The sequence below is a fragment of the Camelus ferus genome, chromosome 6 (genome assembly GCF_009834535.1).
Source record: "Camelus ferus isolate YT-003-E chromosome 6, BCGSAC_Cfer_1.0, whole genome shotgun sequence".
In the NCBI taxonomy this organism is placed as follows: domain Eukaryota; kingdom Metazoa; phylum Chordata; class Mammalia; order Artiodactyla; family Camelidae; genus Camelus; species Camelus ferus.
In genome coordinates this window covers 91,495,899-91,784,256 of record NC_045701.1, presented here as the reverse complement: position 1 = coordinate 91,784,256, position 288,358 = coordinate 91,495,899, and the positions used below count along the sequence as shown (strand labels likewise).

General features: G+C 46.9%; 2 protein-coding genes and 1 non-coding gene across 6 annotated transcripts in view; 1 reads left to right on the top strand and 2 right to left on the bottom strand.

The window, feature by feature from the left end:
* Positions 1 to 84,436, bottom strand: part of TRAF3 (TNF receptor associated factor 3) — a 105,727-nt gene extending 21,291 nt beyond the window's left edge. For 2 of the 4 annotated variants that reach the window (XM_032482721.1, XM_032482724.1), the window contains exons 1-6: positions 13,332 to 13,489; positions 11,226 to 11,487; positions 9,482 to 9,533; positions 7,124 to 7,228; positions 6,334 to 6,501; positions 106 to 186 (exon numbers count right to left, since the gene is read on the bottom strand). In XM_032482721.1, coding sequence (XP_032338612.1) covers positions 106 to 186; positions 6,334 to 6,501; positions 7,124 to 7,228; positions 9,482 to 9,533; positions 11,226 to 11,487; positions 13,332 to 13,338 — 675 coding nt within the window. In that variant the 5' untranslated portion in view covers positions 13,339 to 13,489. Of the gene's footprint in view, positions 1 to 105; positions 187 to 6,333; positions 6,502 to 7,123; positions 7,229 to 9,481; positions 9,534 to 11,225; positions 11,488 to 13,331; positions 13,490 to 31,529; positions 31,654 to 84,132 lie in introns of those variants that run through there. The other 2 variants (XM_032482722.1, XM_032482723.1) reach the window with 2 other exon arrangements.
* A 39,839-nt stretch (positions 84,437 to 124,275) lies between these two features.
* Positions 124,276 to 230,047, bottom strand: RCOR1 (REST corepressor 1). The gene is given in 13 exon segments (XM_032482720.1): positions 124,276 to 127,375; positions 130,378 to 130,607; positions 131,214 to 131,271; positions 131,508 to 131,585; positions 136,952 to 137,146; positions 140,087 to 140,165; positions 142,423 to 142,541; positions 143,218 to 143,379; positions 144,805 to 144,857; positions 164,211 to 164,294; positions 229,326 to 229,385; positions 229,470 to 229,640; positions 229,643 to 230,047. Coding segments are annotated over 13 exon segments (1,449 nt in total). The 5' UTR covers positions 229,761 to 230,047; the 3' UTR covers positions 124,276 to 127,333.
* A 24,997-nt stretch (positions 230,048 to 255,044) lies between these two features.
* Positions 255,045 to 255,122, top strand: TRNAA-UGC. Its single transcript is given in 2 exon segments — positions 255,045 to 255,081; positions 255,087 to 255,122. It is a non-coding gene; the product is annotated as a tRNA-Ala (tRNA).
* The last annotated feature ends 33,236 nt before the right edge of the window (positions 255,123 to 288,358 follow it).

The window sequence follows — 288,358 nt, the reverse complement described above, 5'->3', positions numbered from 1 at the left end:
CTGTGAAAACCTCAGTGCTCAGCTCCAAGGAAAGGGTGGCGTCTCCAGCACGCTAGCCCTGGAGGCGCCCCCTACTCCTGAACAGGCCCTGGCCACATCCCTTACCTCGCTCCTCAGAAGGGTCTGGACACTACACTTATGAGGGCAGGACACCACCACGCAGGGACACTCCGTGTCTTCGTGTTTCTGAAAAAGAAAGTGTTGCCAACTTTGAAACACACAACCCCCCTTCTTTCCCATCCCACCGACGTCCCCAGTGTCCCCATGGGAAGCGCCCTGCTCTGCCGTGTCCCTGAGTCTCAGCACTCCTCACACTCAGATGAGTGCTGAGAAGTAAGGCACCTCACAAGACCTGCCCAGAGCTGACAGGCTGGGTGCGAGGGGCGCGCCGGCCTCCGGAGGTGGCTCCTGCCAACAGCCCCCCGCCTAGCTGCTGCCCCCGCGCCCCCGACACTGGCTCCAGCGGGCCTTGCCCTCGCTCACACGGCAGGTGGATGGCGGGGAAGGGAGGAGGATGGCTCTCCCTGGCCTCTCAGTTTGGGTCTGGAAATGATGCTTCTCAAACCATTTGAGGAGTGTGATCTTCTGGGCATTTAAGTTACTATCCTGAAACCTCATCTAGGTTTTCTTTAGTGCGTGGAAATGCAGACAGACGGGCATACATTTTGGCTGAGCCCTTCTCTGGAAGGCCCAGATTTCCACTTCACAGAGTCTGGATGACTCAATGGCACAGGCACCTGCTGGGCACCTGCCCAGCTCACCTGTCTGCGGCGAGGCGAGGACAAGCGCTCCTACAAGGACAGCAAACCCAAGGGCCTGCAGAGAGGCCAACACAGGCGGAGCCAGAGGCGGGACCACCTGCCGCACAGCGCAACTCGCGGGGGCAGGCTGGGGGAGCGTCACTGCACAACAGGAGAACGTGGTGCTGCTCCCCTCTGTGGCCTGGGACACTCCCAGCTCTCCTAATCTGGCTTTTTAGATCCTCTCGGGCCTCCAGTCAGGCTGCTGCTAAGCTGTCCACGGGGGAGCACTCGCTGTGAGGCCCCGTCCGACCAGGCTGGTGTGGGGTCCACGGCCACAGCGGCCCACGCGAGGAGGCCCCTCTCACTCAGCCCTCTAAGGTGTGTTGTAAGTCCCTGGCGGTGCACTGTGGGTCTGCAGAGCAGAGATGACACCCATGGGGAGTGGCCGCGCTGCTCCTGGGCTTGGTCCTCAGAGGCCTGCAGAGCCTAGGTGGTGAGCCCATGGCTGCCCGGAGCTCACTGGAGGCACCTGACTGGGCAGAGCCTGACAGCTGGCCTCCCGTGGGGCACACCACACGGGGTGCCTGGCTGTGCTAAGTCCCTGAGAGTTCCCAGGAACCACAGTCCAGGGAACTGTCAATGGGAAACCTCGGACAACGACTTCACCCTCTGTTTCATCTGTTCACGGGGGAGTGACCGGCCCTCCATCAGGGGAACTGTGAGGAAGGAGTCAGCCGTGGGCCTGGAGAAGTGACGTGGCCAACACTCCACAGGTGCCAGGCCTCCCCGAACCTGCCTTTATTCACCAGGCCGGCATGTACTCAGCCCAACAAGGACAGCTGGGAATGCAGACCAACAACCAGTGCTATGGTGGAGGAGAGGGAGGCTCAGGGTGCCGGGCGGAGTCCTGGGGGCAGGGGCTCGGGGAGGGCGGGCCAGGGGATGGTGGGAGGTGAGGCTAGGGGACCAGCAAGCCAGACCAGTCAGTATCTCGGTGTGTGTATTTCTATAGATCTGTGCCAGGATGTCCGAATGATAAACTTCTAGAAGTAGGCTTTCTGGGGCATTGAGGGGTAGGGAATTTCAAACGGGATTTTGACTGATACTGCTGGGCCGCCGCCCGACAACCTGCCCAAGCCCCTACTGCTGTGAGAACACGGGTGCCTGGACCCTGGCCAGTTCTTCCCCGACTCTGCGATGTCCGACAAGACAGGCGAGGAAGGCAGGGTGCTCACTAGTTCTCTAATAATGTGTGACTGCTAGCGTATTTTTGACATTAACCATTTGTATTTCCTGTGACTGGCCTTTTCATAGCTTTTGCCCATTGTAGGGGATTGAAAAGTGACTCCCCAAAGTTCGTGCCAGCCAGAACCTCAGAATGTGATCTTATTTGGAAATAGGGTCTTTGCAGATGTGGTCAGTTAAGAGGCCACACTGCCTTCAGGTGGGCCCTAAAGACCAGTGTCCTGTAAGAGGAGAGGTCATTTACGTGAACATGGAAGCAGAGATCAGAACAAGGCAGCTGCACGTCAGGGGGCCCCAAGGACTGCCGCCCCCAGGAGCTAGGAAGGGGCAGGGGAGGAGCCTTCTCCAGGGCCTCCAGGGGGTGCGGCCAGAGGACACCATGGTTTCAGACTTCTGCGTCCAGAACTGGGAGAGAACAAATTCCTGCTGCTTTAAGCCAACAACTCTGTGGTACTTTGTTGTAACAGCCAAAGTAAAGTAATACACCCAGTAAGAAAACCGTTAGTCTACGGATACATGAGAATTCTCTGCACGTTAATGAAAGCAGCTCTGTCTGATGCACACGCAGAACACGTGTCACAGTACACGAGGGACAAGGCACAGCCACGCGGTGAACAGGACTCCCACCCGGACAAGAACGTACCTAGTAACTTCCACCTCCTGTCTTGTCCCCACTTTCCCCACTGAAACCACAAACCTGAAATTTGTGTTTCTACCTCCTTTGCTTAAGAAAAAGTTTCACAGCACGTTTACATGTAACGGACAAAATACTGCTTCACCTTGACTGCTACTGAGCTTCATTAAAGTGGAATTCTACCCTGAGACTCTGCTGCAACCTGGCTCAAGGGGACACATCTCAGGCTGGCCCACGTGCTGCCTACAGGCGCAGGGCCCCACCGCCCCTGCGGTGGAGCAGCACCTCGGATGGTCTCCCCTGCTGTGCACACAGCCCACTGGGCACCTGGTTCTCGAGCTGACGTCCGTCTGGGTCATTCCCCGGTGTCTGCTGCTCTGGCGATGTCTGACCACACCCCTGGAGTGCCCACGTGAGTTCCCTTAAACACCCGGAGAGGGACTGCTAATCGAGTATGTGAATTTCCAACCTAACAAAACTGCCAAACATTTTCCAAAGTGGCTGGACCTACCCCTACGCCCACACCAGTTACAGTGGGCCCTCAGACAACACGGCTTTGAACTGCGTGAGCCCACTTGCACGTGGACCTTTCTCACTAGGCGTCCACGCACTGCATGAGCCCGTGGACTGGACCTCAGCTACAGAGGCCGACCGCGAGGTCACACTGGTGTTTTACCCAGTGTGGGGTCGGCGCCCCCAGCCCTGCACTGGCCAAGGGCCAGCTGCATACGTGTTCCCGCAAAAGGAGTCTTCACAATTCTGACTTTTCACAAATTAACAGACCTGTTGAAGGAGAATGTATTCGATAATTTCTGGACTAAATACAAGAGATTTTTTTCTGACACCTTAAAGTATGCTGACCCATAGATTAACAAAAACAAACATGGAAACAGCTGGCATGCCAATACCACGGCTTCCAGGTAGGGAAGAAGCGCTCGTATGAACTGCGTGTCCCAGTCTCAGCGTCCTCGGTCCATGTTTCACTGGCACTTGATACGCTGGTCACCCACAGATCACAAGACGTGCAGGAAAGTCAGGATGACCAGGGGCTTCAGGCCCACGTTAAACAACTGCTCTTTTTGAAAATAAACTTAAAGCCTGAGAGGAGGAGATGAAGTGTGCTTGAAAAGAGAGTGACCTGACAATCAGGTCTCGCACATGGATAGGACAGGCCGGGCCCAGCGTGAGTGTGTGTGTGTGAGTGAGTGTGCGACTTGCCCGCTAGGGTTGGGGTGCACAAGCAGTGACCTCAAACAGACATGCCTCTTGTAACTGTCACAGGCTGAAAGTAGCAAATGCCCTAACATCGTTAAACAGTTCAGAAAGTTTCCATCATAAAAGTGTAGTAAGATTTACAAGGAGTATTGATTCGCACAACTCAGGTCCCAAACTTTGTAATTATCACTCTGTGCCTCCACACCTGCTGTGTCTCTGGCTCCTGTGTGCAGTCAACAAATTTAAGGCCCAGATCAGACCAAAGCCTCCCTTGACCCTGCCAGGCTGTTAACAGGCCCTTCCTCCCTGGGGCTTTATCCGTGTTACATGGTGCGTCCCACATGGTACATCGGAGCCCCCCACCTGGGAGTGAAGCGAAGGGGAGAGACTGCAGCTTATTCTCTTACATGTCCTAAGCACCAGCTCGGGGTCTGGTGCCCCACAGGCACTCAGCACGTTTCGTGACCCACGTGCGACGCTGTTACTCTACAACCAGCTTCTCTACAGCCTCGTCTGGAGTTCAGAGTCAGCTACTTGTGTGCTGTTTAATTGACATGCTCTCCCATTTTTTCTCAAATGAAAATTAATTCCTGGATTCCATGTTGTAAATAAAGGTAATTGATTTTTGCAAGAACCACAGTGTAACTTTGATAGCAACACAGTAACACGTGAAAGGAAGGGCGTATTACTCATTAGGTATGTGTCTCATTCACTTGAGTTTAATTACTGAACAAATTATTCAATTATGAGAAATACTACTGCTATTTTCCAAAGTGGAGGGCATAGTTCTTGAAAGTTATTGGTAAGTGGAAACATCTACAGAATCCTACAGGAACTAGGTTTCACAATGGGAGACAGTCCAAGGCAGCGGAAAGTTTTACGGAGCAAGGTAAGATGGAGACGACCAGGTAGGGGATGTCTCATTTCACACGGAAAAACAGAAAACTTCCCCAAAATTCTGGTCAGTGAGTACTCCCGAATATCTGCCAGGGATTCGGCTGTGGCCCTCATGGCCTGGCTGCACTTCCACAGCACCCCCCACTAGCCCCCTCAGTCCTCATCCTGCCACGTCCAGCAGCCAGTCCCCATCTTGCTCAGCCTCTCAGCACCTTCTGCCCTGGCTGCACCACGCCCGCCGCTCCGCCTCCCTCTGGCATGTCAGTCTCCCGACCCTTTCCTCCTGGCCACCCTTCACTGGATGACTTCCCCTCCTCAGCAGACTGCAAGCATCCGTGTGCCCCAGGCCTCTGTCCTCTGACTCTGGCCCTCCGCTCGCTCCAGTCCCACGGCTGCGAGGGCCACCTACAAATACAGAGCTGCAGCCTGGACCACTCCCTATTCTCCTCTGAGCCCCACCTCGGTAGGACACTCCCGTGGGTCCAGCTGCTCCTACAAAGGCTGGGTGTCCCCCTAAACTCAGACGCCATATTCAAGCCACCAGCTAATCCCACTGGCTCTGCCTCTGCACCCCAGTACCACTGCTCCTCCCTTTCCTTTCCCAGGCCAACACTGTCCCTCGGCTCCCTGCTTCCCCCAACCCCCACGTCTGCTGGTCACATCTGCCCCCACTCAAGGCTGCCCGGTGCCCCACCCCCTGGTCTGCCCCATAACCTTCGTTCTGTACATGGGAGGCCTGCTGGCCTCTCACGGTTCCTGAAACCCACTGCTGAGCCAGTTCGATCTTGGAGCCTGAGCGCCCCTGTGCTGCTCCCTCTGCACTGAGTGCCCTTCCTGCGTCATCCCGAACGCTCAGAGGCCCCCCATCACCCCTCTTCCCCTGAGGCCAGTTTACTTCTCCTCACAGTGCTTATCACAGCCCAACACGGGACGGCTGCCTATTCATCACCTCTTCCCACCAGGAGGTGAGGGCCACCACTGGATCCCCAGCCCCGAGAACAGTGCCCAGCACTCAGTACACACTCCGTAAATATTTGTTCAACAAACAAATGTTTGAGGGTTACTACACCACTATTTTTAAAGTTTGTCCTCTACCCCAACATCTCTTTAATTTACATATAAGTCATCTGATTCCAATGTGTACATAATTTAAAATTGTGCCAAGATAATGGAGGCATGAAAAAATTTTAGATTCTCATCTCTCTCCAAGAGAGACAGCTGCACTCCAATACTGCAGGATAAATTACCCCGCTGAAGGGATGGTTATGTTGCAGAGTCGTGAAACAATTAAGCAATCCAACAAGATTTTGAGGCTATTCCCTGGGACAAGTGAAAGATTCTACCTTTTCTGAATAATCAGTCTTCACTTTTTTTGGCACCCCAAATGACAGTCAATCAAGGCGATGGAAAATGTTAATTGCGTAAATCAAAATGGGCAAAACAAATAAAGCTTAACTCTGAAATAAAGTCAGATGAAAACTGCTATTTACTCCTATCTTGTCTCTTTATTCCTGTGAGAATAGTCATTTAAAAAGCTATTCTGTGGACCAGGGACACCTGGATGGAGCGGGAGGCGGGTGAAACAAGAGAACACGGCACCTGCAAAGTGATCATTGGGACCTGACTTTTGCAGTGGCTGCACGTGGCCTCACGGTATTTACAGGCCTTTTCCACGTGATCACGCAGGTCTTTTCTCAATACTTTCTCTCTGCAGTCGGCACGAACACATGAAAGTTCCTCAAACTGGCAATCATTCTTTAAATGCACCTGTAAGACAGACAAGTCAAATTTCTCGATCGGCAAAAATCCCATTTGAAACACCAAATTCTAACCTCTATGCAATTAAATACTACAAAAATGTTTCTCTCTGCTCTTAGACCAGTTTTTCACAGAGAAGAGTGACAAATGTGTCAAGAGACACTGAATTTCGTGTTCCCTTTAGTGATTTCTCAAACTATATTGCTTATGAAGAACTAAGTCAATTAACTCTTCTTCCTGGATAAATAAATGGTTATCTGCTAAGGACTTTGTTTTATCCCAATTCAAACATCTTTCTAGGATAAAATATGATACTAATCAAAAAAACGTAAGAAGTTATGTGGAATTTCATGGTTATAAAAAGGAGAAGGTTTCAATGGGCTTCCCAAAATTAAAATTCAACTCAGATTTCCTTCTACTCTAAATGGGGTAGGGTGTTCAAAAACCTACTGACAAGTCTGCCTACGATGTCATAAAAATAACATTTCATCCCCAACTGGCTCTGATCACTCTCCTATTTGGGTGTGTTCTCAAAGATTCACGTGAACATGGTCTTAAGGGGCTACATCATACTGACCAGGGCACTTGTGTTTCTGAACGTAGGCGCCGACACGGACACTTCTGTACTTACCAGGAGCTGTCCCAGCGTTAGCTGCTCTGCACAACCTCTGCCTTCGTTCCTGCAGTATATCTGAAGAGCCAGAATCTCTCTCTTGCAGCAATTATCCTTAAACACCTAAAATTGAAAGGCAGCAATTTTAGAGGGTTAGTATTTCTTAATCTCCACATGCTGCTACTTGGGACAAGGTAAAATCACTCTAAAAAAAAATGAGAGCATCCCTTAAGTGGGCCTCAGAAAGCATTAAGAACCATTTTAATTTCTGTAAGTAGAATGAAGGAGCTGCCCCCACTAAGAGACATAATTTAAATAATGTAACCTTAACTACCATCTTTTATTACATAAGCCAAAGATAAACAAGTTATACTAGAAACCTGAAGGTCACTTTGGAGCATCCAGACACTTTGGATTAACTACGACATAGTATCGAGACCCAGTTCACACTTGGACCTGGGGGTTCCAGGCGTCAGTACTGCGAAGGCAGCCGTGGATGGAGCACCTCCCACCGAGAGACAAGGGTAGAGCCCACTACAGCTCAGTGCCTGCTCCTAAGGGTATGTCATTTATAACTCATTTTTCCACCAAAAATAAGTCATAGCCTGCTATTTAAAACCTTCTAAAAAATACATTCTGCAAAGACTGGAGTTAAATCCAAAAATGAAAATGTGTCCTTTAGAAAGTGAAAACCTTCCTTTAATTTTATTTCTCCCCTGGAAAACAAATGCTCTCACGCCCTCTAACAGCACACGCTGCACCACTGGTGCCCTCGGGCACGTCTCAGAAAGCCCCGCGTGTCCACACTCCGCAGCAGTGGGAAAGCAGGGAGGGAGCTTAACAGGCCTTTCTCCACTCCACAGGCAAAGAAATAGAATCGACAGCTGTTAAGCGTTTAAAATAAACTAATTTGGAATCTAATCTAATCCTTTGAAACATGACTTTTTCTTAAAAAGGTCGTAACTTAAGATTAAAGTCAACAGAACAGGTATTTTTAGCTGGTAAGAAATAAGCTTGCTTTCTGTGCCATTAAGTCTCTTAAGTCATTTGAGTTTACCTTTAGGAATAAAAGACGTAGACTGAAGACATCGGAATAATAAAAGTACAGAATTCTAGAGCTGGAGAAGGTCTCAGATCATTTACTGCAACCGTCCCGTTGTATAGATGGGAACCTGAGGCCTCATGGGGCCCCGTCCTCAGTGACGGTCGAGGGGCAGACCTCGGCCTCCCGGGGCCCCAGCCCATCTTCCCACAAGGACCCAGGGCTTCAGTCAGTCTCATCTGTGATTCTTCAACACATCTAGTCATTTTTATTCAGCTGTCAATTCCAGTGGAAAACAGGGATAATAATTCTAAATAATGGCATGGAGGCACTAAAAAATTCATCTCCATTGTTTCAACCTCTGTCTCAGTCACACTGGTTAGACACAAGGTAACAAGTTAACAAGTTGCCACGTTGGGGGTAGAACTGTGAGTTTTCTGAAAAACAGTCCCCTCCCTATTACCAAGTGACACTTCCGCAGCAGAGGAAGAACAGGTACACGGACACTGGCCAGCTCGGTGTCTGAACCGTCCAGCGCAGGGGACAGCAAATGCCTGTCCTGGCAGCCCAGGGCCACCCGTCACAGCCACCCTGGGATCACTGCCCTCACCTGTGCTGCCTCCACAGCACAGCGGCCCGCCCAGAGCTTCAGACAGGAAGCCCCAGAGCAAGAATTTTATTGCACAATTAATGACCTACATTTAAGAAACTGTTAGGTTCATTAATCAAAATATCGGAAACACACGTTTTTATTGATATTTTAAGTACTACAAGAATGAGTCATTTCAAACTAGAAGTGTGCCTGGCAGGGGCTGCGGGGATGTGGTGAGAAGGGGCCCGGACCCCTGTGCGCTGAGGCTGCAGGACACTCACGAGCTCCCGGGACACCTACAGCCACCTGGGGGAGGGAAGGACTGAAATCTCACGTGTCTAACGGCTTCAAGATGCTGCATGAGCACAGGGAGAGGTAAACCCAACGCAACCCTCAGACTGGCACTGTCAGAAGGTGGAATCGAGTGTCACAGCCGAGCGCAGCCTGTCTGGGGTGAGGACCCGAGACGGCAGCGTGCATCTCTGCACTTCACTCACTCCTCACGTGCCTGGGAGTCTGGGAGGAGGCACCACTGCTAGTACAGGGGAGGAGACAGGCTCAGGGAACCTGCCCAGCAGACCTGCCCCATCTGTCCAGGTGCTTACACTACATGGTCCCTGGCCTCAACCCTGCTGCATCAGGGGTCAAACTCGGAGAAACTCGGAGCCAGAACAGTGGATGCAAACTACGTGGAAAGCACTACCCAGTTCAAAACAGCGACAAAACAATGAAAAACCAGTACCTTATCTTTAATGATGCCTTCTTGACACGCAGTGCATTTTGGGCTGGAGGAGCTGGGGGGAAACACATGGTGAACGTGTTAGAGGGAAAGCCCCGTCTCATCTGAACACACAGGTACCACTCACCTTAGGGTCACGTCTGCTGTGTGAATCCGAGCAGCAACGAGAGCTCCAGGATACCGCGGTGAACTTGATTTAAATACGGCTTAAATGGGAGCAAAGGGCTAAACTTTTTAACAGTAATTCTTCATAAGGGAGTTTTTAAGCAGAACAGCTTAGAGCAGTCCCACTCGGAAAGCCCCTTGCAATTAAAAGTGAAATTTTATTTCAGAAACCAAAACCAACTCTCCGTGGAGGGGCTCTCGAGCGTGAGCGCCCACAGCCCACAGGACAGCCCCCGGTGGCCCTGCTTTATGGACAGCCGGCACTTTCCCCACAGGCTGTCTTCCCCACAGTGCCGTGCGCGGCCGAGGCGATTCCGCGGACCTCAGCAGTGCGCGGACTTACAGCTGTCTCGAAACCACTGGTCTCCTACAGCATTCTTGTCCCCAGACGCGGGGTGCGCACCACTGTGCCCGAGCTGCCCTTTTCTGGACTTAACTTTCACCCTGTCCTGTGCCTGGAAACCACCTTCCAAAGACTGAAAATAAAAGCAAGTCCCTGCTTCCAGGGCCCCTGCCCTAGACAGCCCGAAGGCGCCAGGGAGTGGTGCAGCGGCCTCAGGGAGCAGGGGTAGGCGTGCACGGGGCCCGGGGAAGGGCCGGAGAGCTGAGGGTCGCTGGGGGGGGGGGGGGCTAATGCTTTTTAAAATAAAGGCTCATTTCTCTCAGACTACACTAACATGGAGCTTATGCTAAACTGTATTAAACACATGAATCTTTTAACCTCCTTTGACCCCGGGGCTGAGCAGCACACATGGGGCCCCGTCACCTGTAAAATGTGGAGCAGGAGGAGTGCCAGGAGCAAAGGAGGAGGAAACCAGGAGAGAAGCAGCCCCCAGGGCCCCTCCCCAGGGCTCGCAGATGCAGTTCGGGAAGCCAGGTGCTCTGAGTCCACTCTGCCATCACTAAGCTCCCTTCAAGTTTCTTTCTTCCATGAGCAGGCGAAGCTGAGCTAACAGTTCGGGATAAGCGGACAAGAGCATGGCTGGAAGCACCCAGAGGAGGTGACGCGGCGGGCAGCTGGCGGCTGTGCTCAGCGGAGTCGGGAAGAGGGGTGGGTGGCCCTGAAGGCGGGACGGGACCGAGGTTGAGTGTCTGGCTGCAACCCAGTGCCCAGCACGCCGCCCAGAACACACCTGCCGGCTGGACGGAGATGCTTTCTTGGCCAATGTTATTTCCTCTGTGAAACTCCAGCCTGCCTGCCTGATGCCGCCTGTGGCTCTAACACGGCATCATTCCCCCGGCCGGCAAGGGCCTGCGAGGGCTCGTGGAGGGGTCCCCTGCACTTGCCGGGAAACGCAGACTGGATTCCGCTCAGCCCAAGACGTGTCCAGTCCTGCCTGCAGGCCCTGTCCCCTCATCCCTGCGCACTGAGCATTCGCCCCCAAGGGCCCCTGCGTCATTTACTGACGGGATGTCTCCTCCAGGGGCTGGGAGCTCCCTGTCAGCCGCACGCACGGGGGACACACCAGGCACCAGCAGCCTCTGGAAGGCGGCGGGTGGGCGGGCGGGGACCTCACAGGAGGTGCGGGGTCCCGGCCACAGGGAGTCCCGGAAGGGAGTGCGGGCGGTGGGGGGCACCCACCTCAGCAGGGCGGCCATGCAGGTCTCGCAGAAGCGGTGCCCGCACTCGGTCTGCCGGGGGTTGCACAGCACCAGGCGGCACTTCTCACACTTGTACTTGTCCTCCACGGCCTTCACAAACCTCTCCTTGTAGCCGCCCTGCTCGGGGACGAGCACCGCTGACCCCGCGCCGCGGTCAGGCTGCAGCTTCAGGGGGGGGTTTGTCTGCAGGGCGCCGGCCGCGTCCATCTTTTTAGTTGGCTCCATTTCAGGGGAGAGAAAACCTGTCAGGAAACACAGCCGAAGAGTGAAGGGCTGCACGTCCTCCTGCACAAGCGAACAAACAGCTCTGGAAAGCAGACATGCTGGACACGTGTTCCCTGTGGTCTGAAGTGACACTGGAACCCCGGCTTCTGCCTGCGACCCAACAAAACACCACCCAGCTCGCGTCCTCCCTTCCTCCATCACCCAAACGCACGGGTAATGCCACTGTTCAAAGGACCTTCCTGAGGTGCACACTGTATTTTTAAGCCTCTTTAACTTACGACTATACTTCGCCGTAACTTCAAATTCTATGCTTCACTCTGATGCTGTGGCCGAAGCCGCAGCATCCTGAGCAACGTCACCTCCTCGTGCGCCCTGCTGCCAGGTGGCAGTCTCGACGACACAGCCCAGGGCTGGCCCGTCACGTGAGACAGCCTTGCAGTCAAGCCCGCGGCCAGGACGCGCCTCCCATGCCAGCGACAGCACTTCCTGTCTGACAGTGTCTGCAGGCCCCCGGCCCCTCTGGGCCCCCCACTCCAATAACCCTGTGCACCAGGTCCGCACCGAGCACCGAGCTTCAGGGAGGGCCGGCGTGGATGTGGGGAGCTCATGTGCTGGGGACAGAGCTGGTGGAGGGGACACAGGGACTGGCTGGGTCTCCCGTGCCCGCTGGGCAGGCTCTCCTAGCGCATGTGGTGCAAGTGCACAGATGGCTACCTCCATCTGCAAGGTGCCATCCACAGGCCAAGCGTGCAGAGCCTGGAAATGAGCCACAGAGAGTCTGGCCTGCGCAGCTCTGCCAGCTGAGGTGCACGGCCTTGCATCTGGTGAAGCTACGGAGGAAGTTCCCTTCAAAACTCACCAGGTCTCTTCAAAACTACACCATTTTCTTGCTCAATCCTCCTACTTCTGCTACTTACAAAAATAAAGGCCAAATTCTTTCCACTCACGAGGTCCTGGGCGCCCACCCCTGCCCCCACCCTTGTGTCCGCACCATGAGGCTTGCCCCGAGTGCAGTTGTGAACCTCGGGTCTGCTGGGACCGGGGCAGACCCTCACTCAGACCCAAGGTGCTCAGTGGGCTGGGTGCAGGGTCCGCTCTTTCCAAGCCTCAGTCCTCACTCTGCCTCTTCCTCCTTCTTCTGACACTGAAGCAGTGTTTCAGGGCCACGGATGTGTGGGAACTGACGCACACCTGACAGGTGCTCGAGCCCTACCTGGGTTCGTTTTCACAAATTAGCACATCACTGTGCAAAGTGTGGAAGCCTCCTGTGACGTCAATTTGTGAAACCAAAATGAAAAAGTTTTCAGAATGATCCCAAAAGGCCAGCAACCCTTTGCTCACCAACTTGCTGGTTAGAACCCTGTTGCTAAGATGCTCAGCAGTGAAGTACCAGGCAGGGGAAAGGGTCAACCAGGAGTGGCCCTGCTGCCACTGGCTATGCCCCCTCCGGCCCTGACTCTGGCCAGGCTCACCCCATCCCCACTGCTCCCCCTCTGGGAACGCACCCCCACCCTCCCAAGGAGGCCCAGCCAGCTCAGCCTCACTCACCTGCCCCCCAGCCTGCGCCCGCGCCCCCACCCCCGCCGCCTTCTCATCTGCAGGCCTACGATTGCCTCATCACCTCTCTCCCTGCGGCAGGACTGGAAGCTCCCCGACTCCATGGATTCTGATCTGCCGTGCTGCCTGACGAACTGCAGGTACCTACGATCACTAGCACCAGTGCCTAATGGATAAAAGGCTCCCAATACACATTTGCAAACAAACAGAGGGACAGGCGAGGTCCGAGCCACTCATACCAAACCGTGTTTCCGTAAAGCCAGAAAAAAGGAAAACAAAAAAGCAGGAAAAGAAAACTCCTTACCTTTCATATCTGCTCTCAGAGCTTCAGGCCTTGAAAACCCCTGCTTAGATTATACGCTACTTACAACTTCGGTTTAGTATTTCATCCTGCAGTGCTTAGGAAGCCATGTGTTCAGTAAAGAGTTTTCAATGAGAAATGTTTGATTCTTTGGAGGTGAATTCCTATTTCAAATATGAGAGACAACTGACTTAGGATCAGGCTAATGATAAATAATAAATGTTCATCTACCTATGACATGTCATACTTTGCGTAGACAAGTGAAGAATATAGTTTTAGATCCCTGGTCTTTAGGGAGGGAGGGTATAGCACAGTGGTAGAGCACATGTTTAGCGTGCATGAGGTCATGGGTTCAATTCTCAGTACCTCCACTAAATAAAATAAATAAATAAATAAACCTAATTATCTCCCCCACCCCAAGAAATAAAATAAAATTATAGATCCTTGGTTTTTATAGGCTGTGTAAGAATGAGCAAACAGATGCAAAGCATCCCACACACAGAGGAAATTTCCCAGCAGCCCCGTCCTGCAGGGCAGAGGACAGCCAGGTTTGCCGGGATTGGCCTGGAGTGTGGGGTGCTGGCGGGGGCATCTTGGCAGAGGGCCCCCGGGGGCCTCTCGCAACCCCACCCACTGTCCTGCATCCTGTCCCACGCCTGGCTCACTACTGAGCTAAGCTGCTGGCCGGAGAAGGAGCCTTCGGGGAAGGAGGGAGGAGTCCCTACAGCACTTAGGCAAGCAAGACCTCCTTCATCTAATGTTCACAGGTGAGGAGGAGGAAGCGTAAGAAAACCACCTAAACGTGAAACGTCCAGGATAGGCAAATCCACAGAGACACAAAGCCGACCCATGGTTTCCAGGGACCAGGGGAGTCGCTGCAGCCACTGACGGGAACAAGGCTTCTTGGGGCGACCGAAGTGCTGGGAACTGGATAGTGGGGATGACCGCACAACTCCATGAACATACGGAAAACCACTGAACTGTATTTACAGGGGTGACTTCTACGGTATGTGAATATCAATTTAAAATCTAAACAAATATCACAAAGTAACTGTTTAAAATGGTTCCATTTGGGTCTGGTTAATCTGTAACATTTAGATATAGTGTCACACGCTTTGAAATGGAAGACAAGAACTGAAAGGGAATATGCCTGACGCGCGAGGGGCCAGCGACGGCCCACTGTCTCAGCTGTACACGCTCGCAGAGGAAGCACAGCAGCAACTCAGACCCGGGAGCAAGGCGTAAAGAGTGAGTGCCAGATTCCCCAGCTGCAGCTGCCCACGGGCAGACGCTGCCTCCTGGCGTCCAGCAAGCGCACAGCAGGAAGCGTGCCTTCTCTCTGCCACACAAACCACGCCGCACGTGCAGACTAACCCTCAGCTCCCGTGCCAACAGTGTGTCCCGGGCGTTTTTCCAAACCAGGCGTAAAGATGCACTCAGTTACTGGGGAGGGCTGTACGGCACTCCGCTGGATGGCGTACCAGGACTTGGACAACCAGCTCTGCTTACAGTCTGCGGCGAACGCTCCTGAACATACCTTTGCACACCAAGGCAAGCACACAGCAACACGACTACTGGCTCAAAGATGATGTGCATTTTAAAATGTATAATCACTGCCACGCGTCTTTCTAAAAAGGTTGTACATTGTACATCTCCTCCAATGCTTTAGTAAACTATTAAACATTATTTTAGAGGACAACGGCCAGTTTCATTCAATCCCTGATGCTCCCGACTTTACTTGGGCCTCAGCCATGTTTTCTGGAGAGTGCTGTTGGCCAAGCTGCTGAGCAAACATCACAGTTCTCCTGTGGAGCTGTTGGCAGGCAGAGCCACAGGATGCTGAGGGCACACCCACCGCCCTCCTCCCTAGGGGGGCGGACTCTGCTTCAGGCAAGCGACTCTGCAGAGGTGCCAGACCAGCCACGGTTTGTTTCAGCAGGTCCACTGGGCACGTACATCCACAGCTCTGCGCCTGGCATGTCAGGGGACACAGGGACGAAGGAGACTGTCCCTACCCTTAGAGAGTTCTGCGGGAGTTGTGAGGAAGGAGAACACTCCAGAGTCAACGAGTGTAACCAGCAGCAGACGTGAGGGGTGACAAGAGCTGCAGGTCTTCAAAAGAGGAAGATAGCACCTCTGTTCTGGGAAGGCGGGGGGTTTCCTGGGTTGGGCTTGTGGCCCAATTCCCATTCCAGCACAGGACGAGGGGAAGGAGGGTGGGCAGGTGCAGCACCCTTAGGTGACTGGGGAGGCGAACCTGGTGCTGTGGGCTCCAGGGGAGGAGCTGGCAGGCAGGTCGTCTGGCCCTGAGTGGTCTGGGTGAGGAGGTCAGCCTGGTGTCTCTTCCCAGAGGCCAACCCTGGGCACAGCTTTTATCCTCTGGACATCATTTCTTCTTTTCACGTGAAAAGCAGGCAACACCGCTGGTCTCCAGCATCATCAGGCATCACTGAGGCACTACACATAGGTCCCTCCGCCAGCTCTACAGCGCTCAACGCACAGAAGACACACCCTCCGCCCGCGGGGTCAGAAGCCTGGCAGACCAGGCTGTTTCCTCATCGCAGACGGCGCAAAGCCCTTTCAGAAAGCCCCTTCCCAGCAATTAGGTAAGAAAAAAGAAACAAACGGCATACAGTTGGAAAGGAAGAGGTAAAACTATTTCTGTCTTCAGATGACATAACCTTGCACTTAGGACTCACTACGGAATCAGCTAAAACCGAGGTGAACTAATAAACCTGCCCCGCAAGGCTGCAGGACACAAGGTCGATGTGTAAAACCAGCCACACTTCTACACACTGGCAACGAATAATCCAAAAATAAAATTAAGAAAACAACCCATTTATAAGAGCATCAAAAAGAATAAAACATTTAGGAATGAATGTAACCAAACAATGGCAAGACGTATGTTCTGAAAATTATAAAACATGTTGAAAGACATTAAAGATATAAGTAAGTGGAAGCTACCCCACATTTAAGGACCGGGAGGCCTGGCACTGCTAAGACGGCAGTACCACTCAAACTGACCTAAGATTCATCTCAACCCCCATCAAAAGCCTAGCTGGTTTTTTTTCTCTTGCAGAAATTAATAAGCTGAACCTAAAATTCATATGGAAATATGGGGAACCCAGAATAGAAAAACAATCCTGAAAAAGAACGAAGTCAGAGGACTCACACGTTCTTATTTCAAAGCTTACTATGAACTAATCAGGGTCCTGTGGTACCGGTAGTAGGGCAGACATGCAGATCAATGACACAGAACTGAGAGTCCAGGGGTAAACCCGCACACTGCTGGTGGACTGACTTCCGACCAGCGTGCCACCACCACCAGCGAGGCAGAATGCGTGCTCTCGTGCCTGTGGTCCCGCTGTTGTTACAGGACAAAGTAGGCTCCACTCCCAGATGTTCCCATCACAGCTCTCTCAGGCTGTGCCAGTGGCCATCGCCCAACACTGCTTAGAGACCTGCCTCCTTCCCTCCCAGGTGCTCAACTCAACTCCACTTCACGGAGCACAGCTGGGTGGGTTCTAAGACCTCCTTGACTGGTATCCTTCCTTGCCTTTCAGAAAAATGTATGAAATGATACCTGACATGTAAAAAAGATTATGTGCAACACACACACAAGGTTAAGAATACGACAACAACAAAAGCCCAGCACCCGCCACCAACAGGCACCATCTCCCTGTGCGCGCCTCCCTCAGCCATCCCCCTGCCTCTCCCCAGAAGTCAATGTCAGCCTGAACTTTCGCATTTATCATTCTCCTGCTATCGTATATTTTCCTTCTTAAACAATACACTTTTGTCTTTTTTTAACTTCGTAACAATGGTATACTGTTTGTAGCCCTCTGCCATTGGTATTATAAATATTCACCCACATTTGTCGTGCGCAATAGAAACACTTCATTCATCTTCGCTGCTGCGTAACTTTCCACGATGTACTTACCTATCTTCTTATTGTGCCGTTTCCAGTCTTCGCTGTTGCGGACAGTCTGTTCTGAACACTCTGGCGCATCTGTCTGGGAGCCCTCATGGAAGCTTCTCCAGATCAGGGGATGAGGGCTTAGCAAACTACAAGCTACGGGTTAGATCCAGACAGCAGCCTGTTTTTGTTTAGACCCTTGAGCTAAGAATGCTTTTTAGATTTTTTAGAGTTGGACAATCAAACAAATGAAACAAAGACAACTATGTGACAAGACTGTATGTGGTCCACAAAACCTAGAATATTTACTATCATGCTCTTTTGCAGAAAGAATCTGCCAGTCCCTGCCCTGCACCCTGCATCTAGAATGCAGAGTAACTGCTGGTTTGCAGCCTGCACGCATGGCCAGTTTACAAGCCAAGGCCAAACTGCTCTCCAAAGCAAAGCAGCATAAAAGTTTCTGTTAGTTCACATCCTCCCAACACTGGGTATCCTCAAGCATCTTAGTTTCCGCCAACCCAGCAGGTACAGTGGTCCCTTTACGTCCCTTCCCTGATAGTTATTTAAATAAGTTTAGCATCTTTTCATAGGCTCATGGGCCACCTGTGTTTTTCTTTCTGTTGAAATGCCTGATTGTGTCTCCTTTGCATTTTTAAGTTGGGTTGTTGTCTTTTACAATATTGATTTTTTGGGGTTATTCATATATTCTGACTGATAATCCTTTGTTAGTTACATGTGTATGTCTTCCCCTGAGGTTGTGGCTTGACCTTATTTATGCCTTTTAATAAAGAGAAGTTCTAAATTTTAATGTTAGTCAAATTTGCCGTTTTAAAGGATAAATCTTTATCTGTATCTTGGCCTTCTGAAAATATTCTGATTAGCTTATGGGTGAGGCTGATGAAAAGAGGACAACCCAGTACACATGAAACCAAAACAGAAATCAGCTCTAACTCTAGCACACCAACCTTTTCAAAGAAGGATATTCCACTCAAATAAAACTAGCAAACGAACCACCAACTTTGTCAAACAGACTCACACTGCACACAGAAAATATTCTTCCTCAACAAAAGCTTATTCGAGACAGAAATGACATAAGCCTGAGCAGGACCTGGTTTGCAGGCCCACACCCTTCAGTACCAGTGCGATGGCCCACGCGGGCCGGATCTGGACCAAGGAAAGCAGGAGTCAGACACCTCAGCAGGGCCAGGCCTGGTAGGCGGACGAACACGCTGAGGTTTACCGCCAATCCCAGACTCTGCCAGCCGTCAAGTCTCACCGCAAGAAGTCAGTCTGGTATGAAGTGTAGGAATCACGGATTGCCTCCTAGAACAACTGGGACAATAGGAATGACGTCTTTAAGTCTTACAATAAGACGGTTACCCACCTATCGTGTCCTGAGGAAAGGGACTCTTGGACTTAGGAAAACCACCAACGCAGGCAAATTTTTCACAATCAACTCAAACGCGGACAACGGTGAGCACTGCTAACGCTGATGCTAACGTGGTGCATCACCACAAGACCACACACAAGTCACTCGGAAGGAGAACCACCTCGGGTTCCTCCCACCTGTGCAACAGGGAGGGTGAAAACCTCAAGGTCACCAAAGGAAACAGAACTTCTATCTGGAGGACCAAGTTTTCAGCAGCAACAAAGGAGCACATGATTCTTATTAGAATGCCCTCCAAGCGGCAGGCACACAGCAAATATTAACAATAATTTATCTTAAATATTGTTTACCTTTTGTAAGCCATCTTAACTCCTTTCTGAAATCAAGTGGGGTGTGACATTAATTAGGCAAGCTCAAAATTGGTCCTAATGTTAAGACCAGACTAGTGAGTGATGTCAGAGAAAATGACTGAGTAAGGAACTCCAAGCAGCACTATTTACAACAGCTGAGACATGGAAACAACATACAAGTCCCTTGACAGGTGACTGGATGAAAAACATGTGGTGTACACACACACACACACACACACACACACACACACACACACACACACACACACTGGAATACCACCCAGCCATAAAAAGAACAAAATAATACCATTTGCAGCAACATGGAGGGACCTAGAGATTATCCCATGAAGTGAAGTAAGTCAGACAAGAAAGGCAAATATCATATGATATCATTTATATGTGGAATCTAGAAAAAAAAAGTTACAAATTTCATTTACAAACCAGAAACATACTCACGGACACAGAAAACAAATTATGGTTTACCAAAGGAGAAAGAGGGGGGCAATAAATTAGAAGTTTGGGATTAACATATACACACTACTATATATAAAATAGATAAACAACAAGGGCCCACTATATAGCACAGGGAACTATATTTAATGTCTTGTAAGAACCTGTAATGGAAAAGAATCTGAAAAAAGAACTATGTATATGTATAACTGAATCTTTTTGTTGTACACCTGAAACTAGTGGTGTAAATCAACAACAATTCAATAAAAAATAAAATTAAAAGACAAAAAAAGAAAGGAACTCCCAAAGTCCATCCTTCAGTAAAAGCAAGAACAAAGCTCGCAGAATCTGTCAGAAACAACCTCCGTGGAACTCTAGAAAATAACCACAGGCTTGCAACACCCCAAGGAATACCAAATCGAGAGAAACCAGCTGAATCTCTGTGAGTACGGTGAGCTCCACGGCACTCACCTGCCCGCCCTGGTCCCACTCCCAAGGGGCAGGGGCCTGGAGGATGGAAGCTGCAGTCCCAATAGTTACTCGGTGGGGGGCCAGGGTGGGTGGGTGGAGTGGAACAGACCTCATTTGCAAAGAATCTTGGTGGCATGTTATGACCTACCAGTGGCTCCCTGGAAGGCCAGCTCAAGCGGCCTGCCTGGGCCTCACCAAACCCAGAGCGCTCCCAGAGCTGAGGCAGTGCTGGTGGGGGCTGGAGGGGGTGGGCCCTGGAACACTCACCCGCGAATGTGTTAGCTGAGCTGCCCAGGGCCATCAGTGACAGGTGAGGCAAACGACAGACTCAACAAAGGCCGGCAGGCAATGCTGGGAAGTAAGGGCTTTGAACAGTTCCAACGTATTCCTGGGACTTCAGAAGGCCATGCAAATGCCCAGAGCTGTGCACACACTCAGGAAAGACCTGAGGAGACCCTGAGCCCTCGCCTCTGGCTAACATTCAGGCTCCGCACAAGCAGGACATGAGTGCTAAGGCAAAGCTGTCGACGGCCTGACTGAATGTTAAGAGCAGACTCAGTACTCACACAGACCCTATTTGAAGGGACTCAGAGACAATTTTGGTCCCAGGCACTTAAGGAAATCTCTGTCCAAAGACTACTATACGAATGGAACAGAGACTTCAGTGACCTCACATGATAAAGAATATAGACTTTACCAAGTTAGCTCAAAAAAGTTACTGTGCAAACAACCATAACCAGCAGCAACAAGTCTCGGGGCGAGGGGAGGGCCTCATCTTCCAGACTCGCCACTTAATCACGTCAAACATGTCCAATGTTCAATCAAAAAACTACAGGGCAGACAGAGAAACAAAAAAGGTATGACCCCTACATAGGAAAAAAAAAAAACAAGTCTTAAAAACTGTCCAGGAGGAAACCCAGACATTAGACTCACACAGACTTTGAATCATCAATTTTACATGAGTTCAAAGAGGTAAAGAAAACCATGTCCGAAAAAGTATAGGAAATCACCCAATGTCTCATGAAATAGAAAATACCAATAAAGAGAAAATCTTAAGGAACTAGAAGAAATTCTGGAGTTGAAAAGCATAATAATTAAAATGAAAATTTCAATACAGGGGCTTAACAGAAGAATTGAGAAGGCAGGAGAATTCGAGAACTTGAAAACAGGTCAATCGAGATTTGAAGATGAGTCAGTTGAGTTTACCTAGCCTAAGTAACAGAAGGAAAAAATAATAAAGAAGAATTAACAGAGCTTCAAAGACCACCGATCACACCAACATATACGTTATGGGAGTCCCAGAAAGGAGAGGAGGGAGAGTAAAGGCGGAAAGAATATTTTAAGACAGTGGACAAAATTTCCCATATTTGATGAAAGACATTCATCTGCACATCCAGGAAGCTTAACAAACTCCCTGTAGGATAAACTCAAAGAAAGCCTAATAGACATTATAATTAAACTGGTGAAAGACAAAAAGAGAGTTTTGAAAGCAGCAAGAGAAGTGAGTCCTCACAGAAAAGGATTTCTTCAATAAGATTAGCAGTTGATATCTCATCAGAAACCATGGAAGACAGAAGACAATGGGATGACATTTCAAAGGACTGAAAGGAAAAAATATCAATTAAGAATCATATATCCGCCAGAAAGAGAAAGAAAAACACCATATGATATCACTTACATGTGGAATCTAAAAAAAAAAAAAAAAGACAAACAAACTTACTTGCAAAACAGAAACAGACTCTCTGACACAGAGAACAAACTTGTGGTTACCAGGGGCAGATGATGTGGGAAGGGATAAATTGGGAGTTAGAGACTTGCAGATACTACTATATATAAAATAGATCAACAAGTTTATACTGTATAGCAGAGGGAACTATATTTGATATCTTGTAGTAACTTATGATGAAAAAATATGAAAACAAATATATGTATGTTCATGTATGACTGAAGCATTGTGCTGTACACCAGAAATTGATGCAACATTGTAAACTGACTGTACTTCAATAAAAACAAAAACAAACAAAAAAGGAATCCTATATCCAACAAAACTGTGTTTCAATAATGAAGGAGACTCTCAACAAAACACTAGAAAAATAACCCCAAAAGCATATTAAATGTACTATACACCATAACAAAGCGGGATTCATCCCAGGAAAGCAAGGTTCAATATAAGAAAATCAATCAACGTAACATACCATATTAAAAGAACAAGGGGGGAAAAACCCACACGATCATCTCACTTGATATAGAAAAAGCATTTGACAAAATCAAACATCCTTCCATTATAAGAACCCTTAAAAGTGAACTTCCTTGATATAATAAAGGACATCTATGAAAACCCCACATTTAATGGTGAAAGGGTGAAAGCTTCTGCACTAAGATCAGGAAGAATCGAAGGCTGTGTGCTTCACCACTGCTGTATTACACTATCTTATACGGGAAGTTCTAACCAGAGAAATTGGGCAAGAAAAAGAAAGAAAAGGCGTCCAGATTAGAAAGAAAGAAGTAAAAATATGTCTACTCACAGACAACATGATCCTATACACAAAACATCCCAAAGAATTCACAAGAAAAACTGCTAGAGGGGGAGGGTACAGCCCACGGGTAGAGCGCATGCCGAGCACGCACAAGGTCCAGGGCTCAAACCCCAGTACTTCCACTTAAAATAAATAAATAAACCTAATTACCTCCCCACCAAAAACAAACAAAAAATAAATAAATAATAAAAATTTTAAAATGTTAAAAAAGAAAGAAAAACTAGAGCTAATAAACGAATTCACCAAGGTTGCAGAAAAGAACAAATTTGCAACAAAGAAACATCAGTTTTGTTTCTATACACTAGCAACAAATAATCTGAAAAGGAAATTTAAGCAATCCCATTTACAATAGCATCCAAAAGAAAAAATTACCTAGAATAAATTTAACCAACAAGGTAAAAGATTTGTTCATTGAAAACTGCAAAACTGCTGAAAGAAATTAAAGAAGACACCATCAAATGGCAAGACATTAAAGAAGACACCATCAAATGGCAAGACGTTTGTTTGTTCCTAAACAAATCTAAATACATGGACAGGAAGAAAATACAGCTGTGATGGTGATACTACTTGTGATGGTTAATTTTACGTGTCAACTCATCTAGGCCATGCGGTGCCTGGATATTTGGTCAGACGTTTATTTTTTCTATGTGCTGTGAGAGTGTTGGATGAGATTAACAATTGGTAAACTGAGTACAGCAATCAGACTGCCCTCCCCAGTGTGGGTGGGCCTCATCTAATCAGTCCAAGGCCTGAAAAGAACAAAAAGGCTGACCTTCCCTCAAGTAAAGAGGGTTCTTTCTGCCTCTCTTCAAACTGAGACACTGGCTGTTTTCCCGCATTCAAACTCAAACTGAAATAAATGTCAGCTCTTCCTGGATCTTGAGCTGGCTAGCTGCCTGTACCACTGGCTCAGGCTGGAACTAAGCTACTGGCTCTCCTGGTTGCCACCTTACTCTGCAGACCCTGGGACTTGCTTGACTCTGCGACTGTGTGAGACCTAATTCTCACACAATTATAATAAGTATAATAAATATCTCTTTACACACACACGTTATTGATTCTGTTTCTCTGGAGAACCCTGACTAATATACTACCCAAAGCAATAGATTTAGATGCACTGCAATCCTTATCAAAATTCCAACGGCCTTTCTTTAACAGAAATAGAAAAAATCTGATCCTCAAATTCATACTGACTTGCAAAACGGACTCCAAAGAGACAAAACACTATTGAAAAAGAAAAAAAAAAGACTGATGACTCACACTTCTCAAACTTACTACTTTAAAACTTCCTACAAAACGACAGTAATCAAAACGGTGTAACCCTGGCATTAGGGTACACATGTAGAGCAATGGAACAGAGCTGAGAGTCCAGGAATAAACTCACACATCTGTGGCCAAATGATTTTTGACACAGATGCCAAGACCATTTAGTTGGGAAAAAACAGTCTCTGGGACAACTGGGTAACCAGGCAGAAGAACGAACTTGGATCCTACCTCACTCCGTACATACAAACTTGGTTAAAATGGATGAACAACTAGAATATAAGAGCTAACACTGTAAAACTCTTAGAAGAAAGCACAGGGGTAAATTTTTATGACCTTGAATTTGGCAAAGGATTCTTAGATATGACACCAAAAGTACAAGCAACAAAGCAAAATAAGATACATTAGCTTCATCAAATTTGAAACCTTCCGTACATAAAAGGACACTCCCAAGAACGCGAAAAGACAACAAGAAAATAGGGGGGGGAATCTGCAAATCACGTATCTGAGAAGGGTCTAGTAACCAGAATAAAGAACTTTCACAACTCGTTAACAAAAAGATAAACATCCCAAGTAAAAAATGGGCAAAGGATGTGAGTAAACATTTCTCCAAGGAAAACACAGAAACGGCCAACAACACATGAAAAGGTGTTTAGCATCGTCAGTCACTAGGGAAACACAAATCAAAACCACCTCGAGTTACCACTTCATACCCACCATACGGCTATAAATGAAAATACAAGGTAAAATTACTGGGTGAGGCTGTGGAGAAACTGGAACCCTCATATGCTGCTGGTGGAAACATAAAATGGTTCAGCTTTTGTGGCAAACATTTTGGCAGTTCCTCAAAAAGTTAAACACAGAGTTACTGTATGACCCAGCAATTCCAGTCCCAGGTGTACACACAGAAGAACGGAAAACAGGTACTCAAACAAACGTTAAGTACGAGACACACTCATAGTAGCGCCATTCACAATGCCCAAAAGGAGGAAACAACACAAATGTCCATCCACAGATAAATGGGCAACCGATATGTAGTGTGAGTACCACTCAGCCGTAAAAGCCAATGACGTAATGACACACACAACATGGATGAGCCTGGAAAACACCATGCTCAGTGAAAGACGCCAGAAACAGAAGGCCACACACTGGACGATTTCATTTATGTGACGTGCACAGCACAGGCAAGTCCACAGGGACAGCAGCCTGCTGGCTGCCCGGGGGGTGAGGAGAAGGACAACGAGGACCACCAGCTCAGTGAGGCTTCCCTCTGAGGCAGTGAATGCTCGTTCTGCAACCACACAGAGGCTGTGGTTCCACAACACTGTGAAAGGACCACATGCTACTAAACTGTTCACTTTAAAATGGTTAATTTTATGTTGTGTCAATTTCAAAACAATTTCAATAGTTCAAAAAAACTATTGTTCAAAAAAACGGACCATCATGAGATACTACTCTGCAGCCATTAGGATGACTATAATTTAAAAAATGGAAAATTACAGGTGTTGGTGAGGATACAAAGAAACTGGAACCCTCGCACGTTGCTGAGATAAAACGGTTCATCCTCTGCAGAAACAACTCAGCAGCCCTCAGAGTCACTGCGTGAGCCAGCAATGCTGCCCGTGCATGTGCAGTCAAGAGAAGGGGCCCCGTCCACACAAAGACCTGTGTCTGAATGTTCACAGCAGCAACACTCGTAACAGACAAAAATGTGAACAGTGCTGATGTCCATTAAGAGATAACTGGACAAATAAAATGGATGTATCTCCATACACTGTACTGATATTTAACCACAAAAAAAACAAAGTACTGATACGCGCTACGACATGAGTGAAACTTGAAAACACTGCTAAGTGACAGAAGTCAGAAAAAAAGGCCACATATCATCATACGACCCCGTTTATGTGAAACATCCAAAACGGGCAAATCCCCCGAGGCAGAAAGTAAATCAGTGGCTGTCAGGCCGGGGCAAGGGGCGTAACAGAGAGGGACGGTGTGGAGCTTCCTCCGGGATGGGAGAGTGTTCTCCAATCAGACGGTGTGATGGTTGATCAACACTGTGAATATCCTAAACACCACCAAGCGTTCTGAATGGTTTAAATGATCAATTTTTCATAATAAAAAATGTAAAAAAAAATTTTAATGAAAAATAAAAAGCCTAAGGAGCTGAGACACGATCTCTCTCTTCAACACACAGCCTGACAACTGCTCCTCACCAGCCCCAGCAGAGAATCAGTAGCAGCAGTAACAGCACAGAAAATGTTAGCACACGTGAACCTGATGTAACACAATTCTGTTCATATTCAGACCGAAAGAATTTCCTACCATTGGACGTACTCTAATAGAAAAATTAAAACTGGAAAGAGTAAAGACACTAGGAGGCAATGAAAAACTAAGCTTAAGGGAAGGTCTTAAACTGAATGTAGAGAAACAAGGAGAAATGCGACCTAAGGAAAAGCGCAAATGCTGACCACGGGCACACTGGTGCCGGCGTCGGCGGCAAACGGGTCTGCTGCAGTCAGCCACGCCTCGGCCCTTGGCTGGGCAACAGTCTCTGCTGTAAGTACAGCTACGAAAGCTGACACCATGTTCAAGGCCCCAAACTAAAAACCACAGTAAAAAAAAAGTTCCTTGGTCCTTATCGTAATTCTCTAAAACAAACATACAAAAGTACAACGCTCATTATCTAAGACAGTAAGTTGTCATCTACGTCTACACCTGGTCATTCTCACCAGCCTGCGATGGGCCAGGCATCGCACAGGTGCCCCAGGTGCAGGCCGACCACCAGAAGTGGCATAAATCAGCAAAGCCGTGCCTCTGGAAGCTTCCAAAATGGAGGAATGCGGGAACTTGTGATTAGATTTCCTGATTTAAATGTAAACATGTATTTCATTTTTTGTGGGTATAAAAATAGTTAAATTCTACCTTAATGCTAAAGCTTAGATGTGACCATTATAAGCTAATGAAATTCTATAGTATTTGTAATAATTATTGTGTTCAAGAAGAAAAATCACGCAAACTCAGCCAAATGAATTAAAGAGAGGGTGGAGGAGGCCACTCAGGCAACTGCAGACTAACATTTTATGGCCTCACTTGAGGAAGCAGCTCCGAGGTTACAACACCCACACGCTGGACGGACACATGTGCCTCTGGTTAGCACATGGGGCCACGCGACTGATGGGAACCTGGGGCCCCTGCCAATACCTCCCCCTTCCCACCCTAGCCTCTAGCTCAAGCTTGGGAAGAGGATGTGAGCTTCCACACACACGAAGAGAAATGTTCTGCTCAATACTAACAAGACACACTAGGCAGAGAGAGTGCAAAACAGCCCTGATGAAGGGAAGGTATGTGACTACCAAGCAGCACCCAGGCAGTGCCCTCAGGGAAGCTGAACAGGAGGCGAGATCAGAGCCACCAGAGCTGGCGTCCCGGGCCTGCACCAAGGACCGGGCCTGCCACAGTGTCTGGCCTGCTTAGTTCCAGAATTCTGATTCCACAGCTTCCTTTGAGCAAAATTATCACTCTATATTGCCTACTGTTTGCTACGTGTTTAAGTATGAATTTATTGTATTTTGAGGCCATATTCTTAGCTCAATGAAAAAAAACCTCTACTGAGAAATTCACTTCATAAAATGTTAGCTTCTAGTCAGCTACTCAGGAAGCCCTCCCCTCACAGCTGAGGCCTGTCTACACTTGAGAAGTACAGCAAAGAACTGGGCCAGACTCCTTCCATCCTCTGCTACACCTCCGTTACCCTAATGATTTATTTTTATGTCCCCTACTTCGGTGATTTATGTTAAGCTACACTCTACTTGGAGATTAGAAACTGGAAACAACACTACATCTGCTGACAAAAGGGTGCTCCCAGAACTGGAAAGCCCGGGGAAAACCGAAAAAGGGAAGCATCAGATAAACAAAGAAAACGTCTCCTGAACACAAGGCAGACGCAGAAAAACAAGCTCCACATCAAGCCCAGCAGGGAAATCAAAGGCAGCACCCAGACAATGCCAACAAAGGGAGAAGGGAGGGAGCCGCAGGCAGGCAGGCAGGCGCACCCTGCTGACACCAGGGTCTCTGGCAATCCACGTTTATGCAAACACTGCGGCACCGGCACGGGGACTCCTCCTCACGATACCTGCTGCCAAGTGCTCTGCAGAGGGAGAGGGCCCGGGGCTGGGAACACTGGGGAAGCGCAGACAGGAGGAGATGAGATTCTAGTCCACACCAGTAGGAAGATCACAATCCCACGTGAAAAGGCCCACTTAGCAGAGAGAACAAGGGACAGTTGGGGAGAGAGAGACAGACTGATGCAGGCATGCAGCTGAAAAAGAACCTGAGCACACCACTATGTAAAACTTGGTCTTAAATCCTTTAGGAAAGCAGAAGCTAGCCGAGGCCCAGCACTGCTATATCCTTTGCTTCACATGATTTGGGATTTTTTTTTTAAAAAGCATTCATTCAATTCTGTGTGCAAGAATGCTGCGCCGCTCCTGGGCCAGGGCCAGAGTCCTGCCATCTGGCCGGGGGGAGGGAGGAAAGCTGAGGCTCAGTCCGCTGGACAAGCAGCCCAGAGCGGGCGGCACCTTCCCAGGTGGAGGCATTGAGCTGCCAGTTGTGTGATAAGGTTCGTTTTCCCAGAGCACCGACTGCACTTGGAAAAATGAGTGAAAAGCATAAAGCACGGCCATGCCTAGGAGTGGGTTACAATATTTAAATCATTTTGGGATAAAGTATGAGATTATGACTCCTTCCCAGGCCCTTTCGCAGACTCTCCTGTTTCTGCCTGTGGTTAAAGGCGGGAGCCGCTCGGGTGCCGAGCGAGCCCCTCCTCCTCCCCACGCTCCTGCTGGGCGGTCGTGTCACCTCGCCCAGCAGGCCTGCACAAACAAGCCCCACACTTGCTGACCTCCCTGTCAGCTGCTCAGTCTTTCCCTCAGTCTGTCACACCGCACAGGAGCCCCATAGTTGATGCAGCCGCGGTGGAACCTGTGGTCTCAGGTACTTCCCATTTCTATCTGGCCACCCCTCTACCTACTTCTCAAGACAACCCGCTCCCACCTTACCGAGCGGCGCCATCACCTGGCCAGCTGCCCAAGGCAGACCTGTCCCCGCCTCCCCGACTGTGACATCCGGTCACTAATCCTGACCTGCCGATTCCATCGCCTCCAGCCTGATTCTCCCTGCCACCAGCATGCCCCCCATTACAGGGCGCTCACCCTTGTTGTTCCCAAGATGCCCTCGCTTCAGCTGACTCATCCATAGTCTGTTCCAGCTAAAATAACCCACTTTGAGCTTCCAGCCTCTCGCTTTATACATAAGGAAACCCAGGCCAAGACAAGCAATATACTTGCAAGGTCCCAAAGTTACTGAGAAACCTGCAGCTGGGTAAAGAGCAAAACTGATGCTGTTTCTATGCAGAGGAAACATGCTGACTAAAGCCAGTATATTTTTAAAGATTAGTGTTTTCCTGTAATATATCCAACACAATGGAATACTATAGAGTTGTTAAAAAAAAAAGGACGAGGAAGGTCTCTCCGTATTTCTGTGGTGTGAGCTCATGACACGCTGTTAAATTTAGAAAATCAAGACGGAGAAAAGCTTGTATTGTACATTACTACTTGCTAAGAAAGAGGGCTGTGGGTATACACACATACTTAAATTAAAAATAGAAAGACAAAACAAAAGCTAAAAGAAAGTCACCTCTGGAAGAGGGAAGAAACAGGGTATAAAGATCAGGAATGGAAGCAAGATTCCTTAAAACACTTTATTTTTGACTTGGAACCATGAAAGTACTTTTTATAAATGTCTAACACAAATTTTTAAAAGAAGCTATTCCTTAAAATAAAAATAAATGAGTCTAACTGTGTAACAGGTTGGTGGCACACTGAGGAACTGGTTCAAGTGACTTTAAGGTTTAATAATTCGGCAGAACATCCCTAGGATTATACCCCAAGGGAAAAAGAACCATAGAAAATCTTAAGCTGCTTTCAGTAATCATGTATTAGTTGGTAACATACTGGTATTATTATTTTAAAACTATCACATATATTTTATAGGTTAAAACAAGTAAATAATGATGCTAATGTTGTTAGGAACTGAGATTTTTCAGCATAAGAGAAAAGACATATCAATATAAAATAAGAAGTAAAAACCACATGGCCCTAAATTTGAAACAAAAACATCAGTGTGAATTCATGATTAAAAGCCAATTTCCCAGCTGTCCAACAGAAAGGCCCAGAGCAACAACCAGCCCTGAAGCAATGAGCATCCCCAGTGCCCAGACTGTGGTCTCGAGACACCGAATTCTCTACAAGAGGCAACGAGAGCTGCTTAGAGAAACAGCCAATTCCAGGCCTAGGGTGAAGCACAAGATGAATCTGAAACATCTCACCATCTCAGAAAGCAGGGAAAGGAAGACCACGGGCCACATCAAAGGACAAGTCAACTCTCAGAGGCCCCACTGGCAGAAGGGGCCCAAGTTCAGCATCGATAAGAACAGTAACTGCGAGAGACTGAAGCACATTACATCTGTTTAAAGTCATGAGTTTACACTGATGCTTAAGACTGGTCACTTTCAGAGCGGCTAGGACGCCATCTCATTATTTGGAGAACCCATAAAGAAAAAGAATCAGGCATTTATCCTATTATCATTCCTATTTGAACTATCCCTTAGGGTAGCCACACAGTTTAAAGAGGGAAGTTTCTCTCCACAGAAGTATTTCAGTTAATCAAGGCAGAGTAAAGGATAAAACTTACAATGTCATCGCTTGCAACCTCTAACGACTACGAGTCCAGGCGTCCAGCACCACTGGCCCTGATGCCAGAGCAGACGTGCGCCCCCTGGTGATGGCACACACCTCAACCTCTGAGTGCATGTGCCGATCCACCCTCTGGACCTGCCTACCACCTCACTGGAAATACAGGGGACAGAAGAACACATTCTATGGAAACAGCTAAAGTCAAAGCAGGGAAACGTCCGACCACAGAACCACCAGCCTGGATTTTCCAACAAAGAAATGCAAGGAAGGAGAGGGATGGGGAGGAGCAATTAATTCAGAGACTTAAGACAGAGATCAGCTGAATGCACCTGTTTGCACTCTGCTTCAAACAAACTAAAAAAATTGAGACTACTGGGGAGAACTGAATGGTACTATGATTACGAATAAAATTATAAATAGCAGTTTTCTTGTTACTTATGAATTTACCAAAACTAGCTATGTATTAAATCTCACTTTGGATGCAAACATTTCAAACCTATTTTATATTCATTTTAATGTTCTAACATATTAAAGAGTTCTTAATTTCAAGTATACAATGCCACTCAGTCACAAAATAAGAGACTAAAACACAGGGTAATTGGTTTCCTTTCAAACTCCTGGAGAAAGAAGGTTAAGGAGCAAGCAGTTCACATATTGTAAGATGCAAACTCAGGCACACCTCCACCCTCAGCCCCTGGCAGCTTTACTGCAACAGGCCCCCTCCTGCGGAAGGGTGGGCCTCAGAGCTTTCAGAGTGAAGGCAGAGATGCATTCCATGACCCTTGGTTTTCAGACGCGTTAATCGTTACTGAGCCATTAGGTCCAATGTCTATTATTCTCAGTTTAATACTGGTTTAAAAAAATGAAAAACAAAGTCAGACACAAACCAAAATACAGTGCCATGTATGCAGAAGACACTCAGATACACCTGTTACAGAATGAAACTGCTAAAGCCAAAAATGAGTAAGTTCAGGATGTTTTTGAATTGAATTACTTTATTTTTATGCAAACAAGCAAGTAACAGCTGAAGAAAGAAATCTATACAAATTAAAAATTTCTAGTGACATACCTGTCTGTCATATGCTGTGAGAAGATGTATCTAAGCTTGATCAGGGAGGGAGAGACTTCAAAAAAGCAAAAGCAAAGCAGTGTCAACCTTATCCTTCTTCAAATAATGTAGTGGAGTCCTTTACCTAGGAAGTAAGAAGGACACTTGGTTAACTCACATATGGAAAATTTTAAAAGTTTTTAAAAATAGAATTTCAAAAATGGAAATTTCTAAAGCTTCAGAGGAAACATTTTAAACTATACTATATAAACATGTGCTTTGGATTTTCTGCATTTTTTTGAGTTGAACACAAATTACAAAGTCTGGATATCTTCAGATTATTTTTATTTTAAAATCACTTTTAAAATGAAGTATTATATACACATAGAAAAGCACAAGAAACATGTATTACCGTTTCACAAGGTTATTACATAAACACTAGTCCAACTACCAGCCAAGCCAAGGAACCAAAAAAACGCTGGTGCCTCTCTGTGATCCTAAACCCCTTCCTCTCCGGTAACTTCCGTGGCTGTCATTTCCTTGCTTTTTGTTAGACTTATCACCTAGGCATGTGGCCCTAATCGAAAATTTATTTTTGCCAGCTTCTGGATTTTATATAAACATAATCATATAGTGTGCATTCTTTTGTCCTGCTTTGTTTTTGCTCCCCACTGTAGTCACTGGCCCGTCATTTGTTTCCACTGCTGTGTAATATTCCATTGTGTAGATATACCATAGTTTACTTACCCATTCCCTTGCCTCCTGGGTGTTTCTGCTCTGGGGCAAACACAGCACTACTAAGATCTTTCTGGTACATCTATCTTAAGCACACAGGAATGTATTTCTCTAGTGTAAATACCTACAAGTGTGATTGCTAGATTATTAGGTAAGTATTCAACTTTGCCACATAAAGCCAAACAAACTACTTCCCAAAGCAGTTGTAACAACTTATACTCCCAACCAGAAGGATATGAGAGAGTGTCTGTTGCTCAACTTTTCAACAAGACTTGTCAGGCTTTTAAATTCTTGCTAACTGAATAGCTATGCAGTGGTAGCCTGAGAATTCTTTATAACGTACAATTTTATAACTATTATGGAGAAAAATTCATGAAATTTTACACCTGACAACTGCTGCAGTGAAGATTTAATTTTGCAGGCAGGCATTTGTTCTCTTTTCCAATGGTCACTGTGTTCCATTCTCAGTCTGCCAGCTTCCAGAGACACTGGTTCCAAACCCCAAGCACAAGGGGACAGGTATCAGTGCGGACTGGCCCATAAGAGCATCCCATTCCTGGGCCAGAGCTGCTTCATCTCTGAGAGCACACGACCCAAGTCAAAATGAATGGAGTCTTTTCTTCCTTCTCTGGGAGTTAAGGAGATCCTCACTCTTTCCCAAAGAACTTGAACATGAGCACATAGATCTGGCTACTCGAAGGAAGGAGGCTGTCTGAGAACAGAGCAGTCGTGGAGGACGACGCTGGGGAAGAAACTGACTACCTTCGGCTCTTAAATTAGTGATCAGTAAGTCCCCTTTTGCTTTTAACAGCTAATGTCCAGTTACATCAGAAAGAGCCCTCACTGTTAAATCACTTATTATAAAGCATGGGTTTTAATCTACTCAGTAAGCCACACAGGTCAATTAAAGTAACATACAGCAGTAGAAACACACACACATACAATCTCAGTATTTTTTCATTCACAGTTTGTAATTCAAAACAGTTTATCACCCAGACTTGGACTATAGTTCTTGCTAAGTGGCAAGTTAATTCTGAATGTTTCTTTGGCAAGAGAACTAAAAATCAAAAGCTATAATTTATTTGTCCTTATCTGCTATAAACACTTCACTAATTATACTATCCCTATTGAGTTTTATAACAAAGTTATGATAACCTCATATAATAAATAAAGATGTGTTTCCTGATTTATTCTGAGGAAATATCTGGGGAAGACTGGAATTATTTCTTCCTTGAAAGTCTTGTGGGATTTAACAAGGAAGCCATCTGTGCCTTAAAATTTTAAACTACTGATTCTATTTTTTTTATTTGTTATAGGACTAGTTAAGATTTTCTATTTTTTCTGCAGCTACTTTTAGAAAGTTACATTTTAAAAGAAATTTATCTCACTTAAATTTTCAAATTTCCTGACATGATGCTATTTCTAATAATGGTTTTTGATTTTTTTAATCCTCTACTGACTCCAAGGAGCCTCGTTTTTTTTGTTCCACTGGTTGTGTCTCCTTTTTTTCCCCTTATCAGTCTCACCAAAGATATGTCAATTTTACTAGACTATTCAAGGAACCAGTTTTTGACTTTGTTGATCTTTCTATTGCAAATTTCCCATTTGATTAATTTTGCTATTTTTATTATTTTCTTTCTTTGGGCTTTTTTTTTTTTTTTTTGCTATTTTTTCTTATTTGTAATTAGAATGATGCTTAGCCTGCTAATTTTCAGCTTTTCTACTTTTCTAAAGCTACAAGTCTCCCACCGTGTACAGGTTTGGCTGTATTCTACAAGCTCTGACATTAGTGTTTTAATTTTGATCCAGTCAGTTAAAAACATTTTTTAACTTCCACTATGTCATCTTCTTAGACCAATGAGATTTTTTAAATATCCCTTTATTTTTAATTTTACAATTTTATAATTATCTTTTTGCTCCTGATATACATACAGCTCAACTCCACTGAGATTAGAGATTATAATCTGTATTATCGTAATCTTTGAAATGCATTGTACCATGCCCACCAGTACTGGTCAATTTTTATAAATGTCCTATGTGGGCCTGAAAATAAAGTATATGTTGTAGTTTTTAGATGGAATGTTACTTATATTTACATCAGACCAAGGGTATTTATATTGATCCAATTTAAAATCCATCTGTGCTTAAAGTTTTTTCTTTTGGTCTGCTTATTCTTATCAATTACTGAGATGTGTTGAAATTTCCACTACAACTGTCAATTTGTCTATTTTTCCTTGTACTTGTGTCCATCTCTACTTTGTATATTCTGAAGTCATATTATTAGGTTTATCCACTTGGAATTACTGTGATTTCCTTTTGAAATGAACCTCCTTATCATTACAAACTGTGCAGACCGCCTGTTGGCCAGCTCACGTCTGCCTCCTGGGCACAAAGCTGGATCATGCTTCCCAGCCTCCACTGCAGTTAAGTCCAGTTACACGACCTGGGCTCTGCCGCATGGAATGCACGCGGAAGCAAAGTATAGCACCTTTAGGCCAAGCCCACGAACACCTGCAGACTCTACACACCCCTCCTCCAAACACAGAGGATCCTGCAGAGTATTCCAAGTCGTAGGAGATGGTAGAGTCACAGGCAGAAGAAACTGAATTCCAAACCACCATTTGGGAAGCAATCTGCTAACTAGGGCTACCTGAACTGGACTCTGTGGGAGTAAGAGATAAACTTGTGTATAGTGAGTGGCTGACTGCTTTGTTACCGGAACTAGTTACCTGCTGTATTAAGTGAAACGACACTTACTATTTCTGGTACTGCTTTTCTGCCTAAAAGTACATTTTGTCTGACACACATACAATCTTGTCTTTGGCTAGAGTCTGCACAGTTTGCTTTTTCAACATTTGTCTTTCAACATTTCTTATTCCTCATGTTTTCAGTGGGTCTCTTATAAACAGTATACAGCTGGATCTTTTTTAAAAATCTTAATTGATATCCTTATCTTTTAATTGGAACATTTAGTCTATTTACATTGGAAGTAATTATTCATATTTAGATTTAATTCTACAATTTTACCAGGAGCTTTCAATTTGCCTTCTTTGGGATTATTCATCATTATTCTACTCCCCGTTCCCCCATAATCTGGAAGTTACATATTTCTATGTAATATGTACATAGAAAAAGAGTTTCTACTCTTTTGGTAATTACTTTGGAAATGATAACGTACAGGTTCTTATCAAGGTGCAATGTCAGTAATTTTACCTTTCCTCTGGATGTAAGGACCTTAAAACTTTCACTCCATTTATCGTATTTCCAACTTATATTCTACCGTTGTGCGTGTATGCATGTCATTCCTGTTTTATACAGTATTCACTCATTTTTATTAGATACAGGGTTCTTTCCTTCAGTGTGTTGAAGCTATTACTCCAAGTCTCCGGCTTTCACTGCTGGTGCTGAGAAGTCCGCCTGCCCTTCCTTTCTAGGAAATCATGTGTCTCTCTGTATGCTTGGGGGTAGATTTCTTTTGCTGTTGTTGCTGTTTGTTGTTTTGGGAGGGTGGTTTGGGGGTGAGGGAGGAAGCAGGGGGTGGATTTCTTTTTACTTATCCTGCCAGTCATTTGTTGAACATCCTAGATGTGTGGTTTGGCTTCTTTCACGGTTTGTGGAAAATTTTCAGCCACTGTCTCTTGGAGCATGGCTTGTGCACCGTCCTCTCGCCAGGCCAGAGCTCACTGCTCCCTGCATCTCCGGCCTTTCCTCGTGCATCCACATTCCCATCTCTGTGCTTCATTCTTGTTTCTCCTTTTCTGGTCTAGTACTACGGTGGGTTACATCAACTGATTTTCCGATGTTAAACCAACTTTCATTCCTGAGATTAAACCTCACTGGATCATTATGTAATATCCCTTTTATATTCTGCCTAGTGGATTCTATGTGCTAAAATTGACCGGGGATTTTGTGTGGAGGACGAGTATTACTTGGTGTTTTCCTTTATTACAATGTCTTTGTCTGGCTTTGCTTTCCGGGCAGTGTTAGCCTTACAGAGTAAGGCAGGAGGCATCTCTTCCTCTTCTATTTTCTGAACAAGTTTTTGTCAGATTAGTGCTCTTTCTTCTTTAAGTGTTTAATACAAGGTTGAGCCTGGAGTTTTCTCTGAGGTCAGGGTTTTAGCTACAAATTCAACTTCTTCAATAAATACATAGTTATGCGGGTTATACATTTGTTCTTGAGCGAGCTTTGGTGGTTTATGTTTCTCAAGGGGTTTGTTCATTTTATTCAGGCTGTCGAATTTATTAGCATAAAATTATTCACAGTATTCCTTATTGCCCTCTCAATGTCTGTAAGATCTGTAATGATCCTCTCTTATATCCCTGATATATTTCTTTCTTCCTCACTCACGAGATTTTTCCAGATATGATACATACCTTTAATTTATCGCTGCTTACCTTCAAATAACATTACACCATCTGAGCTACAGCAACACCACCCTTCCATCCTCTGTGCTCTTTATTTACCTCTACAAGTACTGTAAGTCCCACAATACATTGCTATTTTTGCTTTAAATGGTCAATTTTTCTAAAAAAAGATTAAAGAGTATTTACCAACCTACTGAGCATTTCTGGCTCTTTTCACTCCTGTGTAAAGATTTCCACCTGGGGTCATTTTCCTTCCACTTGAACTTCCTTTAAAATTTCCTGCAGTACAGTTGTGTTGACAATAAATTCTGTCACAGCTTTTCTTGGCCTAGAAATTTTTATTTCACTTTTATCTTGAAAGATATTTTCACTGGGTATAGAATTCTAAACTGACAGGCTTTTTCCTTTGGGTACTTTAAAGACTACACTGTCTTCTGAGCGGCACAAGTTCTGACCAGAGTCCGCTGGTTTACCTTTGCTCCCCTGCAACGTGCCTTCTTGTCTTCTCACCGCTTTCCAGACTTTTTTCTCTTTATCACTGTTTTTTCAGCAGTTGGATGATGTGGTTCCCTGGTAGGATTTTCTTCGTTTATTCTGTTCAGGGTTTTGAGCTATGTGGTTTGCAGTCTTCATCACACGTGGACAGTTTCAGCCACTTCTTCAAATGCTGTTTCCATTCTCTCTTCTTCTGGAACTCCAGTTACACATATCTTAAAACAGTTCATCTGTCTCACAGGTCACTAATGCTCTGTTGCTTTGTTCAGTCTTCTTCGTTCTTTGTGCTGTATTTTGGATAGTTTCTATGGCTATGTCTTGAAGTTCAGTGATTTTTTTCTTCCATAGTGCTAATTTGCTATTAATCTCTCTACTGCATCTTTCATTTCAGATACTGTATTTTTCATCTCTAGAAGTCCTATTTCAGTCTTTTTCATATCTTTCACTCATTATGCTTGTTTTCCGTGTGAATATATGCGATTTATTTATAACAGTCATTTTAATGTCCTTGCCTGCTAATTCCATCACCTCTGTTACTTCTGGGTTTCTGCTGATTGATTTTCCTCCTGGTTAACATCACATTTTCTTGCTTCTTTGTACACTCGATTTTATTAGACGCTGAACACTGAAAATATTTTTACATTGCTGGGTTCTGGATTTTACTGTATCCTTTTAAATATAGTTAGGTTTTTGTTCTGGCAATGCAGTTAAGCTACTTGGAATCAGTTAGGGCAGGTCTGCAGTAGTCCTTTAGTCCAGGGCTAATTCAGCCCCATTATCAAGGTGATACCCTGCTGAGGAATCTACCTTATGCCTTAAATGAAAAAGGTGCTCTGAATCCACCCTAAGAAAAATTTAAAAAACAAGCCTTAAAAGGATCTAACCGGTGCCATCCAGGTTGGTCGGAACAAAAACTATCTCAGTCCAGTGTGAAGTTCAAAAATTGTTGCGTTTGCTCCTTTCTGGTGGTCTTTTTCCTGGCTTGAAGGTGTTTCGCTCCTACATGTGTAGATCAGTACTCAGCGCACATCTCAAGGGGGTCCTTCTGCAGATCTCGGGAGCTCTCTAAGGAGATCCCTCCCATGGCCTGAGGACCAAATCCAATCTGCTACTGTTTTTATAAATAAAGTTTTATTGGCACACACCCATGGCCATTCATTTACATACTAGTATGAAATCAGCGACAGACAATGGTGGAGTTGACGGCTGTGCCAGAGACCGGACAGTCTGCAAAGCCTGAGATATCACTATCTGGCCCTTTATAGAAACGGTTGGTTTACCCCTGCTCTAGAGAATAAGCTGGAATAATTGTAGGGCTCATTTCACTTGTTCACTTTATTTCAGGGAACACAATCCTGACCTGCCTGTTGACCAGTGTCTGAAAACTACTGTTTCATACATTCTGTCTGGTTTTCAAGTTGTTTAAGATGGCAGTCAGGTTTGGGACTAGGGTGAGGGGAATGAGGCTCCTGCCTCAGGTACAAATTTTCAGGGAGTGGCAAAAAACTCAGTACTAGGGATAAAATCAAAATTAATCCAAAAAATTCATGAGAAAAAAACACTAAAATTTTAAATAACGATAGTGTCAGTGACAGTGCTGAGTCAAGCCATACTGGAGCTGAGGCAATAGGAGAATCCATAATACCAATCCTGACCTTATTTAAAACTTGATTTTTTTTTCCATCACGGAATTTTTCTGCATCAAATTTGATTTTTTTCAAACACTGCATTAAAATGTTAATAATCTCAATCACTGAGCTTTCTGATGCACCCTTAAATTCAGCACCTGAGGTAAGTGCGTCCCTCACCTCACCCTAGTCCCAGCGGAAAGTAAATCGCGTCCTTGTTATCCCACCATGGGGGAAACGGAAGACTCCAGGGAGAACTTTCTCACTAAGCACAATCACACTAATATGATATAAGGGCAAGAGTTTAAAATGCTTTCTTTTTCAGAGATATTTTAGAAAATGCGTCAATGTGAAACCTTATGCTCTAATTACTTCTACTTGCAACTAACACTCTTATACGTACACATTCCCATGTACATCCATTTTGAAGCCAGGAAAGTACTATAAGAGTATCAACACTTATAATTACTTAACAACTACATGCACATAAAGGTATTATGACTCTAAAACAATACTGTAATTACATAATATCCGGTTGATACACTTCCATTACGAGGTATAACAGAACAGCCATCTACAGCAATGGCTCCCAAGTCAATTTACTGATTGGTGAGAGTAAGAATCTAGTCTCTGAATATATTAGTTCAATTAAAAGCAAATCAGCCAACAAAATTCCTTCCAGATTCCACAGGATTGCCATCCTTCTGGAGTTAGCCAGCTCATTTCCTAAGGATTCACAACTCCTACTCCTCTCTGATGAACAGAGTAGAAAAACACAAACACGGGACAAACAAAAGGACCATCTCATCTACATGAGAATTAAAGAACTTCTACACATAAGCCATTTTCTACACATTCCCTACATGGTTTATTTCATTTTCTAAGACAGAGATGTAGAAAAATGTTTTCAAATGTGATGACCAAAAAGAGCTTTTTTCTTAATTAAAAATTTTATGGTTTTCAGTTTGGTGGAGAAACAAAGACTAGGAAATTAAATGTTATATTTTTAAAAATAGTCTAGAATTCCTGAAACTCAAATTAATTTGCAGACACCATTCAAATTCATGAAGCAGCCTCATACACCCCCTCCCCCATCTGCCCTAGCTGTGGGGGTGAGTCTACCCCACCCCCTGGCTCAGCTGCCCTCCCCTGTCAAGACCCGGAGGGTGGGCTTGCAAACTCTGCTCTGTCTGTCCGTCCGTGCCCTCTTTCCTGTGTTTATGCTCCTTATCTCCCACTCCCTCCACGTCCTGCCAAACACTTCATCCTTGAGACCACATCCAAGTGTCTTAAAATCTCCAAGTTACACTGAACTCTCAGTTCTTCACTAACTCTAGGGCAGGGATCAGGACCTCTGCAGTCTCCCCAGCACACCAGGCACACTTGGTAAACACTTGCTTTCCGTGGAATTAAACTCCTTTTAATTAAAGTGGACTTAAGCTTACATCTGTCAGGGAAGCCTCCCTTCCCAGTGAAAGCGACCCCCCTCAAACCCTGCTCTGCACTGCCGACGCCCCTCCTAACAGTGACAGCCCTGCACTGGCCCTGCAGCTTCTCTGCCCACTGACGGCGAGCCTTCTGAAAACAAACGTGCATCTTCTTCACGTCTGTCCTCAGCTCCTGAAAGCGCCCAGCGCACAGCAAGCACCCAGCGCCCGTCAGTCCCAGTTGTTGCTAACTTAATCCTGCAGGTGCTCACTCATTCCTCATGACTCTGCCACTGCTATTCTCCTTCCCTCCATTATAGACACGAGGAAACTGAGGCCCAAAGATTCAGCAACTGCTCCGTGTCACACATTAGCAAGCGGCACAACGGTCTGCCCTCAAACGCATGTTCCTAGCGACCGCATCTGTTATCAGATAGTGACTGCACCAACAAAGGCGTGCTCACTGACTTACAGTCTCATGAGAATCAGTAAGATTTATGCTGTAAAACTGGATTTGCCACTTGTACGCTCAAATCATCTTTAAAAGGTTATCCAACGGTCCAAATTCCCTTGGACTATTGAGGAACTAAGAACATGACCTTTAGCAACTTGCCCAAAGTCACTAGGACTGAATCCAGGTCTCCAGGACCAGCGTGCCCTTGGAGGCACCTGTAAATTCAAACCATGGGCATCACCTAATGCCCTAGCAAGAAGCAAATTACACATCTCAAAGTTCCCAAGACATCAATGACGCCTAACAGATGTATTTGTCCCTTCTTAAAACCAAGCATCTTTTTCCATTGTTTTTCATTTCTGCACTGACATCTCCAGAGTTTATTTATTCCCTTAGGACTAACATAGGACATTCAGAACCAGATGCACCAAATAGAGCACATTTAGCTCAACCAAGTAAGGCCATTTCTGACTTTAACGAAGACACTGAGGTCTTAGGCTAAAATAAATTTTCTCACATCATTTAAATAATTATTTGCTTTGTTTCTTGTTACTTTAATATGAGAACTGACTAGAATTATTTTGCTTACTTTTGAAAAACATTATCCAAATGGACACAAACAAGGAGGAAAGGAGCTGGTTAAAGAGTGAAATGGCTACCCCACACTACTGGGTAACAGTCAAAGCTGTTCTTGAGTGACACAGCCATGGTTTGGAATTACAAGGCAACGGCGAGTTTGGTTGGTTTCTGGCATTGCGATGGTTTCTCTGATGTCTCAGCTCACCTAGAACCATGGGCAAACATCCACTGCCACTGCACACTTACTTCAGTCCTAAAATACAACCTGTCGGACATATGTTCACAGATAGAGCCACGCTGAAAATTTAAGGTATCTGGTATAATATTTCTATAATCTCTTTCAATTTAATATTCTTCACGCCACATAAACTCTCTAGAATAAATCTACTTCCTAATCAGTTGTGGCCCCTTTTGCTAAAATCGCTAGACCCACCAGTACAAAGTTTCCTACATGGCATACAATGGAGCACATTATTTTAACTTAGGGTTGTGCAAAAATATGAAACCTTTCCAGGTCACCTTGAAATTTTTATCTAATCGGTCTTTCAAATAAACTCTATTCTGCAATGTTGGCTTTTGCTTAATATAGTTATGATTCACTGCAGTTTACTCTGAATTTAAATAGAGATTTGTTATGCAACATCAAATCTCTTAGGTTTCCCCTACAATTAATCAATATTTTGAACATAAAATATTCTACTGTCAGCACTTTTTTATATGAATAAAATGGCTACGTTAATAAAATTTTCTACTGGAGTAAGAATATGAATCTTTATTTGGAGGTTAGAGCCGTGCTACTGGATGATGCCAGGACAGAGTGCCCAGGAGAAGGGCAGGCAATGGGCCCCTCCCTGGGGCGCCCACAGCTCCCCACGCACACAGCCCCTGGCTGGGTCCAGGTGATCCAGGGCAGCCGGGACAAAAGCCAGGCTTGATTGACCGCAGGGTCCATCTCCCTCCACTCTCACAGGCACCTGGTAAATATTTCTGAATGACAGCACTGCCCCCCCCCCCCACCCGGCAGCTGTCACGAGGTAAATAAAAGAGAACTACCTATAAATTAAAGTATCAAAAGCACTGGGGCAGGTTTCACTAGTTTCTCAAAACTACCTCACTCTCCTCAAAAATCTCTATCCTTGAACTAGAAGGACCCATTTAAATTCGCTGCCCCTCACACCGTATTTGTCCACTTACGTGAAAACCTTGAGGAAAGAGCAGAAGGAAGGACCCAAACACAGTCCTCTACTCTTAGCAGTGTCCAACTCCCCGGAGGAGGGAGAGAGCAGAGGCATTCAACCATTCGAAAACACAGGAAGTTAGTAATGGAAAAAGGATTTCTTGGTTGAATCAGAAAATATCTGAAAACTTCCAAGGCAGTCCTACAAAGGAAAGGGTGGATGCAGCTCTGACACCCTCCTTAGAGGCAGGCTCTGGTACCCCGTCTCACTCAAGTGCAAGGAGCCGGGGACCAGGAAGACAGGGCCCTCCCAGGGCCCACCTACGGGACGGGACACAGAACTCCGGTGTGCGCGCACATGACGCGAAAACTGCAGGGAAGCACGTGGCGAAGGCATCGGTGATGCCCCTTCGTGTGGTGCAGGGAAGGCCCCCCTGGGGAGAGGGTGCTTAACCCATAAGCTGAAGGAGCAGTAGAAATTAACTATCTCTGAAACTCAGATTTACAAGTTATAAACAGGTAAATGCAATAAAAAAACTCAAGTGTTTAAAAAGTGGCTCATACTGAACATCAATTCAATATCTCATTTTATAGATTATACAGGAAAAAATCCCATTATGATTCTAGGTTATCAAACTTTCTACCATACTTCTGCTTGATTTTAGTGTGTACACATACGTATATGCAATTAGTGTACATGCATTTATATATATAATTAGTATGCAACACACACACACACACACATACACTAACATATATTTAGCACAAGGATGTTAAGTACATATACACATATGATCATACGCTATATTGACAAATTAGTGATTGATAAATATTAACTGGATGAGTGGGTTGCTGGCCAGAATGTAGAAAATGTGTTTGTTAAAAAGATAGTTTTCTTCTCACACTCTTTTCCAAGCAACACACTAAATCTCCATAGCAATTTACTTCTATGCATTAAATTACATTTCAAAAATATCTTTATCTTTATTAAAGGTGATACAGGAGCTGTTTTTTAACAACTCATAACAGAAGCCTTGTTCTAAATTAATATTATAAACAGAATTTTTAGATGAGCAAATCTGAGCGTAGAAAATGAATCTGCTCTACAAGTGGAGCTGCAAGTTGTAATAAACCACACCACTCGTGATGATGAATGATGAAACCATCCAGCATTATCAGACATTTTCAAAATCCCAGGCAGAAGGAAAAGGGAAGCAATGTTCCAGGAACTGCGTGGGTTTTGACTTCAGGGTCCAAGTTAAGAATGATTCCTATACTCTGGGCAACCAACAAGAACCATGTCTAGGGTTGGAGGGAGAAGGTCACCCCAGGAAAGGGCAGTGGACAGCCCCGGGAGGCTGGACAGGAGCCCACAGACCTGGGCTCTGACACCCATCTCTGCACCCCGGAGTGGATTTCAGTGAAACAGAGGCTTGGTGGGGAGGGACTGAAGGAAACAATCTTTTGAGGTTCTAACATTGTGACAATCTATGTCTTCAATAATCTAGAATATCAAAGAGGTCCTTCTTCACAGCATAGCAACCCTGAGCCCCATCCTAGCTCCTTCTTTGCAAACTGCGCATTCCGGGACAATTTCAATGCAATAAAGGAGTCAACTCAGAAAACAGAAGTCACCTCGTTACGTAGATGTCCGATGGCTGAACACAAGCTGCAAGAGAAGCACGTAAAAGGGGTGCTTCCTCCAATCGGAGGGTCTGAGGACCTGTGCAAAATAATCCTAGTTAATGAATTTGCCTGTGAAATGCCATTCTGTAAGATTTGTAGGCAAGTGTGAAAATCTGTCATTTTTAACTGAGTATCATTTTTTGACAAGTCAGAACACTTTCCTCCTTTAATTAGAGTAATTTTTATTCTTCTAAGCCAAAGAACAATTTTAATGAGATTATATTGTTGAATTCATTTGTAGTTTATCATAAGCCTCTAATACCAGTGCTGATGCACTGACCATGAATGAGTGAACACTCTTCATCCAGACTTCAATGTGCTGAACGGTCCAAGAATATGTTGGTTTTCTCCTCCAGGGTTTTATCTCATCTAAACTTCCTGGGAAACTGAACACCTTGCTGTTGCTACGGCACTTGCTTTACAGGCCTGATTATTAGATTCTTAGGTAAGGCATCTAGGTTACACGATTCCTTATATTAAAAAAACCAGTGTCTCCCAAGACCTAAAAGTAGAAATTTTCTCCACCTGAAAGGTTACTTCTAAGAATCCTGATGCAGCTCCCTCTCGAGGGGTAATTTAATCTCACTGAAGTGGAACAGCACTGTGGCCCTGGGCTCTTCGTGCGGGGCCAAAGGGAAGACTGCATTCTCCATCTGTTCTCACCGTTGCAGATTTTCCCACACTTTGCCAGGTGCCTCCTGAGCAGTGGGATCCAGGAGCTACCGGACCTGCCCAGGGGCCTTATTCCTTCTCCATCACCTCCGCCCGCCATCCCCAAACCTGTGACAGCCCTATCGCTTTCAGGGACTCCAAAGTCACTCAGGCATTTCTGACTTCCTGCCATGTACTGAGTCCGAGGGCCAACACAGAGAACCCTGCCTGCTCCCCTCCGGGAGCCCTCAGTGCAGGGTAGCAGCAGGGGCCCAGGGCTGTAAGGATGCCCCAACTGCCTGTAACCCGAGCAGGAGACAGGCAGCGCTGCATCAGGACGGAAGGCTAGGTGGGCACACAGGTGGATTCATCCACGCCAGGGCGGGCAAACTGCAGCCCAGCGTTCTGTAACTAGTTTTACAGAATACAGCCACGCCCAGTGGTTTACACATTGCCTACAATGGCAGTGACTTGGGACTGGCCCTCAAAGCCTAAAACATTTATTATCTGGCTCTTCACGGAAAAAGGGTGCTGAGCCCGGCAGAGGTGTCAGCAGTCTCTTCCTCTTCAGGCCGTGCCTTTGCTTCCGCGCAGGTCAACTTTTGCTTGTGCACGTGCAGAGATGGAACAGCGCCCAGGGGACGGCGGACAGGAGCCCAAGCTCGGTACGTGTGGTGGGGAGGGTGTGCAGGCCCACACGCATCTGAATTTGCCCCCTGCTCACTAAACACCCTTGTGTTCCATTCTCATCTGACAGGGAGGCCTGCCCAGAGATGTCCTTCCTATTTGTAGCACGGTCCCTGTCCCTCAGACACTCTCCTTACTTCTCCCTCCATGGAAACCCAGCTCAGACTCCATGAGAGCTCCCGCGCCCGGAGCAGACGTGTGAAGCACTGCAGCCAAACCCAGCTCAGCCCGCCAGGTGCCCTGCTTCACGCTCCAATCTGGACTCACGCATCAGCACGCACGGCCTGGGCGCCCACCAGGGCCTAGACCCACGGCATCACAGCTTACCATAACGCACAGTAATCCTGACCTTTAGTTTGTATTTATCCATTGAGTAAATTAGATTAAGAATCTGACTATCATTTTGAGGTGACAAAAATTGTTCCGGATGCACCACTGGGAATATACTGAAAACTACTGAACAGGGTAGAGTTTATGTTATGCAAATTATCTCAAAAAAGCTGTTATTAAATTTTTTTCTAAGGTTAATTATTTTTTAAAAACACTAATTTCTTATGCTTTTTACCTACCCCTAGCATGTCGTAAGAGGCCATACTTAACATGGGCGAATGACAACACAGGACCGCAGTAACCAGGCTTCCTAATGAACTACCCCAAAGCAGGATGGCACAAACCACCACTTGGCACCTTCACAGCTTCTGTGGGTTGGGGGTTTGGACTGGGCACAGTGTTGACAACACATCTCCGCTCCACAGTGCCGGGGCCCCAGCTGGAAAGTGAGAGGAGCCAGAATCGCCCGCCAGGCCACTCGCTCATGTGCAGGTGGCTGTGACTGGGGCCTGGGGATGGCCGGCTGCCTGTGTGCCTCCTGCGTGGGTTAGCTGGCCTTCTTCACAGCGTGGCAGCTGGCTGTCCCAGGAGCCAGTATCCCACCAAGAGAAACCAGACCAAAACTGGACCTTCTTTTACGACCTAGCTTGGACGTCACCCGGCACCACCCCTGCCACACTCCTGGGGGAGGCAGGTCACAAACCTGGCCCAGGCTCACAGAGAAGGAACAGAGACCCCAGCTCCTGGCCAAAGCCCCCTCAAGAGAGAGCACACAGCACGGGAGATAACCATGGCGGCCATTTAGGAAAATGCAATGTTACCCCTGTGATAAAATCCCAATCTTGTTGAAGACCGGCAAATTAAAAATCTGTATTAACCGGCATATGGCCTATCAATTTGTATTTCAAGCTTTGTAAGCTGAACCTCTTGTTACTTACAATGAATTGTAACTTGTCAGCAGCACCCAGTATCACTATGTTGTTCTGCCTTAGTAAATACAGTGTTGTGACCTTGATTCAATGGCTGATGATTCAGGGTCACCCCGGTGACCACGGGGCACTGAGCTTCTCTGGAGAATGCTGCAGACAGGTGGGAGTGCAGCGGTTTGGGCAGAATTTATCCCAACACTTGGGCCCTGGTGCCCCAGGCACCACTGTCTCAGCACAGCGCACAGCCTGGGGGCAGAGAATGGGCCCTCCTCCACCCCAACCCGAGGCCTCCAGCTCCGTAAGTGATGGAAGAAAGAAGGCATTCTTAACATTATAAACTAGAGAGCTCTACTCTGCCTGTTACGGCAGGCCTCTTTTTGATACAGGAAAGCAAGACTAGTGAACTGACAGCAGACCTCTTCTGTCAGGAAAGCGATGCTTAGGAGCACAGAGAGCCAGGTCTGATCCCAGACCTGCTTCTGACCTGCTTTGGGACCTTAACCAAGTGGCATCACTTCTTTGGGCCTCAGTTTCCTCATCTGTAAAATAAAGGGGCTGAATTAGAGGAAGATTCTTAACTGAGGCCTGTAGGTGAGTCACTGCGATATGCCCACTGATGGCAGCCTGAAACTCTCCTTCAGGCTTAAGGCTTAAACTGTATGATCTGAATGCTTACTAACAAAGAGAACTGAGTCTACGTGAGGGTGAACGTTCTCCGGGAGCCTGGCCGGGCCTCCTCTTAGGAGCCGTGGCCTCAGACCTCAGGCCCCCAGGCAGCAGGCTGGCTAATGCCTTTTCCCAAACACTAACAACAGATATTTCATCCCATGCAAGCAAGATAGCAGTACAGTTTAAACACACAAGGGAAACTGGTCTTCAAACAAACTACGCTACACGTTTCCAACAAACAGCAAACACTCCTTTGGTCATGAAGGTAAGAGGCCTCTGTTTATTATTCTCACAAGTTTGACATTTTGAACATGGATCTTTCGATCTTCGGTCTCCGTCTCCAATACCAACCGTCATGATTTCCTGGAATCAGAAGCGGGCAGCGCGGCCTCCCTGGAAGTCGGGCCTGCCTGGAGCCCGGGGTGTGTTACTGGAAAGCAGCTCTTCAGATGGAGAGGACTCTGCCAGAACCACACAAGCACACGGGGCCGCAACGACGCTTTGGGGATGTCCAGGACTGCCAGCCCCAGAGGCGGGGACATGCCGGCCCACTCCACGCTGCCTGCAGGCGGAGGGGCTGGGATGCTGCCCCACGCAAGCTAGTCTCCAACCTCGAGTCAAAAACCATGTCTCAACCACAGTTGGCTGCCAGGAACGAAGAGACCAAGGCAGATGTCACCAGAGAAAACAGAGCTGAAGGGACAACTCAGGTAAAGAAAGAGCAAGGATGTGCTGCACAAGGGAAGCTGGATTTATTTACACTAATCATGGATGCAGGCTCTCAGCTGGAACATCTCACTTAAAATGCCAGAAGGTTCAGAACCCATTCATAAGCTTTTCAGAATGCATACAGTTGCCATGGTAACCCTGATTCTATTTCTTGGCATTGGACATATAAATTACCACCCATAACGCATTTAATACAGTTTGGGGCCACCAATTCATAGCAAAATAAACCCGAGTTACGACTCTCAGCCTCCCTCTTAGATAAACAAAGAGGAACAGCTGGAGGCAGTATCCAACTCACCCCAGGATAAGGACAGGCCTCCGACCACCTGAAAATGCTCATCTGAAGGCAAGTAAGAACTAAGGGAATCAGACTTCATCATCCACCACCATATGGCTGAGATTTTATAAAACAGAATGTTTCATGCCAGATTCGTGAAACTGTCACTGCTTAAGTTAAAGCAACAAATACAGAACGTCTGTATCTTCATTTCTGGAATTCAACCATGTTTAGCAAGTCAAAGAGAAAGCAGATCTCTTTAAAGAACATCTTTCATAATTTATTTAGACAGCATTTGTCAACATTAAATAAGGTAGCTGTTCAAATGTCCAAACTGTCTTTAATAAGAAATCAAAGTTTTACTTCTTAGGTTCACAAGAGATCTGCTCAATCATAATTCTCTACCTTCATTAGGGATATTAAACATTTAAAATACATACTGTGCATGGTTTTTAAAGTCCTTACCTTCTCACAATCCACCATGAACACAGAGAAGAAAACAAAATCACTGCGCACAAACTGCAAAGGCATCTTCAGTCTCACATTCCCAGGAAGCCCACTGCATCAGTAACTTAACAGAGCTGCTGCAGGACATGCCTGTGTGGCTACGGCGTCCACCAAAATCACTTCTGTTCGCATCACTAAACAGCTGGGTCCAGGGGAGTATCACCTCCATCACCTCCTCCTTTAGATGGCAGGCCACGGGCAGCAGCTGTGAAGTGGGGCACGAGACCTCGCCACCGGCTGTTTCCATATTAGCAGAGACTTTGGGAACCGCTGCATTGCAGTCTTTCTGAAAGCTACCAACCTCAGAAGCAAGAGCGCTGGAGAAAGATTCCCCAGCACAGGAAGCTGCCTTTCGAATCAGAAAATTTGTAAAGATCTTTAAAAAACATTGCAAAAAGCTGGGCAAAGGAGGGGGGATTTCTAGATTTCCGAGCTGCTTTCCAGAAGCTGGCTGGCTTGCGGTTTTTACTGGAGGGGGCTTTGACAATGTACTGTGCTGGGTGAAAATGCCAAAATTAACGACACGCGCACGAGGACACAGCGTCTGTAAGGCTCAAGCACTGCCTGTGAGTCCTGCCCGTCTCCCACTAGGCACTGGCCTCAGAGCCCCTCCTGAGGAGTCGCTGGGAGCAAACCACGACTTTCATCCCTGCCAATGCACGCACAGGAAGCACTTCCAGCTCCTCTGCAGGCAGCAATCACCTTGGACACCCGGTACCTTCGGACAGTGAAACATTATGTGGTCAGAGCACTGGAAACACTAAACCAATGACCACACAACCAACCTATTAAGAGATGCTTAAAACAGCAGCAGGCTTACTAGGTGACCTTTAATTTTCGTTCATTCATTCAGCATATTTAGTGAGCATTAACCACATGCTGTGTGTGAAAGGACAGGAGTGAGGCAGAGCTCACCGTCCTGATGGTGACAGGCACTCCATGGGGTGACAAGTGGAGAACAAGACACTCTGAGCATGAGGGCCTGTGTGACAGAGAGGCCGGCGTACAAGGGAGGCAGTACTGGACCCAGGGCAGGGCTCCACCATGAAGGGACATGTCACGGGAGCTGGAGGACGTGTGCCCGGCTGGGACAGGGGGAGACGAGGGGAGATCACCCTGGCCTGCTCCAGTGCATCCTCAGCAGAAGTGTGTGAGGGTCTGCTCTGCAGCCCACCTAACCCCCAGGGTAGCCTGGGGCAGCCACTGCCACCGCCACGACAGACACATACCCGCTAACTGGTACCGGAGGCATGCCTGCCAGGGCACATGGTGACCACGCGGAGGACCAGGTGCTGAACCGGCACCACGCTATGCCGCCACACAGCCCCTCAGTAAATAACAGCTGTCTTCCAGAGAGTCTGGGGGCCACCTCCAGACGGGGACACTGTCAGAGCAGTCCCCCTTCCACCCTGCATTTACTGCCAAGCCTGACACTGAACAGGTCCTCCGTATCAGATTAGGTGAATGAATAAACAAACTAAGGAATCCAGCAGTCACGCCCTCACTCCAGCATTACAAGATGACCCGCAGCACCCCTCCAAACACGCTGTCCTCTCTGATGACAGTCCTTTGCTCTGCCTTCCGTCTACCTGACTCCCCTTCACACCTCAGGCTCCAGAATCTTCTCCTCCAGAAGTTTTCATGGGCCCCTTCTCCCCGACCCCTAGCAGCAAGGAGCCCTCCTCTGGGTTCCCATCACCTCTAACAGTTACCCCACTATGTGGAAGTGACGTTTCTGCACCTGACCCTCAAAGGCAGTCGCTTCTGCATCTGCAGTGCCCGGCGCGACACTGCTGCAGCCGGAGTTCCCAGAGGGCCCCTGCAGGTCAGCCACCACTGCTCCACACACAGAACCCCCTGTCCTGTGAGGGCACTACCAGCATCCTCTTCATCTGAGGCACAGAGAGACTGTTAAAGTCCAGGTGGGAGAGCCAGGATTCAAACCAACCAGGCTCCCAGACTTCACCCTAACTGCCTGTTAACCGCTTTCCAGGCACCTAACCAAAGTGCATTAACACCACCTGGAGAAGACGATGCTTCCTGGGGCTTTACCCACGGGAGCACGATGGAGCACATTTATGGAAACACTGCATCCTTCCCACCGAGATCTCTTCCCAAAGAGCTGAGAGGTGAGTATTTTAGACCAAACCAGATGCACCTCATGTGTAAATCACTGACTGGCTGGAAAACCTCCCAGCATGAGGTGGAGGATCAGAAGGGAAGGCAGGAAGAGGCAGCGAGAGGAGACTTCCCTTTGCTGAGGCTGTGCTTTACAGGGACCCGCTGCAGTGGCGAGGGGCTCCATCAGATGCCTCTGGGTGTATCTGGGTGCCAGTCCGGGCATTTCCCACAGGTGTTCCCACACAACTCTGCCTTTCAAATAAGGGATCCAGGCTGGCTCTCTGTGGCGGTCCCACCCTGCTCCCCCAGCCCCAGACAGCTGCAGAGTTGTAACAGGACTCCGGATCTCGTCAGCTCAGGACCCTGAGCCTGGGCAGCCAGAGTGCTGTGCTCTGGCTTGAGTGGGTTTTCCCAGGGTCTGGAGGAGCTGGCAGGGGTCTTACAGCAAGACTCGTGTACCTCCTCAAACAAGCAATGCTAAGGGAGAGAGAGACAGACAGACAGACAGACAGACACACGGGGCCAACAGCTGGCCCAGGGCTGAGACCCTCCCCCCAGGCCCGCCAATAAGAGCCACCTTTGGGGGAGGGCACTGGCGGGGGGAGGGCTCCCGGGCCATTGGTGGAAGGCTGGGGTGGAGATGGTGAGGAGGAGCGTGCTACAGGGCACATGGGTCTGCCTTTCTGGTCGACCACCTGAAAACCGAGGGGGATGAGGCCATGCCCAGTGCACAGGAGACAGGGCCCCACTTGCCTGTGGGGTGGCTTCCTATCACCTCCTCTTTACACGGGAGGAGGCAGCCAGGCTCCAACAGGAGAAATGATTTTTCAAGTGCACCCCTGGGTGCTCAAGCAACGCTGCCTGTCTATTAGCTCTGGACTTGGCATAACCCTCCTGGTGAGGGCAGGGCCTGCTTCCCTAGCCCACACCACGGGCAGAGCAGAAAGGGCATGTCTTCCTCCGATGCCGATTCTGACGGTCAACCGCTTGCTCTTTCTGAATCTGGAATTTCTTGTCTGTAGGAACGGAGTAAGACTTACCCTATAAACCACAGAGTTGACTTGATTTTTAGCTGCTCTAACGCATGATGAAAGGTTCTCAAAAGTATAAGCTTCTCAAAATGTACAGCACAACTGTTAGAAATAAAGCCAGTATCCACAAAGCACTCAAGAATTGTCCCAAGCTTAACTCAGTTTAAATACGTGGTAATAGACCTACGGGGCTCCCGCGTTAACTGGAATGACCGGGCAGAACCTGCACCTTCATTAAAGAGCGGTAACGAAATTCACAGCAAACTCAGGCAATTAGTAATGCTGTTCACGCACACGCACACGAATTTGATACAAGTGATGGAAACATCCCTTTAGGTCTCATTTGGACACTTGACAAAACGTTCAGGAGTATCACTGCTATCTTAAGGTGTTTACTACTTCAAAAATAGGTAACTCGGTTACCAAAATTACCACAAAAACAGCCAAAGGAGTGAGTGGCGCACTGCCTGAAAGGAACACACAAAGCACGCGGTCACTCCTGATGCTGCTGGGGCCAAAGAGCAAAGGGGTCCCAAGAAGAAGCAGGGACAAGAACAAGAAAAAACACAGACAACTGGCTTGAATGTAGAACAGACACAACTATCTGCAAAAAAATCTAATGGGATACTTACCTATGGCTCTGTGATGACTGTAGGATGTGATCGGATCTTAGGAAAGGATACTGTAATTCTGGCTATTTCTCCAGGCAATAGGGGGTCTGGAGGCTGCAAACATGAAACACGAGCCACCAGGTCACCACTAAAGGTCACAGAAGCCCCAGTAACAAGAAGCCAAGCCTCGTCACAGTTTTAGATGGAGACCTGAACAGCAAGTCAAACCGCAGCAGCAGAAGCGGAGGCACACTCCTCCAGGTCCATACCCAGGACAAATGAAAACACCTGTCCGCACAAACACTGCGGCACCAGCATTCCCAGCTGCTCTGCTCCTAACAGCCAAGAAGGGGAAACAACACAACTGCTGACCAACGCATAAATATGCTACATGCATACAATGGAATATTATTTGGCAACAAAAAGGAACAACCTGCAACGCCAGCTACAACATGATGAATCTTGAAAACTGATGCTACGTGAAAGAAGCCAGACACAAAAGACCACATGTGGATGATCCAATTTATGTGAAATGTCCAAAACAGGCAATGGTTGCACAGCTCTGTGAATATACTAAAAACTGCTGAACTGGACTATATGGTACGTGATGAACTCAATATAGGTATCTTTAAAAAGATGGCACAATCAAGCCAAGGGCCAACCCATCTAATAGTTAACATCCTTAGTGAGATGCAGCTCCCTGTCTCAATGAAAGAAACAAACAAAATTGGGGAAATTATTACAAGGTCTTCATCATGCTCCCCAGAACACATTAATTTGGGGGTACCCCTTCCAAATAACTGTAAATAAACTTCTCAGTGTTCAAAACAACTCACAACTGTCTTTGGTAACTATTTTCTCCCCCAGATCTCAGAGTTCAACAATTTTGTAACAAAAAATTTTGATTTTAGCTTTAATGTAAGATACATACATACTAATAAATGTAGCCCTTTTAAGCAAGGGGAGAATAATCACTGGGGAAACTGTCCACCCACCACCATCACCAGGAAGCATTTGTTTGCTTAGTTCTTTCTACATGAAATAAATATGAGCACTTGGGTTTTTAAGACCAGAAATATTTACAAGACTTGAAATCGATACAGTCAAAGAAAATACAATCATTAATTGAACATAAAGCTCATAAAAACAAAAACAAGGTTACACATGAAATAAAGAGCTAACAGATTTATAGAAAGATGACATCCTCTACACCCAGCAGAAGAGCTCCCAATGCACTTCCGTCACTGTGTGTCCACCTCAGAGTTTTCAAAACTCCAACCCACAGAAGGCCACGTGGCACCCTCAGCACAATTCTGTAATTGGTTAAAATCGTCATCATGATTATGTGTGTTTCTATTTTCCGCAGGAAGAGAATCATGTCTACTCACAAACTCACAATGAGTCAACCGGCGTGTAAAATATTTTACATAATGGGAAAATTCATTGTGACCCAAAAGTTCAGTGTGTTCTCATTAAGTTACCAGAAATTACAGATGTGAAGATGCTTCTGTTAACTTAGCCAATATCGAGAAAAGAAACTACTTCAGCTATGCTCACGTTTCCAGCTCAGGAGACCGAACTCACTTCACGCTGCGTACGCCACGTTACTCAGATTGGCAAACCTTCAGTTTAAGTGCTGAATAAAGAAAATCTGCATGTTGACAACATAGGTAGTTTTAAATTGGTTTTGACACTGCGTCACTTGCTACCTAAATAGCTAAGCAATGTCAAACCTGGCAGAGGTGGCTTCAGTTTTTGTGACCGCTCTACAGTGAAATGGTTTTTCCAAAATTATGATACCATCTAATGTGTTAATGGAGCTTTCCCAGTGTGCCTCACTGTGAATAAAAACCTCTGTGGAAAATCTTACACAAACTGTTGCATCCATTTAACAATTTCTCACATGTTACATTCAGTGTTGCTTTTTGTTTTTTGGGTTTTTTCAAACAATCCCAGGGGGAAAAAAACTTAAGCAATTAAAACACAGAGAAGTTTTCTATTGTGACCTTTTAAGAAGCCCTCAGTCTTCTATGATACTCCAGAGGCTACACATGGAAACTGATATGTGTATTCATGCAAAACAGACGCAAACATGTTAAACTACATAACCTCCTGATATACACACACTCTAAGAAATCAAGTATTTCCAATTTTATAAACATAATACATCTATAGCAAAGATAATACTGGATTTTTTTTATAGGTTGGTCCCCCTAAAAGGGTAATAATTATAAAACACAAAGAGGAGTCTTTTTTAAATCCTGTTAAATAAGTTATTTGCAAATATTAACCACAAAACTCTGGGTGATGCCACCATTAATCACTCATAAAACCCCAGAATGTGTCTTGAAAGAAGTTTTTACAATACAAACTCTATTCTTAACTATCTTAAAATACATTGCAAAAGACCATTCTCATAAGGCTTTTTGAAAACTGTAGTATCTCATAAAATCTGAAAGACTGAAAGTATGCTTCTAATTCAGTGTCATGGCTCATTAAATCTTAGGTCCCAGTACCTTGGACAAAAATAGTTCTAAATCTTTTGAAAGAATAATCTTTAGTATACATGCTTGGATGACAGTTAATACATTCTACATAATTTTTCCAAGACTATAAAAAAACTTCAGAAATAATACAGTGACATCTGCTTCAGGACCAAAGTATTTCACCCTATGTCCTTTTCAAATGCTTCAAATACACACGTTTAGACATAATTTGAGTATTGGCGCCTCATCTTCTAATTAAAAAGGGCAGGCTTTTCTACAGCCTGGCAATTAAACATGTTTTCAAAATGCAAGCATCATCTCAGAAAGCAGATTAAAAGATTTCTATCAACATCAAAACTGCATCTTAAAAGCATTAAAACTATCCTCATATTTTACAAGTCAGAAAATGTATATGAGATCCACTCAGCATTGGAAGCTTTTGGCTCATGAGGGCAGGGATGAGCCTGCAGACAGGTCAGTCCCAGAGTGGGGTCTCAATGCTCCCCTCCTCTCTCACAGCCTCCAGACTTGACTCCTGACCAGTGAAGGGGACAGAGGCAGAAAGGGTCAGAAATGGAAGACAACTTGCTCTTAGTCCCTGAGCCCCGGGGCCAGGCTGGAGGGAAGAGGGCCAGGAGGACCTAGCACAGCCACTTCCTACACCCCACTTCCCGGATCGTGGCGGCGCCAGGAACCCCCCCAGCAGTGCTTTCCCCTGGGTGTGTTCCTCACCCCCACCCAGGAGGGAGGCACTACATTTGCTTCCTTCCCAGCAAGTGGGCACAAATGCCTGAAAAATGGACGTTCACTAAAATAGGTCTACAATCCCTCATCTGTGATTCTCAAACCCCAGGAGCTCTGAAAACGTGCTCATAACTCACTGGGCGCCACCCCAGTGCCAGGAGAGGCTCTCCGCAGCCTCTGTCTCACTTGCTGCGACAGTCACACACTTTGCTGCAAGAATGTCAGTGATCCATCACAAGGTGCCGCCTACGTGCTCCACAGTGGATGTTTTTGTTAATTCCATTCTAAAATCTCAAAAATTCCAAAGAACCCCGGGCCCCGAGCTGTAAAGGACTGTAGATACAACAGGACAAGCACTGGCTGAAAACAGCGACACGCGGACCCCCCTGAGGGCCAGGAGACAACAGCAATCTGGATTAAAAGTCTAGGTTTACACACACATTCACTTGCTCTGCAAACTTTCTGAGCAGGAGCCACACTCCATCCCAGACGCTGGACGTCCGGGGCGGAACACGCTGCCTGGAGCGGAGGACCAGCAAGCCGACCCACCGGGCAAACGCAGCTGCAGTCAGGGGACGCAGGTGCCAGGCAGGCACCCCAGGGGCTCTGCGCCCGCAGGCGCCCCCGTGCTGGACTGGACAGGGCGAGGGTGGGCGCGGCACCCCACGGCAAGGGTTGTCCGCGACGCTGCGGGAGAACCGGGACGCGGGGCACGAGGCCTAGCCCTGCCAGTACAGCACCAGTGGCAAACCCAGCCCCTCTAAGCCTCCGCCATCTCATCGGTCAAAGGGAAGAGGGCCCGGAACTCTGATCTTTCATGCCATGAAGTGAACCAAACTGTTCACGGTGCTTCCTACCAAGAAGGCTGAAGAACCTAAATGGTGGGGTGTGGGGGGACTTACAATCAGATAGAAAGAAAAGGCAGCAGGCAAGGCGACAAACAGGAAGGAAGATGAGTCACGTCCCACGCTGAGGACTGAGTGTGTAACGCGTGGAGGGCTGGCCGACAGCACCACGCTCAGCTCGCCCAGGCCGCCTTTCCAGAGGGAAAGGACAGGCAGGGGATCTGTCCACCGTTTAGAGAAAACAGGAGAAAGGTTCACCAAAACATCCCTGGAAGGTGTTGCACTTCAGGGCCTGCCTTCCTCACACCCTCTCTGGGGGTGGGGGGCACCGGGCACCCTCCCACCTGCCCACAGCCTCCCGAAGCCTGCTGCACCACCTCCCGGCACAGAACCCAGCGGCTTGCCAAGCCACTATTAAGACGCACGAATGGAGGGATATTTGGAGCAGCTGCAAAATCTCTATTAAGGAAAACAAAATGGTAAGTGAGTCTCTAACTCTGTAAGGTTAAACACTCACTTGGGTGAGATTTAACAACATAACAATAGAATACAATAATGAAGTGGCTTCTCAAACTTTTCCAGCAAAATACACCCAAAGGCACAGGAGAGAGAACCCCAAGGGTAAGCATTCTGAAGCAACTCAATTTATGTGAAGTCTTATGTTTCATATTAAAAATTGATGCAAATTTTACATTTAACTCCATAACAAATCCTATAACCTCCTTCCCTCCTTGTCACTCTCAGCTTTTGGAAACAGGGAATTTGAAATTTTCCCATCCTCCCACTGCTGAACGGAGGCCTGCTAGCCAACTCTGCCTTTTCTCCTGTGAACAAGGCCCACCTTCCACTTGGCCCTGGACCCCAGCCCCTGCCGTCTCTCCAGGACCACTCCCACCAGTGCACAGGGAAAGGCAGTCTGTCCCCAGTCCCCCAACCCGAACAACGATCCGTCCACTTCAGAGCAAACTCTTTCAGGGAGTTGTCAACACACACCCCACCCTCCCCTGAAAACTCGCCCGCCCGCCCCCTCCACTGCCCACCAACACCGCCCTTGCCAAGGTCCTCAAAGACCTCCAGGTTCCAAACCCAACAGCCAGCTCTCACTCAGCCTGCCTGACGTCCAAGCAGCGTCTCCTAACTCCAATAGTGTATCTCCAGCTTCATCTTCCCTGTGAGTTCCAGACTGGGATGTCTAATTACCCACTCAGCATCTCCACATGAGACCCAGAGGTATTTCTGGACTGTTGGTGCCACTCCCACCCCCCGACCACCTCTCACACCCCTGGCTCAGGAAATGGCACCACACAAGTGCCTAGGTCACAAAAGCCTTCCCCTCCTCACACGCCCCACACCTGGCCCATCAGCAAAGACGGGCAGCTCCATCTTCAAAGTGCGTCCCAATCCAATCCTTCTCAGCAAGCTCCAGCCACGCCGGCCCCTGCTGTTCCTACACTACACCAAGCGCATTCCCACTTCAGGCTCTCCATACTTCCCGACCCCTCTACCTAAAATCACCCTTCACACGGCCCCTTCCCTGCTTCTGCTTCAGTCCGACTCAGATGCGACCTGCTCACAAGGCCTTCCCTGAAGACAGGACCCACCACACCCCAGCCCGCTTGCTGCTCTGTCCTTTCTAACGTCACTCTTTAGTGTCTCCTGATAGTTGCTGGCTTGTGGACTACCCCTCTCTCCCATTAGAAGGTAAACTTCAAGACAGGCTAGATTTTGGGCTTATCACCACCGTGTTCCTGGGAACCTGACTCAAAGCGGGGGGATCAATCTCTGTCTGCAACTCTGTTAACAGCCTTATTTTGAAACATTACTTTTTTGTTAATGTGAAAACATTCATTCAATTACTCAACACTACCACACAAGAGTTTGCGTGCCCTTGACTGAGAAGCACGGCAAACACACTTCCCAAGCCCTCCTCGTGAAGGCTGTCCTGGCACCTTCGCAGGAGAGCGTGAAGACGTGGCTACAAGGCGACTCACCACAACACTGGGCAGAAGAGGGAAAACAGGAAGCAACCTAGGTGTCCAACAGCAGAGAACTGAGTCGAGAAACTCTGACACAATCCTGCAACCGTCACATAACCAGCCAAACAGTATTAATCTATTAGAAAGAACTTCCGTCTAACACGAACATGAGAATCACACAGATAATTTTCAAACTTCTAGTAGCCACACTGAAAAGGTAAAAAGAAGTAGGTAAACTTATGTAATGCATATTATTTAACCCAATATAAAGTTTTATCATTTTAATACATAATCAATATAAAAAACTATCAATGAGATACTTTGTGTTCTTTGTTACCCACACTCACTCTCTGAAATCCGTTGTCAGCTCACACAGCTCACCTCAAGCTGGACTGGCCCCATTCCACGTGCGCCCTAGCCACACGTGGCTCAGTTACAGTTAGACTGCGAGAAAGGGAAATGTTCATGATATAATAGGCGAAAGAGAGAAAGTTATATTTTGCAGAACTTGACAATTTGATCCCAAAATGCACAAGGAAATGCACGGGACTCAGAACAAACAAAACAAAGAGAACAACAAATCCGGAGGATTCATGATCCCAATTTCAAAACTTACTATGAAGCTAAGTCATCCAGACAGTACTGGCACAAGGACAGACATGCAGATCAACAGCACAGAATTAAGAGTCCAGAAACAAGCCCTTACATTTGTGGTCAATTAATTTTCCACAAGGGTAGCAAGAGCATTCAGGGAAAGAACAGCCTTTTTAACGAAGGGACAACTGGACGTCCACATGCAAAAGAATGAAACTAGACCTACTTCACACTATACACAAAAATTAACTCAAAAAGGCTCAGAGGCTAAACGTAAGAGCTAAGACTGCACAACTCTCAGAAGAACACAGGAGTAAGTCTTCCCGACCTTGGATTGGGCAACGGTTTCTTAGTTGTGACACCCAGAGCACAAGCAACCAGAGAAAACTAGATAAACTGGACGTCGTCAAAGTTAAAAACTTTTGTGCATCAAAGGACACCATCAAGAAAGTGAAAAGACGCCACACAGAATGAAGGAAATATTTAAAAATCATATATCCGATAAAGCAGTTGTGTTCAGAATATGTAAAAAACTCCAATAACTCAAAAACAAAAAGCCAACCCAACTTTAAAAATGGGCAAAGGCCATGAACAGACATTTTTCCAAGGAAGATACCTAAATGGTCAGTAAGCACAGGAGAGGATGATTAACATCATCAGTCATTAGGGAAATGCAGTCAGAACCACAAAGAGATACACACTTCATACCCACGAGGGTGTCTCAGACAAAAAAGAAGGGCAATAACAAGCATTTGGTAAAGATGTGGAGAAACTGGAACTTTCACACATTGCTAATGGGGATGTAAAATGTCCCAGCTGCTGTGAAAAACGGTCTTGCAGTTATTCAAAATGTTGAACATAGAGTTACCATATGACCCAGGTATGTTTGCAAGAGATACAAAAACTTAGGTTCTCACAAAAGCTTGTACAGGATTGTTCACAGCAGCATTATCATGAAACCCGAAAAGGCGAAACAACCCAGGTCCATCAACTGATTATAAACAAAATGTAGCCTGCCCACAGAAATGGAACGTTAGCTGCCTATAAATGGCAATTACAGTTACAATGCTACAACATGGATGAGCCTTGAAAACAGTATGCTATATGAACAAAAGTAGTTGCAAAAAGACCACATATTATATGATCCCATTTGTATGAAGTTTCCAGAAATGGCAAATCAATAGAGGCAGAAAATTGACTAATGACTGCCTAAGGTTTGGGGGAGGAGGAGAAGAATGAGAAGTGATAGTTAACAGGTACGAGGTTTCTTTTTGGGATGATGAAAATGTTCTAAAATCAGACAGTGGTGATCGTTGCAAATTCTTGAATATACTAAAAATGACTGAATTGTACACTTTAAAATGGTGAGTATTATATCTAAATTACATCTCAATAAAGGTATTATTTAAAAAAGGAAATTATAAAGTGGTATTATATATTTATAAAAAGAAAATATATGTATGCCCCAGAGATGGCTTAGAAGAGCATACACAGTAGTGATTTGAGCAAGCAGAATTATATTTATATTTTTCATTTTTTGATTTGCCTGTTGAAATAATTTTCCTGTAACTGAATGGGCACTTCTTTTTGAATAAAAAAGGGGTGTTTTTTATTTTAAAAGGGTGTTTTAAAAACTAAAAATTACTTAACTATGTTTCCTCTTTTGTAGAAATGTGTACGAGTATGCCCTCAAAGAGATGAATGATACACACCGAAATATCAACAGTGGTGAGGCAATGGGAATGCTTGCAAATCTTAAATATTCCACCACGACCACAGTGGCTCTCTTCTTAAAACAGATAAAAGACACACCCCACACACCCGCCGCGTTCAGGACACTAAACTTCCGGGAAGGAGAGAGGGAGCGTAGGCAGACGCCGGTCACCTGGGTGACCCCCTTCCGAACTGAAGCCCACAGGGGCCCGCGTGTGTCTCCCTAACACTAAGGGCCACTCTCCCAGACAAGGGGTCCTGGGCAAGGGGAGACTGAGTCGCATAGCTCCTTTGAGGGTGGAGGCTGGGTCCCAGACCACAGCAAATCCCAGGGACAAGGTGGGGAGGGAGGCTCCAGCTGGACAAGCCAAGGTAGGGTGGGGGTAGGGCCCTGACCTCCCAGGACTGGTCAGGACTCCTCAGGGATGACCCTGGTGCAAACAAGGCCTTTCTGAAGGTCTTGGTTTGGAAAAGCAACTGCTATTTGTCTGGATCAGCATCTTCTTTACAATGTTAGCCCATCAGAGCAACCGTGGATGAAGTCAAGAATCAAATCAACAGGTGTGAAGGAAGGCCTTCGTCACCTTTGGACTCTGAGACCAGGGTTCTGATTTCTGCAAAAAACGGTCCACACACCAATGGGTCTCTGCTGGTGAGGGCTGAGAACCAGTCAGGAGTACACCTCCTTGGCTCAGAAGAGAACCAGCAGAGAGAAGCAGCCAGGAGGCTCCAGAGAGAACATGGACACAGCAGTTCAGCAGCCCCCAACCCATCAGGCCACACTGCACTGCGCCGCCGGGGCAAGGTGCACAACGCACGGGACGTGACTCTCACAGGGGAGCCAGTGTGCACGCGCTGAAAAAGCCCCAAAGGCCGCACCCCCGAGCGTCAGCAGTGGAGCACGGTGAGAGATGGTATCTTCTTTACTGTCATCTTCACGCATCTTCTCCAGGTATACGCACTTGAAAGTCAGGACCCCTTTACCTAGCCTTCTCCTGGGGGAGCCCCTTCTGGAAACAGGCCTTCAGAGACAGCCGGTCACGGGGAACCCAGGGCTCTGCCCGCATCAGGGCGCCTGTTCCACTTTCCACCTCTCAGAGAACCACCACACCGAGGCGGACTGACTGCGACAGAGTACACAAAATTGAAATTCTCCACACAGAAGTTTAACACCTGAAATACAACGATTGACTTCAGCAAGAATTTTTCTACCTTTCTAGAGACTGTTTCAAGTTCCTCAATTTATGGGTCCCCGAGACCTCGCAAACGCCTGCTGCTGAGCAGGAAAGTCAACGAGCAGGCAGGCACGTCCGCCGGGACCCCGGACCCGGCTGCACACCAAACCCGCAGTCAGTGGCCTGCTTAGCAATGCGATCACTTCTAAAGAGCCAGTTTACAGTTCAGGAAAGCAAGTCTTAGGGAAGAAAGGAATTTTATTTCAATTTCTCACAATTAACTTTAATTATGACATTGACAGTCTCCTACTCAAAAGCTTCTGAGGGCTCACGACTCGCTTCAGAGTTGAGGGCAAGCCTGCCAGTGTTAAGAGGAGCCACGCTCTCTGCCCTGGCCTCCCTGCCCCCAGCACACACGCAGCCCCCCACCCGGGGCCCCTCTGCAGCACCTGCCCTCCTCTTGCAGCAGCACCCCCACCCGCCCTGCTGCCCTGAAAATCAAAATGTCATTTATCCTGTAAAATGCCTGCTCAGACTGTAGTCTTTGTAAAGCATCTCCTGCCCCTTAAACCAAACTTAAAGCAAACTTTTTTCTGTAAAGGGCCAGATAATAAATACTTTACGCTTTGTGGGGCACTGATGGTCTCTGCTATATATTCTTTGCCTATTTTTTACAACCTTTCAAAAACATAAAAATTATTTTTAACCTGTAGTGTTCCAGACACCATTTTAAATACCGTTACTCGCATGTTGCACTCTGGTGCCCCATTCTGCACTGCCTCTGCCTTCATTACCACCATGATTCCTAACACTGCCCCCCATCCCACCTCCTGTACTTCTCTGCCTTGTCTAACAGGTCACACCATCTGCAGGTCTCCCCTCCTCAGACCACATGTTCTTTGAAGGCAAGAAAAATCTATTTCTATCCCCCATAGCACCTACAATATAATACATATAAACTGCTTTCTCCACGAATCTGTTAAAGTGATCACTTTTGAATAGAGCATGCTGAATTTTAAATGGCTCATTTAAGCATCTTCCATCACAAGTAGCTAAAGAACTTGTTTTGGGTAAAGCAGATTTCTTTCCTTTTTTTTTAGTGGAGGTACTGGGGACTGAACCCAGGACCTCGTGCGTGCTAAGCACGCACTCTACCACTGAGCTACACCCTCCCCCTCTGTAGCAGGTTTCTAATGCACTTCTTGAATACAGGAAGACTGCCTGGAATTAGGTGGGGTGAACGGCCTTAGTTTAGTTTCAACCAGATGAACTTACAAGCAAAACCAAGGTTTCCCTTCGAAGATCTGTTCCTGTCCACACAGGTCTTTAAAATTCTATGCTATAAAAGATCTTATTATAAACCTAAAAACAATCTTCATGTGGTATACATTGTTTCCAGGAGATATGTAAGCTTGAAAACAGAAAACAACCCTCGATCTTATCAACAAGCTCAAAACAACGACAACTGAGACCAGGACTCAAATTTTCTAGAAGCAACAACCAGTTGTTGGAGGATGCATTGTTCCCTCATTAGGAAAACATGCCTCCGGTATTTCTAGCTTATTATTTCTTGTGAAATGGCTCTGTGTCTGGGATCCACCTGCCAGGAAGATTCAGAAGTTTCTCTGTTGCCCACAAATCACCTTACATAACTTCTCAGAGGCCACCTGAGAACCCCTCTAACTGCTGGCGAGTGTGGGCCTTCTTTTAATTCATTTTCCATTTGGGGACCTGAGGGTTCTCCAGCATCAGCCTGTGGCAAGTAAGGGGAGAGGCCAAATGGACCCCTGTGCCCCGTTCCCAGTCTGCTCGCCCAAAACACCGAGCCAAACAAACCCACCACTACCCAGTCATGAGCACCTGGGGTATGCGCGCCTTCACACCTAACGAACAAGACTTCATCACTGCAGACACGCCTCAAGGACCAGCAGAGCATGGAAGCACAGACCTCGACTTCCTTCCAGCACCCATCTGCATGCTGGAGTAATTCCGCCAAAACCGTGGCACCAGTTTTCCATTTCCTTTTTTGTGATAAGAAAGACCTGTTGCTTCACTTCAAAAGCTTTGCCAACAAACCCACACGTGGCTGTCTTTCTGTGCTCTGCGCAAACAGCATGGAATACGGTAAGCCAGCTACAGGGATCACAGAACTCCCCAGGAGGCGTGGTCACTGCCCGCCACCCCTGCCACCACACACACACACCCAACACACACACACACACACGACACACACCACACACACACGACACACACCACACACACACGACACACACCACACACACACGACACACACACACACAGACACACACCACACACACACGACACACACCACACACACACACACACACCACACACACCACTGCCTCGGCTCTTTTAATACTCCAAAAGGTGAGGAAAAAATAACTGACAGAAAAATCCCCTATGCAAAAACCCCAACTCTGCGGGAAGGCGGGTGGGTCCCTGTGAATCATCCTCCCCCAAGTGAGCACAGCCAGGTGAGTGACTTCTCATGTGAACACGGCCAACGCAGAGGGTACAGCATCGTCAGGACGCCTGCCAGCACCTGCAGGGAGCCGGGCGACAGGAATCCAGAGTGGAGGGCAGGAAGACGGGTTCCCAGGCCCTGGAGGAAGAGGGACCAAGACGTGGGCAGGGCTGGCAAGAGTCCAGAGGAGAGTGGACGCAGCCTCTGGTCAGGCAGGTCCTTCGGGAAGAGGCCCACGGGGAGGCAGGGTGTCTGGCTCTTGGTCAGGAGGGATGGTACACAGCCTGGTGAGGGGACACTGCATTTTCAGAGAGCAGTGGGAGGCCACTGATGGGTTTTCAGTGAAGGGCAGGCTGCAACCTATGTTTCTAAAAGACCTCTCCGGCAGCTCCAGGGAGAAGGGCCTGCAGTGACCACGGGTGAAGCAGCACTAGTCAGAGGACGTCACAGTGAGCAAGGGGACCAGGGAGGTGGGAAAAGCAGGATGGGGGACTGAATGCCATGGACCAAACAGGAGAGAAGGAGTGGGGTCAAAGAATGCTCCCTGGTCTTCTGGCTTGAGCAGCTGGCTATGGTGGGAAGGAATCAAGAGTTCTCTTGAGGGCGGGCTAAGTGATGCGCAAGTGAAACACCAGGCAGCCTCGGCTGCAATCTGGTCACCCCTCTCATGGCTCACAAACAACGTGTCTAGTTGATCAGCAGGTCCTGGTCACCCAGCTCCTCCCAGACCAGCTACGTGAGGTGCCCTGCTCTCAACCGACCCTCAGCCCCACCCATTCCACTCTGTTCTGGACCTCTCGGTCTGTCCTTGAGCCCTGCCTTACAACACAGGCTTCACAACAACAGTAGCTGCCTGCAGCGTTTCCTGCCACGTCCCTGGCACTCAGGATGGTGTCTGGCACACACCAAGACTCAGCCAGTGGTTGTTGAATAGACACACAGGGCTAAACGTAGAACTGGAAGAGAGCTATGGGTTAAACAAATAAATCTGGAGAACCTGGGAACCACAGCTGGAAAATTACTTTATTTTTCTAATGGTGCCTACTGAAAAAAAACTCCCATTCTGCTGACCAAAGTTTCAATGTAAATTATGGTATCTTAAAAAGGGTGTCTCCAGGGAGGGAGGGAATAGCTCAAGGGTAGGGCACATGACTAGCACGAAGGAGGTCCTGGGTTCAATCCCCAGTACCTCGACCTAAATAAATAAATATACAAACATAAGTACCTCCCCTCCATCAAAAAAAAAAAAGGGGGGGTTTATCCAAACTGATTTGATAGATATCTGGGCTTCTGTTCCTCTGTCAATTTTAAGAACACTTCTAGGAGAACCTCACTATATTAAAAAGATTTGTTTGGTACACCAAGGCAATATAGATAATATTTTTATAGTAACTATAAATGGAATATAACGTTTGAAAGCTGTGAATCACTATGTTGTACATCTGAAGCTTATACTGTACATCAACCGTGCCTCAATAGAATAAATAAATAATAAATTTAAAAGATTTTTTAAAATCTTAAGATCTCATTTAATGGCTATAGACTGAATTTTTGTAGAAAATATCTTACCTTACAAAAATACTAAATCTTAACAGTCATATATTTGCTGGAAATGAAGAAAAAAACGTCTTTGAACAACCTCTACACCAGGGTTTTGAACACTACTGACATTTGGGGCCTGGTAACTCTCTGTTGCGGGGAACGTCCCGGGCACTGCAGGACGTTTAAAGCACCCCTGGCCTGCACTCACCAGACAGTAGTAGCACTCCCCTCCCACTCACACCCTACAAATTTCCAGGCATTGCCAAATGTCCCCTGGGGGACAAAACAGCCACCCCCCTCCCCCAGTTGAGAACAACTATCCTGGACCAATGGTCTTTTCATATTATTGACACAACCAAGGAGAAGGGGATAGAATTCTGTTAAGTCTGAAATGCTCACTTAAAAACAACTGGCCCAAACTACATCCTCTAGTGAAACTGAAAGCGAAACAGACACTTACACACTCACACACTTACACACACACACACCATCCTGATGAGGCTCTGAACCATGACATCAAGAAATGCTGACATTTCCTTTGGAGAGAGTCTGATGCTAAATGAGAATCGCGGGAAGGGCTGCCTCACTCCAGGTGTGGGAACTCGTCACCAAGCCTCCCGTTTCCGCAGGATGAAGACCCCCAAGTAAAATGCCCATGTTGACCAAGGCACGTGAAGACGGGCTTGTGGAGCTGTTCGCACACGTGTGCAGCTGGGTGGAACCACCGCAGTGGCTGGATGCAGGCGGCTCCCTGATCTCCATCAGCGGGGAGGAGAAGCTGACAGAAGCCTCAGGCATTTCTGACTTCCGGCCCCACACCATCCCCCAGGAGGGCTGTCTGCAGTCCAGTGGTGACTCCCTCCTCAAGGGGGCTTCCAGCATCCCAGGATCCGTGGACCAAGAGTGGTGACAGTCTCACCTGGGCATTCTCTCCTACCTGTCACTGTTCTTATGCACATTGCTTTTTTTAAAAAGTTAGTAAGTCTTACACACTTTAAATCACTTGAGACATCTGTAGTATCAGATTCCCACATCAGCTTACCACAGAGTTTTTGAGGTTTTAACTTTTTCCTCCCATCTCACCAGAGCATTCACACACAAGCAGGCATCCAGTGAGCCTCTCAGCCTTCCAGACGCCCCCGATGTGGCTGGTGACGGTGGTATTCAGAGGAAAATTGTTAATAAGATCAAAACTGGCTGCCAATCACCCAAATTAGCTAAATCAAAAGGCACCAAATATACATGTACAACAAACACTCCCTGAAGGGCCAAAAGTAAAGAAAGTTGAAGACGAGTAATTAAGGGATTAAAAACGTGTCAGTCTCAATACAGACTCTGCTCTGCCCAAGGAAGGTCAGCATCTTTCCTTGTGCTTCTCAAAGCGCAGTGAGATGTAAGGGGCTGGGAATATGGCACACTTTCTTGAACTGGAGGGTCAATTCTGATAGAAAGATTTTTTAGAGGTTTCTAATATCAGAACACATATTACATAAGAAAACGCAAAATTCATATGAATTTCAGATAAAACAGACCACAAAAACCCTGTGTGGAGAACAGGCCCCCTGAAAGGGTCCAAGTCACATGTCCACTCTCCTGTCACCAGGGGGGCTCACAGAGGAAAGTCTGGGACATGCTGATACTTGTCATCTGCTACTGTGTCCCGAAAATGGCCCAATTATTGTCACAGCCTCGGTCAGTCATGGATCAGAGCAAGAATACACCGGAGAACCCATGATTTTATGTCTCCGGAGAGAAAAATCAGCAAAATGGGGAGGAGGTTGCTGTTCATAGAGGCACATTAAGTAAACATACTATTTCTCTGATTTTTTTAGCCAACTGTTTTAGCCCACTTCATAGGGTCACCTCCTCCGAGGCAAGAACTGTATCTGTGCATGTTTCTGTGGGACATGCGGAGGTCGTCAGACACATGACAAGTGACAGGACAAGTGACAGGACAGAGGCCTGGAGAGACAGGTTCGCTGGCAGCCACACGCCGGGAGCCAGCCTGCACCTCCACACAGCACTGCCCCAGGGGCCAGGTGACGCCTGCCTGCGGCAGCCCCCAAGGAGAAAAGCAAGAGGCCGCAAGCTCACACTCCAAGATTCCTTCACGCTGAAGCACAAGGGCCTCTCAGGGCCAACACAAATCCCCCTCCTCTACAAAGAGCCTGCCAGGAGGGCAGGCCAGGAGCATATGCTGCCTTTTAACACATCTCCTCTAGGCTTGAAATGTTATTAAATAGGTGCTTAAGGAAAAAAAAAAACAACTTTCCACGTTTCCTTTTTCTGGTGCTAATTTCTAAGCTCTCCGCCAGCAGGGACCATGTCCTACGCACAGCTTCACTCTCCCATGATACCAGCCCAGACACATGCACAGAGAGGATGACGGACACCCAGCTACAGATGTAATTTCTGATCTATAGAAAACACTGAATTATCTGAAGAATAAAGTCTGGCATACCAAGTATAAAGGAGCTGGGGAAACACAGGAACCAAATGGGGAAAGTAAAAACTCGTATGTGGCGGAATTGCAAAGTATCATTGGCCTTTGAGGGACGCCTGCTCACAGCCAGAGGCTTCCTACGCACACTGACATGTTAACGTGACCTAGACTGACTCGCTGTGACCACTCACAAGCTACGTCTCCACAGTGCCACGTCCCGAACCCAAAACCAAAACCAGGTGTGTTCCAGAGCCTAGGATTTGTTGGATTTTAGAAAGGAAATACTGTGTGTATGTATTATATATTACATAACATTCCCGGTGAAGTCTGGGGCAGCCACATGAGAAAACACATTAACCAACAGTCTGCAGTGGAATATAGGACTGTTCATACCAAGCAGAACAGAGATTGTGAAAAGCAACACAGAGGTTTTGGCATCAAACCCACGACAAAGCCATTCCATGTCAGAGGCTCCGGGCTTCAGACTGCTGAGGAACTGGTGCCTGCGTGACCGCCCTCACTTCACTGCGGGGCCCAAAGCTCAGGAGGTCAAGTAACACGCTCCAGTTCACACAGGCTGAGAGGAGGTGCAGGACCAGAGCCTGCCCATCACCTGGACACTCTGCTGAGGTGCACACTGGAAATCAGCAGGTCCGAGGGGGACCTGTGATCCTGTGTTTCTAAGGACCGGGAATCATCCTCCAGAGAGAAGGAAGTGTCCCCCTTCTGCGGAGCCACAGGCTCTCAGCCCTGCTGAGGGCAGCGTCAGCAAGCCCCTGGGAGCTCTGTAACAATACCCAGGAAGTCTGATGTCTGGAGTCTTAACTGACTGCAATAGTCCGCAGTGGGCCCCAGCTGTTGTGGCTCTTTCTAATGACTCTAGTGCACAGCCAGGATGCAGTCACTGACGTGAAGCCATGAAGAGAAAAGGAAGGGCCAGTAACGCCAGACGCCGACAAGGCGGCCTGCAAGCCCAGGCTGGAGCCCACCTGGAGCCTCCACACTCCAGCCAAGGAGTCCGGGGGCTCCAGCAAGGGGCAGGAGACGTCATTACAACCCTAGGGATGGGATACCCCACCATCCCAGGCTCTGTGGATCACCAGCATTCTTCCCTCCCTCGAAGCCAAGGAAACCCTAGATCCAACCATGCTAATGGCCAAGCCCCATCAGACAAGCACGCATCAACTCACAGCCGAGAAGTACTGCTGCCCGCCACCGGTCTCCTCCCCAAACCACCTCAAACCTAACCCCCAGGTTCCAAGTCAGCCATCATCTTTCACACCCAGTCTCGGGCCATTTCTGATATGACACGTACGAATTTCAGCCTGCTCACCACCCTAACATCAGTTGTCTGGAGAGGCTCATTTGCTAAAATTCCTCATGGAAACTAAACAAGAGTCCTAGTCTGATCCAAGCGTTAGCTTACTAACTGAGTGACTCACCCTGTAATGTGCCCCCTTTTGTTTTTGTTCTACTGCTTTTCAGGCCCTACAGAGACCATCACGGTGGCAGCCATCACCCAGCTTTCAACAGGACACACAGCAGCTGCCCAGTGCCTCGGGGGCACGATCCCCACCTCCAGCAGAGGTGGGACCTCCACACCAGTGAGTGCAGAAGGTGGAGCATCGACCCAAAGAGGATTATCGTCAAGTCTTAAGATCTAATGGAATTTGCCTTGCTGATCTGTGGATAAGCTTGGGACCTACGGCCACTTCCTTCTTCCCTATCCCTGGCTTTTGGAAGGGAAATATCTATCCTATGCCTGTCCCAGTACTGTATACTGGAAGCATGTAACTTACCTGGTTTCACAGATTCACAGGTAAGAGGAGTTCTGTCCCAAGATGGAACACACCTCAGCCTCACCCGCATCTTAGTTAGATGACACCTAGATGAGACCTTGGACTTCAGACTCCAGAGGTGACACTGGAGCTAAGATTCTGAGGGCTGTTGGAATGGAATGAATGTTTTGCATGTGAGAAGGACATGGATTTGGGGATCCAGAGGAGGATGCTATGGACTGAACTGTGCCCCCTCAAAATTCATAACTCCTAATGTGATTGTATTTGGAGATGGGCCTTTGGGAAACAGTTAGGGGCCTATAAAGAGGAGATACCAGGGAGCTTCTTCCAGTCTCTCCCCAAGTGAGGACACACTGTACAAGCTGGGAACAGAACCTCTACTGGGAAGCCCAAGTGGCTGGCACCTTAATCTTGGACTTTCAGCCTCTAGAACTGTGAGAAGTTAAGTTCCTGCTGCTTGAGCCACCCTGTCTCTGCTACTTTGTTACGACAGCCTGAGCTAGTACATGCTCTTTCATAAAGTGTAACGCAGCGGGCTGAAATGAGCAGTCTGAATTTCTTGAGAACACAGAGTGTCTCAGTATTCACACACACACACACACACACACACACACACACAACTGAGCATCTAAACTCAGCCAGGCACTCACCAGATAAATATGTGCTGAAATGGGTAACGTTTGGTGGACATACCCTCTACTTTGTCTTTCTTGGGCTGAAAAATGCAAGTTCCTTTAAACTTAAATACTTTATTTCACTCTTCTGGCGAATTCATTTTTTTTAAGGCTTACTATTTTATTTTCACAACAACCATGGCAATTCCCATCTACTGTGAGAGGAGACAGGAGTTTCAAAGGTAAAATAGGCTGCCCAAGATCACAAAGACGGGTGGGGCCTAGCTCACTGGTCCCTAGCGCCTACTTGAGTCTTGTCCCTCGAAGGCAGGACTTCTACTGGCAGGAGGCCCCACGCCCCTCGACCCCAACCTCTCCAGGCCCTGGCTCGCCAATAGATGATCTCCATGCTTTCCATCACTCCACAAAATTTAACAACTTTTATACCCGTGGTGTTAGAAGAACAGAGTCTCACAGCTTCCAGAGCCCTGTCCACCACACGCAGGCCTGGGCCCTCCACCAAGGTGCTGCACAACGTTTTCAAGTTACACTGCACATCTCATACTTCACCCCAGGAGTAGGTGACTGAAAGTCTAGACACAGTTCCCAAGGACCCTACGACTAAATAAAAGGCAAGGGTACCTATCTGAAGTTATCTTAACACCAGGGGACACCTTTTTTGTGTGAACCAGAACACACCTAGCAAAGGGCGTATCATCACCTGAGCGAACACGGCGGCCTCCTGATCCCCGCCTTCCCCGGGCTTCAGGCCTCGGTGCCCTCCCTCAGCCCCCGGGCCGCTGCCCCGGCAGGGAGAAGCCCAAGGCGAGCAGCATCAAAAGACACATCCCCCAAACCCTGCAGATGGCAGTTACTTTCTCCCTGATGACAGGCGAAGGTCAGCAGACTTCTGGAACTCATAAAAAGGACAAGAGAAGGAATGGCACTCACCTCATAACACAGAGACAGACGTATACGTATAACATGTATAATGTATGCATTACGTGCATTTGTATGCACACATAATGTGTATGTACTGTACGTATAACGACCTCACTACAAGAGACCTCAGACCATCCAGACCAAAGTCCTGACTGTGGGCATGATGTGGTTTTCTTTTCCCTTTTTCTTGGAGGGTGGAATTCAGTTTATTTATTTATTCGTTTGTTTATTTAAATGGAGGCACTGGGGACTGAACCCAGGACTTCACCCATGCTAAGCAAGCACAACACCGCTGAGCTCCACCCTCCCCCTCGGGTACGAAGGGAGGGGGTCCAGGAGCTCCCGGGACTCCCTGAAATTCTAGGCATTAGTCCGTCACTCGGGCACATCAACCACTTAAAGCGGCTGACCCTCTTCATTCACACCCACTTGGACAGAAGGTTAGATGCCCAGGAGCGATGGGTTTGGGGACTCAAGGTGCGCTAGGCTGGGGAAACAGAAGGGACCGAGGCACTGCATGAAGCAGGGCTCGCTGTGCAGGCGCAACCCAGCTCTGCTGCCCTCTCCACCCTTGTTAATCCTGACGCCTGGTGGCTCCAGCGGATTCCTTGTTTCAATATCAAAATCCACTCCCTCAGTCTCCTCTGGCCTCATCAGGTTCGCTCCCCTCAAACAGCGTTGCAACAGTGAGCTGAGACAGGCTGAGGAGGCAGGGTGTGCAGAAAATGAGATCTAGTTGGAGCCAATGCACACACACCTCCGCACACGCTGTCAGGCTAGCCCCCCTTTATACATAAACAGCTGCAACTCTACTCTAATAACTCCTTAGGGGGTCTTACCAGAACGATCTAGGGTGAAGAAAAGGAAATTTAGGATATGTAGGTTTACTAATATATTCTCAACAAAACTTCAATAGAGAGAATTATAAGCTTAAACTCCACAATACTCTTCAAAATGAAAGTGAAGTTTTCAAATGATTTTTTAAATGAACTAATAGGAAGGAAGAACTTATGGATCCAAAGTTACACTTGAAAACTCCTGACAAACAGATGATCAAGGATGCCTGATTAAATAAATCATACGTTTTATACAAGCAATTAACATTTTACGAATGGTGTATTCCAAAAGTGTACTTGTGAATTCTTGGTTCAGGACACAGAATGTGTTTTTTCACAGAAAGTGGCAGTACACAACAGCTGGGGTTTCCATTTCAGCCAACCATAGCCTCTCTTAAAAAGTATATACAACGTATACACTGCTGACCATGCTGTGGAATCTAACCACCACACATATGATTGATTACAGATGGTCACAAATTCCTTGCCACTCCTCTCATCAAGAGGTAAACTCTATGCCCCCTCTCTTTGAATCTGGGATTACTCTGTGGGTTCTTCAACCAGCAGAACATTGCAAGAATAATGCTATACCATTTTGTCAGCTCCCGTTTCCTCTCCTAGAACAATCCCTCTAGGAGTCTTCAGCTGCCACGGAAGAAGTCCAACCACCCGAGTAGAGAAGCCATCTGAAGAGGCCCTGACACTACATGGGAAGCAAGGAACCACTAAGCCTGGCCTTCCAACCATCCAAGCATGTGAGTATAGCCACCCTGGACCCTCCAGACCAGACCAAAAGTCACATAAATACCAGCAACTGGCCTCAGATTAACTGGCACTTAAGAGCAGAAGGACTGCCCAGCTGAGCCCTGCCTGATCAACCCACAGAACCATAATGTCTAGTAACACATTACTGTTTTAGATCACTGATGCTTAAGGATATGGTCTGTTACTCAGCAATCACTATCTGGAACAATGTGTGACTCGTCAGGAAATGACAGAAGCTCCTGCACTGGCATCAGGAATCGAGTCCCCCCCCCCCCAATTCCCCACTAGTGGACGCAGAGTTACAGTGGTAAAGTTGGTCAGGGTTTTCCTAGCTATAAGCCACTGGGGCAGCCTCATGTTGGAAAGTAAGGAGGTACATGGTATGATCATCAAAGAGTTGTCCTCTCTGCTTCAAAACCATCTTAGAATTGTCTATACACTACTGAAAACAGATTTCAAAATTCTGAAGAAATACAATGTACAGTCCAAATATGGCTGGTACCCTGAAGCCAAAGCCAGACAAAGATACAAGAAAACTAAAGACCAATATCCTTAAAGTCATAGATGCAAAAATGATCAGCAAAATAGTAGCAAGCCAAATCCAACAGCACACTAAAAGGATTGTGCACCATGACAAACTGAGATATACCCCAGAAAAACAAGGATGGTTCAACATACAAAAATCAATTAATGAAACACACCACATTCATAGAACGAAAGGGAAAAAATACACAATCATATCAAGAGAAACAGAGAGCATTTGACAAAATTCAACAATCTTTCAGAATAAAACACTCAGTAAAATAGAAATTTAAGAGAACTTTCTTAACATGATATAGGACACTTATTTTTTTTTAAGCCAATTGTAACTTCATAAGTAGACTGAAAAGCTTTCCCCTAAGATCAGGAACAAAACAAGGATGTCTGCTTTCATCACTGCTATTCAGTACTGTAGTAGAAATCCTAGCCTGAGCAATTAGGCAAGAAAAATAAATAAATAAAAGACATCCGCACTGGAAAGAAAGAAACTATCTCTATTTGCAGATAACATGATTCTATATATAGAAAATCTCATAGAACCAACCAAAAAACTACCAGAGGTAATAATTAAATTCAGCAAGGTTGCAGGGTATATGATCAACACACAAAAATTAGTTGTGCTTTTATACACCAGAGAGGAACACTCTAAAAAGAAAACTAGGAAAATAATTCCATTTATGATAGCATCCAAAAGAATAAAATATCTAGGAATAAATTTAACCAAGGAGGTGAAAGATTTATATACTGAAACTATAAAATCGTGCTGAAGAAATTAAAAGTATAAATAAATGGAAAGACATCTCATGGGTTGGAAGACTTAGTAATAACATGACTATTCTCCAAAGAAGATTCAACACAATCCCTGTCAAAATTCTAATGACCTTCCTGCAGAAAGAGAAAAACTGATCCTCAAATTAATATGGAGCTGCAAGGGGTGCCAAGTAGCCAAAGCAGTATCAAAAAAGAAAAATAAAGTTAGAAGACTCACACTTCTCAAACTTACCACCTCAAAACTTTCTACAAAGCTACAGTAATCAAAACAGTGTGCTACTGCCATAAGGACACACATATAGACCAATGGGATAGAACTGAAAATCCAGAAGTAAATTCAAACATCTATGGCCAATTTATTTCCAGCAAAGGTGCCAAGACCATCCAGCGGGGAAAGAATAATCTCTCCAAAAAAATGGTGTCAGGACAACTGGATAACTGAATGCAACAGGACTCCTACCTCACTCCATATGTAAAAATTAACTCAAAAAGGATCAAAGATCTAAATGAAAGAGCTGAAACTATAAAATATAGGGGTAAATCTTAATGACCTCAGAGTTGGCAATGGATTTTCAGGTTTGATACCAAAAGCACAAGGAACAACAACACAAAAATAAAGTGGACTTCATCAAAATTAAAAACTTTCATGCATTAAAGGACATTACCAAGAATGTGAAAAAACAACCTACAGAATGGGAAAAAAATATTTATCGATCATATACCTATTAAGGGTTTAATATCCAAAATACATAAAGACCTCTTACAACTCAAAAACAAAAAGACAAACAACCTAATTAAAACATGGGCAAAGGACCTGAATGTATGTTGTTCTAAAAAAAACATGTACAATGAAAAGATACTCAATATCATTGGTCATTAAGGAAATACAAAACCACAGTGAGGTATCACTTTACATCCACTAAAATAGCTTTAATCAAAAAAAAAAAAAGAAAAGAAACCTGTTGGTAAAGATGTGCAGAAATTGGAACCCTGGTACACTGCAGATGGGAATAAGTTAAACACAGAACTATCATATGACCCAGCAATGTCTCTCCTAGGTACATTACCCAAGACAAATAAAAACACATATCTACACAGAAACTTGTACACATTATTCATACTGGGCAAAAAATAAAAACAATCCAACTGTCCAACAGTGGAAGAATGGATAAATAAACTATGATATATACAGACAATGGAATATTACTTAGCCATTAAAAGGAACAAAATACTGATACAAGCTACAACTTGGATGTAGCTCAGAAACATTGTGCTAAGTGAAAGAAGCCAGACACAAAAGGTCACGGATTGCACGGCCCCTTCTGTGTGACATACCCAGACGAGCATATCCAGAGACGGAAAGCAGATCAGAGGTTTCCAGGGGCTAGAAGCGGGGATGGGGAATGATTACTTAATGAGTGCAGAGTTTTATACACGGTGATGAAAAGACTTTGAAGCTAGAGTGAGCTGGTGGTTCCAGAAAATTCTGAATACACTACATACCACTGAACTGTACACTTTTTAAAACAGTTAATTGTATGTTGTGTGAATTTTACCTCAATAAAAGAAAATCTGGTTGGACTATGGTTTATTGATTCATACAAATACCTGAGCATCTGCTGTACTCCAGGCACTCTCCTAATATGTGGGTTAAGATGATGGCAAAAATTTTCTGCTATGAATTTAAAAAGCAAGATTAAGAGACCAGAGTGACAGTGTGGACTATTTTAACTAAGTTGTTCAGGGAAGACCTATTAGAACAGGGTATGTCTGAACAGATTAGAATGAATTTAAGAATATTATCCTGCTAAGTAATGGAAGAAAATAATGAACTGAAATATAACTTTCAATTTGTCAAAAATCATCATATGTAAAAACTGCTTTTCTAAAAAAGTGTGGGGCTGTCTATTGGCATTGCTTTTTGTGCAAATACAGTGATTTTTAGTTTCCAGATTTATTCTTTGTTACAAATAATTTCTTTAGAGTCCAACAATGTGCTCACTTGACCACTACCTGTTCTCCAGGACCAGGCCGTGCTCCCAAGAGGGCCCACCATTCACCTTGCTAACAAGGCACGTCTTCCCTTTAGGAAACCACTCACGAAAGAAAGAGGAAAAGGAATTGGAATTACCACTCACAGTGTGGCAGGATCACACATTCACTCACATTCTCACTTTTAATCCTCACAATGACCTTTTCATAGATGACAAGGCTTAGGTTCCGAAAGGGTTAGTAATTTACTATCACAACTAGCTAAAGAAAGGACCAGAATGCAAATCAGGTCTGACTACAGACCCATTCTCCTTCCATGCAAAAACCAGTTTCATCTAAGATGGCCTAAGCACATCTTGGGCCGGACTGTGAAAATATGATGAAGTAACCCTGTCCTTAAGAAGTTTGTCATCTCAACACTAGAGACCCATCCAAGATGTACCAGAACATCCCTTACCTGGAGAAGACTGGTGCTCCAGAATCATGAGGCCCACGCCACTGCCTTGACCCCAAAAGGTCTGACTTGGTGTAAGAACAAAGAAATCCATCCTGTATCACTCTAGGAACCTGACCTTGAGGCCTCAGTGTCCAGCTGTGTCCCCTTACTCACAGTCCTCCCTGTGATGGCTGCCTGAGCAGGTATAGGTACAGATGGCTATGAGACAGGCCCCCTCACCTCAGTCCAGCCACCACTGACCCTTCCTGGTTCTACGTTCAAAACTTTACAGTGGTTCTAGCAGAACAGCCACACAAAATCTCGAAAATAGTCAACAACATCATTTCCTTGCTAACTGTGCAGAAGGCTTCTTTGCCTCTAACTTATGCTCCCATAAGCATTGGTAGTTACAATTAAATTCCAGATGAATGGGTGGAAATCTTCCTACGCTGGGCTGTAACCATGAAGCTCTCTACTGAGTGACCAGGCCTCCGGGACTTGTTCACCACTGACAAAAGCTAATGTTTGTAAAACCCTGTAATGACTAACTACTATCATTATTACTTAGACTACCGGTTTAAATGTAAATTAGAGAGAGGAAAGAAAACACATGAGTAAATCAAGTCTGGGACGGCTCCTCGGCAAGAACCACATGGGTAAAGAACGCCTTAACTGAACTTATTAGAGGATGTGGATGCAGTGCTGCTCTAAGAAATAACTCAAGACAGAGAGAAGGGATGAGGATCAGCTGGAAAAGTCAGTCAATTCAGGCGAAACAGATGTTGGAGAAAAGGAAAGACTGCATGAAAAACATACGCTGGAAAAACACACAATTTCACACTATATAGCAGTAAAACCAAAACATCTAGAATCTGAAAGCAAAACTAAAAAGTCTAGAATAAGAACAAAATCCAAAACTGGATTGTAATTCAGCTTAAACTGACCACAGAGCACAGTGATGGAAACACGAACTCCACAGTCCAGCAGGCCTGCTGCTCTTACTTCTTCTCATCTGTAAAATGGGGATGACTCTTCTCCCAGAAGTTAGGCTGGCACCCAAAGGCAGCCAGTTCCCTTTTCCCGAGCCCTCTCCCCTGTACGACAGGCGCAGGGAGCCGACCGCTGCAGGCTCACAGGCCCTCTGACAGCCATGTCTCCCCCACCCCCCTACCCCACCCCCAGCTCACTGGCGCTCATCCTCCCTGGAAAACACCTCCGAGCCCTGGGTCCAAACTGCACAGCGCCCCCATGCCCCCACAGCACCTCTGCCCCGCTGTGGGGGTGGCCCACCACACTGCTCCTGCCTCACCCGTCCCACAGAAGCTCCTCGGGGATGGTGACCACACGGCACCTTACTTGGCTTTTCAGCTCTGGCAACTAGCACTGAGGAAGTCCTCAAAAAATGTGTGTTGATTAAATAATTCTCAATTATCCAAAGTTGGAATTAGAGGCCAAGCAGCTTCCCTGGGGCCAACCTTGGAAAAATGAAGACTGCAGGGGGAAGAAAAAACTCTGCTCTGGGTCAAGAGTCCCTGGTTTGACACAGAAAACAAATTTATGGTTACCAGGGAGGATGGTGGTGGGCAGGGATAAATTGGGAGTTTGGGATTTGCACTAACTGTTGCATATAAAATAGATAAACAAGTTTCTACTGTACAGCACAGGGAACTATATTCAATATCTTATAGTAACCTATAACGAAAAAGAATATGAAAAGGAATATATGTATAAATCAATCACTTTGCTGTGCACCAGAAACTGATACAAAATTTTGGACTGACTATACTTCAAAAAAAAAGATGGGGGAGGGGAGTCACTGCTTTGCCATTAACTGACTTGGGGGCCTTACCCGCACACTCTAAACCTCGGCTGTCTCCCATATAAAATGAGAGAACTCAACTTGAAAATCTCTGTCTCCACCAATGAGATCTGACATACTGTGTTTACATTCCAAGATCTTAACACTCTTGCTCTGTTACATCTCAATCCTCCATTACTGTGAAAATTGACATCAGCAGGTTGCTCCCTTGACCATTTCATTCATAAGAAGCAAGTACGCACATGGTGCTACTGGTCCCATTTTACAGATGGGGAAACAAACCCAGAGACACCCAGCAGCTTCCCCAAGGTCCCTTAGCTGGTTGCTACAGAGGGCAGGGCTGGTGCCTTCCTTGATGTCCACAGTTCTCAAGCTGGGGGGAAGGACAGTCTCAGGGACACAGGGTGGGATGCCTGGGGACCCCTCAGGGATCCTAGGGAAGCCAAGAATAAACACAATGTATCTTTTGAAGAATGAAACATACTCAAAAACTCAGGGGACAGTGTGTTTATAATTAAAAGGCCAGACATATTACTGAGTACAATGTAAAATTCCTATTAAATTTTAAGATAAAACTTAATGGGCTTGGATTCCTATTAAGGGTTTGAGACATAGTGTACTAAAACCACGCCATGCCCTTCCTCACACAGAAAAACATTCTGAAACCAGAACACTTAATTTTGCCTATAATAACATTTCAAACATCAGGCTTTATTAATCCAAAAAGACAAAATTTAATTTCTAGAATAAAGTTGTGACTTCTGGGCATTACTGGGCAAGGAAAGACTCGAGAGAACTAGTTCTCCTGTTCTTCCTTTTTAAGTCATTAAAAGCATCCAGGAAAGTTGAAATGTCAGACAAAGCCTCAGACCCCTAATGCAACAAACCAGGGGGCTGAGCACTATCAGGACCTGGGGCGGTGGGGGGGGGGGGGGAGGCTGGGGGGAGCACAGCCAAGGGAGGCAGTGACAGGTGCACCCACCTGCAGACACACATGCCAAATCACATGGAACCACCATGTGGGCATCTGTCACATCCCTCCTCTCTCCCAAACTTGCAGATTGTGGACAGAAACATTGATGGAGGGTCAGTCTACCACGTGCCAGGACCTGAGGGGAAGAGTGGGGGACCTGAGCAGGACCTCACTGGTGATAGGCAGGAGGTTTGGGGGAGTCCATGGAGAAGGGGCTTTCTAACATTTACACCCCTCCCCTCCCCACCAACTTCTGAGGCTTTCTACCTGCCGTGAGAAACGGCAGGCACAGCAAAGCGTGGCCGCCCGGGCTGGGGCCCACCGCTCTGCCTACCCCGCCCCCCGCAGGCCGGGCCACCTCAGGGCAGAGGGCATGACCCACCTGAGCCCCAGTGACCACGGGCCTGGTGAGCGCTGGAGCACGGTGTAGGAAACCCCGGACACGGCCGGAAACCCATGGACCAGGAGCGTTCCCAGGCCCGCACCTACTGGCAAGGGGCAACAGGACAGCAACCTGTCAGATCCCATCACCAAAACAAAGCAGGGAGCAGAGAAATCCGCTTACTGCCATCCTCAGGGCCCCGCAAAGGACTCAGCCGGCCCCACCGCGCCTGCCCTCCTGATGCTGCGTCTCAGTGCCCGCTGCCCGGAAGCCTTCCCTGACCACCCTGGCCAGCCCAGACCTTTCTGTCCCTTTCCTGAATTTCCACCCTACACAGTCCACTAAATCACTTCAGCCTATATCTGATGACTTTTCTAGCTTCTTCCTAGTGGGTCTTCACTCTCCAGTTGAGCAGCCAGCTCCCTGAGGGCAGAGTGGTGAATTTTCATTTTAGCTTACCCTTCCTGCCACCAGTTGCAACCCTGGTGCTATCTCAGTCAAATACCCATTGGTGTCTGGCATCTTCCTTCACCATGCACAGGGGCCAAGATGCCCCAGACCTCGGCAGACGATGCTCTTATGGGCAGGTGTCTCACTCACCTTAGCACTATAACTAGAACATTACAGGAACTCAAGCCACATTCACTGATTACCAAATTAAATGAAAAGAAGACCCCCAAGTCCCAGTTAGTGATCTACTTATCTCAAAGAATACAGAATTCACGAAGAGATTCCAACCTGGTTTCTGGAGTTGACAGAAATCAACAACAGTCATCTGTATGTATGACCTCTCATCACCTGCCAGACTCACCACAAGGTGTCTGCACAGGGAGACAAAAAATTTAGGCCCCAAAAAGGTTTTAATGCTTAATGATAAAAACCTCACCTCCTCCTTCGTAGACTGGTCAATCCCCCACCCCACACTATATCTAGAATAGTGCTGTGCAGACAGTCAGCCCACAAAGGCCCTCTAAAATAAGAAAGCCACTTTGTAGTTTTTAGTTAATTCTGAGTAATAGGTATTACACAAACATACATAATGCTTTCTTACATTTTTTTCCTCTTCTGTTTAAAATTGCTTTCTCTTCCATTTCCATGAGCTCCTTCGGACCCAAAGCAAGGGGACCCATCCCCATTCACCTCTCTCTCCTGCATCCTGCCCACAGGCATCTGGCCCTCTCTCTCTGGCTTCATTCCTCCTGCCCAGAACACGTCTAAGCATCGTCTCCACATTTAGGCCTCGGCTGCCTCTCTCTGGTCACCTTCCAAATCCACTGGCCTCATCTCCTTCTTACTTTGTAGCTTTCCTCCCAGTTTCTCTCTGTATCTGAAGTCAATATTATGACTCTCCTCCCCCTGCAAAAAATAACAGTAATTTTTCTTCCCCTATGAACACTTGTAAAGAAATATGCAGGGGGTCCTGATGCCACAGAATTGACGCAGAGACCTCAGTCATAAGATGTCTCCTCTGCTAAGTTAACTGTTCTTAAATTGACCATTACAAGGAAACCCAGCTATTGCATAATATCTGATAGGTTAGATCACTTGCTGTTTGGAGAGTCTTGCTATACGAAGATGAGAAAACAGAGATGGGCAAATTTAACGCAATTTCCTTTGTTTGCTAGAGCTAGCTCAGGCTTGCAACACCACAGTGACAGTTTTTCTTGAAGTACAGCATTAACGTCATAAGAAAACGACTTTAAGGGAGTGATAGTCAATCTCCTTCAGCTCATCAGCATGTCTATCCTGACAACAACTCCCCACACACACCCCAGGCCCTTCTGGCTCTGCACAGCATAAAAACTAAAGGGATTCTAATAGGAGTGTTTACAGCATCAAAATCCCAAACGCAGGGGGATCAGCAAAATGCAACTCAGATGTTTCAGTTAAATGAAGGACTCTCGTAAAGGCGTGAACAAGAGTGGGAATATTTTGATGGTATCAGCAAAGACAACTGGCCACTGCTATTGCCTGTTTCCAGTGGAATGTCTTCACACCCTTCTTGACACTGAGTGAGGCCATCTTATTAATTCCAAAATGAATGCATAGCATCCAAGGAAAATAATTGGTCTTCTTTCCCCTCACAGAAAAATTCATATGAATGCCTTTAAAAAAAAAATGCTGGAATTCTCCCTGCTAGCTCTGTGCTTTCCTGGCTTCTGCATTGTGACAGCTGGAACAGATGGCGTCTGGGTGAGACACCTTACATCTTAAACCTCATCCCTGATAAGGTCTGATTTTCACTAGTGATGCTGGAATCCCAGGTCTGTCAGGGTTTCTGTCATGAGCACCCACTCACAAGATTTCCAGTCTCATGTATTTTACAGTTTTCACACTAATCAGGCTTATTCTGTTTTGGCCAGAGAATTTTCCGTCTGGGACTAATTCTCAATATGTACATTGTCACTACACGGTGAAAAAACAAATATTTCCTTTCATTTGAAGAACGAATGGCTGTACACTGTTCTGCCAGACATCCTACACATGATGCAGTCTTTTAAACAGGCTATTTTCAAAGATGTGAAAGCACCGACTAATGGTCCGCCTGGTCACTTCTTTAGATAAGGATTTTATAGACATAGAAGATTACAGAACACAACATTTTCAAAAGCTTCACCAGTGCGTACCCACAGCTAACGCTAGGGGAAAAAAAAAAGTATGGCTCCTCCTCAGTTGTATGCTCTGAATATAAATTAAGAAGCGGCAACAACGCTACTCAACATAGCCTTTATGACTCCACAAAAATAAATGAATAAATAACGCACACAAACACACACTCCTATCTCATTCTGAAAACTGACTCCGAGCTTAGTACAAAAAACGTGAAATAAAATTGCTTCCTTCAACGGACAATTATCTGAAGGCTTCTTAAATTTCAAAGCACGTCCACAACACTTCATCCATTTCCATTTTGTCGCTGTTTTCAAATTAAAGGTGAAGAATTTTCTCCCACACAGAATTCTTCCTAAAGGCCTAAATATTAAATCGGTGTCCCCAAACGGGGTGACAGTGTGGAAACGTGGCAAAGTGTGCGCGAGCAATTAACCGAAGGTGGAATGCGTGCGTTTCGCCCAAAATTGGATCCCAGTACCCGCCTGCCTTCGAGGCCACTGCAGCTCTCCGATTATGAATCAGTCAGAGGTTCATCTGCAGAGGAATGACTCAGTATAAACTTTTAAATAATGGCTTAAAAAAAAAAAAAAACCTAAGCCACCCCAGGGTGAGCACGTTCGTCTGGGCAGGCACCCGGAGCCTGCCCGCTTCTCACACCGCAGAAACACACAGCCTCGCAGGAGATGCTACCGTCTCCCACCCCGTGGTGGTGGTGGTGGTGGTGGGGGGGGGGGGGTCATGTTTTAAAGAGGCCTCGCCGCCGCGTTTCCTGAAAAGCTGCGGGAAGCCGGCCGCGGGCCCGGCCCGGGCTGGAGGACAAAGTTTCCCGAAGTTGAGGCGTTCGGGGGGCGGGCGGGCCGGGGCCCGGGCGGTGGCGAGGCGGCGCCGCACCGGGCACTGGCTGCCGGGCGCCGGGCCTGCGCCGCCCGACCCCGGGCCCGCCCGCCGCAAGCCGTCGCCGCCCCGGGCGCGGGATGGAGCCGCGGGGATGGAGCAGCCCGCCGCCCGCGGGGCCCCCGCCCCAGCCCGCCGCCCGCCGGGCCCCTTACCCGCGCTCCGCCGCCGCTCGGCCGGCTCAGGGGCGCCGGGCGCGTCCTCCGCCGCCGTCCGCAGCGTCCTGCTCCCCGGGCAGCCCCATGTCGGGGGGCGGGGAAGGGCCGGCGGCCGCCGCCGCCGCCGCCGGCTGGAAAGTCCCTGCTGGGCTGCAACCCCGGCTCGCGCACGCGGCGGGCCGCGCCGCGCCGCGCTCCCTCGCGCCCTCACGCACCCTCTCGCAGGCACTTCCTCTCGCGCGCTGGAAATCCCCGCCGGCCGCCGGCGCGCGCCCCGCCGCGCGCCCGCCCCGCCCCCGCCGCCGCGCGCGCGCGTGCGTGGGAGCGGCGGGAGCCGGGAGCGCGGCCGGCCCCACGCGCCGCGGCCCGCGCGCCCCCGCCGCCCGCGCGCGCCCGCGGCCGGTTGCTAAGGCCCTCCGCTCGGCGCCCGCCCGCCGGCTTAGCAACCGCGCCGCGGCACGGGCGGGGCGGCCTCGGGCGCCACCCCTCCCCCGCTCTCCCCGCCGCCGCGCGCTCGCCGGTCCGCCCGCCCTCGCGGCCCCCTGGCTCCGCGCAGCCCCCGCCGCGGCCCCGCCCCCGCCGCCCCTCATTTCCGGGTCGAAAAGCCACGCAGGCCGCGTGGGGGCCCGAAAGGTGCAGGTCTCCTCGCGGCCGGGAGCGATGGCGTCACCCGGTGCAGCAGGGCAGCCACCTTCGCCCTCGCCCATACTCACACAGACACACTCGCCCTCGCTCACACCCAGTCTCACACTCAGCCTTTCCCACACTCACACCTCACACACTCACCCTCACCCACATGCACGCTGAGACACACACAGGCACCCACGTTCAACACATGCTCAGTCTCACACACTCTCATAGACCACACACACACATGTCCGACACACATCGTCACACGCTGTCACGCTCTGACACACATGCTCACACGACACACACGCTCTCAGACACATTCACACGGACCCTCATCCCCAGACACACTTGGGCCCAGACGATCGCACGCCCTCACACTGTGCACACATCCACACTCAGCACTCAACGCCCCCTCCTGCATTCACAGCCTTCACACACTCACACGTACACATGCGCTGCTACAAACAGTCCCTCTGGCGCACACAAGCAGGTGGTGGGGTGGAAGGAGACTCAAGCCCTCGGGGCCCCTGCTGTTTGTTGTTGAGAGGGGCTCACTAAACATCGGTTCCATGGGAGTTTCCTTCCTCCCTGAGCTCATCCCACACCCAGGAAGTTGTGTCTTGGTCAAGTGGGAAGAAGTGGGTGGCCAGTTTGCTATGAGCTCCTAGAGTTCCAGGCTGGCCCGGGTGCCTCAGGACCAGGGTTCTGCTGCCCTGTGCTCCCATCTCCTCCCTCTACCCCAGGCCTTCTGGGGCATGTGCCAGGGCACCCATTTCAACAGGGCCCTGGCCCTCTGCTCCGCCAAGTCATCAGTGATTCCCCAAGGTACTCTAAGACCGCCTCCAGCCTGGCCAGGCCTGGCAAGACCGGGAGAGATGCATGGCCTGTATCTGGGAGGCTCCAGGCCAACCAGAGAGCAAGGCTATGTCTGCCCCAGTTTACAAGTCAGCAAGGAGGAGGCAGAGTGGACTTTTCATTTTTCTCTTCTCAGGAAGGCTCATAAAGAACCCTAGACCAGGGCAGCTGGCTTAAGCCGGTCCTCGTTCTTACATTTCTCCAATAACTCATGTTGAATAGAGGCAGGAAGCCCAGCACCTATTTCCTCCTGAGGCTTCTGCCGTGGAATGTTCCAGAACCCTGGAGGGTCTGACCAGGCTGCGGAGCCATGGCTCTGGCTTCATCCTCCCACCAGGTGCTTGTTCCCCAGCCACAGAGGTGGGGCCTTGCTGTCCAGACTCGGCCAGGCCATGGGAGCGCCCGTGCTTGGGCCACTGAGAGGGTCCAGCTCTTTGAGTTCAGACCGGAGAACCCAAGATGGCTGTGGTTTCTGAACCACGTGGGGTTTGACAGGCCAGCCTCACCAGCCCTCGCACACACAACCTGGGCTCTGGGTCCAACCTGCCTCGCCAGGTGAGCTCCCCCTTCCCTCTTGGTGGCTCCCTCTCCAGAGCCTTGGGTGTCCCTTCCTGCCTGTCAGGAGCTGTAATGGCACCACCTCAAAGGGTCAGGGTCCCGGCTGCTCCCCTCACCCCAGGCTCCATCTCCTCCCGGGTCCCCGGGCCTGCTCCAGCCACAGTCCTGGACACCGTCAGCCAGGTCCCATTCCCACCTACTGCCTCATACTATATTAGGACCTTTTTAAAACTTTGCCAGAAACAAACTTAGCCAAAAAATTATCTAGGCTGGACTACTTTGGGTTCTTTTAAAATAAGCAACAAGGTAGACGTTTCAGAGACCCGTCAGAGGGGTTTCTACAGCTTGCTCTGATCCCTACCAAAGCATCATCAAGTGATGTTCAGAATGAACAGATTCAGGTGCAGCCATGGCTGAGCCCTGTGCTGGGGGGTGAGGGCCTGCTCCTCCCCTTCTGCCCTTCCTCTCCTTCCCTCTCTTCTCTGGCTGTCTGAACAGTTCTGGATCCCCTGCTTGGGGGCACTGGTGGGGGACTCGGAGAAGTTTGCCCCACTCGGGCAAATGCTTTGGGGGCGTGCGTTCCGTCTCTGCAGTTACAGACACGAGGCAGCAGGAATGGGCAGCAAGGGGAGCCAATCACAGCTCTCCTCTGCATGTCGAAGGCAGAGCTGTCTGTTCCCTATGGCAACCTGGAACAACAAGCTGAGACCATTTCTGGACAAAGAAATCTCTCGCAGGAATTTATGTTGCGTTACATGTTCTGTTTGCTGCTTTTCTGGGAGAAGTGCACACAGATGTTAGAGTGACCCGAGTGAGTGCAGTGGGCTCAGAAGCTCTTCTTGTTTGCTTTCCAGAGAGGAGGAAGTATTCATTGCTAGTGTTAGGGTCTTCAGGCCTGTGAATGGGGTTTCATCAGTCCTCTCCCTGAGTATGACAATCAGACCCTCAAGTGACACCTCCCTGCTCAAAGGCTACCAGCCCCCGTGGGTCTAACATGGGCTGAAATGTGCCTGCAACTTCTCCTCTAAAACGTTTTAAGTGTCACCTCCGGAGGGCTCTCGACACATGATGAAATCAAAAAGTTATCCTAATTGTTCAGACAAGTGGCCTCCAAACTTTCTCAATATACTTTACAGCACAAACTGGTTGCGCATGTGTGTGCGTATCCACACACGCGTGGACAACTATACTTAATCTCAAACACGTGATGTACTCTGGTATTTTCTATTCCATTCTATTTATTTTTTTAATGCTGCTTGTGACTCTCTCAGCTTGCTGTTGGTTCATGACCTGGGGTCTGAAACTCTACCTTAGACAAAAAGAGCTTCTGAGGGTGTGGAGTGGCAGGGGGCTGGGGTGGTCCTCGTGGGGAAGCTCCGTGGAGAGTGTGCACCAAATCCGAGGACTCCAGTCCCCCCGCCCCTGCCCAGTCCTGTCCTGCTGGTAGACCCAGGCTCAGAGCAGAGGTGCACCAGCGAAGAAGCAGGCTGCCAGGGCCCTTCTCTGGACAGGGCCAGCCAAACACAGATGCAGGGAAGTGGGGCTCAGAGAAGCCCAGAAGGCCTGAGGGCAGGTGTGCAGACGCAGCCGCAGGTTTTCTGCAAGTGGTGAGACACGGGAAGGTGGGGTAGGAGGCATGGGTCAGGTTTAATTTCCTCTCATTTCTGTGGGCCCATCAGGGAAACGAAGGTATCCTCGCTTTAGGGGAGCTTGTCCTGGGACTTGTGCACACACACACACACACACACACTCACACCATCACAACACTGTTTCTGACACTTTCACCCAGCCCTCCAGTAGAGCATGAGTCCCAGGTAAGGCCTTGACTGGACCCTCATGCCCACCTTGACCTTTAACACTTTCTGAAAAGTAGATTCAACTCCACGAAGAAAAGAGGGCATTTTACTGCAGACCTCCTGTGTGACGGGGAAGCGGGTTTGCATCAAGCTCACACTGTAAACTCATGAAGCCCACTGTGAAAAGCTTATGATCCCAGAGGCTTCGCCTCTCTTTGTGACCATGGACCCTCTCCCCCAACCTGCAGGCACAGCCTCTTTGTCTCCTCAGCTGGCAGACCCCACTCAGCAAACCAGAGCCAGCTGCTGGTGGAGCAGCCCCCTCGGAGGACCCAGCGCATCCGACCCCAGTGGCATCCAAAGTGAGCTCTGCTCCTCCCTGCACATTAGCAGTGAGGACACAGGAGGTTACTGGGTCCAAATCAAGACTTGGATTAATGAAATAAGCTGTTTGAAAAGTACAAGAATTCAAAAAAAAAAAGTACAAGAATTCTAATTCATCAAAATTGCAATAAAGGTAACTGTGGTGCCCTTCCTCATCTCTCAAGACTGATGATGACAAGACAAGCCTGAAATGTCACACGATGCGGGAGCCAAGCAGCCTTCCCACCCTCTCCTGGTTCGTTAGCTCATTTGGTCAAGGCCTGCTTGCTGAGCTGACCCCTGCCCAGCTCTGCCAGCATGAAACCAATTTAGTGCTTGCCCTTGGAGAGCTCACCTTCTGGGGGGTGTAGACTGAATAAACAAATCACCAGTGAATCCATAATGAGAGCTATAGAGCAGTGGAGGGGAAGAGGGGGGTCCAAGGGAGCGATCAGGGGTGGCAGATGAGGTAGAGGGCAGACCTAAAGGAGGAGAGGAGGGTGCCGTGTGGATATCAGTGGAAAAAGCGCCCAGGCTGAGGGAAGAGCATGGGCAAACACCCTGAGGTCAGTGAGCATTTGGGAGACCAGAGTGGCTGGAGCTAGTGAGTAGGAGAGAGTCACAGAGGATGGAGGTGAGGGTGGGGGCTGGAGGGTGCTGGAGACACAGAGCCTTGTGGGCCATCAGCGGACTTTGACTTGGCTCTGAGATGGGGCCACTGTCAAGTCTGATTGATAGCTTGTATTTTATCCAGACTAACCCTGTATGTGACCTTGCATCATTGTCCTTCAGCCAGTAGACATGTGCTCAGCACCAGGCAAATCCAGACAAGGGGACCTGATTTTGTTATGTAATGAACGAGGTCAGAGTCAATGACACAGGGCTCTGGCAAATGGGCACACAGCACGAGCCAGCAACCACAAACACAAACCTCCCGAGTGCTAAGAGGGAGGTGAGCCCTCTGACCCAGTGACCCACATTTGGAAATAATACCAAACACTAGGAAACCATTAGGTACCTCCCACCTTCAAAACCAAAGGAAGGGAATGGGTATCCCCCTTAGTCTGGTGGCCGTCAGGGTGGTGGTATAAACCCAGCAGCTGTTCCCCCAGTTGGCTGTGGATGGGGGTGAGATCCCACAGCACATGGCCTGTAGGCCACGGTTCTGGCCACAGCACCGCTGTCCCCACAGAGCAGCCTTTGTGGAGCTGCTCTCAGTGGCTGAGTGCCCGGGAGGAACCGAGGGGCCATGGTTGTCACCTCAGGTCCCTTGGCTCCCCCTTGTTCACCTGCTCCACCCACGCTGGCCTCCAGGGAGCCTCAGGGGATCCAGGCTGACCACCCCCAGGTTTTGCCCATGCTGATCCCCGACCTCGATGCTCTTCCCCCAGGTACCTATAGGCTTTACTCTCCCCTCCTTTGGGTCATAGCCAGTTGGGGGGATTCCAGATCAAAGATTCATTTCCAGGACTCACCACGGTACACTTCCAAATCCCGATGCAACACAGTGGAACGATGCCAGGGACAAGCCCCCCCACAATATCCCAGAGATGAGCTCCTTTGAAGAGGGGAATGAGAGGAATTCACTCAAGCTGGAGAATTCTAGCCCAGGAATCGAAAAAGCAGAACTCAACTCATGACTAACTGTGTGGTCTTAGGAAGGCACTTCACCTCTCTGGCCCCGGGTTTCCCCTTTTGCAGAGCGGAAATATGACTGCCTGCCCTACCCAAAGGGGCTTTGAGAAGGTGGCTGGTGCCTACGGGGACCACGCGGCCATGTCCCTGAGAGGTGGCACTGTACCCAGGAGAGAGGCACGGGGCTGCACTTCAGATGCTGTTCCTACTATTGCACGTAAAGGACCCGCCCAGCTTTCCCAGCGTGGGAGGGACTGTTCCAGTTTCAGGTGTCCATGATCAGTGACCGTGGGGGGAAAAAAATCACATTGGCCCCAGTATTTTTGGGATGTTACCCAAGCTAGTGCTTCCTCCTCACACTTTCAGGGGCGCCTGTCCTTTGTGATGTTAAATTGATGACAAACTCCATTGTTGATTCACTGAAAAACATTCTCTGAGGGCCTGGTCCTCAGACCTCCACTGTGGACATGTGGCAGCCCCCTCAACTGGGATGTGGTGTTTTTCAAACTACAGTTTGCAATCTATTAATTGGGCATAAAATCAGTTGAGTGGGTGTGATCAGCACTTTAAAAAATGGAATGAAATAGAAGAGGAAATAGTAAAATGTTTCACACCTAGTGTGGGTCAGTGTAGTTTTATGAATCTTTTATTTTAGTTCTGCGTAGGTATACATAACTAAGTTTATCTGTCTTAAGGGAAAACGTATTTCTTGCTGTGGGTTCTGCTGCAGACATTTAAAAAGCCATGGTGCTAATGGAGGCAGGAGCCAGGTGTAATTTGAATGTAGTTTGAAAGTTATCTTCCTCACATCTGCTGACACGTGTTTTGTGTGCTGTGAAAATTGGAATTTCCACCCACTCTTGAGTGAAATACTCAAAATTAGTAGAGTCTTGATTAATGAGGTTTGTTACATTCAAAAAATTAATGATGGCACAGTTCAGCTTGCATGCATCCTCCTGAAGGGTCCTGGGTGGAGGAAGCTGGACCCACTTCTCCATCCACTTCACTGCCAGAGGGTTGGGTCCGATTGGCCAGTTGCCTCACTCTCTCCAGGGCTGCTCAAGGCCTGGCATGGGTGGAAGCCCTTGTCACTGTCCCTGGTGGGAAGCCCTGGGCAGCCCTTAAAACATGTGGCTCCATGAATCCAGGCAGGAATGGATAAAGGAACGAGTGGACCATCAGCCCCAAAGCTAGAGCTTTCCGTCCACTTCATGCCCCTCCAGCTTCACTTCATCAGTGAGCAGCTGAAAACACAGGACTCTGGCCTGGGGCTGGGCTCAGGGCTGGAGCCGACTGGAATCTTCACACTGGAAAAGTTATGGGATGGTCTTCTGTCTGGAAGAGCGTCCAAGGGACTTGTCCTGAATTCTCGTCGCAATAACAAACATGATTCTTTATTTACCACGTGGATCTGGGGTAGATCCAGGGTGGCTGAAGACTCAGGGTTCTTCAGCCACCCCTTGGCCTCGCCGCTGTGCACAGACACAGGAGGAACCCAAGGCCTGGCGTCTGTCCACCCGTGGCTGATCTAAAACCCACTCTAGAATCTGCGGATTTCGTGTTCCTGGGAGTCGCCTTGACAGCCAGCTCTGACTGCTCTCTATGCCAGGCTATGTCGGGAGCAGCCCAGCTGTACTTGTGTCTCGTGAGTCTGTGATTAATAGACTTGAAGCGTGTGGACTACAATGAATAAAGTCAACTACAGCTAGAATTCCCAAACTCTGGGGCATTTTAAAGACTTGAGAGTGAGCTGAGGCCAGTGATGGGCGAGCAGGTGTGAAGGAATACAGTCCAGCCCATCCGTCCACAGGTGGGACCCGGGCTTCCAGCCCAGAGGCCGAAAGGGCTCTAGTTCACCCTGTAGTTGCCAGATCACCTTGTGCTAGGTAGCAAGGATGAAAAATCAGCAGATTCACAAACTCAGGTTCTCCTCATATCTCTGACTAACCATTTGTTCTAAGATGTTAAATTTCTGTGAGTGATTTGCAATGTAGATTTTTTGTAACCATCAAGTTTGAATTTCCCTCTATAGTTTTTCAACATGAACCTAAATGAGCTCATTTCACAGGGGGACTGTAACAGTTACTATGTGCTGAAACCTAAAATGACAGCCTTAGGGCTTCTTTAAGTAAAGAATTATTTTCTTTGTAATTAGCAGGCTACCTAAATAACCTTGCTTGATCCGTCCAACAAGAGTTTGCTCACATCAGCTGCGTGGTACTTCCTAAAGCGGGGGAGGCAGAGCTGGAGGAAGGAGGCTCGAGGACGTGACTAAAGGGACAAGGACTGGAGTGGATGTCCACCTGGGCATTCTGCTGACCCCGGGCCCAGGGTCTTGGGCCTACTCCTGGACCTGTAAGGGGACTTTCTGTGGGATAACAGGCACCAGCCCTATTCAGTCCGTCGGGCAGGGCTCACCTGGCCACCCTGTGAGGTTGTCCACGAGGCCCCAGTGGAGGTGAGCCCCGCGGGGCAGACGGGCACTCAGGTGCTTGAGCACATGAAGCCTGGGGTGGCAGCCCCTGGTGGCTTTGTCACCGGAAATGGCCTTTCCTCCCTTGCTGTTTCTTTTTGAGTGTGAGGCAAACCAGAAAATTTCCCCACAGATGGTCAGGGAGCCAAGCTGGACCCCCTGCCTTTGATTTGGGGATTTCACTCTCCTGATGGGGCCCTTCATTCTGCAACTCCAAATGCAGAAACTGCACCGCCAGTGCCCCGGAATAAAGGCTTCTGGGCAGGCGCTTCCAGCAGAAAGGGCGCCGTCGGCCCCCAGGCCTCCCCCCGTCCCTGTCCACTCTGGGGAAGCAGCGTGGAGGGTCTGTCCGACGGTGCCTGGGGCACTGGGGAATGGGGCTTGGAGTTCTCTCCGTGCTTTGACTCAGGCAGATGGGACACCTCTTGATCCCAAAAGAAAACAGAAGCTAGAAAAGGATTAAGGAAAAGCTCCCCAGTTTGTCCACAGCCTTGATTCCACTTTTTTCCCCACCATTTTTAAGGATAAATAAGACTGATTTTGTCCCAGGATCTGTAAAAAATAGCATGCATTTATGTATCTCTGAAATAGTCATTCATTCATTCATTTATTCTCTCACTGACTCATACACTTACAATGTTCACTGCACGGCTGAGGAATGGGTCTGTCCCAAGCCTGTTCCACTTGTAAACTCCAAAAAGATGCCCTTCCTGTGAGCCCCACTAATGTTGCTGGCAACTGCCTTTGAAGGTGTCCCCCCCTCCTTTAATCTCCCTCTGCCTGGACTTCATGGCCCCTGGGATGGACTTGGAAACAGGGCAGCCATGAACCTTCCGAATTTGTTTTCAGAAGTGTGTGTTGTGATGTTTTTGTCCCAGACAAGGATCTAGCTGTCACCGTATTGTCAAAAGTCCTGAAATCCTAATGATGCAACAGAATCTCTGACATTTGCCCAGAAAAACATACAACTAAACGCACAGGTCCTAATACCTTTTGTAATCAGGCAAAATCCAGTAGCATCATTCAGCTATCCACATGGAAGTTAGGATCCTTTCAAAAATGCTGGAATTTCCCCCAAGCCATTCCATGGCACTCACAACCCCTCACCATACCCTCCTGTCACCTGCTGTCCCCTGTCCGTCCCCACCGCCCACCTCTGTCCTCCCACAATCCCCGTCCATCCCCTGCCCACCTGCCAGTCCCCACCATGCACCATTCCTTCCCCTTCATTCCTCTGCCAACCACCCTCCCCCACACTCCTCCTCCCCCCACCATCTTCAGTCTCCTGGCTGATGAAGTGGGTCACTCTCCCCTACTGCTCATTCCCCAGACCCAGCCGTTAAGGAAAGACTGAAGAGGGGACAGGATTTGTGGGCTGGGAACGGATGCCAACACCTCTAAACTGCATCTTAACCTCAAAAGCTCTAAGCCCAGGAATCACCTCTTCCCTAGCCCTTCCCCGCCCTCCTCATCCTTGAGAACTCTAGGTCCTCTTGCAGAGCTGCACTCTCAAGACTGCAGACCTGTTCCAACAGGCCAGAGGTGCACACAGCAGGCTGAGAGAAAGTCCAGACAAATTTTGGTGCCTTTGGAAACGGGCACGCCAGAGTCTCCAACAGAGAAAACCTTTAACCAACTCTCCTACCGTCTCTTCCATGGGGCAGCCAGAGAGGCACTTACTGTTCTGGAAGTTTCCCTCCTGGATCCTCTAGTGGAAGGGAAGTTAGAGGGGCAGAATGGCTTGCTGGACAACAAGGAAGATCTGTCTGGCTAAAGACATGCGGGCCCTGAGGTGCAGGGACTTTTGCTAACACTCACTGACACTGCTGTGTGCCAGGCACTGCGAGAGGGGCTGGGGGTGGGGGGACAAATGAGACTAACAGGACACACATGTACACACACACACACACGGAGTTAACCTGCACGTGGGATGAGAATGGGGGACCGGCAGTTTCGACGCAGCATCCCGCATCCTCAGGAGGCCCTCCTTGTGTGTGCTCCTCAGGAGAGCAGGGAGGTGGACATCGTCTAAGATCAGCACACCAGAATTAGGCCAAAACTTAGGGACTTAGACAACAACAATTGTTTTATTATCTGCCAGGGTTCCTGGGGCCAGGAGTTTGGGGATGGGACAGCGCAGTCGGGCCCCTCCAGGTGCGGCCAGGCGATGGGAAATGTGAACGAGCTGGGGCTGCCGGGCATCACTCTCACGGGCTGGTCTGGGGTCCTCACGGCCCGGCGGCCTCCGGGCAGTCAGTCAGGCTGCCGGCTTCCAGAGTGGGTTTCCAGTCAAAAGGCAGGGCCTGTTTCACCTTTGAGAACCTTCCAGTGGAAGTCACGTATGTCACCTTTGCCATTGCACTGGCTACAAGCAAGTCAGCAGCCTGCCCAGATTCAAGGGGAGGGGGCATGGGCCCCAAGTCCCGACAGGAAGCATGTCCAGGACCTGCTGCAGAGACGTGGGACAGGAACTATCACGGGCCCTCCTGGGAAAGCACAGCCGAGTTCTCTGGAAGTGGCCCCAGGGAGGGTTTCAGGGCATGTGGTCTGTTGAGGGGCTACTTTCCAATACCCACCTAGGAGTGAGGGAGGGAGGGGAGTGGGGCAGGGGATGGGAATGAGCCCAACAACCTTGCAGGCTCGGGTGCAGTCTAGCCTTGGGCTGTGCCCGGCGGGCTCAGGAGCACAAATCACACCACAGTTGCTCCTGCCCTGAAGGAAGGGGGCCAGCCTTCTGTGCCCTCAAATCAGTCAGCTGTTGGCTGTGACCCGCCCCCCCAGGCAGAGAGGAAGATTACAAGCTGGGGTGCGTGGCTCTCAGTAGCTGAGGCTACTCTCTGGAGAAGACGGCAGCTGTGAGCTGTCAGTGCCAACACGCACAGCAGCTGTGGAGTGGGTACCCCAGCCCCATAGAGGTGGCCGGGAGGCTCTGGGGTAGACTGCAGAGTGGCCACGAGTCCCTCCTAACCCTGCATCCATGCCCCTTTGTACATGACTTTGTTACTCTTTCCATCAAGCAGTCCACTCCCCACTCCTTAAGTCTGGGCTTGGTCACGTGACTTGCTTTGGCTGATGGGTCATTAGCAAGTGTGATGCATGCAGGGGCTTGACAAGTGCTTGTGTGTTGGTTTCTGCTCTCTTGTGGCACTGGGAACCCTGAGACCAGGGGAACAAGCTCAAGCTAACCTCCAAGGGGGCGACACACTTCCAGCCAATAGCTTCCACCCGCCAGAAAGGCTTCTCAGGCCATCCCGAATCACCCAACCCCAGCTGAGCCACCTGAGTGAGCCCAGGCAAGACCAGCAGAACCACCCAGCTGAGCCCAGCCCAAATCACCAACTCGCAGAATCAAAGGCCAGTATATGCCTGTTATTTTAAGTCACTAAGTTTCTGGGTTGTCTCTCACACATCAAAGCTAACTCACACAGGTATCAGGAGTGCCCACTACAGAATCCAGTTGCCCTAAAGGCCTGCGAACCCTCTATAATTGCATGGATGGAGAAAAGAAGGACCTTCCCCTGGGTCTGGTCCCTGCCCTCTGACACTCTGACTCTCTGACATGCTACTCCCACTGACCTGCAGAGCCGTCAGCCAAGACTGACCCCTGAACAGCCAGAGTCCCTGCACCATCAACGAGACCCACGGTCCTGTGAGAGGCTCTGGGGCCCACAGGAGCCCGGGAGGCAAAGCGGAGCCGACCCTTGAGGAATCAGCAGAGCAGTGCCTGCCAGGCCGCTGCTCTTTGCCCCTGGGGCTCTGACTTTGGGTTTGGGCGAAGGTCAGGGTCACTGGGTCATCTTTCCAGTTGCCTCAGCTTCAAATTTGATCCAGGAAGACTATATCAGCAGGTTTGGGAAATGCCAAGCTGTCCCTTGCAAAACATTTTTTGGGCCTCTTGGATAAAGATTTCAAATATTAAACATTAAGATTTTGCTATGATTAAATTCTCAGTGGGCATGAGGAAAGAGCTGTAACTACATTTCAATGTAGCATTTGAAGGGATTTAGTGATTTTCCGTTAATTTTTTTTAAATGTCAAGGGTATATATCTTTCTTCGAGGACTCAGCCTATGGCAAATTTCAGATTTAAAAAGACCCAGGGATGGAATTATGAGACCAAGAAGGGGAGGTAAAAAATCTACAATTCAAAAATTATGAACCTGTGAAGATTTCAGTTAATTCAAAAATCATCTTAGTGGAAAATTTTGTAAGCTTTCCATGCATAATCAAAGAGATCTGGTTTGGAATTGCTACTGAAATGAACCCTTGTAAGAGCTTGCTTTCTGAATAAAGTGATCAACCCCAGATCAAAGGTGCTGGTGAGTGATCAGATCTCATTACAGAAAACCCAAATGAAGGAGCACGATGACGCTATAATCAGGAGACAGCTTGAACCCTGCTTCTCCTCTTTGCAGCCTGGCTCCCTCTCTCCCCCAACCCTGCATCGCCGCCAAGAAAGCATGCAGAAGGTGCCATCTTCAATTTTATGGAGCAATGAGATTTGCGGTAAATATTTATTAGCTATTTAGTAAATACAATTAAAATTCTGGCAGGGCTTTGCACGGCTATTTTATTAGAATTAGCTAAGGCTTACTTGCAAGTCTAAGTGGATACCACAGAGTAGAACACTGTAGACACTAAAGTGCACGTGAAACATTGGTGCTGATTACAGCATGAGGGCAGTGTCTTCCTGTCTCTGAGGAACAAAGGGCCTGGTCAGGGAGCCAAAGCCAGGGCAGATGCCCACATCCTGTGCTCCCGTGTCCCCAGCAGGTGAGCACCAACATTTGTCACCAGCACAGTGTCAGAGAAACCTGGGCTCCTTCCCCGGGGAGGAAGTGGGTCTGCAGGGGTCCCTCAGGGTAGGACTGGGGCATCAGGGGCATCCATGGCCCCTGTCACTGAGATCCACACAAAGTCCTACAGCCGCCAGACAGCATGGCCTGAACCACAGCCTCCTAACTCCCGCTCCAGTGCTGGGAACACTCTGACCCCACCTGCTCACTCCTCAAATATGTCTGTGCTGTCACCTGGTAAAAAGGACTTTCACCCACACTTCCACTCCTGGATATCTACCCTGGAGGAATGAAAGCATCTGTCCACACAAACACCTGCATATGAATGTCCCCAGCAGCATTAGTCACCAAAAGGTGGAAATAGCCCAGTGTCCATCAGCTGAGGACTGGATAAACACAGCCCGGTGTACCCATGCAGAGCGATATTGTTAGGCAGGAAGAGGAAGGAAGAACTGACACCTGCTACACATGGATGAACCTTGAAATCATGACACCGGGCGGAGATGCCAGACATAAAGGTCTATACACTGTGTGATTCCAGTATATAAAATGTCCAGAATTGGCAAATCTACAGACAGAAAGTAAACCAGTGGTTGCCTGGGGCTGGAGGGAGGGAAATCGGGGGTGACCGCTAAGGGTTAGGTGGTTTCTTTTCAGGGTAATGAATTTGTTCTAAAATTGATTGTGGTGATGGTTGCACAACCTTGCAAATACACCAACTACCACTGACTTGTACACTTCAAAAGAGTGAATCGTATGGGTTGCAAATTATACTCAAGATTTTTAAAAGGACTTTCGCTGGACGGGTGTGGGTGACAGTGGGAGGTCTGGGTTGGATCCTCCACTTACCAGCTGTGGAACTCCTGGTGACTTGCACAGCCTCTGCCCTCCCATCTCCCCATCTCTGAGGCTGCCATGAGGATTAAGCGAGCGACCTTGGGCGCTGCGCTTGCACCAGCACAGCTCTAGGTGACGCCAAGGAAGCTGCCCCACTGAGGGCAGGGCGGGAAGAGAGGGGTCTGGCCCAGCCTGCTCGCTCCTGAGCCATTCACGCTGGACCACCACCTCTCAGACAAGGGGTGGCCCTGGGTGGGTCACATTCAATGGTGTCCTCTGCAGAGATGACGTCTTCCAGTTTCTAGAAAGTTCTAGAAAGTAGCCTCCTCCTCCCACAGGAACCTCAGACTGACCCAGACCCTGGCAGAACACAGTGACATCTGAGGGTTTTGCCACAACAAGGCTGAAGTGGCTTTTAGGACAGAACAAACAAGGGAACTCAGGTGACAAATGGGTGGGACCCACAGCCGGTAGCTGCTCCCTCACTTGCCCACAGACCCTGATTTTGTCCTGGGGTCCAGGCCTTGCCTCCCATGCCTCAGAGGTAAACTCTGATTGGCGAAGCCGATAGTTCTCCTAGCCAATGACTGGCTTTGCACAGGGCATGTGACCTAGTCCTAGCCAATGAGATGTGAGGGGCTGGCTACTGAGGAATGCTGGGAAAGATTTCTTGGCTGATAAACCACGGAGAGGAAAGATGGCTGCCTTTCTTCTTCTGTTGGTTGGATCTGCAGGTGACACCCAGAATCGTGTCAGACACCTTGCAACCATTTGGGGACTCACCTGAGCATGGCAGGACAAAAGAGTCAGAGAATGACCCTTCAGGATGCCACTGAGGGGCGAACTGATCAGCCTGGAAAGGGTCACATGCTTTCCTCATTGTTTAATCAGTTGGATCAGGTTTCCAGGACTTGCGGAGGGAAGCGTCCTGGCGGACAGTGGGTGAGGTGCAGGGGCCCCAGCCAGTAGTGATGAGCTGGGTGCGCTGATAACAGCAGCACAGGGATGGTGGGTTTCTGACTAGGCTGCTGGAGACGCACAGGCCTCTTCCCGTGCATGCCTGTGGAGTACACACGCCTCCTCTGATTAACGCGTGCTGGGCTCTGGGACTGGGGGCTAGAGAAGAAAATGATGCTTTGCTTGTGTGGGAACTTTGCCACTCGAAGTTTTCTCTGTGTGTCTCATCCTTGACACTGAACAAGAGAGGATGTCAGAATCCACCCACCCTCTGACCCTCGGGCTCTTACCCCGAGAGGCTGGAGTTGGCTTCACATTCTTCTCCCAGGTGGGTCCTTCGGGGAGGAACTGCTGGGGAGGAGGCTCCAATGAGGCCTTGGAGGCACGTTGCCTCTAGCCTGCAGCTCGAGGTCTCTAGGAGACCGTGGTCTTGCAGGTTCTGGCCTGTCCTGGAAATCAGGAGGCTGGGACCAGTTCCACCTCCGCCTCAGTTTCTCCTTGTCCATGGAGAGGTCCACCTTCCTCCTATCACAGATGTGCTGTGATTCCACGATGACGGTGGCAGGTGACAGGAGGAACACAGGGCCACTTCTCCCTCTTTTGGGGAAGAACTCATCCTTTCATTTATTCCATGACATTAGTTGAGTTCCTTAGTTAAACTGCCTCTCAAGACCAGCTGGGGACATCCAGCTCAGGAGGAGGGCAGGGATCTTCAGACAGTGGACCTGAGATGAGCTGGGGCAGAGAGACACCAGGGTGTCATGACTCAGGACATGGACATGGAGGGGCAACAGGGACCCCCAGATGTGGTGAGGATATTGGGAGCAGGACTAGATCCTACCCGTGGGCTCCAGGCAGAGGTCACTGTAGTGGGGCAATAGGATGCTTGGATCCCTTTTAGGAAGGGAACTCCAGGCAGAGTGTGGACTGAGGTGGCCACAGCCTGCTGTGATCAACCAGGCCCAAGGATAGAGAAGCTGAGGTTCTGAGCAGAGGCCGGGCCTCCAGCTGGCGAGTGGGGGGTTGGGATTGACCTGAGGTGGGCTTAGTCTCTGTCATCTGCAGGATTTGATGACCAACTGGCCATCGGAGGAAGGAGAAGCCACAGTGGACACTGAGGCTCGAGGGCTCTGGTCCAGGTGCCCAGGGCAGGAGGCACCAGGAGAACAGGTCTGGGGAGAAAGGGCTGTGACAAGCTTGGACATGTGCTGTTTGAGGCCCCTGTCACATCCTAGGGAGACCCAAGGGAGCTGTGGGGACCTGGGGATGGTGGAACTCAGGGCCGGGGGCCTAGAGGTGAGGACAGGGGACCTGAGGAGAAGGGAACCCACCCACAGGACCCTCCCGGGCCTTCCCTGTCAGCAAGAGGCAGCGCTGTGGCCAGAGGCCTGGTGAGTCCCTCAGTCTCCGCGAGCACGAGCGCCCTGGAGGGGAGGAGAGCATGGGGGGGGCGGGGAGTACAGCCCCGGGGCGCGTGCAACCCGTGGACAGGCGTCGTTTACTTTGGGGAGTAGAAATGACTCGGACTCACCCTCCCCGGCGATGCTGAAAACCCCCTGTCTGAGCGGAGGGGTAACTAGCAGGAGTGAAATTAAGCAGTCTGCTTGAAGGGCCCCCAGGTCTCCCCAGACAGCCTCGTGGAGCCTGGCAGCCGGCTCCACCCCCGCCTCAGTTTCCCTGTTACCAGCTGTCCTTGTCAGAATTGCTCCCTCCCACCCTTTCCCGCAGGAAGCAGCCCTCACCCTTGAACTTGAGGCCCCAGGTGGGAAACGAGCCTCGACCACACGGGCGCCACCGCTTTCTGCTCCTCCCGCCCCAAGTTCATGGTCCTCCAAGCCCAGCCTCTTCTCTGAGCTTCCAGCAGAGATTTATAAAGATTTAATAGCTGAGGGCTGTAATGAGAGCTTGGATTATTAAGATCTCATTTCTCTTTGAAAATATCTCATGAAGTATTCTCTTGAATAATTAAAACTAAATTCCACCTATCAAAATAAATGAAAAGGCATGTTTGGCTCTTCTCGGGGCCACCAGCCCCCTTCTGTGTTCTGTCACCAGAGAAACTGGCTTCAAGTTCTGGGCTTTCCAAATCCACTTTCTCGTTCTCTCAGGCCAGTATTGTTCACCATGACTCTGGTCAAGTTACTGGCCTTCCCAATATACCACCGTCCTGAAGATAGACAGACAAAAAAAATCATGCCGACATCAGATGTTGACACTGATTGGCCAGTCCTGAAATAAGGATTTATATCTATTCTGAGCATGCAATGTTATCTTTGCTTAGGATGTGTGATTCAGCTTTGCTGGCTGACAGTGAGCTCATCACCTCCAAAAGCCAGAGCTTGGAGAACCCAGATCCTAATGCCTGGGGCCAGCAGTGCCCTGCCAAGTCCTGTTCTGGAAAAATCAGGGGCTGCCGCTTCTGTGTACAGATCGCTGGCCTGCGACCTCCCAGCACCCCCAGGGCCACGCAGCTCAGTCCTTCAGAAACCATCGCTGACGTGGCACCCGCTCCCCTGCCAGCTAGGGCAGGTCAAGACTCCAGCATGGATAATTAGGTGCTGACGATGGGCAGGGGGCTGTGTCTGCCACCAGGGGAGGGCATATGAGGGTGAATGAGACGTGGTCCCTATCCTCAAAGGGCTTCACTTTAGTGGGAAAGCAGCCATCGTCCACCCAGTATGGTCAATACAGGTCTGGACCCGGAGCTTGGGGCCTGGGGTCATCGTGGGGGCTCCCTGGAGCAAGGGATGCCTGAGCAGAGTCAGCCAGCTGAGGGTGTCCAGGCAGAGGGCCCAGCAAGAGCAGGGGCTGAAGGGAGTGCTGAGAGAGTGTCAGCGAGCCGGGAGAGGGTGGAGGCCCGGGTGTGGAAGGCCATGGGACCCGCAGGAGGGCAGGGACCTGGTCAGATGTATACTAACGTGCATTCTGGAAAGACTCCCTTGGTGGCTCATGTGAAGGATGGACTGGGTGGGAAGGGAGCAGAGGGTGGAAGCAGGTTCCCGAGAGGATTCGGAGGGCCTGAGCTGGGGAAGTAGGCTATGACACCAGGGCAGTGAAGCAGGCAGCATAGCCTGGGCTAGAGGATGTGATATACACGTACAATGGAATACTAGTCAGCCATGAAAAAGAATGAAATAATACCATTTGCAGCAACATGGATGGACCTAGAGATGATCATATTGAGTGAAGTCAGTCAGACAGAGAAAGACAATGTGATATCAGTTATATGGGGAATCTAAAATAAAAGACACAGATTTTATTTACAAACCAGAAATAGACTCATGGGCATAGAAAACAAACTGTGGATACCAGGGGGGAGAAGAGGGGAGGGATAGACTAGGAGTTTGGGATTAACAGATACACATTACTATATGTAAAACAGACGAACAACAAGAACCTACTGCAGAGCACTGGGAACTGTATTTGGTTTCTTAGAATGAGCTGTAATGGAAGAGCCTGAAAAAAATATGTATGTATATATATAAGCGAACTGCCTCGCTGTACACCTGAAACTAACATTATAATTCGACTACACATCAATAAAAAATAAGAATTTAAAAAGAAGAATAGGCTGGGCTGATGGGCGGGGGGCTGGGAGAGGGGACGGCAAGCCAGGTGATGCTCAGGTTTGGGGCTTGCATGGCCGGATGGATGATGGCACTGCCCGCTGAGAAGGGGGCCTGGGGGAAAAGGTCAAGGACTGTGGGAGAAGGGCCAGGCAGGAGCATGTGCTGGGAAACAGCAGAAAAGCGAGTTTCCAGAAGAGAGTGGTTAGTCGTTCAATCATTTCCCTCCTGGGGCCTCCAGGGGTCAGTCTCCCTGCAGATGGGGCCACACCAGCGTCAGTGCAGGAGTCCCTGTAGCACACACAGCTGGGAGACCTTAACTGAACTCCCCCGAGTGGAGAAGAAAGCACAAGTGGGACAGGGTTTCCTCCAGGAAAGTCCAGGGGCTGGTAAGGCTTTTCTGAGGGGAGTGTGGCTGAGCCTGGAGGAGGGGCAGTCCTGGAGAAGGGCCCAAAGACTGTGGGGAGGAATCTGGGGGTTACTTGAGGGTAATGGGGAGCCACGGAAGGAATCCCATCAGGGCACGGACATGATCCAAACTGCACTGTAAAAGGAGCACCTGCAGAAGGTGCTTCAGAGGAAGAGCAGGACGAGGACTGCAAAGTGCCTTTCCAGGGCGGCCCCGTGAGGTTGTACAGGTTGTGCATGACATGAGGTCAGACATCTAAGAAGGCACCATTCTCCGTGCAGACATCTCATTTTACCTCCATACAGTAAAGGGACGTGTTCTAACTAGTCAGTATGTGATGAGCACTTTCCATTAGGTGGAGCCAAGTGTCTTGAGGAAGGGGGCCCCTTCCTGAATCATGCCTAGGGGTCGGGAGGAGCAGCGCAACCACAGCTGCACTTGCCAAACGGGAGGTTCCAGAAAACCTTGGTCAAAATCAAGTTCCCTGGAGGGCCGAGACCAGAAACTCCAGGCAGGCAGGGCTCTCCTGGGAAGGGAGGAGGTGGGGCTGGGGCTGGAGGCAGGGCCAGGAGGTGGAGTCCAGCAGAGCAATGGGGGCCCCAGGAGGACGCAGGACCGGGCAGGGGCCTCAGGCAGGAGGGGTCTGCTTGGGGTGTGGAGGCAGTGAGGAGGCCACGGCGCTTGGGCCCTGGTTGCCAGGTAGAGCCGGGAGGAGACGGCTCTGCTGGAAGGGAGAGGGCATCTGGGGACCCAGGCGGCCTTGACCTCCGGCCCACACAGGACCCAGGAGCCAGCGCACGCTGAGGGCCCACCAGCTGTGAGAACGTTCTAGTGATGAAGCAGGCAGGCTAGTTTTTCTGGGGAATAATCCAGAGGTGCGTATGGGGAGGACTCAGGCGCACCTCCCTTCACTGTGCAGATCCTGTGGTTGTTACAAATTGAAGGTTTGTGTCAACCCTGCGTCCAGCAAAGTCTGTCAGCTCCATTTTCCCAGTGGCGTTTGTTCTCTTTGTGTCTGTGTCACGTTTTGCTGCTGTGCGTGTTGTTTCAAACTTTGCCGTCGTTACTAGATATGTTACGGCGACCTGGGGTCAGTGGTCCTGACGTTACCACTGCCGTTTGCTGAAGGCTCGGAGGGTGGTTAGCAATTTTTAGCAATAAAGAATTTTTCAATTAGGCATGCAAGCTGCTTTTTTTAGATACAGAGCTGTTGCACATTCAGACTACAGCAGACTGTGAACACAACTTCTGTGCACGGGGAATCCAGCAACTTCATGTGCCTTGCACTGCTGCGGTATTTGCTTTATTGTGTGGTCTGGGACGGAACCCGCACTGTCTCCGAGGTCTGCGTGTATAATTTCGGGCTGTGGGTCTCAACAAAGTTATTTTCATTTTGAATTGGGGAAAAACCATGAATACTCTTTTTTCCCTGTTTTGGCTCTGGGTTAAAAGAGAGCTCCTCGCTTCCAAGTCTGCACTGGCTGCTCACTCCTGCCCCCAACCCCACTGACCCCTTGGGCACCCCGACACCCCTCCCGTGTGAGCCTGTTCCCCACCCTCCAGACTGTCCATTCCCCAGATGAGGAGGGTGTGGTCCTCAGTTTCAGCTTCAGCCTGGGCCCAGCAGACCCTTCCCAGGACTCAGACCCCTGTGGGGAAGGAGGGAGGGAGGGCAGTGAGGCACCAGGAGGGGACACAGGAGCTGACTGACCACAGCCTGAGTGTGGGCCATAGGAGAAGCCCTATATGGCATCTGTCCCATCACCACTGCTAACAACAGCAACAATAATAATAACAGTGGTAGCCCCTCCCCAACTCGCTCCACCCAGGTCTCTGTGTGCACCTCATAATCATCTCACTTGATCCCCACAACCGCCCCTGGGAGGTGCCATCACCTCTGTTTCGGAGATGAGAACAATAGGTCCCAGAGAGGGGATGTAACCCACCCAGAGTCACACAGCTCCTGAGCAGTAGAGCTGAGATTTCAGTGCAGCTGCAGGAGACTGGGCCTCTCCCTCCCACATCACAAGTGACTTGATCAGCAAGCCCCGTGCTAGGACAGGCTTGCGACCTAGCAAGGACACACAGCATAAAAGCAGACACCTTCAGATGGGCTGGTCTGAGTTCTAGGCACCTGACAACCCTGTGACTTGCTCCTGGGGCCCTAGTGATTCATTCAAGAGCCCCACCCTGAGGCCTGACCCCAGGCCTGGGATTCCTCTCTCCGAGCTGGGCGCTGGTGGAGCTGCACTGGGACATCTGTCCTCCTCTGTGCAGGTCGTTTTGTGGCCACTTCTTCATTCCTGGTCATGGGAGACCTGGTCTCGGGGTCACTGAGCCCTGGGCAGGCGGCTCCCTGCAGAGCAGGAGCTTTGGGGTCTTGGAGCAACTACTGTGGCTGAAAAGCAAAGCGTTTTGTTGATCTTTAACCCTCTGGGGAGTTTTGTGGAAGCAGACACCTTTGTCATCATCACCACCTTCTTTGCCAAAGCCGTTCAGTCCGAAGCATGCAGCGAGGCCAGGCCCCAAGGCCCAGGTCAGATGTGCTCTCTGGGTGTTCCTGCCCTGTCCCCCAATTTCTGTGCAGCCAAGGTGGACGGTGCTGGACGAGGCCAGGTCCTACGTCAGGCCCACACCAGCTGAGCGGCCATTCTGGCCCCTGGGCTCATGGGTTTCTCTGAAGCCAAGGCCACCAGCCCCTCCCAGCAGAAAGTGCCAGAATGTAATCACCCCCAGGGCAACCCTCAACCAGCTGGATCAGGAGTCACTGGATAAACCTGATTGGCCACCCCCGGGGGTGTGATCCCCGCCTTCTCAGGGTCCCTGGCAGACTTGGGCGGTGGGGGGGACAAGCTCCATCCCTCTGCCTGCAGTGGCTCCATCCAGGCTCCTCCCTGCCTCCCTGGATCTGCTCTCAGATGAATTCCTTGCACCCAAGTTCATGCGTACCCCCCTGCTTTACAGGCACTTAACGGGTCCTAGGCGTCTCTGAGCCCCAACTTCCTTACCCGCCAAGGGGAACAGGCCACCTCGGGAGGTTTGGAAACTGACCTTGGTGTTGCCTGGGCTGTGACTGAGGGGATCTGGGCCCCGCAAACTCGAGGGACAGACACAAGTGAGCTGAGAAACACCAAAATGCTGAACCTCACTCTTCATTCCTTGTGGATTCCCGGTGCATTATTATTTGTTGATTGTTGGTGTAATTTTTGTTGATTTGCTGATTATTTGTTGATTCTGGGCTTGTACAGCCACAAATATTCACATACCTCAAACCTTGCTCCCTGCTGTTTCCTGGCTAATTCAAGCAAAACCCAGAATGTTCCACCCGTGAGCTCAGCGCAGGTATTGGACAGGGAGAGGGCCCTGCCCCCACCTGCTCTGGGCAAACAAACAGAACAATTAGCCTGAAAGAAAGTGGGAGCAGAGTGATGGGGTCCCACTCTATGCAGGCACCAAGGCACCGCCGGGGCTGTGGGGACAGCACACCTGGGCCTCCGCAGCCCCCAGGGTCCAGCCCCAGGATTAGCACCTCCGAGCTGTTGCCTGTGAAACGTGACCGCACTGAGGAGCGTATGCAGAATGAGTGACAAGCTCTGCTTCACACATCCTTGTCCTGTCTGCTCAAGCTGGGCATGACCTGGAGCAGCTGGTGGTGGCAGTGGTGGCAGCGTGGGGACGCGGGCGGCTGGCACACAGGACCCCGCTTTTTATCGCACTGAGTCCAGGTTAGGACTCAGGCACTCGCAGCCCCTCAGTGAGGCCTGGTCCAGACTCCGGCTTGGCCCTGACGCCCAGCTCTGGGGAGAAATCGCTGAATCAGGGAGCCGAGGGACGAAGGAGAAGGAGAGTTCTGCAGGAAATTTCACAGATTCTCCTCCAGGCCTCTCAGGGACACGTGACAGCCGCAGCTCTGGCTGCGCTGCCCGGGAGGGGAGGTCTCTGGGGCCGAGAGAGCCTGGGACGCGGTGTTTACAGCGGCCTTGGAGCTGAAGGCACTAAAAATAGCTGGGGCCTTGCCTCCACACCCGCTCCCCCTGGCTCCCCCAGCAGGTGCTGGGACAGGACTAGGCTCCCAGGGTGGTGGCACGGGGAGCCTCCACCTCACGGGGGTCACCCTCCAGCCTCGGCAAAGAATGAGTCCAGCAGTGGGACCCTGGGTCCTCGAGCTGAGCTGCAGGGGGAACCAGGGAGGGGCAGATCCAGCCACCCTGGGGGGTCCTCTGTCCTGCAGTATAACAAAGGGACGGGCCACCAGCTGGTGGGACAACCAGTCCCTGCAGGCCCAAAGCACTGCCCCCAGCTTCAGAGCCAGGGCAGGTTCTGGTCGCTATGTAGCTGGGGTGTTCCTTAACTCTCGGGATGCGACTTCATCACCTGCACTCAGGGCACCAAGAGCCTGACCTCGCAGGGTGATGGGGAGGAGGGGTGTCACAGGGGGTGGGCAGCCAAGCCTGGCGCGGCTCATGGGGGTCAACAGAGGACCTGGTCCCCTGTGGGCAGCATCTCCAGGGCAGGGGGACCTGAGCCACGTGTGAGCATTTCAGGCCCAGGGCACAGAGGGGACAGAGGCAGGGACCCCAGACCTGCCCCCTGGGCATGCCCTATGTCCCTGCACAGCTGATAGGAATAAGCTGCTGCCCAGTGGTTTTTCGACCCAAAACTTCTTGGCAGTGACATTTGTTCAGGCTAAAATGGTTTGGTCACCAAAATATAGCAGCTAGGCGCCAGCCGTCCCGGGTAGAGGGCTGGCCCACAATCTTTGCCATTGAGCTCATGTTTTCAAAATATCACCCCTCGTGACTGCTCCCAGGGTGCCCGAGGGCACGGGGGTTCGAGGCCAGCTTCCTTCTTGTAAGTGGAGCTGCTGGCTCCCGGGCCTGGGTCAGAGCACCACAGCCGGGAGCCTGGGAGCGAGGTGCAAAGGGCTACCAGAGCTGGGGCTGTCCCCTTGCACATCACCAGGAGGAGCAGATTTGGGGACAGGAGAATCCCATGTGCCCCTTCAAGAAGCTGATGACTTATGAGGCTAATTTGAGGTCTGAGAGTGTGACTGCAGCCCAACCCTGTCCCCAGAAAGGCTGCCAGTCTCTCTCCGGGGTGGAGGATCCACTGAGCACCCACCATGGGCACCACCTAGGGTAGCGTCCACGGGCTGGGACTGTGACACACAGCCTGTCGGACAGGAGCGCCTCGCCCCGACCAAGCTGCCCACAGGTGGAAGCACAGTCCTCACGCTGTGGCCAGCAGGCGTGGCCACTCCCAAAGCACAAAGGCCAGACCCTGGCTGGACGCAGAGGAACAGGCGGGGGAGGGGGAGGGGAGGAGGGCAGGAGAGACGGCAGCCCCCTTGCCCCTCACTGATGGCATCGTGCCAGCTGGGCGGGACCAGCTGACAGAGTCGGCTCACCTTGGTCCTGGGCAGAGTCCCCCCCTGACACACGCAGCCCTGGGGGCCTCTCTGCACAGGCCTGGCAGCGCAGGCCAAGCGAACAGACCCTCCCTGCCTTCCCTGCCCTCTGAGCAGCCCAGGGCCAGCTCTCCTCCAGGCACCACCTGCACGCTTGGGTACTGTCACGAAGCAAAGGGCTGGGGGCTGGGCAGATGACCCTTCTCTCAGGGCTCTTGGCTCCTAACTGCTGTTTCTGTTCCCTGACAACTCCCCGCCTGGCGCATATGGCTCCCCAACAGGCAGTGGGCACCCGTCTAGCTAAGCCCATCCCTGCGGCGGTCCAACCAGCCCCCAGGACCCCCGCTCTCTCTTTCCTCTGCCTGGACTTGCCCCTGGAGACTCCAGCTCTGGCAGGCAGGGCAGGGGCTCCTACCAAACGCAGAACCACCAAATGTAGAACTGCAGAGCCGTCTGGTGAGACTGCTCCCCCCTCAGGGCATCCTCTTTTTGCGGGAAACTCAAATTTGCCCTGACTTCTGGGGCGGGTGGGGTCCCCGCCGGCTCTCCCAGCACTCCTGCTTCCCTGGTGTCGATGCCAGGTGTCAGGGTAGGAGCGGGTCTGGAGCAGCACCCTGGGCGCCGCCAGCCCCTCCCGCTGAAGCCTCCCAGCCCCCGGGGCCCAGCCCCATGTGGGACACTCTCCACCTGCCCAGGACCCTGGCTGCAAATACCGACGGTCCACGCAAGACAGAGGGTCCCTGGGGTCCACAGGGCACAGCGGCCCGCCAGAGGGGGCAGAGGGCTGGAGGGGCAGCTCGGGGCTCGGCATCCGGGGCTGCCACCTGCAGCTGATGCTCAGGAGTGGACTGAGGACCAGGACTGGGATTTGCCCTTAGACTTCTCCAGGAATCCCTGTGCCCACCCCTCTGGGAGCCACCACAATGCCTTCTTGGGGATCTTGCACCCCAAGCCTGCCAGGGGGTCCTGGGAATGGGAATGGCAATGGCCCAGAAGGCACTGTGACCCCCTTCCCCACACCCTGACGTGAGGTGGGCCCTCAATCCCGCCCGGGTTGCTTCTGGCAGTTCCTGGAGCCCAGGGTCTCGAGGGGCCGGTATCCAGTGTGGGCCTCACTTCACCTCCCCTGGGAACCACCCAGGGGTCAGCTAAGGGAATGGGGTGGGGGTAGGCACATCTGTTGAAAACATGCTCAGAAGAGGGACCCTGCGCTGTCCCAGTGCTGCCTGGGCCAACGGGGAGGGTCCTTCCAGAGCTGGCCTCTCTCACCCGACACAGGCGTGGGGGTGAATGAAGTCTGATGGTCCCTCATCCTGCCAACTCCTCCTCCCAGACCTGGGGACCCAGCTGTGCTAAAAGTAGCCCTGGTGGCGCCGGACACGCAGACCCGAGTGTCAGGGCCACTATCTCCAGAGGCCTGCCCAGGCCATTGCTCCTCCACCCCCCAGACACCCTCACCTGCGACTCTGACCCGCCTCAGAGATCAGATCACAGGCCCTGCAGTAACCTGGGCCTGGCTGAAATCCTGCCCACGGCACTTCCTCGCTGCAGAATCCTCCACCCCCCTACCCCGTCTCATCAGCTAGTGGGACAAAGGATGAAGCGGGGAAATGACTTACAAGTCACTGTGCAGGCCCAGAGAATGAGCTCAGAACAGGGACCAGAAGAGGGTGGCGGGAGGAGCCAGGGGCCGTGCAGGTGAGGTGTCAGGGCCCGGGTGGCTGTGGCTCAGCGGCAGGGGTGGTCCGGCCTGCAGCATCTGTGCCCAGGAGCCAAGGCAGCGGGGTTCTTGAGGAAGTGCTTCTAGATTGCGGTCTAGGGGGCCGTTCCCAGCAGCGGGGCCTCCTGGCCTGGTTCTCACATCCTCAGAGATTCTGTGGGCATCCTAACCTTCTCCCCAGAGTCTACACCACAGACTCGTCCAGCCGTTCTATCAGTATCGAGAGGGGTGTTCAAATCTCCAGCTACAATTACAGATTTGTCTCCTCTGATCGTCAGCTTTTGCATCATTTGTTTTGAAGCTGTTATTAGGTGGGTACCCATTTCTAACTGTTGCGTCTTCCTGATGTTGACCCCTTATTATGAATTTCCCCTTTCTCTCTAATATTGTGCTTTGCCTTAAAGTCTATTTTGTGTGACATTAATATAAGCTCTGCGGCTCTCCCAGGCTGTCTGCAAGGTGCAGGCGCACCCACGTTCTCAGGCCTTGCACATCTTGCATTTTTTCACAGATTGAAGGTTTGTGGCAACCCAGCGTTGTCAGATGATGGTTAGTGTTTCGTTTTTTGGCAATAAAGCGTTTTTGAATTGAAGTATGTACCTTATTTTTTAGACAATGCTATTGCGCACTTCATGTAAACATGTAAGTTTATAGGCACTAGGAAACAAAAAAAATCATGTTGACTCTTTACTGTAATATTTGTTTTATTGTAGTTGGTCTGGAGCTGAACCCACAGTATCTCCAAGGTCTGCCTGTATCTTTTCCACACTTTTACTTACAACCTATCTGTGCCTTTGTGTGTAATGTGTGTCTCTTATGGATAGCATGGAGTTGGATCTTGCTTGTTTTTCTAGGACAATATTTACCTTGTAATTGGAGTGTTTCTTCCATCTACATAGAATTTCAGTTGCAATGAGGTTAGAGCTAGATCTGCTGTTTTGCTATTTGTCTCCTCTCTTTCGGTTCCTCTTTTCCTGCCTTCTTTTGCATTAATCCGATGTTTCTTAGAACTCCATAACTTTCCTACTGGGTTTTCACATATGTGTCCTTGCATATATTGCTTTCCTGTGGTTGCTCTAGAGACTCACACATGCGTCTCACCTTGTCCCAGCCTGTGTGGACTTAGCGCTGGGCTCCCTCAGGGAGGTGCAGCAGCAGCACACCTGCGCTCACTCTGCCCTCAGCGGCAGTGTCCCTGTCTCCATTACATCCATGCCGTGAACACAGCAATACAGGGTTATTACTTTTGCTTTAAACAGTGATGCCTTTTAAGGAAATCAGGAGAAGTAGAAGTAAATATATAGCCTGCCAGTTATCAGTTTATTGACTCTCAGCTCCAAATCTGCAGCTGGGCTGTGGAAGTATTTCTTTTGCCTGCTGCAGCGATGCTAGGTTTTACCAAGAGAGGGCACTAGAGGGCCACTGCAGGATCACAGCCAAGACACAGCTCTTCCTGGTTCCAGGGTGCTCTTCGTCCACTTACGGTGCAGCTGCCAGAGGCCCACCCTGCTCACCCTCCCAGTCTCTTGGCAAACCAGTGGGTCTCCTCCAATGAACCACTGTCAGGCAGCCCTGTTCTGTCCTGCTTCTTCACCACCGCCAGGCTGCATATCCCATGGCGGTCTGAAGTCCAGCCTGGTCGGGGCAGGCGGTCGGGGGAGTTCTTCCCCTGAGCACTAGATGCAGCGGCTGTTTTCAGCATTTGGTATTCCTGTGATCCTCCAAGTTGTCTCTTACCCCTTTTAGTAGTTAGCCATCTCTCACCAATTTATAATCCTTCAAAAAAAAAATTCCTCTGTTCAAATTACGAGTGGTTTCTGTCTTCTAACTGGACCTTGAATGACCACCTAGTTCGTTACCCATACTTACCACTTCCGTCGCCGTCCGCTCCTTCCCGTAGCTCTGCCGCGGCCTCTGAGTTCCCGTCCCTTCACCCTGAACAACTTGCTCTAGCATTTCTTATAATGGAGATCTGCCAACTTTTGTTTCTAGAAAATGTCCTTCTTTTGCCTTTACTGTGAAGATTTTGCTCTGGATGTAGAGTTCTCGTTGGACAGCTTCTCATCTTAGCACTTTGAGTATGACATCCCAAAGTTCCCTGTCCTCTGCCGTTTCTGTTGAGAAGTCAGCTGTCGGTCGCAGAATGCTCCCCTTCCATACAACCTGTTGTTTTTCTCCTGCTTTCAAGATTTTCTCATTATTTTCAGCCTCCGGCAGCAGGACTATGACACCCCTGGAAGTGGTTTCCATTTTTATCCTGCTTTAGGTTCAGTGAGATTCTTGGACCTTTAATGCTTGCCACCAAATTTGGGGTGACTTTGCCATTATTTCTTCAGATATGTCACCTGTCCCTTTCTCCATTTCCTCTCCTTCTGAGACAATTATTTATATGTTGGCTGCTTTGGATTGTCCCACATACCTAAGGCTCTGCTCATTTTTCTTCAATTTTTTCCTCTCTCTTTTTTGGGCTGTTTAATTTCTATTGATCGATCTTGAAGCTCACTAGTTCTTCCGCTCTCTCTAATCTGCTATTCAAACCATCTTAAAAAAAAACCCACGTATTTTTCATTTCAGTTTTCATACTGTTCAGCTCTAGAAATTCCATTTTTAACAGTTTTTAACCTCTCAGTACTCCCTATTCACTCATTAAAACAATTATACCTTAATTATTGATACATATTTCTAATAGGTGTTTTGAAGCCTTTGCTCAATCCAACATCGAAATCCACTTGGAGTCAATTTCTACTGACTGTTTTTCCCTAATCATGAATCATACATATCTTCCCAAACCTTTGCATGTCTCTTAATTTTTTTGTTGAAAATTGGACATTTTAGACAACATATTGTGGTGTGACTCTGGATTCTGTTGTGTTCTTGTGATGATTGTCTTGTTGGTATTTTCTTAGAGACAAGTAAACTTGCTTATAGTCAAACCACACATTCTGTCTCCCTCCTGCAGGGTGTAGCAGCTGCTATCTCTGCTCAGTCTCTTCAACTTCCAGCCAGTTTTTTTTTTTAATTCTTATTTTTTTATTGAAGTGTAGCTAATTTACAATGTTAGTTTCATGCATACATGTTACACATGTACATACATATGTTTTTTTCAATTCTTTTCCATTACAGCTCATTACAAGAAATTGAATATAGTTCCTTGTGCTATACAGTAGGTCCTTGTTTATCTATTTTATATACAGTAATGTGTATTTATTAATCCCAAACTCCTAATCTATCCCTCCCCCAACCCCTTTCCCCCTGATAAACAGTTTGTTTTCTACCTCCGTGAGTCTATTTCTGGTTTGTAAATAATTTTTGTTTTAAGATTCCACGTACAAGTGACATCATTTTCAGCCACAGCTTTGTTTCCTTGCTTCCCTGCGGATGCAGTCCTCCCTTCTGCCTGTACAGTTTGGCAATCGGTCAAGGATCTCAGTAAAGTTTGTGATTAGGAGCTCCTTCTCTCTGTGGTTTCCTTGCTTCTGAGAATTCCCTCCTAAATTCACAGTTTTGCCTCCAGCATCAGGTCATCTCCTCTGATACCTCAAGCCAGTAAGGCTACAGCTTTCTTCCACCCACGCTGTACACGGTTGGGGAGTGCACTCAGATTAAAAGCAGTAAACTCACAAATCTTATCTAGTGTAGCTGCCTTTCAAGAGTAGGTTCCTCTCTGGTTGTCACCGAGTCTGCAGCACGTGCTGAGGTTTGTGGTGAGCCAGGCATCAGGGCAGAGAGAGTACTAGATTTAGGGCATCACCCCTTCTGGGGCTCTCCTATTCCAGAGGTTGCCCTGGGTTTTCCGTCCCCTCTGACCTGTCCTCTACTGGGTCAAGATGACAGGGGTGTGGTGTTCTCTGCTGTTTCCCTCCGCTCTGTTGATGGGCATGGGCAGCATCCTGAGGGGGAAAAACAGAAACTCTCAATTCTTACCCTTTTTGTTGCAATTTTTCAGGAAGAATACTCCCCCAGTTTCTCTGCTTGGGGGGCTTTCCGGTACTTTTAAATAGTTGGAATGTATTTGTTTCAGCATTTGCTCAAATATCATCACTGTCATCTGCAGGTAGGGTAGCCCGACCACTTCACTTTACCTCCACTACTGGAAGCCTTCAACACTTCTGGTGGTAAAATACATGTAACATAAAATTTACCATCTTACACATCTTTTAAGTGTATAGTTCAGTGATATTAAGTACATTCACATTAATCAACCATCCAGGACTCCTCTTGCAAAAACGGAAACATTGTGCCCATGAAATAATAATGCCCACCCCACTTGCCAGCACCTGGCAGCCACCTTCCCACTTCCTCTGAATTTACCTACTCTTGCCACCTCCTGTAAGTAGAATCCCACAGTATTTGCCTTTTTGTGGCTTATTTCACTTAGCAGAATGTCCCTGATATAGACTGAATGTGTCTCCCCAAAACTCATACTTTGAAACTTAACCCCCAGTGTGATGTACTCAGAGGTGGGGACTTTGGGAGGTAATTAGGTTGTGAGGGTGGAGCCCTCATGAGTGGGACTGGTGCTCTTATAAAAGACACTTCTGAGCGGTCCCTTGCCCCTTCTGACATGTGACAACAAAAAGAAGACAGCCATCTAAAAACCAGGAAGCAGACCTTCATCAAACACCAAATCCACTGGTGCCTTGATCTTGGACTTCCCAGCTTCCAGAGCTGTGAGAAATTTCCTTTGTAAGTGACTGAGTTTCTGGTATTTTGCTACAGAGCAAGTCCAGTGGACTAAGACGGTTCTTGGGGAATAACCACATTGTAGTAGATGTCAGATTCCCTCCCTTTTGAGACTGAATGATGCCCACTGTATGAATGTGATACAGTCATCCATTCATCTGTTGATGGACATTCGGGTCATCCCCACTTTTTGGCATTGTGAATAATGCTGTTTTAAACAAGGGTCTACAAATATATCTTTAAGACCCTGCTTTCAATTCTTTTGATATATACCCAGACATGGAGTTACTTACTGGGTCATACAGTGTTCTGTTTTTAACTTTTTGAGGAACCCAATACCCTTCTAATAAGTCTATTTGCTTAAATTGGCTAGAGTTTGCTTTTGTCACCAGCAAACGTGAGTCCTGGAGGGCATATCCTCAACTCCAGCCAGTGGCACGCTCACCAGAACAAGTCAGAGGGCTGGGACTGCCAGCCTCCCTGGCAAAGAGAGCCAGAGGCAAAAAGCTCATTATCAGGACGTGCAGTGCAAGGAAGCAGAAGTGAGGAAGAACGGAAGGGACAAGAGCAAATAAAAGAGGGTGCACACCTGGACCTGCCACAGCCCAGGACAAACTGTTCAACCTCATGGCACGTTTCAGAGAGGCTGTATGGAGCTTCTGCGTCTCTGAGAGCCCAGGGTGTGAGGGAGGACTACCAGGCTGACCCCCACCTCCTACGGGAGCTCACGGAGGACGTCAACACCTGTTGCAGGGCTATGTTGCATGTCTGCGGTGCTGAGAAGATCCTGCTGTGTCTTGCACCACAGCAGCCATGGGGAAGCCCCAGGGCTGGAGGCTGCAGCACGTCTGGGTCCACGACCGTGGGAACAAACAAGCCAATGCAAGGATGTCCAGAGAGAAGGGAGTGTGGGCAGGTGTAAGGTAACGTGTAAAGTAAGTTTGCCCTGAAGCTGCAGGACTCACGTTTACTTGACTTTTCCCTCATCTTCCCTTAGTTCTTTAAGCACCTTTATGACAGCAGTTTTAAACTCTTTGTCTAGTAGGTCTGCCACCTGGGCTTTCTCAGGGAAAGCTTCTGTAGTTTTTCTTTCTCCTTTGGGCCATTTCTTTGTAAGCCTTGTGACTTTTTTGTTGTTGTTGAAAACAACATTTGAATCTAATAATATGCTAATTCTGGAAATCAGATTCTTCCCCTTACCCAGGGTTTGCTGTTTGATCGTTGAAGGTTATCTCTGCAAAGAATCATCCTGAGGTATGAACTTAAGGTTTCTCAGACTTTTTCCGAGCCTGTGCCTTTCCCTGGGCGTGCACTGTAACTTTCTAATCTTCTCTGCATATGCAGTTGCTCTTTCTTTCTTTCTTTCTTTTTTTTTTTTTTTTGGTTAGTGGAGGTACTGGGGATTGAACCCAGGACCTTGTGCATGCTAAGCATGTGCTCTACCGCTGAGCTGTACCCTGAATGCCCTAGTCTTCAATATCTGGCTCCCAAAAGGGGAAAGGAAAATGAGAGGTGGGTGGTTAAAGAAAGATGTTGGCCCTTTAAATCCCCTGGGTTGCTTCAGTTGTGGGGAGGGGCTGGCATCAATGGCGGAGGTGGTTGGGGGGTGTGTACAATGATGACTGCCTGCCTCTGTGCTGGTCCCTACAGCCCCTCCACAATCAGAGGCAGGAGTCAAGGATCAGGGCACAGATCCCGGTATTTGGAGAACAGGGTCCCTATTCCCACACGCTGTGAGCAAGCTGGGCAAGGAGCAGGCACCTGGCTGCCTGCCACGGGGCTGGGCAGCCGCGGCTGCGCTATGAGTGGAAACTGATGGAAGTACAGTGACCCTTGAACAACATGGGTTCAAACTGCACAAGCCCACTTCTGCCCAGACACTGTTCAGTAAACACGCACTACAGCACCACACGGTATGCAGCTGGTTGACTCTGCAGACGCAGGACCGTGGATGTGGAGGGCCGACCTGAGCTTCCATGTGGATTTTCGACTGTGCCGGGGGTCGGTGCCCCTAACCCCCATGTTGTTCCAGAGGCAACTGTAATTACAACTTGTTTTCCGACTTGCCCTGGAAGTTGCAAGGCTTCAATAGACCTCAGAATGCGGAGGGATTAAGATCCTCATGTATGATCACAGTGACTCAGGGACAGAATCCAAGGCCCCGACTCCTAGCCTGGCGCAATCTGGCTTCACTGAGCTGCAAAATGCTCCAGCTGAACTCAGGTGTGGCGGGAAGGCGAGGAGAGTGTGGGAGTGAGGAGAGAGAAACACAGGGACAGGACTGCAATTCGGAAGCTCCCTGATGGAAAAAGCAGTCAGCCAGCAGTCCCAGACTTTGTAGCTTGGACGGCTGCTGAGAGCAGCTGCCCAGAAAGCCCCTAGTCCGGCCCCACTAACGTGCCCTTCTCACCCTGTGCTGAAGTCCAGGGCACTCTCGGGGTCTCAGGGGAACAGGTCCAAGGGGCTGAAGGGTCTCCCCGCAGCGAGTGTCCCACTGGGACTCCATACCGCCAGCCCCACAAGCCAGAGGAGGCGGCTGCCCCAGCCTCAGAGGCAGGCAGGGCTCCGCTCCTCTCCCCGCCAGCCTGTGGCTTCCTGCAGGATGGGAGAAGGGACACGTGGTCCTGCCCCTGAGAGCCGTGGATGCAGGCAGACCCCAGGTACCAGTCTGTCCTGCAGCCTGAGCCTCTTCACCAGTTCCCGGGTCTCACTCGTCCCCAAGTCTGTTATCTGCTGCTCCGTGGAGAGTCACTCCGACACTCAGAGCCGAGACACAGCCATCATCTTCTTTGCTCTCGCTCCCCTGGGTCAGCAATCTGGCCTGGGGTCCTCTGGGCAGCGCCGTTCCCCCGGCGGCTCCACCAGGGCCGTACGGCCTTGCTTGCAGGTCTGGCGGTTTGTGCTGGTGTCACCTTGACCACCTGTCTCCAGAAGGTTCTTCACAGGGTAGCAGAGTTCCCAGCAACAAGGGAAAGCAAGCCCTACTTGCTTAGGTCCCAGGGCACAAAGCAAGTCCACGGGAGAGCCCAGGTCCCAGGCCGGCGACAGCATGAGGCAAGAATGCTGGGAGGCATGACTCCCGGGGCCACTGAGCTGATGGTCTTTCCCACAGGGGTGTCAGAGAGGGGAGACCACCAGTGCCACCTTTGCAGTCGGGGCCAGACGAGCGAACCATGAACTGGCCATGCTGTGTGGACACGGGGCTGTTGGAGGCCCAGGCCTCACGGTCCCGATGGATGGGATGCACTGGGCACCCACGAGGTACCAGCCGAGTGTCCCAGGGCTGCAGAGGAGCCAGAGGAACCTTGGGGGAGGAAGGGACGTGCACCCAGGCAGCACGTCCACACAGGCCTGAGAAGGGACAGGAGGAAACACAGCAACAAGTCCGCTCCAAGCCGCCCAGCGCCGCGTGGCGAGGTGGGGGGACCGAGCCAGGGAGGGGGGGCCGGATGCCAGGTCGAGCCAGCCCTAGGAACCACCCGGGTCTGGGGGCAGGTGTGCTGCTACGAGCAAGGCAACCGAGCCCCTCCCACTGTGGTGGCTGTGACGAGGAAAGCAAGGCCTGCAGGCGGGATGGAGTCGGCCCTGGGGACCCACGTTCCCTCACAGGAAGAGAGCAGGCGCACAGCTGGGCACCGCGGGGCCGAGGCAGGACAGGACAGCCTGGCAGCGGCCCCGGGGCCTGGACTCACGAGTGACAGGGAAGTGAGGGGTGTGTTCCCTGCAGCCGGCGACGGGGAGGCTCAGGATGGGCCTGGCCACGAGCTGCAGCCAAACCAAAGAGGTCCCACCTCAGCCCAGCCATCAGCTGCTAGCTGGGTGACCTCTCGCAGGTCACTTCAATGCTCCGTGAGGCCAACGGTCCTGCCTCAGCTCCTCGGACAAGCTGGGGCCCATCCACTCATCACTCATCACAGAGGAGTCCCGAGCCTTGGAACAGGAGGGCGAGGGGCTTAGGCGGCGGCCCCCCCGCGGCTCTGGGAAGAGCACTGCTAGTCAGGCTTCTCTACTCCCGCACGTGGCGATTACAAGCACCGCCTGCACGGCGTGGAGCGGGAGACAACAGAAGCAAAGCCAGCGGGATGACAGCCCCAACTCGTGAGGCTGCTGCGAGCATCACACCAAGTAACGCATGTTTGGGCCTTAGGGGGCAAGGCAATCTGCAATAAATTAAGCCATTATTACTAAAAACCACAAATAACTCGCTATATGGGATTATCCGTAATAGAAGACTTAATTGTTGTTAAATTTACTTTTCAATCAAGTGCTGTGAACCACCATACGCAGAGTCACTTTCTTCACAAAGAGTCTTTGCAAGAGGACGAGGAAGCCCTTGCAGCCAAGCTTCTCCTGGGGCCGAACGCTGGTGTGAGGTTAGGGGACAGCAGCGCCTGCCCCGGCCTGAGGCCAGGGGCTCCTAACATAAACGGATGCTCCTCCGGCCTCTGCCCCTGACGGCCAACGGGGCAGCCTAGAGAAAGGGGCCCTTTGGAGCAGCTCCGCCTGCCGCGCCTGCAGGGAACATGGCTTCCCTACGGCTCTGAGCAGCAAGGAACACTCACTAGGCATTGGTCACGGGTAGAAACCAGGCTGGTGCAAGGATCACCAGAGACCCACGTGACACTCATACCTGCCAGTGGGTGATGGGGAAGCAGAGCCTGGACTTGACTGAGAGGGGCAGCTCAGCCCACGTGAACCACAGACCCCACTGGGGCAGCTGGGCTCGCTATCCTCCGGGAGGCCTCAGCAAGACGACCACCCCCTGCTGCTCGCTTAGATCTCAGTTGTAAGGTGTTTATGCAGGAGCCTGATGTTGGCTCGCATCTACTCACCACTAAAAGGCGTGGGCAGGGAGGGCCTGAAAACCAGAATCCACAGAAGACTCTTCAACCTCGTTCAAATTTACAGTCAACAGATTTTATATGAATTCATCCCCTCCCCCCAAGTACTCTGGCAATAAATAAGTAAATAGCAAACAGCTCAAGAAACAAGCAGAGAGCCCAGAAAACCCCAAATCTCAGCTCATTCGTCTCTGGAAGCCCAGGAACTGGCAGTTGCCTTCAAATCCAATTTGATCACAAGCCATAAGGGGCCTTTTATCCTCAAGCACAAGGGCCAGTGGGTGTCTCTTTCCTCCTCAGTGCACTCCACTTCCCTGTTCCTGTAACAAGCATCTACACGCCTACTACTGCCAGGGTGCGGTCCAAGAAGACAACCACAGTCCTGATCTCATGAAAAGCTTATAAAATGCATCAGGTGAAAATGTGCAACGCTCACAGTGTTGGGAGGGGCGCCGGGTACCAAGTCTCCTCATTCGCGGCAGATGGAGGGAGAACTGGCGCTGCCCTCCGGAGGGCCGTCAGGTATGTGCATCGAGTGTCAAAGTGAACAGAGTTCTGGTCCCAAAATTCCAGTTCCAGATGTTTATTCTACAACGACACTTGCATGCAGGCAAAATGACACGGGTTAGTTCCAGTCTGCTGATACTATAAATGCCACATCAGTGACCATCAACTGACGATGGCTTAAATAAATCGTCAGTCACGATTAGAGGACCGTAACTAGAACGCCAGGAGGCTGATAGGCAGGAATGAAGCAGCTTTATACACAGGTGCTGCCGCAGAGAGACCGAGACTCTGGAGTGTCAAGCCAAAGGAAAGCAGGTAGGGTCAGTACACACAGCAGGGTCAGCCCCCGAATCGGCGGATGGGGGCCGCGGCGTGGAGGCTACCCATACCACACTTCACAAGGACGTGAGCATGCTTGGATTTTGGCATCTGTGGGGATCCTGCAACCGATCCCCCATGGACACCGAGGAACCACTGTACGCTGTTTGTATGGAAAAATGATCATGTGCACACGTGCAAGTGGGCATGCAGGATGGCAGGCTGCCTGTGGAGGGCGCTGGCCAGCTAGAGGACACGGACAGGGAGCTTGCGTCTCACCGTTCGCCTTTTACACCAAGTGCACGGGTGACCTGCTTAGGATGAAAACCTGAAATCAGTTCTTCACAGTGTAAGTGCTACAGGTGAGAGCAGAGAGGAGCAGGCGGCAGAAGCCCTGAGGATGGCTCCCCCTGCAGGTGGAGGCCTGAGGCGCTGATCGGGACGCCACAGAGAGGGCAGCGTGTGGCTGAGCCCTGGGGGCCATGCCCGGCAGAAGGGGGCACTGCAGCAGAGAAAAGCACACAGGGCTGCCCCCGAAGCAGGAATGTAACGGCTTAAGACAGAACGAGGGGTTGTTTTTCTAGAAGGCAAGTGGAGTGCTTTAAGCAAGACAGGGCCCTGATTACGGCTGGGAGGTGAGGAAGGTGGGGGACATGATGGGTTAGGAGGCTGCAGGATCAGCTCAGGTTACTGGGAAGGGCTGGAACTGTGACTGGCAGTGGTGCCGGGGAACTGCAGAGCAGGTGATACTCATGTTTCCAGCTTGGTGAGCAAGTCCACAGCAGGGCCACACAGCAAGGAAAAGAACTGAAGAGGCAGGAGTCAGGAAGGAGGCCCTAGTCTTGGCCCTGTCACCCTGAGGTCCTGGCAGACAGGTGGGGAGCCTATCACAGGACTGAGAGCTGTCAGGCCACCGGTGTGGACAGAAGCCCCAGTCAGGAGGTGTGACAGTCTGGGAGGGAGAGGTGAAGGAGGGGTAAGGCCAGTGGCTGCTGCAAGGCCTGCACCAGTGGGCAAGTGTACCTGGCAGGCTGCCCTGGGAGACCAGCCACCCAGCCCAGGACCAGAGTAAGTCCAGATCCCCCAGGAGCTGGTCTGGCCCTTAGTGACACCCCAGGCACAACACAGCTGCAGAGAGGAACAAGCAGGGTCTCATTAAACCTGCTGGCAAGGAAGGAACGGACCTCCGGCATGGCGCACACATCTCACGCTTCTGAGAGTCGGCATCTGGCGTGGTCCTTGGAGCACAGGAGCACAGGAGCACAGGGCCAGGGGCACCAGCGTCTGCACGCAGCATTCTCAGTGCAGGCTCCCCGACAGCACCAGGACAGGGAGCCGGGAAAGGCCTGGCATTCCCACGTGGGCATGGCTGGCCAGGGCACTCAGGCTCCCCCTGCAGAAGTTACCAAGCCTGAGACAGGCTGGCGGGAACAGAGAAATTCCCACTCCTGCGTGTTGTCTTGGCCAAAATCCAACCAGAAAGTAGAGCCTGTGATGAGGGTTTGTGGGTAAAAGTTTGATTCTGAAAATGACCTCAGGGCAGAGGATGGGGGCAGGTGGTCGGGGAACAGCAGGAAAACTGTGAGGGAGCATTTCCCTGTCAGTCACCGCCGGGTCCAGGAGGCTGGGGCTGTGCTGGCGTCCGGGATGGGCTGCTGGGCTGTCCGCGGAGCCCAGAGGCCCAACGCCCCACCTGCCGTTACCCTGAGGCTCTGAGCTCTCCTGGCTTCCCTGATCTGGGACCCAGGACTGTCTCCTGTCCCCTCACCACCTCTGCTCACACACACGCCAGTCTCTGGAGCCCTTCCCCCCACGCCTCCGGAACCCCTCACCCTTAGCTTGCTGTCCTTCTAAGTCTAGAAAGACCAAGCCTTCGCTGCCCACTCGGTGCTGCCCCAGCGAAGTCCAGAAGCAGACAGCGGCCACCTGTCTGTCCCCCACCCCTGCAGACCACCTCCCGGCGAGAGAGCCCAGGGTCCAGGCTGGGGCACCTGCGCCCCCCGTTCTGTTCTAGAAGCACTTCCTTAAGGCACACGTGGAGGTCTCCCAGCCTTCAATGTCCCGTCCTGGGGGTCACCTCAGGTCCTGTCCAAGTGGGCAGGGCCTTCTCTTCAGCAACACTGGGCATGCTCTCTGGTGACAGTGCTGTAACTGAGTCCACCAGGCAAGGAACTCCGACAAAACAAGTGCCACGTACACCCCTCTACACGATGCAGTCGCACCCAGAGAGCGAACCCACCTGTGGATTTTAAAAGTGGGAGGCAGTGCCAGATTCGGAGAAGCATGATCTAACCAAACCCTACATCCCAGCTAAGGGACCACAGAGACGGATGGCACGGGCGCCCGACATGCTCTTCCTGTTACTCGGCGGTGCTGAGATTGGGGCTGTGTCCGCTCGGGGCTGACCAGAGGCAACCAGCGCGGTGGTCCTGCCGCTTCACTGCACGGTCCGGGGCTGTGCGGGGGCCAGCACCCCGGTGTCTGAGCCCGGTCGAGCTAAGAGAGAAATTAGTCATGGGGAAACATTCCTCTCACTGAACCCATCCATTTAAGCCCTCGACTACTGCAAACTCTGCAAACGCACATTATTTCAATTTGACCCCAACCATAAGACCACCATATATATTATAAGATAACAATGTAGTTCAGCTTGCGCTAAAGGCGACAGCGCCCCGGCTGCGCCCCCACCAGGTGGTTCAGACACTAAGAACCCCAAGGCCCGGTGCAAAGGGCAGGGAAAAACCCACTTTATGCTGGGGTGGGGTATTGCTTTGATGGAGAATGGAGGGTCAGAAATTCTTTTGTTTCATATTTTATTACATCAATGGCTTGAAAATTTTTATTTAACTTCAGCAAATACTGGAAATAGAAAAATGAATTCTGCAGAATTTCACAAATAAATTTTTCAATCTCTACTAACAAATGTTATCATTCAATGGCTAAGCAATTATAATGCTATGAACATTCACAATGAATGTGCTGAAATAGAAAACAGGCAAAAAGAGACATTAAAATATTACTTACAACAGCATTATTACAACGTATTTTCTTTAAAATTCCAACATGGATTTTTATCACTTCAAAAGATATACAGCATTTCCATTATATTTGCAAACTTAACCTTATACATCTTTTAAAATCTTGGAAAAATTTTAAGCAGTCTAAAAAAGCACTTAGCAAAGTTGTAAGTGTACATAATGGAACCCTATCCACTCCAGCATAACCCTTAGTCTTAGCAGAAGGCGGCTGTAAACACTCCTCACCATACAACATGCATAGACAATACTGACCTTCCTTCCCAACTGTCACGTGACTGCAAATTGTGCTTTACGATAATTAGGAAAAGCCGCAGAGATCCAGGGAGTGGCAGAAAGAGTATTTGTTTTTGAGCATTGCACAACACCACTAGATTCAAATTAGCTAACTACCTTGAATCAACTTGAGGCAAAATTTCACTGGATATTAAAAGCTTGACTCCTGGGTCACTTGATTTAGAAACAGGCTAGATAAGAGAACGGAGGCTCTCACAGAGCTGGTCCATCTGTCCTTTGCTCACAGATCAGGGATCCAGTTAGTGTAATGCACGGGTTGGCTTATTTTTGGTATGCAGTTATACCAAGAGTACATCTGATATTCAGAAAGACAAAAACAGGACAGAGTTGAAATTTAAAGTGACAATGAGCACACTCAGAGTGGTGTGATATTTGAGAAAACTTTACATACACAGAAAACAACTGCTTCATTAGTCCACCACAGAAAGCTCTTAAAACTCAACTGTTTCTCTTTTTCATTTTTTGATTAGAAGTTTATGACCATCAAAGGGTCCGACAGGTTAAAAACTATCCAGAGCCATCCTGAGGAACTGGTGTCCGGGGGGCACGAACGCACCGAACGGTGCAGCCGGGGTGGGCGGGGCCGCCCCAGCACCCAGCTCGCAGCCGCCACTCGTCTCATCAGCGCGGCTGGGGCCTGGCTGCTTCCTGGTTAAAAGAGCCATCTTACAGAACCCATCACTGTTTCAGACCAGTCACCACAATATTCAAGTAACAAGGTGTTTAAATGAGTAAGTGAAAAAACCTTTTACCTGACACTTCACACATCTATATAAAATTAAATAAAACAAACTTTTAATGCATATGCAATACAATTTGTATCTTTCAGGATTTCTAAACTAAAAGTTAAACTATCATTTGCTTCAATGGTACTATATTCTGCACAATAACTTATACTTAGGAGACATTTTCCACAAAAAAATATATATAATTATGACATTCACATTGATAATTTTTAAGAAGACACTGCATCAGAAGCAGCTGTCACTGTGGACCTTACACGTCCAACACAACCTGCTGATGCACCCAAGTCTTGATATGTTAAAAAGGGTCTTCCCTTAAATAAGACCACATCACTCAGCTTCTAAAGCTAAGTGACTTCTTGCATTTATGTCATCGCAAAGACAGTGTAATGAAGCAGTTTAAAACACAGTGCTACCTTACGCATGGAACTACACCGGTGGTGGTCAGGCCGAGACAGCTCTTCTTCCCTTCTGGCCGGGGAAAACGACACGCCCCTTCCCCGTGGAGAGGAAGCCAGAACTCAGCCGCTGTGACCCCAAGTGTGCCAGCACAGTGACCCTTCGGGACTGGAGACCACTTGGTACCAGGAACCAGGGAAGGGGACAGAGCACAGCACAGACAGAGGCCCGGCAGAGCCGGTGTGCCTGCCACGCAGCACAGGAACCGGCATCAAGCCTGCAAGCGCTGCCACACGGACTGATTCTTAAGGAAAACAGCCTGGGGGTGAAGCGGTGAACTGCCACGGCAGCAAAGTGCCTACCGCTCCCGCCAGGGGGACGGCGGTCTGGGGGAGAAGTGAGGAGATGAGCTTCAGATCAGGCCTAGGGTCCCCTTCGAGCCACGTGCAAACTTGTGCCACCTCCTCCCCAGGTTTTGCCTACCAGTGTCCAATTACGCAGCAGGCTTAGGACAAAAACAAGACCCCGAGGCGGTTACTAGTGTCGTCAAGCGGGGTGCACTGTGACTGGTGCTGCTCCTCACCTGCTCTCCCCCGCCCCGCAGGCGCCCGAGCACCGGGACAGGACAAAACTGGCCAAGTCCCAACTTATTCTTTTGAATGACCTTTCTCCAGATTTCTAAGAAAAGAAGTACAATTCCAAACAATCTAGGTTTCTTGCTGACCCTTCCTAAAGAGAAAATCAGCTAACCAAAAAAGACAAAAAAAGGAGGAAAAAAAAAAAAAAAAGCAAGGTGCTTGGGATTCAAAACACATCAAATTTAATTGCATATTTCAAATTCTTAAGAATCCTGTTTATGCCTTAAAGCATCCGCATTCTTTTTCTTTTTGGTATTAAAAGTACGAAAAATATTTAATTGATGCAAAAAACAACAACAAAAGCTCCTTTGACGTATTTAGTGCAGGCTGAACTGACTGTGGAGTGAGGACCGGGTCACGTGAGAACGCAGTGTGACAGTCTACAGCCCTCAACCCCTCAGGAAGTCCACGGTGGTCTGGCAACACAACAGAAGCGATTCTGGAAGTTTCAGAACATTTATTAGACATTTTTACTTGTTCCCAGTCCAACCCAAAGGCATTACATACCACTTTGGAGATTGTTTCTTTCCATCTTGGTCTCACTAGAACCAATAAACTGACACTTCTGTCCTGGACTGTAATGTTAGAAGAGAGGGTGGCGTTCATGTGCTCACACCAGTGTCTGAAGGACAGAGGCCAGCATGGAGTGACAGGTGGAAGGCCAGGCACACCAAGAGGATGGGGAACAAATGCACAGCTTTCATAAAACCACCACCAGCTGTTCTAACACCTTCATCACTGCGCTAACCTGACGTTTAAAATCCGTGTTCTGTCAAGAATCTGCAGCAAGTTCTCCCCTGTCTCCTAATCTCAATGATGTCATCTTTGGCAAGCAATAAACCTTAAAGAAGAAATAAGACACTAAAACAGAAAAAAGGGCTGATAACATGGTTGCCAAAAGGAGAAGGCACCAATTCCAAATGTACAAGCACCAGGTACAGTGGTACAGACCAGATCTCTTGGAGCTGGGGGTGGGGGCGGGGGGTCAGGAAAAGATGGGGTGGCGCCCATCCTGGGATGACAATGCTGAGAGCTGAAGGCAGAGTGTTGAGGTCCACGTTCCCTTTAAGCTACAGTGTCCAAGGACAGTCACTGTGGGTGAGCTTTCTACCACTCGGAGAGGGGGAAGGAAGAGATTTAAGCCAACTAAATTTATAAACCATAATTATACCTACATCTAGGGAAACGTGAGTTGTATCAGGACGTTTGGCACAACAGAGGTTATAATGCAGGATGCCAATATGCTCTGATTCCCAAAGAAGCATGACACCACTTAGGTGGATGCCTCAGAAAAGGACAAGGGGCACTCTCTAGAAGGCCAACAGGGTCAGTTACTGAAATGATACTATGCACAAAGTAGAGATTGCAGGCCATGCAGGAACGGAGTCGTGCCTTCGGAGTCGACTACCTGTTCTGAAGCTGCTGAAGGGGCCCAGGCGCTTCGACCGAGGCGGCGGTCCCCAGGTCCCCAGAGTGGCAGGAGGCTGCAGGCACGGGAGTCCCCAGCACTCAGGCAGAGTGAGTGAGAGGTGCGGCAGAGCTCTCTGGGGAGTGGCGCCAAAGTGGAGGGACGAGCAAAGAATTAAGGCAGATGGAGCACAGGACTGGAAGTGTATGCCTTTTTTGGTAATAGCTGCTTGTCCACGAAGATGTGATGCAGATGGCTAGGGGACGTCTTGTAATACCTGAATCCTGGACAGTCGTCCATACCAAGTGCTCAAAGCTACCGGAGTTTCTCATGAGGCAGATGCGTATCTGACATCAAGAACAGGAGCAACCTGAGAGGAGGAGGAGAAAACAGAATCAGAGAGCAGGTAACACGTGCAGAAAGCGGGAGGGGTGTGGGGAGGCCCCCTCCCCGTCCTGCAAACACCTCAGGGCAGGGCCCCTGCGGGGTGGAGGCGGCTGCGCCCAGGGCGGGGCAGGAGCATGGCCTCTGCTCAGTCCTGGCCCTGCCACTTCCCAGCTGCGGGTCCTTGGATGAGTCATCATTTCTTCCTGAGCTTCAGTTTCCTTGTCAGCAGAATGTACACAGTAACGATGCCTACTTCACAGGATGAAATAAAACCCCCTGAAAGGGCACCCTGGCACCGCACCTGGCAGACAACGCTCAGGTGTGGCAGCACTGGCGGGAGGGACGCCGCACACCTGCCCCACACCTGCTGGGGAACAGGAGACACCTGGGATCACAGGGTCTTCATAGCCTTTCTTGACCCCCCTCACTTTTCAAGACTGACCCCCGGACCCAAACCTGACAGTCATCCGGCATCCCAGAGCCCACTGCTGCCCTCCGGCTGTCTCACTACCAAGGAAACAACAGCTAAGAGTCCATAGCCTGCAAACAGAACAGCTGTGTCTTCAGGTGAAATCCCACTTGCGAGAACTGCTGTTAGTCAACCCAGGAGGCTTCCTAGTACAGTCATTCTGCAGTTTCAGGTGAGAGTCTTCACCTCCCATCCAGTCATCTTCAGCATCTCACTGTGCCTTCCCGACTCCCACTGTACTCCATCCGTGGCCACCCCAGAGGACGCTGAGTCTCAAAAGCTCAACCCTCTTGGGCTACTCTCCCTCTCTGGCTCTGAAGGAAACAGGCCTTGGATGACAGACCGCTAGGTTAGCAGAACCAGGGCGCCCCCTCGGTCTGCGCTGCGTGACACAAAACCTGAGGGCAGGCGGGACGCAGCAGGCACCTCTCTGAGCTGCTGACTCCACAGGGGAAACGAGAGGAAACTACAAAGACACTGAGTCCTGAGCTCTGATGAACAGACAATTAGCCCATTCCCTTAGGCCCTTGGTGGACCAGAGAAGCAGCTGGTCCTTACAGATTAATTTCCTTCTGCAAACTAACATATGAAGAACAGAAAACCAGGGTGGTGGGGCAGGAGGGCTGGTGCTGTAAGCAGCACAGAAAGAAAGGGACAAAGAAAAGGAAACACAGGCGTGCACGTGTGTGTGCGCGCGTGCGTGAGAGACAGACAGACAAGAGTTGTTAACTGACTAAAAAAGTGAAAAAATTTTCAAGGTGATAAAAAGAGTATACATTCAAGTTAAGTTAGCTAATTCCATTCCTTCCAAAGAGAAGGCTGGGTAAACAGACACACAGGGGATGGGAAGGCCTGCTGCTCGGTGGGGGTCAGCACCCCTGCCCTGCTACCAGAGGCTGGGGAGGAAGGTACAGGGGCGCTCTGATGTGCAAGCAACATGGTAAGTGGGCCACCAAGGATGGACCTTCTGGACTAACAAGAAAGGGGGAAACGTTAGCTCGCTTATCTCAGGCAGTAAATGAACCAGGCATAAGAAAATGCAGAAAGGTGGCTGCGAAGAGTTGGCATCATGGTGGTGATGACTCCTGGTCCTAAACATACCAGCACTGTTTCTCTCCTAACCCTGCCTGCGTGGGCTCTCATTACATCTGAAGAGAGAGGAGACCACAGTGTCCTATTATTTCTGCTTCTAGGACTTAAGTTGGAAAACACATGTTGAAGGGAGCTTTCACTCTTGCACATTCTAATGTTCCTTCCCCAGTGATCCTGTTTTTTCAAAGCTGCCTAAATTGAGTCCAAGACTTCAGGGAAGTTAATTTGTTGCTAAAGGGGCAACCAGCACTCAGACAAAACCACTGCGGAAAGAGGAAACCCCTGTGTCTTGCTAACATGCTACCACATCCCAGGGTTGCAGGCTGGGCAGGCCCTGCCCGAGTGTAACTCCGGGAACCACTGGCATAGTCAGATTTTGTACACTGACTACAAAGATTTTCTGGTAGAAGGCTCTAAAGAGTCTAATTCTAGCAAAATCAGTGTGTTTCAACACTCTTCTGACAGATGCAGGTGTCCTGAGGCCCTTTTCCAGGCTGGCACGGAGGCACTGCGCGGACTGGCGGAGCCCCGCCTGGCGGGGGGGGGGGGGGGTGTCTTCCTCACAAGGCACTCCCAGGCCCCGGTCAGCAGGGGTCTCCCTCCTGACCTGCTTCTACAGACTGGGGCTTAGAGCAAACTGACAGCACAGACAATATAAAAGAGGTGATTTCAAATCATTCCTGCCCGGTTTGGGGAGTTAATCCTTAAATCACCATGTCAATGAACAAATTCAAATGCAAAGTGAACGGCTATTAACTCTTACCTGCCCAGCCCTGTGGAGCACGCAGGCCAGGCTAGACAGGGACCTGGCCGGCAACCCTGTCACAGGAAGCAGGGAGGCAGGAGACGGGTCCCGCAGCCTCAGTCATCTCCCTCCCTAATCCGTGCTAACTGGGCTGATGAAGTCAGCGTAGCCACCCAGGAGATTCTGAAGTTCCAGCCAGCCTCAGGCCCGGCAACCCCGAGCAGCCAGCAGCAGGGCTCTGGAACTGGACAGCCGAGAGACCTGGAGCTCCCGGTGCGCCAGCTGTGAGGGCCCACCAGGAAATTCACTAACCTCACAATGAGACGACATCACATTTACAGGACTGAACTTTACTGATACTCAAGGCATTTCTAACTTTATGTTTCACGGCGGGAACTTTACTATACTTAGGAAAATACTGGTAATGTGAAATATTCAGTGGCTGGAGGAAACCAGGACGCAATTAAGAATTTGTCCAGGAATTAAAATGTGAATAATACACGTAGTGTCCCAAAACTGACTGCCGACAACACATGTTAGAGCAAACTGACAACAGGTCAAAGTCACATTACTGACACAGCTGAAACCCAGAAGTGTCCCTGCAGCTGAGAAAGGCCGTCAGGACCCGCGTGCTGACCACCAGCCTGGCAGAGAAGAGCTCACGTGGTCTCAAACTTACCTCGTCTTCCTCTTCAGGCATCTTGATGGGATTATCTGGGGACTTCACAGGTTTCTGGTTACTGGGTCCATTGGTTTCTTCTTTCCCATGTTCTGCCTCCCATTCTTGCAAAACTTCATCTATGTTGAAGCGGCGTCGATAATTTACAAAAAAGTTTTTCACCTGTACCACTGATTTGTTCCCAATGACATCTGAGATTGCCTGAAAATCTCGGCCGTATTTCCTGATGGCTAAGGATATAAGAAAGCATTTTTTTCAATACAAGAGAAAAACAATTCAAAGCCACACACACAGTTGAGACTTAATCCTTATCCAGGTAAGAAAACACAGGCTTTTAATAGCAGGCACTGTCTCAGAGCAGTGCACCAGTGGGAGGGAGAGAGCTCAGTGCCAATGACTGACCACGAGCCTGCCCCTTCTCATCACATGACCCACGGTGACTTGTCAGCCAGCTATGACCCCAGGCTGTGGACAGTCTGTATTCGCCCTTCCAGGGTCCCCAGGGCCAGAACATCTCCAATCTCACAACCCCAGCACTCAATCTGTGTTTTCTGACTACTCAGAATCCAACAAACAAACAGCTGCTAACGTGAAATACTCGCACCTCCAGACACTGAGGCTTCCAGATGAATTTTTAAATCTCGTGAGACAACAGGAAAGGAAAAAAGTTAAAGCCCAAAAGGGAATGCAGTAATTTGGCTAAAATGAGGTCCATGAGAAGAATGTAACCCTCCATGACCGTTTCAACATGGTGTCATGCTGGGAGCAGGACGGGGCTAGCTCTTCCCTAAAAGCAGCACGGGCCCGCAGCTCCTTCTAAGAGACTGTGTGCGTACCTTGCACGGCGAGAAGCTGCTCCTCCGTGGTCCACCGGGCGTTGCACTTCTGAGCGACCTGGGAGCCAAAGGAGCCGCGTTAGCACGCAGCACTGGACACCAGCGTGTCCTCAGGAGGGCTAACGGGTCTTCTCCTCGCATCAGAATTTGAACATCAACCAGATTTATAAAATTATGCCTATACTTCTCCTTCTAAGAGATGTGTATTACAGATGTATTACACAGATAGCAAATTCTTAAACACATAAAAGTGTGTGGGGTATGACTTCAAAGATGATGTTAACATAATCCTACCTCTGGAAGTCGATATGATTCTATTCCACCATCAAGTTTCTCTTTGAGGGCACTGTTCGTCTGTTTAATGTTCTGAATCTAAGAAAGAGAAGGTTTTCATTTTAAAAATGAAAAACTTGTATAAAGGTATGAAAAGAAAACAGAACTAAGAAAGCCAAAAGAAACAAAAAACCAAGAGGGAAAGGTCCCTGACGTGCAGTGGAGCCACGGTCTGAGGTCCCCACAGCACCTCCGAGAGCATCTAACTGGATGTTTAGCTGACTTGCTCAGGGCACCAGACAAGGGACGACACAACCAAGAAGGAAGGGATGGTGGTAAAACAGCCCTGTGTACACAACCCTGTTCCTCCACTTCCTACCAGGTGACGCCTAAGTGACAGAATGCATGTCTGGGGTCTGACACACAAGATAGGTGATGTCTGGCCCCCACCAGGGCCAGGCTGGGCAGGGAAGGCAGAGTGAAGACAGAAGAGGCACAGGGCTCGGGCGAGTCTCACAGAGCCTAAGCCACACACTACGGTAGGCAGCCACCCACCTTGCAGGCTTCTTTAAAGGGGAGAAAAAAGAAAGCAGTATGTCAGTTTTCCATCACCCTAATTTTGAGCACCTGTAGCGTCTTCATTTTCTCCAAATTATCTTTTCCACATTCTTGCTTTGACACAACAGACCTAATCTTTCACCACCCTGGCCTAATCAAAACAAAGACACAATCAGCACCAAGCACGCAGTCAATCCGCGGCCGCTCCCAAATTCCGTAAGGACTGGGAACAGGCCGGGTGGCTGAGGAGGACCCTTCCCGCAGGGGCGCCCCTGTGCCAAGCACTGGGGGACTCGGGCTCCGCCAGTGTTCATTTCTAGTAGTCACTTGAGCAAATAAGAAAGCAAGAGGAGGAATAGGTTCATTTTCCCAAGTCAACCATCAAAGACACTCATGAGCAGAAAGTGCCCCTGAAAGCAGAAATCTTACGAAGTGAATGAAGAAAAAGGCAGGAATTTCAGAGGTAGGGAGGGGGTGGGCGGTGAGTGGGGATGGTGGTGAAGGATACCATCATATGGACACTTTTAAACAATTCTCTGTCTTAAAAAAAAACTTTTTATAGATACACAATTCTTAAAAACTCCACTTCCAAGTATTTACATTTCACAGAATTCCAGTTGCACACATCCTTTCCTCCTATGTTTTACTTCTTCTAGAAGGTTTAAAAGGGAGGGGAGTGCATGCAGGAAAAATTTTCCATGCTATGGGACAGGTGGCCAAGTACATAAGACCAGAAACTGAGCCTGCTGGCCACTGATGAGGGCCTCAAAGCCCCCCAGAAATGCAGCCTATGCCAAGTCTTTCTGAATCGATGCCACAGCAGAACATAAAAACAGAAAAGAAAAATCTCAGACACGTGCACAAAATTTACAGTAAAACCATAAACCAGGACCCTGCTTTAGTGAAATTGTAGTTTACTTTATTTTGAAAAGGCACAAATCAGAAAATACTTGAAATTCACTCACAATAAGTTCTCAGGAAAGTAATTCCAAGCGCTCAGACCAGCATTACCTAACAGCACTCCCTCTGATGATAAAAATACTCTAAAGCTGTGCTGCTTGATACAGGAGCCACTAGCCACGTGTTGCCAAGAAGCACTTAACACGTGGTTTATTCAACTGAGGAATCAAAATTTTAAATTTTTTTATTTTAATTAATCCAAACTTAATTTAAATACCACACATGGCCGCTGGTTACCATACAGAACAGCAGCATCTTGGACTCCTCCTGCTCAGAGTTCTCAGTTACCAACAACCCATAAAATATTGCAAGGCACTCAGATTATGTTCCCTGAACTCTCCATAGGCTCAAAACTAGGCCTAGAAACTTCCAACACGGAATCAGCAAGTTCTCAGAAGTCAGGGGTCTAGAACACTACACGTCCCCAAGCATTCCTGTTACTACGTGACTATTCATTCCAGCTGGTCATTTATAACATGTGGTACAAAACAGAGTGTATACACACCCTGCATTGGGATTGTGTAAAAAGCATTTTGTCCTTTAAGTCAATGGAAGCACAGAGACTGAATGAACGGCCACAAGGCAAAACACCCGCGAATTCTGAACCAGAAGTTTGCTCTCAAGTCTCACTTACCTGCATGTCCGCTTCTAGTCATTTTCCAAATTAGAAATGTCCAAGTCTTTACTAGTCAGAACAAGAACAGGGCTCAGCGGCCAGCATCATGCCAGTGGAAAGGAAGCCAGAGTGGCAACAAGATGGGTGAGAAACAGGACACCAAGTAATCGGCATTTAAGGAAAAAAAACTAGAAAAGCAGTTGACTTGTCCTGCAGCTCACCGGGAGCGCCCTGTTGAACATGGCTTCTCTGCTCTCCTCTGCTGAGCGTCAGTGACTCCTCTGCTGTCAGGCCTTTCACTGGGTCTGCTCAGAAAGACCACTGCGGCAGGTGCGGCCTGCTGGCTGGCCCCGCAGAAACTGCTCCCAGCCCCGTCTCCCAGGCCTCCGACAGCGGCTGGGCCTCCCTCGGGGCTAGGAGGAGCCGGGCTGCTCTGGCACAGTTAGAAGCTCATGGTCAGGGGAAAGCTCTTCCTGCTAAAAGGGACAGAGGGCCAGCTCCGCCTCCGTGCCCTCCGCTCACTGCCCTGACTGCAGATGCAAAGGTGGCAGAATGGCTCCTGTGGCTTCCAACATGAGGCCACAGGCAAGGGGAAAAGCCTAGGAGCCTGGAACTAGCAGGGAAACCCTGAGGGCATCACTTGACAGACAAAGTGACACCAGCAGCCTCTCATGCTGGAATTTCTTGCTATTTGATAAAAATAAATCCTTCACTGTTTAAGCTGCTGTGGGTCAGATGGACACTTCCCTGACACACTGCCCCGCCGGGGCCCCAGAGGAAACATCCACATGTGATCGGCCGCCAGGAGCGCGGCTGGCAGCAGCCCTAAGAGGCTGCGGGAGTAACGACCTAGAAAGCCGGGCTCCAGGCCATCTCTCCTCAACAGCTACCTTCAAACAACAAATCTCTGCTCTCGACCCTGCTCTGAACACCACAGGCTCTCTACCTGCCACACTGCAGAGTCCAACCCCTCAGGGAAGAAAGCATCTCTCCCGCCACGTACCGCCCCCAGCAGCAGGCGCGGGGCATGCGCTTGGCGGGGGAGCAGAGGAGGGTGAAAAGGACCAGGCCCCAGCAGAGCGCTCCTGCCGGCAGGGCTCCCGCACGCATCCTATAAGACCAGGCAGGCGAGGATTAATCTCCTCATCTGAAAAGAGGCCCAGGAAGGTTAAGTGATTGTCCTAAGATTAGAATGCAGCTGTGCCGGCGGCCAGGACCAGAAGCCAACCGCCGAGTCCACAGGGCCTGCTGGGTCCTGGTCTGCACCGCGGCCTCCGCGGGGACAGATGGGCCTCAGTCCCCAGTTTCCCCTATCGTCCAGGAAACCACCTTTCAAGGGAACCACCAAGATCAACAAACCAAAAGCAGCAAAAATTACAAGGAAACCACCAGTCCACAATTCCCCTTGAATTTGGGAGGGGGGCGTGATGACCAGAGAAAGAACAGCACTGAGCCCCTGAGCCGACTGGTCAGTTTACACGCACTCTGCAAAATCAGGTTGCAATGATGACCCACTTCTCATACCAGGCACAAATAACTAGGAAAGGGTTAATTTTAAAAACAGTATTCTTTACAAGAGCACCAAACAAGTAGCAAACATCGAGGAATAAAGGAAGTACAAGACGTGTTTGCAGAAACAACAGAACACTGGAAGAAATTAAAGACCTCAGGGGATGTATCATGTTCATGGATCTGAAAATGTTCGTTCTCCATTTTGATCTGTTGAGTAAATACAATCCCAATCAAAATTCTAGCAGAACTGTTTTTCTGGAAATTGAGAAAGTGATTCTAAGTTTCATATGGAAATACAAAGGCCAGGAACAGCCAAGACAGCCCTGGAAGAGTTATACTATCAGCTACCTAGATTCACAGCCTAGGTGCAACTAAGCCCGCGTGGCGCTGGCGAAGAAACAGGCCAAAGGCACCCGAGGGCTCCAAACCTGACCCATACATGTAACGGACAACGGACACCAGAACTAAAGGTCCCACCTCCGCAACAGGGAAAGGCTAGTCTCTGAATAAACAGTCCCTGGTTAACGAGATATCTATATGAAAAGAAGTCTGACCCTACACGTAACCACACACAAAGGAAAACACTGCCAGGCTGACTGAAGATCAGGAGGTAAAAGGCAAAGCTACAGTTAAGTGATGTGTGAGAGCGTCGTCAGGACTTTAGGGGAGGTTCTGAACAGACTCAGAGCACAAGTGATGTGTGAGAGCATTGTCACGACTTTAGGGGAGGTTCTGAACAGACTCACAGAGCACAAACTACAAAAGGCAAGAATGAGAAACCGGACCACCTTAAAATTAAGAATTTCTCCTGAAAAGACACTTCAAAGAGTGAAAAGGAAGGAAGGCCTCAGAACGTGGAAACAGAATTTCCCCACACCCCACCCACAATTCCAGAATAGTGGGCGAAGATGCTGCTGGTGGGTAAAGGCCAGAGATGCAGCTAAACATCATACAACACACAGAACACAGTTCACCCCTCCCCACCAAACAAAGAACTATCCAGCCCCAAACGCCCACAGTGCTACAGTTAGGAAGGCCTGATGTAGCTCAACCACAACTCATCAGCTGGCAGGGCCGCTTTGGAACCCTGTCTGGCATTGTTTTCTAATGCTGGATATAGGCATGTTCTATAGCCCAGCAGTCGCACTCTCAGGTAAGTACCCCACAAAAATGCACACACCATGCACCAAGAGTCATACAGAAGAACGTTCACGTCAACACCATGTGTAACAGTCAGAAATGGGAAACAGCCTGGACGTCCAGTAAAAGTGAAACGGAGGATCTGCCGTGTATTCATACATCAACGAGAGAGAGCAAGAGCTGTGGCTCGGAATTCCATGGATGGGTCTCACGTGCCGAATAAAAGCCAGACACAAAACACACACAGACACACACATACCCTTTATTGTTATGCTTAGATAAACTCCAAAAATGGATACAAATAGTGTATGGCTTTAAAAGTCAGAACAGTGGCCACATCCTCGGAGAAGGCAGGTAAGGGACGAGAGGGGCACAAGCACGTGTGTGCGGCAATGACACACTTCTCCAGCGGAGCAGTGACTGGGGTGGGGGACACGGGCTCTATAGGCAACGCTCCACCTCCTGATCCAGACCCAGTCACCTGCGTGTGCTCACATTATGGAAACATACTGAGATGCATACACATACACACCACCTAAAGTCAGTGGGCCAGTACCTATTAAGGCCTCCCGTCCAACTCCTAAGAAACAGAATGCCCTTCTGAGATCTGTGGAACGAGAGCCCCACGTGCAGGAAGGTAAGACACGCCCAAAGTGCCAGTGAGCTCTTTCACAGGTACCTGTCGCTTGACTGAGACCAGCTCCATGTCCAGCTGTCGCAGCACTGTGGCAGCAGCAGTGGCGTTGGCAGAAACAGCCTCTACATCCTCCTGAGAAAGAAACATTCCTTTTGGAGGTTTCCTCTTTGCTCTGTTTTTGGCTTGTGTACTATGCTTCTCTTTTTTGATCTGAGGAACTGTCTCAGTAGGGGGCACCTGCACGATACACATATTTGATAAATGAGAAACTAAAACCATTAAAATGCCAAATGAACAGTACTAAGCATATTTTCTTAACACAGCTCCAAACAATCTAAGACAAACACCACACTGCACCACAGTTACCACCTACAGACTCGAATACACGGTTAACAGACAAGATCACTGGCCACTGCACTTTGCTAAATGAACCCTTTAAAGTGGATGCCATTTCCTTCCTGCAGATACATCCTGGTCCTAGAAGCCTCTGACAATAAGCACTCCCAGCTTCCTGCAGTAATACAGAAGAAAAACAATCTGTATTCCCTTCCAGTGAGCTTCATGTGTATGAATAAGGAGTTACTTTATTCTAACAGTCCCTAACAATGTAGACAGACACACGGCCACAGAAAGAAAAGAGAAACACGATTCAGCACATGTATAAAGATCCAGTTAAAGCTTTACAGACATTTATAAAAACATAAACTTCAATATGAAACCATGACTTTTTGATACACTTTATTTGATGACACAACTTTTAGGACAACTGTGTAACTTGCTTCAAGAAATATGTGCTGTCATTTTTAAATGCATGACTGCTGCTCATTTTTTTAAAGTGCTTTCTTTAAAATCAAAACCCTTGGAAATGAAATGCAATAAAATGTTGCCAAGGAAAGAGTAACCATTTTAAGAATAAGAAATTTTGGTTAATTGTTCATAATCTCATCGTGTTAGTGTATTAACATTTGCTGATAAAGCTGAAAATATGTTCAGGCTTTTTACTTCATATTTTAAAAGACTGAGGTAAAAAGACCATGCAAACTATGATGGCAGCAATAAGCTCTTGAACAAGTGGTAATGAACAACACATAAAAATATTAATAGGCAATAAACTATGCTCGATAATATTAGTGAGGACCACCTACTGACCATGTGTCTGTTTCAGTAACAATTTGATTCATAAAGAAACTAATATTCAACCATTTTCTGTTTAAATCAGATATTGTGCTATATACCTAAGAATTACAGAAATTAAAATAAATTCAAGCCTCTTCTCTTTCATTTAAAACATTCCACTGAAGAACCTAATAAGTAACAATGCATCACAACGAAGCTTACTAAACACTGCAGGTGCAATCTGATTTCCCAAACAATCTAATTTAGCTAATCCTTAAAACGGTCTTGTTATTTGGGCACTCATATGAATTATCCAGAAAGAATTACTGGCTTCCTACTTGATAAAACTGATCATACCAAAAGAAGCCTTAAAATTATATCTAGAACACTTTGACACAGTTCAACTTCCAGAAATTAATTCTAATGAAAAAAGTTAAGTGCACAAATATGTAGTTATAAGACCAGCATTTCAGCATTATTTATAACAGCAAAAGCCAAGGGGGAGAAGTCTGTAAAAACCTGTGTAAGATTAATTAACTCAGTTATGAAAGATCTGTATGATGGCATAACATACAGCTATGCATACAAATATATTTGACATAAAAATACGCTCATGGTAGAGTAAATTGATTTGTTTTGTTTTTGTTTGGTTGTTTTTTTTTTTAAGGGGGATAATTAGGTTTATTTATTTATCTTTAGAGGAGGTGCTAGGGATTAAACCCAGGAACTTGTGCGTGCTAAGCATGTGCTCTACCATATCCCCCACGGTAGAGTAAATTTAAAAGGTTATAAAAATTATATATTAAGATCCCATTTAATATTTTTTAAGAGTATAGATTCAGAATTATGTATAAAGGCATATATACTTACAGAGGTCATCTGGAAAGAGTCCCCAAATGTTAACAGTGGTTACGAGAGATGATACTACAAATCATTTTATTTAGCTACATTTCCTACTTGTCTACAGAAAGCACATATTATTGGTATAATTTTAAAGTAAGGTACGTCTAGTCCTTTTTGTTTTCCATTCCTAAAATAGCTGTTCTCATACTTTAGACTCTTCTGAGATAGAGAAGCCTTTGAGATTTTACTAAAACTAAAGACTCTGCCTTTAGAAAAACGTGTGAACACAAGTCGCAGCCACGCTGGCATTCAGTGCACCAGCCTGAACTGAGGGGCTGACGGGCACTGGATAGGCTAAGGACCTCTTTCCTTCAGGTGCGATGTGTATCCATCAGGGACCTGATGCAGGCAGTTCTGTGCTGCGGGGGTTTCCCAGTGGGCCACAGAGCCCCGGCATTCCTCGGCGGTTCCGCGGGGACCCCGCATATGCTTTACCCAATGTTTGAGTGGGCACAATAATCCAAGACTACGACCCCATCTCAAAAGGCTAAGATCATCCAGACACCCCACTGCTCTCAGCAGACAGTTCATAATAAATATATGTTATAAATATACCAAAAAGATAAAAAGTCATATACACGCAGGGTTCGCAGACTCCATGAATCCAGAGACTGGAAACCTCTGGCATAATAATTTTTAAAACATGAGAGATTAAATTTTCACTGTGTGTGCGGCTCACCCTCACATGGCCTATGCTGCTGTTTCAGTGACCAGAGGACATGTCCGTCAGCCCCTGCAGCCACCTCGGACCCAGGAGTGCAGGCCCCGGCGCCCACAGCAGGAAGGAGCCCACCAGGGCCAAGAGGAGGAGCTGAGCTCGAGCCTGGCCCTCCCGGGCGGGTTTCTAACCTACAGAGTGAGCGTGAGCGGCAGGAGAGAAGGCAGTGAGCGCTGCAACCCTGGAGGTAAAGCGTGGGCACTGCCACCCCAGGCAAAGCCGCTCCTCCTGACTGCTGTTTTCCCCTTCAAGGCTTCCTTCACTTGTATTTCCTGACAAGCAAATTTGAAGTTCTGTAAAGCAAAGTCAGTGTTGTTTTAAAAGCCACACCTCAATGCCTTGTACACAGCATTTCATACATTAAGCAGAATGAGGAGTGTTTTACTTATGAAACTAGTAATAAAATTTATTTGCCTTAACAGTACTAGGGAAAAAAATACCTCCTTTTTGCTTTCCTTGTTTTGATCAATCTCAATGTCAATGGGGTTATTTCCATTTGTTTCTTCAAGTTCATCCTCACTGGAAGATAAGAACAAGTTACTGAAAGATTATTTTGTACTGGTTCTATTTAGTACACAAATACAAGCAATAAACTGACTTAATGACACATTTAACGTAAAATTAGTACATTTTCAGACTGCTGAGATAAAAACATTTTTATAATTCAAATAAAATACCAACTCCATAGTTCTTTTAGTCTAAATGATTAAAAAAGCTACTAAAATAGGTATCCAAGTCCCACCTCAGGCCTAGAACCTTTCTCTTTGTATCTGTAAAGTGTTTTCTCTCAACTCTCAACTGAAATATCAAATTTAAGACATTTACCTCATGTCTCCGTAATTATCTAGCGGAGGACCAGGGCAAGATCACCAACATAACTGAGAATAAAGACCCACTGCACTGGGGATCAATTCACCAACAAGTAAAAATTCATTTTCAAGTCTCATCTGTCTACTGACAACTATACAGGCCTGAGAACAGGACAGGCTTTTTGGTGGCCTGGATAACTGGTATTTCAAATTAAGTTAATTAAGAAAAGAACACTCATATTGATATTGCGCTTCAAATGCTTTTGTTTTTATATCCTTCCATGCGGTATTTCTAATTTTAAAGGGGGCTCTGTGGCAGGTGGGGCTCTGTGGTAGGAACACAAGAGCTCACGCAGGTCAAGCAGCCTGCCCCAGTGTGCCCACAGCTGACCAGCTAAGCACTGGGAGCAGAAAACACTCAAGTTCAAACGTCAACACCTCCTGTCTCAGGAGTGCCCCAGGGGACTCCACTCTCTGAGCGACCCCTTCTCCCCACCCACCCCAAGGACCACGGTGGTCAGAAGTTCTGGCTGAGGAAAAAGGCTGGGGTTGGGAGATCTCTCTAGTCCCTGCCCCTGCTTCCACAGGCAGGTCCGCTGGGAGGATAACAATCTCACAGGTGGCACTGCTGTGGCCAGTGTGGCCCTCCTTGGCACCCTAGAGGGAAGGATGCAAAGAAAAGCACATGGGCAGTGGGAACAGAGGCACATCAGCCGATGCTCTCGGCAGTTCACCCTCAAGGGTAACAAGCCCTCAGTTTTTTTTAAATTTAATTCTGATTTCAGCTTAGTCAACTGCACCTGTTTGTAATAACAGACTTTATAAACAGTCAACCAGACCTAACACATAATGGAAATAAAAAATTTTAATCAAGTTGCTGCAACACTAAAAACAAATTCAGCAGAGTTCGCTCCTTTGCTCTGGTTACAAAGAGCACTGGCCCATAAATAGATCCACTAGTTGCGTGTGCTGCAGACCGAAACCCATGCAGAGGTGCCAAGGTCAGCACCCTCACAGAGTCTCAAAGCTGGGAAGAGCTTTGGAGATGTTCTCGGCATCACTCTCATCTCACACTTGTGCCCCAAGACTGAGCTCTCCAGAAGTCATACTCAGTTCTGAAGCTATCCCCACATGTCACCTGCTTTCATTTGAAATCATAAAATACTCTCCGGAGACAGGGCTATGGAGACCACATAGTTTATCTTTCTTCATTTTATTTTGCATTGTTAGTTTATAAAAACAATATATTATAGAAATATAATTTGTAAAAGTCATCCATATTCTCACTAACACAAAACGCACGTATTTGTGTGCTGCCTTCTGGACTTGAAGCGTCTTCGTTTTAGAGTTGAGGAAACAGACGCCTGGGTAGGAGGTGCACTGAGCCAACCTGCCTGTGAGTCTATCAGCAGACCCTCGGGCTGAGACCAGAACCCACTTCTGCGAGCGAGGTCGTGGCCACTCCCACTACCCTGTGCAAGGCTGAGGGAGCGACGGCGAGAATGAGCTACCCTTAAAACTAACCTCCTCACTAAGAAATCATAAAACAGATGTCAAGAAAGGGGACAAGGAAATCTAAACTGTACACTCATCTTTTAACACAACAAACATGAAAACACGACAACTGAATCCTGCATGAGCACACCAGATAAATTCCAACTAGGAAACGACAGGTCCCTTCTTATTAACAGGAGACCCCCTGAAGGGGCACAAAGAACGTGTGGGGAAGCCCACCCCCTCACAGCCAAGTGCGCTGGCTGCAGGAGGAGCGCTGAGAACAGGCACATGAAGAGCATGACGCTCAAGCATTAACACAGCTCGTGAACATTTAGCTGAAGGCTGTTGTGAAGCTCTGGTTCCAGCAGGAAGGTCCTGGGGAGCCCGGTCCCCCTACCTTTCCGCCCTGCACCCACCCAGCAGCCCCCGGAAGCCCCGGGGCGCCGAGCCAACACCTGGCACGCACTGACCTCTCCTCCCGCTCCCGCTTCTGTTTCCGAGCGTGGCGGTCCATCACGCTGGTTTTGGTCCTTGTCTTCTTCCAGGAGTAGTAAAATTTCACCAGGCTCGCTATAGACTTATCAGGAAGCTAAATCAAAAATAACTGGTTTAGATTTAAAGCTAACCTTTAAAATCACACGTGTTTACAGAAGGAACACCATATATTCAGAAACATCACACGTCACAGCTATTTTCTCTGAATTCATAGAACACTCACTGATCCATTTTCAAATTACTGAAGTCTGACTGTAAGTGAAACTTAACCATGAAAGACTGCAAAGTCAGTTTAAGATGAATCAGGGTTTTCTCTGACACAACTAGAAGTTCTCACATCACTTCTAGGTTATTTTTAAAAAATTGACTTTAGCACTAATGTAACCATCAACAAGCCATCACGATAGGAGTCCAGCAAACAGCTCTGTAGAGTGTAATAAGACAGCAACCCTTCCCAGGCAGACGGGGCCGTGTGGCACTCCACCTCGCCAAGTAAGCATCTAAGAACCTTTCTATGAGAATAAGCTGGGGAGTCCAAACAAGAGGGATGGGGGGGGGCAGTGCTGAGTCCCAGCTTGATAGCTGGGGGTGCTAGGACACGCTTCACTCCTGGAATCGGAAGCCTCTCATCCACCCAACAGCACGTAGTGAGCTGCTGCTTCTAAAGGGAGCTTTATTAAAGATGGGGACATTCGTGCTTCTGGATGGTAGCCCTAGTCCTCAGGGAAGGTGGGCGAGGGGAGCTGGCAGGGGAGAGCTCATCTACTTACCATTTGTTGAATTCTATGGAAAGTTTTCCCATGAAAACTAAAGGCTTGCTCAAACAAGACTTTATCTTCCACAGTCCACTCATCTGGGAAGGGGGTAAAGTTGGGCAAATCAGCCAATGATTTTTCAATATTATGCTTATGCCAAAAGAGCATCCCAAGAGCCTAGAAAAATAGTATCAGTGAGATTTTCGACCAACAACGTGAACCAAACATTAAAATGGAAGTGAGGCTGGCAGAAGAAGAGCGTGCACTCCCCACCCAGACAAACAGAAGTGGCAGACGCTGATATGTGCCCTTCTGTACACTAACTCATTTATCTCAGGCGCCAGGGGGTTAAGTTCCATTGCTCTCACTTCTCAAGCTGGAACACAGAGAGGCCCTGAGAAGGGAAGCAACTCGCCAGCAGTCACAGCACTCATAAACGGGAGCAGCAGTGAGTGTGGCTCGAGCGCCTGTTCTCATAAAGGGTCACGCTCTAGGGTCACTGTGTATGAAGGAGGGAGGAACACACAAAAGCATGCAACTGCTACTGTCTTGCCCCCAAAATTCAGATATCAAGAGTTTTTTCCCCCAGTTCAGAAAGGAAAAAACATACAAGTGGGTGAGGAATGAATTAGAAACCTAGAGAGAGTTTTAGGAATACTTTCCTGAGAAAACTCTCTGTATTACAGTTTTAAAGTAGAAATGATCATAATTCTGAAGACCAAAATCCTTAAAAATTCATACAAATGTATTTAGCAATCACCCAATAATATTCACACTTTCCAAATAGAATAAAAAACTGATTTCCTGAGCAGCCTTCTGAAGCTTATGATCACGGTCTGGAGAAGGAGCAGCAAACATTTCTTCCCTGGAAACATTCTGAAGCTCCCTTACTGTTAACTGGCTTTCCCAACAGTTCTGCCAGCGTCGAACAATGAAAGGTAAGGGCAAGGCTGGAAGAAAGGGCCCAAGTCTATGCAATCTAAACAGCGGTACCCTCAGTCATTAGGCGAAGTAAGAAATTGTGGCAACTTACAGGCTGTAAAATCTAGATCAGTGCAAAGGGAAGCAGCACTAATCCAACGAATGTGATTATCTTAAAACCCGTAGTTAGAAATAAGGCTGAAGTAAGATATCATCACACTTGCGGAGAAAATTTAATTTTGCAGATTTTCCATTAATTGGCTGTAAACAACTTTTGAAAGAAAACCTTAGTCAAATTTTGTAACCTGGAACTGACTGAGAACACTGTAGGTTTGAGCTTAACAACATGACTCGGGAAAAACCACCACACAACGACAAGGATGACAAGCAAATCACATATTCAGATGAGAAAGCATCACGCCCAAGTATCCAGCTCCTAAGGGCCACTGCCGCCCTCAGCACTGCAGACTTGCAGGAACACATGGATGCCTTTCAGATCAAAGTGTCCTCCACTCCTCATCTCAAGCCGTAGAAAGGGGACCAGAGCCTTGTATAGGACTGCTAGTAACAACCAAAAAGTTGCTAATGACGAAACAACGCTACCCAATACAGAGAACAAAAAAAATTTAACAGGTTAGCTATAAAAACCCATTTTTAACCAAAAGAAAACCATGTCATTACCTGTTCCATGTTGTACCCATGCTTCTCTTTAGCAATGGCGATATATTCATCCACTGAAAAACAAGACAAGAGGCCAGTAAACAAACTGAGGTCAGTCCACAGGCACCAGGACTGATACTGAGGTGGGTACGTGTGCACACACTTCCGGCCTGCCACGCACAGGAATGAAAATGAAGAACGGAGAGCAACAGAAGTGCATAATGTGATTCCATCATGGACCGTAATGTATGTGAATCCCGCTGAGAAATGGCTGGAAATATACTCAAAAATTAACCTGTCTCTGGACGGTGAGATTATGGTTCTTTTCTTTTTTTTAAAACTTGGTTCTACTTAAATGTTCTATGATAAACAAATATTACTCTGATTCTTTGAAAAATATTTAGAAATAAAAAGAAATATTAAACGAGGGCTTGATTTTAGTCTCTACTGAGGATGACAAACAAGCAACCTACTTTTATGTTAAAAAAATTTTATAGAGAAACTGTGTGAAGCAGTGCCTCCCACCTGCTCTTGGACTCCGACACCAGGTGGCAAGTGGCAGCGTCCAAGCACGAAGGAAACACCAAGGAAAACTGACAGACTCAAACTCCAGAAGCTGCCACCCCTCAAAGGCGAATCTACTTCCTTACTAAATTTTCTAGTCTTTCTTCCAGAAAAATAAGAGATTACGAATCAACAGCACTTTCTTATATTCGTGTATGACTTTTCTTTACAAATGGCAAAAATAATACAAGCTCAAAAGGGAAAAACAAATAGCACAGAACTGTATGAAGCAAACACTCAGATTCCCACTACCCGCTTTTGGCCCTTTCCCCATATCTGACCCTCCCAGGTGCAAGGACCAAACTAGAGTTGGGAAAACAGACTCAGTGCACACAGTGAGCAGAAGGAACCTAGTAGAGGTCAGACAGAGCCTCTACGTCTCAGTATGCAATTCAATTATTCACAGCCATCCGCCCTAACTGTGGTACAACTGACAACCAATCCAGGAAAAAGAAGTCAGTTTCAAAATAGAGTTCAAATTCCTTTATCAGCATATATTCTAAGACTAGGGGAAAGCTTTTTTCCACTGACAAAAGAGTCAATTTAATTCAAACAGTAACTATATATAGTTGCATTTCAATATCAAGACACTAGTTTTCTATTTCCTTTTTTTAACATCTAAAGTACTCACAAACTGGTTACTTCACTCAGAATACAGTAAAATTCCAATTTACCTGAGAGTCAGTGAATGATGAAATGAATGCCCTTAGTTTGTCACAAAAGTTGAAAAATGGGACAGGAATATTCCAAAGTGTGTGCCTTGCCTATCACTTCACAATAGGGTAGATTACACCAAATAAGAGAAAAATGCTCTAAGATTCTTCAAAAAAAAAAAAAAAGCTAATGAGCAGCACTGGCTGCACGCATGAGTGGCTGCTGCACACCTTTTAGCGCCTTGTGAGAGGTGGGGGGTCCCCCTGGCGGGACCTGGACGCTGACACGCACAGCAGGCCCTGGGGTCAGCCCGCAGGTCAGAGGGAAAACTGGGTAACGAGATGCGCTCAGTCACGGACGTCGGGGGGGAAGAGAGAAAACCACTTACGGTGAACTGAGGGTCAACCATGGAAGTCTGTTTTAAGGGTTCTTTCTTTCAGTAAATATTTGGTGAATGAACAATAAACGAACCTCAAACTTCTGCTCTGTAACCTCAACTCTGCAAGCACACAGGTTTCCAGGCACTATTATTATCACACGGCTGAGGACAAACGAGTGGTGTGTGCACAGCCACCAGATCTTTAACAAGTAACTGCACAGGCTCAATGAGGGAGGCGGGGGCCATCCTGCTCACAGTTCTCAGGGCAGACGTATCTGCTCAAGAACTAGAATTTGTACTCGTTGTCTCTAACCAGAGCCACCTGAAAAAATTACAAGAGCATTTTGGGGATGCTTTTTCTATTTCATCTGTTCTTTTGTTATTTAACATAAAAATTAGCTGGTGGTAGGAAATATAAAACAGACTAAAGCAGTGGATTCCAACTGCTGCAGCTCACAATGGATGTAACATCTGCTGTGTTGTAAACAGCAAGGTACTCTCACTAAGGCGGCTTTTAAAATCCCACATCCTTTAGATTTTCCTGGAGACCACCCTGAGGGCTCAAATCTGAAGTAAAGGAAGAAAGACCTCTATCATAGCTGCTACTGTCGCCTGGTATGTCCACCAGATGCCTTGAAGGTACGATGAAATAGTTAATATATGAGGAGCCCTGCAACTTGTGAAAGAATTACCATCTGATACCCACTAGCAAAAATACCATTTTTCATTCTTTTCTTTGCCTCCAATGTACAACAAAGGTTAGACAAACATTTGCTGAATGAATGCTGGGGGAGCTGTGATATGCACAACATCAACATCTTAGGTTCGTTTTCCAGCAAGTTGAAAGGCAGCACATATCAACAAAAAGTCTGTAATTAATAAATGCTGGAGGGGGTGTGGAGAAATAGGAACCCTCCTACACTGTTGGTGGGAATGGAAATCGGTGCAGACTCTATAGAAAACAGTATGCAGATTCCTTAAAAAACTAAAAATAGAGCTACCATAAAATCCAGCAATCCCACTCCTGAGCATATATCCAGAAAAGATGAAAACTCTTATTTGAAAAGACACATGCACCCCAATGTTCACGGCAGCACTATTTACAATAGCCAAAACATGGAAGCAACCCAAGTGCCCATCAACAGATGACTGGTTTAAGAACTGTTACACACACACACACACACAAACACACACAAAATGGAATACTACTCAGCCATAAAAAGAATGAAATATTGCTATTTGCAGCAACGTGGATGGACCTAGAGATGATCATACTAATTGAAATCAGAGAACAACAAATATCATATGATATCACTTATACGTGGGATCTAAAAAATAATACAAATGAATCTATATACAAAACAGAAATAGACACAGAAAACAAACTTACGGTTACCAAAGGGGAAAGGGGGGATAAATTGGGAGTATGGGATTAATAGATACACACTATTACACATAAAATAGATAAGCAGCAAGGATTTACTGTACAACACAGGGAACTATATTCATTATCTTGTAATAACATATAATGGAAAAGAATATAAAAAAAAAAACTGAATCACTTTGCCATACATCTGAAACTAACACAATATTGTAAGTCAACTACACTTCAATTAAAAAAGAAAAGAAAGGCAACACAGGTTAGGTATGGGGTAAGAAAGACGCAGATCAAATCTTGGCTCTGTCTCTTGATAAAATGAACCCATAGCTAGTGGTGTCTGCCAGGCAATAAGCACTCTATTCAAGACTGTTACCTTTAGCAATCTCCTCAACCCTTCCAGGAAGTAGCTCTCATCAGTAGATCTGGGCCATCACCTAACCTAACTGAAAACTACATCACAGTAGGAACTCCTCCTCATGGAATGTTCTGGACTAGCGCTAACTCAGAGTGCCACATGCATAAATAATGCTGCGACAGGCCTTGTCTCTTACGGCCTTCCTACTCCGTACCATCTCCAGCCCTCATTCCCTGTCATCATCAAATGGACATGGCCACCAGCACCGTCCTGGACACCCAGTGCCCTCTCCACCTCCTGCCCTGCTCCTTCACACGGCCTCCCGGAGCTGCTGGGGAGTCAGGAAGACAATGGGAAGGGCACACTTTTCAAAACCTCCCACATGGCTTCCTTAAGCAGAAATGAGCTTGCAACCCAAAAAAGCAAAACCTCCTCCCAGCTGCCCTGATAAAACCCAAGGAGGCCCAGACGCCGGAGGCAGGGGATGACCAGGAAGGGAGCTAGAGAAGCACAAGCTCAGAGGCGGCCGGCGGGGCTGGGCGGTTCCAGCACCTCGTGTGGCACAATGAGAGCCTGATCTGCTCTAGAAGCTTAAAGGTTAACCAGAGTCCATCCCAATTTGGGGCGAGGGGCCACCGTGGGCAGAGTCATTAAGTGAGCTGCGATCAGGGCAATGAGCAAAGTCCATGCAGCTTAAGGAAATGCCAGGACACGTCACGGGCCGGGCCTGGCATCAGACTCGCCAGCCTCCCTGGCACATAGGGGACAGAGCTGGGAGCAGGCTCGCTTCGGCAGCTTGGCTAACGTCCTGGTCTGTGGGTCTGAGGCAGCTGGGTCAGACACAGGGCTACATGCACTCTAGCACTGTGAAACGCAGAACCACCAGGGAGAACCACCCAGTCCTAAACTGCGATGGACACAGACAGACGCGTCATGCGGACCTGCTGAAGTGCATGGACCGTGTGCACCACTGGCTGTTTGACGAGAGCTCACCATCATGGGAAGCACAGGTGAGGGAGTTATGTTTGGGGGTAATATCACATAAAGGCAGAATGTGTGTGAGCCTCGTCAAGAAAAGTCACAAAATCCGTAAGGCCTCGTCCAACAGGTACTGAACTGCTCTTACTATGTACAGAGCACTGTGTTAAATCGCAGCCCACAATACAAAAGAAAAAAAAAGATTCCCTGCAGCAGCCTGAAAGAACACCCAGGGACAGAAGAGAACCTACGTACATGCAGTAACAGCGGAGACGTGGGACAGTCTGAGAAAGCAAAACGACCAGAGAGCAACGACAGCGACGACAATGAAGGAAGGAAAGCGCCCTAAAGACTCCACAGCTGCACGAAGTAACGGCAGTAGCCAGCACCTGAGAATTCACTACTGCGGGCATGCACGGCCTGCTAGTCCTCTCCCACCATTCTATCATCACTTCCATTTGCAAGTGAAGAAACTGAGGCTCAGAGAAGTTAGGCAATTTGGCCAGGTCACCCAGCTGGCAGGTAGCAGACAATGGACTCAAATATACTCTGAGTGTCTGAGCCCAGCACCCGGGGGTCAGACTCCGCGTGCTGCCTCATGCCTGAGTGAGGGAGACCGAGGCAGAGGGCACGTGACAGCAGCGGAGAGCTGAGCCAGGCAAAGCAGTCATTTCAGTATGAATGAAGTGAAGAAAGCAGAACTGGGGTTGATGCAGGGAGAGACGGAAACTGAGGACCACAGGCAAATGGCTGCCTCGTGCTAGGCTTCATTTGTTTCTAGATTCATGTTTTAATTCAGTGACCTAAATGCCCAGCACCTTGAGTAGGAGTCTCAAATTCAACTGCAAAACGGTCAGAAGAATGCAGATGAAAACTGCCCCAGTAACCTGAGCTCACCCTCCGCCCGCCCAGACACTGCAGAGACTCGGAAGACCTTGTGATCCTGCAGTGTATGCAGAGCAAGAGGCTGACATCCGTAAGGTAGCTTGAGGACAAAGCTACAGCCTTGGTACAGCTTTTTAAAGACGTATTTTTTTTATCATCATAAGTAGCATTAGGCACTGCAAAGGAAACATGGTACGAATTTCTCCCTCACAGCTCAAAATGAGCATGCTAAAATTTTTCAAGGATATTATAGCAAATATTGTGGCATCGCCTTTTATTACTAAAATGAGAAATGAGTTACCACTGTAAATCACTGAGAATCAAAATGAGCATAAATCATTTAGGTAAAGCAATTATGCCCCCTGGTGGGCACAGACATGACTACAGTTAACACTTAACCATCCCCTGGAGTCTCTCAGGGACAGGGGAGAGGGCACAGGAAACCAGATAAGCCACCAAGACTGCTGGAGTATAATACAATCAACCAGTCCTCCCTAGTCAGTAATAAAATACACTTCCTTTATGAAAATGCTATTTCTTAATGTAGTTTTGTTAAAATCCCACTTTACAGAAAAAGCTCCCACCACCCTCCAGCACTCCAGTTAATTCTACAAAATCCAGCCCAGTCTCAGACACAAGTGGAAATGAGAAACAGGAGCACCCTCCTAAGCTGTACGTGTTTAAATTCAGCTTCTGGCATCTACTCCTTCCTAAACTGCACCTCTATACCGCTCCTGTGTCCAGCATCAACTCATACGGCTCTGGAGAAGTTCTTCCCCTGCCTGTCTGTGCCTTAGTTTCCTTTTTCAGTGTACGAGTAGACTGACTTAAGACTTATCTTCCACGACTAACATTTCATGAGTAATATTTTAAATATTTAAATGTTAAATGTGAACTTTTTTGTGTGCTGCATTGAAGATTTTTTTCCAATAAAAAGATAAGAGCATGCCTCCTCTTTACTCCAGTACTCACACACTTGTGTGTTCTCCAGATAGGCATAGCCTCTCCCATATTTTAAAAACTGATCATCACTAGAATGACATTTAGTTGTGACTAATCAAAGCAATAACCACCTTTCTTCTTTAAAGTGTCCCAAGTCTACAGTAAAGGGTAAGATCACGTGGTGACATGCGACCCTCCTGCGTCTTCTTCACAGCAAGTCACTTACTTGATGACTGAGGCCCACAGGGGCAACTGTGCACTCAAAGTAGTTCTGTTTGCTCTCCCTGTTTTGCTTTTATGCATACGAGCTGAAGGAAGGACCATGCTCAAAACAAGGTCTGTGTCTCCTGCAATTAAAGGCTATATCTCCTGACATTAAAGGGGGGTGGGGTAGGTGGGAAAAAGACTAACCCTCAATTCACCTATAACCTCACAGCAGAAAGAACCCCGGACCAGGAGTCAAAGTCCTTAGTTTCTATCAGGAACTTTCAGGCTAAACCCATTTGTCATCCATAAGATAGGAAGTACTTTATAAATACTTTGTATAAAAATACGTAGGTGTGTGTATATATAAATATATACATATAAATACTTCGTATACTTTGTATGAAAACACGAAGAAGTCAAAATGTGTGATTGTAAAGTATTATTAAGATTAACTCCTTCATAAACTAGAAGGAAGGGGTGCAGCAGTTTCCAACCACAGAATGAATTTACAAGAGAAACTGAACCCAGTCCCTGAGCCCCCTCAGCGCTGTGCTATGGTTCAGCGGTCACCAGTCCTAACTGATGAGAACCATGGGGTAAATGTCTTTAAAATGCTGGCTCTTGAGCTCCAGCCTGTTCTGTATGTGTAAGTGTATACATATACACACACGTGTGCATGGATGTATGCATAAACTTTATGCATACATGTAGTTTTTACAAAATATGACATGTGTAGAGACAAGCACATACCTAAGGACACAGCAGGGTGAATTCTCACACTTAGATCAAGGGAAAAAATCTCATGCACTACTGATGTTTTTGGTTGGTTTTCACAATGCTCCCAGGTGACTGTGATGGGCCAGTTTTGAGAATCAGTGAGTTAGAGCAATGTTAATGTGTAAGGAGCATTCCCCATTTAATGTGATAAAAAAAACCCCATCTGAACAAGCACAAAATTTTAAGGGTTTGGCATTAAAAAGATTATGACAATATCAGAACAATAGAAACAGGAATGTGCTTTTTATGTTACTGCTACATAAAATGAGGTTTGTGAATTCGTGAGTTGTGAATTTCAATCATGCAAAAAAATTTTCCTCTCAGTGACTAAAGAGGTTCTTATTTAAATGACCAATTTCAAGTCCACCTCCCACTGAGGGCTTATGACCAGGGAGGAAGGTCAGAAGAAGGACTTAACTGTCTGCAAATCCTAGTGACTTGCCCACAAATGTCACTTCATAGGGACATCCGTCCTTTAACACTGCCTCTTTCAACTATACAAACAACTGTCTTTCCTCAGTACAATCCATTCGCGTACGAGACACAGGAGAGAGTGGTCCCCAGTGAGACCAAGAGAGGCACACAGGGAGGCAGCTACAGGAAGCCCTGCCCACAAAACTTTAGACAAACACTTCTCTGCGGGCCCTGGTTCCTCTAGCTCCAGAAATGAAAGCTAAACTACATAGTGGGACAGTGAGAATATGGGGGGGCGTGCTTGTTGGGAGGGGGCAGGTTTTCCCACTGTCAGTGCTTGAATCTTGTTGGGGGGGGTGTTCTTTATCCAGTAAAGATAAATTGAGCTTTCAAAGGAGGTTGCAGAAAGTGGTATTTTATCATAAACTAATATGTCTTATATTTAATTATTCTCCACTGATTTAATGTATCTTTTAGACCTACTGTGTGCCTAGTACTGCTTATATAGCCATGATTTAAAAAGAGTCTCTGCCTTCACAGAAGTCAGTCTGGCCACAGAGAAATAATCACACAAGTCATTAATTCTGTACATGCCAGAGAAAAAGAACTAGGAAAGAGTTTAAATGGGAAACCCAATTGGCTGAATTAAGGATGGCTTTCTTGTCTACTGGAAAAACATACAGTAAATTCCTGCTTACTCATGTTACTGGCAGGAGGGAAAAAGTTGGAAAAAAAGAAGTGTCCAAGAATAGGGACATGGTTAAATAAATTAAGCTATATGATATTATTCAGAACCAAAACTCAGTTTAATTTTTAATCACAGGAAAAGTTAAGTTGAAAAACTATTATATACAGTATGACCCATTTGTGCTTAAAATCAGAGGACACACAAGCACACAGAAAAGACACGAAAGCAAAATTTTAACAGTGGTTACATCCAAAGTGACAAAAGGTGAAGGAATTATAGATTATTTTTAATAATAAAAACAAGCTTGTATGTGTATGTGTAGCTACTTTTCTGAACCATTTGAGAGTGCCATACACGATGGTCCTGCACTCTTAAATACTTAGCATATATTTCTTAAGAGTAGATATATTCTCTTATATAACAACAGAACAGTAAATTTAACATTGAAACAGTACTTTACTCTGTGTCCAATCAGGCCAACTGACCCAAAATCTGCTGAAGAATTTTAAAGTAAATCTCAGTTATTTCATCCATGCATATGTGTATTTATATATATATATCATATATATGATATATATTAATATCCATCTTTTAAAAAATGTGGACATATTTTTGACAGAACCACAATGTCACTATCACTCCCAACAAAAACAGAAAAATTCCCTGGTATGAGAAACAATGCAATACTCCCTGGACAGTCTAAAATGCGTTAAGTCCAACAATAACACACACTGGAGAGAACACTGAACAATTACAGTGTGCATTTCACTCTGGAAAATGATTTGGCATCGACCTCTCAGAACCGCACATCTGTACTGTGGATGGACCTCAGAAAGCAGTCAAAGGACGTTCCCAGGAGTAATAGATGCAGTATTAAAAAACTGAAAACAAACGTCCATTGTAAACAGAAAGGCTAAATTATGGTATCTTTAAAAAATGACATTTTTTAAATTTAAAAGGATGAAGGTATGACACACTGACATGACTAAAGGGTAAAGTAATACTTGATTTTTAATGGAGGGCTTCCACTATAGTTTGTAAATTCAGCTCTGTCTCTTCTAGTAAGTTTTACACATTTTAGCTAACTCTAGAGCACTTAAGAGAATAAAAATGATTTTTAAAAAGTAGTTTTCACACCCTTAAAAACATAATTTTAATCACAAACTCCAAAACCTGATAGCCTTTTTTTTATAAAAAGCTGAAAACTCCTCTGTTGGCATGTGGTGTCAGCATGTGGTGCCAACATTGGCTTATCCTATCCCTACACCTGCACATACTCCAGGCAAAGAACAGGTGTGAAATCTAAGTACAATTTTCCCTCTTATCAGCGCACATACAACCCACCCATCAGACTGTAAGCTGCATCCGGGCGGGGACCTGTCAGGTGGCTCACCCTTGTGTCCCTCCAGTGCCTGGCACACGCACAGTCACTCCTAATTACTGAGTAAAAGAATGGTCATCAAAAGGTAAGTGGCAAAGAAGAAAATGTTAGAGGGTTCCAGGTGACCCAAGTGTCATAGCAAATAGCCAAAAAGTCTATTTTTTGCTGGAGAGGGTGTGAGGAAAAGGGAACCCTCTTACACTGTTGGTGGAAATGTAGTTTGGTGCAGCCACCATAGGAAACTGTGTGAGATTCCTTAAAAAACTATAGCACTCCCACTCCTGGGCATAGATCTGGAGAGAACTCTAATTCAAAAAGATACATGCACCCCAGTGTTCACAGCACTATATAAAATAGCCAAGACACGGAAACTACCTAAATGTCCACCAACGGATGACTGGATAAAGAAGATGTGGTGTATTTATGCAATGGAATACTACTCAGCCATTAAAAAGAATAAAATAATGTCGTATGCAGCAACATGGATGGACCTGGAGACTGTCATACTAAGAAGTAAGCCAGAAAGAGAAAGAAAAAAACTATATGATATTACTCATATGAGGAATCTAAAAAAATGACACAAGTGAACTTATTTACAAAGCAGAAAGAGACTCACAGACATAGAAAACAAACTTATGGTTACCAAAGCGGAAAGGGGGTGGGAAGGGATAAACTGGGAGTTCAAGATCTGCAGATACTAACTACTATCTATAAAATGGATAAAACAACAAGTTTCTACTGCAGAGCACAGGGAACTATATTCAATATATTGTAGTACCCTACAATGAAAAAGAATATGAAAAGGAATGTATGTATGTATACATATGACTGAACTATTGTGCTGTATACCAGATACTGACACAACATTGTAAACTGTAGTTTAAAAAAAAAAGCCTATTTTTGCAAATCTCCATACAAAAAAGTGACAATACCCCCATCATTTTCTCACTGGACAGTACCTGACTGCACGCCCATCACACGCCGCCAGAGGAGTGGCACCAAACTAAACACACGTCCAGCTCCTCCACTCACTGGCTTTCAGAGACTAAAGTAAGTGGCGGGAGTGGGGTCAGACTGCACAGGGCCTTGTGGCAGCTATCAGGTCTTCTGACCTTCATCTATGGTGAACTGGAAAGTTTTGAATAGAGGCTCCTGACATTTACTGTATATTTCTATGAAAGTTTACACATATCTATGAATCTATATATATACACATATCTATATATCTATGAAATTTTCACACACAATATAATCTTGAAAATGTGTACTGAAGTCAAATGACAACGTAGAAACAACTTTTGCAAATGTTGTAGGTCTAATGAGGGTTCTCATTCCAAGAAAGCTAAAACTTATTTTAAAATCTCTAACTTGACTTGCTAAAAAAAAAAATGAAGTTCAGTTTACAGTGCTGAGTTAATTTCTAGCGTACAGCAGTGATTCAGTTCTACATATACATACATATATTTCTTTACATAGTCTTTTTCATTGTAGGCTACTACAGGTATTGAACGTAGTTCCCTGTGCTCTACAGTAGGACTTTGTTGTTTATCTGACTTGCCTTTTGACACAATTTTAAATTCCATGTCTATCATGTTATATGTGCTAGTTTTTTTCTTTATAGTTAATAGCCAGCCAGCTTTTAAAAAATAATCACCCAGCCTGGTTGTCTCAGGCACAGCTAATGATTTCCATCTTTGTCTATTTCAGTACTAGGAACAATGCTTCTGATCACTGTACCAGTTTCTCTTCATTTTTATAAAATAGAAACAAAATGCAATCCCTTGAATATCTGCAGAAACACTGATTATATAACCTACACAATACGTGATGCATAATGAGCAACACCATGGCTTTACTGGTTCCCAACAGCCAAGTTTACACTGCTACCCTCTACGCCCAAGGCAAGTTTCCTCAGGAAACCTCCACGGTGTGCATGGTGGCACCCCGCACCCCATGAGCTCCAGTGCACCTCTTTCAAGCTCTACCTTAACGAGACTCAGACAGTAAAAAGTCATCCTCAGATTATTCCCTTTCCTAACCTATCCTCTCTCCTAAAACTCCCTTCTAAGAATTCTCCCCGGCCACAGTTCTGTATTACATTTAACCATGCCTGCTTTGATAAACTTTTTTGTTTTCCTTAACACAGTAACATGAGCCAGACTGGGAATAAGATGTGGTCAAACTCCACATACACTTCAAAGATAAGACTACCTAGTAAAACAACTGTTTGAGGTTTCTTGCAATGAATGTGTCTACTTGGTTCTGGTAACCTACAAGTGCTTCTCTTCACAAAGCCCAAGCCCTGGCAGGTCCACCCAGGGAAGCGCAAGAGCCAGAGGGGACCAGGAAGAGTGCACTGTACTCACCAGGGCAGCAGCATCCCTGCAGAGAGAGGATTGCCCCAGAGCTGTTAGGGCGGGCAAGGCAGACATCTAGGAGTGAACCAAGTGGGATGAGGAGGGAGTCACCAAGGGAGGGCAGCCTGGAATAGGTGGGGAGGATGCCCACCGGTGGGAGCAGAGGAAGGCACCCACGCAGGGGCAGCTGTACACATCATAATGGCGACAGGGTGCAGAACCCACGGGGAGAGGATGTCTATCACAGAGACAAATGCCTAGCAGGTATCTTCAATAAAAATTCAACTGCACCTAGATGTAACAGTCTCCTGCTTTAAAGGCAGGTTAAAGGCCACCTGGACCACCCATCTAACCCCACACTCCTCTGATCTCCGCCTCCTTTGAGCAAGTTCAAGCACTCCTGACATTGCTGTTTTGACTCCCTTCATCTCCATCAAGCCCCCCTGTAACAGCAATGGCCCAGTAAGGGCATCACCTTCTCTCACCTGGAACTGCACCAGCACTTACCGCCTCCAGTCCCAGCTCGCCTCTAAACCACAGGGCTGTCAAGAGCTTTCTAATGTAAATATATTGCTTCTAGCTAAAAGTCCCTCAAAAATCCTCATCCCTTTAAGAAGTCTGCCTTTTCAGTTTCATTGCTGCTCACTTCCCCAAGTACAACGTGTATCACAGCCAGGAGGCAGGTCTCTATAATAAAGCACTGTTTCCTCCAGCATCTTCACACCTACGCTTTCTTCTTTCCTTTCTCTTTCCAGGTACATTTTTGTCTCTGGTCCAGGCAGCCAACTCATTCATTCCTCAAAATTCTACCCAAATGTTAACTCTTTTCAATGCTTGTTTCTACCCAGGAAGATATACTAAGACTGCATAGGAGATGCTTGATGTTAAAATAATGTAAGAATCAATTATCCTCTCCTCCAATTAGTGAACATTTTTCAGTTTCTCTTACTGTCTGCCCAACCTCCAGATTCCACCAAATGATTTAACCTCCTTTGTCCCCTAAATACCAAGTCTTTGTTTAATCATGTAATTTCCACAGTAACGTAATATAACACCATCTAAATCCTACTGTCCTCATCTACGCTACCTGGAATTGTTTACGTGTCCTCTACATGACATGTGTCTCTACAAGGCACATTTTCCAGGTGTACTCCACAAGCTTTATCTTTCTTTAAAGAAGTTTTACTTAGACACGGTGTAACTAGTGTAATATCAGTAATGTTTTATGTTATTTAATTATAGTTTATTAAATCTACACGAAGGCAAAAGTGTGTAATAAACGCAGTCTGGAGACCAGAGATCTAGCCTACCAAATTTGGCTACTAACTAGCTGAGGGACCATAAACATTTGACTTAACTTCTCTAAGCCTCCATTGTTTGCAACTATTTAAGAGGAAAAGTTGGACTAAAGCAAACACAAATTATTTGTTTACGTGTTCCTCTCCCTCCTCTTTCTCCATTAGAATATAAGCCCCCAGAATCCTTCAGTTATGATACACTACCAGGCACACAAAACTGCTCAGTAAAAATATAAATGAAACCAACTCTCACTAAATAAACTCAAATCCACTATAACCCCAATAAAGATACTTTTGGAGAGAACTTGATACAAGCCTACGATTCACCTATAATAAACATATGAGCCAAGAACACGAAAAAGAACTGAAATGGTACCAAATCAGGAACCAACAGATAGATCAATGAAACAAAATCGAGAGTCCAGATATAGACCAATGTACATAAATGAGTTTAATGTAAGTGAAGTGGGAAAGAATTCAGTAACTGCAGACATAACAATGATGTAAATAAAGAGGGAGGGGAAGGAGGGTGAACAGAAGAAACACAGATATATATGTCTGCATGACAGTATTCTAGAAGCCACAAATAAGATGGATACATTTAACTAAACATAATTAAAACAAAAAACAAAAAATAAGGCTATTTGTAGAATTAAAAGGTCAAAATACAAAGATGCTCAACCTTATTAATAATTAATGAAATCCTTTTCTATCAGTTCAGCTAAGTTGGAAAAAAAAAATACCCAATGAGATACCATTTCATATCCATTAGGATGGCTACTATCAAAGTAGAACAAAAAATAACAAGTGTTGACAAGGATGTGGAGATATTGGAACTCTCGTGCACTATTGGTGGGAATGTAAGATGATACAGCTTCTGTAGAAAATAGTATGTCAATTCTTAAAAAATTTAATAACGGGGTGGGGGAGGGTATAGCTCAAGTGGTAGAGCACATGCTTAGCATACACAAAGTCCTGGGTTCAATCCCCAGCACTTCCTCTAAAAATAAATAAATAAGTAAATCTAACCCCCCCTAACAAAATTACTTAATTAATTAATTAAAAAACAGAATTACCAAATCCAGCACAAACCCACTCCTGTGCATATACACAAAAGAACTGAAAGCAGGGTCTCAAAGAGATACCTGTGCACCGATGTTCACAGCAGCATTATTCACAAAAGCCAAAACGTGGACACAACCCAAGTGTCCATCAACAGATGAATGGATAGACAAAATATGGTCTAGTCTATCCATACAATGGAGTATTGTTCAGCCATAAAAACGAGGAAATTCCGACACACACTGCAACATGGACGAGTCTTGAGGACATTTTGCTAAGTGAAACAAACCAGTCACAAAAAGCAAATCCTCTATAACCCCACTTACACAAAGCACCTAGAGGGGTCAAACTCACTGAGTGGGAAAGCGGAATGGTGGGTGCCAGACGCTGGGGAAGGGGTGATGCAGAACTGTTCTTTAATGGGAACAGAGTTTCAGTTTTGCAAGATGAAAAGAGTTCTGGAGGCTGGTGTGAATGTAATTAATACAACTGAACTGTACACTTAAAAATGGTTAAGATGGTAAATTTTATGTTGTATTTCACCACAATAAAAAATAATTTTTTGAAAAAAATTCTTAAGAGAAAAAAATATATATACTCAAGTTCTAGGGAGGTTTTGGAAAACAGGCACACTCATACAACTCCTTAGAAGAAACACAGAAAAATCTAGGTACCATTTGACCTAGCAAATTCCCTTCAAAGAGGTTCACTGCAGCACTGTTTAGAAACGCTTTAACTATGAAACACCTATATTATACCACCATTAAAAAAAAAACACGGTAAGTTTATAAGGACTAACAGACACTCAGAAAATTAACATAATGGCGGTTAACTTGGGAGACACAGGGTATTTTTCACTATTCGCATATGCATTATTTGGCAGGGGGGAATTAAGTCTGTTTATCTATTTTCAGAGGAGGTACTGGGGATTGAACCCAGGACCTCGGGCACGCTAAGAACGCACTCTACCCCTGAGCTATACTCTCTCCGCCGTAAGAGAGCTTTAATTGTCTATATTATATATTTTCTGTATAGTTTGAAATTTCTACAAAAGCATTTATTTTTATAAACACAAATAATTCTGTAAACTTGCAGTAACCCTAAGAAGCAGAACTCTAAACTGTTACTTCAGAAGAAGGAAGCCAACACAGGAAAGGCCAGGGCTCACAGACACCGTCACATGGGAGGACATCTACTGGAAGTCTACAGGGGTCTCACATATTCTCTCTACATGACGTCAGAGCAAACGGTGGGCAACCAAGACTTCCACATTCTCTGAAAATAAATCAGAAAGGCAAATGGGAAGACTTCTCTTTTGCCTATATACTGGGAGGGAGGGAAACTGAGGGAGAAACGACAGATGGCAGAGAGAACAAACTGTGTGTTCTTGTTTGAACTGTGATTTCATTTCAAGGCCTAACTGTGATGAGACTATCAGTCACAAGTATGACTCTCAGAGCTCCACAAAAGAAACCTGACTCACATCAAGGGCTACGTTAGTATCTTCCCACCTGAGCAGTTAAGCAAATTCTCATCAACCCACAATTCCACTTCTAGGGATAAATCTTAAGAAAATACTAAAAACGTAACCAGAAAGAAAAAGAGAACAAAGCTCTGTGATTCAGTTTTTCACTACCACCTTCTTTTACAATAGCAACAAATTAGAAACAACCTAAATTTTTAATAGAATAATGATTAAATACACTGATATATACATATGATAGAATATTACATGGTTATTTCAAATGTTTGCTGCAGCACTGTTTAGTGGTCTAGCAAGGTAAGAAACGCTTAGGTCAATGTCCAGGAAGACAATGGACACCCACATATATAGAAACACCATCATCTCACTTATATAAACATGCACAGAGGGAAAAAAGGACTGGAAAAACACCCCAAATTGTTTAACAATAGCTATCTCTGGATAATGAAATATGGGTGAACTGTCTCTTGTTTATACTATTCTGTGTCTTCTGAACTTTCAGCAATATATAAATGTTACTTGTGGATTGGTTTTAAGAATATAAAGTTTTTATCTCTACTGGCAAGACTTACATGAAAACTACAAATCTATTTTAGGCAAAACCATTATTTAAAAATCTTCTAATTTTTCATATTCTGCTCTTTTCTTCTAGGTCTTGAAAACATAAAATAATACTCTGACATGAAAGATTCCAACAGGTAACAGAATAGGAGCAAGAGGCACTAGTATAACCTTGAACTGTCGTAACAGAAGGAAAGTGACTGAAATGAAGAAAGGACGGAGACTGATGAGCTCAACCTGAGGGACACGTTGAGAGCATGCCCAGGGTGAAGAGTCAGCAAACTTGATACTGCTGGCTCCACCACTGACTGTGTTGGTTTCACAACCCTCTTTGAATTGTGGAATGCCATCTGTAAAATGGGGACAAAAACTTCCTTCAGGGTTACTGTAAAGATTGAATGACATAGAACATGGAAAGCATTTTATTACATGGTTGGCATAAAGGCTCAACAAATGCTCACTACTCTTTTTTTTAATTGAAGTATAATTGATTTACAATGTTGTATTAGTTTCTGGTGTACAGTATACTGAGATTCAGTTATACATACATATTTTTTCATATTCGTTTTCACTATAGGTAATTATAAGATACTGAATATAGTTCCCTGTGCTCTACAGTAGGACCTTGTTGTTTATCTATTTTATGTATAGTAGTTAATATCTGCAAATCCTGAACTCCTAATTTATTCCTCTACTCCCCCTGTTCCCCCTGGTAACCACAAGTGTGTTCTCTACATCTGTGAGTCTGTTTCTGTTTTGTAAATAATTCATTTGTGTCCTTTTTTTATATTCTACATATAAGTGACATTATATGGTATTTTCCTTTGTCTGACTTCACTTAGTATGATAATCTCTAGATCCATCCATGTTTCTGCAAATGGCATTATTTTATTCTTTTTTGTGGCTGAGTAGTACTCCACTGTGTGTGTACACACACACACACACACATATACCACATCTTCTTTATGCACTCATCTGTCAATGGACATTTAGGCTGCTTCAATGACATGGCTATTGCAAATAGTGCTGCTACAAACATTGGGGTGCATTATCTTTTCGAGTTAGAGTTTTCTCTGGATATATGCCCAGGAGTGGGACTGCTGGATCATATGGCAGCTCTATTTTTAGTTTTTTAAGGAACCTCCATACTGTTTTCCATAGTGGCTGCACCAAATTACGCTCCCACCAACAGTGTGGGAGAGGAGAGTTCCCTTTTCTCCACACCCTCTGTTCAGCATTCATTGTTTGTGGACTTTTTAATGATGGTTATTCATATCGGTGTGAGATGGTACCTAGTTGTGGTTTTGATCTGAAATGCTCACTATTAACATTCAGTTCTGGGCACCATAATTTAAGGTGGGCACTGTGACCAAATGGACCATATATCCAGGAGTGCAACAGAGATGAAAAGAGACCCAAAAATCAAACCATCTGAAAAACACTTTGGGCAATTAGGCAGATTTAACTTGGACTGGGGTCAATAAAGGAGGCAGGATGACTGAATATGTAGAAGACTCACATGGAAGCAGACTCACTTAGCAGAGCTCAGGAAAACAAAGCTTTAAAAATTACAAGAGGCAGATTCTCAGCTCTTAGTTAGAAAGAACAGCATGTTAAAAAATGGAATAGATGGCTTTTTTAAGTTACTGTAAGTGCTCAAAGGAAAGATACAAACAAAAATATAGGAAATACTTAAAAGGTTTTCCCCAGCACAGCAAAGGCATCAGAAATGCCAATAAATACACTTCCTCCTGACAGTCTGTTCTCCTAGATAAACTCATCAAGCCATAGCCCAATAGAGGCAAAATTAAGATACTCTGATAGTAAGACTGGTCTGAGATTATTCTGTTATTGCTAAATTTAGCATTACCAACAGTAGTTGAATTTTCTGTGTTCCATGGAGGTTACTGTATTTTTAAAAAGGATCCTTCTTGGTCAAAATGAAACATGTTTCTTTACCATATGAGCCCTTTGCACCTTATACATGCAAACACAGATGTTAAATACACAAGAGAATATTTAATATGCATCATCCCTAACACTTACTCGCAGCGGAAACCTGTTAGCACCTAGTTTTAATACTGAAAAACACAACTTGGGAAATCCTGATCAAAGCCTAAGTTCCAGCCTTCACTGACAATGTTAATTTCCTGTCCAGCATTTACCAATGAGGCTTTGTAAGTCCTACTATGTTTTAGAGCATCGATTCTTAACCTATTTTTGTCAAGGAGCCCTTTGAAAATCCAATCTTCTCCACAAAAACATACATACACCAAAAAAAATTTTGCACGTGACTTCTAAGTTCACAAATCCCCATAAATCCCATCTATGGACCGCCCCCACTGAAAAATTCTCAAAAAGGGGGATTTAGTTTTTCTTCTCTCATTTAAGTTATGAAGAAAACAAAAACTCTGAAAATAGTAGACTCGAGGCAACACGTCAGATATAAGTGACTCTGGTATGGCGTTGCTTGAGCAGAGGGGATAGAAAAGTTGAAAAAGTAAACTCTGGAAATATAATTAATATTACTAATAGCTAGAGGACCCTACTCCCCTAAAAGAAAACCCAAGGTAGCTGAAAATACTCATTCTAATAAAATTTTAAGCACATAAAACAAATGGCCAGTTCAAAAGTTCTACTTCCAGTGAGGCTGACCTCCTACATTATAAAACTTGTTGCCAATAACACACTTTTGCACTTTGCAATCTTTCAAATTAGAAATTTGTTAAACTCTTCATCTTTATAAATCTATAAATTCCCAGCTGAGGGAGTTATATTCTGCAGTATAAATTTCTTTCCACTCTGAACCTTTCCTTCTAGTTATTTTAGAATGTTAACTAGTACAGCACCCTGAATAAAAAGTAGATATGAAACGCAGTTGAAGAATCTTTAAACCATTATGATGGCTCACAATAAGGAACACACTTTCAAACTCTTTAGATCATTTACTTTAAAAATGTAAGAGAAATGTAACACATGTAGAGACTTTCAGCTACAAAAGTAACTTTAAAAGTGTACAGTAAATAAGAAAGGTGGAAAATAAAAGTGCTCTGAAACTTACATTTTGCTTCTGATAGGTTTTGATTAGGCGACCAGACCAGCATGCCAAGATTGTCTCGTTCTTGACTGCGTCTTGCTAGTTTGGCTTGGTAGAGAAAAAAAAAAACTCTTATTACAATTTAACAGACATAAGCAACAATTAACACCATCGCTCTGGTCTTTTTTTAAACTTCAGAATGTGATGACATCACCCACCCTTTACTGAAATCTGCCACAATGGAACCCACACTCAACATCACAGGGTAAAGGTGGGGGTGGAGGAGGCTCTGAAGGCTGCAGAAACATTTCTACTTTTAAGTCTTTTTCTACTTAACTTTTACTTATTTAATAAACAGGTGCATATGAGGTAGGTATAACTGCTATTCTCATTTGCTAGGTGGGGAAACTAAACAGATCATTCAGCGAGTAGAAGGCAGAGCCTAGACTGAGCCAAGGCAGAATGGCTACAGTGCCCAAGGGTTTAAGCACTATACCACACTCTGCTCTCAGACATGGGACATCCAAAAAGGGAGCCACATGTGGCAGGTTGCTCAAAGACTCCTTTAAAATATGAATTTTTCCCATGTGCTTCTTTGAATAACCTTACCCCTTACTGCTGGAGTAATCTTTTAGTGACTTGACACAGCAGGAATCCAAAGATTCTTTAACAGGTTTAATAAAGACCATTTTAAAAGATTTAACCTAGAAGGAAATTTCTGAATTGCATTCAAACCCTTAAGATGCTGTGATACAAAACAGCGGTCAAAAGGTTTACAAGTGCCAGGTGCTGAGTTGACACGTATAATCAGATTAACCACAAAAAGAAGTCACATATTACAAGAGATAATTAAAACGTTATCTTCAAAAGGTAGAAAAGATTCAGAAGACAAGAGGCCCACTAACCAGCCTTTATACTGGTCAGACCCAAACTCATTCATTCTAAACGCATTCTTACCTTATCTTTTTTTATTTAAATAAACTTTTCTGAAACATGATGAAAGTTATGGAATCTAGCTCCAGAAAAAAAAATTCATTAATACACACACCCAATATAAACATACTTTTAGAAAATTCATGAAGCCTGGTTCATGAATTCCTTTTATCAAATTGCCAGATCTTTAATGTTGTCTATTAATGTGTTCTAAGTTTTATGAAGAACTTCTACACTTTTGGTAAAATTTGTGGGGCATCTACTTTGAAGAAAAATGATGGAATGAGAGGAGGGAAAGACTCAAAGTATGAACATTATGAATTAAGCAAGGTTAAAGGTTGAATTTATAAGCTGTGTGGGAACAGAGTGTAGAGATGGGGAGCCAGGAATATGACAAAAGGAGGGGAGTGACTCCTTTGAGACACATCTTCTATGGCTCTGACTTTTAGAACAATGTTAAGGCTATACAATCTAAAAATAGTCAACAAATGTGTGTGTGAGGAGGGACCACAGATGGAATACAGCCTTGCTGTATTTCAAATAAAAATCTAAAAACCGAAAGTCAAGAGAGAAATAAAAGGAATCCACATTGGAATGAAATGATCACCTGTGTAGAAAACCTACAAAATCTACAAAAAGTAGCTAGGATAAATGAGTTTTAGCAAAGTTGCAGGAAACAAGATTAATAGTAAAAGAAAAAAAATCAATTCAATTTCTATATACCAGCAATTAATCAAAAATCAAAACTAAAGAATAACTCCATTTAGGGATAGATATGAGAAGACATACACACTGAAAACTGTAAAACATTTGAGAGAAACTAAACATTTCAGTAAAAGAAGCGATATACCATGTGTACGGATCAAAAGACTCAGTATCATTAAGACAGCACTCTACTCAAATTGCTCCACAGACTTAACACAATCCCAATACAAATCCTAGCGTACTTTTTTTGTACAAATTGATAAACATTCTAAAATGTATGCAAAAATGGAAAGTACCTAACATAGCCAAAAGAACTTTGACAAAAACAAAGTTGGAAGACATACTTCCTGAATCAAAACTAATTAATTATAAAGATCAAGACACTGTGGTTATTAACATATAGAGAAAGAAATAAAATCAAATTGAGTCTAAAAACAGAACCACACATATAGGATCAATTGATTTCCACAAGGGTGCAAAGACAAAATTCAACAGAGAAAAATAACCTTTTCAACAAATGATGCCAGAACAAATGGATATTCATATTTTAAAAATTACTATAGATCCATACACCTCACATCATATACAAAAATTTACTCAAGATTAATGACTGAACTAAACATAAGATCCAAAATTATTAAAGTTCTAGAAGAAAATATGAGAAAAATCTTTCTGATCTTAGCTTTAGAGAGATCTGATTAGATAGATATAACACCAAAAGCACAATCCATAAAAGAAAAAACTTCATGAACTGGACTTCATCAAAAGCAAGAACTTCTTGGGGGTGGGTATAGCTCAGTGGTAGAGAGCATGCTTAGCGCATGGGTTCAACCCCCAGTACCGCCATTAAAAAGAAAAATTAAAATAAATAAATCTAATCCCTCCCTGCAAAAAAGAAAAAAAAAAAAAAAGTAAGAACTTCTTTTCAAATGACAGTACTAAAGTAATGAAGAGCCAAACCAGACACTGAGAAAATAATTACAAACCACTTATCTGATAAAGACTTGTGTCCAGAATATATTATGAAGACCTCTCAAAATGCAACAATAAGAAACAACCCCATTGTTAACAAATGGGCAAAAGAGTTGAATAAAGAAGAAGGTATATGGATAGCAAATAAGCACATGGATGGATATTCAAAATCAACAGTCATTAGGGAAAGGCAAATTGAAACCATGTGAGATATCACAACATACCTACTACAAAGTATAAGTTAAAAAGACCAACAATACCCACGGTTTGGTGATAATACGGAGAAAATGGAACTCTCTTAAGCTGCTGGTGGGAATGTAAAAAGGCACTATCACTTTGAGGGAGAATTCTGGCAATTTCCTAAGATTGTGGTACATCCATTCAATGGAATAAAACTCAGCAATAAAAAGGAATGAACCATTTAAGCACACAATATGAATGAATCTCAAAATAACTATGCTGAGTGAAAGAGTTACAAATACAGAAGGGGAAGGCTAGAAAGAATTCTGTAGTGCTAGACAGAAATTGACAGTAACAGTAAGAACTCATAGTTTTCGATATAAATATAGATGTGTGTATACATGTATGCATGCACACATATATTTCCCAGCTCTGTCCACTGCAAGGGTCTTGATGCAATGACAATCCAGCAAAAAATGAGCACATTTAGCTCCTAGTTCTTGGTCTCTAAATACCACTCTCCAATAAAAGAAACTAGGACTCCTTGGAAAAATGGTTGATTCTAGGGCTCGGACAGGGAAAGTACAAGACCCTGGAATATCTCGTTATGCCAGAAGGTAAGAAAGCGTTCAAAGAATGATGGAATTTATCTCCCACTAGTCAAATCTGTGACAAGTTGAGCAACAAAATAAATGATAGTAATAAAATAATAATCCATGAATCCATGATGTAATAAAACAATAATCTATGAATCAATTCATACTGACATAAATAGACAAAAAGAGACTGGAAGGCAAATGAGGCCTGGATAGCCAGGTCAAAGTTGGAAAACTTAACACACTACACTTTAGGACTTACCATGTAAAAGTACACTATTCAGGAGAGTGTGGTATTGGCAAAGGGACAGACACACCAATCACGAACAGAAGGCGGTCCAGAAATAAACCCAAATAAATACAGTCAACTGACTGGTAACGAAGATACAAAAGCAACTAAATGGAGAAAAGACACTCTTTTCAACAAAGAGTATTTGAATAACTGGCTTTCCATATTCAAAAAAAAAGTGAAGCTTGATCTGTATCTCATACCTTATAAAAATTTAATTCAAAATGGATCTTACAATATGAAAGTAAAACCTATTAACTATGTCTTTTAGGGAAAAAAGAAAAAGAAAAAATCTTCACAAACTTGGTTGAAGATTTCTCAAGTGTAACACCAAAAGTACAATCCATAAAAGTTAAAAAATGGTAAACTGAGCTCAATAAAAATTTACACCGAAAAAATACCTGCAAATTATGTATCTGACAAAGGACTTGCATGCAGATTATATAAAGAACTTTTAAAACATAACAATAAGAAAATAACCCAATTTTTAAAAAATGGGCAAAAGATTCAAACAATTTCACCAAAAATGGCATATAAGCATATGAACAGATGCTAACTATCATTAGCCATGAGGAAATGTAAATTAAAGTTATGATGAGAAGCCAAAATATACCTATTTGAACTTCTAAAATAAAAGAAATGGACAACACCAAGCACTGACAAGAATAAGGAGCAACTGAAGCACTCAAACACTGCTGGTGTAGATGCAAAACGACAGTCACAAGGGAAGTTTCACAGTTTTAATAAAAGACGTAACTGTATTTAATGAATCACTGACCCAACAATCCCACTTAGTTATATACCCTACAGAATTAACACACATTTATAACAAAACTTGAACACAATTATTTATAGCAGCTTTATTCACAATTGTCAAAAGCTGGGGAAAAACCCAAATATCCTTCAAAGAATAAAGGGTTAAAAAGACTGGTACATCCACACACTGGAATACTACACAGCATTAAAAATAAGTGAACTACTGATACATACAGCAACATGGCCATGTCTCAGAAGCATACACTCAGTGAAATACGCCAGTCTCAAACAGCCACATAGTGTATGAGTCCGTTTACATGACATTCTAGAACAGGTGAAACTAGAGGATAGGGAACAGACCGGTGGGGTGAGGAGTAGGAGGAAGGCTAAGAATTTTAGGAGGCAATTTTTTGAGGAGACGGAATTGTTTTGTGTTCCAATTGTGGTGGTGGTTATATGAAACTACACCTGCCTCAACACGCACAAATACAGATACCAAAACTAGTCCATTTTGCTGTATACCAACTGAAGAACGCAAATACAGCAAGAACAAAGCAATGGCACTCATTTCTGGACAGATGTGGGCGTCTCCAGAAGGTGCTAGTAAGTCTACAGTTGCTCCCCTTGTTCAATACAATTTTTTATTGAAGTCCTGTTAATACACATTATTATACACATCACAGGTGTACAACATGGTGCTTCACAATGCTCTCCTTGTTTAAAGTCGATTACCAGGGGTGGGTACAGCTCAAGTGGTAGAGCGCATGCTTAGCATGCACGAGGTCCTGGGTTCAAACCCCAGTACTTCCTTTAAAAATAAGTAAGTAAACCTAATTACACCCCCTGCAAAAAAATTTAAGTCGATTACCGATTGTTACAAACCTTGAAAAAAAACCCAGACTTACCTGGGAGGAAGCAGAAGCATTACAAGGAAGCTGAATTTACTGACCGTCTTCAAGGGCAGGATAAAAGAGAACCTGCACGAGCAGTGGCAGTGCACACTTGCACAGCCACTGTGGAGAACACTGGCCGTGTCTAACAAACACCCGGCGACCCAGCAACCCATTTCTAAACATAAGGCATGTATCAGCAGGAATGTCTTTCACACTGCAGGTCAGACCAATTTCAATTAATTTATTGGGTCCTAACCAGCAGTTCTTTTTTTATAAAAAGAACAAGAATAGAAGACACCAGCATATTGTTTCATCATGTGTATAAATTATTGAGGGAGATTTTTTTAAATTTGCCAAGTACCTGCCCTAGAGATTTTTTTAAGATGTACACATGGAAGGATACTGTGTTGATTAGTTTTATGTGTTGACCTGACTGGGTTACAGCACCCAGTCATTTAATTAAACACTAATCCAGGTGCTGCTGTGAATTCAGTAGTTGTGTAACCACTGTAACACCTACATCAGTTGACATTAAAAAAGATTATCCTTCATATTGTAGGTGAGTCACATCCAATCAACTGAAAGGCCTTAAGGGCAGAAGTTGAGATTTCCCAGGAGAAACTGTGCCTCAAGACTGAAGCCTCACCTCTCCCTTGCAGGAGCTGGCCTACAGATTTCATACTTGCTGGGCAGCCACAATCACATAAGACAATAGTTTAAAACAAATGTCTAAACACACAGACACACACACCACTAGTTCGGTTTCTCTGGAGAACTCTGATATGGACTACTACTACAGCATGTTCATGGTGCTGAAATACAGAAAAGTCTTGAAAGTCCAACAGGAACTGGCTAAACTGCAGTATGGGCATCCAAAGGACTTAAATGCAGAAAATAAACCTGATCAGGTCTATAGATAACCATTTTTACTACAAAAAGCAAGTTAAAGAAAATGTATGATATCATAATGTAAGTGTTAAAAATATAAAAAGATGCAACATATTACTGGGGGTACATACATTTCAAGTATAAAATGTGCACATTTAATAGCTATATGTAATAAGGGTTTTTAAAAATCAAGTTAACAGCCACTCTAAGAGAAAGAGATCTTGCTTTATCTGTTCTCTGTAACGTTTCCTTGCTTTCCATAAGTCCGGGTGGTAGGTAGGCAAATACCATTTTCTGTAGTTTTCATTATGTTTGTAAAATTTCAAACATTTTTAAAGAGTTTTTTTTTTAAAGCCTGCACTGTATGATCTGATATTACCTAATACAGTGCTTGTGGATCCATATATCAAAATCACTATGCTGTATACCTGAAACTAACACAATATTGTAAATCAACTATATGTCAATAAGAAGTATTGTATTGTATATCTGAAAGTTCCTAAAAGAGTAAATCTTAAAAGTACTCATCACCAGAAAAAAAATTTTCATAACTACATATGGTGACAGATGTTAACCAGAGTAATTGTGGCGATCATTTTGTAATGCATACAAATATAGGATCATTATGTTGTACATCTGAAACTGATATAATGTTACATATCAATTATACCTCAAAAAAAATGTTACTAGCAGCCATATTCATAATAACCGAAAAATAAAAACAATCCAAGCGTTCATCAATAGAAGAATGGATGAACAAATAGAGGTGCAGTCACACAGAGGAATGCAACACAGAAATAAAAAGGAACAAACTGCTGTGCCCATTCCCGAGGCCAGCATCCTCTGAGGCCAAAACCAGACAAGCCACAACATGGATTAATCTCAAAACAAAAGAAAACGAAGAGCAAAAAAAATCCAGACACATACTCATAAATCAAGAGTGTGTACTGCATGAGTCTATTGTTATGAAGTCCAAGAATAGTGAAAACCTGTTGTGGGATGACAGAAATCAGAGAGTGGGTGGGAGCGAAGGAGTGGTCCCTGGAAAGTGGCACAGAACTATCTGGGGGAATAGGAACGTTCTTTACCTTGTTTGAGATGGCAGATATGTAGGTATACACAATTGTCAAATCTAAAGATCTGTGCGTTTTGAATGTTAATTATACCTTCAAAAAAGACCTTTAGCTAAGGTTGGTAAAAATTTCTAAAGCCTGGGAGAAAATTACCACCTACAAATAAATGACAGGCTGACAGTAAAATTCCCAATAGCAATAGAACCCAGAGATACTAGAAGAATATCTTTAAAGTGCTGACCTCTCAGCACTTGGAATTTACCCTGCAAAACTCCCAGCAACATGGGCAAATAAAAATGTTTTCACATGAACAAAAACTTTGGGAGGTTTTACCTACAATGAAGAATTTGCTCAGGGAAAAAAAAAATCCTGAAAGGTTGATATGCAAAAAAAAAAAAAAAAATGATAAGTAAATAAGATTTTGTAAACACTGCTTATAAAAAAAGTAAAAATGATGTCCAATTTAAGCAGTTTTATAAAAGAACAAAACTAAAATCCTGAACACCACCACCATGTAAGTTAGAGGTAGTGGATCACAGTTAAACTGTTCTAAAGAAGAAAGACTAATGTTAGATGTTAAGTGTGTACAGTAAAAATTTCATCAAAAGCTGCCAAAAAGTAAGTAAGTATAAACTTCTAGACCATTAGAAGGCAGAAAAATGAAAAGACTCCTTAAAAAACAAAACAGCAACTAAACAACCATTGGCTCACTTAAGAAATCAAAGAAGAAATTTTTAAAAATACCTGGTGACAAATGAAAATAAAAACACAATGAGCCCAAAATCTATGGGACACAGCAAAAACAGTTCTAAGAGGGAAGTTTATAGTGACACAAGTCCACCTCAGGACGCAGGAAAAATGTGAAATAAACAACTTAATCTTACACCTAAAAGAACTAGAAAAAGAGCAAACAAAACCAAAGTTAGTAGAAAGAAAAGAAATCATGAAGATTAGAGCAGAAACAAATGAAAAAGAAACTAAAAAAATAATAATAATGGAAAAGACCAAAGAAACTAAGAGCTGGTTCTTTGAAAAGATAAGCAAATCTGACAAAGCTTTAGACAGACTTGTTGAGATGAGGGTCCACATCACCAAACCAGGAACGAAAAGGCCAAGTCACTGCAACCAACGCCACAGACACACAAGATCACAAGAGATTACTACAATTATATGCCAATAAAATGGAGAACCTAGAAGAAATGGACAAGTATCTAGAAACGTAATCTCCCGAGACTGAACCAAGAAGAAACAGAAAATATGAACAGACTAATTACCAGTCATGAAATTAAATCAGTAATAAAAAGAACTCCCAACAAATCAAAGTCCAGGCTTCACAGGTGAATTCTATCAAACATTAAGGGAAGAGTTAAAACCTATCCTTAACCTATTCCAAAAAAGTGAAGAGGAAGAGAAGGAACATCCTAACTCATTCCATGAGGTCAGTATCCTCCTGAAACCAAAACCAGACAAAGATATCACACACACACAAAAAGGAAAATTACAGGCCAGTATCACTGATGAACCTAAATGCAAAAATTCTCAACAAAATATCAGCAAACTGAATTCAACAAATATTAAAAGGATCATACACCATGACCAACTGGGATTTACCCCAGGGGTCCAAGGATGATTCAATATCCACAAATCAATTAATGTAATACACTACTTTACAATTAATGTAACACACTACATTACAGTAACAAATTGAAGAATAAAAATTGTGATCATCTCAATAGATGCAGAAAAAGCTTTGGACAAAATTCAACATTTATGATAAAAACTCTCAACAAAGTGGGTAATAGCATAATTAGCTATGAGTCAAGTGCTACCTTCTTTCTCAAGTTCCTGATAAGAAAACTAAAGGTAAAACAATTATAATCCTGTACAGGGTGCTATAGGGTCATTATATCCACACTGATATTATATCTCCACATAAGCAAACCCCCTTAATCTCAAATTAGCTCTAAATTCTATCTCCCTATGGTTGTCAGCATCATACCCTAATACCTACACTAAAAAGCCATATGGAATCCAAATGCTGAGCACAGATTACTTATCAGTAGGAATGAAGAAAGTAGTAAAGGGATAAAGCTGTGCACATTGGCAGTTCTTACTCCTAAATATACCAATTTGCCATCCATGCTCTCACTATATCCTGAGAAGCTAAGCATCCATCAATTTAATCTTCTGGTAAATTTAGGTTAGGGACCAAATATTATTATGTGACTCCAAAATCAACTTCTGATGTTAAAATCCTTCAACAGAAATCTAAAAAAAGAACGTAAATACAAAACAGAAACAGACTCATAGACATAGAATACAAATTTGTGGTTGCCAAGGGGGAGGAGGTGGGAAGGGACAGTCTGGGAGTTCAAAATTTGTAGATACTGACAGGCATATGTAGAACAGATAAACATGATTATACTGTGTAGCACAGGGAAATATATACAAGATCTTGTGGTAGCTCACAGCGAAAAAAAATGTGGCAATGAACGTATATATGTTCATGTATAACTGAAAAACTGTGCTCTACACTGGAATTTGACACAACATTGTAAAATGACTATAACTCAATAAAAAAAGTTTAAAAAAAAAAATCCTTCCACAGAGATAGATCACAACTCTCAACTCCTTAAGTGTGGACTGCGCACAGCCACTTCTTCCTTCAAAAGAGGACAGCATGGAAGGGGTGGGGAGGGGCGATGGACTTTACAGTGGAGAACCGTGACAAGCGCCACCCCAGCCAGGTGATGGAAGTCAACAGCCATGGTGATTAAGGCATGCCCCAGTACGCACCCTTGAGGTGATGCGGTGAGAATGGCCTCTCACCACTGCGGTCTTCCTCCCAAAACTCTCAGTCTAATCATTAGAAAACATCAGGCAAACCCCACCTAAGGAACATTTCACATAATTCCTGACGAGCACTCCTCAAAGCTGCCACAGGCATCAAGAACAAGGAAAGCCTTAGAAACAGTCACAGCCGAGAGGAGCCTAGTGAGACACGGCAACCAGGTGTAATGCGGTGTCTCAGATGGGATCCTGGAACAGAAAAAGGACACTGGGTAAAACTAAGGAAATCTGAATAAATTATGAGCGTCAGGTAATAATAATGAATCAGTATTGGTTCATTAATTGTAACAAGTGCACCAGACGAAGGTGAGACAGTAACAGAGCAAACAGGGTGCGAGGTATGTGGGGTCTCTCTCTGCACCACCTCTGTAGCTTCCGTAAATCAAACTACTCTAAAATAAAAAGTTTACTTTGGAAAAAGAAATCCTTCCACAGCTTCCCCACTGTCCTCAGGATAAACCCCACGGCATTCCAAGGCCCGGTACCATCTGGTCAGGATGACTCTCTAACCCTTTGTCCATTCTCGGGTTCGCATCCCCACGTGGTCATTACACTGCCGAGCCTTTCTGCTCCCCCCGTCTTCTCTCTTACCACTTCCCTCTCACTCCAGGGTCCCTCCCTATCTTTTCCCACAGCTAACTGCTACTGACCCTTTAAGACAGCCCAAGTATCATCTTCTCCAGAAAGTCTGCTCTAAGTCTTCCAGCCCAGGTTAGCAGTCCACCCCCTCGTTACTCCTGTAGCACTGGGAACATCCTCCGTCACAGCTCAGACTCTTATTAACGGTCTGCATAAGGACACGCGCTGTCGCGCTGCTGTGGAAAGAATGATGACTTTGTAAGTAAAACTCAATTATTATTAGTAGTGATTATCATCATCAGCTTTGGGATCAGTAAGGTCTAATTATTTGTTGCTACGTGACAGAGCTAAAATACTTTATGTATCTGCATCACATAATGTACAGAACAACCCTATGAGATAAGAAGTGTTTTACTTTATGTTTGAAAAGAGGAGTTAAGTGCCTTCTGTAAAAATGGCCATTATCTGAGTTCCTATCTGAGCCTAAGCCCCATGCTGGGTCTGAGTTCCCACTTTGCCACTTTGTCACTGGGTAATGATGAATTCAGCTTCATGGACCCCTGTGGAAAACAGAGAGAATGTGCCCACCTAGTGCCCAGGTTTCTATGCAGGTCAGAGAGCACACATTAAGTACCTGGTACATACTAAATACTAAGTAACAGCAATTACTCTCCTCAGTCTCCCATTAGACTAAGTCCCATGAGACCTCTTACAGGTGTTTCATAGAAGTTGGATAAATTAATACGCACAAAGTAACAAGTCAGGTAGCCAACATATGGAAAGTTCTAGAAAAAGGGTGGTACACCATTCTATTTCCTTCCTTTCTTTCTTTCACCATGGCAGTCCAGTCCTGTCTGACAAGTGTGAGAACCCGTCAGGCTGGGATCTGCCCTTCACTTCGTGCACCTCCCTTCAAAGAGTTCCCCACCCTCCAGGGCATAAACCCTAGCCCTGTGGGTAGGATATTTCAAACACACTACACGTACAACATTCCAGGTTGACAACGCCGGGCAAGTACTTTCCCTCAGAACTGGCTGCATCACTGTCCAGTAACCTGAGTCCAATCAATGCCTGATCAATGGTCCTTTCCTGAGTCCTCAAGAAGGAATGCAGATTCTAATAAAATGCTACTGAAGTAAACTCTGTCTACACTAGAAATTGGACTTGTGTGCTCAGTTTCTTTCTAATTAAAAACATCCTATTTTTTCTCATTCTCCCTGACCTACAGGTGTCTTGGACTCAGAGTCAGACTTCTTTAAAGAAAACACAAACACTTTCCCTCCATGTTGCCAACTTAACAAGTTCATTATTTAACACCAATGTAGTATCACAAAGCATAATCCTTAAACCAAAGCAAACAGGGACAAAACGCTTCAAACACCAATTAATTTCACAGTGAAAGGTTCTACATCAGGGTCCCCCTGTTTCTCTTAACACCATTGTAACAGCAATATCACAAAAGCACACTAATCAAAATGGGCAAGACTACTGACAGTTCACCACCAAGCACTCCAAAAAGAAAGAGAAGCCTCTAGCCATAGTCCGACTAATGGTAACACATCACCCACCAAGAGAAGCACAGGGCCTGGTCTACTCTATAACACAATACTCCCAATGTCATCCCCGCTTCCCCGGGGCCTAGTGAAAGCTTCAGTTACTGAGCCACTAGTTGAGGACGTAGCTTTAATATTATACCCATGTTATTAGAGTTTCCTTATAAAGAGTTGGGTTAGGAAAATGAGAACATGGAATTCTTCCCAAAAATTTGGCAGAGCAGAATGTTAGAGATGGGTACAGAAAAACTAGTCACCAAAAACGTTGATAGAAGTGTACCATAAATCAGTTAAGGCTTTCTGAAGGGCAGTCTATGCACACATTTTAAAAAGTTGTTTCTTTTAGAAAGTACATTTAATGACATAAGGAAACAATACATAAAGTGAAACAGACTACAGGAGCACTATATATTACAGAATCATCCAACAGAACAACTCACATCCAATTAAAATTATGTTTCCATCGACACAACTACATATACACTGAAGTCCTGGTGTGGCCGACGATCTCATCTGTCCAGCCTGCGGCCCGGCCTCTGCTGAGCACACTTCTAACAAGAGTACCTCCTGCCATGGACATGCTCTCTCCCCGGTGCTTTTCCCAAGCTTAACACTTAATAAAGGATTAAACTGCTGGCTACTTTTTTCTTAATCAAATTATTTTCTTCCAACTGATGTCTTAAGAGTTTAAGAGATGCTGAGAGTAAAAGGCCACTGATGCAGTTTAATGAAAGAAAAAGGAATGAATATCCAATCTTTTGGAGGAACTTTTAATAAGCAGCACTATAGGCCAGATTTTTTAAAATCTTCATAATTATTACTGACTTTTCCATAACTAAACCAGATTTGTGAGGCTTTTATTAGATTGCTACCTTTATGATCTCTCTTTACAGTGCTGTATTCCTTTGAAAAAACTTTGGACACTCTGGGTCCCATACAGCCTAAAGCAAAGCACTGCCAGAAGTACGTGGCGTGGGCGTCATCCCCGTGACTGTGACGACACTGTAATGTCAAGACGATATAATGACACTGACCTGACCGGACCCAAGAGCAGTCTAAGAGCACTCTGCACCCAAAAGGTTAAATGTCTGTGCTTAAACAACCTAGGTTCCAGAAAGCATGAAGCCAAATTAAAAGTGAGACTGTGGTTTTAAACAGGAATTAGGGAATTCCTCTCTTTAACATACAGTGGTATGCAAACAACTTAATAACAGATTTTTTGGGGGGTGGGTACCATCTCATCCCTGTAAGCAGTGATCTTACGCTGGACGTACAGTTTGAAGCTACAGTCATTACCATTCTAATTCAAATATAACATATATATGAAAATAAACCACGTTATATCCCAGAAGAGTTCAGCAGTATCACAATATTCAATTTTACTAGTTGTTTTCTTTAAAAAACAAACCTGAACCAATTTATAAGACTGCAATTTACACAAGTCACACCATATCAAGGAAACCTCTATCCTTAATATTATATTTGAAGCTGAAAATTATCAGTCTCTTCATTACCGTATTAATCTGATAATATCACACTTTTAACAATGTTGGAAAACCAGATGCCTTCAATTGCTTAATACTGGTCGCAGAAAAGGCACATCTCTTTTTTTCTTAATTTAGAATAAACTGAAAAGTTAATTTTATTATATAAGATACAAAAAGAAACATTGTGCCCAAAATGTAACCCATGCAGAACTATCCAAAATTTTCATATTTATTAAGGAAATCCCAAATCAGAAAAAATATCACTTACATTGTACATCAAATTCATACAACTATTTTACGAAAAGTCAGCAAAATGTTAACATTCACCACAACACATGAACCATACTAACTTTGGTTCACATCCACAGAGAATCCACTAAGATGAGCTGGTTAAATAGATGGGCTCGAAACGAAAACTACCATAGGTTAGAACTCCAGGTTGGTACCTACAAAGTGTAAGACGCTGGAAAAATTCCTCAGAAGGAAGCCTTTGTTTTCTCATCTGAAAAATTGATTACTCCTACTATGAAAGCCAGTGTTTGGAGTAAGACAAGCAAGCAAAACACCTAAAAATAACTGAACATAACTCCCTTCATGCTTCCTGCCTACAGCTCCCTTCTCCTACATTCCAAAACACTGATCAAGGCCTTAAGTGGCGTGTTCAGGTTGCAGTAACATCCCTGCCAGACTTTCTGCCTCCTCCCCTTGCCTCCAAATCCACATCTGTTCCATAAACGGCACAAGGAACATCTGCCCAGAGCTGTCCATGTAATAGTACTTCACACTGCCTTGCAAGAATGCCTCCAAAATTCACGCAAGCTCAGAAAATAACTCACAATATTACAGCTACAAAGAGCTTCATAGACAGACTGTACCTAGTTGACAAGTGAGGAAACCACACTCGGACAAGCAGTGTCTTGCCCTACGGTGACACAGCGCCAAGGCCACGTTTTTACTGCAGGCTCCCCAGCCCTATTTCAGACCAGAGTTCTCTCAACCACACTTGATCACATTCAGCCCAGACGTTTTGTGTGGAAGAAAGGAGCACAGTTCCTTGTCCTGGTATTTTGTGGCACTTCACAGGAATTTCCCGTAAAACAAGGTAATTTTTGTTGCTGTTGTCAATATTATGTTATTTGCCACCAAAATAGCCAATATAAAAATGAAAGACTTATGGGCAGTGATGATTCTGGTACCTAGCTATTTATAAATGCTGATGAAATGGAGATACATTTGTTTTGATAGTAGAGATCTCATAACTTTGTATAAATAAAACAAACCTACTTGTTCATAGGCAAACAGCTAATTTCAGTAATTTATCCAAATATTCATGGAGATTCTACGTAAAGCACTTCTTTAAAAAGTCAAATAAAAAGCCCAACAGGAAAATGGGCAAAGAAGATATTCCTAGAAAAAGTGGCTTCCCTGCAGAATTTCCAATAATTTATATAAATACTCCCTTCCTCCAGGAGAGGGAGCTTGATTCCCCACCACTGGATTGTGCAGGACTTTGAAGAACAGAGCATGAGTGGGAGTAACTTTACAGGACAGATATCTGGTCAACACTACCTTGGCCAGGTAATCAGGGGTAACATTGCAAGATGCCGGCATGTACCCCTCCACCCCCCCCACACTCCAATACGATGCGATGTGAAGAGCACTTCACCCCTGCATATTCCTCCCCAAACCCATAATCCCAGTCTAGCCATAAGAAAAAGATAAGGTAAATTCAGGAATATTCTACAAAATACCTGATTAAAACTCCTCAAAACTCTCAAGATTGTGAATGACAAGGAAAAACTGGGAAACTGTCACAGACCAGAGGAGACTGAGGTGGCAGGACAATTAAATGCAATGTGGTGACCTGGACTGGATTCTGAAACAAAAAAGCGCATTAATGGGTAAATTAGTGAAATGTGAACAAGCCCATTAATAGTGACATCAGTGTAAACCAGGCTACAGCATAGTTAACAGTAATGTACTGATGCTGGCTTCTTAGTTTCCATACTGTGATACAGTGTAATGGTGATAAGAACACTAGGAAACTGAGTGAGGGGTTGGCCTGAGAAAGTTCTAAAAACTCCCAGAATTACAGCCATAAACCTAAGAAAACGGCAAAACTACAGTCTGCAGCTCATTTTTTTACAGATCACTCATCTGAAAGAAAAATCCTGCACTTGTTTCAGAGAAGCAATGCAATGGGAGACCGCCTCGTTAAAATCTTACACTGAAAAATCAGATCTTATGGGCAAACATGTAGTGTTTAAAATCCCACTAGATAAACAAACCAAATTTTCTAATATCAAAAACGATGGATAAGATTGAAAGTTTTATACTCCAGGTAGCTTTCCAGGGTGATATTAGACATTTTAACTGTACACCAATTATGAAAATTCTTCAAAAGCCAATACCTACTAATCCTCACAACACCTCTGTGTTATATCAATCTTATTCTGAAGCAAAGACAACCTTCCTAGAAAGCTTAATATAAATTAGCTCCAAGTGGAAGTAGACCAGTCCTAGACTAGGATTAAAACGCACCGAACAGAAAGCCATTATTTCTGTATGTCTTGAACATGAGGACATGAAGTCACCTAAGAGGAGTCAAGAACAATACAGGTGGAAGTCCTAAAACAGCATGGGCACTCATCAGTAGCCACCACAACGATGAGGAACATTTTGCAAAGGTATGTTCAAAATCTTTTTCAAAAGTTTCTAACCTGTATGTGTTTGGGTTTAGAGTCAAACTACTGAAACTATGTAAGGAAAAAAACCAAGACCAGACTTGAGGAATTTTTTTAAATAGCTGAGGCAAAGTGAATTCAAAGAATGAAAATAATTTATCTCTACTCAAATGAATGGCTTTACTAACAAACATTACAACTCACACAAGCCTAATTTTGGAATCCACTGCATTGTCTCGTTCACAATTTTTTTTTTGTCTTGTTTTTTGTTTTATACACACTAACACTGGGAGGGACAGAAGAAAGATGAAAGGAAGTAGCTTTTGTAGTTGACCAACTCTTATGTGCCAGGCACTTCCACAAACATTAGCTTGAAATCATCACAACTCTCTGAAAAAGACACCAAAGCCAGTTCATAAAAGTTGAAAGATCATAAAAACATAGGAAAATGTCACGATAAAGAAAAAAAGTAAATCATAAAACTTTCTGAAACAGGAAAGGTACTGAGAAGACAGAATGCCAGGGAGCTTCATGAAAGGGGAAAAACTTCTGAACGTGAGTCATCTGCTTCCGGCCGTCCTGAGGTCCCGCAGTCAGACACTCCGTGGAGGCCCATCAGCACACAGAGAAGACACGATGGAAACGGCTGTCTCCAGGGAGGGGAACGAAAGGCAGGGGACACAGCAGAACTCTCCTTGTCATCGTACATACGCGTCACATCTTTAATCCTGTACCACATGCCTACGTTACCTATCCACATATTCAATACAACTCTATTTAAGAAGGAAAAAAGTCAACTAACAAGAGGAAAAGTGTGGCCGTGACCACCAATTCCAAATCACACAGCTTCGTCTCCACCACCCTCCTCTGCCAGGGAGCACGGCGGTTCCAACAAGCATCCTTCTCTTTTCCACATCTCAGAAAGGGGGGTGTGCTGTCAGGACCCCAGAGCCAGAGTAAGGCACTCGCTACTCGATGACTAAATGACTAGCTCAAACCAGATCTAAATCCTGTCTTTACTTTCTCTTCAGCTTCATCCAAGTGCCCAACTCAAAATGCAATCCACATTTTGTTAGATAGTTATAAACATACAACATGAGCCCTTTAAGAATTATTAAGGAGTAACACTATAAAATTCAACAGCTGCTATTTTCAAATAGCTTTTTTCACACGTTCCCCTGAAATCCTGCACACACCCTTCCCATGTTATGTGTATAGTTATACATTCTAAGTGCATCCATTATTTATCAGTAGTGATATTTTTGTCAATTAGAAGACAGAAAATGTTAAAAGTAAGTGGTTGTTATGTATCTAACAAAAAAAATCTCAGCTGGGAGGCTAGCTCTAGGTTGATAAAAACAGAATATACTAGAAAGAAGAGTCGTTCGGAGAATTTTCAGCCAAATTAGGGTCTCAATGAAAAGATACAACAAAATACTTACATACAAAATGTGGGTGGATGGTACAACACTTGCAGGGAAATGTTCAGGGAGCAAGCATACAGGCAAGCTTAATATGTGTAAGAAACAAACAATATCACATCAAACACTTAGTGTGAGGACACAAGAATTAGGCAAGGGTCTGAGAAATCTGATCACTGCCAAAAGCAGAGTGGGGTGAGGGTGCCTATAATTCACTTTTCAGCATTCCTTCTTTCACCAGATAAATGAGACGCCCAAGACTCGACGTATTCACTGTCAGTCATTTTTTAAGACAGCAGTTTGGTTTAGTAAAACAGTTCTGGAATGGAATCCCAGCTCGGCCTAGATTGAAAGAGAGATGCCTTAATCTCTCTAGATCTCAGTTTTCTCTTCTATAAAAATGAAAGAAGTAATTCCTTCCTCACAGAGATTAAAATAAAGTAGCATTTTAAAACAAGCAGCAAAGATTTTACTTTGGCACATATGAGGAGACACCAAGACTAGAATTTAAGAGACCTGGTTCCAATGTTCTCATCTAAAGCTGACCTAACAAGTCCTACTTACCCCAGCCAACTCAGCATGAGGATCCTTTAGTGTAAGCTTCCTTTTACTTAAAAGGCCTAGTGATAACTCAGACAACTCTCAGCCGCAAGAAATCAGAGCTAGGTAACTAACTAAATAATTGCAGAACCTGTTTATTTTGTAAGTACTCTTACTCATGTCAACCATTTCTACTGCAATCTCTTAAACTATTTTTAATTCTGTATCCCTCATTAATGGCAATACTCAAAACTTACTGTCAAATTATTCTATCCAATCACAGTCAACAATCTGCCCTGCAAGAATGAGAATTCTATCAGCTTCTAGTAAATGAGGAGTTGACTTTAAAAATGAGAGCATTCTCATTAAGATACATGATTCTACTATGAGTCTCACCACCTAAACGGCAGTTACTAGTGAGAGACAAACTATTCACTGCAGGGCAAACCATCCAACATTCAACAACGAAGATAAAGAAATTTAAAATGAGTCCCAAATTGTTAAAATATCTCAAGAAAATCAGTTCCCAGCTCAGCTGTGAAGAACATCCACAATACCAAGGAGAAGAAATAGAGCCCCAAACCCCGGGGTTTATTCCTTCATACACAACCACCAATCTCTTCCAAAAATACAGACATTTCAGAAAGTATCTGGGACTCAGTTTCCCTAGCAGTAAAATGAGAGGCCTGGGCTTGATCTGTAGATTCCATTCAATGGACAAATGAAATGGCATAATTCTGTCCACTACACTTCAAGTCTGACCTCCCCTTCCCACATCCAAGGGAATCCTCTTTTGTTTTATTTTGGTTTGTTTTATTGAGTCGGGTAGTGAGGTTTGTAAAATTTGTCACTCACTACCGCCTATATTAACACAATGATTTTGTAATGATCTTAATCATTAAACTGATTAAGATTGCTGGGACTCTTCAAGCTCTCTCCTCTCTTCACTCCTTCACCTCCAACCTGGCCAGATCACCAATCCGCTTTATTGTAGGTCACTACTCCAAGTGCTAGTTTCATCAGTCAGATTTCTTCACTGTAAGCAGACTCATTCTGGCTGGCACAAGGACTCAGGGGCTCACACCGTCTCTAGGAGGGTCGGAGAAAAGTCAGCCTTGGTGGCTACACAGCCACACGCCATCACACCACCCCAAAGCACTGCTCCAGGGGAGATCACTGCTACGGCTGTGGCACACGAGGACACTGGGCAGTGCACGCTCCTGCCAGAACCTGCCGCCCTGCAGTCCGCCCTTCAGCCATCCTGGCTACTGCACATCTCTGCTGCTCACGTGAGCAGAAGTCACATGTCTATAGCTAACTACAAAGAAGGGTGGGAGCGCATATTAATAGCTTCCCTTTTAGGACTAATAATGTGGGAAATTCCCCCAAAGATAGAGTGTTCAAAAGGTGCCGGTGCCCAAGAAGCACAACAAAACCTCTCAACTGATACCATACTAGCCGCTTACCTCTACGGCCCTTGTCTCGGCTTATTCCCTAAACTGCTCTTTAAAGGTCAGTGCCCTGGCTCTCTCCCCCTCGCGCTGCAGAGTGGAGGCATTCTCAACTCTATCAGCTGTTCCCAGTACTTCTAAACAACATACACTGCTATTGATTTCTTCCCCCAGCTTCAATACTATCTCTTTGCTACCTTACATAAAAGAAGAGCGTTTGCTGTCTCATACAACCAACCTCTTGTCTCCTCCAATCATCCTAAACATGCTTAACACACCTTGGTTAAATCAGTATTTTTCTTGTGCACGGCTATTTAAATTATTCACAGCTGAATCATGTTGCATACTATTATAGAATAGGCTTGTTTTTGTATAACTTGTTTTAAATGGAATAATTACTTTTTTTTTTTTTGCTTGCTTGGTTTTCTGTATACTTTCCACAGTCCCCCACCACCCCAACTCCCACGAGAAGTATACATCTCATCACATTGTTTCTTGAAGACATCCCCTTGGAACCCTGCCTGCACTCACGAGTCGGGACGGGTTGGCTGACGCCTGCACAGCTGTTATCCCAAGATCTCTTGTTTACCCCACTCCAGAAATTCCCTTCATCTTACCCTCTTGCTGCATTTCCCATTTCCTGGATCCCATGCCTGAGCCAAGCTTTCAGGGAGATTAAGCAAATGGGTAAACGTACTGAGAATGAGAACCAGGACTCTGTCAAAGAAGGGAGTTATAAAAAAGGAAAGGAGGAAGACCAGGACAAACCCTATGGTGCGGGATCAAATCTGGTGGCACTGGTATGAATTCACGGTTTCTAATATAAGTAAATGCACAGGTACAGAAACAGACACTAGAAGTGTGTGGTACACACAAAGATCTACTCCCTAGTTCTGCGCACTGAGAGGCCTGGAAGCAATGATACACTGGAGCAATGATCACACCCAGCCCCCAGACCTTGGTTTCTGTAACACTATTCCCTCCACTGAAAGAAACCAGGGCCCCCTGAACAAAGAGCTGACTCCAGCACGGGAGGAAAAACACAAGATGGAATATTTTTATGTACCAGCAAGCAATGAAGTGCCTAAAAGAATGATGGAGATCTGTCAAAAGGACACAGGGACTGCTTAAAGGGGCTCCTACTGGCCAAATCCAGAATAATTTGAGCACCAAATAAACAATGATAGTTTATGAACTGTAACTCTGAATAAAATGGAAAACCACGAGTCCACGCTGATCATAAATAAAGGAATGGCAGAGAATTAGAAGCCATGAACTATTTCCTCACAAAGTACTTACTCCACATTAATAGGTACACAAGTACTTATTACGTAACTTTACAGTGGAGAATCCTGGCAGACACCAGCTCAAAATCAAGAGATGAAGGGCAGTGTGACCAGTAACAGGACAAACCTCTGTCAGGCATCTCTCGCTAGGTACACGAAAGAGCAGGATCTCTTCTGTGGCACGCCTGCCCAAAATGCAAAATTTGAATCTAATCATGAGAAAACATCAGACAAACTCAATGTATTGCACATAGTTACTAGAAAGTAACTAGCTGGACTCCTCAGAAATATCAAGGTCATGAGCCAAGGAAAGACCAAAGAACAGTTCCAGACAGGAAGAAACTAAAGAGACAAGACGGCTAAATACAGCACAAAATCCATGACTGTATTCTGGACCCTTAAAGAACATTATTGGGACAAATGATGAAATTTAAATGGGTTTGTGGATCAGAGGTATTACTGGATCAATGTCCCAATCTCCTGACTTTGATATGTGGTTATAAAGGAGAACAGACTTATTTATAGGAAATACACAGCAACACATTAAAAAACAATGGAGTCTACAACCCGATAATAAAAAGACAAGTAACCCAATTAAAAAACAGAAAAGGATCTAAAGAGACATTCTTTCACAAACGCACATGAAAAGAGACTCAAGACCAACAGCCATCTGGGATGAGATACTGCTTCACACCCCTAGAATCACTGTAATTTTTTAATTGAAGTTGATTTGCAATGTGTTAGTTTCACAACCTAAAGGTGTATAGCAAAGTTATTCATTTACATATATAATCATTTTCAGATTCTTTTCCACTATAGGTTATTACAAGACACTGAATATAGTTCCCTGTGCTGTACAGGCCCTTGTTGTTTATTTTGCATACAGTAGTGTGTATCTGTTAATACCAAACTTCTAATTTATCCCTTCCCCCTTTCCCCCTGGTAACCATACATTTGTTTTCTGTCTGTGAGTCTATTTCTGTTTTGTAAATAAATTCATTTGTATCAATTTTTTAGATTAGGATAGTTCTCATCTAAAAAACAGACAATAACAAGTGTTGACAAAGATATAGAAAAACTGCACCCCTCATCCACTGCTGGTGGGAATGTGAAATGGTGCTGCCACTTTGGAATGGAAAATAGACTGGCATAGAATCCTATGTTGGAAGTAATACCCCCAGAACCCGAGGGCACTATTCCACTGTCACCTAGATTCCAGAGTCATGCAGATTCTCAATCCATTGTTGTAACTTGATTCGTTCCCTCTGGAAGATTCTGGGATCCTCTCTATTCTCAGTTTTCTGAAATCTCATTGTGATATACCAATTTACTTTTTCTTTTATACACTGTGCTGCGCACTTGGTGGATCTGTTCAATCTAGAGATTCATGGCCTTCAGTTTTGGAAATGTTTAAGTACTAATTTAATCATTGTTCACTTTCAATTTTCTTTTTCCCCCCTCTCTAGTAATTCAAATGTTGGATCTCCTGAATTGATCCATTACCTGTGGTATATTTCCCTTCAGTTTTGTTATGGTATTTATCACTATTACAATGATGCCATAATTGCTTTATCTCTTGTGCATGTCCTCTCTCTCCTGTCTCTGCACACACACAAGCACGCCCACACACGTATGCAAACACATATGCACACCCTGATAAATGCAGACATCGTAATGTCTCCTGCAGTATGCTTCTAGGAGTAAGGACAGTCTCCTACGTAACCAGTGCCAATATCACATTTAAAGAAAATTAGCATTCATTATCACCTAATATACAGCCCATATTCACATTTCTGCACTTCTTCCTCTCACCTCAAACAATATTTTTCAATCAACAATCCAGTGAAAGCTCAGGCACCGTCCATATTCTTTTTCATCCATCTCTGCCTAATTCTTTCTGGAGAATTTCTTCAGTTTCCCACTGAAATGTTTCCTGCTACCCTATTTTCCCAAGAGTTCTTTCCTGTTCTCTGAGTGGTCCCCTATTTTACACCATCCTATTTTTATGTCATGAATTTAACATCTTCTTTTAGTTCTTTCAGGCTTTTGTTTTTGAAGTCTGAACTTTCCTTCTGTAACTTACATTTTCTTTCTTCAGTTTCTTTTTATCTGTTTGTGTGAGACTGTTAGAGGCTTTTTTCATGTTTATGATGACCCTTGACTGTTGAGTCATAGTTAGAAAGGAAGCACTAACTAAAAAGTCGGTTTTAATTTCATGTGCACAGATGAGGCGCCTTGCCTGCAGGGTGATCAGACAGGGATCTATCTGTTTCACTAGGCATCACGGCAGGCTGTAATTTCTAAAGCTGCCCAGAGTTCATCTCCAATCTTCCACTGTGACCAACTGGAACTCCTGCCTTCAAGAGGTGATGTCTATGATCCCTCCTCCTTGAACTTGGACAAATTTGTGACTACAGCAGAAATGACATGATATGACTTCCAAGACTAAGTACGGTAAAGAGAGATGAAACAGATTATGCTTGTGTCTACGGAGACACATACGTTGGGTCAGTGTGCGTCCGTGTAAGCAATCTGAGTGCCTTGAAGCAGCAGCACAAGCTAATCCACAAGCAGAGACCTCAAAGAGAGGCCCTGACACTACATGCAGAGACAGGAACTCCGCCGTCCCCCCACCGCACACACAGACTCGCCTGCCTGGGCCCACTTTTCTTCCAGCTCCACCAACTGATGATAACCACAGAAGTTACCTGAGCCAGAATCACCCAGCCAAGCTCCCCCAGATTTCTGACCCACAGAAATCATGCAATTATTCTAAGTCAGTTAGTTTGGGGGATCATTTTTCAGGCAGGAAAAGTAAGTGAAACAGATTTTGGCACCTGGAAATGAGATGCTACAGCAACAAAAACCTGGAACACGTTGTACTAGCCTTGCGAAGGGTGGCAGGTGGAAACTGGAAGGCCCTGGGGAAACTGTCGGTGAAAGCCTGAAGGGCCTCCACATGGAATCTACCAGTTAAGGTGGAAAGTAAGAAAAATATTACAATACATTGGAGAAAGGGGGACCTCTGTCAGATAGTGGTGGAAAAGGTGGCCTGGAGTAACGTGGAATTCAATCACGGAAGGAGGTCAAGCACAATACTCAAAGTGCCATCCAGCTTCCTCACACTGCCTGTGACAAAATGAGAGGAGAGAGAGGTGAGCTGGGGAAACTAGACTGTTAAAAATAAAGGACTCAGGACTTGCTGGGTTCAAAAATAAAACTATTACAAGAAATAGCAAAAGATACATAGAAATTGCCAAAGATACACAGAAAATGGGACCCTAGTACATTGTTGGTAGAAATGTAAATTGGTACAGCCACTATGGAAAACAGTATGGAGGTTCCTCGAAAAATTAAAAATATAACTACCACACAATTCAGCAATTCCACTTCTGGATATTTATCCAAAGAAAAAGAAAACACAATTCAAAAAGACATATGTACCTCAATATTCAAAGCAGAATTATTTACAGTAGCCAAAATATGAAAGCAACCTAAGTGCCCATCAACAGATGGATAAGAAATGGTACATACACATACATACACACACACACAATGCAGCATTACTCAGCCACATAAACAAATAAAATTATGCCATTTGCAACAACCTAAAAAATAAGTAAGTAAATAAAATAAAACAAAACAAAACAAAACAAAACTATTGTTCATTCCCAGCCTCTCTTGAAAGCAGAATGAGTCTCAAAGTAAGAAATGGCTACAGGGGAAAGATCAAATCCAGGTCATGGTTGAAAACTTTTTTAAAAATCTCAGGAAGATTCAAGAAGTTTCCAAACTGGCATTTCAAACAGACCAAGGGTCTTCTAAAAATCTTCAGGGCTGCCTCTAAAGATCCTTTCCATTAAAACAGAAGAGCTCCTCAGCCTGTTAGGAGTGGCGAGCCTGTAGCAGGCTCACAAGGAGTTTGAGGAGGTGAAGAACTTACCGTAAAATATGGCTTCTGTCTAACTAGAGTGAATCATAAATTGACAAAGAACCTACAAAATTTTTAAAGGAATTGTACCAGTCTGGACTGAAAGGGAAAAAAGCATACAAAATGAAGGCCTTTTATAGACCTGAAGATTATCATAGTAAGTGAAGTAAATATGGTATCACTTCTATGTGGAATCTAAAGATGCACTTAATTTACAAAGCAGAAACAGACACACAGACACAGAAAACAAACTTAGGGTTACCAAAGGGGAAAGGAGAGGGAAAGAAATTAATTGGGAGTTTGAGATTAACAGATACAAACTACTGTACATAAAATAGATAAACAAAAAGGACTTAATGTATAGCACGGGGAACTATAGCCAACATCTTGTAATAACCTATAACAGAAAAGAATCTGAAAAAGTTATACATATATAACTGACTCACTTTGCTGTACACCTGAAACTAACACAATGTTGTAAATCAACTATACTTCAATTTTTTAAAAAGTGAAGGTCTTTTTTCCTCCCAAAATATCATGAGTTTGAAGCAGGCTGAGAAAACTTTACTCAGCTATAAAAACCAGCCATTTCCTGAAGAAAATATCTGCAAATCATAGGTCTGATAAGGGATTAATACTCAGACTATATGGAGAGCTCCTTAAACTCAACAACAACAACAAATTTTTTAATGGGCAAAAGACTTCAACAAGTATTTCTCCAAAGATAAAGAAATGGTTAAGAAGCATATGAAAAGATGCCCAATATCACTAATCATCAGGGAAATGGAAACAAAACTATGCCCATTAGGATGGCTACTATCAACAAAACAGAAAATAATAAGCATTGGTAAGGATGTGGAGAAATATGAACTCTTATGCAGTCCTGATGGGAATGCATTATGAAATGGTACAGTCGACACGGAAAATAGTTCTAAAATTTTTTTCTAAAAAAAATTTAAATTACCGTTAAGACCCAGCAATTCCACTTCTGGGTACATATCCAGAAGAACTGAAAACTGAGTCTCTGTAAGGTATCTGTACACCTACGTTCACAGCATTATTCACAACAGCTAAAACATGGAAGCAACACCCAACTGTCCAACCACGGAAGACAGATAAGCAAAATGTGGCACAGCCAGACAATGGAATACTAACCAGCCTTAAAAAGGAGAGAAATTCTGACATAGCCTGCAACATGGATAAACCTTGGGGACATTATGCTAAGTGAAAATAAGCCAGTCACAAAAACACAAATACTGTATGAGTCCACTTACATGATGTCCTTAGAGTAGTCAAAAACAGGGGCTGGGAGGAGGCAGAGTGGCAGGAATAGGGAGTTTGTTTTTAATGGGTATAGAGTTTCAATTTTATAAGATGAAAAGTATTCTGAAGGTGGAATTTTGCTAATGACTGCACAGCATTATGAATGTATTTAATACCACTGAACTGTTTACTTAAAAATGGCTAAGATGGTAAATTTTGTTATGTGTATTTTAACATACTTTTAAAAAAAGATACTTCTTATGGAAAAGGATAACTCAGAAGGCAAAACAAAACTCTCAGAGTAGAGCCAAGAGCCTTGGAGAATCACTCCCAGGTGACAGAGCTGAGTCCTAGTCAAGAACCAGTAACCGGTGCCTGGCTGGCTTCAGAGGAGCCCGGGACCAGCAACTGCTGTGGCTGCTCCCCCTTGTGCAGACAGACGTGTCTGCAGCAGTCACCCCAGGCCTGACCACCACTGCAGCTGGGGGGAATGGCAGATTACTTGTCTCTAAGCTCATGTGTGTGCAGATCTAGAAGCACACTTGAGGAAACTTATGTGGTCTCAGCTCCTGAACTTGGGGCTAATGCCGTGACTGGAAAGGACTGGGGATGTGGGGTAGGGTGTGGACATAATTTGCATGTAATTTGGATTGCAACCAAAGGGCAAACTGTGGTAAACTGTCTTTTCCAAAGATGGCAGAAGCAACGCTGTGTGACCCCTGAGGCTGGGCGGTAAGAGGCCACACAGCCCACACTTGCTTCTCCTGGGGGCGGCCCGTGCTGAGAGACCACGTGAAGGATGCTTGGCAGCCAAGCCGCTGCAGCACCCCTGCTGTTCCGGCTGCCACCACCACATGACCACAACCTAAAGAGAAACCCAAGCCAAAACTGCCCACCAGAGCTCCTCCTAAATCCCGAGCACCAGAAACTGTGAGAGGATGAAATGAAGGCTGTTGTTTTAAGGCAACACAACGACAACAGTGATGCAACAACAACAGGAATACAGGCGACAGCTATCAGAGGCTGCAGACCTACATCTGGGCCAGTTTTCTCCCAAAGGAGCATCTTCTAATCTGCAGCCCGGAGGGTAGAACCAGGCCACCAAAATTCCAGGAGGTTCTCACCATTCAATATGCAAACTCTCACTTAACCTATGTATCCACCATCCTCCCAAGTCTGGTCATCCATCCTCCCCCTCAAACCTAGTGTCCATTTGGTTCAGGCCCTAAGAGTGAACCTGTCCTCTGCTGGGACAGGGAAGAGGCAGAGGACTTCCAACAGACTTTCAGCCCTGCGGTTTAGCCAACCCCCCACCCCAAGCCACTGGAGACTCCTGGTACTCCCACTCCCCAGGCCTTTTGGAGGTTCTGCCCCAGCAATCTCCTTGCTTCTTACTTGTGTCACTACCTTCCCTCTGTTTCAGCCTTCTCACTTCTGCCAAGGTAATAACTTCATATCAACCCATCCTTCAGTTTCCAAAACATTAGTCACATCTCCAGACCACTCTGCTGTTTATAGTATCCCGTTACTCAAGGCATTTTTACCTCCCTTCCTTTCTTTCAGCCCTATATGCTTTGTTCACATCCTCTCAAACCTAATTTCATTTCCATTTCTAATACTGAGTTCAGCCTTCACCATCAACTTTAGAATACTATAAAATCTTTTAAACAGCCTTCCTGACTCTAATGTCCTGCACTCTAATCCCTCCTATGTCTCCGAATGTTTTTCTGCCCATATTACACGTAGGCACATACTAAGTGCTCAGCAAGTTTAATGATCAGTATCATCATTAAATAATCAGCCCAAGACTGTGAGGGGATTATCTCTTAAAATTAAAAGGATTATCTCTTAATCCTCATATCAACCCTGTGAGATAAATATTATCCTCACTTAAAGAAAGTAATTCAACAATTACCTATGGAAGTGAACTGTCTCTCATAGTCCTCTTGCCAAATAATCCCAATAATCCTACCCAAGCTCTGAAACTTTATTTTCTACAATTCAAAGGTAAACAGCTGGAGGCACTACATGTAACTTATACTACACACAGATTTTCAAGATCACAGACACTTGTTAATACCACATTTAACAAACGATATTATTTATTCCTCAGCTGACTCCTTCTATTCCCACTTATTCCTTCTCTTAGCTCAAGAAACTAAAAGGACACTGGATCAAGATATACTTGAGGCAGGAGTGGAGGAAAAGGGAAAAAACTAAACATATCCAAAGGAATGGAGCCACAATTAACCAAACCCTATATTATCTACCCTCATCCCCAAATACAGGACCACATGCAATCACAAGAGAGGTTCTCCCAAATGTTCCCAACATGAAATCCAGAAATATAAATTTCCTTTGATAAATATTCAGATACAATGCTACTCCAATTCTCAACATGACTTCTCTGTAAAGAGAAGTCTGAGTCATAGCTACACAAGTTCAAAGCTAATAAATGAGGATACAACCACCTTTGTAAAACCAGCCTTCACAGGACATTTGACACACTACCCAAACCCCATCGGAACTACACTAGATATAGGGGAAAAGTAAAAATGAAACATGGCCCCTCTTTCCTGTAGCATACACTCTACTGAGCAAGAAATATTAAACTTTGTGCAAGTTATTTAACTTCTCTAAGCCTTGGAGAAGACTTTCTTATCTGTAAAATGGAGTTAATAGTAACTGCTAACTAAGTTGTCTTATAATGCACTGATCACAGTGGCTGGCATAAAGAAATGCATAAATATTATCTATTATTGTTAAATAACTACTCAAATAATTATTTAAATTATAATCAGACAAGGAGTTACTGAGCGTGGTGGCCTCTGTGGGACTGTATGATTTAAGGGGATATAGGTACGAGACCAATTACATTTCACTTATATCTTTTTCAAATTTAATTGTTTTATATCAATGACACATTACCTATAAATTTTTTAATTAAAAAATTAATATTTCAACCAAAATAAGAGACAGGTATCTCAATCTCCATAAGGCCTCCTTTGTTAGTCCGCCAAGTCTTTGAAAGTTAAAAGGACTAACTAAAAAACAGCTGCCATTCTGGAACTTAATATATATATTCTAGGATGGACCAGGTATCCACATCTAGAACCCACACATCTGAATACTGGTCTTTTAAACCTAAGAGGCCAAGCTTATAGCACACAACTAACTTATTTAATTTCATACATTCAATTAATTAAAAACATGACCAGTCCTTTCCACTATAAAAGGTTCATAAAATTTCAGTTGTAATTCCAAACTATTCTGTTTAGTTACCTTCCCCCACAGAACGTAAGACATCCAAATAATATTTAATGAGGAAATTTTATTACATTCTGAGCTAGATCTGCCTAGCAACAAGTTATAAACTTATGTCATCCCACTTACGTTCCCATGGATACAGTCATGAACAGCACAGTGGCAGCTGTACAAATCAAGAAAAGAATCCCAAGAGAATCATATTTAAAACTGGGATAGAAAACAGTACTATAAAGGTAGGAATAATGTCTAGTACCCTTCCCACTAAAATTCATCTCTCCATTACATACAAGTCCCAATAGAATCCCCCTCCTTAAATCTACCTCTACCCAGTGTTTCTAAAAATAGTGGTTAATAAGAATTCAGGAACAACCTCTGCATCAGAGTTGATAATGACCTTGGGCTATCTGTATATGTGCTATTTCCAGAATTGGTACACAGTTCTTTCTGATGTAGCAAATTTGTTAAATTGACTTGAACACAAGGTAGAAACCTATTCTACATTTTAAATCTGTAATCTGGGGAAAGTTAAATGTTTTTATGATTTTCTAAACTAACATTTTTAAAGTACTAACATTTGAAGTAAAAGAAGTACATAATCCAAATCGTGAAGACAAGTATTTTAAATTTGGATATTTATTTCCAGTGTTTAAACATAAGAACTTCAAAAAAAAAAAAAACTAAACTAAAGTTAAATACACTGCAAATAGAGAAGATAAAGGAACACTCCTTCATAGCAACTTAGTTTGTTCAAGTAACTTTTTCCTTGGCAGGGGAGGGTATAACTCAAGTAGAGTACATGCTTAGCATGCACAAGGTTCTGACTGGGTTCAATCCCCAGGGTCACCTCTAAAACAACCTAAATAAATAACAAATAAGTAAGTATACCTAATTACCTCCCCCACAAAAAACTAATAAAGTCACCTAGAAAACATTTTAAAAAAGGTAACTTTTTCCTAAATTGTAAAATTTCTAACAGCACAAAAAAAGGCAAATACTCTCCAAACTACCTTTCTCTTCTAGCAGTCTGACAAAAACTAAAGATTAACAATCCCAGAAGTCATAAATAAAATGATAGATCTATCTACAGAAAACCGATAACTTTTTAAGAGCTAAACTATCCATACATCATCAAAATAAAAACCTATAAAATAAAAAAATTTGTATTAAAAGGCTAGTTCCTTTAATATACAAAGAGTTTACTCTTATAAATCAAAAAAGTAAAATGGGCAAAGGTAACAAATAAGCAATATACAGAAAGAAAAAACAAATGGCCCATAAATAATATGACTAGATATTTAACCTCACTAGTTAAAAAGAATGATAATTACCCTTAAAATAAGGATACTTTCAAAGTCTGCAGAGAATGAAAAACAGCCTTTGCAGGCCATTTGGCAGTTTATATCTAAATTTCGATCCAACTGTGCCACTTCTTGGAATCTACTGTACAGAAAAGTCAACCAAAATAAGCAGAGATTGTATGTCGAAGGATGATCATGCAAAATTTGTTGTAATAGAGAATATCAGAAACAAGAAAATGTCTATCATGGGGTCAAACTGTGGTAAAATCCATACAAATACTCCACACAATCATTATGAAGAAATACAGCTGCCTTTACAGCTCTGTTCTGTATATGTATATACACTGTAATTAATATATATTGCTTTAGTATTTCTTTATAGAGGAGATTTTAGGTTTACATGGAGGAAAATTTTAAAGTTTGTGTAAGAAATACCAGGAGCAATGGGAAGGGAAAGATGACTTACATATTAGAAATAATAGAAGCACATACAAAAAAACTCCCACAGATTTGACTTTAAAAAATTAAAGTTAAATATTTAAAAGGCAAGCTATTCTGAAAATACATATTTGCATCAGATGACTAAGCGTTAATATCTCAAACTGATAAGAAAACCACAAAAACCCTATTCAATGAGAGAAGGACATAAAGACAATTCACAAAAGAACACACAGAAAATGTTCCACCCTGGAAACTGGAAAAATATTTATTAAACAAGGCGGTCTTTTACTTATCAATCTGTCTAGTGCAAGCAAGAGCATACATAGCAAAACAGACCGCACTGTTTTGCCGGTGCGCACTAGTATATGCCTTCTGGAAAGCAATCTGGTAATATGTCTAAACATCTTCAAAATATTCACACATTTGACCTAGTAATTTCACTTTGGGGAACCCACAGAAATAATCCAAAATATAGGGAACTATTTTAAATACACGGAAACTCATCTCAAACTGCTTGTAAGAAAAAAAATTTTAAGCCCAAACACTGCCAACAATAAGGGGTAGTACGTCTGGTAATAGTCTACTGCAGAGACTCTTATCCAACTGTTAAAGTTTTGAAGCCCATGCACACAAAAACTATTAATGGCATAACATTCATAGTGAACTTCTTGTCAGGCACTGTTCTAAGCACTTTATGCATATTAATTCATTTAATAATAGTGTTGGAAATTATGAGTGGCATGAAGTAGTGGTTCTTGAGGCCTTTGAGTCAGAAATCATTGAGAATTTTATAAAAGCTATTGATCCTGACATTTTCCACGAAAAAAAAAAAAAAAGCACATTTTGCACACAACTTCAGAGGGTTCCTAGGTCCCAGGTTAAAAAACCCAGTATGTTCAGTATGTTTACAATGTAAGAAATAGGCATATGAAAAATATGAACACAATGCAGCCAAATGTAGCAGTTTTTCCTGTGAGTCTGGATCTGGGAATTTAGTGGAAGATAAAGTGTAGATGGTGTACAGTTGGGAAGGATTTTGTGTAAGTTACCAAGATGGGGGTGGGTGGGGGTGTGATCCATGAGAATTTTTTGTCAAACCTCAGATCAAAACCAAGTTTTGACAATGACTAACTAATGTAACACTGGGCAAGTTACTCTTCGTTCCCCCATGTGTAAAATACCAATATTCCTCACAAAATTGTTATGAATGTACATATAAAAGGTGTTCTACAAATGACAATCCTCTCCCTATGTGATTAAATAATTTAAAAAATTAACATTATTGACAACAGTCATCTAAAAAGTAAACAAACTAGCTAACATTTCCCCTGAATCTCAATATATATGAGCCTGTCAACAAATACAAAGGAAGTTCACTGGTCATCCTATTTACCAGCTGGCCTTCCTCCCTTTCCCAAGAAGTAGACAAACAACAACATATAACGTTAGACTTCCTTGCTACAAACACAACTTGTGTTAGAGCTATTGCATCGTTAAAAATGTAATGCGAAGCATGCTGTGGAAAAGATGTCATAAATATATGGGATATTCATCTGGTAAACACCACCTGCAATCAGTGTTAGTAGGAACCCTCTGCCCTCAGTGGCAGAGGGCACAGCGCTTCATCTGACTGTAATCACACTAGCAACGTGCAGCTCTTCAAACCTGCAGAAGGTGTGGAGAGGTTTCATTTGTTCTGTTTTTTTATACTGTAGTCAGGGTTAATGAAGAGGCTAATACAAAGCATTCAATTCTAGAATTTCTAATGACACTCCCCCCTCACCAAATGGGGCAAGATACCAAACTGCATCAGGCAAGCATTCCATAAGAACGGCATTTACATCCTCTCCCCGCTGGACAACTTCAGGAAAGACAAGACGGGCCCATTCTACGTTCCTGAAGCACAACAGGTTTGAGTGCACAAGCAGGCAAGTGTGAGACACTAATGGGATCTGAAAGGTCATGGCTCAGAACTCACCTTCTACTGTCCGAAAAGTCGGATTTGTAATTTTAGAATTTTATTTTACAGTCAATTTTTCAAGATTTAATACTCTATGGAGAACAAATTCCATTTTGGATTGCAAACTAATGTTTCTTCAAAGTATAGAGTAAAAAGAACCATATCCCATACAGCTTTCTGGATCCCACCTGGAGCCAGATCACACATAAATTGTGAACGCCTTTATTACAGCTCTCCACATGTCCTCTGGTTACCTGCAACCACCTCAACAAGATTAGAAGAGAGCTTCAGAGCTGGGAGAGACCTTTTGCCATCATCTGATTAACTGCAGAATGGAGCTCTATCTCATGAGGATTAGGTTCCTAGTTTTATCATGCAATGTGAAAATGGCAGATGGTCGAAATCAACCTTATAAAATACCTCAGACAAGCTCCTCTCTGGAGACCAAAACCAAAAACATCTCAAGAAGCTTAAAGCCAGCGCCACACAAAAACTACTAGAGCTGATAGAAGAACTCAGCAAGGTAGCAGGATACAAAATTAACATACAGAAATCAGTTGCATTTCTTTACACTAGCAATGAATTTACCAGAAAAGGAAAGCAAAGAAACAATCCCTTTTAAAATTACACCCCCCAAAATAAAATACTTAGGAATAAATCTGACCAAGGAGGTGAAAGACTTATACGTGGAGGACTACAAAACTGATTAAGGAAATTAAAGATGATTTAAGGAAATGGAAAGATATCCCATGCTCCTGGATTGGAAGAATTGATATTGTTAAAATGGCCATACTATCCAAAGCAATCTACAGATTCAATGAGACCCCTATCAAATTATCCAGCATTCTTCACAGAACTAGAACAGATAATCCTAAAATTTATATGGAATCACAAAGAACCCAGAATTGCCAAAGAAATACTGAAGAAAAAGGATGAAGCTGGAAGAATAATCCTCCTGGACTTCAGACAGCACTAGAGCGACAGTAATCAAAACAGCATGGTATTGGCACAAAAACAGACATATGGATCAATGGAACAGAATAGAGAGCCCAGAAATAAACCCACAGACTTGTGGTCAATGAATCTTTGACAAAGGGGGCAAGAATACACAATGGAGAAAAAAAAGCAAGTGGTGTTGGGAAGCTGGACTCACATGTAAGTCAATGAAGTTAGAACAGTCCCTTACACCATTCACAAAAATAAACTCAAAATGGCTTAAAGACTTAAACATAAGACAAGACACTATAAACCTCTTCGAAGAAAACATAGGCATATCACTACTTGACATAAATCTTAGCGATGTTCTCCTAGGGCAGTCTACCCACCCGATAGAAATAAAAGCAAAAATAAACAAATGGGACCTAATTAAGCTAAAAAGCTTTTGCACAGCAAAGGAAACCATACGCAAAACAAAAAGACAACCTACGGAATGGGAGAAAATATATGCAAAAGATGAGACTGACAAGGGCTTCATTTCCAGAATATATAAACAGCTCATGCAACTTAATAAAAAAAAAAAACCCAATCCAAAAATGGGCAGAAGACCTAAACAAGCATTTCTCCAATGAAGACATACAAATGGCCAATAGGCACATGAAAAAATTCTCAGTATCACTAAGTATGAGAGAAATGCAAATCAAACTGCAGTGAGGTATCACCTCACACCAGTCAGAATGGCCACCATTTAAAAGTCTACAAATGATAAATGCTGGAGAGGATGTGAAGAATAGGGAACCTCCTACACTGTTGGTGGGAATGTAGTTTAGTGCAGCCACTATGGAAAGCAGTATGGAGATTCCTCAAAAGACCAAAAATAGACTTACCACATGATCCAGCAATCCCACTCCTGGGCATATATCCAGAGAGAACCTTAATTCAAAAAGATACATGCACCCCAATGTTCATACAGCACTATTTACAATAGCCAAGACATGGCAACAACCTAAATGTCCATCAACAGATGGCTGGATAAAGAAGTTGTGGTATATTTATACAATGGAGTACTACTCAGCAGCAAAAAAGAATAAAATAATGCCATTTGCAGCAACATGGATGGACCTGGAGATTGTCATTCTAAGTGAAGTAAGCCAGAAAGAGAAAGAAAAATACCATATGGTATAATTATATGTGGAATCTTAAAAAAGGACAAATAAACTTTACAAAACAGAAACAGACTTAACAGACATAGAAAACAAACTTATGGTTACCAGGGGCAGAAGGGGGTGGGAAGGGATAAATTGGGAGTTTGAGATTTGCAGATACTAACTACTAAATATAAAATAGACAAAAAGTTTACACTGTATAGCACAAGGAACTACATTCAATATCTTGTAACCTATAATGAAAAAGAACATAAAAACGAATATATGTATGTATACGTATGACTGAACTATTACACTGTACATCAGAATATGAGAACAATATAAACTGACTATACTTCAATTAAAAAAAAAAAGCAGCAGCAGCTTAAAGCCAGTGTTTCCCTCCATGGTCAAAATAAGTAACTCACTGAGCACCCAAATCAAGCTGCTGGGCTGCTATTAGAAGTCATGTTTAACTTAGAACATGAGAACCATACTGAACATGGTCATACCTTCACACTGAGAGAATCACAAGAAAAGATTCAAGGTAATGCCCGTCTCTCACTTCCTCCAGGTCACAAGTATGACTACGATGACCGTATGTCCAAGTTAGTCCTAGACGGTTCCAATTTATACCTGTCAACCCAGATTAACTTTTAATAGGTCCCTGTTCACCCTCAAAAACAGTCTACTGCCGGTGAATCTGCTCCACTCTATGTGTCACAAACTCTCACAGTACATCTGGGCTGGTCCGTAACTCATGCTAACCAAGGAAACTTGTCAGGGTGATAATGTGCCAGTTCTAGGCCTACACTGTAAAAGCACTAGCATTTCTGCTTCGTCCTTCTTGGAATGCCTGATCTGGGGAGCCCTGAGCCACTATATAAGAAATTGGGGGGCGGGGGCAGGGAGGGTATAGCTCAGTGTACAGCACATGCTTAGCATGCATAAAGTCCTGGGGATTGAACCCAGGACCTCCATAAATAAATAAATAAATAAATAAATACACCTAATTACCTCCTCCCTTGGGGGGGAAAAAAAAGAAAAAGAAATCTGACTATCCTGCTGGAGACAGGCCCTGAGTCTACATGGAGAAAAAAATAGGTCCAGCTGTCCCAGCATCTCAGTGAAGCCACCAGATGACACCAACCCCAGCTACGCACAGATAGCAACCACATGAAACACTCCAAGTAAACCTAACAGAACAGCAGCCAGCCTAGCAAGAATCATGAAATAACAGTTGTTTTCTTAGGCAATGAAACTTGAGTGGTTTATTATACTCTCCTATGGGGGAGAAGGGGAGTCCTATAATTCCTCATGGAACACTCCAGAAGTGGATGGAGCTGACTGACAACTTGAGCCCAAAAGGGCAAGATCTTTCATGACGGCAGGTACCACTACATTTCTAACCTTCTGGACAAGATATGTACCCCAGATCCAGGAACCTAACAGGTAGACTGACCGGAGAAGATCTAGGAAGGCTAAAGTTGAGAAAGGCTTGGGGTTCAGTTATTTTTGCACTGATCTTAAGAGAGGATTCCTAACTTTGAGTGGTCACTTTGTATACTAAGCACCTGGAATACCTATCATTATTAAAGCTGAACTCAGTTAAATAGCCTGTGTTGTTTTGAGAATTAAGTAAGAGCATACTTGTAAAGCTCTTCAGCAGTGCTGGTTCTTACACTTACACACACACATAAACACACACACACACACACACACACACATGCACGGAGCTAAAAAGAAAGGAAGTGAGAAAGCTGGCAGTGTGCCTTCAGAATTACATCAGCTCATCCACAGACTATCAAAGGCATATCTAGAAAAGACCTATATAAAAGGCATCTGTAAGCCAATAAAGGTATTCACTGCTGAGAGTTCCAAACTAGAAACCTGTATTTTGTAACTTTTCTGGGAAGAGTTTCTGTGCATGTTTTTAAAGAAACAGAAAATTGTTTCTAAGAGACAAATCTGCACCATGCACTATTCTAGAAGCTTCGGGGATAAAGGGTAACAAGACTGAAAAGCCATCACCTCACAAAGTGTACCTTCTAGTTGGAGGAACCAGACAATAAACAAGATAAAGAAGGAAGTATGCTGGACTGATGAGAGTGAGTCAGGAAAAAATTAAGCAGAGAAAGGGATGCAGCTAAAACTTTTAGTTGGACTGAGCAGGAAAAGCTGCAGTGAGAATGTGACACTCCAGCGCAGAGGGAAAGAAAACAGGCCATGGGCCATACGGTTTAAATGTAAAGGGGGAGGCAGAGGAGCAAGAATCAAAATGACCGCAGAGACCTATGGTGGGAGGGTGTACACAATGGTCAAGAAACAGCAAGGAGGCACCTGTGACTGGAGTGGAGACAAGGGGAGAATCACTGGAGCTGAGGTCAGGGGTGACAGGAACCAGATCTTGTAGGGACTAAGTAGGCATCTTGTTCTAAATGTCACAGGAAGAGAGGGTTTTGTGACGGTTAATTTTGTGTCTACTTGACCAGGCCAGAGGGTGCCCAGATACTGGTCAAACATCATTCTAGGTTTGTCAGTGAGGGTGTTTTTGGATGAGATTAACATGTGAACTGGTGGATTGAATAAAGCAGACTGCCCTTTATAACGTGGATGGCCCTCATTCCATCAGTTCAAGGCCTGAATTGAACGAGAAGGCTAAGAGAGAACTTCTCCAACCTGACGGCTTGAGCCAATTCTCAGGCCTGTGGACTCAAGCCAGAATTACAGCATCAGCTCTCCTGGGCCCCCAGCTGGCTGATGGCAGATTTTGGAACTTCTCAGCCTCCACAGTCACATGAGCCAATTTCTTATAATAAATCACACACACACACACACACACACACACACACACACACACACACACCCCTCCTACTGATTCTGCTTCTCTGGAGAACTATGCCTAATCAGGCTTCAAAGAGGAGTAATCCACAGGGTCCCTTGGGGTAAACTGGTCAAATGAGGTGAGGACTGCAAGCTGGCCATTGGTTTAGCAACATGGAAGTCACTAGCGACATTATGAGCAATTTTAGAGCAGCAGAGCCTAAGTGGAAAGTGTTCAAGAAAGATTAAGAGGTTAGGAAAGGAGACGGGGATACACACAATTACAGGAGGATTTTTTTTTAAACAAGGGAGAAACAAGTCTTTTATATGCTATGGAGAAGAGAAATTTGATGATGCAATAAGGGATGAATTCTGGAGTGAAGCCTTTGAGTAGGTAGAAGGCGACGGGGTCTAATGCACACACAGAGAAGGTGGTCTTAGCTGGGAACGTCAGCAGCTGGAGAAGACAGGCAGAGGGCAGGGCACTGGCGCAGGAAGGTGGCACATATGGCAGTGGGAGCCTGTGAAAGTTTTCTCCCAATTGCCTCCATTTTTCCCCCAATGAAATAAAGGAAGGATAAGGAAGAACTGAAGGTTTGAAGTTAGATATTTAAATACTGTCTGGGAGAGTAACTGGAGTAAGAAAACAGAATATAACCCATAACAGGCCTCCGTGATTTTGGTGACCACAACTTTAAAATGGGACTAGTCAGGAGGGTTCCTCCAGCCACAGTCAGCTGCATGGACACCAGCAAAGAATAAGCAAGAGGCTGAATTAAACAGACTGTAACAGGTGCAGCTCGTGCCCCTCCCCCAAATCCACTGAGACTTGACTGCTGCTGTACTTCCCAGCCCAGCAAAAGTGCACAAGCTTCCCCTGAGCACTAAGCCCACTCCCCATGTCTCTCCTCCTAACACCACTAGCTGTCCCCACCTCCCCCCAGGGGTAAGCACTGAGCTCTGGTGGGCTTCCTTCTGCCCACTGTAGCAGAAGCCACAGCAGCACCAATGCCCAAATTCAGCTGCTTCTCCAGCAGGTGCCTGAAGAGGCCAAGTAACAAACCTGAAAGCATAGAGTAGTTTAAGACTCAGTGGAGTAACTTTAATCATTAAAAGACAGGAGTCGGGGAGGAGGCAACAAGTGACTCAGCTGTACTCTCGACACATCTGACCCCTGGGTATGTTCTGAGAGGTGCCATTACTCTCTGGAGATTTCCAGCATCACTGAGAAACCAGCCAAGGTTCTTGTGAAGCTGTGGCTGGCCTGACAACACACCGTTTTGTATTTGCTTTCTCTCCTTCACGTTCTTTTCCCCCCTCACTCTAACTTCACATAAAGTAGTAGCATATAAGCTTTCTCTTATGCTCTTTTCTGGAGAATCCAGGCTAAGACATGGGTTGTGGCTCAGCCAAGACTCTAGATGAAACCAGAGGAAAACAAGGGAAAAGGAGCAGAGGATGTATTATAACAACTGACCTTAGAACCTCAGGTGAACAAAAACATGAGAGTGACCAGGGGAAGGGTGGGAGGATCAATGAACTGAAAGTCATGATGTGGTTGAAGACTGCAGGAAACAGGATACTGGAAGGTATGAGCTAAAAAGATCAGAAAGTAGTAGTCCTAGCGCTAAACTTGAAAATGAGATGAGAGAGGAGTTGCAGACAGTGGTAACTCAAGGGGATGGGTGGCCAAGGTAGGGCAGAGAACAGGACAACTGGGAGAGAGGCCAAGGAACTAAGCAGACAAGGTATTTGAAGGATCGGGGTCACAGCTGTTGAACTGTCGCTGTGGCATGGATTATCTTCAGAGATACTGAAATCACAAAAGACTACAGACACTGTACTGTACTAAGGGACAGAAAGGTAGAAACTACTGCTCCAGTAATAGACTAGAAACTCAGGCCCTCCCACTGAGGACAATTAGAGAAGCTAAACACAATACTTAAACCATCTGCTTGAAGGAATCAGATAACTGACAAGATAAGGCCAGAATGCAGTGAAGACTGAAGCTTAGAAAGGAAGTCCAGCTACCGGGGTCATCTTCCCCTCAGCAAGGATATTTGCCAATTTCAGAGGGGACCATTAAGAGACCGAGTAATGCACCTGACAGCTTTTGGAGTTAGGCAAGCTGACACTGGATGCCACAAGTACTGCCATCAGGGAGAGGAGAAACAGACAGCAGCCAGTGGATGCCCAAAAGGCTACACCCTAGGAGCTAAGGATGAAACTGAAGTAAATAGATCCTTACAGGGACTGCAGTTCAGCTTTGAATCATTTCATCTGGGTCATCTGAAATTGGATTAAGGTGATTCCAGACTGCTAGTATAAATAAATCCTCTCAAGAAGATATTGTCCTGGGCCTCAAAAATTTTTATAAACAATTTTGTAAGTTACAACTTTGATATAAAACACATAATTAAAAATGATTTGGCAGAAAACCAGACACATGAGAAAACAATACAACATGAACAAAAGACAGAAGAAATATAAAACAGAATCAGATCCACAAGCGTTCCACATATTAAGAGTTACCAGATTTTAAAATAACTATACTTCCAAAGTTCCAGGAGATAAAAGACAACATATACAATTTTAGTAGAGAACTAGAAACTATTAAAAAAAAAAAATGGAAGCTCTAAAATTAAAAAAAAAAAAAAGGACTACAGAACTGAAACTAAGAACTCAATGGATGCGTTTAAAAGACTGACACAGGCAAAGTGAGAAAGACAAGTTAGAATAAAATGTCAAATGAAGACCAAAGATACTGAAATTTGAAAAACAAGGGTAGAGACTAAGAGACAGGGATACAGAACATATACGAAATTGAAATTCCAAGAAGAAATGAAAGAATGTAACAGAAGCAATAACTGAATAACAACTGAGAAGTTTCTAAAATTAATGAAAGTCAGCAAGCCACAGGTTCAGGAAGCCCTAAGAATCCTAAGCAGAGTAAACTTAAAAAAAAAAAAAATCGTACCTTGGAACATCACAATAAAATAGCTAAAACAAAGACAAAGAAAAATATTTAAACCACCTGAAAAAAAAAAGGCAGGTCACAATTATACTGCTTTACTAAAGAAGAAAAGAAGCCAAAACACAATGAAATATTTCTGAAGTGCTCAAAGAAAATAACTGTAGCCTAGAATTCTATACCCAGTAAAAGTAACCTTCAAGAATATACCTGAAATAAAAACATTTTCAGATAGATTGATCACTAGCAGGCTTACACTAAAAGAAGTACCACAGGATACCCTTCAAACAGAAGAAAAATAAACCCAGATAGAAAATTATGAGGTATACAAAGGAACAAAGAGCAACAAAAAGGGTAAATGTGCGACTAAATCCAAATGCAGGAACTGTGTAAGATAATTGTTTCTTACAGGAATTAAAATATATGAAACTTAAGATACAAAACAACAAAGGCATATAGGGAGCACAAGGGGGTAACTGAAATGGTCTATGGCCCTTGCATTGCCAGAGCATAAAAGCACTCAGTTTACATCAGACTGAAAAATCAAGGATGTAAATTGTAATCCCCTGGGGAAAGGATTCTGGGAAGACGATGGAGTACGAAGCACCAGGAATCAGCCTCCTCACCTACACATCAATTGCACTGGGAGAATCTGTCTGATGAAACTACTGTGGAACTCGGGAGTCTACTGAAGGCTTACAACTTCCAGAGAAAGGCTTGGATAGCAAACTGCAGGTTAATTTCAATTTCAGCTCTTAACACAGCAGCAGCTACCCAACCCCCAGACAGCTGTGCACAAGCTCCTGAAGCAGCATGGATACAGCCTACAGGAACCAGGGTACGCAGATGCTATCCTCTACTGAGAAGCTGTGCTCTGATGGCTGACTGCTGCTTCTGATCAGGGAGGTGTAGACCAGAGGCAGCTGGCCATGACTGTTATACCTCCCTGCACTGTAGCAAGCCCCTCCTCCTCCAGCTAAAGTGATTTCCAGAGGATTTAGCAGGCTTGACTGTCCCCCTCCTCTTCATTTTTCTCTTTTTCCCCTTTTGGTCAAGAGGCAGACATTGATAAGTAGGCTATTCAAAAGTAACTGCATATACAAGGAAAACTAGAAAGTGACTGCACATGCCCAGGGAAAAAGCAAGCTCAGAAAAGATCTGAGAAGACCTCAGGATGACCCCTGGCATAGAGACAGCCTACACCAAGCAGAAAAACAAAAATAATAACAAACAGCAAACCCCAGGGGAGGGGAAGAATCTGATTTCCAGACTTACCACATTACTAGATTTAAATGTCCTGTTTTCAACAACAACAACAAAAATCCCAAGGCATAAAAGGAAACTGGAAAGTATGGCCATTCAAAGGAAAAAACTTTCAGCAGATATTGTCCCTTTAAGAAAGACCAGATTGATGGCAGATCTACTAGACAAAAAGTTTAAAACAATGGTCTTAGAGATGTTCAAAGAACTAAAGGAAAATGTGGAGAAAATCAAGAAAACAATGTATGAATAAAATGGAAATATCCATAAAGAGAAAGACTAAAAATAAATCAAAAAGAAATTCTGGAGCTGAAAAGTGCAACAAGTGAAATGAATAATTCACTAGAGGAATTTAAAGGCAGATTTGGGCACACAGGATAAAAATCAGTGAACCTGAAGAAAGGACAATGGAAACTACTGTGTCTGAGGAAAAGAAAGAAAAAAAGATCAAAGAAAAGTGACCAGAGCCTAAAGGACCTGTGGGACGTCATCAAACGGGCCAACATAAGGATTGTGGGCATCCCAGAAGGAGAGAGAGAAAAGGACAGAGAGAATATCTGAACAAATAATGGCCAAAAAACTCCCCAAATTTGATGAAAGACATGAATATAAACATCCAAGAAACTACATGAACTCCAAGTAAGATGAATCAAAGACCTACACCATGACAATTATAATCAAACTTTGAAAGTCAAAGACAAAGATAAATTCTTGAAAGCAGGAGAGAAATGACTCATTACAGTCAATGGATCCTCAGTAAGATTATAAGCAGATTTCTCATAAGAAACTTTGGAGACCAGAGAAAGTGGTCCAATATATTCAAAGTGCTAAAAGAAAAAAAATCCACCAAAAATCCTTCATCTGGCAGAACTGTCCTTTAAATAGCCTTAAAAAGGAAGGAAATTCTGACATATTCTACAACACTGATGAATCTTGAGGACATTATGCAAAATGAATAAACCAGTCACACACACACACACACACACAAAACACAAATACTGTATAATTCCACTTATATGAGGTACTTAGAGTAGTCAAACTCAGAGACGGAAGGTAGCATGGTGGTTGTCAGGGGCTGAAAGGAGGAAAGAATGGAGAGTGTTTAATGGGGACAGAGTTTCTGTTTTACAAAACGAAAAGAGTTCTGGAGATGGATGGTGGAGATGGTTGCACAATACTATGAATATCCTTCAACTGTACACTTAAAAATGGTTAAAGATGATAAATTTCATATTATGGGTATTTTACCACAATAAAAAATTTTGGAAAACAAAATAAAACTAAAAGAAAACTGTAATCTCTAGGATAACAATTATGAGAATAGTATTTCTAAAAAAGAGCATAAAAAGACCAAGCTAAGGAGAGATGTTAGAATAATAATAAACATTAAATCAATTCAAAAGATCAAAGGAACAAACAAAACACAGAACAGGTAGGTCAAATAAATAGAAAGCTTTGAATCAGTAGATCTAACTACAAATACATCAGTAAATACTTAAATGAAACTGTAAACAGTACTAAATGCTCAAGACAAAAGCAAAAATTTGCTTTTAAGATTTGGATAAAAATTTGTCAAGACATACCTATAAGAATAAAGGCTGAAAGCACAAAGATGAAAAAAGACACCACACAAACACTAACAAAAAGAAACTGGCATAACTGTATTGATATGAGATGGAGGAGCATTAAGGCAAGAAGCACTGCGAGAGATAAAGGAGACACTGCCAGAAGGAGCTCAAACTTCCATAGGGATCTTTGGAAAGAAAGGCAGCAGAAAGCAGTAGTGAGTGGTATCATCTAATGGCATCATATTCACAGTGGGGTGTTTTTAGGGAAGAGGAAAAAATGGTACAGAAGCGGCAATACAGAACAAGGAAGACATCCCGCCTCCAGGCCCAGTGATACGAGCAATGTTTGTGGGAAAAGCAAGTAGCACTTGAGAGGGCTGCAGGGAAACAGTGCCATCAGGAGACAACCAATATGCAGTAAGAACAAGAATGGAAGGGGAATTCACAAAAGAAACTGAGGATTAGGGGGTTCTGCTCATGTACCTTGAGTTTCAGAAGGTTCAGTATAAAGATTTTGAGAGAAGGTCAGGGTTGGAAGATGAGATTAGAAAAAAACATACAGAGTCTTAGAGATTAGAGTCGACAGAATGAGAAGATGGTCTAGGAATCCTGGTCTTCTCGGTGACTGATCACTAGGAAAAAAGCACATATTGAGATCAATACCAACGGCAGACAGTGACAGAGAAGCTGGCGTGCTGAGGGACGGGAGGGTGCGGGGAGGATCTCGCCAGGAACATCTGAAGTTCCGGGGCTTCCTTAGCTTCTGTCGAAGCCTCTAGGCTGGCAGAGTAGCAATCTCACTCCAGGCACAGGAGCATTTTCTAGATCCCTTGAAAAACGCTGCAACATTTAGCTTGGATTTTTAAAGAGCCAATAAATCACTGGTAGCTACCAAGAAGAGGGCTTTCTCAGAGGAAGAAGCAGAGCTGGATACACTGCCCTCCTCCAAAATCCATCTCAGGAGTTCCTAACTGCCCAAATTCCAGAAGATTTTACATTGTCTTTAATAATGTTATTAAGCACAATTATTCTAACAAAAGAAAATGTTACTTTTCTACAAACGGTAATGAGGGTAATGACAGTTTACCAGTGTGCCTTTGTATTTCATTCATTTCTTTCAAAAAGATTTTTATTTTGTGCCAATTACATGCTGAACGTTTTAGACTCTGGGGATACCACAGTAAACAAAACAAAGACCTGTGCCTTTATGGGGTTTAAATTTTAAAATCAATATTAAACAAATAGGTTCATTTATATTATGTTAGCAGGTGGTACGAAAACAGTAGTACAGCAGGGTAAGGGGACTGGAGTACAATGGAGGTTTTCATTTCAAATAGGATGGTCCAAATGTCTCCTGCAAATCACTCTTGCCAAAAATGATTTTAATTAGAAATCAGTCAATCCTCTAAATCTAACTACCAGTTTACAAAATACAAAGGGAAAAAGGACATGTTAAAACAGGACAGGGATGTCATCAGCAAATCTAGAAAGAGGGAAACTCAACCAGACCATCTAGTGGTCTTCCACAACTACATTACAAGAAAAATCAAAAAGAAAGGAGGAAATCTATGTATTAAAACTCAGTGTGTGTGCTTTCGGACAAGATGGGAGTAACAGAGATCAAATTTACCCTCCCCTTGAAAAATCCAAATAAACCAACAAACAAAATATATGAAACAATGGTCTTCCAGACAACAGACATCAGTGATCCTTGAAAGATGGGAAACAGAGAGGAGGAGCCCTGCTGCTGTCCCAGCCTCCTGCTCTGAGAGAGCTTCCAGCCATGGAGTCAGGAGACTCAAGTTAGCTTATTTCACCAAAGAAGCTATGGGGACGGCAAATATGCATATTAAAAAAAGCTCAATATCATTTGTCATGAGACGGATGTTAAGTTAAAAGCACAATACGATACTACCACAGGCGTATCAGAACGTCTAAAATTAAAAAGAGCAACCACACCAAGTGTAATATTTTCAGCAAGCTGTAGAACAACTGGTCCTCTCACGGCTGGTGGAGATGCAAAACTGTAACACCACTTCGGAAGAGTCTGCAGTTTCTAAAAAAAATTAAGTATGCAACTACAATGATTTCATTCCTGAGTATTTACCCAAGAAAAAAGGAAATACATGTTCACACACAGCAGATTTACCTGTCATAGCCAAACAATGGAAAAAACTCAAATGTCCACCAAGAGGAGAATAAATAAAGAACTTCTGGTGTATCCGTACAAGGTAATACTACTCAGCAATAAAAAAGAATAATCAATTGATACACACAACAATGTGGATGAGTCTTAAAATAATAATGCTGAAAGAAGCCAGACAAGATAGTATATACTTTAAGATTCCATTTACATAAAATTCTAGAAAATGCAAACTAATCTATAGAGACAGAAAGCAGATCAGTGGTTGCCTAGGGGAACAGGGACAGGTAGGAGGAATTACAAAGAGGCGTGAAGAAACTGGGGCCAGAGGGGTGATGGATATATTCAGTATCTTGACTGTGATGAAAATTTCACAGGTGTATACATGTGTCAAAACCAATCAAATTGTACACTTTAAATATGACAGTTCACTGAACACCAATTACACCTCAATAAAGCTTTTTTTAATACAACATGTGCCTATGTTTGAATGCTGATCTAAACAAACCAACTGTTAAAAAGAGTTGACTGGGTTATACTAAGAAACAAGTAGTAATTTATTTAATTGTGAAATCCATGGTTAGGTTTTTCTGTTGTTATTTAAAGGCTGAATTTTTTTAGAGTGGGTAATAGGTTTATAGCAAAGTCGAGAGGAAGACAGATTTCCCGTATACCCTGCCCCAACACACAAAAAGCTTCCCCCTTATCAACATCCCCCACCAGAGTGGGACATATGTTACCACCAATGAACCTATATTGACACATCGTAATCGCACAAAGTTCATAGTATACTAGGGTTCACTTTTGGTGTTGTGCATTCTATGCGTTTGAACAAATGTATAATGACATGTATCCACCATTATGGTACCATACAGAGTATTTTCCCTGCCCTAAAAATCCTCTGTGCTCTGCCCAATCATCCTTCCTCCTACTCTAACCCCTGGCAACCACTCATCTTTCTACTGTCTACATAGTTTTGCTTTTTCCAGAAAATTATATAGTTGGGAGAAATAATACAGTATGAGGCTAGACTGTTTCTAAGTCCTATTTTAGAGATAACATACTTACAGATGGATAGGAGGAAGGTCAAGACAGGCCTCACTGAGAAGGTAACATTCAAGCAAAGATTCAAAAGAAGCAATGGAGGTAAAAGTCAGAAGTAATACAAGAACCAGCCTAAGCAGGACTTATAAGGCCATAGTGAGGTCTTTCACTTTTACCCTAAGTGAAATATGGGCCACTGTGAGGTTCCAAGCAACAGAAAAACACTGACTTACATTTTAGTACATGGGAGCAGAAGACTTACTAGAAGGCACCCTCAGCAATCCTAGTTACAGATGAGGATGGTCAACAGGAGGAGAGCAGCAGTGAGGCAATGAGAAGCAATGACAGTCTCCCTGCTGGCGCAGTCTGCCGGCAGGGATACAGATGACCCCTAATGATACAGGCAGTTCCCGCCCTCCCCAGCAGTGGAGAAGACATAGAAGGTGGTAACTACGTAAAGACAGAGAAGTGCTGTAACAGAGGTAAGAGACAAGGCACAACAGGAAGACAGATAAGGTGGACCCAACTTAGAGGAGAGACGGGAGGGGATTCCACGATAATCCTCAGTAAATGCTGCCTGAATTACCATGTGCGGGTGTCTCAATTCTCAAATCTGCTATATCCCCTATTAGAGGAGTGGCACACAGTCACCAAGTCACCTAAGCCAGGAACCCAGGGGTTGTTGTCACCTCCCTGTGCCCCGCATTAAATCTATCATAAAAGCCAGTCTACTGAAACAGCTCAACAGCTTTCAAACACATAAATGCATCCTCGCTTCCCTCCTGAAGATTCCTCACAGCAGCCCCTCACCAGAACTTACCTCCACACAGGCTGGATGTTCACAGTGCCTACCAAGTGTCTGGCACAGGTGCTCATTTACAAGTTTCTGGATGAATGGGTGGTCTTCTCCACTTTCTGTGAATTCATTCCCACAAGCTCTCCTCATCACAACCACCAATGGTCTTTCCAAACTACAATTACATTCACAGCACTCTCTGGCTTAAAATTCTCCAGTCTTACTCACCAAAGAACAATGATTCTTCAAGGTGGAGCAGTGTAGTTTTAAAATGCATGGTCAATATGACAGATATTATTTCATAAAAATATTACACTATTGCTTTCATAACAGAAACATTAAGGTATGTTATTTTTATGCTTTCTAAGAGAGATGAGTCATAAATGGTTATTAAAAATCATTTAATTTTGCACAGCAAAAGAAATCATTGACAAAAACAAAAGTTCAACCTACAGAACGGGAGAAAATATTTGCAAACGATGCAACCAACAAGGAGGTAACATCCAAACTACACAAACAGCTATTATAACTCACTATCAAAAAAACAAGCAACCCAATCATAAAATGGGCAGAAGACCTGGACAGACATTTTTCCAAAGAAGACATACAGATGGCTTACAGGAACATAAAAAGATGCTCAATGTCACTATTAGAGAAATGCAAATCAGAACAACAACAAGCTATCACCTCCCACCTGTCAGAATGGCCATCATCAAAAAGTCTACAAATAACAAGTGTTGGAGAGGATGTGGAGAAAAAGGAACCCTCATACACTGTTGATGGAAAAGTAAACTGGTACAGCCACTGTGGAAAACAGTATGGAGGTTCCTTAAGAACTAAAAATAGAACTACTATATGATCCAGTAATTCCATTCGTGGGTATATATTCAGAAAAAATTAAAACAGTAATTCAAAAAAATACATGAACTTCAATGTTCATAGCAGTATTATTTACAAGAGCAAGACATGGAAGCAACCCAAGTGCCCATCAATAGACAATCTAAGATGTGGGATAAGTGTGTCTATATGTATATATACATATGTGTATATACACACAGACACAGAGGAATGAGAAGAAATACTACCATTTGCAGCAACATGGATAGACCTAGAGAATATCATGCTTAGTGAAATGTCAGACAGATACTGTCTACTATCCTTACATGTGGCATCTAAAAAATAATACAAATGAATGTATATGCAAAACAGAAACAGACTCACAGGCACAGAAAACAAACTCATGGTTACCAAACGGGAGAGGAAAGAGGGAGGGAAAAATTAGGGGTATGGGATTAAAAGTTACAAACTACTATATATAAAGTAGATAAGCAACAAGGATTTACTGTAGAGCACAGTGAATGTTACCCATTATCTTGTAATATCAACTATATTTCAATGAAAACAAAATAAAATTATTTAAATAACATTTAAAATAAATTCCAAAATGGGAAATGACTGCTAGTAAGTACAGGGTTTTTGGAGGGGAAATGAAATTAGACAGTGGTAATGGTTTCACAACTCAGAACAAACTAAAAATCACCAAACTACACTTTAAGAGAGTGAGTTTTACAGTATGTGAGTTGTATCTCAACAAGACTATTATTTAAAAACAAAATAAACTCCTTAGCTTGGCACACAATGTATCCACCTCTACAGTCTCATCTTCCACCACTCCTGATCACCTCCCCAAGCTTCAATTATATATCAAACTTCCTCAAAACTGTCACACCCTCTGTAGCCACAGGATATGAACATGTGGCTCCCTCAGCCTGGACAGCTTTCCCTCAACTGCCCTTCAAGACCTACCTTAAGGGTCACCTCTGGAAAGCCTTTCCTTCCCATACTCAATTTCTTTTTTTTATTACAATTTTTTTTCAAGGTGGTAAAATACACATAACACAAAATTTACCATCTTAACTATTTGTAAGCATGCAGTTCAGTGGTGTTAAATACATTCATACTGTTGTGTACTCATCACCATCACCGGTCCCCTAACACCTTTCGTCTTGTAAAACTCATGCTCTATACCTATTAAATAACTCAACATTCTGCCTTCCCCCCAGCCCCCGGCAAACACCATTACAACTTCTGTCTTTATGATTTTGACTATTCTAAGTACCTTATATAAGTGGAATCATACAGTATTTGGCTTTTTATGACTGGTTTATTTCACTCAGCATAATGTCCTCAAGTTTCATCCATGTTGTAACATATTGTAGAATTAACTTTTCAAAGGCACAGTATTTCACTGTATGTATATACCATATGCCACATTTTGCTTATCCATTCATTAGTTGATGGATACTTGGGGTTACTTCCATGTTTTAGCTATTGGAAATAATGCTGCTATGAACATGGGTGCCACATCCAATTTCACCCACCTCCCCTCATGCCACCCTGCCCACCCCTAGGCTTTCGGAGCACAGCAGACTCCTATCACATGGCATCTTTCAAACACCAGATTAGGCATTTTATGACTACTGAATATATTAAGTATCCAATAATTAAGTCTAATATACAACTTTATTTTCCATAAGGTGGAAAAGCAAACTTACTAAACTTTAGCCAAAAAAAATTTTTTTTGCTTAAGCAAAGATGGCAAAAATCTTATAATTACTAAATCTGGTTGCTGGACATATAGGATTCATTAATCTTCTACTCTTTTCTATAAGTTCAAATTCTTCATAAGCAAGAAAGCAAACATTAAAGTTTAGGAAAACTATATAAGTGTAACAGAGAGAAGTCCAATAATAAAGAGAAAAATTAATGATCTTAGACCACCAGAAGTAGTCCATCACTTTCTCACATGAGTTCCTAAAAATACGTACAAAAGTGCAATGTGTAAAAAAGCAAGACAATAAACATCTCATGGGGAAATTACATTCCTAAAACGTAAAAACTGAAAACACCTAATTACAGGGGGAGAGTATACAGCTCAGCGGTAGAGCGCATGCTTAACATACACAAGATCCTGGGTTCAATCCCCAGTACCTCCACTAAATAAATAAATAAACCTAATTATCTCCCTCCAAAAATTTTTTAAAATCTAATTATACTTCATCTTACTTTTCCAGAGCATAATTCCAATTTCATACATGTTCTTAAACTGTTTTCCCCTCACAATTAAACAGTCAACCAATGAATGTGTCTTAGTTAAAAGCTGCATGCTTTTAGAATGCCTAATGATTATTAGCTTTGTCTCAACTACATTAAAGTTTGTAGAACTTACACTTCAAATCATTGGTATCAACACTTTCACTTTGCTACTGCTACTTGTTGTTAATAAGACAGAAAGTGTGGCTTTAAATTTTTTTCAAGCAGTGAAACTCTTCTTTAAAAATTATCTAGAAACTTAAAATGTAAAACTAAATAAAAGCTCAACTATTCCAGTTTGTACCCTGCTTTAGCAGGGTCAGGGGCCTCACCACCACCCCTCAACCTCTCTGCTCCACTAACAATGTTGTACAAAACTGGCAACACCATGGAAACTGACCTGTTGCCAAGCAAGCAGAACACCAGCAAGGACTCAAAATGATAGCTCATCAGCTTTATAAAACACTAATTCAGTTTAGAAGCATCAAAATATGGCATTTGAAAGTGCCAGATGTTCAAAAATCTAAAAGACACTGAGCTGAAAATGACTAGGAAACAACAGAAATTCTGTAAGTGCTTCAAAGGGAACACACACACACACACACACACACACACACACACACTCTCTCTCTCTCTCATTTTATTACATCCCAGCAAGATGGAAGTCCAAGACAGCCCAAGAATGAGATATTCCCTAAACTACACTTTTCTCAGAAGTACATTAATTAGAAGTAATAATTTTTAAATAATTAACTTTTTAAAGAATAGTAGTCTCAAAAAAAAAAAACTAGCTTTGGAAAATTCTGGGCTAGAATCATCAGATTTCAATGAGCAGGTAGTTAGACTGAGTACTTCATCACAAATACTGAAATGAATACTAGCTATTCAAAAACAGAAAATTTGATATTCCAGTTACTAAAAGCATTATTATATTTATAGAATGTTTCCATGAACATAAAACCCAAACTTAAAAGTTTAAAAGCCAATAACAAGCCAAAGCAATCTTCAGAAAGAACAACAAAGCTGGAGGTATCACACACTCTGATTCCAAACTACGCTACAAAGCTACAGTAATCATTATAGTATAGTAATGGCACAAAAACAGGTACAAAGATCAACGGAACAGAATAGAGAGCCCAGAAATAAACCTACATTTATATGGTCAATTAATCCATGACAAAGGATAAAAGAAAATGCAATGGGGAAAAGACAGCCTCTTCAATATATGGTGCTGGAAAAACTGGATGGCTACATCCAAAAGAATCAAACTGGACTACTTTCTGACACTATATACACAAATAAACTCAAAATGGACTAAAGACTTAAATGTAAGAAACCATACAACTCCTAGAAGAAAATACAGGCAGTACACTCTGGTTGCCAGAGGGATGGGGTGGTGGTTGGGTAAAACAGGTGACGGGGATTAAGAGGTACAAACCTCCTGTCATGGGGGTGTATTATACAGCATAAGGAAATGTTCAATAATATTGTAATAATTTTGTATGGGGACAGATAGTTACTAGATTTATCGTAGTGATCATTTCATAATGTATGCAAATGTCAAATCATTATGTAGTAACCTTGAAACTAACCCAACATTGTACATCAACTATATTTCAATTAAAAAAAAAAAAGCCATGGGGTGGGCATAGTTCAGTGGCAGAGCAAACACTAAGCATGGGCGAGGTCTTGGGTTCAATTCCCAGTACCTCCATTTAAAAAAAATAACAATAATAATTTTTTTTAAGAAACAGAAAAAAATTGGGGGAAAAAAAGCCATAGCAATTCAAGAAGAAATGAAATAGGTTAGGGGTAAAAGACAACATATAAACACATACTAAAGTTTTCTTTTAAAAAGGGAATATAACCAATTCCTTTACTTATCTTTAAAAAAAAAAAGAATCTAGACTTTTGCTTCCAGCCAAGATAGTGTGGAATTTACCATGTCATCTTTAAAAACTAAAAACCAGACAAAAATACAAACAATTTTCAAGACACTGGCCACCAAGCAACAAAGTACAGTGATTCCCTAAGAGACAGGAAACGAATGAAGTAAATCCTACAACTGCCCCAGTTTAGTGCCTGGAGAGTTTCCAACTGGCAGCACAGGGAGGGGAACCCAGGGAGAGACTTCAGGCAGTCTCCCTGAGTCAAGGAGACATGCTGAGGTCAGGGAAGCCAAGGCTGGAGTCTGTAGGGCAGGACAGCAGAGAAGAGAGCTGCACAGAAAGCCCTCCGGAGATCTGCCACAGGTCCTCCCTGAGAACTCCACATAGTACTGATCAGCACATGCCTGTGAAGAAACTACTTGAGGTGTCTGGATAAAGAAACACTCAAAAGAATAAAAGGGATCGTCCATGAGGCTAACACAGGGCCAAGAAGAGAGTCTGTCCTCAACAGCCAGAGCGGAAAACCTCAGAATTAAGGTTTCAGAGGACTCAGAAGGGTTCTGGCTCAGCAGGGGGAATAATTAGCCCCAGGCTAAACGCTGCTCTGATCCTGCCTAACAAAGCTTAAAAGCAAGATCTGAAATGAACAAACTATTTCTAAGGAACTTAACTATGTTCCAGAACAAAGTTCAAGAGTATTTATAGGAATATAAAAATATCCAGCAACCAAAGTAAAATTCATAATCTCTGGCATCCAAACAAAAATTACCAAACAAGCAAAGAAGCAGGAAAAGACAACCCACGATGAGGAGAAAAATCAATCAACTGACATCAAATCAGAAATGCACAAGATGATGGGCATCAGAACAATTATAGCTGTATCTCAATGTGTTTGAGAGGAAAGACTGAGTATGTTAGGCAGAGACATGAAATACATATAAATATTTTTTAAAAGACCCAAATCAAACTTCTACATAGGAAATCTATGTCTGAGATGAAAAATACACTAGATGCAACATATTAAGAGCAGATTAGACACTGCAAAAGAAAACATCAGCAAACTTAAAGACGTAGCAATGAAAAGTAACCAAAATGAAAGAGAAAAAAAGACTGAACAGAGCATCAGTAAGCAGTGCAACCTGAAGCAGCCCAATACATGTGTAATTGTGAACATTAAATACATATAATTTTACGTCAATTTTGCCTTAATAAGGCCGCTTTAAAAACTTAATCTTTTCAAGCAAGGCTAAGCCTTCACAGTATTGATTTTTTTTTTTTTTGGCAGGGGGGAGATAATTAGGTTTTAGAGGAGGTACTGGGGATTGAATCCAGGACCTTGTGTATGCTGAGCATGCACTCTACCACTTGACCTATACCTTCCCCTCGATTTTTTAAGTCTTGTATTTTATCTTCAATACAGCCATACATCTGAATCATCCTTTTGGTTTAATTAGGTACCAAACAACCACCTCAAAAAACAAAGCTCTCCTAAGCTTCAATTTCTATTTTGTTTTCAAGAAGCCTTATTTTGAATACCTCAATAGCAGTATTTTAAAGAATATTTCACAGAGGAATTCAGTACATAGCCATCATAATATCTATCAGCTGTTCCAATATCACATCTCACCATGCACCTAGATTAAGGGTCCAACACTTCTGAACTAATTATAAAAAATTAAGGGGGGAAGGTATAGCTCAGCAGTAGAGCGCATGCTTACCATGCACGAGGTCCTGGGTTCATTCCCCAATACTTCCATTGAATAAATAAATAAATAAATAAATAAACAAACAAACAAACCTAATTACCCCCAACAACAAAAACAAAAATTTTTTAAAATGAAGCTTTCAATTCATCAGAACCTCCAGATCAGTGCTGTCTGACAGAACTTTCTGGGATAATGGAAATGTTCTATTCTGCACAGTCCAATATAGTAGCCAGTAGCTACACAGAACTACTGAGCATCAGAAATGTGGCTAGTGTGACAGACTGAATTTTTAATTATTTTATTTTAATAAATTTAAAGTTTTTTAAATAAAATTTAAGTTACAGATACCTAGTGGCTACATTATTGGACAGCTCAAAACAATTAAAAAGAAAATTGAGATTAAAATTTTTAAGATTAGGATTTTCAAAGTAATTTTTAAGTATTTACAGCTTACAATATTATATAATGTTGATTTTTAAACTAAAAAACACCATCAAATCATAAATGCTGAAAAAACTGTATTTTTAAAGCTTAGGTCAAAGGATCATTTCATCTAAACATCTTCCTGGTTTCTTCAACTCCTCATCCGCCACCACAATGCACCCCCCAGTGCCATCCACAAACTGCCTTCAGCAATGTGTGAGGGACGGGGGAAGTGGGAAATGGGAAGTAACTGCTTCATGGATGTGAGATGTCTCTGTGGTGATGAAAACATCTTGTAACCAGACGAAGTGGGTGGCAGCTGCACATCATTGTAAATGAACTAAATGCCACTGAATTATTCACTTTAAACTGGTTAATTTTATGTTATACAAATTTCACGTAATAAAAAAATTTTAAGAATGTATCCACGATCTCTAATTCAGACAAATTCATTATTAAAAAGGCACAGAAAACAGAGAAAAACCAGCTTTTAAATGCAATTTTAAAGCTCATTTTTCATTGAGTTTCTGTTTCTTAAATAACTGAACTTGGTGCTTAGCTATCAAACGTTCATTACAAAATGCCTATTCAAGGAAAGTCAGCCAATGCAAGCACATGTTCTTATTACACCCAGAACCGTGTTCAGCTGTGTCAAGTTAGCAGAGGATAAACTTTAAGATATTTAAACCAAACTGGTAGCTTGAAGCATGCTACCACCCTCAAAGAAAGCAGAAGCACATGACACCATGAGCTCCCAGAAGACTTCATGGTCCTTACTCAAAAGACCGGCTAGCTAAGTACTTAAGCTATTCTTCTTACTATCTGGATCTCCCTGTACCCATGCTCAGTCTGAAAGCAGAGTAAGCCCCAAGCCCAGAAGTCTCCAGGCCAGTAAAGCAGGATCTATAATCTTCAGTGAGAGTGTGTATGTGTGTACAATGGCACAAAAATACCCTAAGTTCAAGTGAATAAAGTGAAATTAACCCCCAAAATTTAATTAACCTTTTCAGACATAAATAAAGCCACCAGGTAGTATAACTTGGTTACTAGATGAAACTGCTGAAGAAGGATGAGGACCACAGCCAAACTTCAGGAGCAAGGACTCACCTAAGTTTCCTCGGTGGAAGTACTGGAGCAAGTCTTGGGGTTCTGGGCAGACAAAAATAATCCCTAGTTAAACTACACTATGATCAAACCAAACATAGCAAACCTCACATCTAAGTCAATCAGAATAAGGCTTACAATTTAAGTATACTCTGGTCTTTGAAAAACTGAACAAAATTCACTAATAACACCAACAAATATATACTTGGGTTTCTTGGGTGGGCAGGGTTAGTCTGTTTTTTGTTTTTTTGATGGGGGAGGAAGGATGGGAATAATACACAAGGGAGGAAGACCAGTTGCTGAACAATACTAACCAGATAACAGGTGAAACCAAGGGTTTTTAAAAATACTCTCTTGGATATTTTAATTTGTGTCTCATTTCATATTTTATTCAAGACACAGTTCTTAAATTCACTCCACAGCTCAAGTCCAATGTAAACCTGTAGAAAAACATACTGCGGGGGTGGATATTTAAATGTTATACTCTATCTGTTAAACTAAAGGGTAGGCAACATAACACAGTCTTTTGTAACCTTAAATTATTCAATCGCAAGAAATTGATCCCCTCAAAAAAAAATTGTATTTTAAGCTCTGAAGATGATTATTTCAACACACCTGTAGGAGTAAACCAACTCATTCCAATTTGTCCCAGTCAACCAAGCCAGATACCTCCCATTTCATTTGTGTTTTCATTGCCAGGAAGAGGAGGAATGTAACTGGACACAAAGCACGCTCTGGCAATCCTAAACATGAAAGTCCACAACACTTGGGACCACATGGAAACAACTAATCAGTTGATTTAATAAAGCACTGCTCCTAAGAGTATTTTCTTAAAGAGGATTTCTGGCTGACTCTCCCTGAAATACACTAGATTGAAATGTGACTGTAACTTACAAATAATGGTATCTTGATGTTTTTTCCTTAGTGATATATACAATAATTGTGTATCTGACAACTTACAGCATCTTAGAAAGGATTACCCTGGGCAGGTTACTATACTGAACTGTACTGTAACTGTACGGTTACTGAACTGTAACAATAAGCCTCTTGGTACCTCTGTACGGAAAATGGGAATAACAACTTTAACTATCTGATATAATTGTTGTGGTTGCTGTGCTAAATTATTAGTAAACACAAAGTGTTCAAGCAAGTTTGGCATGCAGCAAGCACTACACTAACGTGGCAATGACAGATCATTCCTTCGAAGGTTTTCCGTGAGTGATGAAAAGCTGCACCTCCCCGTCCATATGCTTGCCCTCTCCCTCACTACAGTGACAAATCCATAGACAGCTGAATTTGGTTTTAGTCCACAGCTGACCACTACAGGAACTGAGGTTGTAACTTTAACCTCTAACTAGTATGTTGTTATAACAACATGATGGACAGAAATTAAGTCAGAGGTTTACAAGTCATCTGGCACTACAGTTTAGGTCAACTGGTTAATAGTACACCAAATGAGCTGAATAAAGTTGAAACATAACTAAAAAAAAAGATGTGTCCATTCTCAGTGACATTCACGTTAGAAACCAGGAGTCCTGGTGACAAACATTACAGGAGCTATGTACCAAGGCCAGTCTTTGAGCAGAAATATACCATACCAGGGATCTATTTTTATTCCTTCCTGCTAAAAGGAACTCAGTCAACCCCCTATACTAGAGAGAAAACAAAAAACTCTATATGCAGCCCTAACAAATGATTGGTATCCAAATATATAAAGAACTCACACAAATCAATGAGAAAAAGACCAACACCCTACAGAAAAATAGTAAAAGACATATTCACAGGAGGAACCTGAGTAGCAAAAAAAAAAAAAAAAAACCATAAAAACGCACTCAACCTCACCAATAATAAGAAAAATGCCAACATAAACCATAAAACGATAGCATTGAGAAGTCAGTAAATCTGACACCATACTGAAAACTGGGTCAAGAAAAGGAACTAGTGTGCTCTGTCAGTGTCAACGTACTTGCAGGAAAACATCAAAGCAAATGAATATGCACAAATAATTCCATTTACAAAAAGACTTTGACAGTAACAAAAGCCTACCGTTTATCATACTTAAGTGCAGAAACATGCTACAGAATTCTGACGGCCTTGAGAGTATGCCACTCAGACCTCCCTTCAAGGAGTGCAACTAATTAGCTGACAGGCCCAGCTGCCCAGCACCTTCGAGAGCCACTGCAGTGCTCACACCAATGCCAGGCCAGTGAGTGGACACAGCAGACACCCTAGAGTAGGGCCGTTTCTGCCCAACGTACTCCAGCCAACAGCCTGCGCTCTGGCTGAGACATCATCCAAGCTGCACTGCAATCCTAGGCTTCTGGAGCCTTCATCAATCATCCTTCCCTGTTTTCCTTCACAAGTGTCACACCTGCATCCAGGCTGAAGGCTCTGCCACCTCATCCTCCCCCTCTCCACTCTACCCTTCACAGGCATTTACCCTAATGAAACTCTTGCACACCTAGTTTCATCCTGCCATCTGCTTCTCAGAGGATGCAAACTATCTACCACAGGAATAACATAAATCAATTTTCAATTAGTGAAGGCAGGAGTGGATCGCTACACCCGAAGCAAATATGTCGTAGTATCAACAGTGTTTCATCACACTGGTGGGTATACAACTGTAGGTATTACTTCCTTTCCTACTTGAATGTCTTTTTTAAATAATCCTATCTTTACAATTCTATCCTACCTTACGATAATTTGTGAATACATTCAAATTATCCTACCTTATGATAATTTGCAAAGATATTCAAACTATCTAGTCACTTCAATTTTAGACATTTAACTCTTTCTTCTGGTTCTGAAATTATGCACACATACTACTGCTCTTCATTGTCACACCAAGTAACAAGACTCTAAAACATCTGAAATAATAGGCGTTCAAAGTTTGGCTTCATAGGCCTCAAGTCTACCTGGAAATTCTCTTAATGATTAGATACTGAAAGACAAACACAAGCCACTCTATCTTACTTTCCTCGTCTAGAACACAAAAAGGTTGAACTGGATGGACACTGCAATTTATTCTCTCATTACTTTGAGGGAGAGAAAATCCAGAAATTTCAAAGAATTATGTCTACTATGCAGTTTTTACTAAGATGCACATCTATAAGAAATTTGACTAATTTGAAAAAGATAGTTTTAGGGTTTACTCTCAACATTTCATTTAAGTGACTTTCTTTCCGCCTGTCACCACTAGTGTTTTATTGGGAATGATGGGCAGGTGGGGTCAGAGAGGGTGTTGGCTGCTGTGAAGGAGTAATAAATTACATTTTAATGTCATTTAAAAATATTTATTTCTCTCAAACATTTCAGCAAAACACTTTTTGTCACCTTACACCAACTATTTATTTATTTATTTATTTGGTATATATTTTTATTGAAGTATAGTCAGTTTACAATGTTGTATCAATTTCTGGTGTACAGAATAATGCTTCAGTCATACATGAACATACATATATTAGTTTTCACATCCTTACACAAACTTTAAAATATTCTATAAAATCAACAACAAGGAGGAGGGTGTAGCTCAGTGGTAGAGCACGTGCTCAGCATGCACAAGGTCCTGGGTTCAATCCCCAGGACCTCCACTAACAAATAAAATATTAATTTAAAAATACATAAAGAAACCTAGTTACCCCCCCCAAAAAAACCCCAAAAAATCAACAACAGGTAACATAAAACTCAACCAGAGGTTAGATTAATAAAACTTCCAGAATACAAAACAGAAGCAATTATATAATTACAACTATTACCTCTTATTTCTAAGGTCACAAATATTTTCCACAATTGCTATTTAAAGCTGTAGGTATTAACTCAGTCCAAATCACTGAATCAGCATTCAATCCCAATTCCTACCTTATTCAGACTTTTCCTGTGCTGCTACAGAAGACGCCCGCCCTTTGCAGAAAGTAAAGTTCTCTATTTTAAATATAAACACCAACTTAACACACACTCCTTAGCAAAGATTACTGTTTTCCATTAGAGCAAGGAGACAAATAGAGCCATTTTTCTTACTTTCACATTATGCACAGAACTTCTAAAGAAAGGCTAAGAAGAAAAGGAGAGCTAAATTATAAATTAATTACAACAATCTATGTAGCAGGGAGTAAAATATTAAAAGTCAAATACGCTGGAGGAGACTATAGTAACTTGGACAGAACTTTGATGTGTCATCTCCAAAGACTAGGAAGATTTTTTTCAACTAAATTGCCCCATAGAATTTTATACCACCAAGGAAAATGGCTTCCTAAGAGTAAACCTAAACTTCTTCAGTACAAATGACCTTTAACACTGCTTCTTAAAACAGCTCTGCTCTGCTCAGCCTCAACCAGCTAACCTTTGAGTCACAGTCATCATCCATGGAAGGGAATGCTGTGGCAGAAGGAAGAATCTCACACGAAAGCATTAAATCCCAAAGACAAGAACTTGAAAGTGTGAAGCAAAAAATTCCCTAACTCAGAATCCAGTTAACGTGCACTTCCCCTGGCCCAGGGATGGAGTCAAGGTCCCTTTTGTACTATCTAGAAACTTCCTAGTCAGGTTTAACTATTCTCTCTGGATCTCAAGTGTACTTTTCTGCTATATAAATGTTCTGGGCTAGTTCATTCTTCCAGGAAAGGGTATTTACCTAAATTGTAGCGGGTACATGGAACTTAAAATCAATCATCTTCAAATATCTCAGTGTATGATTCTCACTCAAATCTATGGCTTCCTCACAATCCAGTCTTCCCAGTGCACAAAGGAAGGCCATGCAGGGACCACTACTTGGCAACTTCAGTTCCACAAATGATCATTAGAATAAGATAGCAAAAAATGTTTACTTAGCACTCACCCTGTGCTGGCCATTTTACCTGTATTAGCTCAGTTCATTCCTTCTCTTGAGGGAGGAGTTGCATTGCCTCTATTTCACATAAGAAGGCAAAAATGAAGTGACGTGCCCAGGAGCAACACAGGGTAGTCAAGAGGCACTGCCAAGATCTGAAATCAGGTCTGATGATTCCCACAGCCCAAGCTCTCACTGTCTACTCTATCCTGCTTCTGAAAGAAACCTGAAATTAAAGATGACTATACCTGACATAATCACAGGCCATACGTGATGAAAAGAACCCTGATTCATGAGGGAGGAAACTGAGGCTCCTGAGATAAAATGACATGCTCTGCCCTAAATCACACCCTTCTTTGGGGGGGGGGGGGATTAAGTTTATTTATGTATTTATTTATTTATTTATAATAGAGGGGCTGGGAATTGAACCCAAGACCTCACACATGTTAAGCATGCACTCTACCACCTGAGCTATGCCCTCCTCCCCTTAAATTACACTCTTAATCCCAGAGACAGGGTATCAATATCCTGACAAGTTTTAGGTGTCTCCCACCACTCCACTGAACCCAGCTGACCACTCACAGGATTTACTATTATCCTGACCTCTCATTTGGGTTAGCACTGCCTCAAAGTATGTCCTAAATGACAAATCATTCCCCATAACTTAATGAATTTTAGGATATCAATAAAATTGATTTTTACAATGAAACTAAAGCATAGAAAATCATGTGTTCAGAGAGGAATACAGAACAACCAGTAAAAAGATATGAAAAGCAGGTCAAGACACCTGTTCAGGAAAACTATTCCACATTAAAGCATAACACATTTTATTAACAAAAGTCAACTCTGAAGTGACAGCTGAGCCAATGACAACCACAAATTTTCAAATCTGATTAAATATACTGGGTTCAAAGTTCCCAATAAAGGTTATCTGTTTAAAGGACCATTACCTCCAAAATATTTACCATTAACATCTCCTCTTTGACAACAGTCTTCATTTTAACCTTAGTGAACTGTGACGCTGAAAACCAACTTGGACAGAAGTTAACAATAACAAAACATGCTTCAGAAAACAAAAAACTTGAGTCAACCTTAAAATCGTGTGACTATGTTCCTCTAGCTAGAAGACAACAAAGAAAAGGACTAAACAAATGACCAACGAAATACATGGACTACAGCTTCTTCCTCCACATGCTCATTGGTAGGATCATGGAAACGTTCACATTTTTGTACAGAAAAACATTACTTGTTTCAAAATAAAGTATGCTTGGCAGGTGTAGGAAATAACTAACCAGACTGATCAGAGGTAGGCTAGAATAAGCATTCCTCCCTCTTACTTTATTCTCTGATTACTAAACTCTAAAGGAAACAGACAACACAGCGGATGCTATGCCCTTGGCTATGGAAAGACAGTCTGGACACCACACGAGGACAAAATCTAAGTTAAAGGTGGAGGACTGCATTCTGGTCTCTGCTTTGAAATCTAATTGATTGAACTGTTTCCGTCATCATAAACAGAGATGCTATTTTACCTAAAGTTGCGCCAGTCCACTGATCTAGTCTAGGTCTTAATTAGATTTTAAGAACTGAATCAGCATTTTGGGACTACAGTGCTCTATCTGCTGCACCCACTATCTGTGAGGGTGACAGAAATGAATCTTCCTTAGACAGTACAGGGAATATCAGGTGCTTCTAGTTTTAACCATTTGCTTTTAAAGCTCTACGGAGGGTCAAGCTGGTATACTCGTATTTTATGAATAAAATATGACTAAAAAAATTCAAATCAATTTCTTCCACTCATACGTCTTTACAGAGACAGTTTAAAAAAAAGTGGCTTCTTGATGAGTTTCCACATTCACCTGTCTGCTCAAATTCTGGTTAAAAAAAATAAAGATGTATTCAGAACTCAGGCAAGCAGAAAGAAAAAGCAGTAACAGTCACAATCTCAGTTCCACTTTACTCCTAACTTGTGCTTATGAAAAGAACCTGTCTTAAGTCTAAAGTCTAAAAAAACTTTATTTTGCCATGAAACAAATATGGTGTATCATTTCTATTCCAAAATAGAAGTCTCCCCTTCCCTTTGATTTTAAGTTAAACGAGAACACACCTAAAAAAATAAATCAGTAGGAAACAGTAAAGTCCCACAATTTCCAGCCTTATCTAGGAATGTGTCCCCTGCTCAGATTGGCAAAACAGGGTTTGAAATTATTTCATACCAGTTAGATTCCTTTCTCGATTAAAACAAACACAAAATAGGAAATGTTAACACCAGGACCCACTCCACTGGCAGTTAAGACTATGCACAAAATATTTACAGTGTTTTACTTTTCAGAAAGGAGAGTCGCTAGCAAATTTACGCTTGCACCTATTCCATCAAAACTGCAAGGACAGCTCAAAATATGATCTTATTACATTTGCTGTTTCAAAGAGAACAACTCCAAAGAAATGAGGCTCAGTACTAACAATGCAGAGCTAGACATCAATATTTAGAAGAACGTGAGAAATCTAATTCTTGCTGTTGCCATCAAATATGCCCTTTTTCCTTAATCACGTGCAACATATTTAAATAACGCGTTCAAAACGAATACAACCAAAGTGTATCCAAAACTGACCAACTTACTAAAAGAATTTTTACAAATTGATTTTTTTCAATATATGGGGGAAACTTGGTGAGAAGGTCTGCTTTGTGTCCTGTGCTTTAAAACAAAGATGGACTTGACCTACAAAATGAAGATAGGGTCAACTGTAACCAAAAAACAGTATGCTTCCCCTGGTGGCCAACGAAGGAATGGAGAAGGCTTGCATAGAAGAGAAGAATTGCCTGGTCCATTCTGTTACTCTTACAAACGAGAAGTGACTACCAAAAAAGGAAGATGTGGGGGAAGGGGAAACTATCAAAAAAAACTAACATTAAATGTAAAGGGAACTTGGTGGTAGACAAACCTGGATGATTGACTACATATACTTTAAGAGATTTAAATCAACAGACCAAAATCTTGACTGCAAATATGGGAAAGGTCATTTATTTCCGGAGTGCCTAAGAGCTCACTCAGGGATCCCTATGTATTTTCACTTCAAAGAACACCCAGTTTCCTACTTTAATAACAGCTTAAGAGCACTTGCCCTTTTTAAGGACTAGATCCTTGCAATTTTCTGCTGTCATGTTTCCAAGAAAAGGCATTTATGCGTTTATTTTCTCAAATAAACTAGTATACAATCTACACAGAGAACCACCAGCTCTAAAGCCCTCCGACCAGGACTGTTAACTCCAGTTCTACAAGACTCTCTTTTGAATTTTATTTCTGAAATAAAACCCATGCACGTCCTCTCATTTTCCACGCCAACAATCTTTAAAGAGATTGTATAGATCTTATACAGATACAGGCTAGAATCTCACTGACGAATTCCTTTGTCTGATTGGATTTTTCTGGCACTTTAAATTTGCTTCCACACAGAATAGCAACGAGGGTAGCAAATGTTCCATTCTAGGACGTAGGAATTTCTTGGAGGTGGAAATCATTAGGCTAAACCCTCTGAAGGTTCTGTTCTTTCACAACTCCTTCCTTCAAAGGAAAAGAAAGAAAAAAGAAAAAAAAAGAAAGAAAGAAAGAGATACAAGCACATTTACAAATAGGTCCTAAAACCAAACTGCCACCAGCAAGCCTCTCTTCGCCGGGCAGGGCGCCCTCTGGGAAGCACACTTCTTTTATTAACTGGTTTCGGGGGCTCGTCATTCTAACGCTCTCGGGATGGGAGGGGAGTCCGGGGCCGGCCGAGGAGGAAGGGCATGGGGGGCAACCTTCAGGAGGGGAGACGCGGGTCCGAGGACGCTCACTCTCCGGCCCGGCCACCCCGACCCCAGGCCGGCACGGCTCGTGCGGACGTGGGAACGCCGGAGCCCCGGGCCAGGTATGGCCGCACCACGCCGCGGGGCGCAGGGGCCGGGGGCGACGGGGCCTTCCCTGGAGCAATGGCACGTCTGCGGACACGCTCACGAACGAGGTGTGCGTCCTCTCCTCGCTCTCCCCGCGGACCGCAGGACCCACACACACAAAAAGAAAGTTGTCCGACGGCTCTCCGCCCCCTCGGGCCGCCGGCCGGCCGGGGCGCTACTCACCGGGGTCGAAGTCGGGCACCACCGCCTGGTACTGGGGTCCGACCCGCATGCCGCCGCCACCTGCAGGGAAGCAGAGCACGGCGGTCAGTCAGCGGGCGCGCAGGGCGGCGGGCGCGGGGGCGGCGCGGGGAGGCTGCCACCTACCGTGCTCCTCGTCGCTGGACGAGCCCGAGCTGCCTTCCTCCCAGGAGTTGCTGCTGCTATTGCCATTGGGCGCCGCCGCCGCCAAACTTTTATTCTGCCCATTATTGGGGGCGGCGGCGGCTGAGGCGGAGGCGGCGGCGGCCGAGGCGGGGGCGGCGGCCGAGGCGGCGGCGGCGAGGCGGCGGCGGCCGAAGCGGCGGCGGCGGCGGCCGAGGCGGCCGCGCTGGCCGCGTTGTTCCTCCCTCGCCGCTTCCCTGAGACCTCGGGGCCCTTCTCCACCATGGCCGGCATCGGCGGGGGCCGGGGCCGGGCGAAAGTGGCGGGGACCCGCGGCTCCTGAGGAGGGGGCGCCGGGCCGGGGGAGGGTGTGCGGGCGGGCGCGGGGCCGGGCGGGCGCGGCCGGAGCCCGCGCGCGCGAGTTGGGGCTGGGGCGATCCTGGCGGGCGGAGCTCGGAGCCGCTTCAAGCCCCCAGCGCCGAGCCGAGCGCAACTTTCGCTCTCATCGCCGCCCGCACTTCACTGGCACTAACTACTCCGGGAGCATCGAGCGGGAGGGGAGGGGGCGGGGCCTGGGCGAGCGGGGGGAAGCCGCGCGCAGCCCAACCCGACGTGGGGTGGCTCCGCCCTCCGCGCGCTCCCATTGGCTCCTGCGGGATTTGGACGGCGAGCGGCAGCCGGGTTGGCTCCAAGCACCCGTCAGTCCGAGGGAGAGCGGGGAGGGGGAGGCTCCGGGCTTCCGTTGGTCAGGTTCGGTTGACGCGTATCGCCCGCTGTACGTGGTTTGAGGTTTGCAATCTCTCTACGCCCCATGATCCATTTCTCTAGGCAATAGCGAGGAGTTAACTGCCCTCCCCGCCCCCTCCTTCTGCCGGCCCCCCTTCACCTGCGCGCACCCCTCGCGGCCTCTGCCTCCACATTCTCCGAAGGGCTCCACTGAGAGTCCCATAGGTTTCGAAAAGAAAAATATACGCGACACGAGAACAGAAATTGAATGCGAGGTCGGGACTACTTTCCCCCTCGCGCGGAGGATTACATCTCACAGTTTGAATGGGTTCTATACAAAGAAGGGAAACTAATTGGAAGAAACTAATTGCGCCCCCACCTTTCCCAAGGGGTTTGGGGATGAATGGGCGCCAGGGGAGTCCTAGTGTAGAGGACAGGGCTCCCAGGTGACGGTCTCCCCTGGAGGGAAAGGAAGCGGTGCGGAAGCCCTGGGGTTTGGTGGGGCTTTCTGCTAATTGGGTGGGGGGAGGTTGGAAGTCACCGCAGTTGCCCGGGTTGCGGGGCGCGCCGCGCCTGCAAGGCCGGAGGGGAGGGTCCCGAGTGGCCCTTGCCCGGACGCGGAGTCGGGGCGTGAGGTCCCTGCCATCCCTGATGGCCTTTTAGAGAGCTGCGAAGGGGCCGAATTGTCCCGGGGGGAGGGGAGCACTTAAAAGATGGGAAGGAAGACTTCTAGAAATGGGCTGGGGTCCAGGAAGGGTAAAGAGGAAGACGCTATTTTCATCCTAAGCCTTTGCTAGGGGAGGAGGGTCAACTTCCTCTCAGGCAAGAGCCACTTTTCCGGATCTGTTCCCTGCCCTGCCTCCGCAACTCGACCCCAGGCACCCGATGAGGGAGAGGTCCACCCAGCCCAAGACATCCCTGCCCTGGAGAGTAACTACCCGCCGGCCCAGGGGCTGCTTTTATAGCTGTATAGGGGGATGGGAGAGTATGTGACTCCCCTGGAGGTCTGTATCTGCCCCACCCCCCAAAACTCCCCCCAAACAACGCGCTCTTCGTATGTAATTAGGAGGTGAGAGAAGGTCTATAAATGAATTTTTTTAATGCAAAGGATGGCTATTTTCCTTTTAAGTTACTTCAGACCTGAGCTTAATATGAGGACAGTTTACACCAGCTCTGGTTATAAATAGCTACAGGGAGAAATCTGGAGTTTTATGGTTTTAAAGCCTCAGTAAATAAGCAAGGTGTTCTCTACGTTTTCTGCAACATGAACCATCGTTATTACTTCAATGAAGTGACCATGCTCTCTTCTGACTACATGGCCTGTAAGAAAAAGGACTGGCAGCCCTCCCTATGGAGGAGCCCTGCCCCCACCAAGTTCAGATGTCTCAGCTCCCGGATTCCTATTAAAAAAAAAGAACACCCCTCTCCTTGGACAGCCCGGGTGGTACCAGTGTGTGGCCCTGGGATACTCCCGGACAGCTGGCCTGGGCAGGATGCAAACGGCAAAGCCACGGGTTAGAAACCAGAGGCAACATTCCCCAGGCTGAACCACCTGGTTGAGGGCCATGACTCATCTGGAGGTGAGCACTGCATGAGGAATGAGGTTAAGGGCACTCTGCCCTGCTCGCTTGGTGTCTATGAAATTATACCACCAGACTCTGGAAAGATGAGCCTACAAGGACACAAAGATGATAGAGTCATGTATTAGGGCAGCAAGGATGGCACACCACATCTGGTCACCAGCCTCACATATCAAATCCCAAGGTTAGAACTACTTCCTGGCTGTGTTATGGCTGTGGCTGCATCGCTGGACCATCCAATCATTAACTTTCTTCAACAAATATTTATTAACACCTAACATGTGCCAGGCCCAGTTCTAGTCTGACCCCAAAACCACACAGATGCAGTACTGGCCTTGACCCTCTCAGCTTCCTCATCTATAAAATACAGGTAATAGTACCTACCCTCTGGCCTGGTGGACTTTTTTTTTTTTTTTTTTTTTTTTTTGATGGAGGTACTGGGGATAGAACCCAAGACCTCATGCATGTTAAGCATGCACTCTACCACTGAGCTATTACCACCCACTGGTCTGGTGGATGTTTATAGCTTCCATCTAACCCTAACCCCAGCCCCTCTCCTTCCACCACAGGGAACCCTCCAACCTAAAGGAAACCCCCCTTCCGGCCCCTACCTGTTGTTTGGAGGATAAGGGGCTCCATACACAGCCCTTCTGATTGGGAATTTGTGATCTCAAACTTCAAACTGGCACTCCGTAGTCAGCAGCCCTGTCATGTTTCTCAGTGACTCTCTACCACCCTCTGAGACTAAGATATCACACCTTCTCTCCTCTCCTTACACCTCCCACAGCCCCTTCTGCCCTCACTCCGAGCCAACCATCTCACCTCAGTCTTTGGTGAGAAAAACCAAAGCCATCAGATGGCATGTCTCTCGTCTTCCAGTCCCTAAACTGACATCTCCCTGCCTGGCACCCACCTCCCCTTCAGGCTCTCCCACTCGAATCTTGATCTCAGGCATCCACCTCCTGCCGCCTTCCCCTTGCTGCTCTCCTGTGCCATCAACCTCTCTCTTCCCCCTTGGCTAGCATTTTCCAAAAGAGACAAAGAATTCTCCTTGCTCCCAAGCCCCCTTCTGTCTCCCGCCCATTTCTCTACTCCCCCCACAGAAAACACCAAAGACATGTCTATACCTGCCTTCTCCATTCCCTCCTTCCTAGTCTCTCCTCACCCTGCCCCAGCAGGGCTGCATTCCTCCTCTTAACTATTGCTAAGGTTACTCACAGCCTCCCTGCTGCCCAATCCAGAGGTCACTTATTGGTCTCACTGAACTTCTCAGCAGCACCTTAGCCCACACTCCTCCCACAGAAATTCTCTCACTTTCTCTGGACCTTGGGATGCCATGCTCACTTGGTTCTCCTCCTGCCTCACAGACCACTCCCACTCAGTCACCTGTGCAGCCTCCACCCCTTCCTTCCAAACTGCTGGGGTTCCTCCTGGGCCCCCTTCTCTGTGTGTCATAGGTGCTCATTAAATCTGCGGAGTGAGAAATAATGATGAGGAACACAGGCGGCCGTGGGTGCACAGAGCAGGAGCCAGTCTCAGTGAGGAGAGGCTTCCTGGCACAGGTGAGGTCTGCCTGACGTGAAATGTGCCCTATGAGTGGGGGCCTTTGGTTTTGTCAAGCCAGCATCTCCCTAGAGGCAGCACATCTGAAACATCCTCTTCCAGGTGGTTGGCTGGGGCAGTTCCACATCCCTGACCAGCACATGACCTGGGCCTGGCCAATCAGAGCACCCCAGACCTCTGACTACAGTGATTGGCTCTGCCATGGCCACATGACCTAGCCAGGCCAATCAAGGCCCTTTCTGAAACTTTCTCTGGAACTCTTAGGGCAGCACCTTCCTCTCTGCAATCAGGACTTAAGGATCTAAAGCCTGGAGCCTCCAAGGCAGGGCTGGGGCAGGCAGGACAGGTCCCCAGGGCTGGAAGCTGAAGGAGGTGTCTGCTCTCAGGCTGTGTGAAGTACAGCATGGGCTCCCCAGAGCTGGGGGCTCCCTTGCCCACCCCAGTTCAGGCCCTGTTCCAGGGAGCCCTGCCTAGCCCACCAGTCTGTGGGAAAAGGCCGGTTGAGTCCTGATGGAATCGTTTAACCTCTCCCCACTGCCCATACCCCACACCCCATAAGCCAGGCCTGAAATCCTGGCTGTTTAAATTGAGCAATTTGAGTTTCTGTTACAACCTGAAGAATCCTGAATGAGATGAATTATTAGGCATTAACCTGGAGCAGAACGAGGTAAAGGATATGCTGGCAGAGGAAATGGCACCTTCCCTTCTCCTGTGAAAGGCTTAATGATAATAGCTAATATCTTCAGGGTGTGACTGTCCCTGGTTCTGCTCTCAGTGCAGAAATCCAGAGCTCTGTCAGTCGTTCCAGTAATCCCATCCAGCAAACACGGTTATGACTGGCTCATCCACACCTTGTAGGTAAGGAAACCGAGATACTTGGAGGTGAAGTCATCCACCTGAACCACACCACCCGACTTGCCGGCAGGTCTCAGCCACAGAGCCCTGCAGCCACGTGCCTGGCCAGAGACCTAGGAACGCTGGGAGGACAAGGGGTGAGGATGTGAGCAAAATGCCTTGTCCAGTTCCACACATAGCGTTTCTGCTTCTTTTTTTTTTTTTTTTTTTGGTTTTAGTATTATTGTCAGATGGCTTTAGGAAATTCTGCTAGGGAAAGAATGGCTTCCCCAGAGCTGGAGACAGGCTGTGGGCTGGGCTGTGGAATGGCAGGAAAGCAGCCTGTCCTGGAGGGTTCCTTACCCCAAAAGGCTATAAAGAAACTGAGACTTGGGGCAGGAATTTTAGCCATCAGAGGAGTTCTTAGCCTGCAACCTGTGGATAAAGTTCAGAGGTACCATGAACCTGGGAGGGTAGTTACAGTTTTATTTAAATGAACCTTTAACTGAAATCTAGCATTTTCTTCAATTATGAATGTAGGCAGTACATTCATTGCTGGGACTCTGTCACCCATAGAAATCATGATACTGTCTCATCACAGCAGTCATTGGGAGGGATCTCAGAACAGTATGTACACTCATCTCCCCAAATCACAGAAGATACTAGACCTGCCGCCAGATCTTTTTACTTATTGTGTTAATAACCCAAGAAAAACTCAAGATGGATCATATACTTAACTGTAAGAGCTAAAACTATAACACTCTTAGGAGAAAACACAGGAGCAAATCTTCACTTTGCAAGGGGTGACCGTGAGTTAAGCAAAGGCTTCTTAAATACAATTCCAAAAGCATAAGGAACAGAAGAAATAGGTAAATTGGACTTCATCAAAATTTAAATTTTTTGTTTTTGTTTTGCAAATGATACCATCAAGAAAGTGAAAAGAATCTACTGTATAGCACAGGGAACTATATTCAAGTTGTTGTAATGAGCCATAATGGAAAAGAAACTGAAAACATACATGTATATATGTATGCATATGTGTAACTGAATCAGTTTGCTGTACACCTGAATCTAACATTGTAAATCGACTACACTTCAATAAAAAATATGAATAAAAAATAAACAAAAAGAAACTAAAAAGACCATCCACACAATGGGAGACAATATTTGCAAATCATGCCTGATAAATGACTTTATCTAGAATATGTAAGAATTCTCACAACTCAAAAATAAAAGATGAATAAACCAATTTTTTAAAGGGTAAAGTATCAGAATAAACATTTCTCCAAAGAAGGTATACAAATGACTGATCAGTTTACATGAAAAGATGCTCAACATTGGCCACCAGGGAAATGAAAATCAAAACTGCAATGAGGGGGAGGGTATAGCTCAGTGATAGAGCGTGTGCTTAGCATGCATGCAGTCTTGGGTTCAATCCCCAGTACCTCCATAGAAACATAATAAATAAATAAACAAATAAACCTAATTACTTCCCCCCCTAAATAAGTAAATAAATATTTTTTAACTGCAATGAGATACCACCAGGTATCCTACCCCACTAGTGTGGCTGCAATAAAACAGAGTGGTAATAACAAGTATTGGCAAGGATGTGAAAAAGTTGAAACCCTCATACACTGCTGGTGGAAATATGAAATGATGCATCTGCTTTGAAAAATAATCTGGCAGTTCCTCAAAAGGTTAAACATAGGTTACCATATGACCCAGCAATCCCACTCTTAGATATATAACCAAAAGAATTGAAAACGTATGTCACACAGAAACTTGTGCACAAATGCTCATAGCCATGTTATTCACAAAAGCCAAAAAGTGGAAACAGCTCAACATCCATCAGTTGATGAATGGATAAACAAAATATAGTCTATCCTTAAGATGGAATATTATTCAGCCATAAAAGAGGAATGGAGTACTAACGCATGCTACCTGAAAAGCATTATGTTAAAATGAAAGAAGCCGATCACAAAAGCCCACGTAGTATCTGATTCCATTTATATAAAATGTCCAGAATCAGCAAATGTATAGAGACAGAAAGAAGACTGTTAGTAGCCAGGGGCTGGGAGAGGAGGGGACTAGGGAGTGACTGCTATGGGTATGGAGTTTCTTTTTGCGGCGATTAAATGTTCTAAAATTGATTGTAGGGGTGGTTGCCCAACTCTGTGAATAGACTACAAACCACTGAAGTGTAAATTCTAAATGGGTACATCGTGTGGCATGTGAATTTTGTTTCAATAAAGCTGTTTTCAGTAAGCCTCACACAGTCGATGCTGTGATGAAATTCTGACTCCCCTAGAAGGCCAGGGCCAGTGTGGGGACCACAGGAAGGCCACGTGAGGCTCCTGTCTCACAGGTCCCTGCTTGGTCAGGTCCCCATTGTGCGTATGTCAGCCCCATGTCGAGTCTTGCAGCCTCAACCCTCCATTACAGATGAGAGACAGGTGCCAAGCCCGAGGCCAGCATCAGGGTAGGACTTGGGAGCAGAAGTATCAGGCCCGGGCCCTTTCCTGGCCAGTTCTCCCTGCTCTTCCTTTAAGTGCCTTCAGGAACGTTTCGCTCATTATCTATGAAGCCTCCCCAAGAGAATGTGGGAGATGGTCACAGGCCTGGGATGAGTGTGGGGCCTCCCAGGGTGACTCCCTCAAGGGGCCACAGGTCTGCGGGAGGACCAACTGAGACAGTCCCCACCCCAGGCCTAAGGGTGGCCGAGGAAAGTCTCCCCGCTGGAGCCCAGCGGTCCTCTGGCCCCAGATCTGTCTCAAGACTCCCCACTTATGAGGATTTCCCTTCCTGGGGTCGTCTGGGGCTTGCTGCTCCCACCAGGCCACGTGGCCCACTCGTCCTTCCTGACTCAGCTGACAGGTCACCTCTTCCAGGGAGCCCTTCTGAACTCCCTGGCCACCTGAGGCCCCTGTCCCAGCCCAGGTTCCCCCTTCTGGCACCGACCATGATTGTAAAGATCTACATGTGGCCCTGTCTTTCTCTCCCAGTGGAAAGTAAACTCCATGAGGCCTCTCTGTGGTCCCGTGGTCGGAGAGCCTCACTCGCAGCAGAGGCTCGTTAAATCACCACAGCTGACTGTCATGGAGTCAGGCTGGGACACTTCAACAAAACCCGCGTCAGAGTGTAAACACGTGGCCGGGAAAGAAATACTGAGCACAGCACTGGCCTCCCAGTAGCCCCCGGGGTGGCAGATGCCGGCTTTCAGGCTGCAACCCTGCTGCACCCAGACATTCAGACCCTCAGAGAGCTGAGGGCTCCTCTCTCATCTAGAAACCGCCCTCCAGCCTGTGGTTTCCTGTTTGAGGACCCACCCCTTATCTGCAGGAGTGACAGTGGGAGTGACCACCTCCTCCCCACCCTACAGGACGCTGTGTCAGAAAAAGGCACACCAGCTACACTGCCCCTGAGACAGATGGATGGACAGAGGAGAAGGATGGCCCCGGCAGGTGGGGGGGTAGTGCTGAGAGCTCTTTTAACATTTAGTCCCAGGGACAGGTCACCGCCCTAGATGCCAGGCTCAGCAGAGCCACGAGGGGCCTTCTCCCGGGCAGGGCAGAGCAGGATCCCTGGGCTGTGTCTGCTCCTCTCCCGACTTGCCTGTGGGACAGCATCGCCCCTGCACAGGCCAGCAGGAGATGATCTTTGAAACCTGGACCAGATCACGCCCTTCCAGGCTTATAACCCCCAGTGCCTCCCCACTGAGGATAAAATTCAAAGCCCTCCTCAGCTAACTCCAGGCCCCCCGGGATAGGCCCCCATCTCTCTCCCAGAGCTCCACTCCCTGCCTCCCCCTCACCTCCTGTGGCCTTTGCACAGGCTGTTTCTTGGACTGAAATAACTTTCCCTCGGGCCTTCACTAGCCACCTCCACCTCATTTAGACTTAGCTCTCCTCAGGAAAGCGCCCCAGCCATCCCCCCTCCCTGCAGCCCCGTCTCAGCCTTATCTCAGCGTCAGTTATGGCTTTGTCCTCCTTAGTTATCACTCACTCGCTGGCTCCACCTTGGCACCGGGGCCTGTCTGTCTGTCCTGCTCATGGCGTGCTCAGCCCTGGCTGGTGTCAAATACAGCTCAGTGATGTTCTTGTGGTAGCCCCGTCAGGGGAGGGCTGCTGGGGTGATGCAGGGACAGGCGAGGCCTGGCAACGGCCATGTGACCGCTTGCACTGGAAGGACTCCCATGGCTCAAGGGCAGGACTCAGCCAAAGCCCCTCCTTGGCACTCCCACCCTCTCACCCGGCCTTCCTCCCCTACAGCCGGAGCATCCATCCCCCTCCTGGCCTAGAACACGTGGGCCTCAGTAAAGTTCTGGAGTTCTGTTTGGGCAGACCAGGAGGGAGGCATTCTTTTAGGTGGGGGGACAGCACGAATACCATCAGGGCCATTTTACCAAATGCCTGACTTTATCAGAGCCAGTGGAGGGACTGGGCAGACCTGGGCCAGCCCTGCTCCATCTCCTGGCAGGGGTCCTCCACGTGTTTAGGCCTCCCTGTCCCTGCTTCCCCTCTGAGGAGGGGGTGAAGCCAGTCCCCAAGGGCTGCTTCAAAAATCTCAGAGGTTCTTAGAAGGAATGGAAAGAGGGTGGGTGGAGCCAACTGATTTACCTTCAGTCCTGCCCCCAGTCCCACCAAAAAGAAAACAAAGGGATGAAAACAAGAGCAGCAAAATCTCAGAGGCCAAAAATCAGACAGGTGAGTGACCACTGACTTCACCAACTAGAGAGCGCTGGTTCCCAGTCCAGCGGTGGGGAAAGCTGAGAGGCAGTCACTGACCACGCAGACCCCCAAGGTCTCCACGCGGTGGGCACCGGGCCCCTCTGCACCATGGGAAGTGGGCTCCCTACTTCCTGGTGTATTTAAGGGTCGTCATGACAACCTGACGAAGTAGCATGGGAGACTCTGCGACTCAAGGTCGCACAACTGGCCAAGAATGGAGGGACCAAGGCAAAGAAAGGAAGGAGCTAGATACAGACACAGCTACAGCGTGGATGGACCTTGAAAATAAGACACTGCGTGAAAGAAACAGGCCCTCAAAGCTCACAGAGTGTCTGAGTCCACTTACATGAAATGTCCCGAACAGGCAAGTCCACAGAGACGGAAAGCAGACTTGGGTTGGCAGGGGCAGGGGAAGGAGGGAGGAGGAGTGACTGTTCATGGGGATGGGGTTTCCTGCCGGATCAGGGTGATAAAAAGGTTCCCCAATAGGTAATAGAGGTGATTGCACAACACTGTGACTGTAGAGTGCCACTGAGCTGTACACTTCAAAATGGCAACAACGATAACCTTTATGTTATGTGTGTTTCAACCCACACGCAAGAACAGAGGGACCAAAGCTGGAGCCCAGCCTTCGAATGCAAGGCCAGGGCTCACCTGTAGGACCAGAGAGGATGGCGGGGCAGGCAATGGGCTGGGAGGGCAGCCCTGTGTCTAGACACCTGTGGGCCCTGAACTCCGTCCTTGGCATTCCTGCCCCCAGCTCTGGTCTAAAGGACAAGCCTGGCTCCCCGGGCTATGTCTCACAGTCCCAGCGGAGGGAGAGGTCTGTGCTGGCGAGGCCTGAGTGTCGGGCATGACTGCTGTAATAGTGAAACAAACACCCTGGGCTGAGCAGCCCCCAGGCGCTCCCGGGGTGGGAGATGCTGCTATGACTGTCTGCCCTCGGCCTCCTCTCTTGCTCGCCCCATGGTGAGCTCAGGCCAGCTCATGGCTCTAAGTAACACCTCTGCTCCAGTGACTCCCAAATCTGTGTCTCCAGCTGAAACTGGCCCCTCAGCTCCAGCTGCCTGCTCCAGTCTGCCCAGGGCTGTCCAGTGGGCACCACAGGTGTCACACCACCAAGGCCCACCTGGGGGCATCACCTCTTCACCACGTGCTTACATCAAACCGTGGAGGCGCCTTCTCTGGGGTCTCTCCTCCTCAAACTCCACACCCGACGTCTGCTCTGCCTCCGGACACATGTGGCATCCAGCCTCCTCCACCCTGTGGAGCCCTGTCACCTGTCAGCTGGGTTGTTATACCTGGTCTCCCTGCTCCTGCCACTGACCTACTGGCACCAGAGAGATATGGCTAAAACGGAAACCAGATCATGTCATCCCCCAATTCTAAACCCTCTGACAGCTCCTACTCAGAACAAAAACAGAGGCTTTCTAGTGGCTTCCAAGCAGGCCCCAGTGACCTCTTGGACACTGCCTTATCATCTTGCCTTCTCTGTGTCACCACCTGGGTCTAGGCCCATTGGCCTGCCTGCTGATCCTCAAACAAACCAAGCATGTCCAGACCTCAGAGCCTTTGCAGCTGCTGTTCTCTGTGCCAGGAATGCTCTTCACCTAGAGACCTTGTCAGATCACCCCTCACCTCCTTTAGTTCTGATCGCCCTTTGGAAATAGCCACACTCGGCCTAACACACTTTTACTTTGCATCTGTCACCAGCAAGTGTATTTTATTGATTTGTCCTGTCTGGCTCTGCCTTAGGATGGCAGCCTCTTGTGCTGGTCTGTTCACTCTTGTCTCTCCAGAATCTAAGCAGTGCAAGGCACACAGTGGGCTTCCATAAAGATCTGAGAAATGAATGAACTTTTTAGGGTGAGGAAATGGGGCCCAGAGGGGCAGAGTGACACAACTGTGACCAGCATACCAGGGTGTCCTCCAGGCCTCTCTCCCGAGCTCCCAGATCCTCCCAGCTCCCAGTGCTTGGTATTTTGGTTAGTATCCACCCGGATGCAAGACGGAGTGTTCTCACAGCATCTTCTTGCTGAGAAGGCAAATATTCAAAAATACTTTGACAATGACATTCTCCACTTCCCCGAGGCTGTGTAAGATGCCAAAAATGATGTGACTAATTAGCGGCACTGACTCCCCACACATCCTGGCATCTGTGTCTCCCAGGGGAGGGCACAGTGGCCAAGACTCTCCAGGCACCACCAGGGGACCCCCAGGGGAGAGGGCAACGGGGCCTTGAGCCCGGGCCAGAAGTGGCTGCACCTCTGGCTGCCTGAGGACCCTGGGCCTGTCCCTGTGCCTCTCTGGCCTCAGTTTCCCCATGTGTAAAACAAGAGGGCTCTCGCCTCAGATTCAGGCCCAGAAGTTACCTGCTGCAGGATGCGTCCACGCCAGGTCCCAGAGCGCAGGGCTGATGCACCACGTGCAGGTGCTGGTGAGGTCTAAGCAGTTCCTTCAGCACAGTCTCAGACACCTGAGCCCCTCTCACCCAAACCTGCTCCCGGCCTCCTTCACTCTCCACGTCAGCACCACACACCTTGAGCATCCCACTGCTCTGGGTGCTGGGGATACAGCGGCAGGATTCTCCACCAAGGTCAGCTCTCTCCTGGTCACAGTCCCCTTGAGCCCCGGCTTTATTTGATCCTCACAGCAACCCCAGGAGGCTTCCAGCACAGGGGTTATTGCTCCTATTTGTCACATGTGGAAAGTGAGGCCCCAGTGGAAGAAGTGACTTGTTCCAGATCCCACAAGAAGCTGGGTGGGCAGAATCAGAACTTGAACCCGGGTCCTCTGACTGCTGGCCCAGGACTTTCTTTTTTCTTTTTTAATTAAAGTACAGTCAGTTACAATGTGTCAATTTCTGGTGCACGGCACAGCGTCCCAGCCATGCATACATATACATGTATTCCTTTCCTTATTCTTTTTCATTAAAGGTTATTACAAGGTATTGACTGTAGTTCCCCATGCTACAAAGAAGAAAGTTGTTTTCTATTTTTATATACAGTGGTGAACATTTGTAAATCTCAAACACCCAAATTTATCCCTTCCCACCCTCTTTCCCCCAGTAAACATAAGATTGTTTACTATGTCTGCAAGTCTGTTTCTATTTTATAGATGCGGTCATTAGTGTCCTCTTTATTTTATTTTATTTTTGATTCCACGTATGAGTGATAACATATGGTATTTTTCTTTCTCTTTCTGGCTTACTTCATTAGAATGACGATCTCCAGGTCCATCCATGTTGCTGCGAATGGCATTATTTTATTCTTTTTCATTGATAAGTACTATTCCATTGTATAAACATACCACAACTTCTTTATCCAGTCATCTGTCGATGGACATTTAAGTTGCTTCCATGTCCTTGGCCCAGGACTTTCATCTGGACAATTCCAAGGAGCACCAAGATGGGGCCTCAAAAGCTGAGAAGGGCCCCCTTATTCTCACTCACAGACAGAGGGACCCAAGCTCAGCTCACAGACTCCACTCCCAGGGGCTGTGGAGAATGGCCAGAGGGGCTGGACCTCGCCAGGACCAAGGTGGGAGCTAGATCAACCCAAACATCAATTTCAGCAAGCCACTCCTTGGTTCCAGAACCTTCCACGGCTCCTGCTGCTGGGCTGCACCAAGCCTACTTCCCTAGCAGCACCCTGAAGCCCCACTTCTGTCCCTTGTCACCTTCCACCCAGCTGCAGCAGATGGGTCCTCAGGTCCTCCAGGTTCCAAACTCATCCTCACCTTGGCACCTTTGCCGGGGCTGGGATCCCCACGTAGACCACCCCTCACCTAGTCCTCCTTTCCTCAGCAGCCCTTACTCCACGCCATGTCTCCCTCCCTGGAGGTCAGAATTGCGGAGAACAAGGTCCCCACCCTCCAGAAGCTCATGGCCTAGATGGGGAAACAAATATGTCTATGAAAAATCAGAATACAGTGAGGTCAGGGCAACTTTAGAGAGAAGGCGCCAGCAGCAATGGCAGCTTCTGACTCTACCTGGGTCGAGAGAGGCCATAGTTTCCCAAACCGAGAAGAGCTGGAAGGACATTCCCAGCAGGGGGAACAGCCTGTGCAAATGCCCCAGGAATGAAAGAATATCACCCACCATGCCCCAGCCTGGGCTCTTTGTGGAGATGTGGTGGCAGGTGAGGCACTTCAAGCCCAGGAAGGGTCCTGAATGCCAGTCGAAGGTGTCGGGTTATCGGGAGGCGCTAACTACCAACCCTGGGCCAGGCCAGCCTGCCACTGGGTTTTGCACAGCCTGTGAGCTAAGAATGGTTTTACTCTTTTAAATGGTTGGAAAAAATCAAAAGAAAAAGACTATCCTGTTGACACAGGAGTGTTACATGAAATTCAAGTTTCAGTGTCTATAAATAACATTTGTTGGAAGAGAGACACGCCCACTTGTTTACACATCACGTGCGGCAGCTTCTGCACTGCAACAGCAGAGTTGAGTAGTTGGTTCATAGGGTCCACAAAGCCTAAAATACTTGCTATCTGGTGCTTTCCAAAAACTTTGCCCACCCCTGCTCTAGGAAGTGGCTACCAGGCAAGGCAGTGTTTTCCAAAGAGGATTCTAGGGAGATGCTCTGGGAGAAAAGAGTTCCCCAGTTGAATAAATCTGGGCTGCTCTGCCTGCTGCAACCCACTCCCTCCAGAGAGGGACAGTGAAAAATAGTACAATAAAGACACTGAGAAGTCCTGCAGGAAAGAACCTTATTTAACTGCTGTGAGTCATTAGAGGTGTTTGGACATTTGAATCCTCTCCTTCCCGGCCCACGGGAGGACTGCATATCTCCTTGGAGTTAGGCGTGCCTGGGTGACTCCCTTTGCCACTGAGATGTGAGTGGAAGTGACATGTATTCTCTCTGAGTGGAAGCTTTAAGAGCCAGTGGGTGACTCAATACTTCCTTTTCCTCTTCTCAATGCCATGGCAACCAGTGTAGCTCCATCAGCCTGGGTCTTGGAGTGAGAACACTTGGAGCAGAGACCCTGCCAGCCTTGATGGACATGAGGCAAGAGCAAGAAAATGTTCCCTGCCGTGCTGTGCCACTCACAGACGGATGGGGTGGAGGGACATACAGGAAATCTATACCTTCCACTTGATTTGGTTGTGAACCTAAAATATAAAGTCTAATTTTTAAAAAGTAGGGGAGGGTATAGCTCAGAGGTAGAGTGTGTGCTTAGGGTGCACAAGGTCCTGGGTTCAATCCTCAGTAACTCCTCTAAAAATAAATAAACTTAATTACCTCCCCCCAACAAATCAATAAATAAATGAACCTAATTATCCTTCCCCCCAAAACAGGCAGAGGATCTGAATAGACATTTCTCCACAGAAGACATGTAAATGGCCAGTAAACACATCAAAAGATGCTCACCATCATTAGCCAGGAGGGGAATGCAAATCAAAACCACAAGGAAATCCCACACCCAGAAGGATGGCTGTCATCCGAAAGACGGACAGTAACAAGTGTTGGCAAAGACTTGGAGACGCTGGAACCCTCAGACACTGCTGGTGAGAAGATAAAATAGTGTAGCCACTTCAAAAAGCATTCTGGCAGTTGCTCAAAAAGTTAAACATAGAATTACTGTAAGACCCAGAAATCACACTTCTAGGTCTACACCCAGAAATATGAAAACACATGTCCACATGAAAATTTGTATACAGATGGTCATAAAAGCATTACTTATAATAGCTACAAAGTAGAAACAACTTATTGTCCATCAACTGATGAAAGGATGAACAAGATTATGGTCTATCCATATGACGGAATATGATTTAATCATTAAAAGGAATGAAGTACACCATGGGTTAATGTGGAAAACATTATGCTAAGAGAAAGAAATTAGTCACAAAAAGCCGCATCAAAGGTTCCATTTTTACAAAATATCCAGAATAGAGAATGCTACGGAGGCAGAAAGATTACTAGTTGCCAGGAGCTGGCAGGAGGGGGTTAATGGAGACTGATTTCTAATGGGTGCCAGGTTTTTAGGAGGTGATGAAAATGTTCTAAAGTTGTTTGTGGTCATGGCTACACAGCTGAATGAATACACTAACTGAGTTGTACATTTTTAAATGGGGAATTTTATGGTATCTCAATAAACCTGATATAAAAAAATCTGTAGGCAATTAAAAAAAAAAGATCCAGGGATTGTTTGTTGTTGTCACATATCCCAGCCCATCCTGTATGACAAAACTAGAAAGAGGAGCTGACTGGCTGAGACCGCACAGCTAGTGGGCAGTAGGTGTGGCCACCCACCCCATGCCTCAATCCCTTTACAGCGGGGACACTGACCTTGGAGAGTCCCAGGCCCAGGGTGGCCCAGTGGTCTGCAAGAGCTCCTGGGTGACAGCATGACAGCCCCCCTCTAACCCACCTGTCTCACCCTGCAGGGCAGCTGTAGCTTCCTAGAGAGACTGATTGCCCGGCAGCTGCCACACAGGGGTCCCCAAATATAACTGAACCCGATGATGTCCCAGTTCTGCCAAAGACACAGAGCCACTCTTCACTCAGGCTCGGCCTGGGGCGGAGGAGTCACAGCCGTGCACAGAGCCCCTTCCCAGGCAGCTTCCCAGGGCTGCCGCACACACAGGACAGGTGGGCCCACTGCTTAGGTGGCTCCAGTCCCCTGAGTACGTGATTCATTCATTCATGCATGCATGCATTCATTCATTCATTCATCCAGGGCGTGTTCCATGCCATCCTGAGCTGGGTCCTGGGACTGGCACTGCTACACCCAACACCCCCTGGTCCTGAAGGCCTCTACACCACTCACTTAGCCTCTGCCAGACCCTCCAGTCCAGCCCCCAGGTGTGTGACCGTGCCCCAACCCAGCACCAAGCCTTGGACAACTCCTAGCCATTTCCAGGCAAAAGGGAAGCTCCTCAGCCTGGCATCTGAGCCCCTCATGGTCTGGTCGGCCTCTCCCTCACGTGAGTGCCCGGGGCTCCTGAAAAAGGAACCTGATCCCAAGTTGTTCCCAGAATGGCCCCCTGCTTGATCCCATCCCTCCTCTGGGTTCACTGCATTCCCTCGCCTGGAATGCCCTTCCCTGGCTTGTCTGGACAGTCTAAGTCCCTGCTGCTGGACGATGGGCGGGACGGAAAAGGGGGAGCAGAGAGGCCCCTGGCTCTGCGTCCAGCTGGAGAAGGGGGGGCACAGAGGACAAGGAGATGGTAACCAAGGCTCTACTAGTCAGAGTTAACCCAGTGGAGCTCTTGCCAAGTGCCTCCATGGACTAACTCACTGATTCCCATGAAGTCATCATCCGTCATTGTCCCCTTTCTGCCCAGGAATAATCTGAAGCCCGGAGGGAGAAGTGACCTGCTCAGTGTCACTTGGGTGAGAAAATGGCAGAGACTTGAACCCAAGGAGCCAGACCCTAGTACTGCCATCTAAATCTCAGTGTCATTTTCCCCCACCTAAGGGAGCTGCCCTTGGCTGCGGCCCCAGCCCTGGCTCTATGGACAGCCTCGGGCCCCATTTACTGTTCCAGGGCCTATTTCCCCATCTGCACCACGGGGAGGATGAATCTGTCTTTTCCTACCCAGAGGATACTTCGTTCCGCAAATACGCCAGGCCCCGCTCTCCGGGTACCAGCCCAGCATGAGCACTGGGACCTAAAGGGACAGAGACATTGTCCCCAAACAGAGAGGTGTCCTCTCCCTGGCTGTTGGGGGAGACAGACCAGTAAAGGGATTGTGACAACAGGGTGGGTAGGGTGCTGTCTGGGTGAATATGGGGCTGGAGGAGGGGACATGTGAACAGAGAAGTGAAGAAAATTCGAGGTTTGCCAGGCAGACAAGGGTGGGAAGGGCATTCCAGGCATTGGGAAGAGTCTGTGCAAAGGCAGAATGGGACCCAGTGTGAGCACAGCCTCTGTGCTCGGACACCCTGCAGTGCGGGGAGGCAAGGGCAGGTGGCTGTCCTGCCCCAGCGGGAGCCAGGGCATGGCTCCAGGGCAGCATTCCCGATGGCCTGCCCCTGGCGTCCCCAGCTCCTGAGACCCAGATCAGCAGGCTCAGGTTAATCTGGGCCCAGAGAAAATAGGACACCCTGGGACCACACAGCAGGCAGGTCCCCAAGGGTGCCTAACTGGCTGTGTTCCCAGAGGCCCTCCCACAGAAACAACTTCTGCCTGAGGTTTGAGGTACAAATTCATTGGAGAGCTTCTTTCTAGGAATAAGAGCAGGTTTCCGAATTGCCTGATAAGCTCCCCTTGACCAAAAAGTGAAGTTCCTATGGCCCATTCTCATTCCCTTTATGCTTCGCCTGCCAGGAAACTCACAGCTACATTTGATGACCAATTACTGATCATTAATGCCCTGGAATAGGGAAAGTGCATGTCTCCCTACATTCTTGAATGTTCAATATTCTCTTTCTCTATTGTTATGAGTTAATTGTTCTGACTTCCTGTAGGCTACTGCTAGTTCTTTTTAGAAGACTGAGTGGTATGAATCACAGATTAAGCATAAGGAAAAGCATATGCATTTGACTCCATGAACAAATTCTGGAACCATAGGGCTGAGCAGGGAGGAGGGGCTGCTGGAGGCCCCTGCCTCTGCCACCGTCCTGCAGCCTCAGCCCTGACCGCACCCAATGAAAGGTCTCTGTTTCAGACAGATCCATCCACCTGCTGCTGCCAACAGGTCAAGGCATCTTTGCCCAGGCTGTGCCCTTCCTGCCCGTTCTAACCCATCTTGATCTCAGCTTCAGGCTTGGCTAGGGGGCACTGTTAACCACAGAGCCCTCCCTGGCCACAGCCAGGTAATCCAGGCTGTCCCCTCCATTACAGTGTGAGGTGGGGTGGGCAGGACCACATCAGGAACATTTCTTGAGTCTCCACAAAATTGATGCCAAGACGAGATCTTCATCTTTGCAGCAGGGACCAGAGCACGTAGGGATGTTAGCCCAGGTATGTGCAGGGAGACTGGCCTTAGTCGTGGGGCAGAGTTTTGCGGGGTGGGGGGATCCCAGGGCTGCCCTGATGGGGAAGGGAACCCCCCATCCAAGAGAGATTGGACTGAGGATCTCTGAACTTCAGGAAGGACTTGGCTGTAGGACACAGAGGGACCCTCCCATCCCTCCATCTGTGTGGCCTCCCTGCCTCCCCACACCCACCCCTTGCGCTGGGTAATGCTACAATTTGTTGATTGGCTGGCTGATTCCTGGCAGGGCTGCCGCCAAACCACCCCCATCTCTCCAAGTCTCCTGTTCTCAGCCGGGTAGGGGTGCTGCAGTCCATGGGGGCCCCCGAGGAATCACAGGCAGCGCCTCAGACACTCCAAGAAGGGTTCAAGGAGCCAGGGTGTGAAGGAAAAAGAGGACGGCAAGCTCAGGGCTCAGATTCGAGGAGGCCCCAGGGCTGCAGGGGACGGGCGTTTGCAGGACAGGAGGTCACTCACCACTCTGATGCGGTTTATCCACACCATGCTGCAGTTGGCCAGGTCCGGCTTCCTAGTGAGAAAACACAGGCAGGGCTCGCCTTAGGTCACTGGGAGGGAGGATGTCACACCTCCAGAGGGTCCTGGTGCCCTCACTGCGCCCGTCTGTCCCCTGAGGCTGGGCTAGACCAGCAGGACTGGCTGAGCCTCTTTGAAGACCCGCCAGAGTGACCTGTCACCCCTCCCTACTTCATTAGAAACGGCCTCTCCATCCATCCCCGTCCCCACTGGTCAGAGTCAGCACACACACTGAGAGGAACTGAGACTGCCTCAGAGGGCCAGGTGAGGAATGAAGCTCAGGCCCCACAGCTGCTGAGGAGCTTGCTGACCCCGCCCCTGGCCTCCTGTGCTTGGTCCTGGGTCTGTGGGCTCTGGTGGTGGGGCAGAGGCCAGGCCCAACCTTCACTGTGGCCTGGCCCCTGGCTTGGAGTCTAACCCAGGAGGCTGGGCACAGAAGGAGACCACCAGCTACCTGCAGACACTACTCAGATGCCCAGGACAGCACACCCAGCCTGGAGGGGCCCAGGGCTCTATCACACCTCAGGCCAGCCGATGGTGACTGGAACAAGGCCTCAGAGAGCCTAGGGCTGTGAGAGGCTGGAGTCTAAAGCTCTCTCACCCCTTCTACAGATGGGGAAACTGAGGCCCAGCTTGGGGTAAAGTGGATGACCAGTGTCTCTCGGCCTGTGACTGCAGACTAACAGGGCTCTCAGGAAGGAGGCCTTGCCTACCCACCAGGAGGGCACAAGGGTCCAGGAACTGGAGTGACGGGCCTCTGCCACCAGAACAATAGTGCCTGGTCCTGCTGGGACCCTTGGGTTGCAGCAGGTGCTGAGGCAGGGCCAGGCTAAGAGAGGGGGATCACCCCTGTCACTCCCTGGCTCCCCACAGCCTGGCCCCAAGCTGGAAGGGTCTGCCCTGGGCCTCCCGTGTGCCCCGTGGACCTCCCCTCCCTGCTCCCAGGCCTTGGTCTCCTCCTCTTCTGATGGAGGAGGCTGGGCCTCCTCAGAACTTAGCACTCCCTCTCCAGGTTCCCCCTTAGAGGACCTTCCAGATTTATTTACTTTTGCCTAGGGGGGAGGTGAAAGGAAAGAAAACAGCCAAACCCAGCGAGAAGCTAGAGGAGCTCCTGGATTCGGGCCCCGCGGTCCAGATAAGGAAACTGAGGCCCAGAGAGAGCGAGACTGGCCTAAGGCCACCCCGAGGCCGGAGCTCGGGCGGCAGCTGGGCCGCGGGGCCCCCGCGGGGCCGGCGCCTCCTCTGCCGCCCCTGTCGCCCGGCGGCGCCGGTTCTTTGTCTCCCGCGGTCACCATGACTACGGTTCCCGGCCGCGCCTCCTCCTCGGGCCGCCGGCGGGATTTCTCCACCGCGCGGGCGAGGACCCGGGCCCGGCGTGCGGAGAAGCTGCCGAAGGCCTTGGCGCCGCCTTCGCAGCGCAGGACGCCCCCGCTCACCCGCCCGGGGCGCACAGCGCGGGCCAGGCCCCGTCCCAGAGGACATCCGCGCCCCCGCTGCCACCTCCAGGCCGGGCCTCGGTCTCCTGACCCGGCAAATGGGCGCGCCGTTAGGGAGAAGCCCTGCGAGCCTGCCCGAAGGCGGGGACCCTGAATTTTCCCGTCTGGGGAGTGAGGGCCCGACCCGAAAGCCCCGCAGGCCTCGCCCCGCCAAGCCCAGGCGTGCCACTGGTGCACGTGGGCGCCGAGTTTCAAAACTGGGGATATTGGCGAGCATCCCCACCCCCAGGCCGGCGTCAGGCAGGCCTCGGGCAGGCCCCTCGCTTGTCTGCGCCCATTCCCGCCAGTGTCACATGGGTGAGATTCCAGGGGGGGTTGCGGGAAGGCCCGGGAGCCTTGGGACGCAGCAGCTGCCCACTATTACTCTGAATAAAACGTGGTGACTTGGATGAGTTGATTCCTTCCTCTAATGGCCTAGGAGCCCGTGTCTGGGCAGGCCCAGGCTGGGCCTGGGCGGCGGCAAGAGGACCTGACGGAAGTGGCCCCACCCTCACTGAGCAGCCAACACCCACTACCAGTTTGGTATTAAGAAGAGCTGAGCTGGGATCTGAAGATGCAGGAAACTTCTGGGAAGAGCATTTCACCCGAGGGAACAATATAGACAAAGCCCCAGACGCCGGAACAAAGCCGAAAGAAAGCCCCGTTACAGGAGGACCCCAGGGAGAGATGGGCTGGGCTGCGGCATGGGGGAAGGCCAGCCCCTTGAAATCCAACGTGTGCCATCCGGTGGGGGTCCCTGCCCAGGAGAGATGATGTTTAGTTTAATACTCAGCTGTTGCCTATTTGAAATTCTTAATTTTTGAACAGGGGCCCTGCAGTTTCATTGTACACTGGGCCCCACAAATTATGTAACTGGTCTGCCATGGGGGCACTGCAGAGCCAAGGGAGCATTTCTTGTTTAATTATTTGTAAAATGTGTGATTAAAATATACATAAAATTTACCATCTTAAAGTGTGCGGTTCAGCGGCCTTAAGTAACACATAGTATTGTGTAATCATCACCACCATCCATCCACTGAAGCCTTCTCATCTTGCAAAACTAAAACTGTGTTCATAAACCACTCCCCGTTGCCCCCTTCCCCAGCCCCTGGCAACCACAACCACCATTCTACTTTCTGTCTCTACGATTTTGACTACTTTAGGTCTCTCACATAAGAGGGATCATACAGGATTTGCCCTTTGGGACTGGCTTCCTTCACTCAGCATATTTTCTCAAGGTTCAGATATGCAGTATCATCTGTCAGAATTTCCTTCCTTTTTAAGGCTGAATATATTCCATTGGCTGGATATACCACGTGTTATTTATCCATTAATTCTTCCATGGACATGGGCTTTTCCCACCTTTTGGCTACTGTGAATAATGCTGCTATGAACATGGGGACATATCTGTTCATGTCCCTGCTTTCAGTTCATTGGGGCTTATGTCTAGAAGTGGAATTGCTGGATTACATGGTGTTTCTAACCAAGAGAGGGTTGTCGGCAGAGTGCTGTGGTCAGATGGGGCCATCAGGACACCCACTGGCTGCGTAGCAAGTTGATGGGAGGAGGCTGATAGCCTGGTGATTGGAGCATGGACCGGGGCAGGGAGTCTAGGTGTGAATTCAACCCTGCCCTGTGTTTGCTGTCGACTGGGGAGTCATAACTCCATATTCTGTGTCCTCACGTGTAAATAGGGATGACTGTACTAGAACTTACGATTTTAGGGAATTAAATGAGTTCTGTGTGCCAAACCTTAGGGCAGTGCATAGCACAGGCACAATCAATGCTATTGTTATTCCTGGAGAGGGGCCTTTGGGAGAGAGAAGCTGGAGCCTTGTGGAGCTGGAAGAACAAAGAAATAAGAGCCACTGGGCAGACCTACACCTGGCATGAGGGTCGAGGCACCCCTAGGCTCCCCGGTGCAGTGTGGGCTCAGGGAGCTCTCTCTCTGGCCCATGTGGGTACCCAGTGTTCAAAACTGGGGATACCTGTGAGCACTCCCAGGCCCAGGCCAGAGTCAGGCATGAAAAGCTGATGGGGTCATGACTGATGCAAAAGTAGGTGGCAGATCGGTGGGTACAACACGGTCCCATCTTGTAGAACCAGAAAGCAAAGCTGTGGGTGCAGAGTAACAGACCTGGGGTGTGAGTGGGTGCCACACAGATAGCGGTGACTACTCACAGCTGGGCTGGTGAGTTTTATTTGCTATATTCTGCTTTCTACATATGGAGGACCTCACAGCCATTCACAATGTCCACTCCACCCAGGGTGGGATAGGGACAGGAGGAGGTAGCTGCAGAGGTGAGGGTGGGTCCCCAGCTCCAGGGTGGGTCAATCTTCATAGAACTAATCAGGAACCAAGCCTTAGCCAGTCAATGTGAGGCATTTCTGAGCACAGCAATTGGATCAGGAGAGGCATGTGACTGCCCAGAACTCATCTAGTTCAGCTGGACTTCTGCCAGGCTTGCTGAGGGGGCACTTTCTCAGTGCTCTGGGGACAAAGCCAGTGGGCTCTTGGTGGCCTTGAGTCCCTCACAGTCTCTCCAGCCCAGCCCCAGCCTCACGTGACACTACCTTCCCTTACTCCCAGCATTCATTCTTCTCTCATTCATCATTTTTTTTAAGTGAATGTCTTATTCCTCATTTAGTGAAAATCTACTATGGGTCAGGTACCGGGGGTTGCATCACAGAACAAAATAGACAAAGACCCCACCTCCGGAGCAGTCAGGCCACAAGGGCCACCAGTTCCAAGGACTTGGTGACCCTCTCACCTTGGGTTCTTCACTCCTGCAATTCCCTTGCCTGCATCCATCTCTCCAGCTTAAGTTCTCTTATGCTCCCCTTCGGAACTCCTTTCCCAAAGCAATCTCTCCAGCTCGCCAGCTTGGTCGGGCCTGCTTGTACATTTCTGTATTTCCCTGCCCCTCTTCTCCACAGATGTCAGCGCAGCCCCAGTGGTGGGCCATCGATTTATTAGTGGGCTATGCAATCAATGTATGAACAACCAGTATTTTCTTTCTTTTATGCAAAATAGTCATATGGTTCAATGTGCCCACTTTAAGTCTCGGTCTTGTAAGTTTTAGCCAATGCATGCATCAGTCATGATATAGACAATTTCCGCCGCCGCCCGATGTTCCTTTGTGCCCCTTCCCCGTCAATCCTCAGACTTCAGCAGCCACAAATCCACTTTCTGTCACCGAGATCCACTTGACCTGTTTAGACGTCACAGAAGTGGAATTAGATGGTAAGCACTTATTGTACAAGGATCCTTTTACTCACTCTTATGTCTGTGAAAGGCATCCAGGGTGCTGTGTGTATCAGCGATTTGTTCATTTTCATTGCGAAGCTGCATTCCTTTTTACAGATATACCACATTTGCTTATCCATTCACTGGCTGATGGAAAATTGGGCTGTTTCCAGTTTGGGACAATTATGAATAAAACATTTTTTAAAATTAAATAAGAGATACTTGACAGAGTACTTAGTAAGGGTAAGCTCTGTCCCACAAGCTTTTCTTTCCTTTCTGTAATTGAATATGTGTGTGCAGGGTGTTGGGTGGAATAAAGTCCTTCCTGCAGCTGCAGTGGAGCAGCCAGCTCAGGACTCCATGCTCCAGGAGGCCTGTCCCCGAAGTGGGGCAAGTGGGGGTCCGTGTTAGAACTCAGCAGACCTCACTCTGGGCAAGAGTAAGAGTGGGGAGTGTGGTCCGTGCCTGGAAAGAGAACTCCACCTGACCTGGAGCTCTGGGGCCAGGCAGTAGGACCCCAGCAGTCCCCAGACTACTGTTTGTACTCTCACGGCCCTCAGACCCCTACACTCTGGCTACTCCCCACCCTCTTTCTAGAGCCAGGGAAAGCCCAGGGGCCGGGCCACACTCTACCACTGTTTAACAACACTTCCTCTAGGGACCTGTCCCCTTGGTCAGAACTTCCTCCCCTTCCAAGTCCCAAGCCATGACTATGGGAGGTGGGGCCAGGGCCAGGGGCAGCTCTAGGAAGGAGCCCAGAAACCCCCCAGGGCCTTGGACTTGGTGACACTCCTTGTCTCTAGAAATACATCTGTGCCAAAATCAAGCTCCCCAGCAGAACAGCAGGTGGGATTTGGCCAAACTGGCCCCAAGAAGAGCAGAGGGAAACTTGGCTTGGCCCATTCCTGGGCTGCAGGGACCCTTGGTCAGGTGGTCTGGGGATGAAGCAGGGTTATCTGTTTATGACCATGTCTCTCCAAGGTGGGGCTGCCATGCCCATTATCTGATTGAGGAAAATGAGACTTGGAGGCCAGGCGAGCCAGCCCTGCCACAAGAGGGGCTGGAGCCACAGGGACAGGCACTTTAGACCAAAACTCTGACAACACACCCCTTTTGACACGCACAACCCATATAAAAGACATTGTTAAGGTCCTCCATATGTAGAAAGCGGAGTGAAGCAAGTAAAAGAAACTCGTGAGGATTTTCTTTCCTTCATGGCCTAGCCTTGTTACTCCTCCTCTGGAAACATCCCCCAACTCCTTCCCACTGTCTTCTGCCTCCCCTCCTATGACAGATGTGCTCTTGTCATTCTCATCTTGCAGATGAGGAAACTGAGGCCCAGAGAAGTTAAGCAAGTTGTCAAGGCCACATTAAAGTACATGCAGGAGGAAGTGGTGAAGCCATATGAAGCCACTATGCTCTGGGGAGGGAGTGTCTCAGCCAGTCCCCAGCCCCACACAGCCAGTGGGCCACCCAGCTGTGGCTCTGTGCCCTGAGTGGTTGCCAGACACCCCCAGATTCCATCTCTCTCCCATTCCTCCCTTCACCACTGTTCCTTTCCTCCCACCTCCTTCACACCAGACCCTCCTCAGATGTTCAGGCCACACTGCTGTGAGGCCCTGGGACTCCGGCCCATGACAGGTGCTCCCAGCCAAGCTCAGACTCCCAGGCAATGGGCCAAAAGAAAGCCTGGCAGGGGTGCAGGGGTGTCCCATCGGCAGCTGAGTTAATAAGAGCAAGATCCTACACCTGACCTGAACACCTAGCACTTGGGGACTTGGTGCCCAAGTCAGGGGGCTGCTGGCACAGGGACCCGGGAAAGGAAGAAGACAGCTCTCTCTGGGGGTCTTGTGGGAAGTGCACCTGTCTACTGGCAGCTAAATGAATAAAGTGGGGGTAAAGACCATGGTTGTGGAAGGAGAGACCCCTGTGCATGAGGGAGAGAGATTGACATCAACAGGAAATGTTTGGAGGTGATAGCTCAGTGGTAGAGTGTATGCTTTGCATGCATAGCATAGGGTCCTGGGTTCAATCCCCAGCACCTCCTCTAAAAATAAATTAAACCAAATTACCCCTCCCCCCAACAAAAAACCAAACAGGAACCGGAAGGACGCTTGGGAACCCAGATAGCCTGACAGTGGCCATCACTGCTGGGCAGTTCTTTTCCAAGACATCTTGTGCTTCCCAGTGTTTTTACTAGAAGCATTTACGACTTAGATAAAAACAAATTATACAAAATCTACTGAATTGAAAACAAAACAAAACCTCACCAGAGCCTCCAGGGTTTTCCCGAGAAATGTCTAGGGAGAAGGGGACTATCGGGTGGGGGCATCTCACGCTGCGCCTAATGCTTAAGCCCCTCCCCACCCGCCCCCAGGAGAGGGGTCCTGATTCTGGCCTCACCACTACCTTCCCAAACCTTCCCAGCCACGCGGTTTCCCAGCCACGCGGTTTCCCAGTCCCCAGGCAGTTACCGTATTTTCCCTGTGGAACCTCCGGTTACCGTATTCTCTCTTGTATGCGTCAGTAAAGGGCTCTCAGGGGCTTCCATTCCCTGGATCCATGGAGCCCCTTCCTCCAGGGTAAGAAGATTGTTCAGGATGCCTGGGGACTTCCCTGTTCACTCTTGAGGATGTTTCTCCTCCCCTCTATCTCTTTCTCTATTAATTAATGTGTATTTTTATCGAAGTAATGCCATAGTTTAAAGTATATGCACATGACAAGCACAGAATTTTAAAAGATAAATAAGCCTGTAAGGAAAAGCAGCAGCCCCTCCCGAACTGCCCCACCCCCAGTCCTCCCCAGAAACAACCACAGGCAACTCTTTTGGCTTCTTCGTCTGGATTTTATCTCCGTGTTTATAAATAACAAACTCGTGCTGCTGTTACTTGATTTACCAATTTGAGCTGTTATCTATCGACTTCCTCTGACAGAAGACAAGGTTTCCGCTTTCTCACAGCCCTCCCTGAAACGCACCCACACAACACGCTCTCCCTGGGTCGCTTCTTATTACCAACACGTAACAATTTTTCCTTAAACCAATATTCAGCTGTTTCATCATAATGATTATAGAAACATTGTTTGCTACTGAGTCAAGCACTGTGGTTGTGTCCTTTCTGATTTAACTTCTAGCTGTTCATGAAGTTAATAATTAGCTTTGTTTAGGCTTCAAAAATGGCTCCTAGCGGGGAGGGTAGCTCAGTGGTAGAGCACATGCTTGGCAAGCACGAGGTCCTGGGTTCAATCCCCAGTGCCTCCATGAAAAAATAAATTAATGGAGGGAGGGTAAGCTTAGTGGTAGAGCGCATGCTTAGCATGCAGGAGGTCATGGGTTTGATCCCCACTGCCTCCAGTTAAATTTTAAAATAAATAAACAAATAAACCTAATTACTTTGCTGCCCCCCCAAAAACAACAACAACAAAAATAAACAAAAACAGCTCCCAAAGATCCCCACCACCTGGTGCTCACACCCTTTTGTAGATGTCCTGTCCTTGAGTGCAGGCACGACCTGTGACTCACTCTAACCAATGGAACGTGGTAAAGGAAATGGGCTGTATGTGATTATGTGATGTAAGATTGCAGTGCCCATCATGCGAGCATCTCTTATGCTCTTATTGGCTTGGAAGAAGTAGGCTGCCATGTTGTGTAGCCGCGGCCAGGAACTGTATGTGGCCTCTAAGCGCTGAGGTCAGCTTCTGGTCAATAGTAGCAAGAAACTGAAGCCCTCAGTCCTATGCAGCAAGGAACTGAATTCCAGCAACAACTTCAGTGAGCTTGGAAGTAGATCCTTCCCCAGGTGAGCCTCAGATGGGCCTGCAGTCCCAGCAAGCACCTTGAGTGTAGCCTTGTGAAGCCCTGAGCAGAGGACCCAGTTAAGTCATGCCCAGACTTCCATTGTAACAGTAAGATACATTTGTGGCAATTTGTTATGCAGCAACTGATAACTGATAGCTTCCTTTGTATCCATCCCCAAGTATTCCCAATGCTCCAACAATCTCTTGATACTATTTACTATCACAGATTCTGTCCTCACCCGTGCCCCACAGCTTGCCTCCCAGAAGATCCCTCCTCAATAAGCCTTGCTAGCTGTTCTCTGAGCTTGCAGCACAGCTACTGTTGACCTGGGATTCTCCTTTGCCTCTCCCTTGGGTTGGGTCCCTGTTTCCCAGATCCCATGTCTTCCTCTTTCTTGTTCCCTTGTTTTTCTGGAGAACATCCTCCAGCAGCTTTCTGAGAAAAGGTGCATAAAAGGTTGATTAGTAAAATCCTTGCACATCTGAAAAGGTCTTCATCTAACCTCATGCTTGGTGATAGCTCAGCTAGGTATAGAATTTCAAGTTTAAAAACATTTCGAAGACATTTCTCCATTGCCGTCTTAGCTCCTAGTGCTGCCATTGAGAAACCCATAGCCTCTCCAACCCTCAGTCCTTTCCACGAGACTTGTTTTTCCTCTCTGGGACTGTTTAGGATCTTTGTGAGACTGTCGTACAGGGCCGGGGCAGTGGGCCTCAGCACTCTGGGGACCTGTATACTGCAGGGCTCTCCTTCTGGAATTCCTGTTCTTGGAATTAGCACTCCTGGGCTCATCCTCTAACTTTGTTGTTTTATCTTTGCCTTTTTTCTATTTCTTTGTCATTTAGGGTCTGCTTTTTAGGGGGTTTCCTTAACATTTTCTCCCACCCTTTATTTTGACTATTGTCTTTTAAACTTCTACAAGCTCTTTGCTCCATTAAAACAGGTAACATCATTCTAGTTTCATGTCTTCTCTGAGGAATTAGGATTTATTTTGACACTTTCTTCTGCTCCCTGAATCCTCTCTTTTCATCCTACTTCCTTTTCTCTCTTTGTTTTGGTCTCTGTCCTTCTTATTGGAGGTTTTTCTCTAGTGCCCAGCAATCCTGGGCTGCCACTCACACCAGGGTGGAGCTTGGACAAGCCAATTGGAATCTCTCTGTGTGGAAGGAGTCCCTGCTGGGTTTTCATGTATCCAGACAGCTTTCTTGGGTGTACCAGTCAGCTTTGCTAAGTTATGCTGCGGTAACAAACATCCCCCCCAATCTCAGGGACACACTACAGCAAAGGTTTATTTCTTCTTCATGTTATGTTGTGTCTGTAGGTTGCTGCAGCTCTGCTCTGTGTGTCCTTTTCATTCTGGGACCTAGGCTGAAGGAGCTGCTTCCATCCAGGACACACTTTTCTGTGGCAGAGGGAAAAGAGCAATAGTGAGACCACAGGAAAGTGCAACGTGTCACTTCCACTCTTTTCATCACCATAACGGGTCACATGGCCTTTACAACAAGAGGCAGTGAGTGATCAGGAATCTCCCAGTGGTGGCACAGATGACCCCTCCAATCTTCTGCCTAGGGACACATGCTTGGTTACTGGCATCCCAGGAGCAAGACAGGGAAGGATGGGAAAGCTGTGGTATACTCAAGAACCTTTTTCAGCCCCATACTCATTCCTGCCTCTGCCATGCCTGATGCCCTGATTTAGGAATCTCTCTCCAGAGATTATGCATCTTATTTCCTGCTGGGATAGGGTGGAACCTGGGAAGTGGACCTATACAACTGAGCAGCTGTGGGAGAACTTGGGAGTGTATCAGTTTCCTCTGCTGTGCAACAAATGACCACAGACTTAAAACAACACACACATAGTCTTTTTTTTTAATTAAAAAAAAAATTGGGGGAGGAGGCAATTAGGTTTTTTTTTTTTTTTATGTATTGTTTAATGGAGGTACTGGGGATTAAACTCAGGACCTTGTGCATGCTAAGCACACACTCTAACACTGAGCTGGACCCTCCCTCCCAACACACATGTATTCTTTCACAGTTCCCAGGGGTTGGAGGCCTAGCTGAGCTGGTCCTCTGCTCAGGGTCTCACATGGCTGCAATCAAGGTGCCACCCACTGTGTGTTCATCTGGAGGGTCAGCTGGGGGAAAAAATCTGCTTCCAAGCTCATTTGGTTGGTTGCTGGCAGGATTTCTGTCCTTGTGGCTGTGTGACTGAGTACTCTGCCTTCTTGCTGGCTGGCAGCTGGCAGCCACATGCAGTCCCTTGCCTCTCAGGCTTCCTCTACAGGCTGCTTATCTCATCCTGCCCACAAGGAGAGTCTCTCCCTGCAGTATTCTGAGATGGAGGTGTGACATCCCATCACCCATGCCATAGTCTATTGGTTAGAAGCAAGTCATAGGTCCTGCTTGCACTCAAGGGGAAGGGATTACACAGGGCTGTGAAATCAGAGGCCAGGGGATCATAAGGGTCACATCAGGGTCTGTCCACCACAATGGTTGTCATCAGACCCGTCCTTACCTTCTGCAGTGTGTAGACCTGGCCTCACCAGTTTCTGCTGGTTTATGGGTGCTTTTCTTGGGCACTCCAGGAAGGCAAGCAGGTGGCTGCTTCCCCTTCTCTGCTGAGTCCTGCCAGTTTCTATCTTCCTAAAATGTGTTGGACCTCTCATTGGCAGTTGTCTCATTTCTTGTGTTTATATCTTTTTAAATTCTTTGCCATCATTTTCATAAACCTTCCAGAGGAAGTGCAGATAAGCACAAGGTTTATTCTCCATGTTTAACCTCCCGCCTCTATCCACCAGCTAACCCTCCCCCATCTGACAGCCTTGGCTTTCATGTGGTCTCCCCTGCCTCCTCTGCCCATCCTCCACCACCCACCTCCTGCAAGCACCAGCCCACCCAATGCAGAGGCCTCTCGCTGCTCCTTGCCTGCACCTTCGCAGCCTCAGAGACACTGACACATGTGCAGACACACTCCAATTCCTCACACTCAAATGCTGATTCAGGGGTTTCCCAGGTACACTGTGTTCCCTCCTGCCTCTGTGCCTTTGCACATGCTGTTCCCTCTCTGGTACTCCTCTACCCCTACTATCCCTCTCAGCACATTTTCTTGTGATTTCTATTCATCTGCAGCTGGGGGCCCTCTCCTGGGAAGCCTTCTCTAAGTGGTCCAGCCCATCCACAGTCAGGATCTTACTGCATCTACAAACATCTGCAAAACGGGCATCCCACCTGTCTCCTTCCTCCTGCCACAAAGCTGACCAGGGCAAGGAGGCCTCGTGGCAGTACTGCATAATTAAGCAAGGAATTCTTTTCTTCCCAAGGTGGCAGAGCCCTGGGAAGCCACCAAGGCCAGAGGGACCTAAGAAAACCCTAACTGGCTGCACTACACGCCTGCTTACAATCCATGCCTGGCTCCTCTGTGCTGCTGGGCTAGAATCCAGACAGCCCACAATGCTCTGCGGGGCCCTCTCTGCTCCCCCCCCCCTTGCTGTTCTTTCAAGGGAGACTGGGAGCCCTCACCAGTCTCAGGGCCAACAGCTTGGGGCACTTTCTATCCCTCCACCTCCAGCCCCTTCACTAGTCATTTCCAAACTCATCCTGCACGTCTCTTGGTGTCTCCTCCTCAGGGAATGTCCGGGCCCGGGACCCTGTGACATCCCCCTCCCCAAGGCACAGATCACCTGGTCACATTCCCAGGCCATAAGCCCTGTGGGGCAGGGCTGAGTCTTGGTCACTCAGGATGCACCCTGAGGCTATCTCAGAGAGCAGGTGTTGAATGCAGGAATATGGAACATGGGACAGCAATAACCACTTTGCAGCTTCGAGCAAACAGATCACCAAGTCTAGAGGGCACTCAGAGTCATGAGGGGACTTGAAGATTCTAAGCAGCCTGAGGCCAAAAAGCCAAGCAGACATATTCAACGGGGACCCAGCCTCAAACTCAACCCAGGGCTCTGTGACACCAGGACTACCTCTCTGCCCACCCCCACCCCCACATCGCCCTTAAGTTTTCACCCCCTTAGATGAGGTCCCTGTTGGCAGTAGCTCTGGCAGCACCAGGTCACCAGCCCCTTCCCCACCTGTAGGGCTGAGTGCCTTTCTCCAAGCCATGGGGCAGAATGCTGATTGCCAGGCCAAGAGCTAGGAGGGTGGGGGCCACCCTGCATAACATATGCCTGCAGGTGGCTGGGCAGGGTCCCCCCTAGAAAACCAGGGTGCTCTTATCTGAAGAAGAAGGCTTTGGAAGCTGGGCAGACACCTCAGGATGAACCCAGGTTAGTGGGAACAGCGCTCAGGCACCAGGAGATTCAGTCCCAGAGCGCTGTCACAGGTCACTGAGTCTGGTGTCTGGAGTGCAGGTGGAGAAATGGAGGCTGCAGGATGGCCTTGTCCCAGGCCCCACAGTGGTCCAGCCCAGACAGCAGAGTTTAGGAGTCGGAGAAAGAAGCTGTCATGTGTGTGCCCTCCCGAACCCGGCCCAGGGCCCTGAGCAAAGGATCCACTCCCGGGTGGTGAGTCACTAAGCAGAGAGAAGGCTTCCGGGATAAAGTGGGCCTCCGGAGCTGGGACTCCAAAGTGGGAGGAGGGTGGGGGTGTCCAGGAAAGGGCACTGGAAGACTCAGGTCCCTGGCCAAGGCACTGCCTATCCCATTTGCCGCCCGTAAAATGGATCAAAGATCCCCCCCACCCCCCACAAGGCCAGCGGGCTATGGAGGAAAAGAGGGCGGGCAGCCCGGGACGCGGGGGGAGTGGGGCGCCGGGGCTGGCTAGGGTTTTAAAACAATCGGATTAATCCTCCCCATCAGGGCGTGGGGACAGGGTTCAAAGTTCCCCTTAATCTCCTCGGGTGGGAGGCGGAGGGGCGCACGCGCGTTGGGGAGGGGGCAGATGTACACCTGCGGGTCACCAGGGGCCCGGAGCCTCAAGTCCACCCACTACGCGTCTGTCCACACACGACACCCGCAAGCCCTGAGGGAGTTGAAACGGGCTGTGCGCGGGTGCCGTCCGAGCTGGGACAAGTGATGCGTCCTCATGGAGGGCATGGCATAGCCCTTGATAGGCCTGGAGGCCTGGGGGCGGGGGGCGCTGAACGAGGACCCTCAGGTCTGCGTTCAAATTTAGACTACACCCCACCCTCCTGAGATCTAGGAGGCCACTGAGCCCCTCTGTGTCTCCCTCTCCTCACCCGAAACCTGGGGTCATAATAATACCTGCCTCACGAGGTCACGCTCCCCTTCTGGCTCCTGGCAGCTGCGAGGGCATTTCTGGGGGTGGAGTCCAGGTCACAGAAATCATTGGGGGCGGGGAGCTATTTTCTGAGTTTCTTCCTCCAGTGATTGAGTTACTGTTGGTCTTGGACAATAAATCGTCCTCCAAGAGACTCGCAGTAGGGGCACAGATGGAGGCGGTGCCATCGCCCCGTTTTACAGACGCAAAAGCCGAGGAGCCAAGGGGGAGGGGAAGGCGGGGGGCGGGGCGGGGTCCTCCCGAAGCCAGACGCCGCGGGGGCCGGGACGGCCAGCGCTGGGCGATCAGAATCAGTACCCACCCGTCCAAGCCCCGGGTCAGGCTCCGCGCCTCTTCTCCGCGTGCCCCCTGCGGGTGTGGCTCGGCGGGGAAGGGAGCCCCGAGCTCTCAGATTTCATCCCGCCGCCTGTTCCCAGCAGCCCCTCACAGATGTTCTCCCGCTGGGCCTCCTGGGCCGCGTTTTAGGGGCCCTTCACTGGCTCTTGGGGAGTGGGGATGGGCGGCCCGTGGCTTCGTCAGCACCTGGGAAGGCTTAGCGAGCACCTGGCCTGGATGAGGAGCGCAGCAAGCTGGGCGGATAGGCCCAGAGACCACGAAACTCAGGGTCCCACCAGTGCGCCAGGCCCCCTACTGGCCGAGCTTTCTTCCCTCCTCCCAGGTCCCCGGCAAGGGAGGAACCGATTTGCTTCCTGTTAATGCCGGGAAAACTGAGAAGTTGGGTCGCTTTTCCAAGCTCAGCAAGCAAGCTTTGAGCTGAGCCTTGAAGGATGGGAGAGATCTGGACATTTGGAGACTGGAGGGTTGTATGTCAGGCAGGGGAACAGCTTGGGCAAAGACATGGAGGTGGGCTGGGATGCAGGGTCTACAAAGGGGGCTGGCAGCCAGCAGTGAGCAACATCGGGCCAGATGGTGAGGGCCCAGCCCTGGACTGCATCTGCCCCAAGGTCAGTGAGGCTTAGCTGGGCATCTGGGGGAGTGGGCCGTCAGACGGAATCAGGGAAGAAGCAAGGAGGTTGTCCAGGGTTTGCTGGAGAGATTTTGCATCTGGTTAAGAGTGGGGGCAGGGAAGGAGGACAGGCCTTGCAGGACCCGTAGCACCTGGTGAGTGCTGGGAAGCTGGTTCTGGGGAGAAGTCAAATATCCGCATTTGTTGTGCTCTGTCTGCACAAATCCCTCATCTGCCCCCTCAAAAGGTCTGGGAATGGTTAGGAGGCCTGGTAGGCTTCCTGGAGGAGGAGGTATCTGGCCTTGTGACAGCCTGGTCTGAGGTGGTGGGTCGCTCCATGAAAGAGGTAGCTCCCAGGATAGTAACGGCGGCAGAGGGCAGAGGACAGCCAACAGGGCGAACGAGCTGGATCAGCCAGGAAGGGGGCACAGCCTCTGGGTGGAGCAACCATGACACACTCCTGCCTGAGGGCTGCTGACTTGGGAGGCCACTTCCGGGGTGTTAGTATGGGCGGGGTCTGGGGCAGCACCGCCCTGTAGAGAGAGCAGAGGGTGTGGCCACAGCCAGGACCCGCCCTCCTCCCCCGTCACAGCTCCAACGAGGCAGAGGCTACGGCAGCGCCCACCTCCCTTGGATGCCTTGGGACACAGAGCCCACTTCTGTCCTGTCTGTACTTACTCTTCCCGGGGGTGAGCGCCTTTCCCTGGGATTCATCTCCCCTTCCCCTCCCGGCTGAGGACGCCCTCAAAGCCAGTTCCAACCTGCCTCTTCCGGAACTTCAGTCCCAAATATCAGCTCCCCTGGGGGGACTTAGTGCCCACGTCTTGCAGGCTCTTCAGCCACACCATGTCCAATTCAGCTTCCTCTTTGGGGTCAAACCCGTGCGTATTTGAATTCCAGCCAACTGCGGCTCTTATGGGCTGTGGGATTTGAGAACAAGCGCCTTCCCTCTCTGTGCCCCACAAAATAAGGATAATAATAGTTTTGACCTCCTACAGCGGTGGCGAGGGGTCGGCGTAAAGTTCTCGGAGCAGCGCCTGGCACAGGAAGTGTTCGATTCTCAGAAGAGGACCCCTTATCCAACTCAGTAGGGACGCCTTCACTGGGAGATAGGTTGGCACCAACAGAGGGCCCTACGTGACCCCGCCTCCCACGTTCTCGCCCTGGCAGGATCCCCGCCCCTGAGTGTGAGCCGAGGAGGTACTGACTGATTTCAGTGACTAGAAAAGAGCAGACATGATGCGATCATCACTTCTGGGATTAGGTGCTCACTCTCCCTCGTGCTGGGGGTGGGTGGGGGGTGTGGTGCGCTGAACAGCCCGTAGAGAGATCTGGGGCAGGACCTGAAGCCACCGGCCTCTGGTTGGGGAGCTTGGAAGCAGATCAGTGCTCACCACCCTTTCAAGATTTTACATTTTCCCTGGTCTTCACAATTGTCTCATCTATACTGAGTTCAATAGCAATTTTAAAAATTAAGTTACTTTTAGCCAGTCTTTTGAAATTGTCAACTTAGTTTTCATAGACACAGTGACTGCCTTTGTGCACTTAGATTTCAGCAGTTTGTGTATTATTCAATTAAAGGACTCACATTAGCGTGCTGGAGGGTATAAAGAGGGTGGGGAACGAGGCGGTGGCGCTCAATGAATAGAGAAGCTTGGTGCAGGCATCGAACAGTCCCTCCAGGGGTTCCTAACCTGGGGTAGAGTGGGGTGCGAGGATGGCTTAAAGGTTCCAGGAGCTCCTTGAAAGTGTATCCACTGAATTGTCATGGATGACTGTGTGTGGGTTTTGGAAAAGGTCAGTAGCAAACGCTAGCTTTTTGCCCACGTGCTTTACAGAGGGTGTGGAGTGGCTCCATGCAGTTAGCTAGTTAAGTGCAGCTGGGTTAAGCAAGCTTCTGCTGCATTGTTGTTTAATTACCTACAGCGCTATGGTGTTTCCAGCTTCTGGGATTTCTAAGTGCTTAAATCTAAGGAACATCTCTGTCAACATTTATCTTTACCTCTGTATCCCATCAGTCACCAAGGCTCTGGGATTGTGCCTTCCAGCTATCTCCCTGGTCCCCCTTTCCCCCTCCCAGTAACCCCACCATCCCCCTCAGTTCAGCTCCTTCCAGGAGGCTGCAGTGGGCTCTTCCTGCTCCCACGGGCTGCCAGGAGGTATCGCTCCCTCCCCTGCTTTTGTCCCCCAACCTTTCCCTTTCAGCCATCCTGCTGTCCCACCTACCTAGCCCTCCTTTCGCTGCTCCCACTCCTGCCCTTTGAATGCCAACCTTCCCACCTCATCCAGGTATGTTTCTAAGCCAGGCCCCTCCTTGCCACCTGCTCACCCAGACTGCAGAGGGAGGATGTGCAAAGAGCCCACCATCTGGGACCACTTCACTGTCCTGTGTCCTAGTTGTCCCAGCTATAAAATAGAAGTAACAACAACAACAACAAAAAGTAACAATGGCTGTCCTCCCTCTTCCCTAGACTGTTGAAGGAATCAGATAACAGAGATGAAAGAGCTTGAAAAATGTCAAGGGCTTTGTGAAGAGCTATTATTAGCAATAGTATTATCATCATTGTTGTTACAAGCGTTCAGAAACAAGATATTCACCCAATCCAAAAGTGGGCAGAAGACCTAAACAAGCCACTCCCCAATAGAGACATACAAATGGCCAACAGGCACATGAAAAAATGCTCAATATTGCTAATTATCAGAGAAATGCAAATCAAAACTACAAGGAGGTACCACCTCACACCAGTCAGAATGGCCATCATTCAAAAATCCACAAAGGAAAAGTGCTGGAGAGGCTGTGGAGAAAAGGGAAACTCCTACACTGTTGGTGGGAATGTAGTTTAGTGCAGCCACTATGGAAAACAGTATGGAGATTCCTCAAAAGACTAAAAATAGACTTATCATATGATCCAGCAATCCCACTCCTGGGCATATATCAGAGGGAACCTTAATTCAAAGAGATACACACACACCAATGTTCACAGCAGCACTATTTGCAATAGCCAAGACATGGAAACAACCTAAATGTCCATTGACAGATGACTGGATAAAGAAGTTGTGGTATATTTATAAAATGGAATACTATTCAGCCATAAAAAATAATAAAATATTTGCAGCAACATGGATGGACCTAGAGATTGTCATTCTAAATTAAGTAAGCTAGAAAGGGAAAGAAAAATACCATATGCTATCACTTATTTGTGGAATCTACCAAAAAAAAAAAAAGATTTACAAATTTACAAAACAGAAACAGACTCACAAACATAGAAAACAAACTTATGGTTACCAGGGGGAGAAGAGGGTAGGAAGGGATAAATTGGGAGTTCAAATTTTGCAGATACTAATATATATAAAATAAGCAGCAAGTTTATAGTGTGTAGAACAAGGAACTATATTCAATACCTTATAGCAACTTGTGGTGAAAAGGATATGAAAATGAATATATGTATGATTGAAGTGTTATGCTGTACACCAGAAAAATGGAAAAAAGGAAAAAAAGAAAAGAAAGAAAAAAGAAATGCCAAAAAGTAGCAAAAATTCACCCGGTCCTTCCCCAGAGCGGCTGGGTGGGGGCAGGGGGTGGGGTCGGGCGAGGTGGAGGTGTAGAAGACCCAGGTTCAAGGCCCCATCAGTCAGCTTCCAATGGGAGGAAACTGCCAGGTCAGCCGCCTCCTGAGACCCAGCGACACAGCACCTAGGGCCACAGCACTTTTAGGGGCCCATGAAATATTTCAATTTCAGTTAAAATCAGAAAGGAAAAAAGAGGAACTTCTAGAGTGAGGAAAACATTTTAATACATATTATTTATATATTCTTCTTTACCCTAATGCAGTCATAAAAAGAACTTTCATATTGTTTATGGAGGAAGGAGCCCAGGACAAGACCAAGTCCTTCAGCTATCTTAAAAGAGTCAGATGTGGCCCTGGGCCCTGGGCCAGGTTTTCACATTGTGAGCCTCGGTTTTCTGGCCTCCAGTGTGTGTGTGGTTGTAGGAGCCACGTGGGAATGAGTGAGCAATGCAGGCTGGGTGCTGGGCTTAGGGCTCCTCTGTCCATCTGTCTGGCGGGGTCTCTGATCACTGCTCAGGCACTTGGGACACGGTGTAAGAGAGCTGGAGGGGGGTGGGTATAGCTCAGTGGTAGGGCACATCCTTAGCAAGCACGAGGTTCTGGATTCAAGCCCCAGTACATCCATCAAAAAAAAAGAGAGAGAGAGAGAGGCTGACAAGGTCTGGGCCTCATGAGGCTTAAAGGGGTTAAAATTCTAAGAAAGTGTAAAAGGAAAGAAAGCAAATGAGAGCAGAACCAGACCCAAGGAAACCTTCAGAGAGGACAAACCCTTTCCTCCTCCAGCTGGTATCACAGGCATGGGGCTGGAGCCGGCTGGACAGAGCTCTGCCACCATTGCTGGGGTGCCCCTCTCAAAGAAGAAGCAGAGCAGGGTGAGACAGGAGCCCCCGCACCACATCCACAGCCCCAGGGTCCCGGGCCAGCCCGCTGAGCGCCTCTCATGCAGCAGCCAGCGTGAGGTGGAAGCAGGCAACTTGCCTGCCTTCCAGGTGAGGAAGCTGCCACTCAGAGCAGGTTAAGCTGTGGACGCGGGGGCTGTTTTCCAGCTCACATGTAGCCCCTCCAACTTAGGGAACGCGTGCTCTGCTCAGAATATGCTCAGGAGGGATTTCAGACAAGTTGATGCAGGGGCAGGGGCATGTTTAGGACAGGAAGTCTGCCCTGGGTACCCCAACACCTCAATGTGTGTGTGACAGATTTATCACTGAGGGGAACGTCCCAGCCCACAGCTCCCACAACATACACACTGACATGTCCCTATTCTGTTGTCATCCAGCGTGCTCAACTCACATGCAGGTGTAACTTCAACCCTGCGAGGTGACACACACGACTCCTGAGCCAGTCCCTAGCAGGCAGGACAAAATGCTCCACCCCTCTCATTTTTGGCCTCCTTCATTCTGAATTCAGACTCCACCCAGCAGAGCATCCTGGGACAAAGCCACTGGGGCAATGCTTACCCTTCCTAGAGGCTGGCCTGGCCAGCCACCCCAGCCCCGAGTCTCCTTGGGGTCCTCCCCTGTGCAGCCTGGGAGTGTGTGTGGTGGAGAGGACCTCCAAGGGTGGCCTCAGGGCCCCTCCTAGCTTGCTGGGCAGCCTGTTGGGAGAATCATGGGTATGGATCAGGACTGAGTAGTGGGGTGAAGGGGGCGTCAGGAGGGGTGCTGGTCTCTCTCCCAGCCCATCCTCCCGCTATGACCCCTGCCAACACCTTCTTGCACGCCCCTCCCCTGCCATGGCTACAGGCCCAGCAGCCTCCCCTTCACCATCTCATGTTTGAGAAGAGTAGGGCGGGGAGACCCCACGAAAGAACAGCCTCCAAAGTGTGTCTGGAAAGTCCTGCAGAATCTCAGGGGTCTGGGGGCCCCTGAATCCCCCTGGGCCTCAACTTCTCCCACGAAGACCCTTGAGGATGGGGTCTTGCACGTGTGTGCTCTGCCACCCAGCCTGGCAGGCTGTGGGCATTCTTGGCAGGAGCCTGCCAGTCCCTGGCTCCGGAGGAGGAGACCAGGTGGGGGTGGGAAGCTGCCAACTCTGAGGCAAGCAGCAGCGCAGCCTCTGGGCTCCGAGGAAGGGCCTCCATCCTCCCCACCAGGGACACCTGAGCCAAAAGGCCATGGCCTCCTGCTGATGGAGAAGGGAGGGGTTTGTCTTGGATCATTGATTGCTGACCCCCCTAGACCCCTGGCCATCTCCAAAGACCCAGGCCCCAGTCTCCACTTCTATAAAATGAGGTGCTTTTGATTCAGCTGCCTGGGTAGGGCCAGGCTCTGAGCATCTGGACCCCCTGGACTTTGGGGACTGCCCTCTCCACCCCACTACTTCACCTCCTTCCCAGGTCGCTAGAGGGGCTGTGAACCCCTGATGCTAGAGCCTAGGACCTCAAAACCCAGTTCCTGGGATCCCAGACTCCAGAACCCCAGAGCAGGGAACCCTGGGCCAAGATCATCCTCCAGAGACTGGGCTGTTGGGGGTCGGGCAAAATCCTCTGTCCTTCGGGCCGCTATAGCGCTTTTCGTTGAGTCTTCCAGGCCCGAGGCCACAGGAGCAAGGTCGGCCAGAACGGAGCTCTTCCTGCGGCATCTTGGGCTCTTTCTCCGGAATCTCTCAGTCTCCGACCCCAGGTGAGCGAGTCCCGCGCCCCTAGGGCTGAACCTTATCCTGGAGGCCCCTTTCATTGCCCTGCAGGGTCACCCGGAGGGCGCGATGTACCCCCATCTGGGAATGAGGAAAGCAGGGCCCCAGGGAGACCACCCACCAACCCAGCCATCCTCAGAACCGGACTGCAGCCTCCCGGAGGGCACCTGGCGGGTCCTGGCCGCAGCGGCCGCCCCGGGCAGGGCTTCCGGAGCCTCACGTGTCTCCAGTTCCCGGTGTGCTCTCTGCTCCGGGCCCCTCAGGCTCAGTGGCTGCGGGGGCTGCCGTCCGGGGACATTCCGCCTCCATCACTAGGGGCAGCGCCGCCAGGGACCCTGTACACCCCTGCTTGGGCAGCCGGGGAGCCGGCACGCGCCCAGCCTCCGGCGCACCAGGGTCGTGGGCAGCGGAGCATGCCCAGAGCCCACCTGAGGGTGGGGTGGGGGCTGCACCCCGAGTGTCTCTGGAGGCCGTGGGAGGAGCTTCTGTGACTATAGCATCAAGGGATGTTCTAACTGGATCCCAGACCTCCAGAGGCTCAGTGAGCCCCAAATTGTGGCTGGGGCCAGGCCTAGGGGAGGGGGTCTAAGCAAAGCTCTGGCATTTCACACTTCCCAGGTCTCAGTTTGCAGTCTTCAGTGGGAACATCTCCTCCAGGGCTCTTGTGAGAACCGGGTAACACCGGGGATGTGCCAGGCTGGTGTGTGACTTGCCCCCTGCCAGGCTGCTGGGCCCTCCAAGGCCTCGTGGCCTTGAGAATGTGGTGCCAAGAACTTCAAAGGCGCAGGGCTAGAGGCTGGCGTTTAAACATCTGGAACCTTCTACAAGGTCCAGGTCCACTGTGGGGGCTGGGTTTGGGGGCCCAGCCCTCCCACTCCCTGCCCTGGAAGGCCGGGAGGGCAGTGCAGGCCCCAGGAAGATGGTGGCGGGGCTCCCGCAGGTTCCGCCTGTGGCCTGCTTTTCCCTAGGGACCCTGGGGGGATCGCCTGGAGGGCCCCTCAACCCCGCCTACTGCATGGCCCACCCCCTCCCCACAGCTCATCCCTACAGATGGAAACCCCCCCCCCCCCCCGCCCGGGCCGCTCCTGCTTCCCGCACTCGTCCTGCTCGCTGCTTAGCCCGCTAGCCCTAAGTGTTCTCACCTCAGGCCTTTGACAGGCCGTGTCCCCTGCCAGCAAGGCTCTGCCTTCCCTCCCATCTGCCATCTTTCAGATGGTTCCTTCCACACCCCCTCAGTCAGAACTGACTTCCCCTCTCCCACGTGAGCATAGCGCCTGCTATTTACATCAGCAAGAGCAGTGGGCCCTGGCCGCCTGTTTGCCTGCCATCTCCCCGCTGAAGCTGGCACCCGAGGACAGGCGCCTCTGGGAGCCAAGGACACAGCACCCAGGGTTGCTGAGCAAGTGTGTGTGGAAAGTAGGAAAGTCTGAATGACAGAAACATGCCAATCAGCAGAGGCTATTCACAGCCTCACAATAATCCCACACTATTCCTGTTTTACTGATGAGGTGGGCTCAGAGAGGTTAAGTGACTTGCCTGGAGCTACACAGCCTGGAAGTGGCAGAGCTGATTTGAAGCCAGGTCAGTGAGCCTGGGGCACTGGGCCTCTAGGGCGCTGACAAGGTGCAGGTGGAGACACTGAGGTCCTCACAGTCAGTCTGACAGATTTGGAGCAGAGAGACTCCAGGTCTTGCCCAGAGAGGAGGGGGAGCTGGTCCTACTTCCTCTCCTGCTTGAAGAAGGAAGTTGTCCACATCAGGGACCCATGGAGAGAGGGGCTCAGATACCAAGAGAGCTGGTTTGCCCCCTGGCCTGGGGCAGCTGAGAGCATGCGGGCCCCGGAGGGCCTTGGTCAGGGGGCTGGGCTCGGGGCAGGAGCAGGCAGCTGGTCCCAGGCCTTGCAGGCACAGGGGGAGGGCTGTGTTGACATCCCTGGTCTTCATGCTCCCACCACCCTCACTGGTGGTGGAGGTGCCCACTGTTTACTCCAGCCCCCCTTGGAGGTCAGCTCTCCATAGCACTTGAGGTTTGAGCCCAGGGCCCTCTGCCAGCCTGGTTGCCCTCAGAGTTTGTGTGTGGGAACTGTTACAATGGAGGGTCCAGATGGGGTTGTGGGAGTCAGGAAGGCTGGCCTCCGCCTTCTAAATTAGCCTCACCTCCACACCCTCCCCTGTCTCTGCGTCACCAGGAGAAGCAGGTAGGCCAGTCTGCACTTGGCTTGTCTGCAAGGCTGGCGCCCTCAGCTCTCCCCAGGGGCAGGTCGGGGGCCTCCAACAGTAAGCCCTTTCATTTCCCACCATTGTCACTGGCCACACTCATCATACTATTAGCTTTCACTCAGCATTTACATAGGCTGCTCTGAGGGCTGCTGTAGAAGACCTCGCTTAACCTCCCCCCTCCTCATTTGGCAGATGAGAAAAGTAAGGCACAGAGAGGCTATGTAACTTGTCCAGGATCACACAGCCAGTGTCTGTAGGGCTTGGGATTAGAACCCGGGTCATCTGGCCCAGAGCCCTGCTCTTAACCACCTAGGTTACATGTCTTTTGTATTAAACAGCTTGAGCAGGGGCATGGTGCAGCTCAGTGGTAGAGCACGTGCTTAGCATGCGTGAGGTCCTGGGTTCAATCCCCAGTACCTTCGTTAAACAAAAACTAAAATATAAATAAACCTAATTACCCCCCAAAATAAATAAAACAATAAAACACATCAAAAAATAAGTAAAGTTAGGTAATGAACCTCCATCCTGGAACAGGGAGAATGTCCTTTTTGTCCCCTGGGGCCCCATCGCCCCATCCCACAGGAAGTGCAGGCGTTGCTGGGCGCTGCTGGGCCTTTCTTGGGGCCCAGAGAAAGACTAGGAAACCTGCTCTGTCTCAGGGACATGCTTCCGGCCGTCAGCTGGGGCCACTCCACAGAGGTGGGAGTCAAGGGACAGGGAGGGAGGAGGGAGGGGCTGCTCCAAGTGCCTGGCTGCCTGAAATTGCCTATTGGTTGCACACACCTCACACGCCACGCCCAGGCCCGCGTCATAGCGGATCCCCTGCAGCGCCCCAAGGCCCCTGCCCCGTCCTGCCTGGCCCGTGCCCCCCAGCCCCTCAGAGGCCTAAGACCAGAAGTGGGGTGTCCTGGAGCCTCGGCTCTCTTCACTCCACGGCGGCACATGCAGCTCCTAGATGACTTTTCCTTACTTCAATTTTTTTCCCAGCTCTCAATATTTGTTTTCACAGCGATACAAGGGATGAGGTTAGGAGGAAAAAAGCCAAGGAAGGGCTTGGGAGAAAAGGAAATCCATGGTCTCTTTCCTCCTGCCGCCTCCAGAGAGCCATCTCAGCTCCTGGTGGTGACCGCCTGCCTCCCCACCATCCCTTTTCACCAGCCTCCGAGCCCCCTGCCCTCCCCACAGGGGCTCGCATCCCCAGTTTCGGTCCTCTCTTCCCCAGCCACCTCTGTGACCCTAAGAGAGACAATGCTCAGCCGTCCTCCGTCCCCTCAGCCCCCTCCTGTCTCAGGAGGCCCTGGGCCACCTTCCCTGCCCTGGTCCCCCTTCCTCCTCCCCGACACCCCCTGCCATCTGTCTTCAGAATTGTTACTTTCCTTGTTGGGTAGGTTCCAGGCCCAGTCCTCCCTGTTCCCCACCCCACAACGGTCTCGCAGGCTGTGTTAATCAGTTTGCAAGTTGAGTAATCAAAAATCAAGTTGTACGCCCTTGCAAATCTATAAACCTTGGAACAGGCAACTTTTAATCAGGAGCTGTTTCTATCTTTGGCTTCGGCCTCCCTGGGCTCTTTGCTGCAGGGTCACAAAATGTCAGGGAAGGGAAGGGCCTTGGAGACAGTCTTTCTACACCCTCATTTCACAGAGACAGACAGGAGCTCAGAGAGGTGAAGGGGCTTGCCCAAGGGCACACAGCATGTCAGTGGTTGCGGCAGGGGCAGAGACCTTTCACCATTCCTGAGGTTCCTGTCCCCACCCCATCACCTTCAGTGTCCAAGCCCCTCTTACACCTAGATGTGGCCCTGTGACGAAGTTTTGGCCTAGATGTAAACAGAGTATTAATTTCAGGAAAGGTCCTTAAAGGACAAGGCACATCCTGCTCCCCTTTTTCCTTTCTGCTGCCTGTAATGCAGATAGAATGGCAGGAGCTTCAGCAGCCATGTTGGACTGCAAGGTGATTTTTTGAAGGAACACTGTACATGGCAGCAGAGCCACAGGATAGAAGGACCCCAGGTTCCTAACACTGCCCTGGCCACCTCTAAACATCTTGAGTTAAAGAAAACTAAACTTCCATCTTTTCGAAACCACTGGTATCTTGGTTTTCCGGCTAGGTCTGTTTGACTCGGTCCAGAACTCTTCCTCCTCTCCCAGGGTGTCTTCATTAAGGAGGCCCCACAAGGAACCAGGTCTTGGTGCAGAGGAGACCCAGGGATTCATGGCTCAACACCTCATGAGAATGCAGGGACCCCAAATGTTTTCCAGTAGCTTAAGCCCCGAGTAAGGAAATCTGACTCAGACGCCCAATGACAACAACAACAACAGAATCCCTTTTTAAAGTTGAGAAGCTTCAGTTGAAAGGAAGGGGGTGGGAGCCCTCCTGCTCAGCCTCCCCTCATGGGTCCCAAATCCTGTGAGCCCACCCAGCATCCGCCAGGGCTCTGTTCTCAGAAGCATCTACATGTGCCCCCTCACCCTGGCTCTCTGGGTGTCAGACAGACAGACTGATGGGAGACTGCAGTGCCTCAGCCTGGAAGGTGCACACAACCATCACCCCCTGGGGCCAGAGTGGTGGCTCCGTCACTCCTGGGCACCTAGGCTGCAGGGACTCAGGGTGCAGCCACACCCCTCCCAGAGCCCTCATCACGCTGGTGGGGCAAGGGAGAGAAGCAGCGGGTATCCCCTCCCTGGGCAGCTGGAATCAGGGTCAAGGCCAGAAAAGCACAAGAGGACCTGGGGCCACAGCCCTCCTGCCAGACCCCTTCCCCGCGTCTCCATCTCTCCTGTGCTGTGCAGGCCCCTGGCCTCTCTGGGCGTCAGTTCTACTTTCTGTCAAGTGGGGACATGGCGCCCTGCCCTGCCTGCCTCCCTCCCACTCTGCTCTGTGCCTCAGAGAGAACAGATGAGCAGGACCCTGGGGTGGGGGGCTGAGGAGGCGGCCACAAATGACACCCTAGCTGACCCTTGCATTCTGGGGGACCCATCCTCCTGTTTGATGAGTCATCACGAAGCATGTCATGAGACAGGGTGGCGCTTTCTCCCCAAAGTGGCAGATGGGACACAACCTTCTCGAACTTCTCCACCAACATTTCCTTAATTGTGGAGGCCAATGAACTCAGATGACAGGCCCTGCTGCTAGCACAGAATCCTCGGTTTCTGGAAAAATTCGTGCGGGTGTTATGTGCGGCCCCTTTCATGCGGACTGCCGAGTAACAGGAGCTAGGTTTTACGCACTCACTGAATTCCCCACCTCTCCTCACAAGTGCCTGAGCGACCCTGAAGCTCTGGAAGCCGATCTGTGTCTGTCCCATGGCTACTCCCCACCCCACCCCACCCCCATACACCCGCCCCCCATACACACTCCTAGTGGAGAAGCAAAGTTTTCGGAGAGAGTGAGTTTGGCAGTCAGTGGCTGGTTTCCAGCTGTGGCTCTGATGCTATCCACTGTGTGAACCTGGACACGCCCCCTAACCTCTCTGAGCCTCCATTTTTCTCTCTGCTTTCACTCCCCGGTGTCGGGGCGGAGGTGGCTGGGGTGGTAGTCGGGACACTGCTTCCTTTTCTGGCACAGAGCAGGCCCCCGAGCGCTGTAAAGAAGTTCTGTTGGAGGGCCTCACTCTGCACTGGGAGACCATGACCTTCAGAAGCTGTCCTGCGCAGACGCGGGAGACTGGGTTCACAGTTACTGAGGCTGCTGGGAGCAGTGCCCATCCTCCACTCACCACTTCCAGGAAGAGGAGCTTCATGAGGGTTTCCAGCCCTGTTGTGAGGCTTCTTCCAGAGGGCCATGCAGAGCAGATCTAGCTGGCCCCCGTGACCTTCAGGTCCTCTCCTCACCTCCTGTGGCCTTGACTCCAGGCTCCTAAGTCAACTTAGGACTGATAGGCCAGTAGGAGAGCCTGCCCAGCCACTCAGATCCCAAGTTTTCCTGGCAACTGTGATGCCTCCTCGCAGATTTCACTCATCAGTCTCAAGGCCTGGCTGGGTGAGTCCGTTGAGCTTGCCTCCTCTGCCCTGGCCTCAGCAAGCCCGCCCAGGAGACCGACGCTTCTGCACAGCATGGAGGCCCTCCAGGTTCACTCAGTGCGCGGATCTGTGGGCAGGATGAAGTTTCGGGTCCACGGAGGAATTTCATTTTTAAACATTGTGATACAATACACATTGCATACAATTTACCATCTTAATCATTTTTAAGTGTAGAGTTCCGTGGGATTGAATCTATTCACATTGTCGTGCAACCATCACCATCATCCATCCCCAGAACTTTTTTCACCTTGCAAAATTGAAACACCGTCCCTGTTAAACAAGAAGTGCTCTCTCCCCGGCGCTCCAGCCCCTGGCAACCATCTCCTACTTTCTCACTCTGTGGTTTTTACTCTTGGTATCTCGTGTAAGTGGGGTCATGCAACGTTTGTCCTTTAGTGACTCTGCACAACATCCTCGGGGTTCATCCATGTGGTAGCATGTGCCAGAATTTCCTTCCTTTCTGTGGGTGGATAATAGAACTTCACTGGATGCATAGACCCATTTTGTTTATTCACTCATCCATCCATGAGTTTTTTCCACCTTTTGGTTCTGTGAGTAACACAGCTCTGAACATGGGTGTGAAAATGAGGAACATGATTTTGTTGGTGGTAAATTCACTTTAACGCATATTGTTGCAAACAGCGACTACAGCACACTTCACAGACATGAACGCTTAGGACGCAGCTGAAGGGACGCGGCTGAAGTGATGTGGGTGATTTAAGGATAAACAACCAAGAATGACGGTGGAGGGATGAAAGGTACCAGATGCTGTGGGTACCACTTGGTTTTGAGAAAGTCCCAGCAGGGTCAAGTGGAGGCTGAACCCAGACTTCTCTTCCTGCAGTTCCCTCTCCAAGGCCCTCAGCCTCCCGCTCTGCTCACCCTCCTCTTCCTTCTCAGCTTAACCCAGATCAAGTGCTGCCAGAGGCCACCCATGGCCCCACCTGTCCCTCTGGGTCTGTTTTGGTGCCAAGTCCCAGGGAGGCATCTGATTGGCTGTGTTTTCGCCAGGCCACCCTGATAGGTCACTGGTCAGCCTATGGATGGGCTCTCCTAGGTCAGGTGCCCTGCCCGGTCCAATCAGTGGTGGGGGGAGCAGCCTCACCTGGGACCACCTGAGGGCCTGGGGTTCTCCCAGTGGTCCTCACTGCCCTCACAATCCCAGTTCCTGTGGTGCCTCCAGGATGGGGCCTGGGCTTCTGCGGGTTTAACAATGCTCTGCCGTGGTCTGATGGGGGCTACAGGGAGGGGGCCTGGAGGACCCCAGGCAGGCCAGAAGGCGAAGGTCAGGGTTGGAGCTGGCTGCCCTCTGGACCCTGAGCTTGACAATAACCAAGGGAGGTGTGGTAGGGAGTCCTGCCCTGGGGTGAGGCCCGCCGGCGCCCTTTTTCCTAACGAGGCACCTGAGTCTTGGTGTTTGGGGACTTGGTTGGTGCAGGGTGGGCTGTGGAGAGGGACCCTAGGGGCTCCTCAGACGCTGCTCTGCTCTCCTGGGTAGCTCTGCCCTCCCGCCAACACCCCTTTTCTTACTCAGGGAGCCCGACAGGGAGGACTTCAGCTCCTGTGGTTTTCCAGACCTTGGCTAGGTCAGAGAAACCCAGGTTCTAGGTTGTCCTGTTTGGAGTCAGGGGTCCTCTGCACCAGGCCTTCAGCGAGTATATGAGCACAGGGGTCTGTGGGTACCCCTGCCCTTTGGTTCCAGGCTCAAGTCATACAACCCCTGCCACCACTGGGCACGGGGGGAGGGGTGGTGTGTCTGTGTTGCTCTCCCTGCCAGGCACACACACGCTGTCTACTTCTCCCAGCAGATCTCCCCTCCCTGAAGTGTCTGCCAGGGGGCCAGGGCCCCCACCCCAACAGAGGAGCACACCCACGTGCCCTGTGCTAATGGCCACTTCCCCTGTGCAGCTGGGCGGGGCCTCCCCTGGGCCTGGAGCTTTTTATTGGGAAGAAACTGATTTCCCCAGATTGAGAGAATTCAGACTGGGGTGGGGGTGACTTCTGGTTTGTAGCATTTATCATTCAGAACAGGCCTCATTCCCTCATGGAGGGTACCCCACATCATCTGGGCTCCTACACAGCGGGGCTCCGGGCCTCAGGGACAAGGGGTGGCATCCCAGGGCACCGCAACACTACACAGGCCCCCAGGGGTTTGGGATCTGAACCTGGAAGGCTCAGGGCTGCCTCCAGCCCTAGTGGGCTCTCAGCAGAACTTCAGCCCACTCTGAAGGCCTAGCCCCAGCTCCTTTCTTGTTCTTTTAAGAGTTTTAATGATATTACTTAGATGCCATGAAATTCCCCCAGTTGAAAGGACACAGCTCAACGATTTTTAGTAATTTATAGAATTGTGCAAGCATCACAACAATCCGGTTTTAAATCCTTTCCATCCCCCCACAAAGCTCCCTGTGCCTCTTTGCAGACAATCCCTGCTCCCACCCCCAGCCTCAGGCAAGCGCCCACCTGTTCCTGTATGTGTGTATTTGCCTTTTCTGTACACTTCATGAAAATGGAATCATACAATATGCGGTCTTTGGTGTTTGGTTTCTTCTTTTTTTAAGTTATGTTTTATTGTGATAAGATCGGCCCTCCAAACACAATTTTAAGTGTACAATACATTCTTGCTGCCCATCAGTGAGTTTGATTTCTTTTACTTAGTGTCATGTTTCTGAGGTTCCTCTTTGTGGCATATGTCAGAGTTTGTTCCTTCTTACTGCTGAACAATCTCCCGTTGCATGGCTGTGCCACAATTTATTTATTTATTTTCATTTTATTGGGGGAGGAGGTGTTAGGTTTATTTATTTTCATTTATTTTTTAACAGAGGCACTGGGAATCGAACCCAGTTCCTTGTGCGTGCTAAGCATGCGCTCTAACACTGAGATGAGCCATCCGTCCCCAGACCACAATTCATTGATCTGCTCACCAGTTAAGGACACGTGGACATGCACTTCCAGTTTTTGGCTATTATGAACAATGCTGCTATAAATGTTCGTGTACCAGTCTTTGTGGGGACATATGTTTTCATTTCTCTTGGGTAGATACCTGGGGGTGGGATTGCTGGCTCATGTGGTAAATTTAAGAAACTGCCAAACTGTTTTCCAAAGTGGCTGCACTATTTTAGATTCCCACTCCCAATGGATGAGAGTTTCAGTTGCTTCATATCCTTGTCAACAGTTGATATGGTCCATCTTTTTAACTTTAGACACTCTAATAGACACTTCCCTAATGACTAATGATGATAAACATGTTTTTCATATGCTCATTGGCCATCCGTCTATCTTCTTTGGTAAAGTGTCTGTTCAGATCTTTTGCTTCTTTAAAAAACTGGGTTGTCTTATTTTTATTTGTGTTTTTTTGTGTGGGTTTTTTTTGGGGGGGGGAGGGGTAACTAGGTTTATTTATAAGTTTATTTATTTATTTCTAAAATGGAGGTGCTGGGAATTGAACCCAGGACCTTGTGCACGCTAAGTGTACGGTCTACCACTGAGCTATATTCTTCCTGTCTTGTCTCTTATTTTTCATTAAGGAATTCTTGATACAGTCTGGATACATGATTTGCAAATACTTTATCTCAGTCTGTGGCTTATCTTGTCTTTTTATCGATGGTATCTTTTGAAGTGCAAATGTTTTAAATTTTGATAAAGTCCAATTGATCAATTTTTTTATCTTAAGACAAAAAAAGCTAAGACCTCTTTGTCTAACCCAAGGTCATGGAGATGATCTCCCAAGCTCCTTCTTGAATTTCCCTTCTTGTTCCTCACCCCCTCAACCCCGTAGGCTTGACAGTTCCACCTCCTCAGTTTTCTCTCCCCCAACTCAAACACCCCACTTTTCCTCAGTGTTTTTTTAAAAAAAAACCCAGATCAAACCACACTCCACAGGGGCAAGAATGTTCCTGTTTTCTTCACCGATGAGTCCCAAGCATCCGGGACAGCGCCTGTACCGGGTCACACTGTCCCTCAGGAGGTTCTGCATTGCACTTGGAGAAAATGGCCAGGTCTACAAGGCCCAGCAGAACCTGACCCTGTGCACCCTGCCACCTTGGTCTTACCTCTAACCCTCACAGTGTCAAGCTCGTTCCCGTCGCGGGGCCTTTGCTTTAGCTGTTCCCTCTGCCTGTAATTCACTCTCCCCTGCACTCCCCAAATCTGGCTCCTTCTGTGGGCTGGAGCTCAGTCCGAATGCCACCCCCTCTGAGGAGCCTTCCCTCACCTTCGCATCTGAAGCAGCTGCCCTTCCCCCGTATCACACTACCCTGCTTTCATTGTCCACAGAGCACTTAGCTCCAGACGTTTTCCCGGTTTATACCTTTACTTAGTGGTTGGTTGTCCCCCAACCTCCCTGGGCTGCAGGACAGAAGCAGGGAGGAGAGCAGAACTCCCAGACCCCCTTGAGCCAAGCCCTTCCCCCTTCAGGAGGCTTCCTTGGTTATTCCTGCCCCTGAAGCTCTCCTGTCTCCTGTCTGTCTTCATTCCTCTCCCACTGAGGAACGCTGTAATGTTGGTAACCCCCAGTGAACCATGCTTCCTGGAATTCGTGCCTTGGGGAGGTCTCATTTCACATGGACTCTGGGCTTGGCCACATTACCTGTTCTGGCCAATGAGATATTAGCAAAGGTGATGGAAGTAGAGGTTTGATGAGTTCTTGCACAATGAGGCTTGTTCTCAGTGGAACTTAGCTGCCATGCTGTGGAGAAGCCCCAGTTAGCCCTGTGTAGAGGCCATGTAGAGGAGAACTAAAACTACAGTCATCCCTTGGTATCCACAGGGGATTGGTTCCAGGACCCCCACAAATACTAATACCCAAGAATGCTCAAGCCCCTTACACAAAATGGCAGTCTTTGCATATGACCTACACACATCCTCCTGTATACTTTCTTTTTTTTTAAAACATTTTTTTATTGAGTTATAGTCATTCTACAATGTTGTGTCAAATTCCAGTGCAGAGCACAATTTTTCAGTTATACATGAACATACATATATTCATTGTCACATTTTTTTTCGCTGTGAGCTACTATAAGATCTTGTATATATTTCCCTGTGCTATACAGTATAATCTTGTTTATCTATTCTACATTTTGAAATCCCAGTCTGTTCCTTCCCACCCCCAACCCCTTGGCAACCACAAGTTTGTATTCTATGTCTGTGAGTCTGTTTCTGTTTTGTATTTATGCTTTGTTTTTGTTTCTTTGTTTGTTTTTTTAGATTCCACATATGAGCAATCTCATACGGTATTTTTCTTTCTCCTTCTGGCTTACTTCACTTAGAATGACAATCTCCAGGAACAACCATGTTGCTGCAAATGGCATTCTGTTGTCAGTTTTTATGGCTGAATAGTATTCCATTGTATAAATATACCACATCTTCTTTATCCAGTCATCTGTTGATGGACTCCCGTATACTTTCAATCATTACTTATTAGATTACTTATAATACCTAATACAATGTAAATACTATGTAAAAAGTTGCTGGCACCAGGCAAATTCAAGTTTGGCCTTTTGGAACTTTCTGGAATTTTTTTCCCCCAAATATTTTTGATCCTTGGTTGGTTAAATCCAGGGATATGGAAACTGTGGCTATAGAGGGCCACCATACCTGAGATGATAGCCCACACTGGCAGCCAGCTGAGTTTCCAAGGTGACAGTTAATGTCAACTGCAGCCATGTGGGTGAAGCAACCTTAGACATTTCACCCCAGTTGAGCCCCCAGCTAACTGCAGCTGTATAAATGATCTCAGCAGACAAAACATGAAGCAGAAGAACTGTTTGGTCAACCCAGAGAATGGTGAGAAATAAGGAATCATTGTGGTTTCAAGTCACTGTTGTAGGGTTGTTTGTTACACAGCAGTAGACAACTGACACACCTGTGGAAGTCTAATTTGTCTCTCAGGGCTCATTGGCATAATAACTGCAGCCAATCCACCTGTCCAACTCTCCTTCCCCCTTCCTGTCCATTGCTTCTGAAGGTGGGGTTTGCCCCATCCTCCCCTTCCTTGGGGTCAGGAAGCCCCACCCAGGCCTTACTCGCCTGTCACCTCACCTCCAAGGGGGCATCAGGAAAGCTTAGGGCCTTAATAACACCTATCAAGGCCCTCACTGCCCCTCCTGGGCCTCAGCTCCGCATTAAACAAAGGTCGGCAGGGTGAGGGGACCAATCCCCGGGGATGGTACTGGACCCTCAGTGGGCTTTGCCAGGCATGTCCTGGGGGTCCCTGGAGTGGGAGTAGAGGTCAGGCTTGGGATGCAGTGACACTGTGGTGGGGGGAGCCAGCAGTGGATCACAAATGACAGCTAAGTTAATGCCAGCCACCTCCCAGCTGAGCATCCTGTGGCCAGCTTCTCAGAACGCTGTGGTCTCAGTGTCAACAGTCTGTAAAATGGGCCTGGATACGTTGAACAACCTCCCCGCGCCCCGCCCCGCCCCAGGAGGCGCAGCTAGGACGCTTGCATGAACAGGCCAGGTGCACCGCATTCCAGGTGGAGGAACAGCTAGGGGAAAAGAAGTTCTGCTCCCTGGGAGAGAGGTAGGGCTGTACAAAGCGCTCGGGCGGGTCCCTGGGGGCCACTGTGGCTGCAGGCCGCGGCAGGCGCGGGAGGGCAGAGCCCGGGTTGGGGGCCTTGTGGCTGTCTCCCAGCTGGGAGCAGAGGAGGCAGCTCACGTCCCCACCTCGAGGACCGGAAACCGAAGCGCCCCTCGACCTCTTCTGCTCGGGGAGAGCTTCCTTCCCTACCCTGCACCCCGCCGGGGTCCCGGGACTCCCAGGAAGGGGGGCACCCCACGACGGGGAGGTGCGGGAAGGAGGGAACCCGGGGCGGAACCCGGGGCGGGTGGGGGGACCCCGGGGCGGGACCCCGGGGCGGGACCCCAGGGCGGGACCCCACCCCACCCCACCCCACCCCCAGCTCCTCACGCCCTCCGCCTCTGGCAGCACGCCCCCTGCCACGCCCCCGGGCTCCTGATGGGCCTATGGGGCAGCGGCAGGCCCGCGGCCCGCCCACGAGGAAAGGAGGAGCTGCTCGTCCTGTGGGACCCCGCCTGGGAGAGGAAAGCCAGCTCGGTGGAGCCCGAGGGCGCGGCCGAGTGGTCAGGGGCGTGGGGGTGGGCACGACTGTGGCCATTCCACGGCGAAGACTGAGACGCAGAGTGAGAAGGGCCCTGCGGCGGCCAGATGGCAAGTGGAGAGCTGGTTGGGCTGTCCGTGGGTGGAGACCTAAGCCAGCGAACACCGCCCCGGGGGCCGGGCGCTCAGCTGTCTCCTGTCCCCTGGTGACCCGGCGTCCTGGCCCCGCACCCTCGCTGGGCCCCGTGACTGTATGCAGGCTGTGGTGACACAACCGGCCGCCAGGGGGCGGTGTCGACCCGCGCTGGGCGGTGGGGGCCGGTTGCAGCCAGACCTGACACCTCTTACAGTTCTGGCCCAAGGGAAACTGAGGCGGGGCCCAGAGAGGCTCCGACCAGTGCCTCGCCCTCTCCTGCCTGGGGTTGCACGGCGGAGCCCAATAAAGGGACCTCCCTCCCAAGCCCTGGACATGATGAGTCCCACAAGCTTAGTCGGTGTCCCTAGCCCTCCGTTGCCGAGTGGCTCCGCCTCCCTGGACCTCAGTTTCCCTTTGCATCACCTGAAAGTGACTGTGAGAACGCGGCGATCCAGGCCCAGACTGCTCGGGGGTCTTGGGAGGGTGAGTTTCCTGGGCGCTGCTGGCACGCAGAGGCCACTTCTGTCATCAGGGATCCTCTTGTTACCGAGCCAAACTCGTTCTGCTCACCCCACGACAGGCCAGTAAATCGGGAGACGGGGTGTTGGGGCAAAGAATAGCGACTTTATTCGGAAAGCCAGCAGACGGAGATAAGGGCAGACTCATGTCTTGGAGACCCATCCTCCCCTAGTCAAACTACAGGCTCCTTTTATACAAAAAAACACGGGGGGGGGGGTGCTCGATTGTTGCAAACTTGGTGTAGGAATTCTTTGTTTTCCAGCTGTCCAGGTTGCCAGCTCATGGTGCTCCTGCAAACCTCCAGCAAAACAAATGTTCTCCTCCATTCTGCAGCTTGTTATCTTTACATGAGTGCAGAGTTAGCAAGACTAAGCCTAGAACACAGGGCACAGGGTTAAAGCCAAAGGAACAGACCTAATACAGAGTCAGATTTGTTCTTTTCTATTACACTCCGTGAACAGGGTCCGGCCTTCCCTCCAACCTTAGTTTCCTTTTCTGACTCACTGCACTGCAAACCATGGCTGTTTACAGAAGGCGACAGTGGAACGCAAAGCGTGAGGTGCAGACGCAGTTTGGGCTATGTCCTGGGCCCGGCCCACCTGGGCTGTGCGCACCCCTCTGGCCCTGAGTGTTCGTCGTCCAGTGAGAGGGTAGCGGCCCTTTCCCAGGGCGGCCAGAGGCCTGGCCGAGGAGGGGCTTCCCTCTCTGGAGCCCCGTGGGATGTTTACCAGGCCTCATGGGGCAGGGATGCGCTCAAGGTCACAAAGCCAGGCAGGAATCCAGCCCCATCGTGCTGGGAAGGTCAGGGAGAGGGCAAGGGCGCTCCTGCCTGAGCTGGTTTCCACCCCTCCAGGTGGAGCCAGCTCTGAATCCTGCAGGCTCCTGCGCTGCCCTGGCCAGGATGTGGGCTGGGCCACTGCTGAGTGCCCTCTTGTGCTCCAGGCTCCCTGGTGCCTGGGACTCTGGCGCAACAGGGATGAATCATGTACTTCCTGCTCCCAGCCCTGCGGGGGTGCTGCGGGCGTCAGGACTGGCCCTGACTCTCTGTGCGGTGACCAGGCCTGCTAGGCCTCCACCCATGCCTGCTCCCCACTTCCCAGCTCGCCCTCACCCCACCCACCCAGCCTGATCGACTCCTTCTCCACTTAGTCATCAGCATTTATGGGGCACCTACTATCCTCCCTCAGGGACAGGCAGGCCCCACCCTGCGGGCTGACAGAGGAGAACCCCCAGGAGTGCAGGAGGCTGTGGTGGGGGCCTGGAGAGACTGGGCAAGGCAAGCTCCTTTAGCCAGGAGACACCTGAAATGAGTCAGTGCGGACTTCTGGGGACCGGCAGTCCAGGCAGAGGGAACAGCATGAGCCACGGCCCTGAGGCCTGAAGGCCAAGGTTCCCAGTGGAATATGAAGGCTTCTGGCCTTGAGGCAGAGCAGGGTTTTTGACTTAGATGGGGAGCACCTTTGAACAGGGAGGACTCTGAGCAGAAGAGGGGCTGAGCTGACTTGGTTTTGATAGGATCCCCCTCAGGCTGCAACAGGCTGAGGCTGAAGCTGGAGCCTGGAGGGTCAGTCCGGGGCAGCCTGGACCTGGGAGGTGAGCTGGAGCGGTGAGAAGGGGTGGGCCCAGGGGCTTTGGACACAGACCCCTTGGGGCGATATGAGGGGTGCAGGTGGCTCCTCCTTCAGGAAGCCTCTCCTGTCCGCTCACCTCTTGTCCTCAGAGCAGGCCCCAGGGGCTTGTTTGCTGAGTGACTCTGCTCAGCAGGGCTGGCTGGCCATCTGACCCCAGCCCACCGTCCGGACCCAGCGTGGAGCGCGCCCCCTCCGGCCAGCGGAAGAGAGGCCTCGCAGGGCTGTCGTCAGCTGTCACAGAGGAGCCTGGCACGCGGAGTTTGGCGCTCCTGAAACCAAAGCCTTCCCTTCCTAGGCTGGGATGAAGCTTAGAGGCCCCAACCCTGTGGGCAAAGCCCTGCCTCTTCATAGAGCTCCAGCCTCCCTCCCTGTAAGAGTGGGCTGACAATTCGACTGACCTCAGCGGGCAAGTCCGTGGGATGGTGGCTGTGAGGAGGCATTTTGCAGGGGGACCTGCCTCTTTAAAACTTACCTTAGTTACACAGATAGTATTTGAACATGTGCTCCTCGTGAAAGACCCAAAGCATACAGAACGTACAGAGAAGGAACTATGTGCTCCTTCCCCCTCCCCCTCCCAGGTGACACTGTCCCCAGGGGGCCCTGCCCCTCACGGGTCAGTGTGTGGCTTCTGGTGTTTTTAAAACAATACGTCTGTTTTTTCTTCTAACATTGTTCTGTTGAAATGTTGAAAATGAATCCTAGGAGCTCAGGTATTGAGGGCAGCTCTGTGCAAGGGACAGCTGTGTCCTGCAGGAACTCAGTGACTTCTCAGGGTGGCTTTCTGTGGCCAACTCTTATCTCCACTTGGCAGATGAGGAAACTCTGCTCTTGATTCTTGCCTGTGGCTATGTGATACCTCCTGGTGTGTGCTTTAGTCATGTGGGTGGCAGCCGTAGTATGATTTACCTCCTGAACCAGGACCAGTTGAGAGTGAAGGGGACACTGTTATAATTACACTGGCGGGGACTGTTCCCAGCAAATACTCTGAGTCAGGACTTTTTCAAGTGATAAACCCATCTCTAGCTGACCTAAGCCAAAAAGAGAATTAACAGACTCATTTAACGAGAAAGCCTGAGTCTTCAGATATGGCTGGTTCCAGGGATCCTACCTGGACTTAGAGATGCCACTGAGATGGTCTCGTTGGGTGGAGGATGGAGAGGAGCACGGTCCTGGCCTGTGAGGGAGATGCTCCCCTGGTTCCAGGCCTACATAGGGTCCTCTCCACCAGCCAGAAAAGGAAGGCTGCAAAAATCACAGCTGGGAAGGCTGCATCATGATTCTTTTTGGTGTTCCCCTTTGGATGGTCACCTAGCTGGTTTCCCGGTTTTCATTATTAAAAACGCTGCAGTGACCCTACCTCCTTAATACGTGGTAGTTAACCTGTATTCTCTTCAAAGGAGTAACTATGAAATAGTTAGAAATAAAATATGCAGGCAGTGGGGGGAGTATAGGTCAAGTGGCAGAGCGCATGCTTAGCATGCTGGAGGTCCTGGCTTCAATCCTCAGTAGTTCCTCTAAAAATAAGTAAATAAGTAAACCTAATTATGTCCCCCCAAAGCAAACACACAAAAAGAATGTGCTACCTATTCCAAAAGTAAGTAAACAAAAGATATCTTTTAAACAAACAGGCAGACTTCACTTTACTGCACTTTGATTTATTGTGCTTCACAGATCTTGGCATTTTTCTCAAATTGAAGTTTTGTGGCGACCCTGCGTCAAGCAAGTCTATCGGCACCATTTTCCAACAGCATTTGCTCACTTCATGTCTCTGTGTCACATTCTGGTCATTCTTGTAATATTTCCAGATTTTTCATTGTTGTAATATTTGTTATGATGATCTGGGACCAGTGACCTTTGATGTTACCACTACCACTAGCTGAAGGTTCAGATGATACTTGGAATTTTTTAGCAACAAAATATTTTTTACCTAAGGTACATACATTTTTTCAGACATATACTATTGCACACTTAATAGACTACAGTAGAGTGTAAATATAACATTCATATGCACTGGGAAACAAAAAAAGTTCGTGTGACACTTTATTGTGTTATTTGCTTTATTGTGGTGGTCTGGAGCGGAACCTGCAATCTCTCTGAGGTCTGCCTGTAAAATTAAGGTTGAATTCTTTCATAAAACTTTAAAGAATTAAGCAAGTGAACAAAAATCATAGCAGTGAGCACCAGACATGGAGCTTGGCACTTGGGTCAGTAAGTACCTGGGATGAGACACCTGCGGAAGAAACTGCCGGATTCAAGAGCAGAAGCATTTTCCCTGCTGGTGGGGCCTTCGGTGGCCTCCCCTCCTCTGTGTGACAGCGAGGGCCTGACCCCTACCCTTGCCATCACAGGTTGTTTTCAGTCTCCTTGGTTTATGCCAGTAGGCAAAACGCAAGGTTGTACATTGGCTGCTTTCTTACAAAGCTGAGTATCTTCACGTGTGTTTTGGCTAACATGTGAATTGCCTATTCATACTCCTTGCCTGTTTTCCTGGGTTCATCTTTCTAACTGGTTGTAAGAGCCCCTTATGCATTCTGAATGTCACTCCTTTGCTACTGGGCAAGGCCAGTACAGGAAGTGGCCAGGACCAGGTAAGAGGGTGAGGACATCCCCCGGCCGGCTCCCACCTCACCTGGGTCCTGCCCTTCCAACACCTGGCTGTGCCAGGCCAAACCCACCTGGCCTCCAAGGCTCTGCACCACGGGCTTGCTCCTCCCCACTCCAGCCCCCCACCCCCTCCTGGAGGGCTGGGCTTGTCCCCACCTCTGCGGTTGGGCTCAAGCTCTCCCACTAAACTCTCCATCCCATCCAACCCATCTTTCAAAGCTCAGTTTGAGATGCCAGCACAGATCAAAACTAGGTGAAGACAAATGACATCTTGGGAGCCAGAGCCCAGTCCTGCCCCCTGGAACACCCTCCTTTTGAGATCCTCTTTTGAATCCACCTGACTCATTTCACAGATAAGAGACTGGAGCTCAGAAAGGTGGAGTTACTCCCCAAAGCCCCACAGCTGGTGAGTAGCTGATTAGAATCCAGCATGTTTGGCGCCAGCCTCCTCCCCTAGGAAGCTCCCTGCCCTCCTCTCTACCTGCAGTGCATACCCAGAGCTGTGCTCCCAGGCCCCAGCCGTCTGCCACGTCCTTCCCTGCTCTGAGGACAAGCTCATATGATGGGCCTGGCTGGGGGCCGCTGGGGCTCAGATCAGGGAGGATCTCCCTGTGGTCAATGAATCCCTCTCCTCAAGCCTTGTCCTCCACCCCGTCTCACTCTCAGTGGATGACCTTGAAAATAGAAGCCTTCAGAGTTGACCTCTCAGGCTCACCTTTACTTGAGCTCTCACCCTGCCCAACACTCTGCCCCCTAATAAGAACTCCCCTTCATGTGTGGCGGGCCACAAGGTCAGGGCTTCACAGGTCTTTCCTGCATCAGTGTTTTGGTCCATTGGTGCACTGCACACATGCACACGCGTGTAAGATGCAGCACACGGTGCATGGACACACGTGCACACACCCAC